The sequence below is a fragment of the Zootoca vivipara genome, chromosome 13 (genome assembly GCF_963506605.1).
Source record: "Zootoca vivipara chromosome 13, rZooViv1.1, whole genome shotgun sequence".
In the NCBI taxonomy this organism is placed as follows: domain Eukaryota; kingdom Metazoa; phylum Chordata; class Lepidosauria; order Squamata; family Lacertidae; genus Zootoca; species Zootoca vivipara.
Window position 1 is genome coordinate 9,299,158 of NC_083288.1, and position 288,358 is coordinate 9,587,515.

The 288,358-nt window shown below is 43.9% G+C and overlaps 7 protein-coding genes and 2 gene segments (V, D, J or C); 4 read left to right on the forward strand and 5 right to left on the reverse strand.

The window, feature by feature from the left end:
• Positions 1-3,944: 3,944 nt before the first annotated feature.
• Positions 3,945-8,882, forward strand: LOC118094558 (octopamine receptor-like). Its single transcript, XM_035135076.1, has 3 exons — positions 3,945-3,985; positions 5,488-5,664; positions 8,219-8,882. Exons 1-3 carry the CDS (start codon positions 3,945-3,947, stop codon positions 8,880-8,882), a joined length of 882 nt encoding a protein of 293 aa, XP_034990967.1.
• A 1,337-nt stretch (positions 8,883-10,219) lies between these two features.
• On the reverse strand, positions 10,220-46,789 carry EIF2AK3 (eukaryotic translation initiation factor 2 alpha kinase 3). 2 transcript variants are annotated; one of them, XM_035134680.2, is made up of 17 exons: positions 46,299-46,789; positions 39,211-39,340; positions 32,967-33,161; positions 30,533-30,663; positions 29,500-29,734; positions 29,125-29,287; positions 27,348-27,485; positions 25,845-25,967; positions 24,701-24,921; positions 23,404-23,513; positions 22,275-22,397; positions 21,754-21,903; positions 17,423-18,197; positions 14,899-15,066; positions 13,720-13,821; positions 12,064-12,126; positions 10,220-10,985 (listed from the first exon to the last, which is right to left on the reverse strand). In XM_035134680.2, the coding sequence occupies exons 1-17, from the start codon at positions 46,598-46,600 to the stop codon at positions 10,821-10,823; spliced, it is 3,294 nt and encodes a 1,097-aa protein (XP_034990571.2). In that variant the 5' UTR covers positions 46,601-46,789; the 3' UTR covers positions 10,220-10,820. The 2 variants fall into 2 exon arrangements, with proteins under 2 accessions (XP_034990571.2, XP_034990570.2); XM_035134679.2 differs by having other exon boundaries at positions 23,404-23,516.
• A 1,741-nt stretch (positions 46,790-48,530) lies between these two features.
• RPIA (ribose 5-phosphate isomerase A) lies at positions 48,531-68,158 on the forward strand. Of its 2 annotated transcripts, none has more exons than XM_035134677.2 (9): positions 48,531-48,897; positions 50,161-50,221; positions 55,038-55,093; positions 57,864-57,923; positions 62,849-62,913; positions 63,654-63,722; positions 64,559-64,700; positions 65,108-65,207; positions 67,027-68,158. In XM_035134677.2, exons 1-9 carry the CDS (start codon positions 48,622-48,624, stop codon positions 67,122-67,124), a joined length of 927 nt encoding a protein of 308 aa, XP_034990568.2. In that variant the 5' UTR covers positions 48,531-48,621; the 3' UTR covers positions 67,125-68,158. The 2 variants fall into 2 exon arrangements, with proteins under 2 accessions (XP_034990568.2, XP_034990569.2); XM_035134678.2 differs by having other exon boundaries at positions 48,536-48,804.
• A 19,929-nt stretch (positions 68,159-88,087) lies between these two features.
• LOC132593094 (Ig kappa chain V region 3381-like) lies at positions 88,088-93,397 on the forward strand. The segment is given in 3 exon segments: positions 88,088-88,133; positions 88,223-88,513; positions 93,369-93,397. Coding segments are annotated over 3 exon segments (366 nt in total).
• Positions 93,398-98,177: 4,780 nt separating this feature from the next.
• On the reverse strand, positions 98,178-100,407 carry LOC118078138 (Ig kappa chain V-V regions-like). The segment is given in 3 exon segments: positions 98,178-98,503; positions 99,871-100,194; positions 100,284-100,407. Coding segments are annotated over 3 exon segments (402 nt in total).
• A 12,417-nt stretch (positions 100,408-112,824) lies between these two features.
• LOC118078259 (cytochrome c oxidase assembly protein COX18, mitochondrial) lies at positions 112,825-126,458 on the reverse strand. 2 transcript variants are annotated; one of them, XM_060282265.1, is made up of 6 exons: positions 126,089-126,458; positions 124,105-124,205; positions 122,378-122,541; positions 120,505-120,626; positions 118,681-118,788; positions 112,825-112,979 (listed from the first exon to the last, which is right to left on the reverse strand). In XM_060282265.1, exons 1-6 carry the CDS (start codon positions 126,455-126,457, stop codon positions 112,950-112,952), a joined length of 894 nt encoding a protein of 297 aa, XP_060138248.1. In that variant the 5' UTR covers position 126,458; the 3' UTR covers positions 112,825-112,949. The 2 variants fall into 2 exon arrangements, with proteins under 2 accessions (XP_060138248.1, XP_034957932.2); XM_035102041.2 differs by lacking the exon at positions 112,825-112,979 and adding an exon at positions 117,806-118,122.
• A 6,829-nt stretch (positions 126,459-133,287) lies between these two features.
• ANKRD17 (ankyrin repeat domain 17) lies at positions 133,288-228,898 on the reverse strand. Of its 4 annotated transcripts, none has more exons than XM_060282267.1 (34): positions 228,289-228,898; positions 188,514-188,667; positions 187,496-187,652; positions 185,721-185,868; positions 183,222-183,369; positions 179,774-180,007; positions 177,872-177,966; positions 176,204-176,441; positions 175,257-175,448; positions 174,902-175,011; positions 171,537-171,624; positions 170,765-170,892; positions 170,063-170,206; positions 164,567-164,669; positions 161,944-162,702; positions 159,064-159,209; positions 158,372-158,483; positions 157,302-157,447; positions 155,952-156,094; positions 154,823-155,036; positions 153,313-153,488; positions 152,543-152,705; positions 151,839-151,934; positions 150,709-150,825; positions 149,741-149,912; positions 146,650-147,097; positions 145,417-145,572; positions 144,183-144,332; positions 141,622-143,276; positions 139,282-139,479; positions 137,184-137,435; positions 136,105-136,283; positions 135,428-135,592; positions 133,288-133,756 (listed from the first exon to the last, which is right to left on the reverse strand). In XM_060282267.1, exons 1-34 carry the CDS (start codon positions 228,730-228,732, stop codon positions 133,697-133,699), a joined length of 7,890 nt encoding a protein of 2,629 aa, XP_060138250.1. In that variant the 5' UTR covers positions 228,733-228,898; the 3' UTR covers positions 133,288-133,696. The 4 variants fall into 4 exon arrangements, with proteins under 4 accessions (XP_060138250.1, XP_060138249.1, XP_034957933.2 ...); XM_060282266.1 differs by having other exon boundaries at positions 159,064-159,212; XM_035102042.2 differs by lacking the exon at positions 228,289-228,898 and adding an exon at positions 209,268-222,147 and having other exon boundaries at positions 159,064-159,212.
• An 11,913-nt stretch (positions 228,899-240,811) lies between these two features.
• Positions 240,812-246,493, reverse strand: CCDC122 (coiled-coil domain containing 122). Its single transcript, XM_035102048.1, has 4 exons — positions 246,380-246,493; positions 243,528-243,926; positions 241,956-242,072; positions 240,812-240,961 (listed from the first exon to the last, which is right to left on the reverse strand). The coding sequence occupies exons 1-4, from the start codon at positions 246,491-246,493 to the stop codon at positions 240,812-240,814; spliced, it is 780 nt and encodes a 259-aa protein (XP_034957939.1).
• Positions 246,494-249,847: 3,354 nt separating this feature from the next.
• Positions 249,848-259,241, forward strand: LACC1 (laccase domain containing 1). Of its 2 annotated transcripts, none has more exons than XM_035102050.2 (6): positions 249,848-250,270; positions 251,239-251,810; positions 254,795-254,976; positions 256,416-256,581; positions 257,406-257,631; positions 258,728-259,241. In XM_035102050.2, exons 2-6 carry the CDS (start codon positions 251,255-251,257, stop codon positions 258,900-258,902), a joined length of 1,305 nt encoding a protein of 434 aa, XP_034957941.1. In that variant the 5' UTR covers positions 249,848-250,270; positions 251,239-251,254; the 3' UTR covers positions 258,903-259,241. The 2 variants fall into 2 exon arrangements, with proteins under 2 accessions (XP_034957941.1, XP_034957940.1); XM_035102049.2 differs by having other exon boundaries at positions 251,207-251,810; positions 258,728-259,240.
• Positions 259,242-288,358: the final 29,117 nt, after the last annotated feature.

The following is a 288,358-nucleotide window of genomic DNA, read 5'->3' on the forward strand; positions in this document are numbered from 1 at the left end:
GACCATTCGGCTTCCCAGGTGCATCAATAGCAATTGTAATACTAAATAAATTTGAGTCCTTGGAGAATTGAGAAAATCAGATGAAAAGATTCCAAGAGCTCTGGCCAGGTAGTAGATTAATTTTTTAGAAAGTTTTAAGTTGAGAATGATAAGACAAATTCCAGTAGCAATCCAGTTTTTAGAAATCCAGGACAAGGCCCTGTTTCGGTTTATTCTTCATCAGCTCTAGTTTCATAGTTTCAAGGTCAAAGCGTGCCACTCTTGGAATCTTTTCATTTGATTTTTCTCAATAACAATTGGCCAGGTGCCGCAACAAAGGATGGCATTGCGATTCGGTTGGGAAATGGTCACAAATTGGGTCTTTTTTCCAAATAAAAAATAAAAAAGAGGACAGCAAATCCATTGCCAGAACAAATGAGTGTGAGGATAAGCCAGATGGAGAACAGTCTGTTAAATAGGGAAGAGAACAGTTATGTAAATGATTTTAAAAAAATGTTCTGCTTGATTTTATACTAGTAGGGTTTCCAGTAACAGGAGGAAAGTAGGTAGTTTTGGGATTCTAAATTATCAATTGTATTCAGGGGGTCTTGCTTCCAGATAACTGCAAAGGCCTGGAGCATCAACAGCTTATTTCCTAGTACTGTAGTGGGTTCAAATTTGTTATAAGAAACAGACATTAAAGGCGCCCAATATGAAGATGGCATTCTTCTCATATTTTCCCAATTTGCAAGGATTGTCTCAGTAAGTGGACACATTTTTCCATTATATTTTTCACCCCCCCAAAAAACCCCAAATCATGCCCCCTCCTTATGGAAGTAGAGCACTGGGTGGTCTATATTCAAGGGCCAAACTACATGCTATATACTAACAGCGCAGTGTGCAGCTTTGCCTTCTAATTTCCTTGAATTTCTAGAGGAACAGGGGCATTTGGGAAGGTGCAGCAGAGAAATGGGGTTCATTCCTTCCCATCAACAGCTCCTCCCTGAAATGTCCAGATACCCCAAGCTACAAGTGATGGGGAGGAGACCCTATTCTTGCTCACTCCAGGTCTGACTCCAGTTTCTATTGGAGTGGACAGGATACAGCCTTCAGGAGAGATCTTCAGACTCGGTAACAGAAAGCCAGCACATGCATTTCATAATTCTCCTCTCCTCTTCCCATTCTTTTTAGAGGTATAGTCTGTTAAAAGTACGAGCCGTTGTTTCAAACTAAACTTCCAGTGTTGACAGAAAGACAGTGTTTGTGCAGCATGTGAATTCAGGGAAACCTTTTGTGGCAAGAGATCGTACCTTTGAGGGAAACAGGCCCTCTTGACTTGATGTGATGTGAGTCACTTGGAAAAGATGCTTGTATTTATACCTCCCAACAGCCCTAGTCTTCATCTCTTCGATTCAGTTGCCAGCATAGGAAGTGTAGGCAGTGGAAGCTTTTTTTTCATCCTTTTTTCAAATGAGCACTGGGAGAAATATCAGATTATAACCAACTCTGTTGCAGAGGAGGTGGATTAATCATGCACACTCGCTGAAAGAGACTCTCTTTTTTTCCAGCAAGCCAGAGAACAGCCAGTTGCTGAAATCAGTTTTTTTCTAAAAATGTAATGCCATCGTTACCAAAGAGAGACAAGATAAAGGTGAGTACCCTTGGCATGAGCTTCCTTCATTGTCATTGTGTTGTTGCATTTACTTTCCCATCTAGGGCTGATTTTATCTGGAAGTGTATGGTTAATGTGTATTTTCTTTCTTTCAAATTCCGTCTGATTTTTACCATAAAAGCTTAATGGCAAAGGAGGAAGTCAGTTTGTAACAGGAACATTGTACATTACAGAAATTTGTGTATATGTGTTGTTTCGATTTATGTGCTGAAAAACAGAAGACGAGCAGAGGTGTGCATTTTTTAAATCGAATATCCAAAAATATTGGGCATTTTGGCTGCTTCGAAAGTATATGGAAGTTTTGCAAACTTTCAACTTCAAAGGCTGTCATACGAGTCAGAAAAGAACAACAAAAAAAGAGCAAAGCTTTGAAGCATACATACCCTCAAAAGTCCAGCAGGTTGGGTGGCTGGTTATTTTGTTTTTTGCATTGCTCTCTGTCACTAATGTAGCCAGCAGTACATTTCGTTCTAAGGTCAGAATTGTGTATTTCTTTTCCATTCAAATCTTGGAGCCAATCCTCCACGCTCCCCTGATCTGAAAGATAATCAACAATCTACTGCTTAGAAACACCCATTTTGATAGCCAAATTTTGAAATGGGTTTTTTTGGGGGGTGGATTTGGTTCTGTTATTATTGTCAAGTATTATTCGGTGTTTTGCCTGCTTTCCCTACTCGGATGATGCTGTCCTCAAAGTGGAACGTTCGTGGTGCCTTAGGCATCAGAGTTGGTGGTATTAAAGCATCATCTCCTTACCCACTACAACAGCAACAAAATGGGAAAACAGGGGTTTCCTTGCTCATCATGACCAGTTCCTACGGAGGAGGTGTGCCACATACAGTTGACTGATTGCTGTAATTTGAAGCTTCTTTTATTTGGCCTTCTTTGCTGGCACCTTTAAATGCTAGCTTGCACCTTTAACTAATGAATGGAGCGGCTCATTCACCACAAAAGTATTTCATCCGTTGTCCTGTGCACACTATGAATGTCGTTGTTGTTGTTGTTTAGTCATTTAGTCGTGTCCAACTCTTCGTTGCAGGGACATTAGGGACATTAATGCTGGCTACATTAGTGACAGAGAGCAATACAAAAAACAAAATAACCAACGAAGTTGCAGGGACCCAGGTGGCGCTGTGGTTAAACCACTGAGCCTAGGGCTTGCTGATCAGAAGGTCGGCGGTTCGAATCCCCGCGACGGGGTGAGCTCCCGTTGCTTGGTCCCAGCTCCTGCCAACCTAGCAGTTCGAAAGCACGTCAAAATGCAAGTAGATAAATAGGAACCACTACAGCGGGAAGGTAAACGGTGTTTCCATGTGCTGCTCTGGTTTGCCAGAAGCGGCTTTGTCATGCTGGCCACATGACCTGGAAGCTATACGCCGGCTTCCTCGGCCAATAATGCGAGATGAGCGTGCAACCCCAGAGTTGGTCACGACTGGACCTAATGGTCAGGGGTCCCTTTACCTTTACCTTTAACTCTTCGTGACCCCATGGACCAGAGCACGCCAGGCACTCCTGTCTTCCACTGCCTCCTGCAGTTTGGTCAAATGAATAGATTTCTATGAATAAAAAGGTAAAGGACCCCTGGCAGGTTCAGTCGCAGACAACTCTGGGGTTGCAGTGCTCAACTCGCTTTACAGGCCGAGGGAGTCAGAAATTTGTCCGCAGACAGTTTTCCCGGGCCATGTGGCCAGCATGACTGAGCTGCTTCTGGTGAAACCAGAGCAGCGCACGGAAACGCCGTTTACCTTCCTGCCACAGCAGCACCTATTTATCTACTTGCTTTTTTGGCGTGCTTTTGAACTGCTAGGTGGGACAGAGCAACGGGAGCTCACCCAGTTGTGGGGATTCGAACCCCCAACCCTCTAATTGGCAAGCCCAAGAGGCTCAGTGGTTTAGACCACAGCGCCACCTGTGTCCCCCTTTCTATGATTAGATAACAGCAAGTTGCTCAATATATCAAATCACCTCTGTTAGTGAATTAAACAGTCCCCCCTGCCCCCTCTTTTCACAGATTTGGCTCCGATGTCCTTGGTTTCTTTGGCTTTAAGCCCAACTAGAAGAGATGGATATAAATATCTCTTTACTATCCAATATCTGTTCAGCCACCTTGTCCTTGGTAAAAGTAGCCACCAATCAGACAGAAGCAGGCATTGGATTCCAGCAGGTGGCAATCGGACTGATACTCACATTTATAGATTTGGCAACTCTTTTGGGAAATACAGTGGTGTTTATCTGCCCCTTGGTGGAGAAGAGGCTCCGGACAGTCACCTCTATGTTTATCATGTCCTTAGCAATGGCAGATTTTCTTGTGGCTTGCCTGGTGATGCCATTTAGGTAAGAAATCTGACAAAGGTAAGCTGCTTCCTGGGGTATGGGGTTTAAATAGTTGCACATTGCTATTCCCTGTGCCATTGATACTGAAAGCAAAGAACAGATGGTTAGAAATCAGCTGAAAATACTTTACCATCACACAGCATCAGGAAAGGGCTGGGCATCTTCTAGAATGCCTCCAGCTCACACAAGGTCAACAAAAAATCTGGCCATGTTCCTGTGTGTGCCACTGACCATGTTCCAGAATCCACAGTTAGTATGAAAGCCATTTCTTTGCAGACAAACCAAGGTGGAATGTTTTCCCTGGAGATGGAAAGCTTGAAAATCATTGTCTTGGAAAAAAAACCCCAACTCAATATTTAACTGATTGTAGAGCATGCTGAGAGAACTGGCACAAAAAGGAATGCCATTGGACAGCCCTGATGCTAGTATTCCTGAAGGAGCGTCTCCACCATCGTTCAGCTTGGACACTGAGGTCCAGCGCCGAGGGCCTTCTGGCGGTTCCCTCCCTGCGAGAAGTGAGGCTACAGGGAACCAGGCAGAGTGCCTTCTCAATAGTGGCACCCTCTCATTGATAGTGGCAACCTCAATAGTGGCCCTCCCATCAGACGTCAAGGAAATACAGTCGTACCTTGGAAGTCTAAAGGAATCCGTTCCAGAAGTCCGTTTGACTTCCAAAACGTTCAAAAACAAAAGTGTGGCTTCGGATTGCCTGCAGGAAGCTCCTGCAGCCAATCAGAAGCCACGGAAGCCCCGTCGGATGTTCAGCTTCCAAAAATTGTTCAAAAACCGGAATACTCACATCTGGGTTTCGATCATTCGGGAGCTAAGGCGTTCAAGATCCAAGGTACAACTGTAAACAACTGAAGGAGCGTCTCCACCCCCATCGTTCTGCCCGACACTGAGGTCCAGCGCCGAGGGCCTTCTGGCGGTTCCTTCGCTACGAGAAGCCAAGTTACAGGGAACCAGGCAGAGGGCCTTCTAGGTAGTGGCACCCACCCTGTGGAATGCCCTCCCACTAGAGGTCAAAGAGAACAACAATTACCAGACCTTTAGAAGGCATCTCAAGGCAGCCCTGTTTAGAGAAGCCCTGTTTAATGTTTGATGGATTTCTGTATTTTAATATTTTGTTGGAAGCCACCCAGAGTGGCTGGGGGAACCCAGCCAGATGGGCAGGGTATAAATAATAAACTATTATTATTATTATTATTATTATTATTATTATCATCATCAGACTTTCAGAAAACATCTGAAGGCAGCCCTGTTTAGGGAAGGTTTTAACGTTTGATGTTTTAGTGTGTTTTTAATATTTTGTTGGGAGCCACCCAGAGTGGCTGGGGAAATCCAACCAGATGGGCGGGGTATGAATAATAAAAAATTATTATTATTATTGGACCTATGTTCGGTATTCTCCCTGCATAGGATGAAGTTGTGATGTGAAGGCTGGGAGGAAAACAGCAAAGCGGCCCCAGCCATTGACTTCATCTCTTTGTCTCTCCTTTCAGCATCGTTTATGAAGTGACCGGCATGTGGATGTTTGGGAAAGAGTTCTGCAAAGTCTGGATCTCATTTGACGTCATGTTCTGCACGGCTTCCATCGTCACCTTGTGTTTCATCAGCCTAGACAGATACTGCTCTGTCGTAACACCCTATCGTTATTCAAAGAGGATGTCGCGGCAAAGGCAAGTAGGTTTTCTTCCCCTTGTTGGAGCAGAGTTGCCGAAGCCTCTTTGGAACATGGACAAAGTTTCCGTTGCAAAACCTGATTTGCAGGTTTTAAGGATTGAGAAATGAAAATGCCATTGTTGCTCTTCCCCGTTTCCCCTTTTTAAATACGTAGTCATAAAGTAAGCCATGGCAGGGCTTTTAAGCATTCGAGAAATATAAGACATACCCCGAAAATAAGCCATACTTCCGCGCCGCGGAAACCAACCCCCACAGGCACCTCCACTCGCAGAGTAAATCCATGCGGCCGGCACTGCAGGAGCGCGATCAGCTGTGAAGCGGCGCTCCAAGAGCTCCGCTTAACAGCTGATTGCGCTCCCGCCTTGCTGGCTACATCCCCGCGCTCCGCCTTCTCATCCACCGTCGTCCCTGCCGCTTCCGTGCTTGCTGCCACCGCAGGGCTCACTGCTTCTTCCTTGCCTGGCCCGGCCAAGGAGCTTGGAGAGCCCTGCAGCAGCGGCGGGCGGAGCGCCTGAGCCAGCGGCCTCCGCCTGGCCCGGCCAAGGACTCCTGCTGCCCTGCCACCCGGAACCGGTGGCTGCTGCAGTGCCGAGCACTCAAGAGAGCCCAGCAGCGCCCTGAGCCAGTGCCCTGAGCTGTAAAAAACGTACCAGTAATAAAAAAAATAAGACATCCCACCGAAAGTAAGCCACCCTGTGTTTTTTTGAGGAAAAGAAGTTATAAGACGGTGTCTTAAAAAAGGGGAAACACGGTTGTAACTCGGGAGGAAGTGAAAACCTGAGAGCCATTTCATTAATATATTTTGGCCTCAAAATATAAGCTGTCGTCAAATATACATATATGTAACTGTTTTATGTATGATGTTGTAAATAGCTTCAGGATTCCTCATGGGATGCATAATAATAATAATAATAATAATAATAATAATAATAATAATAATAATAATGTGCAGTCTTATGTCTGAGAGTGAATTGCATATATCTGACCTTCATTGCCAGCTGGAAGCTTGTATGGCCAGCCATGGGATCTTAAAAGGGTTCTGTGGTTGAGAAAAGGAGGCTGCATTATCACATAACTGGTTCAAAAACATTAGATCAGGCACCCTCAAACTGTGGCCCTCCAGATGTTTTGGCCTACAACTCCCATGATCCCTAGCTAACAGGACCAGTGGTCGGGGAAGATGGGAATTGTAGTCCAAAACATCTGGAGGGCCGAAGTTTGGGGATGCCTGCATTAGATCTTCTACAAAAATTGAATCCTAAAGCTAGTGAGCGATCTGCAACCCAAGAAGTTTGTGCTTCGAATCTTTTCTCTTCCGAGAAACAAACAGGTAGCTTCAGACAAACTGCTAAGCCTCAGTCTCCCTTCTGCTATACTTACGCAAAATGGACTCATGTCCAACCGCATATATGTGCAGCAGCAGGAAATATATAGATGCAAACCAGGAAATGGTGGGAAAGCTGCAGAGTCTTTGTGGCTTGCAAGGAGATGACCCCTCCTCCCCCGGAGCTCGAAGAGGACTCCAGGGAGGGCGGAGGAAGCCCCAAAGAGGCGGGAGGCGCAGAGGGGCTTTAGTTTACGCTGCTGAGCTTTCCCTGTCTAGCAAGCAATGTGCGGGGTGACACGACAGAAGCAGTCACTTTTCTGGATGGCCTCCAGGCTAGTTGATAAGTGTTATGTGGAGGGTGGGAAAGCAGGGGGGGGGGATGCGAGTTTAGAGGCTTTTTAGAGGGTGCTCCTCCCATCTCTTTGGGGATTCCTCCATCCTACCTGAAGTCCTCTTCGAGCTCCGGGGGAGGAGGGGTCATCTCCTTTTAGAGGGTGCTCCCCACTTGGGGGAAGGGACACAAGTAGTGCTGTGGGTTAAACCACAGAGCCTAGGGCTTGCTGATCAGAAGGTTGGCGGTTCGAATCCCTGTGACGGGGTGAGCTCCCGTTGCTCGGTCCCAGCTCCTGCCAACCTAGCAGTTCGAAAGCACATTGAAGTGCAAGTAAATAAATAGGTACTGCTACAGCAGGAAGGTAAACAGCGTTTCCGTGTGCTGCTCTGGTTCGCCAGAAGCGGCTTTGTCATGCTGGCCACATGACCTGGAAGCTGTACGCCGTCTCCCTCGGCCAATAATGCGAGATGAGCGCCGCAACCCCAGAGTCAGTCACAACTGGACCTAATGGTCAGGGGTCCCTTTTACCTTTTACCCTACTTGGGGAGATTTTCACTTATGTGCGCAGGGGCCCAGAACGCGACCTCTGCATAAGTGGCGGGACGCCTTGTATAGGATAAGTAAAGGCAGCGACAACTTTACTATGATAATGTGAACAACCTTGAACATTCTAAATCAGTCTGTATATGACAAGTATTCTAATGATAATAAAGCAACATTTTCTTTTTGGCCATCCTGGAGAAGAATGCATCTAAAATCCTGATCTTTCCTCATTTTCCATCCGCAACACGTCCAAAAGAATGGGCTCATCTTCAGCATTTGCACACCAGTTACAGCCAGTGGGATGTAGCAGCAGGTATCCCGAGTATTATTTTCTTTTCATTCACAGGTGCATCATAATGACCTGCGCTGTCTGGATATATTCTTTCCTGATTTCCTTTTTGCCCGTCATGAAAGGCTGGAATGAGATACCCGGCGTGGATTTTGACGCAAGCAGAGAGTGCGTCTTCGTCACCAACTGGGCTTTTGCCATTGTAGCTTCAGCTCTGGCCTTCTTCATCCCCTTTGCCATCATGTGCAGTATGTATGTGTTCATCTACCGTGCGTCGAGGCTCAAGGCCTCCCGCATCGTTTCTCAGACCCTCGACCTTCACTACCACCCACAGAGTAAACGCCAGAACAGCCTGCAGCTGGAAAACAAGGCAACTCGCACCATCAGCATCCTCATATCCGTCTTCATACTGTGTTGGCTGCCGTATTTTGTCTTCAATGTATGGCTAGCCAGCCGAGGGGCCAATTCCACCAGCAAAGTCCTTGTTGCCACCTTCAAGATCATCACCTGGCTGGGCTATTGCAATTCCACAATCAACCCAATGCTCTATGCTTTCCTCAACCGGGACTTTCAGCGGGCTTTGAAGAAAGTGCTGACCTGCAGGCGCAAGTCTCAAGTGGGCACGGGTGAGGACATCGTTTCGATAGTTACATTCGCAAAGACAGCTCAAGACCCCAGAGTTCAAGGGGAAAGAAGATCTGTGTTCTGCAGCTCTGAATAACAAGGGCAGACATGATGGTTGCGCCTCCTGCTGCACCCTTTGCAAGTCTTCGCACATGCAGGTACGAGGAGAGTCGCTGGAATCCTTCACCATCCAGTTCGGGAACCCTAGATATAAAACGGATTTTGGGCTGAACTTGTATTGCAAAATATAAAGCATGGCGAAGTTTTTTTCTTGTGCAGCAGGTGAAGGGGAAATAGCTAGGATATGCCAACAAAAGAATCCATTGATTATTCTAGCCGGGGCTGGATTCAAGCCCTTTCAGTGCCAAATGTAGCAGAGCACCAGTTAGATCCATTAAGCTACAGGCCTGGGTTTTAGCTTTCTATAAGACACAGCAATTTGCCACGACTACTGTTATTCCCTTTGGCTCGGTTTCTCCGCCGCTATTTCTGATGCTGTCTCCAGCTTGAATAACCACTTGAATCAATGGCTAGGTAGAGTTGATATTCCTTTTTGTCTGTTCTTGTTCCTCGCTAGTGTCCTTCTTAAACCTCTAAAGGGACAACTGCAGTAAACTTTGAGAATCGATGGTCTAGGACAGGCATCCCCAAACTGCGGCCCTCCAGATGTTTTGGCCTACAACTCCCATGATCCCTAGCTAACAGGACCAGTGATCAGGGATGATGGGAATTGTAGTCCAAAACATCTGGAGGGCTGAAGTTTGGGGGTGCCTGGTCTAGGATTAACCACAAAAATCAAGACCTTTCTGGTCAACCCCCTGGTCTTAGTAGGCATGGTGGGCGTTCAGCAGAGACCACATAACTTGCATTATACTTCGTAAATGGCAGCAGAAATCAGAATATCCTGTCTAGGATCCAAAAGGTCATGTGTGCTACGGGAATGTTTTCAGTTCTTCTTCCTATTGCAGCCTGCAAAAAAGAGGTAGGTATGGCTTGGGTAACCCTCCAGAGTTAGGTACAATGTGATGGATGCGATTCATCTGTGAGACAGAGAAATATTTGGCAAAGATGCATGGCTCTTTGGATCGCAGCCAATGGAAAACGGCAAAAGGAGTTACACTGGTTATTATTTAAGGGGGGGGGGAAACAACTGCATCTAAATAAAAAAAGGCTTTATTAAATCAGACTTGAAAGAAGTCACAGTAATTAAATGCACCTAACAATTGTTCCAAGTGCATACTGTACACCACCAACCCAAATGGATTGATCTTGCCATTTTATAAATAAAAATTAACATATTTACAGTGAGAAAAGGGTGTTATTAAGCAATAACATCCTAGTAAAGAAATGTGTCAGAATGATTACTACGAGCCTGCAAGGTTACAGTGGATGAGACATCCAGGAAATACAAAAAAAATATGAATAAATGCTTAATTTGTTATTGTTGTAATTCGAACCCAGGTTCAACCAGATTTTTTATTACTAAATCTTCTTCCATCTTCATCTAAACACTTTTCAATAACTTCTACTGTGTAGAAACAAATCACAATTTGCTCTAGAACTGGCTACCAATAGTAAAACTATTATTACTTTATCCTCCAGGGACAAAATATAGAGGTTTTTTTATATTTTAAGCTTGTTTTAAAGGTCTTCATGTCTTAAATGAATGTAATCAGGACCTAGATATCAGAGTTAGAGAGACCACTTGGTTCTATAAAAATACAGAATTTAATTCTATTTACATCACAGGCATCCTTTCCAAATTCCCTAGAAAATATTAACACAATCCAAACACCAAAGGGTGTATCGCAGCTAAGGTAGGCCAAGTTATGGTGTGAAAGTCATCTGAAAAGCGCAAAACAGAAACTATTAGCTTCATCCCATGATAATTTTGTGCATAAAACTGAAATGAGAAAATAAAGCTCTGAGCAGGAATATTCCAGTGACATTGCTCGACGCTGGATTATCCTGCCGGGTGACCACTCTGAGATCTGTCCAGTGTGCTCATAATAATTGTGCCATCTCGTTTACTCCGCTATCTTGAATGCTTCATTCCGGATGTACTCATTGTCCGTGATCTTTGCCTGAGCACTGGTGTTGCTGGGAACTCGAGGTCTTCAAATAAAGGGTTTTCGATGATGTCTGCAGCCTCTGGTCTTTCCGTGGGACTGGGAGACAGCATGTGCTTTACCATTGCGTACTAAATGGAAAAATAGGGAAAATCTGTGAGATTTCAGGCTCTAGTCTGCCTCCCGACTACAAAAGAAATGCAGAGACTCTCTGCACTGCATTTGAGAAGCCATTTGGGCTCATTGTAACCCCAATCTTTTATTTTCAAACTCCAGCGATTAAATACATATTTTACTTATTACTTACTTCTCTTAGAGGTACTAAGACTCCTTTTTTCCTTTGCAAAACTCTTAATACGAGATTTTTTTAAAAGGAAGAATTTTCTCAATGAAATGAATTATAATTAACTTAAGTTTTTGCCCAACAGAATGGTATCTGATATTTCTATCTCTGAAGCTAAGATAGAAAACTTGATAGAAAACTGCTTGTGGAACCCACACAAACTGATTTAATTAATATTAAGGAGAGTTGATGCTTCTAACTTTTGGGTTATTTGGGTGTTGTGTGGACACAGTGGTGCCTAGCCCATGTTAAATTAATATCGTGGATTTCTCCACTTATTTCTATAGGCAGCATTTAAACATATTTTATTTTATTTTATGTCCACTTGCCTTTTTCCTACAGAAGTTTTGTACCTTAAGGTCAACCTGAGTCTACTGAGAATTCCTCTCTTGTGTGTGGCTGGTGCAGTTTGGACTACATAAGCATGTGACTGGGAATACTTAATGGGTAATTAAAATGACTGGATTGCTTGTGCATAGCAAATAAAAGGGCGGGCAAAATACATTCCTTTTAATGTGGTGCCAGTCTTAAATAAACGATTTCACGACACACAGTACTAGCATTAGGAGAGCAAGCATAAACCAGAAATGAATCACAAATAAGATGCAATGGAATCCCTTTCAATATTAATTATCTTATGGACTTCTTTCATTAACATCAATTGGCGTCATGATAAAAATCGTTCCTCTTTGAAATCACAATAAGGCATGTGAATTTTCTAATGAAGTTATGCACCGCCATTATTTCTTTCAGCTTGTTAAAATGTTATCCCCCAAGGGGAAAAAAATTCCACAGCTTAAAACTATAACCCAAGCAAAGCTTGAAAATAAACTACACGACCGGACCAAAGTTATATTAAAACTTACCTCCTGTGGATATTTCTGAATGAAAAGTGGAGGGAAAGTCAAGTTCCTTACTTCGCTCAATGTCTGTTAACAAGAATTTTTTTTTAAAGCCTTTGTATTGTCATTTGAAACAATGTTCTTTACAAGCCATACACTTGCTTTATCTTTAAGCCCTGAACTGTACTTCTTTAGATAACAAAAGCAGAAATCACATTTTCCACAGTGCACAGAATCACGCAGATCCTAAACTATGTAAGCTGCCCCGCATTTCTAGCAGCGCCGAGGGCCTTCTGGCAGTTCCCTTACTGCGAGAAGTGAGGTTACAGGGAACCAGGCAGAGGGCCTTCTCGGTAGTGGCGCCAGCCCTGTGGAATGCCCTCCCATCAGATGTCAAGAAAATAAACAACTATCTGACTTTTTAGAAGACACCTGAAGTTTTTAATGTTTGATGTTTTATTGTGTTTTTAATACCCTGTTGGGAGCCACCCAGAGTGGCTGGGGAGGCCCAGCCAGGTGGGTAGGGTATAAATAATAATAATAATAATAATAATAATAATAATAATAATAATAATAATAATAATAATAATATAGCACCTCTGTTATTTATCCCATCACACACTAAGTTTTAGATTGAAAACCATCAGAGTAGGGCCTGTCAGTTGGAATTTTGTAATTCTGTGTGCAAAAGGGTCTGCCCTGCTACTGAAATAGCAAATATTTCACAGTATGGAGAAATTATAGAAATCATGAACATTTCTATCTGCATAGTTGTGTTAAAATACTCCAGTTATTTTATGTCTTCCTAGATACACAAAAAAGTAAGGTGGCACCACACTTTGCAGTTCATTTGACCGTCAATAGCTGCCATGGATGCTGTAGTTCAGATTCCTGCATTATAAGGGGTTGGACCAGATGAGCCCTGGGGTGCCCCCAACTCTACAATTCTATGATTCTATGGATGGCCAGCCCAGAAGAGCTGTTTAATGAAGGGGGGGATCCAGACTCTTAATGAAGGTGGATCCAGTCTCTCCCCACCCCCACCCACCAATTTAATGCTTTTGGGTATAGTACACACTTCAGATTCCATGGAAGCTCGTATCCCTTTTATATGTAACATTTGGGGTTTCCCTTTAGTGGGCAAACATATTTTAAAAAGAAGAATTTACAAAATCAAGACCAGCAATTACCAGAGCAAAGGCCCATTGTTATGCTCCTTATTTTGGGGTGGTGATGGTGGAGATATCATTACACATAAGCATTTAAAATGCACCGTGAGGAAAATTATGAAAAGTCACATCTTGCTTCTGATGCAAGAAAGCTTCCCAAAATAGGTATTGCAACCATCATTCCCTTTATATTGTACAAGCTTTCAAAAGTGTGCAAGTCTTAGCATACAAAAAACTGATATGAAAACCAGCCCCAGCTTGGGCTCAGTTTGAGCACTTGGCGTAGTCTACAATCTACATGGCAACATACTTTTACGGGTGTCCCTGGCTACGGTGTCTCCTGAACACCCGAGCTGTATTTCGTTTGCTTCTCCAGCGATATTATAAACCCACAACTCCATGCCAATGATTCTGTAGTATTCTGCACACCCAACCTTTATCTTATTGCTAAGCTAAAATCTACTTTCTCACTGGGAAGCGAGAAGGATAGCTTCTAGCAGGAGGTACCTACCCTGACTCTCTCCATTTGAGTGCTGAAAGGGTAAAGGAGCTCAAATAAGATCAGTCCCAAAGAAAATATATCCACTTTGTGTGAATAAGCGTTTCCATAGACCTAGAGAATTCAAGATAAAAAAAGTGATGGTCAATCAACTGGATCTTTTGAACTCATATAGGCCACAATTATTCCTCTGCCCAAACCCAACAAAATACTGGAGCGAACTGTGTAGCAGCCAAGATCTAATCATTTTTATCTGGTTTTAATCAACGTTAATGGATAATAATTTCATTGTAAGACACCACAATTACTTGAAGAGCCTGAAAATGGTACAGACTTACTATGCCTGTAACTCAAAAATCTACTTCATAATAGCTGCCAACTAATACCTGCCACAAAATTGAGGAATGTGGGAAACCCCTTCACACATATACACCAACCCATAAATGGTGTGTATTTTCGAATAAAATGTTATTCACAACAGTAACCCGTCCCTCCAATAAACTGTAACCAAGTGGCACCAACTGAGAAGAGGTAGGTATAGGGATGTTCAGGGGTATAAGGAGAAGGGGACGACAGAGGATGAGATGGTTGGACAGTGTTCTCGAAGCTATGAACATGAGTCTGACCAAACTGCGGGAGACAGTGGAAGACAGGAGTGCCTGGCGTGCTGTGGTCCATGGGGTCACGAAGAGTCGGACATGACTAAACAACTGTCTGAAAACACGTAATGACACCCAGAAATATTTTAAAACATCATTCTACATCTACAAAAAGTTGAAGTTATATGATTCTCCAGTGCACAGAATTTTCAAAAACCAGCCGCCAATGAATGTAATGAAAGGCATATGTAATATTTAAAGCCTGAAAAAGTTGCACACACACCACACACTCTCTCAGCAATCCTCACTACAACCTTGTAACATGGATCAGAAATATTTATTATTATTATTGAATTTATAGACCTCCTTATACCTAGAGGTCCCTATTCCCACACTGTAGAGGAGTGCTGAGACTGGGGGGAAAAGAGTGGTTTGTCCAATGTCACTTAGTCAGCTTGTACCCAAGACAAGATTTTTTAAAAACGAACTGGTTCACAGTTCATATTTACAGCCAATAAGCTGCTCTAGCATCTATTTTAAAAATTCAAGTGGCATTTATCTCTGCTGATTAAAACCAAGGCATAGAGCGCACCTGTTCTGGGCTCATGTAGAGCTTGGTCCCAACTTGCCCCGTGTGCCTGTCATAAGCTGGCATTGGTGTTAGAACAGAGTTGTCTTCTTCGTCTTGGTCCATTTCAGTCACGAGCCCGAAATCCCCAACTTTTACTATGTCATCCATTGTGAAAAATATGTTGGAGGGCTGGGAGAAAAACAGATCCAGTAAGCACGCGGAGGACCGAGTCAATATATTAAGCAAGACCTAGCTTACTGTCCACATCTAGTAGGTCCTGTTCAATTGTGTCAATACATTTTCCTAATTTGCTGAGCCCTACAACATTTGTGGAAGATAGCCTTTGTTTACCCAAAATGTAAAACACACATGTGATGATCTGAAAGCCTTCCTGAAGATTCTGTTGACTTTGTTGCTGGACAACAGCTTCAAAATAAAATAGAAGGAGTGGTGGCCATACCTGCCAAGTTGCTGTCAGAGAAAAAAGGGACCGGGCGGAAGTAGCAGACCGGAAGTAGCGCTGCCGCCATTTTGGAACTGGGCGGAGCATGCTCAGAAGTGACTTTTGATGCTGCTTTGCCCAGTTCCAAAATGGCCGCCGCGCCAGAAGTCGCACTGCAGCCATTTTGGAACTGGGCAGAGTAGCATCAAAAGTCGCTTCTGAGCATGCTCCGCCCAGTTCCAAAATGGCCACCGCACCAGAATAAACCGGGGGGGGGGGAATCCGTTTTTTCAGCTAGGAACAGCTGGAAAAACGGGGATTTCCCGGGGAGTATGGGAAACTTGGCAGCTATGGTGGTGGCACACTTTACAGGTGTAAAACAGAAGCAGAATGTCCCACAGTGGCAGCATTATGCTAAAGGATAGTATTTTGATGGGGAAGTGATGTGAGAAGCACACACATTTCTCCCTCTTCCTCCTGATTGCCGTTTGCTCTGTGACTGAAACTCCTTGGTTTCATAGGCCAGACTGTTCCTGCGCTAAAGCTCACATAAGTGCAACCAATCCCTCGAAGGAACTTTCCCTTCTCTTTTGAAAGCATATCCGCCACCTTTCTGCATTATGTCAACCCCCAAGGTGGTTCACATGAAGAAGCTGCCACTGCAGCTGGGGGCAGCATGGGGGAGATCAGGGGGAAAGTTATCCGAGTTGCCAAAGCCATTGCTGATCCCTTTGAGATGGCATAGCCGTCTCTTCAGTGGAGGGCAATGTTCCTTGGAGGCAACAGGAAAGGCTGCAGAAACCAAAGGAATCAACAAGGCTCTCAACTGGAGAGTGATTGGATGATCACCGCTGCTCCCTCTTAAGCTGCAGTGTTTTTGGTAGAAGTGTTTTGCCTTGGTTTGCTTTCTGACACCTGAATGCCATCTGCTGCAGTGGGTACATGACGAATGGACAGAAACCAAGAACATGGTGAACTCATCATCACCCTTACACATTCTTAATATTTTCCCCAAGTACTAGATTAAGGCCTTAGTAAGTGCATATGCCATTCCCAGAAATAAATACTCTAGTGCCCAGTAAAATGGGGAACCTGTTATTACAAGTTTTGGGATTATAGTCAACTTAGTTCTACTCAGAGAAGGCCCACCAAGTAAAGGCATGCATTGGATGCGTCGACTCTGAATTTGACTAAGCTCCCTCTTAAATCAGACTGCCTCGAAAATACGCCTTCTCAGATTCTTTTCAGTTTATAGACATGCTAGAGGATGAAGGGGCATGTGAAGATATCAAAGGGGAACAACTGAAAGCTTAATCTGCATGTGTAACACGCATCTACAACTAATGAACAGGAAGGATGCTCTGACGCAGGTACCGGTAGAATGCACAAGAAGAAATAATCATATGGAGAAAGAAATCTGAATTGATGTAACCAACTGCTTAAGATCCTATCAAGCACATTTCAAAGAGAACAATGGTTTCTTAACGTCATGTCAGAACAGCAGTTCCTTGTAAAGCTGTATCTTAAATCAAACGGAGTGAAGTTGCACAAGGAAGATGCAGCAACTACTGTGGGAGCATTGTGTTACGGTTCCCAGTTTGGACTCTGGGTCAGCCACACTAATCCCTCATTTGAGGTGGCGCTGTGGGCTAAACCACTGAGCCTAGGGCTTGCTGATCAGAAGGTCGGCAGTTCGAATCCCTGTGACGGGGTGAGCTCCCGTTGCTCGGTCCCAGCTCCTGCCAACCTAGCTGTTCGAAAGCACATCAAAATGCAAGTAGATAAATAGCAACCGCTATAGCGGGAAGGTAAACGGCGTTTCCACGTGCTGCTCTGGTTTGCCAGAAGCGGCTTTGTCATGCTGGCCACATGACCTGGAAGCTATACGCCGGCTCCCTCGGCCAATAATGCGAGATGAGTGTGCAACCCCAGAGTCGGTCACGACTGGACCTAATGGTCAGGGGTCCCTTTACCTTTACCTTAAAGGGCAAAGAGCAATGAACACAATTCATAGGGTTCCCAAGCATGCACATGCAGACTCCTAACTAGCTTGTGCTAAGGAACTGAAAGTTTATAGTCATGGTGTTGTTTTTTGGTACAAACCTTGAGGTCCCGATGCATTAACCCTTTCCCATGCAGAAACTGAACAGCTTCCGCTATCTGTAGAAAGATCAGCAGGCAATCTGTCCTGTCTCTCTCCTCTATCGTACATCTTCTGTTCATCCAGTCTTTGAGGTTTTCTTTCCTACAGAGCTGCATCTGAATGTAAAGGTACACTTTTGGAGTGGTAGGCACGGCTTTTTGTGCAGAGTTCTTAGAGAAGTCTAAACTTAAGGTCGTTGGTCTTGGTGGAGAAACAGACAAAGGGCTTGCTGAAGATGACTTCCTATTACTGGATCCTTTTGTGTTTGTTGCTTTATCCTCACAGTGGCTATTGTCAAGTGAGTCATCCTTGTCACTTTCTTTACTAGAAGTATTATCACAACCGGAGTCTTCAAAGACAATAGACGAAGAGGTCCTCTCCCTCACTCTCACTGTTGGCATGGCTGGAAGACAAAGTTCAAAGGAGTGTCCAGGATCATTTTCATCAACAGTACTACCCTCCATATCACAGTCGGCAAGGAAGCTGTCTTGCATGTTTGACACAGGATCTGCCAACTGGCTCAGGTCTCCGTTATCAATGGCAGAGAATTCCAAAGGGGAGAACTGGCTCTCTGATGAATCCGATTGGCCACAAGGTATCCCAACAGAAAGCAAGGTCTTCCTTTCTACAGATGTAGTAATAACTTCAATGTGTTCCTTTGCAGAGAATGGCTCAGTTCTAATTTTAAATGATGGCACTTCCATTGGGCTGGGAGAACTGAGTGGCCAATCAGTACTTAATTTAAAAAAAAAGGAGAACAGAACATTACAAAACTTTTGGTCATTTAAAAATGCATTACCTCAAGAACAGTATCAGCATAGCTTTGGGTTTTCTTTCTCAAAATAGAAGTATAAGCAAGTTAAACTAACATAAAGAAAACTGTCACCACCTACTGGGAACCACCATCAAGTATTTTTTTGCCATTGTTTTTTCAACCATCAGTGTTTTACCTTTTTTACCTATGGACAGTGTAACAAGGAATGTCCCTCTGAACGCTTTGGATACTCTCCTGTAAGGTAGCACTCCTACCACCAAATGTTCCGGAAAAGCACATCACTGATTGGGCAGGACACAGTATCAGGTTTCATCCTCGCCCCTTTTCTAATCTCCCCCTATTAAAGAATCTAGGGCAGGTAATTCTTTAACAAGCAATATAATCGAATTTTTAACTTACCTTATGCAAAAACTAATTTGAGGTAGCCCATGTTTGCTTACCCCTGGCCATCAATCTGTTCTAGGTTCCCCCTGGAAGTCAATTCCTCGTGAGCCTTTCCTAAGTCTACAGTGTCCTGTATTCACTTTCTTCCCAAAACTATTGGAAATAAGGTTACTTACCTGTAACGCACATTCTTCAAGTGGCCTTCTGCAAAGGTACACATACAGAAATTGCACCTCCACAGAGTAGCATCTTGGAATCATCTAAAGCTAAAAATGGTGGGAGATTGTTACCCTTCCCCTAGAGAAAGAAGTTCACTACATTACGCCTGTGCCTTGATGGGCAAGTGAGTGCCTTCCCATTCTTGAGTACCCACTTCTGGAGTGTGAAGACCAACTGAAAAAGAGAGCCTGCAGGGGGAAGGAGTAACTGAACAGAAGACAGTCAAGGAATCTTCCTGGCAAGTAAGCAACCTGTCTTGCCTTGTTTGAAGTTTCTTACAGGCACACATATGGGAGAGTAGCTTGCTGGTGGTAAGTGAATACTAATCAGCTGAAAACACTACAGGGACCACCATTCCAAACACATGCATATAGAATGGACCAAAAGGGTGCTGTCTTGCCAAATGTTTGAACGTCCAAAGTGTGGAATGTCCACTCCACATTCATTCTTAGCATCAGAGAAGAACGATTCAAAAAGTGATGCCCAGTTGCACTTGAGCAAAGAGCCTGCAACATTCTGCCAAAATGATAGCAACCAAAAAAGTGGTTTTGTGAGACATAACTGCAGTTCACAGGTAGCCATAGGCTAAAACAGGCAGCTGTAAGTTAAGTCCAAGCTCCGTAAAGGGATGGGCACACGGGAAGGAGAATGGAAGTTACAGAATAATTTCAGAAAATACTTAAGGGATGAGACCAGACTGAGAAGTAATCAACTGAACAGCAATAAGTAGAAAAGTGAAGAGGCAGGGAGGAGACAGCCAGGTCCAGGGCATGTTCCAAAATCAACAGGGATAATGAAAGGCAATGCATCCTGTGCAGCTATATGTGATTTCTGAGTACCTAGCTTCCACAAGGTTCAAAAGTACCATAGTCCGAGTTTAAATAAGGACTGAAAGCTTCCACTGAACAAAGAAGTAGTAGCCCAGGTGCAAATGAGCACCATGAGTTGACATGCAATGTTTTGGTAGGCCAAAGATACTAGCTTTTTTTATATACTTCTTGTTATGTCCAGATGATGGGACCCAGGTGGCGCTGTGGGTTAAACCACTGAGCCTAGGGCTTGCTGATCAGAAGGTCGGCGGTTCGAATCCCTGTGACGGGGTGAGCTCCCGTTACTTGGTCTCAGCTCCTGCCAACCTAGCAGTTCAAAAGCACGGCGAAGTGCAAGTAGATAAATAGGTACCGCTACAGCGGGAAGGTAAACGGCGTTTCCATGTGCTGCTCTGGTTTGCCAGAAGCGGCTTTGTCATGCTGGCCACATGACCTGGAAGCTGTACGCTGGCTCCCTCGGCCAATAATGCGAGATGAGCGCGCAACCCCAGAGTCGGTCACGACTGGACCTAATGGTCAGGGGTCCCTTTACCTTTACCTATGTGCAGATGATGCTACTCGGTAGCTTTGGAGCACTTTGAGATACATGGATCCAAAGTCCCGGTAACCAAGGAAGCAAAAAATGCTCTTAGTGCAAGAAGGAGTATATTCTCCTACATTCAGAGGCATGATGCCCAATGCAGGCATGTCTTAAATATTTTTCCTGTCTTCTCTTTATTAATCATCACTTCATTTGACATTCATTCAATGTTCTTCTTGTCATTCCATCTGCGCTCGGGCTCAGATAGTGTGTTAGTGGGTTGTGCAACTGACTCAGCTTGCCCCTCTCCCTCTGAGTCAGTGTCCAAGCCACTGTCAGTTGTCTAGGTCACAGCTAAGTCCAGGCTTTGACTACATAGTTTTTTTTACAATATTCCTTCAAGCCCAAACAATGCACGGAGCTTACAAGGGTCAATGATGCAGATAAAATTCCCATTTGAGGATGCAGGCTGTGCTGAAGAAGTCTCAGAACCCGGAAGTCCTCAAACCTCAGAAAGCAGAAATGCCAGCATCAGGGTCAGGAGACAATCGCTGTCCAAAAGCCAGCAGATTGTTGGCAAACAGCACATTGCAGGTTTTTAAAGCCCATTTCCACAAAGCAGCTCTAAAGTGCGGGGCACTATTTCATCAAGCCTGCTTAGTAAACTTGAGGCAGAAAATGCACAATACCACCTTCTGCTCCTCTCCCAAGAAGAAAGGCATGTTGTTCCTGGGGATGGAGGACCTTCCATCACACAGCAATGAGAGTTTTAAAAGGTGTCATAGTACATTCAAGGCCAGGCAGTTCTCATGGCTACTGAAGGCTAAGAAATAACTACCGGGGGGGAAAGCCCACAAAAGCTCAAGAGAAAATTCTCCGCGATGCTCCTCCGAAACTTCTCTTAAAGGGAGGGGGGTGTACTTTCTCCCACCTTTTTAAGCTCTAGAAGTGTCTGATTATTGTATTAACATCTCACTTTTCTTCCATCGTGGATTTCAAAGTGGGGGTTCTCAGGTAAACCTCCCACCCAGGAACTAGCTATAAGCAGACCCAAGCCTGCTTAGCTTCTACAGGGGGGCTAAATCATTTGCCTGAGGCCATGTCCTGTTTCCTGTGCAGATGCAGATCCTGTATGTGTACTTGCATAAGGACCATAAAGAAAAAACAGAGGTTTTGAAACAAAGCAGTAAGATGAGCCAGCCGAGAGGCTGTCCAAGTACATGCATGTTATATTTTAAAGCAGGCACCCCCAAACTGCGGCCCTCCAGATGTTTTGGCCTACAACTCCCATGATCCCGAGCTAACAGGACCAGTGGTCAGGGAAGATGGGAATTGTAGTCCAAAACATCTGGAGGGCCGAAGTTTGGGGATGCCTGTTTTAAAAGCTAGTGTGAAACAAATCCAGTACATAGAGACAGCTAAACAAGGACTCATGGAACAATGCACAATTTTTATACAAACCAGAAGTTACAGTGCAGAAATATATAGCTTTCTCATTTCTTGCAGTTCAGGGAAGTACAGTATAATACTTTCCCGAGACTTTCCAGGAACTGAAAGTGATACCTTTCATCTTTTAGCCACAGTTTGTCCATTCTTTCCTGCCAGCTTTCAGGTGGCGCTTCCAGCCATGCATTGAAATACCGAACAATACAAGGGTGTTCAAGTTTTGCTAATGCTTTTACTTCACGCATCACCTTCTCACGAGCCAATTCCCTGAAATTGAGAGAGTCGTAATGTAAAAGAAAGAAGAAGTCAGTTCTCTGTGGGAGATGAACCGGGACAACTTTTAACTGTCATGGTTATTTTAATTTATAAAAGACAAAATTCTGCTTTGAGTTTCATGCTCTGGTGTGTGGGCACCACTTTGTAATCAACAGGTAAGTGCGGCAACTTATTAACAACACAGCTTTTTCTGCTTTGTTGGGATGAGAAAAAGTACCTAAGAAAATGTTCGACAATGCCCTGGGAACTCTTTTGGTATGCAAGACATGTCCTAGGATGAGACCAAGTAGGACTGTCATGTGGACCACAGTGCCACCTAGAGATGCATCACATAAACTAGGAAATAAAAGACATTTACTCACCTATTTGGAAGACGAATTCTTTTAATAGCGTAGTTGCAGTCATCCACTTTATTTCTGGCTTCAAACACTACTCCAAATCCTCCACGGCCTAGACACTGAATTGGCTCAAAGTCGGTTAGATATCTGCAAAAGAAATAAATAAACATGCTTATGGTTAAGATCTGATTATGATGATGATGATTAGCAGTTCATCTAAAATACAGACATACCTCGAGTTGCGTTTGCTTCATGTTGCGGTTTTTCAGGTTACGAACGCAACAAACCTGGAAATGTTTACTTCCAGGTTCGCCGCTTCGCGCATGCGCAGGAGCTATCTGCGCGCTTCGTGTCACGCACAGAAGCAGCGCTCTACTTAATGGACTTTTTGGGGTGCAAATGGCACCCCGGAACGGATCGCGGCCGTACGTAGAGGTATCACTGTACTAGAGACGTATTTTGGTTTACTTTTCCACACAACAGTGGCTTAAGTACATTCAGACAAATATTCCTCTTAAAATATAGGAAGATCCCTTACAACGTATCAGACCATTAGTATGTCCAGCTGGGTACTGTTGAAGGGAGATGAGCGCCGCACCCCATACGGCAGTCACATCTGACTGGACTTAACCGTCCAGGGGTCCTTTACCTTTACCTGCCGACAATGACTCAGAGAACCTCTCCAGGGTTTCATACAGGAGTCCTCCCCAGCCCTAACTGGAGATACCAGGGATTGAATCTGGGACCTTCTGCACACAATGCATGTGCTCTTATCACTGAGCTACAACCTACCACATTGTACTCCAATGTAACACCTTCTGGCAACGAGAGCATTTTATTTATTTATTTAAGGAAACCCTTTTCATGCAAATGGCCTCTCTTAAGTAAGTAAGCCTCCAACAGCACCCACCCCACGTTTCAGAGCCACGACAGCAGAGAGGCATACAACATACACTTTCCCCACTTATTTCCTCTTCAAAACTGTACCTTGTGCTCCGTAGGAGGCTCCTTTAAAAGCTCCCCTGAGTTTGAGGGATGGCTTGTTGAGTTTTCTGGAGAACTGCTTTTGGAAAGAGGGACTCGGAAAGAACGCAAGTCCGTTACACTCTGAACGGCGCACGGAAGAGAGGGGTAGAAAAGTAATTGCTTTTACCTTGACACATATCCAGAGTTCTGAAAGTCACCCCAGCTGTTATCTTTAGCCTGTCCAACAGCAGGTTCATATTTACTGTCGGTCTGACACTGAGTTTCAGACTCCTTCCGCTGCTGAGAGAGGAACAGATTGTTTATAACTGAGGCAGCTCAATACTAACTTTATTGACAAGGATGGAAGGACAAAATTTAACACAAAAAAAATTGGGGGAGGGGAGAGAGAAAGGACATGATTTTCAGAAGCTAACATTCGGAGGGTGTTTTTAGTAACTCCCTGCATGACATGGCAGGGAGTTGCTTTGAGGACAGACAGAGCAATAGTTTGCCAACATCATTTTCCCACACCCTTCTAAGACTAGATGAGCTTTTTCCACTCCGGAGTGACACAGCAGAGGACTGTTGAAGCCTTGAAAGCCTTGAAATAATTAAAAGTAACTAAGCTGCAAGATGGGACAGGCACTGAGGGAGTGGTATCATCTTTCACAATCTCGGGGAATCGTAACTGCACATTGCCATGTGCTTCATGCCTGGAATGACATTACATCATTTATAAAGGTAAAGGGACCCCTGACCATTAGGTCCAGTCGTGACCGACTCTGGGGTTGCGCGCTCATCTCGCGTTATTGGCCGAGGGAGCCGGCGTGCAGCTTCCAGGTCATGTGGCCAGCATGACAAAGCCGCTTCTGGCGAACCAGAGCAGCACACGGAAACGCCATTTACCTTCCCGCTGTAGCGGTTCCTATTTATCTACTTGCATTTTGACGTGCTTTCGAACTGCTAGGTTGGCAGGAGCTGGGACCGAGCAACAGGAGCTCACCCTGTGGCGGGGATTCGAACCGCCGACCTTCTGATCAGCAAGCCCTAGGCTCAGTGGTTTAACCCACAGTGCCACCTGGGTCCCATCATTTACAAACTGCCTCAGACTCTAGATGCTATACAACCATTTGTCGGATAATTAGAAAAGAGGAAGATAAAAAGTTCACTGCATCTAGAACTGCGAAAACATGATCATTGCAAGTCAACTGCAACATGGAAGCTTCAAAGGGAAGATCTGGCTCTAGATAGAACTACCTGGTTGTATAAATTTCTATTAAAAGTAATGATCGGGACAAGTGCCTGAGACAATCTAGTAGTCCGTTCTTACGACAACCTATTGATTTATACGAAACCAAAGCAAGCTTGCATCAAGTTCGCAAGCGCTGCATTTCATTACTTGAATAAAGGTCATCTAAAACACGAAAAGCCTCAAAAGGGAAAACATGCAGCTACACTTCAAGAATCGATTCACTCTTACTTACTCGATTGCGAACCTGCGGGTGGAAAAGTCTACGCACAATAAAAGTGGTGGCCACAATGCATAATATGATGGTGCTAATGATTTCTTTCCACCAGTGGAGAAGTAGAACCGGATCTTTTTTGCGGGTGTTTTGTGGATAGTTCATGTCAGCAAATCTCACGGTGATCTGGGTGCTTCGCCTGTGCCTCTCTCGGGTGTAGTAGGGCAAAAAATAACCGTTATCTGTATTTTTTTAAAAAAATGAACAAAAGGTATAAGAATGTTTTCGTAAATCTACAAACCATCAGGTAGTACTAATCTTTCGATAAATAACATTTCCCCTTTCACGTTGTTGACCAGTGCAAAACCCATGTAGTGGCCAAAGACACTGGCTAGAACCTAAAGAATATGTCCAACTTTAGAATTTTGATATTTTGTCCTTTGAACAGTGACTCTCAGTCTATACCATACTAGAAGATTTTTGAAATCTCATAGAAAGCTACCAAGTCAAGCCATTGGTCCATCTGGCTCAGTATAGTCTACATCAGGCATCCCCAAACTGCGGCCCTCCAGATGTTTTGGCCTACAACTCCCATGATCCCTAGCTAATAGGACCAGTGGTCAGGGAACATGGGAATTGTAGTCCAAAACATCTGGAGGGCTGAAGTTTGGGGGTGCCTGGTCTACATCAAGTGTGGGGAAACTTTGGCTCTCTGTATGTTTCTGAGCTACAACCAGCTAGCATGATGGGAATTGTAGTTCTGCAACATGTGGAGGGCTAACAGTTCCCCACACTTGGTCTACGCTAAACGGCAGCGGCTTTCCAGAATTTCAGGTCTCTCCCAGCCCTAGCTGGAGATACCAGGGATTTAACCTGTGGACTTTCCTCGTGGCTCTCCTTTCGAGGTGGGTTTTGCAATGCAACATGGAGGCTGCTCTTCAAGAACGACGCAGAAAGCCCCCTTGGGCTGAGGTTCTCTATAGGGCAGACAAACTCTTCCAGTATTCAGAAGACAGCCATCTCAATTTATTTAGAGGCTAACCATTGGAGTTCCACAGATACAATGATTTATTTTAACTAGGTTTTGTCACTGTAAGTATAAAAAGGGGCTAGGGTTTTCACCTATCAAAACCATGGATGAAAACAAAGCATAGCTCACACACACCATAGGGATACTGCAGGACGGAAAGGGCACCATTACTGTATTCTTCATGAGAAAACTTGTCATTGCTGAGACATTTATCAAACTCATCTGATCCCACCAGCACAGGAGTTCTAGAAGGAGAATCTAGAAACAAAGCATAATTTTCAGAATGAGTCTGTTTCACACATTACATTTGAATGAGCATTCCTGGATGCATAAAACCAATACAGTGCTTCTAGAAATGGCTACCATCATCTAGAGCAGGGGGGTGAGGAACCTTTTCGGCCTGGTGGGCCAGATCTTCATCTCCCTCCACACTGAGGACCAACTTAGACAGGTACCACATCATGATGACAGGTGACTGACAAGTGGGTGGTCCTTCTCCCCCCCCCCCGGAAAGTTGACCTGATGGTGGAGAGACAGTCAGCTTTGCAGGCACATTCCCCACTGGCAAAATACTAGTAAAGCAGCACCAAGCAGGACTGAACCCCACCAGTCAGCTGACTGATTGACAGGTGGGTGTATTTGGGGGGGTTTTTGGTGGGGGGAGGGAGGGGAATGGCCTTGCAGGCCAAATTTGGATCCCCTGGCAGACAAATATTGGCCTGCCGTCTGGAAGTCCCTTACCCCTGTTCTATAAATTTCAAGTTTTTCGTTTGCTGGGGGGGAAATGTACACCTGGACAATTGTTAAAACGCCTCAGCTGGAAAACTCAATAAGCAGTGATAGTTTTTCCATAGAAAATCTTCCATTTTTAGAAATGCCTTATGTACTAAAATTACTAACCTAATGAATAAATATAATGCCAGCTAAGCTGGCTCTTTGGAATGATCAGTATACAGTCTAATATATATAAAAAATAAAGTTGCAATTAACTTTTTTCAGATGGCTATCGTTAGAATGAATTAACAAATAAATAAATAAACAAATGCAAAGCACAGGTTTGTAGGCATGTTAAAATTCCCAGTACTTTTCCCGTGCTTTCGTTCCCTTCCACCACTCAAAATGTACACAAGGTTAGAAAATATTATGCCATGGTGTGCCATGTCTTAAAATATTTACAAGTATTCCGACAAATGTAGCTTCTATGTAAAGCAAGTGTGGGGAGCATGTGAATCTCTAGATGTTGCTGGACTACAACTCCCATCATTCTTGGCCATTGGCCAAGCTTGCTGGGGCTGATGGGAATTGTCGTAGTAGAGCAATGTCTGGAGGGCCAAAGGTTCCCACACTTGATGTAAAGCTTTGAATTAGTTTCAACGAAACACTTAAACACTTAAATCGGAAATCTGAAGAAGTGTGCATGCACACGAAAGCTCATACCAAAATAAAAACTTAGTTGGTCTTTAAGGTGCTACTGAAGGAATTTTGTTATTTTACTTAAATCGGAGTGCAGTTTCATGACACCCCACCATCAGTAATCAGACACCTCAAGTCAACTATGTTCGAGATATACGTTTGAAAATATTATGGCCTATCACCTTCCAATCTGAAAAAAAAGATAATCCTAGGAACATCACTTACGAATCAATGGTTTCCACTTGATTACAGGCAAAGGGATAACAGCATTATCATTTCTGGACTCCAAAGCTTTAGGGTTGGTTGGGAACTTATCAGAAATTCTTACTGATGACTGAAGGTACAGCTGGCCTTTGTACATTCCTGCATAACAGACCACAGATCATTATTTATCTCAGGAAATACTATTTTATTTGTGTGCACCTTTAAGAATAGAGGGGAAGAGAATACAAATGCCTAAGCCGTGAATTCTAGAGCAATGCAAAAGATGCACTGCCTACATTGTAAGATGATATTATTACATCTACCTACCTAGGAATCTGAAACATGTCCTGTAAATTAAACTAATTAAGAAATGGAATCATTTGCGTAACCTAGCAACTATTTAACATCCTGGCTCTATGCAGCTTTTAAGCAATAAAATCTGCAGAAGTATAAAACTGAAGTAACCTCTGGAGATTCCACTTGCCTTAGTTTGTTAAATCCCCCCCCCCAAAAAAATTCCCACAACTGTAAGCCCCCAAGGTGGGGCCTGTCTTACGTTATCAACATGGGGCGATGCCCCTGTTACCTCAAGTAAAATAGAATGATTCTGCATTGCGAGTACTTTAAACTTCATAAGTTGTCCATTATTTCAGACAACTGCTCCAACGACCAAGTGGCTAAAATCAAATTTGTGAGCAGCAATGAAGAGTTTGCTGGAGATCCTTAGTAAGTCACCCTAGGGATACACATGGCATCGTGTTATTTCTATAGCACTACCTTTCTAGTTCATTCCTTTTGCCCGAGGAGAAATTTGGTGTGGCTCCCCCCCCCCATGCGTAGGGAAGGCAATAAGTTGAAAGAAAGCCCTGCCACCTGAGTCCAACTGGAAGGAACCACCCTATCCAGGATGTCATCCTCTTCCAAAGAACGACAATCGGTGAGCTCACAACTTCATGACTCGTGAGCTCAGAGGATTGGTTCATTAATTAAAAGAAAAGCCAGAGAGAAAAAAACCTTTAAAATACAAGTAAAAACTACTGCAATAGTCCATGGTTCAGCCGAAGGCCAAATGAACTTTGACAGATGGTCAAGAAGTTAGTCACAACAAAATCTAGCAGTCTCATTTATTAATTTTCAGGAATGTCCACATCGTAGTGGAAGGTTGGAAGCACAGACAAATATTTCTGAAATGGGATAACCCACAATTCATCAGAAAGAATGAAAGCCACCCACTGTAGGGGTAGGGGGAACTCTGGAAAATAAGGGCCAGCGAAGGACAGATACTTTATAAGACTTCAAGTCTACGGCAAACATTAAGTCTTATCAGCAATTCACCGACAACAGAGAAAAGGCCTACTCTAATCAAACTACTCTCTATTCGTGGATTTAGTTAAAATCGTACTATTTGTGTATGTAATGGGACAGTACTTTACATTGCTTAGTAACTCCAGCTGCAATAATAAGCTAAGGCAGTACCTCACCCCCAATGCTTACTAGAAATGAGATCCCACTGAATGAAAAAGAATTTACTTCTGAGTAAACATGCACAGGATCAGGATGAAAATGCACTGTTCATATTGATGCATGGCTTTTGTGTCAAGAATAATGCACTGATGCAACAAATATTCCCCTGCCAACGCAAAACACACAATACTTTAGATTTCTACCATGTTGTTCTTTGGCTTTTGCTGAAACGCTTAATTATACCCACCTAAAAAGAAAAGAAAAATCAAGAATCTGCCTACTAAGGTTTGGACAATGCAAAGATTATGTCTCGTGCTGAAAGTTGATGCTGTACCTAAATAGACACTGGACTCTGTAGCTCCTCGAGCAGCTTCCACTATGTCTTCTTCATCTTCTAAGACATCATTATTGGAGGTGTGGCTTGTGTCATCAAAGAGGCTAATTGGAATTACCTTGCCATCCTTAACCAGCCAGGCAGAAGCAACAGGGGTGCAAAACTGCAGATAAAGTATGAATATTAAAAATCACTTCAATGCATTTTCTCTGTAATACCAAATCTTTTAAGAACACAGCTTTTCATGAACTCAAAAAGTAAACATATTTATAAACATTTTTTTAAAAGCCTCAAATTCCAGAAAGATGCAAGGTATTTTTTTTGGCAATGCTGTAATATTTCTAGAAAGTGTCAATATGTTATCATCTTTAGTACCTGGTGTTCCCATTCCAGATGTCCTCCCTGCTTATTAAATGCCATCACCTTCCAGTCAGCTACTGAGACCTTTATCACTGTATCCTTCATTACAGCCTCCTGCTCTTCCACATCTGAAATTATTTTGGAATCTTCTTTGTTTAGATTTGGTTTTAAATTGCCTTCAAGAAATCCCATTCTCTTTTCAGTGTCTGGAACATAGCGCAGTTCAAAGTGACCAACACTAAAATTCCACCTTTAAGTTAAAAAAAAGAGAAGATGACGACTGTGACTGCAAATCAATCCAGTTTTTAAAATATGTAAAAGGAGACAACATTGTATTTCTAAAGTAATGCAAGTCTATTTTGCACTGTAGTAATAAAGCATCTTCTAACACAGTACACAAGCTTTTCACTCCACACACATCTTTCCCACAGACTGGATGGTTGATAAAGAAGGGGAAAGCAGTACTTTTGCGCCAAAGGTAAAGGACCCCTGACAGTTAAGTCCAGTTGTGAACAACTCTGGGATTGCGGCGCTCATCTCACTTTACTGGCCGAGGGAGCCGGCGTTTGTCCGCAGACCGTTTTTCCAGGTCATGTGGGCAGGATGACTAAGCCACTTCCGGCAAAACCAGAGCAGTGCACGGAAATGCTGTTTACCTTCCCACCGGAGCGGTACCTATTTATCTACTTGCACTTTGTGCTTTCGAACTGCCAGGTTGGCAGGAGCAGGGACCGAACAACAGGAGCTCACCCCATAGCGGGTATTCGAACTACCGACCTTCTGATCGGCAAGCCCAAGGTCAAAGCACGTTTGAAAACAAACAGCTTGTCTGCAGAGGGGAAAATGCTTTGTTCACCAGCTTGCCATATTGTGAATAGTTACAGCAACCTCCTTTGACAAGTGTTAGTCACCTGACATCATCATCAAGATTCAGCTCCCTACCCCTGCCTTAGGGCATCTATGTAGGCAGCATATCCCTCCACTTCCTCCCCAGCACCTTCTGCTACAGAAATTTTTTACAAATCTTGTATACTATGCGTGTCCGTACTTCTCATTGCCGCTGCGGGGCCCAACAGCACGAACAGTTTTCTGAGTTCGATGTAAAAGGAGAATATCTTCCTGTTCCATCTCGTCTTCATCCCAGCGACGACAGCCCATTGCAGAACATATGTACTTCACCTGGACAAGAAAGAGAAGTCTTAAAAGGATCAGCCATAGTTTTTCCAATATACCCTTGTATTTATTAATCATGCAAATAGTGTGACTCCACTCCATTTTGCTCTCACCTTCCCATTACAGTGGACGCTCAGGTTGCGAACATGATCCGTGCGGGAGGCACGTTCGCAATCCGCAGCGTTCGCAACCCACGTCTGTGCACGCTCGGGTCGCAATTTAATGCTTCTGCGCATGCGCCGAAACTCGGAAGTAACCCGTTCTAGTACTTCAGGGTTCGGTGCAGAGTGCAACCTGAAAAAACACAACCTGAAGCGGCTGTAACCCGAGGTATGACTGTATATTTGTACCCAGAGATGTACAAATGGATTCCATACACAAAACAATACTGAGGAAAAGTCGCAAACTAATATAAAAATTCACTAAAATAATACTTAGCATTAAAAACATGCTATTATTGTTTATTGTTGCCATGTTTTTAATGCACGGAAGCTGGAGAGAGCTACTATTTTAATGCTATCATTGGGTTTCTATTGTACTGGATGTGCAATGTGCTCTATATGGGGCTGCCCTTGAAGGCAACTCAGAAATTTCAATTGGTCCAAATTGCAACAGCCAATTACTGGCTGGGGTTCCTTTAGATTGCACATAATCCTGTTTAAAAACAGCTGCATTGATTGCCAGCACAATTCAAGGCGCTCAAGCTACCTTTTTAAAGCCCTAAATAATTTAGACCCCAAATATTTGAAAAACTGCCTTCTTCCCTACAGACCCTCTTGGCTGTTAAGATTGGCAGTGGGTGGTTGTAGTCTGGGAGAATGCATTCTCTGTAGTAGCCCTGAGCTTGTGGAGCACCCTGTCGACAGTGGTGTGTCTGGCAACTTCATTGTACAGTTTCAATGAATGCTGAGGACATACCTCTTTTCCCTTGCATTTGAAACCAGTGATGTCAATTTTAAGGAGTCACTATATTTTTCTGGCTGTAGGTCATTTTAAGCTGCTTTTAATGTTGTATTTTAAATTGTTGTAACCTGTCCTGAGGCCCAAGGATGAAAGGCAGGTAATAAATTTAAACAACCATCCTGCCCCCTGGTGGCTTATTGAATTAAAGGGCTGTAAAGAGTTTTAGTAAAATAAAATAATAATAATAATAATAATAATAATAATAATAATAATAATAATAATACAGCTTGGAAGCAGAATAGAAATTTGTAAAAATAAGCCAACCTCTGTAAGCCCTACGGTAGAAAACTTGCAAGGTGGGCCAATGTTATTACTCTATATTACACTTACAGGTGAAACTCGGAAATTTAGAATATCATCAAAAAGTGCATTTATTTCAGTAATGCAACTTAAAAGGTGAAACCAATATATGATAGATGCATGACATGCAAAGCAAGATATGTCAAGCCTTTATTTGTTGTAACTGTAATTATTTGTCGTTAGGCGGGTCAATTATAAACGGAATGTAATTAATGAAATGTCATAGCGATGTTTATTTTTGTATTATTGTAACTATTTGTTTTATTACTGTGGAATTTTCCCAAAGAAAGCATTTGTAAAAAATTAAAAGAAAAAGAAAAAATAATAAATTGCATTACTGAAATAAATGCACTTTTCGACGATATTCTAATTTTCCGAGTTTCACCTGCAGTGCTGAAATTCAGAGAGAGAATAGCTTGCCTAAATCCACCTAGTATGTGAGATTAAAACTGAGGCCTTATGTGAAATATGAAAAGAGTAAGTTGGATCCAGACATCTGCCAGCAAAAGGAGGTGTAAGCCGGCTTTCCCACCTCCTCTTGCCTTCTCCCTCAACTCCTGCTGAGTGGAGTGAGCTGTGGTACTGTACAGGGAAACTGCTCAACCCCACTTCCTTGTGCAAGATCCCTGAGCAAGATCCAGCCACTCAGCCCTCCTCTCCTGCTCAGAGGATTCTGGTGGGAGCCCTGCCTGGTATGATACTAGGGAAGCACAAGGGCAAGAAATGCTACTACAATAACCCTGGTTCCATACAGGTTACTCCATAAGAAATTATGTAATCAATCATCTTTAAGCAGTAACTAAGCAAGTGCATAAGTAGCCTCATCAATTTCAGTGAAGCTTACTTTGCTCAATCTGGGCTAAGGGAGAGTGTCTTTCTGGGAAATTGGTAAATTTCCATATAAATACAGCTTCTATTAGAGTATGCAGCTGATAGCCAGAAGTAAAATGGGTCAGTGCTATCTGGCGCTGAGCGCATGATGTATTTTGATGTCCTCTCTTGCAAATATGTAAAAAAAAGCCTATCGTCAGTAAGAACCTTTTTACCTTTCCTGAATATGAGCTCAGCCCATATGTTGTCAAGGACTTTCCTCCAACCAGGACAACATCATCTCCAAATTTGTAGGATGATTCGAGAAGAGATTCCACAGTGAAAGGGACAGCTTCCATGCTTTCTCTGTCACGATCCCATTGAAAAAGGTCTCCATCCAAGGAGGGAATTATCATCTTATTCCCAAATACCTACAAAGCATTAGAACAGAAATACATATAATGGCAACCAGGACACAAACATACTTTGTATCAAACGGGGGGCACAATCCAATAATAATTTGTAGCTTAATCTTCATAGTTTGTCTTTTATATGTCTACTGCAAATGTCTACTATACATTTTACATGTCTACTGTAAATAGTGAATATTTATTTTTAGCTACTGTACTTCCTCCACCTTTAGCTTGGCATGGATGGAAATGCCAGTTTGTGTGTTGTGGACTAGAATCTGCAACAGCTTTAAATGCATAGTTATTCTCAAAATTTATTTAGATACCACTCAACAAGTGTTCTTTAGGCAGTTTGCAGTAACAGTTAACACTATGTAGCAAACAAATAAAGCAAACATAAAATCTAAAGCAGAATAAATAAAAAAAGCAACAGAATAAAACCAATGGAAAACTAGAAATGGAAAAAACGATAGAGCAGAATCACAATGCCCTAAACATCTTTTAGGACTGAAAAGCCCACCCACAAGACAAAATAGGTGCTAGGTGACCCTCTCTGTCACCATTCATTTTGCAGAGGCACCCAGAGGAGGAGGGAATATGTATTTATTTATATTTATTTATTTATTGAGTCCCCGTTGATGGGACTCAAGGCAGCTTAAGAAGAATCCCTAAAGGTTTTCTTAGGAACAGCAGAGTCCAATGTCATATCATGCGGCTTTTGAAAGGCGAATGACCAGCTTGCCGTTTCCCTAAAGGAAGGAATCACTCTTCTCTCACTTCCTTCCCTGCAAACGTAAGTGCAGTGCTGCAAAAAAACCCAAGCCTAAGTGAATTCACAGGCTGACATGTAGACAGTAGACAGGAAGAGCGATCCCTAATTACAGTTAAATTTGTAGGTTATAAATAAATGCGAATAACTATACAGAAAAGTGACCTAATTCATCAGAGTACTCTGTGGGCAAGACAGGGTTAAAGTTTCAAAATCTAAGGTAGCAGGAGTTAGGGTTGTTCTGACCACTTATTTTCTGTACCTTTGCAAACTAGATATCAGGTGATCTACTTATTTGGCATTTTTGGCCACAAACCAATGAATCAGCAGGTGTACATTAACCAACTAAATCAACATTCCAGCACTAGACAATGTTTATCCCCAAGTGGAAAAATCAATGTCTTCTAAAGAAGCAGTGTAGGAGAACTGGAATTCTGTAGATGAAACCAAGAAAGAAGAAGCTAAGGAGTTTCAGTTGGGATATGCCCAATGCCCATCTTGGACTATTTATAGGGTTTATGCCTAAAAGCAGTCAAGAACACACTGATTATACATACTGTACTCCATGTTAGGCTGCCTATGCATAGCCTGCACATAAAGACAGCAGTCTGCTTATAGTTGCCACTGCAGATCATGTTCAAAGCTTTCTGTAGCATTCAGTAACAGGAAGTGTATCTGTATGGTATTCTGGGATGGCAGATACGAAACAGCTGTACAGATATTACAGCTAAGAGTATATAAATAGAAATTAGTGAAAAATCACATTATGCATGAGAACAAAGAACCAACACTTTTTGAGAATACAGTGGCACCTCTGGTTGTGAGCGGGATCCGTTCCGGAGGCCCGTCCGCAACATGAAAAGGCCGCATCCTGAAGCACCAAATCTGCACACGCGCGTGACGCAACTTGGCGCTTCTGCGCAAAGCGCAATTTAGCATTTCTGCACATGCGTGCACACCAAACCCGGAAGTAACCCGTTCCGGGACTTCCAGGTTCGGCACAGGACGCAACCTGAAAAGACGTATAGAAATTAAAAAAAAACTGCTTATACTGCTTTAGAACATTCTAAATAGGGATATTCCTGCCATGTATAATTTTAAAAGTTCACCTGGAATCTCCCAGCTGAGAACCCAGATTATTAAACTGGAGGGCTCAAAGGTCTTGAGGAAGGATTGTGCTAGCAGAAATCAATGCCAGTGGAGACAATTCAGTGTTCAAGAAGTAAAGTGAAGTTAAAACCAGACTCTTCTGGTTGATGTATGCATAAGTCAAGTGATGAGATCACCACATGCTCCAGAAAGATTGGGAGCATGGGCTCCCAGTGGAATTAGGAAGAGGTTCAACTAATGTGTACTATCATGCGGAAGTAGAAAGGGAAATTTCATGGGAGGCAGTAAGAATCAGCAAAGGCATGTAAGTTAGGTAAAGAAATGACATCACCCCCCTCTTCCTTTTTGCTTAAAGCATTATCTCATCTAATGCAAGAATGAGTCATCCAGGCAGTCATGTCCAATTATCTTGATACAAAGGATGTAGGGTATCACAAGGTACTTACACATGCCTTGTGAACTGTCAAGTTAAGTCATCATTTGTTCAACTTCACTGAACAGAAATCATTATAATTCTGTCTTATATTTTATGCAGATAGTCAAGTGCCTTTCTGTTTTGATATGAAATGAGGCTGCCCCAAAATAAGAAAGCTGTTCTACATACTCAGGGAATTCTTTGTGCATGCACAATGATAAATATTTGTCTTTGGTTTTTAAAATCTGAAGATCCAAGAACGTAGATGGCAGTTTAAGCAGAGATTTTAAAAAGTCACTCACACCACTATCTAAGATACGTAGATGGAACTTCCCAGTTCCTTTAGTAGCCAGTCCCGAGCAGCATGGCCAGTTTAGAGGGATGATGGAAACTGTAGCCCAGCAACTTCAAGAGGGCACCACCTTGGCTACCCCTGCTTTAAACACTGTTAACAATTGCTGGAAGAGGCCACGATCAGTGTCAGAAACTCTGATATATAAGCTAATTGGCAAATGGTGCCTTAAACCTTGGTTACAGTCGCTACAATGGAATGCCTAGGAGCCTTTACTGCAGCAAACTTTATTATTAAACCTCAAAGCAGTTTACAAACACTTTAAAACATCAAATAAAACAATACAGAACAAATTCAAGCTTCAAGGAAAATATTTCAGATGCTTCTCTAAGTGAGATTTTGCTTTCCCCATATTTATTTACCTACTGAATTTATATAGCTGCCCCATAGCAGAAGGACTCCAGGAAGGCAGTGTGGTGTAGTGGTTAGTGTGTCAGACTAGAACCTGGCAGATCAACATTCAAACCCCTACTCACTCATGAAGATCATAGGGTGATGTTGGGCCAGTCACAGCCCCCTAACCTACCTAGCCTCCAGAGCAGGAGAAAACAAGTATGTTCCATCCTCCATGTGACAGCCCTTTAGATATTTGATGACTATCTTATCTCTGCTCAGTCTCCTCTTTCCCCTCAACTGTGCCTCATAAGGCTTGATTTCCAGATTCTTGATCATCTTGGTTGCTCTCCTCTGCACACATCCTAGCTTGTCAATATCCTTCTTAAATAGTGCTGCCCAGAACTGGACACAGTGCTCCAGGTGTGGTCGGACCATGGCAGAATAGAGGACTATTATTTTCCTTGTTCAATACACTATTGAACTGCAGCTTAGAATAGCATTAGTTTTGTTTTGTTGGGTTCTTGTTTGTTGTTTTGTTTTGTTGGGTTCTTGTTGTTTGCTGCTGCACCACACTGTTAACTTGTTTTAAGCTTGTTGTCTACTAAGACCCTTAGATCCTTTACACATGTACTACTGGGCAAACCAGGGGTCCTCCATGTTACATTTGTGCAGTGGGTTCTTCTTCCCTATGTGCAGAACCTTATATTTGTCCCTATTTAAATTTGTTTTGTTAGTTTGAGAGCAGTTCTCCAATCTGTTATGGCAGGGGTCCCCAGACTACGGCCCAGGGGTCACATACGGCCCCCGAGGCTCTTTTATGCGGCCCCCAGGGACCCCCGCCACCCGCTGCCGCCGCCCGCTCTTACCGGCGCGGTGTATTTCCGGATCGGAGGAGGCTTCTGCACATGCGCACAAACTATTTCCGGCGCTTTCCAGGTCAGGAGTGTACCAGAAATAGTGTTCGCGCATGCGCATGGGCACGCACAGCAGCGCGCTCCCGCGCCCCCCACCCTCTGGCCCACCACGCAATTAATGCGGCGGGCATCCGGCCCAAAGCCAGGTAAGTTTGGGGACCCCTGTGTTATGGTCATATTGAATGCTGATCCTGTCTTCAGTGGCATTGACTACCCCTCCCAGTTTGGTGCCATCTGCAAATTTGACGAGCATCCTCAATACATTCATCAGTGTCATTTATAAAGATGTTGAACAATAATGGGTCCCTGCCGCACCCCATGTGTCACATTTCCCCCAGGATGATGAGGAACTGTTACTGAGCACTCTTTGGGTTTGGTCAGTCAACCAGCTACAAATGCACCTAAGAGTTATCTCGTCCAGTCCACATTTTACCAGCTTCTCCGCAAGAATAATACCCCACTACTCACCAGTTTAAAAGGCCATGGGTTATTTAATTAGCCAAAGGCTTGGGAGAAGAGGAATGTTTTCATCTGGTGCCTAAAGATATGTAAGGAAGGCACCAGGTGAGCCTCCCTGGGGAAAATATGCTACAAATCGAGAGCCACCACAGAAAAGGAGCAGCAACAAAGGGCAGAAACGCGTATAGAAAACAAGTAACGCAATCCCAGTGAACCAAAGTCTACAATAACTCTTTGTTAGAAATGTATTTCAAGCACTTGCAACCGTCTTTCACCTCTACTCCAGCTGGAGTAAATAAAACAATGAACAGAAAGAGGTGTGGCAATACAGGAAGATGTAATAGTCTGTAGCTATAGTATCTATGATAAGATAACTAGTCTGAACAAGCAAGGATTCAGAATTAAAAACAAGGTTTGGAAGGTGAGAACGCAACTCACTTTCCCACTTTGATCTGCAAAATGTTGCAATCACTAACTGAAGGTCTTTTACCTCATTATCAACTAATCTTAACTGAAAGATTAAGTACAAGAATTATTAATAATTTTTTAAGGTGTGGGAATAAGAATTAAGCAAAGGAAAAATTCTTCTCTCCCTTTCTTTAAGTTCAGACCAGCTGTAATAAACTTGGGTAATTATTTTGATATACTGTAGTACAACTTCATATGACTGCATTTCTAATCAAAAGTTAAACTAAAGTTGCATTTCAGCTGACTGAACAACCTTTAAGAAAATGCTCAGAGGGAAATACCACTGATTTCAATACAACTCCCATGTAAAAATATATGGTCCTGCAAGAATATTTTATAGTCAAAATTCGAAGACATGAAGTGTTTTGGGAGTACATATTTTGACTGTTTCTTTGCTGCCAAATGGGTATAGGAATGCAGCCTAAAGATATTCCCTTCCATAGGACTCTCAATGCTACTCAAATTAAGATACTAACTAGCTTATTGGAGGATTGTCAACCAGTGTGACTTTCAGTCCTGACAGTCTCTTAATGTTCAGGACCCTAGAGAGGCACAGGGAAAAGCACTTTGACCTTTTTAATGCTGCCATTAATGGCCCTATTTGTTCTATTAATGGTCAGAAAAGGGAAGATTTGCAAAAGCAACTGAAGGAACTGCCACATTGGCATTCTATCTAAGGAAGAAAAGTATTCTTTATTCATTTATACGCTGCCTTTTGGTCAAGAAACCCAACAGATTTACAATTTAAAGTATCAGAGTCAACAAGTAATATCCCCCCATGTCAACTTTAGGAATTGATGGAACAGGCTCTCTCCCCTAGAGTTCCTCACAGTCTTACTCAGAAGTAAGTCCAACACAATTCATTGGTGCTTACTTCCATGTATTTTTGTAAAAAAATTATTGGATATAAAATAAAAGAGTCAGATTAGGACAGGATCAAATCCATAATATCCCCACATTCTGTGTTTGGTACCAGAAAAACAATGCAAGTATTTAATATATGAGTTTATATGGACATATTTGTGTGGAAAAGAGTACTATAGTTTTAAAAATTAGAACACTGATATCCAAGTAAATGCTAGTGAAGTTGATAACGTTTTTTTCTGGTTTAAGAGTCCTTACAACAGATGCAAGAGTCAAGAGAGCTTTTTACAAATCTTAACTTAAATGAAAACAAAAAAAAAGATATTAAACTAGTAATAAACAAACTAACATTTTAGAATCATGCAACAATGTATTTATCTTACCTCTGGTTTACTGAGGCTAGATGAGACAAGAGAACCTGATCCCACATCCAGATCCCACTGCTTTCTACCACTGTTCTCTGGGTCTAGAGCAGCAATCCGTCCATCCAAAGTGCTTATGATTATTAATGATCTGTAAATGGAAAACACATTCACAAGTCAGAACCAGAAATTACACTATTTCAGGGTTCATGTTTTTAAGACCCCAGACCCACGTAATGCCAACTTGTGACAGGAAACCAATATCAACCCCCCCCCCCAAAAAAGAACCAAAAATAGTTTGACCCACTCTTAATAGCGCTCCCTTTTTGACCATTCCCCTCTTGGCTTATTAAAACATGCTGGTAATGACTAGTTGGGTCCTATGTGGGATCAATGTATTCTTGTGTGAGGGACTGGTCTCAGGAATCTTGGACAGGCAGCAATAGGACTACTACTGAAGAAACCGACCTTGGAGCTGTTGCTTTGTGGCAACTATTGCCCAGTCATAAACACCCAATTTGAGGGGAAGATAATTAAGAGGATCATGGCAGGAAAGTTACAAGCACTCTTGGATCAAACAGATTACCCAGACCAATTTAAGTCTGAGTTGAAGTCTGGTTATGGAACTGTATCAGATTTGGTCTCTCCGAGAGGTGTCCTTTATCAGGACGACAGCAGGAATGTGACCCTATTATGTCATCTTGGCTGCAAGTCCTTGAAGATCTGCTCCCTGTCTTGCTAGCCTTTCCCCAACTAACCTGGGAGGGTGGAGCCCTGACTGACTCCAGCTACAAAAGCTGTTGGACACTCTTGGGCTGTTTTAGAGTGTTTTGCTGAGGGGAGGGGGTGTTGTTGATATAATTTTTTGTAACTTTATATCTTCTTATGATTTATGTTGAAATTGTTTCAATTTGGTTGTCTACTTTTTAATGTGTTTTATCTATTGCCTGTGGCTTTTGTTATGTTTGCAGTTAGGTAACTATTGTCATGTTTTAACCATGTAAAGGGAGCATACAAATAAAATTACTATTATGATAGCTCAGCCACTTTTGATACCACTGCCCATGGTATCTTGATGAACCGGCTCTGTGATGGGTACCGAGGGCACAGTTTTACCATGATTTCAACTTCAGGGTTGGTGTAATAGAATGTCGCTAGGTATTCAGCCCTCTAACAGTTGTGCTGTGGGGTGCCAATTTAGTACCTAAATAAAACCATTGGGAGGAATCATTAATTTCCACTTTTTCTGCAACAAGGAGAGGAGCTGTGCAAGACCTGGGTCAGTTTCTGAAGTCTGATGACTAGATGAAGGCCAATGCAGTTTGAATCCTGGCAAGACAAAGGAGCTGTGGGTGAGCAGTTTCTTAATCTATTCTCGATAATTGGTCAAGTCCCTGCTTCAGTACTCCCACTGAAGGAGCAGGTTGGTAGTCTGGGGGTTCCCATGGTTTCATTTCTATCACTACAGTCCCAGGTGATGAGAGTGCCTTGGAGTGCCCTTTTCAGCTTTGGCTGGGTCATTTCTGGACTGTAATAGCCTGGACACTGCAATATGTGTCATGTGGTGCTCCCTCCAAAGCTTGCCTGGAAGCCGCAGTTCAACTCTTCACTGGGGAAGGTATTGCCATCTTGTTATGCTGCTGCTGAAAAACTCCGCTAGCTGCCAATTAGCTACCAGACCTCCTACAGGTACTCTTACATCAGGAGGTTTATTCTATGTACCACGTAGAACTTGGTGTGTGGCAACACCTACCCTTTGGAACTCTCTTGTGTTGCATATCAGGCAGCTGCTGTCTCTACCAACTTTTCAGCAGCTATTGCAGACCTTTCTCTAACAAGATTTTTAAGTTGAGATTTTTATCCAAGCCTGCACAAGCACTGGATTAGAAATGGTTTTTCTTGTTAAAATTGGCTTAGGACATTTCATAGGAAGCAATTCTTAAATGAAGTCAAATAATAAATAAACATTTCCTTCCCCATTCGCGACATATTTGTATTGGCACTGGAATAATCTCTTGTCTTTTCAAACCCTGGGGAGCGGGGACAAGAGCAAAGGCACAGCAAGATTAGTAGCAAGACTGCAACCAAAGTAAAGTGGTACCTCTACTTACGAATAACTATACTTACGAATGCTTCTACTTACGAATGGAGCTCTGCCCGCCATCTTGGATGCGGTTTAGATAGGATTTTTTCTACTTACGAATTTTTAGATAGGGTTGCTTCTACTAACGAATTTTTTCTCCCAATGCATTCCTATGGGATTCGACTTACAATTTTTTTCGACTTACAAATGTGTGTTTGGAACGCATTAAATTCGTAAGTAGAGGTACCACTGTAGGATATAAGGTACTTTCACAGTACAATGCGAGTGGAACTACAGTAGATCCAGAGCCTCACAATTGTTAAGCAGTTGCCATGTACCTTACACAAAGCACGTCCTGAATCTCACTGCTGCATGACATCCCTTCAACAAATGAGCCCAACTCACAAGCAGAGTTTCGTCTCAGCTAAATTTTAGAGTTTTAGACAAAGTTTCTTATTTTTAAAAGATAACTTTTAATTATATCCCTGAACTCCAGTGTGTTCATAGTCCTCTTGAGCATCTCTCTGGAAAACTCTCACTAGTTTAATATTAGTGAAATTTCTTTCATAAGCCATACCTTTAGACAAACAATTCTTTCCAGAGTCAAAAGGTAGTGCTTTTGTTTGAACAATTATAGTCACAAGACAAGCCCAGCCTTATCATGTTCAAGGCTGATGCCATGTTTATTCAGAACAGAAATAACTACCTCAAGCAGGAGTTAATTATTGCTATGTATTGTACACTGGTTTCATATTAAGAATGTCAAACAGATATAGGAAGCTGGAACACATTAATAGCTGTATTATAGCGATTCTACACCACGACCCCATAATACTAAAAAATTACTAAATTGTGTATTGTGTACAGTTGTACCATGGTTCTCGAATGGAATCTGTTCCAGAAGTCCATTCGAGTTCCGAAAACGTTCAAAAACCAAGGTGCGGCTTCCGATTGGCTGCAGGAGCTTCCTGCACTGAATCGGAAGCCGCGCCGGACGTTCGGCTTCCAAAAAACGTTCACAAACCGAAACACTCACTTCTGGGTTTGCAGCATTTGGGATCCAAAACGTTCGAGTAACAAGGCGTTCGAGAACCAAGGTATGACTGTACACATCTCAGATGTTAACAAACAGGGTGAGTGAAGTATTTCAGATCTGACAATATATAATCTTATCTACGGATTCCAAATACTTGCAGATATTTGCCTACTTGGACTTTATAAGGCATTTGACATTTGTTACCTATCAGTTTTCAGACATGTTTTTTCTAATATTATCACTGTACTATTATATTTTTACTATTTCTACACCACCTTGTATTTCTTATGTAAGTGCCATTTATAAATATTTAAATATAATACACATATTCAATGTGCATTTCTGCACCTAGAGGGTACTGCCATCTTAATGAATAGACTATACAGGGCCATCATTTATTATGAACTCCAGCCTCCCCTCTTTCTATGACCTCTCATGCAGTTAAGAGATACTGACCTGCCCCCTCCCTTGTAGTCAGCCTTTTCACCTCAGATGACTACAGCACAAACATCCTGCTGCAAAACAGCATTATATACATATCTACTCAGAAGTCCCATTGCCTTCAAAAAGACTTACTGTACGAGGTTGCAGCCTAAGCCTTTCATATGGTTGAAGCTGCAATCCTATGCTTACTTACCCAAGAGTGAGCTCCACTAAACAAACGATATAATATTTATGAGTAAACATGCACAGGATTCCATGAAGCAAGCTGGTGTGGAGCGTCACCCTGAAAGGAGGAGAAGCTAGCGGCAATACAAGTGATGTTGGTTGGGGGCTGCATCTCCTGCTGCCTGACCCCCAACAGCAGCCACCACTCACCGCACCATCATGCCTCCCCACACTCAGGTGGAGCTGGTGCCCCCACAGCCACTTCCTGCTCAGCAGCCAGCAACCACTGCCAGGGGCTTACTGCTCACCACTGCAGACACTTGCTGCCTCCTGCTCCTCAATCCAAGCAGCTGCAGCAGAGCACTTATGTGTGGTAGTTCACTCCCCTACTCCCCCCCCCCGGGTCATCTTCCTCCTCCTTGCCCTTTTCAGGGCAGCCCAGGGGTGAGTAGAGGAGTGTGCCACTGCAGACAGGGCCGAGGAGCAGGAGGCAGCAAACACCCAGCAACAGTGATGAGTGCCCAGTGCTGAGCAGCAGCAAGGAGCAGGAGGTGGTGGGCAGCGCCAGGGGTTTTGCTAATAGGATTGTTTTATAAATGTCATGAATATGCAATATGGTACAGTTTTCTGTGTTAAGGTATACAGTGGTACCTCGACTTACGAAGACGATCCGTTCCACGGCCGTCTTCGAAGTCAAAGTCTTTGGTTGCCAAAGTGCCGCTTCTGCGCATGCGCAGGCGCAGAACGCACACATGGCGAAAAGACTTCCGGGGTTGTCGACTTCGGAAGTCGAAACCTTCGGAAGTCGAATTGTTGTCGAGGTACCACTGTAAATAATTTTAATGCCTGTTAAAGCCATAAAATAAGATTAAGTCTGACCAGCAAGTATTGTTTGTACAGCACTTTGATTTTTCACAAACCACTTTTTCTGTGGCTTCAAATTTTATAAAAATGTTATATCTCTAGCCTTAGCTGGTTTGTGGAGCCAGCAGAGTCACCAGGCTACTACTAAAGCCCAGGGGATGCCTCTGACCCAGAGTTCATGCTGGGCTTGCTGGGGGTAAAAAAGCTAATGCATAGGAGACTGAGGCCCTTGGGTTGAGAAATCTCAAGTACCTTAAAATCAATTATGGTATAGCACAGGGGCAGGGTGTGTGTGTCAGGCCTCCAGAACACTCATTTCCCCTTGCCCCCTTAAACTTCTCTCAACCCTATTGCTTTCACCACATCTGCTTTTGGGTCTGTCCCACTGTCCTATCTTTTGGCCACTGAATTCACTTTCAAAGTGCTTTGTGGGTGTTCAATGGTGTGGATGGTAATGTTGTACAAATGTAAGGAAATGGAGCTTTGGGATGGGAAAGGGTTAAATTTGATTTTTGGACATACTGAACTTAAGACAAAGAAGAATCCAAGCAGATCAAAAGAAGCAGATGTGAGTGCCAGATTGTGCAGTATGAATAATATTCTGAGACAGAGAGGTGGACAGCATATATGCTGTACTGAAAGCAGATGGATGACAATTTAATGGTAGTTGCTTCAAACGTAATTCTGCATAGGAATGAGCTATAAGGACTTTTTAGTGGCTGCGCAGTGGCTTCCATACACAAGATTCTTCAAATCACAGCACTACCAGAGGCATGCAAATATTACAGTCACAGAGGACTGTGATCATGGTTTAAACATTTTAATGCCTCTGGAAGTTTCAGCACAAGCATGGACTTTCCAAAGTCTACCTTTGGGCTAAGTGATGGTTAAAGTAACATTAACTTCAACTTCAACTCATTTGCCATCACCCTCATTTGCCATCACCCTACTGGGAAACTATTCACTTAACACTTTCGTTACTGGTGTGATCAAATGTATAGTTTGCCAAATATAACATAAAACATAAGGAATGTACCAATACAGGGCATGAAGGAACAATCTACTACTGGTAAACTATAAAAGTTCTCAGAAACAGGAAGACAATGCATTGAATGCTATAAGGCATCACACAGACTTTTGCATCTTTGCAAATAGGTCCACATAAGAAGGCAGATTTGTCTCCTAACACACACAGAAGTAGGTAGGTAATCTGAAAAATGAAAAATACCACCCTTCAAGATTACAATACTTAGAGAAAATTATATCTATCCCTGAACACAACATGTGGGCAAGCAACAGCCCATGCTGCCCCAATTGCCAAAATTTGGTGTGACTGCAATAAGAAAAGTGCATTCAAAGGGCACTTCTTTTCCTGCTGGAGAGGGCCACAGGCCTGCTAGCCTCCACCCCCAGCAAGGAAAAACCATGTTTTTGTGTGTATATGGCCAATTGTGTACATGTCCAAGCCACGCTCACAATCACCTCAGGTCACACCCACTGGGCATGCAACCCCAAACACCTATCCCACTGTTCAAGGGCCAAAAAACCTGTGACTTTCCAGCAGTGGTTCACACAGAAACAACCACCAACAGAAGAGGGGAGATGAAGCCCCCAAACCCTATCAAGTTGCAGCGCAGTGAGAACAGGATGGTGGAGTTTTCATGTGTTGAGTGATGGTGGAGTTTCATGAGTTTTAAGTTGTTTGAACTTAAAACAAATAATAAAAAGGATGGTGGACTAGCAGCAGGCTGTTCTTATACTCAGGGTGACTGAATTGCTGGTGAGTCAGGCCAGTTTCAAACAAGGGAAGGGCTACTGAGATGAATACCTCGGGCCAGTCCACCTCACTTCGCCCACCTCAATGGGGTGTTAAGTGCAGGAACACAAAAACGAGGTTGGGGGGGGGTGCAGAAGAACCATGTGTGGAAGGGTCAGGGGGGGTTCTTGCTTCCTTTTGTTGTTCTTATGCATTTCGTGTTTTTATATTGCGGATGAAGGGCTACATACAAATTTAATAAATAATGATAATAATAACAATAATAATAATAATTCTTGGATACAGGTAGGTAGCCGTGTTGGTCTGACACAGTCAAAACAAAATAAAAAATCCTTCCAGTAGCACCTTAGAGACCAACTAAGTTTGTCATTGGTATGAGCTTTCGTGTGCATGCACAATTCTTCAGATAGTGTGCATGCACACGAAAGCTCATACCTATGACAGACTTAGTTGGTCTCTAAGGTGCTACTGGAAGGATTTTTTATTTTTATTTTGAATAATTCTTGGAGGGAGAGAAGGGGAGGTGATTTAAAAAAAAACCAAGACATTAAAAAGCCCCTCTTCTAGCTGGATTCCTGCATCATGAAGGGCGCTTGGGACAAGAGCGAGACGATCGTCGTCAACAACAACAACAACAACAGATTGGCCCGTGGCTAGCGATGGAAAGAGAAGGGATCGCGGAAGCAAGGCAACCGGATCCAGGCATCTGCCAAGGTCCCCGGCGCGCTCCGGTGCCTCACCTGCAGCTGCCGCCCCGAGCGGGCGTTTCCGCCCCTTCATCCTCCTGCTCCCCGGAGGTGAAGGCCGCCGCTTGGGCCACTTCGCCGCCGGCCTCATCGTCCTCCACCGTCACGTCGGCCGCCAACGGGAGCGCAGCAGCGGCAGCCCCACCGATCCCTAGCCCGGGCCGGCTGTCCTCATCCCGGAACGCCGCTGCCGCCCCCCTCACGGGGACGCAGAGCGGCAGCAGCCACAGGAGCACCAGGGCGGCGGCGGCGGCGGGAGAAAGAGGCCGAGCGCTCGGGCCTCGCGGCCCTGGCATGGAGCGGCCCTCCCCGCTCCGGTCGCCTCAGCAGCACCGTTATGCTTCGGGCATAGGAAGCCAGACCCGCCGCCGAAAAGGGCTCGGTCGGTTTTGCCACAGAAGCCGGAGCTCGCCACTGCGCACGCGCGAGCTCGAGCGACGCAACTCAACTTGCCTACACACACATACGCGCGAGCAAGCCTTTAACCAATCCCCGCCTCTTCCTTGGCCACGTTACCAGCGCGCTTTGTTTCACAGAAACCGAGCTCGCTTCCCCCTGCCCCAGCCTTCGGTTTCATTAGTGAGGAAATCTGTCGTTTTTGCGAGCCCGTCCAATGGGAAGTGTGGACGCCTTTTGGTCCCGCCCTCACACCGGAATAGGAGAAGCGACGCGCGATGTTTTGTCAACACGGTTCAATCCGGGACGAGCCCACAAATCGCTCCCGCCAATTAAAAGAGCTCCCTTTCCCATTTCCCCCTATGGTTGGTTTAAGTAACATGACCGCCTCGCCCCCTCTGCTATTGGCTTTCCGCTCTCTGATTGGAGTGCGGTGGCGGTTGGTGGAGCTCAGCGATTGGCTGCTGCTTTTTTCCCGCCCCTTCCTGATTGGGCAACGCCAATGCTTCCTACGTGGCCGATTCTGAATGTGGACCACGCTCCCCAGTGCCGAGGGCATCAAGGGAGTTCGCGTCTTAAAGGGGCCGCCGCAGTAGAGCGCTTAGCCATGCTGGTTTTTGCAAAGGGTAAAGTAAAGCATCGCGAATGTGCCGTGTGGAAGCTGAATGCTTCTTTCGCACGGGCTCAATGCGGCAGCTGAGAGTATATAATAAATAATAATAACAATGATAATGTGCTTCGTTACATGAACATTAATCCCAGCAGCAAAAATAATAAAAATTAAGTGCCCTGTTTTATAATTAGGCCAGGTAGAATGAGGCTTTGGGGACTCCTAAATGCACAATGTGGGGGGTGGCCTGCACTTTGGAACTCCCTGCCTATTGAGACAAGCAGGCGTCTTACTGAAAACAATCCTGTTTAGACAAGCGAAATTTGAGAAGAAAGAATAAAAGCTTTTAGAGGAGTGTTATGCTTGTTGCGGGAGGGAGGCAGTAAAATAAATAAATGAAAACCCATCAACTCTGCCTCGAGTTGCACAGTCGGCTCTATACCTAGTATTCCGCCGCAGTCGAATGTATAAACTCAGTCCTGCATTCCTAAATTTCCACAGGTCGCCTTGTTCTGCTTTCGTCTGCTTAGCTGCCAGCGACACAGATCTAGGCAGAAACAGCCTCTCCATAAAGAAGTTCCGTTGGAAAACTGCCCCGAGATGTAAAATAATAAATAACAAATAAAGTTTTTTAAAAAACACAACCAGCACAAAAATAACCAGCACAAAACTTCCATCTAGCAAGTCTGAATCATACGAGCGTTGTCATGGGAGGGGTGTTTCTAGGATCAAGGGCAAACTGTCAAGCCCCCCACCCACCCCCGCTACTATTTTGCTATTGCCAGGAGGTGCAAAGTTGTCAGTGTAATGAAAGGCGGCATATAACTTAACTTAATTAAAATAAAATAAAATATGGCGCGACATTATTATAATATAATATAATATAATATAATATAATATAATATAATATAATATAATATAATATAATATAATATAATATAATATAATATAATATAATATAATATAATATAATATAATATAATATAATATAATAAATGCCACTGCAAGGACAGGATACTGGACTAGACAGGCCTTCGACGTCTCCTGTTCTTAACATGAGGCCCTCGCGCGCGCCGGGGTGCATTGTGGGTGCTGTAGTTCCCCGGCCGCCTGGCGCAGGCTCTCCGCGTCACGGCGGCACTACAAGCCCCATGCGGCCGCGGGGAGGAGGAGGCGCTCAGGTGAGGAGGGAGAGGCCGGCTTCCCTCACCCCCGGAGCAGCCAGCCCCGAGGTCGCTTCCATGGGGCCGGCAGGCAGAGGCAGGCGGAGCTGAAAGGGGGCAGCCGCGCGGGCGGGGCGGAGGGCAGGCAATGCGGAACCGGGGGGAGTGCGCCGCCCTTCTCTGCAGGAGGCTAGTTGGGGCGGAGGGGACGCGGCACGTGCACAAACGCGCCCAGCGTTGCAGCAGCAAAAGCATTAGCAGCAAAAGCAACAAGATGACCGAGGAGGCGAAGAAGCTGGCCGCCTGGGCTGCGGTGAATAACCACGTGCAGGTGGGGAACCTCCTTTTGGCTTTGGCTTTTTGCAAAGTTCCCGAAGTTACCAGCAGGCTGGGGGAGCCAGGCGCGTTTGCTTGCACCAGAAATGTAGGATCCCATCTAAAATGTTGGGGGTGTGGGTTTTGTGTACATTTCCTCGGCTGTGATTTTGGAGGACAGCGGTTGTAGGACTACTGCGACGTGTGTGTGTGTGTGGAGAGAGAGAGAGATACGCACGCTCAAAAGTTTCATCCTAGAATTCATAGAATTTCATCCCATAGAATTGTAGAGTTGGAAGGGACTCCGAGGGTCACATGCATGCCCTTGTATTTCATAAAATTGATTTGCCACTTCATTATGGTTCTGTTTAGACTCTTAAGCCCCACGTTGGAGGAAAAGATTGCTGCATTGCACGGGGTTGGACTAGATGACCGTGGGGGGTCCCTTCCAACTCTACAACTCTATGATTCTGTTATTGGAACAAATCAAACAAACAAACAAAACCCTCAAAGCAGTATGAAAAGATGCAAGAAAACTCAGAAAAATCAGCAACCACGCTTTAAAGAGTACAAAAGTTAAAATGCTAAAATGGATTAAAATGCACCTCGACTTTCTAAGCATCTGTGTAAACAAGAGTGTTTTAGAAGGTGCTTAAAAGAATGCAGTGCCTGAGGGCATTTGCTTGATCTCAGTCTTGTTAATATCCCAGGAATTGTATGTTTGGCTTGGACCTAAAGCAGTAAAGCACTCAAAAGTTTTGTTTGTTCACAGCTAGGAACTTTTGCAATGCATGTTGGCTAAGTCCTGCTGAACTTCATGGTTACACTTTCAGGTATTTCATAATGCTGTTAAATACACACTTGAAACAGGTAATTCAAAATATATACCATACGGACAGTCATCAGATAAGTAGCAGAATTATGTATTAAATACAATGGTGAAGTACAGTATTTAACAGTACATGCTAGTTTTTAATGTAAGGAAATTAATAAATATGACTTCATACTTTTTTCCATCTGCTTAGTTTTTAACATAGAAGGGTGCTTTTTAGCTTTTAAATCAAAGCATGTTTTATTTTACTGGGGCCTATCTTACATGGGATGTCTTTCTGCCTCCTTAAAACCAATACCATGGTTCAAGGATTGGGAACCTCTAGTCCAGCCCTCTGTATGTGGCCCTGCTACTTGGTTTGATGGGAGTTGGGAGTCCAGCCGTACCTGGAAGGATACAGGGTCCACACCTGTGCCATAGATTATCAAGTTTTCTAAAAGTTGCCACTTTTTGCGTATGCTAAATACTCTCTAGTAAAATCAAGCCATGTGGTTTCTAAGTTGACTAAATAAGAACAAAATATCTGTCCTTTTTCTTTAGAATAATCAAGTCCTTGGAATTGGAAGTGGGTCTACAATTGTTCACGCTGTGCAGAAATTGGGTATGCATTTCCGCTATTCTTTTTGTCAGAAATTACGTTTCACTTATTTAAACTTCCAGAGTCTGTTCTAAACAAGTGTACCTAGTTCTACCTGCCAAACAGCTAGCCCGGTATATGGTATATGTGTGTAACACAGTTTTCTTCAGTCTGGTGATCTCCAGAGGCTTGAGTTATTTATTAAATTTGTATACCGCCCTTCATCTGAAGATCACAACACAAAAACACAAGAGCACAAAATACATAATAAAAGAAACCAGTAACTCCCACAAACACAGTTAAAAGGGCACCCAGCTCTACCTCTCTTTTAAATCAGAACCAGTGAAGGTGGTGAAGGTCCTGGGTGAGTGTCTGGAGGCGGTTGGAGGGTGGATGGCAGCTAACAGATTGAGGTTGAATCCTGACAAGACAGAAGTACTGTTTTGGGGGAACGGGGCAGGCGGGTATGGGGGACTCCCTGGTCCTGAATAGGGTCACTGTACCCCTGAAGGACCAGGTGCGCAGCCTGGGAGTCATTTTGGACTCACAGCCGTCCATGGAGGCACAGGTCAATTCTGTCTCCAGGGCAGCTGTCTACCAGCTCCTTCTGGTACGCAGGCTGAGATCCTACCTCCCGCAGACTGTCTCGCCAGAGTGGTGCATGCTCTGGTTATCTCCTGCTTGGACTACTGCAATGCGCTCTACGTGGGGCTACCTTTGAAGGTGACTCGGAAACTACAACTAATCTAGGATGCGGCAGCTGGACTGATGGCTGGGAGTGGCCGCCAGGACCATCTAACACTGGTCCTGAGAGATCTGCATTGGCTCCCAGTACATTTCTGAGCACAATTCAAAGTGCTGGTGCTGACCTTTAAAGCCCTAGGTCCAGTATACCCGAAGGAGCGTCTCCACCCCCATTGTTCTGCCCGGACACGGAGGTCCAGCGCCGAGGGCCTTCTAGCGGTTCCCTTATTGAAAGAAGTGAGGTTACAGGGAACCAGGCAGAGGGCCTTCTCGGTAGTGGCGCCCGCCCTGTGGAACGCCCTCCCATCAAATGTCAAGGAAATAAGCAGCTATCCTATTTTTAAAAGACATCTGAAGGCAGCCCTGTTTAGGGAAGTTTTTAATATTTAATGCTGTATTGTTTTTAACACTCGATTGGGAGCCGCCCAGTGTGGCTGGGGAAACTCAGCTAGATGGGCGGGGTATAAATAAATAATTTATTATTATTATTATCATCATCATCATCAGACAAAGGCCTGGTTATAGAAAAACGTTTTTGCCTGGCTCCTAAAGATATGTAATGAAGGTACCAGCTGAGTCTCTCTGGGGAGGGTGTTCAACAGCAAAGGATCCAGAAGTAGCCCTAAGCTGCGTACCTTCTCCTTCAGAGGGCGTGTAACCCCATCAAGAGCAGGCCACTTCTCACCCATCCAGTCTAGGGAATTGCCCACTAACAGTGCCTCGGTCTAATCTGGATAGAGCTTCAGCTCTTTGGCTCTCATCCAGTCCATTACTGAAGCAAGGCACTCTCACTGCCTCACCTGCGGACGTAAAGGAGAAATAGAGCTGACTGTCTTCAGCATATAGCAGACAGCGCACTCCGAAATTTCGGATAGCCCCACTCAGCAGTTTCATGTAGCTCTTAAGCAGCACAGGGGATAAAATTTGGAACACAACTCCCATCAGCCGGCCATCAGGACACCTTTACCGGCTGGGGCGGATGATAGGTGTGATATGTGATTATCTAGTGAGGTAGCTGCATGCACAAAGCTTCTGGAGCCAGTGTGGTATAGTGGTTAAGAGCGGTAGACTCCTAATCTGGGGAACCGGGTTCGCGGCTCCGCACCTCCACATGCAGCTGCTGGGTGACCTTGGGCTAGTCACACTTCTCTGAAGTCTCTCAGCCTCACTCACCTCACAGAGTTTGTTGTGGGGGAGGAAGGGAAAGGAGAATGTTAGCCGCTTTGAGACTCCTTCGGGTAGTGATAAAGCGGGATATCAAATCCAAACTCTTCTTCTTCTTCTAGAGCAGCCTAGCGTCCTTCAGATGTTTTGGATTACAACAATTGTCAGCCTCAGCCAGGTTGCAAAGGCTGCCGTATGTTGTTAATTTAGAGGACTTTCGAAAAGGTGACGATGAGTTTACATAAATGATACACAGCTGAAATATAGAGGTTCCCCCGACACTGTTTCCACAAGGACCGATAAGTGCAAAGGATTAAGGTCCCAGCTGTGGATAAGATTCCAGGATGATTATGTTAAACTTTCATAAAGCACGGTTATCGTATCGTTTCCATGTGAAGCGGCTGCCAAACTGCAAGTTGCACGGTTGTGACTTGAATCAAATCTCTGTGTGGTCTGCTGAGGCCTCTGGGTTGTGATCCTGGATAGAAGCTAGTTGAATCTTGAGATATGGTACGCTTCCTGATGTTTCTCTGGTTAACAGAACATGCTAAGAGCTGAAGAGATGTAGCCTTCAAGGAAACTGCTCAGGAATACTTGGAACAGATGTACGATTCTGAGAGGTTGGAGGGCTCAAAATGCTGCAGCACCACCCCAATGAATGCAGTGCCCTTGTATTGCCCTCATGACAACTGGAAGGGAGCAGCAGGAACCTGCACAATTGGGGCTAAATACCTGGCAGTCCTAATTCAAGTGGTATATGGCTTTTCTGCCCAAGCATGCATGGAAGGAACCTCCTCTAGCAGGTCCAATTCCTCGGTTCCTTGAAATAAAGCAATACCTTTGAATGACCGAACCCAAAGGGTGCTCATCAATGACTCCTCTTCATCCTGGAGAGAAGTGACTAGTAGGGTGCCACAGGGTTCTGTCTTGGGCCCAGTCTTATTCAGCATCTTTATCAACGACTTGGATGATGGGCTTGAGGGCATCCTGAGCAAGTTTGCAGATGGCATCGAATTGGGAGGGGTGGCTAATACCCCAGAGGACAGGATCCAACTTCAAAATGACCTTAACAGATTAGACAACTGGGCCAAAGCAAACAAGATGAATTTTAACAGGGAGAAATGTAAAGTACTACACTTGGGCAAAAAAAATAATGAAAGGCACAAATACAGGATGGGTGACACCTGGCTTGAGAGCAGTAGAAGTGAAAAGGATCTAGGAGTCTTGGTAGACCACAAACTTGACATGTCAACAGTGTGATGCAGCAGCTAAAAAGCCAATGCAATTCTGGGCTGCATCAATAGGCGTATAGCATCTAGATCAAGGGAAGTAATAGTACCACTGTATTCTGCTCTGGTCAGACCTCACCTGGAGTACTGTGTCCAGTTCTGGACACCACAGTTCAAGAAGGATACTGACAAGCTGGAACGTGTCCAGAAGAGGGCAACCAAAATGGTCAAAGGCCTGGAAATGATGCCGTATGAGGAACGGCTTAGGGAGCTGGGTATGTTTAGCCTGGAGAAGAGAAGGTTAAGGGGTGATATGATAACCATGTTCAAATATATAAAAGGATGTCATATAGAGGAGGGAGAAAGGTTGTTTTCTGCTGCTCCAGAGAAGCGGACACGGAGCAACGGATTCAAACTACAAGAAAGAAAATTCCACCTAAACATTAGGAAGAACTTCCTGACAGTAAGAGCTGTTCGGCAGTGGAATTTGCTGCCAAGGAGTGTGGTGGAATCTCCTTCTTTGGAGGTCTTTAAGTGGAGGCTTGACAGCCATATGTCAGGAATGCTTTGATGGTGTTTCCTGCTTGGCAGGGGGTTGGACTGGATGGCCCTTGTGGTCTCTTCCAACTCTATGATTCTGTGACCTCTGGATTGGGATTGGCTGAGCAGTACAGAGAGCTGATTGGCAGAAATATCTCCAGAGCGTCTCTGGAGTTCAAATGGTAGTATAACATGTATGTGGGACAGGAAAGAGCATGTGGCCTTGAAATTTGGGTGCTCTTTTGTTTTGTTTGTCCTTGGGAGTCCTGTTCCCCGGTAGCCCTGGTTGGAAGAGTCAACTGCTGCTTTAGCTGAGTAGTGATGAATGTTAACACCAAATGACAAAGCTCATGGGTGAGAAAAGGGCCATCTTCAGAAGAACAGCAATGCTAGCTAGCTTTTCCATGATTGCTGCTAACCAGAGTGGTCAGAAAATTTCTTCTTATTTCTTGATGGCTATCCTCCATCAGTTGTATCACCTTCAAGATGGTTTTCTCAATCTGTAGCAAGTTGTTTGAAGAATCTTTTCTGAACTTGTGAGTAAGGTAGTAGCTTCACTTGCAATTTGTTCAAGGTAGGAGCTGTAAAAACTGGTATGTTCACTAAACTTTGCGGCATTAGCTAACTGCTAACATGCTGCTAACTGGAAATACCTTTTGCTTCATTTGCTGTGCAGAAATGACACGGGTAATTAGACTTTTCATCAGAAATTGGAAGTGGGAATTTTTCTCCATTTGGCAGAAACCGTAAATTTCAGGGGCCAAAACGTTCGAGAGCTAAGCTGTTCGAAAACCAAGCTTTTGGCCCCCGAAGAAAATTTCTGACCATTCTGGTTAGCAATGGCCATTTCCTTCCTGCTTCCTTTTGCAAGCGGAATGAAACACAATACAGTCGTACCTTGGAAGCTGAACGGAATCCGTTCCGGAAATACGTTCGACTTCCAAAACATTCCAAAAATAGTTCGCAAACCGGAACAGTCACTTCTGGGTTCGCGGCGTTCGTGGGCGAAAACGTTCGAGAGCTAAGCTGTTCGAAAACCAAGGTACGATTGTAACTGAAAAATAAATGAATGAATTAACTAGTTTAAGCAGGAATATTTTAATATGGGTGCATGACTCTTTCTGGTCTGAGTATGCATTTAACAAAGCAATTTCCCCCCACAGCTGAGAGAGTGAAGCAAGAGAATCTCAACATAGTCTGTATACCTTCGTCTTTCCAGGTAAAATCTTCCCCTTGACATCTCCGTTTTTTAAAGAGCCAGATCTTCTGTTTACATCTTGATCAGCCACTCAACAGCTACGAGGCTGTTTTCCAGTATGTAAGCAGCTGAATTAAGGTTATTTGTACGATAGCTTTCTGAACTGATCTCGTGTGCACCTATATCCCAGGTCCCGTTAGGACTCCACTTCTGACTTCCTTACGAAAATCTATATGCCATTACAGAGGTAGTAACAATATCCCTTGTGGTGTCTTGACCACGGGGAAACTGTCTTGTCTCCCAACAGTGAGTTGTACTTGTCAGTCATCAAGGCAGTGCGCTGGAAAGGCATTGCTATAATTTGCTTTGTTTCTTTTTTCCATTAATTGCTGAAAGGATGCTACATCTTAATGCCCCTCCCGAGATTAGAGCTCTGAACATGACACAGCAGCGCTACTTGCAACCCTGACCATTTTTTAACTGTGCGCTGAACTCACCTGAGGTCACAGCCTAGCAACTGTTGGTTTCTTAGCAACTAATACCAAATTGCCTTCGTGTCTGGAGTCCGAATTTCCAGATCATTAGACGGTTGGTGCAGTAAGGCTACATTCAGCTGGGCGACATAATAATGTTCTTTAATGTTCATTCCCATAATAACGTTCATTTCCATGTGTGAATAGGATGTTTGAATGGCCACCTTAGGTGTTCCTTTTGGGACTGGAAGGTGGGGTTTGAGTAAATATCCAAGTTCTGTTTATTCAAAAGATCTAGCATGCATTTACATGCTTCGTTATCCTGTTGAAACAGGTAATCTGATGGGTGAGACCTGCAAGGCGGCTAAACACTGGAATATCAGTTTTGAAATGTGGCTGTGTATCTAGTACAGAGCAGGCTTTCTTGGTTCATGGGGTTATATGGCTAGTTGTAAGAATCAACTGACAATATTTGGTTCTCCCAGCAATGGAATTTGCTTCGAAGGAGTGTGGTGGAGTCTCCTCCTTTGGAGGTCCTTAAGCAGAGGCTTGACAGACATATGTCAAGAATGCTTTGATGGTGTTTCCTGCTTGGCAGGGGGTTGGACTGGATGGCCCTTGTGGTCTCTTCCAACTCTATGATTCAATATTAAGCAATTTCGTACTGGGAAAGGTAGCCTGTAAAAATATCTTTCAACTGCATTAAGCCTTGATTTTACAAGAGTGTTTCCTGGGGCTGGAGTTACTAGGAGCAACAGGTAGCACCCCACACCCTCCAGATGTTTTGGGACTACAATTCCCACCATCCCTGACCACTGGTCCTGTTAGCTAGGGATGATGGGAGTTGTAGTCCCAAAACATCTGGAGGGCCAAGTTTGGCCATGCCTGGATTAGGTGCTGCCCAGGTTGCTTTTGTTAAATATGGCATAGCTGTCAAAAAAAGATGTGCTCAGAGGAGCATCTCCAACTGTTGCTTATATTATATTATTGCATTTTAATACTTCTGTTGTAAGCCGCCCAGAGTGGCTGGGGAAACCCAGCCAGATGGGCGGGGTATAAATAAAAAAATATTATTATTATTATTATTATTGTCAGGGTTGTTGCGACTACTCTTGAGTAACGACCCTCCGCATGCTTGTCTTTCAGAAGTTTTTATTAGTGCATATTATTTACAGTGAAGTGAGCTGCTGCTTTCATGTCTCATCAGTCCGGATCAGAATCTGGCACTGCCCCCTTTCGTGATCTGGACCAACATAAGAGTCGTGGGACTGCGAACCTCCTCCCCTTTCTCCTCCTCCTTAATTCCGGTGTCGGGGGGGGGGGAAGGTCTCCGGCCCGTCTGAGTCCCCTCCTCTCTTTCCCCCTCCCTCTCTTCCTGCCTGTGGAGCAGGGGCTCTTGGATGTTGCCAGAGCCTGAGCACTCCCTTTCCGTCTCCTAACTTTCCTCATCCGCCCCTTCGCTTTCCTGACTGCTTGGAGATGGGCTGCTTCTGATGGGGGGGGGCTGTTCTCTATAAGCCCTTCCCCTTACAATTATTATTATTATTATTATTATTATTACACTCAAAATGTACTGCTGGTATGCAGAGTTACAGGTATACATGCCACAGTGCATTAATACCGGAGTCCAGCAAATCATTTTAAGAAATCCCGGCCTTTTCTAATCCTCATGGAATATGACCTTGCTTGCAGAGGGGATGGGGCCAAACCTAATAAATACACAGGTTTAGGATTACAGCTGCCATTCAGTTGCATTGATGCGAACCTTGTGCAACACTTTTAATGCAAGTATCTTTCATAGTCTGTTGAAATACTAAATGGGTATTCCAAGTCAGACCATTCGTCTGTCTAGCTCAGTATTGCCTGCACTGGTTTGGTAGCATCTCCAGGGTTTCAGGCAAAGTTACGGCAGATTAAATTTGGGAAATTTTGCATGCAACGCATGGGCTCTGCTATTACATTTGTGCTGGTTTGACGTCAGAGATTCCATGTTCGTGTTGTTTCTGAGAGGGCTGTTCTGATCTCTTACAGAATTTGGTGGGTTTTATATCTGCCTGGCTTGTTAATGAAGACGAGAACTTGAGGGTGCAAAGGCTTTAACACTCCTTCATTGTGGGAGAAATGAGTCTTTTCTTGGTTGAAAACCCGCTTTTGTTGGATCAAAATAGCATGCTCCTGAAAGACTAACATTCGCTCAATTATAGCACAGTTTCTTAACCACTAATTTGTATCACAGCTGCTAATGAACATGTCAAAATGACTCTGATTCCTCCCCTATAAAATCTGGGAAACAATTTTGGCTTTTACTTTCCGTTTAGGCACGTCAGTTGATTCTGCAGAACGGCTTAACCTTAAGTGACTTGGATCGACACCCTGAGGTAAAAGATTTGGATTTTTTCCTGTGCTCTTCAGCAACTGTTCCTGTTCAGTTCCCATGCAACACTGCTCTTCGTCTTCTCAGTGCAGTGGGAACCTTGGTTCTCAAACTTAATCCATTCCAGAAGTCCGTTCGACTCCCGAAACCGTTCGAGAGCCAAGGCGCGGCTTCCGATTGGCTGCAGGAGCTTCCTGCACTCAAGCAGAAGTTGGACATTTGGCTTCCAAAAAAGTTTGAAAACCGGAACTCTTAATTCCGGGTTTGGGGCGTTCAGAATTTTGTCCGGATTTGAAATATGGCAACCCTAGTCCTTGAGTCTTGAGCTGTTTATAAGACTTTGTAGGTCAAAACCAGCACTTTCAATTGGGCCCAGTGCTGTTGGGCCAAGATTGGATTGATGTCCTCAAACCGTCTTGCCCCGCTGAGCAACCTGGCCGCTGAATTCTGCCCCGGCTGAAGTTTCTGAACCATCTTTCAGAGGCAGCCCCACGTATAACATATTGCGGTAATTTAACCTGGAGGTTACGAGAGCACAGACGGCAGAAGTTAGGCTATCCCTCTCCAGATAGGGCCGTAGCTGATGGAAGGCAGTCCGCACCACAGAGGCCACCCTGATCCTCATGCCTCAAATAGCACACCAGGGACACAAGAAACGATACTTCTCTTTTATGAAGCAAGGGCCCCTTTCTTTGAGGAAGGGCGGGTTGCTGTGTCCAAGTGTCCCTGTCTTTCTTTCTCTTGAACCGTTTTCTTGATTCGGGCAATAAAGGTACCTCTGGGAAAGTAATAGGCTGTTAGCAAAGTCTCTAATCCTACAAGAGAGCCTCCCAAAACTATGTCCTCCCATAAGAAGGAACTGTATTGAGGAATTGCCCTCCTGTGTTAGAGATCCACCTGTGTTTGTAGTAGCTTTTACTACTGGCATAGTTTTTACGCCAATCCTTTCCAGGATCTCAGACCTGTTTACTTGCCTAGCAACCAGTGTTCCTCATAGTAAGGAAAAGGAGCAAAGGATGAGGGCCTTCTCGGTAGTGGCACCCACTCTGTGGAACACCCTTCCACCAGATGTTAAGGAGATTAGTAACTATTTAACCTTTGGAAGACATCTGAAGGCAGCCCTGTATAGGGAAGCTTAATGTTTAATATTTTATTATGTTTATGTCGGAAGTTGCCCAGAGTGGCTGGGGCAACCCAGCCACATGGGTGGGGTAAGAAGGAAGGAAGGTCCTGAAAGCAAGAGGGCCAAGAATGAATGAGTGTTCAGAGGAGAGCAGAAGCCAAGACAGTTGCCCCTCTCTATGATTTGGGCCACTTGCCATCAATTGCTAGGTCCCAGAAGACAGCCATAAATAATTCTACATATCCCTAATATATTGGAACTTCTTGTGGGTTTGCAATTTTTAACCTGCTTTGGGAGCCCACCTTGACTAAAAAGCAATGTATAAATGTATCGTGGTAACCAGCCTTGCAGGCGTTTCCCCTATTTGCAACCCTGGGTATTTATGTAGAAGCCTGAGATTCCTGAGATAAGGAACGGCTTAGGGAGCTGGGCATGTTTAGCCTGGAGAAGAGAAGGTTAAGGGGTGATATGATAGCCATGTTCAAATATATAAAAGGATGTCATATAGAGGAGGGTGAAAGGTTGTTTTCTGCTGCTCCAGAGAAGCGGACACGGAGCAACGGTTTCAAACTACAAGAAAGAAGATTCCACCTAAACATTAGGAAGAACTTCCTGACAGTAAGAGCTGTTCGACAGTGGAATTTGCTGCCAAGAAGTGTGGTGGAGTCTCCTTCTTTGGAGGTCTTTAAGCGGAGGATTGACAGCCATATGTCAAGAATGCTTTGATGGTGTTTCCTGCTTGGCAGGGGGTTGGACTGGATGGCCCTTGTGGTCTCTTCCAACTCTATGATTCTATGATTAATTGCTCAACCTTGTGGTTACGTCAAGCTGCATCCCACTTTCTCTGTCTCCAGAGTTGCTGACCCCTTGCCCTTGCGCCGTGATCCAGTCTCAGAGCTGCATGGGTGCCGTTGTCACTCCAGGGGCTTCTCCTTGGAGATGTTGACCCAGACTGCCCTTTCTTTATGAATGGGATTAGTTTTGAGGTGCCAGAGATTTACACCTGGAAAGAAAGATTATGGAGGGAGCTTGTTGGCTGACTTGCGAGTCCAGCCTAGGTGGGATTCTGTTCAGCAGATGGTGCTTCTGAGTCACTGGGATTTGGGTTATAGTTTTAGTTGTTTCCTGAAATAGACTCAAGGAAGGCTTTGGGAAGCAACAGCAGGAGCGAGTCCAAGTTCGTAGGAAGAGATAACGCTTGATCTAAAAGGCCCTGCGTGGTGTGGCCACAGACATCTACTAAAACTCCAAGGTTGGTGGTTTGAATCCCTGCGACGGGGTGAGCTCCCGTTGCTCTGTCCCAGCTCCTGCCAACCTAGTACCCTGTTTCCCCTATTTTAAGACGTAGTCATAAAATAAGCCATAGCAGGATTTTTAAGCATTCAAGGAATATGAGCCATATCCTGAAAATAAGACATAGTGATAGGCGCAGCAACAATGCCGGCCGCAGCAGGAGGAGGAAAAAAATTTAAAAATCCCCTGATAATAAGCCATAGTGTGTGTTTTTGAGGGAAAATAAATATAAGACGGTGTCTTGTTTTCAGAGAAACATAGTAGTTTGAAAGCATGCCAGTGCAAGTAGATAAATAGGTACCGCTGTGGCAGGAAGGTAAATGTCATTTCCTTGTGCTCTGGTTTCCATCACGTTGTCCCGTTGCACCAGAAGCGGTTTAGTCCTGCTGGCCACATGACCCGGAAAGCTGTCTGTGGACGAACGCTGGCTCCCTCGGCCTGAAAGCGAGATGAGTGCCACAACCCCATAGTCGCGTTTGACCGGACTTAACCACCCAGGGATCGTTTACCTTTTACCTTTACTAAAACTCCTGCCATTCAGCAGGCAACAGTCAGTATTAAAAATTCCCCAGGTGCCAGGCATATTTTGCATCTAGTGCAGGTCCAACTGCGACCACGTGGAGATCTCTGCATGCAAGGTTGGCGACGGGCAGAATTCAAAGTGCTGGCTATGACCTACATAGCACTAAATATCTTAGGCACAAGCTATCTGAAAGACTGCAGTCCCTCATACAAACCTGCCTGGGTTCTGAGGCCCTTCTCTTGGACCCGCCACCCTCCCAGTCATGCTTGGTGGGGGCATGGGACAGGGCCTTCTCAGTGGCTGCTCCCAGACTCTGGAACTCCCTCCTTAGAGAAGTGAGACTGGCTTCCTCCTTGCAGTTCTTCCGCTGGCAGGAGAAGACCTTCTGGAACCTGGCTGCTTTTAATGAAAGGGCTGGTGCTGTGCTGTTTTACTGTAAATCCTTGCTGTGCTTTAAGCAGATTTAATATATGCACATTGTTTTAATTTTGCCGATGTTTAATTGTTTTTAATTATTGATTTTTCTAGTAGTTCTTGCCTTCATCAGTAAGAAGCCATGAGTCCTTTCAGGGGAAAAGGTTGGGTATAAATAAACATAAATTATGGCTTAGGCCCCAGAGACTTGAAGGGGCTCTGTTTCTGTCTACCCACACATTAAAGCAGCATTTCCCAGTTGGTGGTCCCCAGACCCCAGGGGGTCTGCACAGTGTTCACATAACAAAAACTACCATAGAGATACCATTTTTTTCAAAAGGAGGGGGCCCATGGGACGCAGGTGGCGCTGTGGGATAAACCACAGATCCTAGGGCTTGCTGATCAGAAGGTCGGTGGTTCAAATCCCCGCGACAGGGTGAGCTCCCGTTGCTCGGTCCCAGCTCCTGCCAACCCAGCAGTTTGAAAGCACCTCAAAGTGCAAGTAGATAAATAGGGACCGCTACAGCAGGAAGGTAAACGGCATTTCCGTGTGTTGCTCTGGTTCACCAGAAGCGGCTTTGTCATGCTGGCCACATGACTGGAAACTGTATGCTGGCTCCCTCAGCCAATAATATGAGATGAGCGCGCAACCCCAGAGTCAGTCACGACTGGACCTAATGGTCAGGGGTCCCTTTACCTTTAGGGGGCCCATGGCTTGGCTTTAGTAAAACAGGGTCTGCACTACTTACGTAGCTAATTGGGAACCCCAATTTATGGCTCTTTTACAGCCACTTTTTCAATATCACCTGACTTGTGTTTTTGGCTATTGTTGCCCCATCATAACGCAGCTATTGCTGTTCTTTATGGGTGGGTTTTTTGTTTTGTTTTTATTTGCTGAATTGTTATTTGTAGGTTTGTAAGTGTCACCCTCAAAGAGCATGGTGTCCAAAATGCAGGCAATAAACACACTAAGGTTACCAGATATTTTTCAATGAATCTGGGGATCCTTTTCAACTTCAATGGATTTTGTATGGGGGCTGATGTGTAAATCCGGGAACTGTCCCCGGGAAATGGGGACATCTGGTTACCTTACTCTAAATCCCTTTCCTAAAGGATATTTATGTATGCAACAAGTGCAGCCCATGTTTTGTTAGCCCCAAAATGGAAAACGGGCGAGGTCCCAACCAAAGAAGAATGGCAACTTAAGTTGACAGAATATGCACAACTTTCAGACTTAGCGAAAACAAGAAGAACATATGTTTAAAGAAGATTGGAAAACATTTACTGAATATATGGAAAGTAATTACTGTATGTACAGCTTGAAAACGCTGGCAGCATTAAGATAAATTCAACAGTGTAAATAATTTTTGATGGATGTACGGTAATAGTGGAAAACCAATTGGTATAGTTTTTGTAAAACATGCAGAGATATAAGATATGCAAAAATGAACCATGGAAAGAGAAGGAGGGAAGTCATTGATATCTTAAGGATGTAAAATGTTTATCTGAAATTGTAAAAGAGAAAAATTAATAAAAATCATATTTTTTAAAAAAAAAAATCTTTTCTTTCCTGAAGTTGAATGTTGCCATTGATGGTGCCGATGAAGTCGACTTGGACCTCAATCTTATCAAAGGAGGAGGGTAAGAAATAATGCCTAATTAATTTACTTGCAGGTGAAAGGGCTGAGAATAAGGGTGGCAACCCTGGCTGGACCCAGTAGCTGGTAGGCTGGTGACCAGGCAAGGCTATGGAAAGCAATCATTCCCCTCCTCCAGCTTAATTATTTCTAGGCCTGCTTTTCAAAAAATTGAAACACTAGAATACCAGTTGCTGGAAAACCACAGGAGGCTGATTTGCACAGAAGCAGGGCTGGGCATTCACAGAACAGAAAAATAATTTTAATTGCTTATACAAATGCAGATGGAGATTTTAAAAATGAACAAACAAACAGCAAAAATGCCCTTGCCCTGGTGTTTGCTATGGGAATGTGTTTTTTCTGCCTGGAGGTGAGTGAGAGAGACCTTCAGGCCACAGCAATAGTTTTTGCTCAAGGTTGGCTGAGCAATGGAAAGAGCTGATTGACAGAAACGGTTACAGCAGTTCTAATGGAAGACTAGGGAGTGCTCAGGAAGAGCAGGAAATAGTGTGGTTTTCTTGGTGGGGGGGTTATATTTGGGGGGGATTTTGCAATGGGACAGTGCCCCAGTTGTCCTAAGCTGACCAGCCTCCACTGGCCTGGATTAAATAACTGCATTGATATCTAGGGCTCCCGGATTCTATAGATAGACTTCCTTCCTAAGCCTTCAGTTGCTAAATCCTTAGTTGACTTCTGATCAGTCTGGGCAACTGGGTTTGTGTTCTGCTCTCTTTTTTCCTCCAGGGGCTGCCTGACGCAGGAGAAGATAGTCGCTGGCTATGCAAAAAGCTTCATTGTCATTGCTGATTATAGGTAAAATATGCTGGCGACTGACTGTTTGGTGCTTTTTCCAGGAGAGGGAGAGAGAGAGAGAGCTATATTCAGTCCTAACATACAGTGGTGCCTCGCAAGACGAATTTAATTCGTCCCACGAGTCAATTCGTTTTGCGAAAAATTTGTCTTGCAAATCGCGGTTTCCCATAGGAATGCATTGAAATTTCTTTTTTTTGCCCATAGGAACGCATTAATTAAATTTCAATGCATTCCTATGGGAAACCGCGATTCACAAGACGAATTTTTCACCAAACGAATTCGTCTTGTGAGTCACCATCAGATCACCATCAGATCGCAAAACACATTCGTCTTGCGAAAAATTCGTCTTGCAGGGCATTCGTCTTGCGAGGTACCACCGTACCTGAAAGACTGTCTCACCCAATCAACCATTGCACATTGCAGGGGAGGACCTCCCGCAAGTTTATCAATAAGGCCCGTTCGGTAACATATTGGAATCGGGGGTGTTAGTGTCGTGACACCTATCCTTTTGTATACTGTCCCATTAAATATTATAGGGGCACTGTCTCTTGTTCCTTCTGCACTGTACTTTTAAAGCGGTGTCATACCACTTTAAGAAGTCATTGCTCGCTCACACACACACACTGTAAAAAAAAAAGGAACCTTGGGAACTGTAGTTTAAGGGTGCTGAGAGTTGTTGAGAGAGCCGTATTCCCTTCACAAAGCTATAATTCCCAGAATGGTTCATCAACCAGTCCCTCTTTTCAGGGAACTCTTCCTGTGCAACCATCTGCAAAAGAAGGGTGCATTTGTGCAATGGGTTAATTCCAGTTTTGCTTTAAACCATGTTCCTGTAGGAAAAAGTCTGAACGCCTCGGAGAGCAGTGGAAGAAAGGTATTCCTATTGAAGTCATCCCAATGGCCTATGTTCCAATTTCCAGAGCTCTGGCCAAGAGGTTTGGGGGTGTTGCAGAGCTGAGGATGGCTGTGAATAAGGCGGTAAGTATTAATTGCTGGGCAAAATTGCACCTTCTAGAGTGGTTCGCCAGAAGCAGCTTTGTCATGCTGGCCACATGACCCGGAAGCTGTCTGCGGACAAACGCCGGCTCCCTCGGCCTATAGAGCGAGATGAGCGCCGCAACCCCAGAGTTGGACACGACTGGACCTGATGGTCAGGGGCCCCTTTACCTTTACCTTTATGCATTAAATTAGGGAGTCATTATCACATGTGAATATGGTGTCTTTTCTTCTTTCAGTCCAGCAGTCCATAATTCCATATATGATGATTCCGTTTTAGAGTGCTTAAGTTTTCATTTGGACGTTGGGCTTTGTTTTCTTTCTGTTTCACTCATTTTGATTTTTGTTTCTTAAAAAAACAAATCTCTACCTATTCTCTTCGCTGCTAGGGCCCTGTCGTGACTGACAATGGGAACTTCTTATTGGACTGGAAATTTGATAATGTCCATAACTGGCGTGAAGCGAATGTGGCAATCAAGATGATACCAGGTAGGTAGTCTTGCAACAGAAGCATATTTCATGAGCGGTTGTTGTTTTTTTAAAATCACTTGTAGCTGGCATACTAACAGCTGTATAGCTGTGGAACTAAAATCCTAAAAAGTTACTCATTTGAGAGTCCAGTCCTCTTCTTTATAAATGAGGGAAAATATATGCCTAATGCCTGAATAACACTAGAGCAGAATTAAGTGCTTTGGAACTTATTTTTGCCCTTGACCGTACATCGTCCTAGTACAGTGATAAATATGAATTCTTAGAAAATATTTCTTTTACCAAAAGCCTAGTTAATGCTGTATTTGCAACTGTTAGACAGCAGGTGGCGCCATTGGTGTAGATTGCTCTATATGTGGTTATCTCAGTTCAGGGGTCAGCAAACTTTTTCAGCAGGGGGCCGGTCCACTGTCCTTCAGACGTTGTGGGGGGCCGAACTATTTTTTGGGGGGGGGGAATGAACGAATTCCTATGCCCCACAAATAGCCCAGAGATGCATTTTAAATAAAAGCACATATTCTATTCATGCAAAAACACCAGGCAGGCCCCACAAATAACCCAGAGATGCATTTTAAATAAAAGTACACATTCTACTCATGTAAAAAAACGCTGATTCCCGACCGTCTGCAGGTAGGATTTAGAAGGCGATTGGACCAGATTCGGCCCCCGGGCCTTAGTTTGCCTACCATGTTGTTCTCACATCACCTGTGTTAAGATATACAGTAGCATCATTTATTTTATTTTACTGTACTTTTTGTACCTTTATTAAGAGTTTCAATACGAATATTTTGTAAATACAGTAACAGAAAAACAACCTTTAGGCGTAGGACAAGGGCACATGTTGATAACATTGTTTTACCATGATATAAAGCAGTGATTCTCAAACTGCTTCTCTGGACCACACTTTCAGGGGGAAAATTTGTTCGTGCCACACCAAGTTTTATTTTTATTGATAGGAAATACATTGGGAAAGAAGCAGCTCCTAGCAGTGCTTGCTTCATAACATAGAATGCAACTGCTTTATAATATGAACACGAGTCATCCAGAAAGTATATAACAAAAATCATTCCCAAAATATAATTTATGAATGAGCCTCTTACATATATTTAAGTATGTATATGTACCTTAATCATAGCTGCCAAGTTATCCCTTTTTTTAAGGGATTTTCCCTTATGCTGAATAGGCTTCCTCGCGAGAAAAGGGAAAACTTGGCAGCTATGACCTTAATTGTGTATGCCAGTGATGGCCAAACCTGGCCCTCCAGCTGTTTTGGGACTACAACTCCCATCATCCCTAGCTAACAGGACCAGTGGTCAGGGATGATGGGAATTGTGGTCCCAAAACAGCTGGAGGGCCAGGTTTGGCCATCAGTGGTATATGCAAACTCAACAAAAGTTGTGAGCTCGCAGTATCACTTGATGCTCATGCCCTCATTTTGAAAAGTATTCTGCAAATAATAAAAAATGTTTCAACACTATGGTACACTATACTGCCCTGAAATGTTTTAAATGTTCCTTTGGTTGTCCTTGAATCTTCCTGCCACGCTTGTCACCCTCTCCTGCCATACACTTTGAGAACTACCAATATAAAGGATCAGTATGATAAACCAGTGTTTAGCACAATGTGCATTTCTGGTCTCATTTTTAGTTTTTAGTTTTTTAAATTAAAATATAAACAGGCCCAGCACAGGTCAGCAATTCCTTCTGCCCCCAGTGGGATGAAATTACAAACCTATGACTTGTATCTTACAAGTCCAATATTTTCAATGGTTATTAATGCTTCTATTGCATTCAGCCGTGATTTTGCTTTTCTGTTCTAGGAGTGGTGGAAACAGGCCTCTTTATCGACATGGCAGAGCGGGTTTACTTTGGCATGGAAGATGGTTCTGTCAGTGTCCGGGAGAAGCCAGTCCACTGACCAGCATCCAGCCCCCAAATCTGCTCTGCCTTCAGCCCATTGCATACAGTTTATCACTTTGGTGCCAATCTTGCCTTAAAAGCCTGTCTGTCCAGATCTTGGTGAATGAAACCAAAGGTCCAGCAGATCTCACTAATAATGGAAATGAATGTTGTTTTAAATTATATATATATTTTACTTTTTCCATGTAAATCATTTAAAAAAAACAAAAACAAAATGTGATCAATCATTTTGAGCATTTTCAACTTTTTTTTCACTTTGGTTTTTATACAAAAGATTTTACCAAAACGAATATTTTATACAGTACTTGAACCATCTGGTTGCTCAGAGTGTGTCTAGCAGGGGGAGAAAATAGAAGATGCAATTTGTGGTATTTGCATAAACACCCCCCCAAAAAAATAAAATGCATTGACGCAGAAGGGTTGTGCCCAGTTGGTACTCACAGATGCCTTATTGGAATCTCTTTCGGTTCTATAATTTATGCCTTTCAATGATTTTTACCATAACTGTTTTTGACAGAGAATGTTTAGTCTCAGTATAGAAAATTTGCTGATAATTTGTGCAGTTGGCCTCCGTGGAATTTGTATGGCATGGGATCAGCCACAGCGCCTATTCCACGCAAAAAAATGCGTACCTTTAAAATAATATATGGAATGATATACTTTGGAAATGTTTCAGCCCTCCCCCAATAATGGATGGCTGAAATTCGAGGCTGCCCAGGCATCTATCTGTACAGGTGAACATGCTCTGGGCTAATGCCCAGTTTTAACCAATTTGGGCCCAGTTGGAGTTTCGGAGAGTTCCTAGCCCTCCCTTTGCATGATTTTCACAGAATGTTGCCTCGAAACGCATCCAAAGAATGAGCCTTACTGGGAGGATTGTATTAATGTAGCAAGAGACAGGCACTTTAAAAATATATATATATAATGTGTTGTGTCTCATCTCTTAAGTGCTTCGCATGATAACCGTTTCAGAAATGTACGACTCGTCTTTTTTGTTTTAGGCACTGAAATAAAGAGCTGTAACGCCAGCCATTTGTGCGTTCGTGTTTGTTCTTAAACACCTTCCTGATCTGCCCTTTGGTCAAGGTGCCCTGTGCTGCCCCACGCTTAACAGGATCCAATCCTGTGCCCTGTTGCTTCAGGGGGCAGAAAGGAGGATAGGCCTGGCAGAAAAGGCATCCCTCTACCTTCTCCCACAAAGATTATTACTATTATTATTTTATTTCTTCTTCTTTGGCGATCACTCATAGCCGAGTAAGATTGTCTTCCATTTTAACAATGAGTCCGTAAGTGACAGTGGAGGCCAATTCTGGATCCACACATCCTTCCACAGTGGGGACATAGGTTTCCGGGCGGGAGTTGATCATCGTGAGGGTTTGCCAAGCGTGCCTTCCTCTTAGCACGTTTCTCCCTTGCGTCCTGAGTTCGAGTGCCTTCAAAGCCCATGACACCTTTGGTAAAGGCTGTTCTCCAACCAGAGCGCTCGCAGGCCAGTGTTTCCCAATTGTTGGTGTTTATACTACAGTGGAATCTCGGTTTATGAACACCTCGGTTTACGAATTTTCGGTTTACGAACGTCGCGGACCCATCTGGAATGGATTAATTCACTTTCCATTACTTTCAATGGGAAGGTTCGCTTCAGTTTATGAACAGACTTCCGGAACCAATTGTGTTCATAAACCGAGGTACCACTGTACATTTTTAAAAAAAATTGCCTTGAGACACTCTTTAAACCTCTTTTGTTGACCACCAGCATTACGCTTTCCATTTTTAAGTTCAGAATAGAGTAGTTGCTTTGGAAGACGATAATCAGGTATCCGCACAACATGACCAGTCCAACGAAGTTGATGTTGAAGAATCATTGCTTCGACACTGGCGATCTTTGCTGCTTCCGGTACACTGGTATTAGTTCGCCTGTCTTTCCAACTGATGTGTAAAAAAAATCAGAGACACCGTGGATGGAATCTTTCGAGGAGTTTGAGGTGGCATTTATAAGTGGTCCATGTTTCACAAGCATATAGTAAGGTTGGTAGTACAATAGCTTTGTAAACAAGCACTTTGGTTTCCCTGCGAATGTCCCAGACACTTTTTGTGGTCTGTCTGTCTTGTTCATGGCTGCCTCGCCTCTGCTTGATGCCCCAACTCAGTGCAACTCAAGATCCACTCAAACAATGCGCAGATCCCTCCACAAATAGGTTCAATTTGGGCCTGGGTTCCCCTGGGTTAGGGACCCAGGTGGCGCTGTGGTTAAACCACAGAGCCTAGGGCTTGCCGATCAGAAGGTCGGCGGTTTGAATCCCCACGACGGGGTGAGCTCCTGTTGCTTGGTCCCAGCTCCTGCCAACCTAGCAGTTCGAAAGCACGTCAAAATGCAAGTAGATAAATAGGAACCGCTACAGCGGGAAGGTAAACGGCGTTTCCATGTGCTGCTCTGGTTTGCCAGAAGCGGCTTTTGTCATGCTGGCCACATGACCTGGAAGCTGTACGCCGGCTCCCTCGGCCAATAATGCGAGATGAGCGCGCAACCCCAGAGTCGGTCATGACTGGACCTAATGGTCAGGGGTCCCTTTACCTTTACCTCCCCTGGGTTATCTCAGCCTGGCTCCTGACCCTTTGATAATCTCAAAAGACCGCAAGAGGGAGCTCCAAGCTAACCTATTCCTAGTCCAAAAGCCTGCAACAGCTCAGTGACGGGGCAGATCATTTCATTCTCGTTTTAAGGAAAAGGGGAGAGATGCTTCTGCAGAGTGATGCTGTTTGAAATGAAAACTCGCAGCTAGTCCTGCTCCTCCCAAAGCTTGCTAATCTGAATTCCTATGAATGCAGAGTAATAATGCTTTTGAAAAACATAACACAGTTTTTCATTTGAATTTATGTTGAAAGGTAATTGTGTGTACAGTATGTGGTCGTAACCAAGATGACTGGTTACTTCAAAGAACCCTACATTCTGTAGACTTGTGGAATATGTTCTCAGAGCAAAGAGTTTATCTTTTCAACATCTGACAAGGCTACTACTGCTAGCAAACTCTTTACCTTGCAAGGTGATAAAACTATTTTTAATTCTTTTGTTTGTGGGTGGTATGTAGATTCCCTCCTCTCTATTATGTGAGCTGCTAGCTTTGGTTACCACACAGCTTGAATACAATGGGCCTCCTGCACACAAACTCCCCACTTCCTCAGAGCGCGGTGTGTGGCTTCATTTCCAGTTTTGAACATACTGTACCTTCTTTATATTAAAAAAACCCAATGCTTCCAGAAAGATGTTTTTACAAGAACCATAAGTTTAATCTGTGTGAAAGTGCGCTTTCTAAAAAATGAATGAAATTAGCCAAAGATAAATAACATAAAGGAATACTGCCATATAGCAAGTTGGAAGATGCACTTTTTATCATTACTTTCCTAGAAGCTGAACCTAATAATAATAATAATAATAATACCGTATAGTTAAAGCTATGGTTTCCCAGTAGTGATGTATGGAAGTGAGAGCTGGACAATAAAGAAGGCTGATCACCAAAGAATTGATGCTTTTGAATTATGGTGCTGGAGGAGACTCTTGAGAGTCCCATGGACTGCAAGAAGATCAAACCTATCCATTCTGAAGGAAATCAGCCCTGAGTGCTCACTGGAAGGACAGATCGTGAAGCTGAGGCTCCAATACTTTGGCCACCTCATGAGAAGAGAAGATTCCCTGGAAAAGACCCTGATGTTGGGAAAGATGGAGGGCACAAGGAGAAGGGGACGACAGAGGACAAGATGGTTGGACAGTGCTCTCGAAGCCACCAACATGAGTGACCAAACTGCGGGAGGCAGTGGAAGACAGGAGTGCCTGGCGTGCTCTGGTCCATGGGGTCACGAAGAGACAGACACGACTAAACAACAACAACAACAACAATATTAATAATAATACCCTGTCCATCTAGCTGGGTTGCCCCAGCCACTCTGGGTGACTTCCAACACACATAAAAACATAATAAAACATAATAAGCTTCCTGAAACACAGCAAAAAGTCATATAGTTGTTTATCTGTTTGACATCTGATGGGAGGGCATTCCACAGGGTGGGTGCCACTACCGAGAAGGCCCTCTGCCTGGTTCCCTGCAGCTTCACATCTCACAGTGAGGGAACCTCCATAAGGCCCTCGGTGCTGGATCTCAGTGCTGAACGATGGGGGTGGATATGTTCCTTCAGGTATACAGGGTGAGGCCGTTTAGGGGGTCAGCACCAAGACTTTGAATTGTGCTCGGAAATGTACTCTTGTAGTGCTGAGTCACGAGAAACCCGCAGTGAATGCAGCTGAATGGATAGACTCCTGATATCCCAGTGTGCTTCATATACCAATAAGACCGCAGTTGCCCTCTCTTACAGGGTAGTCAACATCATGTCTGTCTGCCAGATCTTGCTAGGCTGCGGCAGGTATGGGGAACCGTTGGCCCTCCAGATGTTGTTGAACTACACCTCCCATCATCCCTAGTCCCCAGCTGTGCTGGGAGTCGTAGTCCATCAGTATTGAGGGCCACAGAGTCCCCGTGCCTGGCTTAAACTATGGTACTTGCATTCAGAGTAACTTAGTGCCAGGGGCCTCAGTGGGACAAAGTGTCTGTTGCCGTGGTTTATGCCATCCGTGAAGTGCATATTAACGAGGAATAACAATATGGTAGTAATGAGTAGTAATCAATTAAACGAGAACGGCAAAGTATGTTGTACACGAGTTGTCCTAATGCATGTTAGGAGAATATGAACCTCTTTTGCACCTTCTTTGAAAACCCACCATTTTCCAAAACTGTTTTGTGCCTTGTGTGGTCTTTGGTGGCAATCAATCCTGGATTTCTCTGTTGATGCAAAGCAGGTGGCCACGCAACTATACTGGAAAACAGGTGGAAGGACATCTTTGCTGGGAAATATACTATATTTCTGGTTTGCTTTGCAGTGAATTCTGTTCACTTTGGAGCAGCTAACTGCTTTCAGTTCAGGAATGTAAAAGGTGAAAAGGTAAAGGACCCCTGGATGGTTAAGGCAACTATGGGGTGTGGCGCTCATCTCGCTTTTCAAACCGAGGGAGCAGGCATTTGTCCACAAACAGCTTTCCGGGTCATGAAAATTAACTTGCCTATTGCAGTTGCCTTACTCCAGTGTCCAAAAAATGCTTTTTATCAAAAAAGTAAAAGGTTCACCTTGTCTGGAACAACTGCAGGAGCTCTATATGGGGGGAAGGTATGGATGGGCAACATTTTCCATTATTGCTATTCCACTACCATAATCCTGTTTCAGCATTTATCAGGAAACACAATGTATTTTTGAAGCACCACCAAGAATGCTGACACTGTTAGTTTCAGTGTGTATGGCCTCGGTCCAGTATACCTGAAGGAGCGTCTCCACCTCCATCATTCTGCCCGGACACTGAGGTCCAGCACCGAGGGCCTTCTGGCGGTTCCCTCGTTGCGAGAAACCAAGTTGCAGGGAACTTGGCATAGGGCCTTCTCGGTGGTGGCGCCTGCCCTGTGGAACGCCCTCCCAACAGATGTCAAAAAGGAAAATAACTACCAGACTTTTAGAAGACATCTGAAGGCAGCCCTGTTCAGGGAGGCTTTTAATGTTTAATAGATTACTGTGTTTTATTTTTCTGTTGGAAGCCGCCCAGAGTGGCTGGGGAGACCCGGCCAGATGGGCGGGGTATAAATAATAAATTATTATTATAGTATCAAATGCAGAAAACGACTGATGTTTCCCCCTGCCCATTTTCTTTTTAAAAATTTTTTAAAGAACTTTGCAATGCTATTAAAAGTTTGCCTTTTGCTCCTTGGGGTTCTGTCTTGTAATACAATGTGTAAAAGGACAGTGGCTGGCCTTGTTTGTCACAAGCACGAACATCTACAGGGAGGGGGCTTTCATGCTAGGGGTGGAGGAGAAAATTGAGCCTGTTTGCAATGAAAGGTAAATCAACATAAATAGCACTGTCTGAAACAAGATGTGAACTGAAGCACAACTATCCTTCGAGATATGTGCTACTCAAAATTTTGCAGTGCAAATCTCAAGCCAAGTAATGTGTACAGAAATACATATAGTAGAGGGTAAGTATGCATAAAAATGCATACTAGTGAAAATAATATACAGAAATGAAATATATTAATGAAGATTGCTTGCAGGAATGCATGTATTTGTCATAAAGTGCATACAAAAATGTGTTTCTTAGGAGAAATTTCCACTAAAATGCTGGTGAATTTTCATAACTAAAATTCACAAATTGCTGTGTAAATGTGGAACACTTAAATTAAGATTTGAAAAATGAGAAACAGACAACGAAAATTGACTTCTTTGTCCATCCCTAGTGTACACAAGACTGAATCAAAGTATTATTTGTTCCATTCTGCCCCTCTATTGACAAACGTAAACCTTACTCCTCAAAAGCATTGCTTCTGAAATATGTTCAGGTCACACATCGTAGAACTGCTGCAAAAGAACAGATTGATAAGTCTTGCCATACTGAATCCTTCTGGGGTTGTTGTTTTTTTAATGAAAGTGTTTCTCGTCAAGAAAGAGCATGGCACAACTTATTGCAAGACACAATTCCCCAAACAGACATAAATGAAATTCATGTACCTACGAATAGGTTTATTTTCTAAATATCACTGATCTAAGCAGTCATCTAAATATTTTAAGAGTGCAGTCCTATTCATGTCTACAAAGCAGAAAGCCCCTTGAAATTAATGGGGCTTTCTCCCAGGTAAGTGAGCACAGGATTTCATCCTATATCTTTCCCATTTAAATCTCTGAGACTTGAAGTGTTTTGCTTTGGCTGGGGCAATGAAACCTTACACTTAAGGCTCATCTATACTGTTATTGAATGTGAATAGCAGAGCCGGTCCTACCATGAGGCAGTCTGAGGCAGTTGTCTCAGGCAGCAAATTATGAGGGGTGGAAAGTGACGGGAACAGTGTTCCACATAGTCTGCCCTGCAGCCCCTAAGCTAGCTTGCTGCCCTAGCATGGCTGGCCACCAATAAGGCAACCGCCTTGGGCGGCATGCTCCTCAAACCCCATCGGGTTGTGGCTGGATCTGGGGCAGGGGAGTCTTGACGGCATGCCTTGCCTCAGGCGCCAAATAGTCTCGGGCTGGCCCTGATGGGTAGAAACCTTTCTTTTTCCTCCATTAATTCTCTGGTGTCCATATGACGTTCTCCAAATCACTGCCTTCCCACACGTTCCCCCGTCCACCCAATTTTTCTCATACCAGGAATACTTTGGAAAAGGAGAGGGCCTGAGAAAATGTGGAGGGGGAAGTGTGAGGAGGCAGTGATTTAGAGGAGAACGTTGAGGGGACTGGCAATGTTCCCTGAGAAACAGGGCTGTCCCTAGTCCCAGGCTGGGTGGCGCAAGGCACCAGGGCGCCTGGCCATCAGGGGCGCGGAAGGGGCGCCGAACGCTGGTGTCTGCCTCCGCGTGCCTCTGCTGTTGAGCGGCTTCAGGCAGCTCTCCGGAGGCGCGTGGGGAGCGTGAGCCTGGGGCCACCTGAACAGCTGAGAGGCGCAGCGCGGCGGCCCCAGGCTTGCGCTCCCCGTGCGCCTCCGTAGTTCGCACGGGGAGCGGGAGCCTGGGGCCTCCTCCTCCGCGCCTCTCAGTTTTAGAGTGGCTTCAGGCCGCTCTCCAGAGGCGCGCAGGGAGCGGGAGCCTGAGGCTGCCTCCTCCGCGCCTCTCAGCTCCCCGTGCGCCCCTCCTGCCCGCCTCACGGGGGGCGCCATGGCCGTAGGCAGGGGGGCAGGAGGGGGCAGCTGCCCCCCCTAGAAGCAAAAAAAATTAATGTATTTTACAGACCATAACCAGCACTTTTCCCCTCCAAAAACTGAAGTGGAAAGGGCTTTGCTTTAGCAAGAGCAGCTAAGTCTCCGCTTGCTGGGGGGGGGGGACACAGCAGTAACAAAAACACATCAAATAAATAAAGCAAAGTGGCTACCAGTAGTTAAGCAGTTAAGACAATGGAGCATATATCCCCAGGCAAGATTCGATAGCTGACCATTTCACCCTATTGTTCTTAAGTGGGAGTTGTTAATGAGCATTCAGGAGCATTAAGAGTTCTATTGGCTATTTAATGAGGGTGCAGACTCAGAGGATTCAATTTGACTAAGGTGGCTCTGCAAGGCTAAAAAGAAGTGAATAAGAAAGGGGGGGCTGTAGCTTTGACAGACACAGTGATGTTTATAAAAAGCATTGGTGTTCCAGTCTGCCCCTCCTCCTGCATCTATATACTGTAAATCAGGGGTGGCCACCTCCCAAGAGACTCTGATCTACTCAGAGTTTAAAACTGGGGGTGATCTACCCCCTTTTGGGGGGTTCAGGTCAAAACTGTTGAGTTTTTTTTAAAGGAAGGGAAGCCCTGTTTTTTGGGGTTTAGGTCAAACTTGTTGAGCTTCTTTTAGGAGGGAGGGAGGCCCATTTTTGTTTAGGGCTTCAGGTCATAGTTCAACTTTTTTGAGGGAGGAGGAAAATTTTGGGTGAGCTTTTTTTAGGGGTGCCAGTGACCTACCAGTGATCTACCACAGACATCCAGTGATCTACTGGTAGATCACAATCTACCTGTTGGACGTGCCTGCTGTAAATCAAGCAGAGAGAAAGCTGCTTACAAGGCTCCTGTACATGCAGAGTTCCAGCATCACAGCGTCATCCAGAGACACCCACAAATATGAGTTATCCCTTTCTCTATTTCTTCCTTCCTTCCCTCCCTCTTCCATCCTTAATAAAATACGGGGGGAGGCAGATAAGCCCCACATAGAAAGCCCATCAACATGGGGGGATGACTCTTTCAAATACGGTATTTACCAGTAATTGGGGGGGGAGAGGCACCTAGGCCTCTAGGAGTTGGCTGCTATGCCTAGGAGTAGGACAATTCAAGAAAGCAGAACGATGCATATGGTATGGTAATATATCAATAGAATCGTAGAATTGTAGTCGGAAGGGACCACAAGGGTCATCTAGTCCAACCTGCTGCAATGCAGGATTTTTTTTCCTAAGGTGGGGCTTGAACCATGGTTGAAATATTATGCTGATATGCAGCAACGCCTCGGAGCCGTCGTGGCTGCGGCCGTGTCTTGCCTCGCCCTCGCCCGCCCTGCCACCCCCTCTCGCCTGCCCGACCCTCCCGTCCTCTCCAGCCAAGCAGGGTAGCTGCCAACGCTACCAGCCCCAGAAGCACAAGGTGGCCGCTGCTGCCACCGCCACGATGTCATCAGGCCCGTTGGCCCTTTAGCCCCGCCCACTTTGTGGCCCCTCCCCTTCTGTGCCTTGGCCCCGCCCCTGAACGACCATGGCTTCCCCCCCCTAGTTTTGATCCTGGCTACGCCCCTGGGGGGCGCCGGAGGGATCTTGGCACCAGGGCACCAGATATGGTTAAGACGGCCCTGCTGAGACAGGTGGACCACTGACCTGACAGCTTCCTGTCTTCCTATGACTGCTCATGTGAGCATCATACTTTCCATGAATGTGCATAATGGAGAGGGAAATTACAGCAGCAAACTCTGACCCCAGAATAGGCCTGTTTTTTGCACCATGTGCATAGTCCTTACACTGAATGTGTATTGTAGGTTTAAAAACAACAACAACAAGGTTTGATGTTGTGACTCCATTTCTCTTGCTACCTCAACATGCATTTACTCATTCTCTTTTCTATAGAATGGTGTTTTGTAAGGATCATGAGTATTCTTTTATAATTACATAATTTATAATTATAATATTTTATAAATATACTATAATATAATTCTTTATCACACACAGAGACACAAAAATTCTGTTTGGATATATTGCTTTTTATTATCGTTTTATGAATGTGTTTGGGATCTTAGTGCTCAGTATGTTATGAACCTTCAGTAAATTTGTTTGTTTGTTTTTTTAAAAAAACGCATTTACCGTATACCTGATAGTCACCTGGGCAGCTTTTTCTTTTTCTACCTACAGTATCATGATGCTGCCAGATTAGTAATAGACAACCCACTAGGAATTTTAGGCAGGATAAGTACCACTTCCGGTCTTCCTGGGCTGCAAAGGAATGTTACACCCACATTGCCGTCATTCAGGCTTCAGTCCTCTGTCTGTCCACTGGACTCAAGGGGACTTCTGACTAGACATGGAAAGGCTCGCACTGTTAGCTTCATCTTTCTATGGATAAAGACACTTGGGAGATCATGTTTGTGACATGCTCTGAACTCCCGAGACCAGGGGTCAGCAACCTTTTTCAGCCGTGGGCCAGTCCACTGTCCCTCAGACCATGTGGTGGGCCAGACTATATTTTGAAGGGGGGGGGAATGAATGAATTCCTATGCCCCACAAATTACCCAGAGATGCATTTTAAATAAATGCACACATTCTACTCATGTAAAAACACACTGATTCCCGGACCGTCCATGGGCCGGATTGAGAAGGCGATTGGGCGCATCCGGCCCCCGGGCCTTAGGTTGCCTACCCCTTCTTGTGATGCTAATGCTACTGTTTCTTCTTCTGGTTCAACGTTTGTTGCCAAGCAGTCAGCCTCAGCTCCTCTTCCGAGGCCGAAAACACCTCTTACGTGGCACATCGTTGAGCGCTGCTTGCGATGCTTCCAGGTGCATTGCGGCTTGGGGGTTTCGGTTCCTCAAAGTGGGGCCCCGGCTGATACTGTTGCCTTGGAGATCGCTAAAACTGGCCGATGGGCCCACGCCCTCGACATCTGTTTATACTTTCGAAACACATCAGGGCAAAACCGTAACCTGCAGAAAATGTTGGTGCACTCTTAAGAGAGTTGGCTTATTCTCAGTAGAGGACAGATGTCGCTGGACTTTTCTGGTCCCAGCCCTGGATGCGAGAGGGGGATCGCCACACATTTCGATTCAGATAAAAGTCCACTATAACCCTGAACGTTAAAGTTATAGTGTTTCTGGTCTGTGACATTCTGGTGTGTAAGGCTATCCAATTATTCACCCAACGAAGCAAAGCAAAACAAAGCACATCTCCCAATATTGGGCAATTAAGGTAAAGAGAATGTTAAGAATATTGGGCAATTAAGGTAAAGAGACGTATTAAGGGTCAATGGTTAAAAAGAAGTTATAATTTAGAAGAAAGAATGTAATTTTAGAGTTGGAAACTTCAATAATTAGTGAATTATAAAGAATTCAAGGAGGGGGAATGAGGAAGTCTGAAATGTTTAGATTTGAAATTGTAAAAATATGATTATGTCTTTTTATTATTTTTATGGGTTTTCTCTATCCATTTTTTTCTTCACTATTTTATATAAATTGATTAAGAATTATCTATAAATAAGAGAGCAAAGATGTATCTACATGATGCCTAGTTAAGATTTTAGAAATGCTATGAGTTAATTATAAAAGAATGGTAAGGAAGGTAAGTGAAGAACAATGAAGAAATAAGACGTGATGATATTGTTCTAGTTCTTTGTATTTGTTTTTTCTTAAAGTTTTTTGTATTTTCTTTTTCTTTTTGAATTTTTCTTGTCTTCTTTTTTTCTTTATGTAAAATCCAATAAACATTATTTAAAAACAAAACAAAACACATCTCCTTTCAATGTAGACCAAGGAACCATTTTCTTGTGGTTCTAGTCAGAGATGTTACTGAGAGGAGGAGAGAGAACAATCTGCTCCCACTCTGTACTGCCATTGGTAAAGGGATGTTGGGAATTGTGACGCTGCAAGGGCTAAACTTCAGCGCCCACAATTCTCTGAGGAAAACAATGTGCTTGGAATGTGCTTTAAAAGGTATAGTATGTGCACAGCCAACATATGATGATTCCCCAGAAGCAGCTATATTACTGGGTACTATGAACTATTTAAAAAGGTGGGAAAGACTTTGGCGTATAGACATTAGGTTCAGTGCTTCTTATGTGATAAAAGAGAAATTTAAGAAGATGTTTTTCAGGTGGTACCTAACACCATCTAAGCTTGCCAAAATTTACTAACAGAAATCCAACCTTTGCTGGAAATGCAGAAAAGTAGAATGAACATTTTCCCATGCCTGGTGGACTTGCGAAAAATCTAAGATATATTGGGGTACGATTCACGAAGAACTTTAAAAAAATGCTAAAAGTGACTATACAAAAGAAACCAGAGGCATTTCTATTAGGTCTACTGGGGAAAGCTATACCCCAGAAAAAGAAAAGAATCTTCCTATACGCTACAACAGCAGCCAGGATTGTTTTTGCCAGCAAATGGGAGAATGAGACAATACCTACAAAAGACGACTGGTTACCTAAATTACCCTAAGTGAATTTATGGAAATGGCAAAGCTAATACATAAGAATGCAGTCAAATCAAAAACTTAGACAAGAATGGCAATGCTTCAAAGAATATATGGATAAACACTGTTCAAAAAAGAATATGCTGATATGTTTAGATTAAAGAAGGGTTTGGATTTGGATTTGATATCCCGCTTTATCACTACCCTAAGGAGTCTCAAAGCGGCTAACATTCTCCTTTCCCTTCCTCCCTCACAACAAACACTCTGTGTGGTGAGTGGGGCTGAGAGACTTCAGAGAAGTGTGACTAGCCCAAGGTCACCCAGCAGCTGCATGTGGAGGAGTGGGGATGCAAACCCAGTTCACCAGATTATGAGTCTACCGCTCTTAACCACTACACCACACTGGATTAAAGGAGTAAAGTAGAAAAGAAAACCATTAATAAGTCATGTTATAAAGAGATTAAAATACAAAACCCAAAATATTGCATTGTTTTGTAGTACCAAATTGAAAATATATGGAAGTCAAGGTGGAGGGAAGTGGTGGGGAGTGGTGTTGGGTTGTCACAGGGGTGGGGGGAATAAATGGTGTTTGTGTAAATAGTAGTCTATTTCTGTGTGTTTACGTATTTTTCTTTTTTCTGTATCATCAAAATTCAATAAAGAAAATTTATATCTGTAAAAAGTTTACATCAATCAAGCAATCAACCTTTATTTGCTGAGAAGAAAGAGCTCTACAAATCGACAAATAAAACTTGGCATCAATGTGCAATGTATAACCATTACAATAATTCAGCATTGTGACATATATAACTGAGAAATATATGCATTATTTGATATTTCCAGCTGATGAAGATATATACATCGAAACAGGGCCCTGTCCTGGCCTTCATCTGGTTTCTCTTCAACAATTGACTTCAGATCTCAAACTTGATTATGGACTTTTATGGATTCTTTCTCAAGACTATCATTTTCAATATTGTTATGTATTATTGAGTTTGTAACCTTTATTTGAGTTGGTATTTCTGTCAGAATGTATGCAATTGAATGGATTATTGTTTGTTATACTGTAATTTCCTATTGACTTACAAGTAGGGATTATCCCCACAATTGAAACACTCATTGACCAGAGTTCTTGAGTTCTTTTCCTTTGGGGTTACTAATTACAAGAACTCCTAATTATTTAACGCTAGCATTGGGACAAAACCATACAGGCTTAGCAGGGTTGAAGAGAACCAGTCTTATAGCGACGTAGTTTCATAGCTTTTCTCAGATAGTGTGCTATACATATTTTCCAGGGAGTAAGCCCCACTGAAGGGCCGAAGGTTGGGGATGCCTGCTCTAGGACATTTTTATTGACCACGATCCCATTATCCCTTTCCTGGTTAGTATCCCCAAGCTCAGATTTGGTAAAACCCAATATTCATCCCTTGCATTTGATGTTTTAATGCTCATTCATTGAGCTTGGAGAGATCCTTTTGGAGCTCTTCACAACCATTTTAGATTTCACACCTGGAATATTTTTGAGTTACCACCACTTGGTCACCTCACTGTTCACCCCTTACCCCAGATCATTTATGAACAAGTTTAAAATAAGCACACGTCTGTGTATCGATTCTTGTGAGAAGAACCGTCGTCGAAAAATTCGTAAGTCGAAAAGCGCCATTGGAAATGCGATTTCCCATAGGAATGCATTGGAAACGGAGAAATTCGTAAGTCAAAGCAACCCCATCTAAAAATTCGTAAGTCGAAAAATCCCTATCTAAAACCGCCGCGGTTTCCTTTCGGACGTCCCCCATTCATAAGTCGAAAAATTCAGTTGTCGAGTCGTTCGTAAGTCGAGGTACCACTGTACAAAATGCCTTCTGCATCAACTCTATCCACATGCTTATTAACACTAAAAATAGATTTAAAAGATTAGTGAGACAGGATTTATTTTTGCAGAAGCCATGATGATGGTCCTGGTCATTCAACAAGGCTTGCTCTTCTATATGCTAAAAAATAAAATAAAAATCTATTATTTTTATCTTTAACAATGCTTTCCACCAATTTACCAGGAACAGATATCATGCTAATTGGGCTGTAATTTCCTAGATCCCACTCCCACCTATTTTTACAAACTCTTGCGTGAATTTTAGCTACCGTAGTAAAACATCAGCTGTTGTCAGCACTATTTTCCTCTGTTGTTCAGACTCCCTTTCTGAAAACATCCAGTGATGTTAGTTAGGCATGGATGTGATGGTATAGGTTAGGGGGTATCCCCAAAGCTTATTTTGGGTGCAGGGTGTCTGCTACTCTATGATATTTGTCATCATACTGCTGAGCAAAAGGACAGCTCGCTTTCAACTGGTTTGTGGCAGGGCCAGTTGCAATGTGCTGTCAATCACACCAGTCCACAAAAAGGTGGCAATTCAAGCACATGGGCAGATGCCTATCACACATAACAAAAAAGAAATCTTGTGGGAAGGTGGAAATTCCAGATCTGCATCCTGAAGACCAACAAGACTGACCACTCAGATAAGAGACATGAGAAAGTGACTCAGCAAAGCAAAGGAGTGACTCAGCAAACAGCTCAGGGATATTCCGATATTCAGCCCTGCAAGTAGCGTCCTGGCGCAAATCTGGACGTACGGCAACCAATGTTGTAAGTCTAGATTTTGGCGAATTTAAAAACAGGGGTGTGTTTTTTTAGAGTTTGCAAGAAAAGCTCAACAACTTCAGGCAAAACTTAAAAACAAAAAACAAAACCCTGAACAACTTTGCCAAAAAAAGGCTCTTAACTCTCAACTTTTGTGTCCGGATTTTGACTGTTTGAAATATGGCAACCCTATTTAAATGCTCTGTCATCACATCTAAGCAGGCTTTGGGGTAATCAATACATTGAAAGACTCACAAATATGATCTTAGTACCCATTTTGCTGAACTGCACTAGGAATTGAAGCAGTGGGGGAAATAGCGTCATAAAAATGGTTGCCTGGCCTGAAATGGAAGGATATTTGTGTTGCTTTGCAAGAACAGCCTTAAACACCAGAATGCCGCATCTCGGAAAAACCTATAACAGTACAATGTTATATCTGAACTGAAATGTGTGGTGAGATCTCTCTCATCCAGCCAGGAGTGAGAGCCAAAAAGTCCAGTGACATCTGTCCCATACTGAGAATAAGAGAACCAACATTTTCTACAGGTTACGGTTTCAACCTGACTTGTTTCGAAAGTCTAAACAGGCCTCAAGGGAGTAGCCGCACCGGCCAACTTAGAGATCACCAAGGCAACAGTATCAGTCGGGGCCCCGTTATGAGGAACCGAAACCCCAAAACCGCAACGCACCTGGAGGCATCACAAACAGCACACAAATCTTGGAAGGAGGGCTGAAGCTGATGGTTGCTCGACAAGAAGAAGAAGAAGAAGAAGAAGAAGAAGAAGAAGAAGAAGAAGAAGAAGAAGAAGAAGATTATTTTAGGTGTTCAAAGCATGTCACAAACATTATTTCATATTTCCCCACAGAAAAGCAAAGTTAACACTACAATGCTATCAGAAGTTAGTCCCATTGAGCGCAATGTAATATACTCCCAAGTAAGTGGGCATAGGATCGTTGCTTGAAGCATTATAATGTGTTAGTAAAATGTAAAGGGTCTCCTGACCATTAGGTCCAGTCGTGACCGACTCTGGGTTTGCGCGCTCATCTCGCATTATTGGCCGAGGGAGCCGGCGTATAGCTTCCAGGTCATGTGGCCAGCATAACAAAGAGCAGCACATGGAAACGCCGTTTACCTTCCCGCTGTAGCAGTTCCTATTTATCTACTTGCATTTTGACGTGCTTTCGAACTGCTAGGTTGGCAGGAGCTGGGACCAAGCAACGGGAGCTCACCCCGTCACAGGGATTCAAACCGCCGACCTTCTGATCTTAGCAATTACTTTTTTGCCTGGGCGAAAGGAAGATCTTGCAGGAAATGGTTCCCCTATGCCTGAGATCTTCAATGGATCGCCTCTTACTTTGCCAGGCAGTATGACTCAGAAATATTACTGTTCGTTTATTTTTAAAATCTATGAATCCCCTTTCAGACATGCTCTTTTTGTATCAAAATGGAAGCACAATAGAAACAAAATATTATGAAGACCACAAGAAAAGTTCAAAAACAGTAAGAACTTTTATGGCCTGGGATAATTTTTTAAAAAGGAATTTGGCTGGAGCAAAAAATGCGAGCCTGTTGGCGCCAGGTGAGTCTGCCTGGGGGTTGCCACCACCACCAAAGCTTTGGCCAGCCCCCTGCCCCCTGCAACCTAGCTTCGTTTGGTAGGAGCACTCAGAAGAGATCTTCTGAAACATACCTCAGGATATGGGCATGCTAATAGGGTGAAGCCATTCTTTCAGGTTTCCCAGGTACCAAACAGCATAGGGCTTTTAAGGTAAGCACCAGCCCATTGAACTCTGCTGAGAAACAGACCAGAAGATCTTCAAGTACCTGGAAGGTATCTTCCCAGTGACTTCCCATGTGCCGTGTTGCGAATCAGATGCGGTGCCCAAGCAGTCTTCAAAGGAAGCCCCACATACAACACTGTGCAGTAGTCAATCCTGACAGTTATCAGAGCATGGATGACTGTGGCTACACTTGCCCAAAATAGGTTAGTCCACCAGTCTAACCTGATGAAAGGCGCTCCTCGCCATAGAGGCTACCTGGATCTCAGGTGATGAAGCCAGATTTACGACAACCTTCCCCAAACTGGTGTGTTCCAGGTGTGTTGCTGAACTTCCAAAGATCCAGTCAGCTTGGCCAGTGGTCAGAGAATACAGTGGAACCTCGGTTTATGAACACCTCCGTTTATGAATTTTCAGTTTACGAACGCCGCAGACCCATCTGGAACGGATTAATTCACTTTCCATTACTTTCAATGGGAAAGTTCACTTCGGTTTATGAACGCTTCAGTTTATGAACAGACTTCCGGAACCAATTACACCCATGCTTCGGGTTAAGTACGCTTCAGGTTGAGTACTCCGCGGACCCGTCTGGAACGGATTAATCCACTTTCCATTACTTTCAATGGGAAAGTTCGCTTCAGTTTATGAACAGACTTCCGGAACCAATTGTGTTCATAAACCAAGGTACCATTGTAATACTACTAATAATACTGATACCAATATCAATAATACTGATACCAATATCAATACGCAGTGGGTGGTCAGTGTGATCACCCGGGCTAGTGGACCTGTGTCCTATTATGTGACCTTGGAAAATGGGCAAGTTTGGAAGAGACATATAGATCAGCTGAGGCGCCGGGCGCTCAGCAGGGAGGAGTCAGATAATTCATCCCTGGCTAATGACGCACAGCTGCGAGACCAGAGTGAAAATGGCCCAGAGGTGCAGTCACCAGGGGCTTCAGCAAATGAACCAGGGTCTGCTAGTCCTCATGATGACGAGGTACAGGTAGGGGACCCTGAGATGTCTGGGACTCCATCTGTTCCTGACGAAACCCCTATAGCAGCCCCTCCATCACAGGTAACACCCAATCCAGAACCTGTGACACTTGTTGTCAGGAGATCAAGTAGAAGTTGTAGGACCCCACAGTACCTGAGGGATTACGTCTGCTGTGCTCACTAGGGTGGGGAGGGGTGTTGTGTATTGAGTCAAAGGATTTTATATCTGTATTATTATTGTCTGTATTTGCATTAGGATAAAGTAACTGCCTTTTGGTTCCAGAGGGTACAGCTACTATTGGTTCATTTAAGCTGCTGTATCTGGATCCTCTGTCTTATTGGTTTCCTCCAAAAGGCAGCACTGTGATTGCCTGATATTGTTCCCTCTAAAATGTAAACCTTTCTAGCTAGTCCCCCATCCCTATAAATGTAGCCTTCCTGCCCTTAGAGTCAGTCTTGTTTACTTTAATAAAGAAGTGTTACTAGAGAACTGTCTCCAGCATATTATGTCAAGAGAGCTGAAATCACAAACCCCACGTCACAACATGAACCACAAAACTCTCTGAACAGTAACTTCTCCGGCTGTCATAGGGCACTTGTGAACTTTTGAGAAGAGGATCGCTGCCTGAGAGCATGCACACATGAAGCAATGTACTCAGGTTAATACATTGGCAGGGTTTTAAGATTACTTGTAATTTTATTATGAATGGACAGTAAGTAATTCAAATGGTTAAAACTTTACAATGGACATGTAGAGTACATTGATACACAATGGAACCAAGGAAGTCAATCTCTTTTGCCTTGTTTTTGTTTTTATTGCTGTTTGTTTTATTCTTATTATTGTTGGGAAATTAATAAAATGTTATGAGAGAGAGAGAGAGCATGCACACATGAGCATGTGCATTTTTATTTTCATTTTTTTAAAATTATTTGTCCAGCTCAATTTCAAGCATGTGTTGCATTCACCCCAATCTCTGAGCAGTGAGAGACTCCAGGAGTCTCAGCCAGTGCTAAATTCCGGGTTTGGTTTCCTTGGAATGAAGGTCAAACAAGAATGTGGTGCCATTATGACATTGTTACATACCGCCCCAATATCCATGAGAGGTGCAAGATGCCAGGAGTCTCAGGCGTGCATTACCCAGGGCATGTGTTATCTTTTGGACACGTGAGGCACAGCGGAGACTGTGGTGTCTTTATCATATATGGTTTATTTACACCTGAGCCTTGAAGGAAGAGAATCCCAGCATTAGATGCCAAGAGGGTCCTTTCTTCTCTCATAAGCACAGCAGGCTTCGGTTTGCAAACAGAGCAATGAGCCACGGTCTCTGTGTCTTTGTCCCAGCCAGCCCAAATTGTGTTTTCCTCCTCCACCTTCTCCTTGCAAACCCTGTAAAAACTAACTCTTCCCAGCCTATGTCATCCAAAACTGAAATCCCAAACCCTTCATGGCCCTGCCAACTCCTCACCCCTCCTTGCCTGTCAGTTTTCGACCCTCTTTTTGATGGATGGATTAATGACTGGCCATCATCAGCCTTTGTTCCTCCAATGACCCACACTCAGCTAGCTCTGCCAAGCTGGCCTGACTCATTAGCATAAAATGGATCCAGGGGGTTCTGTGCTTGGCACAGTTTGAAGGTAAAGGTAAAGTAACCCCTGACCATTAGGTCCAGTCGTGACTGAATCTGGGGTTGCGGCGCTCATCTCATGTTATTGGCCGAGGGAGCCGGCGTACAGCTTCCAGGTCATGTGGCCAGCATGACAAAGCCGCTTCTGGCCAACCAGAGCAGCCACACGGAAATGCCATTTACCTTCCCACTGTAGTGGTACCTATTTATCTACTTGCACTTTGACGTTCTTTCGAACTGCTAGGTTGGCAGGAGCTGGGACCGAGCAACGGGAGCTCACCCCGTTGTGGGGATTCGAACCACCGACCTTCTGATCGGCAAGCCCTAGGCTCCGTGGTTTAACCTTAATTCATTCTAACTTTGGCTAAATCCAAGAATCATAGGTAACTTGCACCCACAAACTCTGGCACTCAAACCTATCACAATATATGGTTTTATTGTTGTTGTTGTTTAGTCGTTTAGTCGTGTCCGACTCTTCCTGACCCCATGGACCTCATGTTCATAGCTTCGAGAACACTGTCCAACCACCTCGTCCTCTGTTGTCCCCTTCTCCTTGTGCCCTCCATCTTTCCCAGCATCAGGGTCTTTTCCAGGGAGTCTTCTCTTCTCATGAGGTGGCCAAAGTATTGGAGCCTCAGCTTCAGGATCTGTCCTTCCAGTGAGCACTCAGGGCTGATTTCCTTCAGAATGGATAGGTTTGATCTTCTGGTTTGAAGGCTTTGGCTGTTTCAAGTAAAGGCCACACTAAGGGCTTGAATATATAATATATTTTTGAATAATGTTTAATGGATTTTGTTGTACACATAGCACACTAGAACAGTAGAAAATAACCCCCCCAAAGGTACCATAATATGAAAAGCTTGTGATGAATCTCTTTTTTTCTACTTTTTCACCCTGCTTCTCTATTTTTAAACACATGTTTATGAGATCAGGATGAAATGCAGGTGATCGAGATCAGGATGAAATGCAGGTGATCATGGAAGAAGGAGTAGTGATCAATTCTATGATTGCCAGATTCATGAAGTTAGTGATTTCTGAATTGTTTTATCATTGTTATTGGCATATGAAATAAACAACACCTTATGGCAAAGAAAGCATTCAGTTTTTTCCTTTCATTGTAGGGCAGTGATAAGATATATAAGATACTGTTATATTCTGGGGGGAAAACACCCTGTGGATAATTTAAAATAATTGTGGGAGCATGAACACGGAGTTTGAAGACTTTCCCTGATCATCTGTATGGGACAAACCACCATTTCGTTCTCCCCCAGCAAGAAACAAGGAACTTAAAATTGATTCATAAATGGTTCAGATATGGATCATAAATAAACTTGGATTGCCTCTTTATTTATAATTTAAAAGGTCAGAAAACAGGAAATTAAACAGTAGCTGAAAACAATCTCCATGTAATATTTATTTTCTGGATTGGCTGAACTATTTGGTTATTTGAAAGAGCAAATATTTGCATTCATTGGCGCCTCAGGCTCCTCCACCTCCGTGAGCTGGAATTTCCCCCACAGGTGGTGGTTCTGCCTTGAAACAGAATCCTAGCAAGAAGTGACAGTCATTCCCTGCAACCCCGCTCCTCATTTGCATATATTTCCATTCCGGGTGCTTGATAACTCTCCCAGTTTTACCCCTGTCATTCTGAAGCCAGGCTGCCTGGTGGCGATATTATCTGGGAGAACAGAGAAAAGGTTTTATAAACGGCGTCATCATGTCACAGATTTGTTTCATGTTGCTCATCTTGAGTTTCTTTGAGGGTAAGTTATAAGAGGTGTGTTGTTCTGTCCTAGTTTCTCAGGCCAATGTTGTGGATTTAACAGTGTGCTTTTTATTCCTCTCCATCCAGGATCCAGGGGGATCACTCAGACACCAGCTTCTATACAGGCAAGTCCTGGGGACACTGTCAAGATGCAGTGCATAGCTTCCTCTTCTATGAGTGATGATATGTCCTTATATCAGTTTAAACCAGGACAGAAGCCCAAGCTTCTTATTCATGATGCTACGAGCCGTTTTGAAGGCACCCCAGATCGCTTCAGTGGTACCTACAGTAACACTGACTTCTCATTCACCATCAGCGACATCAGTGTCGAGGATGAAGGAAGCTACTACTGTGCCCAACAGTACAGCACTCAGGGGCGTACCCAGGATCAAAACTGGGGGGGGGGGCAAGCCATGGTCGTTCAGGGGCGGGCCCAAGCACAGGAGGGGAGGGGCCACAAAGTGGGAATGTGGGCGGGGCTACAGGGCCAGCGGGCCCGACGACTCTGCGGCGGCGGCTGCAGCCTCTAAATGAACCCCCTAAACTCTCTCACACGAAATCCCCCTGCTCTGAAGCAGGGCCGTCTATAGGCCCGGGTCCAGTGGCGCGGAGTGCCAGGGCGCCAGGCCACCAGGGGCGCCACTGCGCCCGCTAAGAGGCGAGGCGGAGGCCGCCCCAGGCGCGCCTCTCAGCTGTTCAGCGGCTTCAGGCTGCTTTCCGGAGAGGCGCGGGCCTGGGGCCGCCTCCGCCGCGTGCAGGGGCGTCACAACAGGGGGCAAGCAGCACCCCCTGGCCCAGGGCGACCCTACGCCTAGGCTGGGTTGCGCAGGGCTCTGACCCTCCAGGCGGCAGCCGTGCTGTGAGCTGCGCCCGCCGCGCCGGGAAACGGGGCGGGTGGGGGCACCAGAGGGATCCATACCACCACGGCGCCAGGTATGCTTAAGACGGCCCTGCTCTGAAAACACCGCTCCCATCCATTTACAGCTAGCCACCCCCCTGAAAAAACCCTTTGGGCCCCGCTTTCCCTCCTCCAGGTCCCCCCAAAGCCTTGCCAGTTCCCACCCTATATATCTGGGATGGGGAAGGAGCTCAGAGGTCTGCTAGTCCTGGGGGGCCGCCACCCCGTGGCCTGAGAGGATACTGGGGACCCTCCCCCGCCAAGCTGAGACCCTCAAAGAAGAAGAAGCTGCCACCGCCGCTTCCCCATCGCAAGGGAACAAAAGATGGGAAAGGTGGGGTGGCACAGCGCAGGCGAGCCCCCCCCCAGCTGCGACCCTACAGCGGCGGCGGCGGCTCCCCCGCCCTCAACGCCCCTTCCTCGGTAGGGGCAGCAAGGGAGAGCGGCTGGGGGGGGCGCATTGCAAAGAAGGAAACAGCAGCCAATGCCTGGAGAGGGCAATGCACGCAGGGGGAGCGGAGAGCTGTGCCGCCCCCCAAGGCAGTTCCTTTCCTATTTCCGGCGGTGGGGGGCGGCGAGGAAGGGTCACTGCCGCTGGGCTACTCCTGCCACCGGCAATCCGGTGCAAACGCCCCCACGCAGCTTCCTTGCAGCAGCCACGACCACCGCCTTCGGGTGCCGCCCCCCACTCCTCCTTTGCGGGCTTCTGCCCACCAAGGCTAAACTGGCTCCTGTCAGTGCACTTCCTCTCCTGGCCCAGGAGGAGTCTCAGTAGCAACTCCTAACTCAGGGGGGTAGGGGGTGCAGAGGGGGGAAGGGGGCGATTCCCAGCCCACGGCGCCGATGATCGCAGTGCAGCCTACTGGGAGGCAGAGCGCGGCAGCAGCTGCAACCAATGCAGGGAGCCGCGTCTCCTTCGCTTGCCAGCCCAGCAGAACTCTTAGGCAGGAGAGGTTGACGCCCGGCAGGGCTTTCCATTGGGAGGCGCGAAGGCTTTAGTGGGCGGGGATTGGTGCAAATGTAGGCAGGGCGGGCTGAGAGGAGGAGCCGACGCCGAGGAGCCGCGGCACCAGCAGCATTTCCTCCCCCCTCCCCTCCCGTGTCAACAAGCGGGGCGCCTGCGCAGGGTATTTGCTTCCCTAGTCGGGCCCGCGGTTTGGCCTTCTAGGGGGGGCAGCTGCACCCCCCTGCCCCCATGCTGGGTACACCCATGACAGCACTCCTCTCATTTTTGGTGCCGGGACCAAGATAGAAATCGAACGTAAGTCTGTTTTCTCTCTCTGTTGCTCTGGGGTACAGTGTGTCGGAAATCTATATTTTCATTTTTGTTGAGTGTTGGCAAGCATCTGGGCTTCGGGAGAAAAACTACACAAGTAGGGGAACGGACGATTAGGACAGAAAACTGAGGTAAAGTTTAGGATTGTATTTTTCCTAACTGAAGCTGCTAAGAGCTCCGTTGGGTGGTCAGTAAAAAACTTCAGCGTGTGGGGAAATGCTGTGATTCACTCTCAGGAATGGGACCAAACGGGGGATAAAAGAGTGTGCATTTTATTGTTCCCTTGTGTCACCTCTGCCTCTTTTCCCACAATGTCTTGAGCTCTGCATGAAATTGATGCTAGCAGAATTTCTAGCCAAAGCTGCAGTAAAGATGGCAATAACATCTCTAAGTGGTTTAATTTGGTATAAACTAAGTGATATCCAATGGCGAGCCAATTTAAAGAAACGGTTTAAGGGTTTTCAGAACGTAGGGGGTCATCCCAGAAGCTAAACTTGGTTGCCTCTAGACAAACCAATAACAGTTCAGACTTACTGTTTTAAAAAACTATTAATTGCTGAAAACTTGGTGAAGAAATCAGATCACAGACAGAGAAGAGCAGAAAAAAGAGCTGAAAATTCAGTTGAAACAAATTTCCCCTTTCTGCACTTTACCAAGTTTTAACACTGGGTGTTCAGCAGTTGCTAATAAAAACATGTATCCTTCATAGAAAGCACTTTATTTGAAATAAATTACAGTGGGAAGGTTTTTCCCCCACTATCAAGTGCTTGGAAACCAGCCCAGTTCATTTCAGGGGAATTTATTTCAATGTAAACGGGCACAATTTGGAATATTTTGATACCCTTAAGTCCCAATGGATGGCTGGGTGGTAAAAATTAGGTAACTCCTGGGCTGGACTGCATAGAACCAATCCTGCCATCATATATAAACTCATGGGGGGGGGATTCAATTAAACCTGCATAGGATTGGGTTGTATGGCACCACTGGGTATCGATATAGCATCCATTCATCTGCATGAATGGAAAGGAATCCCATGGGAGCAGTAAAAACAGTGATTTATGCACTTGATAAAGTACCTGAACATAACAGATGATTTGTGGACTCATTAATTTGAGAATACATTAATTTGAAAATACAGGTGAGATCATATTTGTCCGTAGTTAAGTCTAACATTGTAACTAAGATGCTAGACATGCCTTATCATTGATTTTCACAGGGATTTTAAGATAATATAAGATATATTTATTGTCATTGTCCCCTTGCGGGAACAACGAAATTACTCGGTTGCTACATCCACTCCGATAAAGCATTCCGCATAATCCAAAATTACAAAAACCTAATTAAAAACAGTGACTGTTTTAGTCTGTTTTAGTCTGACTGTTCTGCAAAAACCTTTGTTAGAAATAGATATAGATATAGCTCTATAGACTAATTGGGGGATCTTTGCCCAAATGGCACAGTAAAGCCCTTGCCCCCCCCTCTTTTGGCTGTAGCGTACCATGCATATAGATGGTGTTGTGCAAATATATTGATTGATCAACAAATACATTGATAAATCAAAATCTGTTCTATCATAGATAAGTCAAGAGGAACCTAAAAAAAAGAAAGCAGGCATTTTTTCAATGTGCTCTATGAAAGGCAACTGGGATTGAAGATGGTATTGATTTATAGCAGAGACAGAATTCTGCAATAAGGAAAGTTAGTGGGGAAAGAAAAAGAGTGAAATTTCAAGGCTCTTTTCAAAGCCAATAAAGTATTTATTTTGTCCCTATGGACATACCAATTGGATGGTGCAATACTTTGCACAGATCAGTTATAGCAAGTAAAATGAAATGTATGTCCTTTATGAAACTTAGAACACAAGCTGATCAACGTTAAGCCTACTGTATGCTTAGCACATGCTTAATTATTTGCCATTGAAATTAATAGGGGGACTTCATATTTTACTGGTTTGGGCCATTATTAGTTACTTTGGCACTTTATGATGGAATATAGAATTTAACTCTCCTATGTGATTAGAAAAGGGTTTAAACAGCACATTTCATTTATAGGATACAAAATGTAAAAACCAAGTACCAAGAAGTAAAGAAATACCTGGACTTACACTCTAGCCAAATTTATAACAATGCACCACACACCAATCCAAGCCAAAGTAATGCAGAATATTTCTAATTTTGCAGCTTTCTGTATGTGTTCTCCCCATGAGCTCAATTTCTCTGTCCCTGCTTCCCCACATTAGGACAGGGCTGAAATGCCCTATGCGGCATCCAGATATGAAAATTGGCCTATGGAGTCTTCTCTCCTGTATTTACTTTACTCAGTAGACTGGAAGATACTACTAGGAAAATGTGCTGAACTATTTCTTTTACAATGACACCTGCCAAACTTTCCATCAGTTCTCTGCACAGCTACTGGGTCTTGTCTGAGGGTATGCTGAGCCCAAATTGTACTTTCCTGCAGTACATAGATTGTCACAAACACTGTAGGATTTTGAATTTCTATGGTTTTCAGAACAACCATCTCCATGTTTCCACAGCAATGAGACATTCTCAATTCAGCAGGGTTTACTTTCAGATAAGGGCACGTACGGCTGCAGTTTGAAGTCTTTAAAAGCTGTTTAATCTGCAGACATAATCAGCAAGAATAAAAGCATTATACCTCTAATCAGTTTCTGAATGTTGGGCTGCTCCTAAAGGTGTGGGGAAAGCAATGATGATGATGATGGTGATGATGATGATGATGATGATGATGATGATGGCAAATCTGAGCCTGAATGCTATTTGCATTTCTGGTCTGATCAAGGTGGCCAACTAGGGGGTGTCATGAAACAGTAGCAAATTCTTCACTTACTTTATTGGGGGGGGGCTTGTGAAAAAGTAGAGGGGAAACTTGTGGATTTTCATTGCCCCAAGCACTTGGTACCTTCACAATTTTTTTGGACAGCAGTGCCATTTGCAGCAAAATGTTTTGAACTAGTATTGCGGTCTTTCAATGTTCCCTTTGTCCCCTGTGGTACACCTGAATGACGCAATATTCCGTGTTCTTGTTTGTTTATGCAGGCAGAGAAGATGCCACGCCATCGGAGTGAAGTGACACACAAAACGTTGTCCAGCCCTCTTGTGAAGAGTTTTCGGAGGTCTGAGGGCTCCAGATAGGCCATCCTGTAAAGCAGGTTCTTCTTTATAGTCATTTTCCTGCAACAAGTTTACCATCTCTATCAGAAATCACCCTTGTATTATGATTGAAGGAAAGAAGTCTTACATAGGTATCTCATATTGCATGTCCTTTCTCTGCAGTCTGTAAATTCTTCCAGGTCCTTTTTTCTCTTACTTATCTCATGTTAATCTTGGGGAATAATATAAAGGCATAAATAAACGCATCATCTTGAAAAGCACGTTGTCTCCCTCCGCTTCTTGTTTTAAAAAAACTAAATAATAATAATTACATACAAAACTAAATAATAATTTCAACATATGATAACTAAACAGAAGCCATATATGTGCTGAAATCATAAAGACATATATGAACCCTTAATCCTTAAAACACCCAAAATTATATCAAGTCATAATAAAATATAAAGAATATAAGGAAACATACATAAATCATAAAGTAACATAAAACACATATATATTCCCCTTCCAGAAAAGAAGAAAAACTATAAGGACAGAAAAAAAGATTTTTTAAAAAAAAAAATTCAACATTTCTATATATCTATATTATCTTCTTAACCCCCCCCTAAAAAAGACTTCCAGCCTTCCCTTTGCCCTGGTCTATCTTAATCCATTACTTTTGTGCATAAAATTTTTCTCTATTTTCCCTTTATTCCCTTTTATTTTGTGCCTTTTATATGTCTGCTAGGAGATTGGGTTTTTCTATCTGTTTTTCCTGATATTGTTTGAGCATACTCTAATTCTAATTCTAATTTTTCTCTAATTTTTCTTCTTTTATTCCTTTGGCCCTCCCCGCTCTAATCGTTAAATTTTGATAATTTATCAATTTTTCGATCCAATCCTCCCATTTCGGTATTATTTCACTTTTCCAATTTTTCGCGATGAGCATTCTGCCAGCTGCCGTCGCATGCATTATTAGCACTCTATCTTTTCCCTTTATTTCATCATTTAATAATCCCAATAGGAATATCTCCGGTTCTTTTTTGAAAGAATACTTTAGAATTTTCTTCAATTCATTATATATATCATCCCAATATTTTTTAATTTTTTTGCAGGTCCACCAAATATATATGTTCCCTGATCTTCTTGGCATCTCCAACATACCAGATGAATTATAATACTTGATGGGGCGGGGGGTTGAGGGGAGAGGGTTGGTTGCTGGTCTTAAAACTTCCACCTGCTCTGAAATGACTTTTCAAGTCCCAGCAAATATGACTGCCTGTGGTCACTGCATCCCTTTATCCAATGAACAGGTGAGAATTTGTTGGTTGGTGCCTTTGGTTGCCATGGTGCACAGTTAGAGGGTACATTTACAGTACCAACCTATATCCGTTTATTTCAGTTAAATTCACATCACCCTGGAGCTTGCATTTTGACACGTGCAAACACACATCCCTACAATGTCCAGGGTTCTCTGGAGGAGGGGGGGTGGCTCTGAAGTCTCTTCTGCACTGTATATTTCAAGTACTGTAGTTTAATAGCTCTGCCTCCCACATAGATTTCTGGGAAATGTGGTTGATTAAGGGTGCTGAGAGTTGTCAGGAGACCCCTATTTCCTTCACAAAACTGCAGTTCTCAGAGTGGTTTGACAACCAGTCCTTCTTCCCAGTGAACTCTGGGAACAGTAGCTCTGTGAGGGGAAGAGGAATCTCCTAACAAACTTCAGAACCCTTAACAAAGGACAATTCCTTGTCTCTAATGCTGTGTCCATACTAGGGCGTTAATGCTTTATGTTAAGGTTACCAGACATCCCCGTTTCCAAGGGACAGTCCCCAGATTTAGAAATCTAGTAGGAAGTTGAAAAGTGTCCCCGCAGTCATTGAAAAAAAAATCTGGTAACTTTGCTTTACTTTAGCTGCTTCTGTGTGTGTGTGTGTGTGTGTGTGTGTGTGTGTGTGTGTACCTTTAAAATATGTATGAAATAAAACATTTGCACAAAAGAGCAGAAAAATCACCACCACCACCACCACCTATGGTAATAAATAACCCAGGCAATGATTTGGAGTCACATCCTTTCCTGCCTACCTAATGTATCTGCAAAGGCAAACTTTCTTTTTAATAAAGGTGCTTTGTTCAACAGCACTTCCGCATTTCTAAAGAGCTGTTTTAGAAATAAAATAAATGAACTGCAAAACTGCCTTCAGCTACAACTGGTGGAGAAAGGCACCCTGAATGGTTTCCTTTGGGTTATTGCGGGAAACATGATGGAAGGGTGTGCTTGAAATGTCTGCGAATGTAACTGCACACTAAAACTAAAACTTAAATCTCCCACACAATGCATTGCTGTGTGTCTACCTGTGGATCAATAAAATGCGAATTTGGTGAAGAAAATGTGCGGACTGCACCTTGGATGAGGATGAGATCTTGTGGATGTCACACAAAAAACAGAGGCCCAAGCAGCTTCAAATCCACAAGGTCAATGTGGACAAGCCCTAAATTTCTCTGGCACATGTGTTTTCTCGTTGGCCTCCCTGAATGTTGCCTTGCACTTGCAGTGCCTGGTTCTGCCCCTCCCTTGTTCAGACAGAAATGAACATTTTCACCCTTAGGGAGAATACATCCTGAATTGGACAGTACTCCTCAGTATCTTTCGGCTTTCCCCCAGGGATAAGTTTCATAGCTGATATTTCCCCTTTTCCATTTTAAGCACCTGCAACCTGGTTCTGTTGTTGTTTAGTCGTTTGGTCATGTCCGACTCTTCGTGACCCCATGGACCATAGCACGCCAGGGACTCCTGTCTTGCACTGCCTCCCGCAGTTTGGTCAGACTCATGTTCGTAGCTTCAAGAACACTGTCCAACCATCTCGTCCTCTGTCGTCCCCTTCTCCTAGTGCCCTCCATCTTTCCCAACATCAGGGTATTTTCCAGGGAGTCTTCTCTTCTCATGAGGTGGCCAAAGTATTGGAGCCTCTGTCCTTCCAGTGAGCACTCAGGGCTGATTTCCTTCAGAATGGATAGGTTTGATCTTCTTGCAGACCATGGGACTCTCAAGAGTCTCCTCCAGCACCATAATTCAAAAGCATCAATTCTTCGGCGATCAGCCTAGCCTTCTTTATGGTCCAGCTCTCACTTCCATACATCACTACTGGGAAAACCATAGCTTTCAATTCAATTCAAACCTTTATTGTGTTAGCATACAGCCATAGCAAAATAAAAGAATACAAAATGCCAGAGACAAGCAACAAAGCATAATTCAAGGCGATATGGCTGGCGTAATAACATTTAAATGACCCTAAGACAATAATGCAAAGATTTAGGTGCCAGCACCAAAAATCTAATATGCGGATATATGTAAAGCATAAAATAGCCCAAAATAGGCTCGGCACATTTAGTCAAAAATGAAATAGAGAGAATTAAAACAGTTCCAGGTCTAGGACACACTACCCTGTCAGGGTAGCCCTGAGTTTCAGAGCCTGCACTATGAAGATTGCCACCCCACGTGAAATTTGGGGATTTGCATCCACAAGAAGCGATTTCAAACAGTCTTCCTTAGATGTAATGGTGGACGGGATCAAGAGGAGGAGCTTAGATCTTATTGGCTCATAAATGGGGCAGTAGAAAAAGAAATGTAGGAAGTCCTCTATTTCATTCATTGTGCGTGGGCATAGGCGCTGAGTAATAGGGGTCTTAGAGTAAATCCCCTGCAGGAAGGCCGTGGGTATAGAATGGAAACGGGCCATAGTAAACGCTCTTCTCAAATTGGGCTCCGTCAGTTCTATCAAGTAGTTGGCAATTGATCTTGCCACTTTCACTTTAGGAAACCACATAGAGAGGTGGGCTGTGGTGGACCGTGCCTGGTCCATGGCCTCGTCCCTTGTAAGAATCCAGGCCCGGGTTTTATGTTGGTCCCAGGATGACAGCGTGTCGAATTCTGGCTGGGAGTTCAGCCTTGATTTCTGCAGGGTTTGGGAGTACCAGCAGATGCATGGAGAGTTCAACCCTGCTTCCTGCAGCTGCATATCTGCTCATCGTCCTTTTGGTGCCAGTGTGCACATTTGGAATTTGAGAAAGTGCAATGGGAGCCAGTCACAAAATGGCTGCCATGGAGCGTGTGTAAGAGAAGGTGACCCAGTGCAAACAAGAACTGAGTGGTGAGAGCAAAGAGTCTTTTGGGCTTTGTGGATTTTTGAGGGGTTATTTACTGAGATCTTTTGCGAGCATAAGCATGCCAAGCCCTGTCAGAGCTGACATTGGTCAGTGCAAAATCATTTCTGTCTCCTCCTCCTCTCTTTTTTTTTTAAAGGACATTTTATAGCAGGGAATGGCTGGCCTGTTACAGGTGCTCATTCCATCATTTTTGCATTAAAATGTATTATCCTTCTCTGCAACAAAATGGTGCTTCCTCTTAAGGAAATGTATTCAGCTTCAGGCCAGCAGAAGCAATAATTATTTTATTCCCATCGGCATGTTTTGTGCTGTGGTTGCCTGGCCTGCAATGAAGGATATTTGTGTTGCTTTGCAAGAACAGCCTTAAACACCAGAATGCCGCATCTCAGAAAAACCTATAACAGTATAATGTTATATCTGAACTGAAATGTGTGGTGAGATCTCTCTCATCCGGCCAGTAGTAAGAGCCAAAAAGTCCAGTGACATCTGCCCCATACTGAGAATAAGAGAACCAACATTTTCTACAGGTTACGGTTGATTTCCATTGATTGTGACCTTGAAAACAAGAAGCGGAGGGAGACAACGTGCTTTTCAAGATGCGTTTATTTATGCCTTTATATTATTCCACAAGGTTAACGTTAGATAAGTAAGAGAAAAAAGGACCTGGAAGAATTTACAGACTGCAGAGAAAGGACATGCAATATGAGATACCTATGTAAGACTTCTTTCCTTCAATCATAATACAAGGGTGATTTCTGATAGAGATGGTAAACTTGTTGCAGGAAAATGACTATAAAGAAGAACCTGCTTTACAGGATGGCCTATCTGGAGCCCTCAGACCTCCGAAAACTCTTCACAAGAGGGCTGGACAACGTTTTGTGTGTCACTTCACTCCGATGGCGTGGCATCTTCTCTGCCTGCATAAACAAACAAGAACACAGAATATTGCGTCATTCAGGTGTACCACAGGGGACAAAGGGCCATTGAAAGACCGCAATACTAGTTCAAAACATTTTGCTGCAAATGGTACCGCTGTCCAAAAAAATTGTGAAGGTACCAAGTGCTTGGGGCAACGAACATCCACAGGTTTCCCCTCTACTTTTTCACAAGCCCCCCCCCAAAAAATAAAGTAAGTGAAGGATTTGCTACTGTTTCATGACACCCCCTAGTTGGCCACCTTGATCAGACCAGAAATGCAAATAGCATTCAGGCTCAGATTTGCCATCATCATCATCATCATCATCACCATCATCATCATCATTGCTTTCCCCACACCTTTAGGAGCAGCCCAACATTCAGAAACGGATTGGAGGTATAATGCTTTTATTCTTGCTGATGATGTCTGCAGATTAAACAGCTTTTAAAGGTCCAAAAAAAGACTTCAAACTGCAACCGTACGTGCCCTTATCTGAAAGTAAACCCTGCTGAATTGAGAATGTCTCATTGCTGTGGAAACATGGAGACGGTTGTTCTGAAAACCAAAGAAATTCAAAATCCAACAGTGTTCGTGACAGTCTATGTACTGCAGGAAAGTACAATTTGGGCTCAGCATACCCTCAGACAAGACCCAGTAGCTGTGCAGAGAACTGATTTAAAGTTTGGCAGGTGTCATTGTAAAAGAAATAGTTCAGCACATTTTCCTAGTAGTATCTTCCAGTCTACTGAGTAAAGTAAAAACAGGAGAGAAGACTCCATAGGCCAATTTTCATATCTGGATGCCGCATAGGGCATTTCAGCCCTGTCCTAATGTGGGGAAGCAGGGACAGAGAAATTGAGCTCATGGGGAGAACACATACAGAAAGCTGCAAAATTAGAAATTTTCTGCATTACTTTGGCTTGGATTGGTGTGTGGTGCATTGTTATAAATTTGTCTAGAGTGTAAGTGCAGGTATTTCTTTACTTCTTCGTACTTGGTTTTTACATTTTGTATCCTATAAATGAAATGTGCTGTTTAAACCCTTTTCTAATCACATAGGGGAGTTAAATTCTATATTCCATCATAAAATGCCAAAGTAACTAATAATGGCCCAAACCAGTAAAATATGAAGTCCCCCTATTAATTTCAATGGCAAATAATTAAGCATGTGCTGTACATTTCATTTTACTTGCTAGAACTGATCTGTGCAAAGTATTGCACCATCAAATTGGTATGTCCATAGGGACAAAATAAATACTTTATTTTCTTTGAAAATAGCCCAGATGCTTGCCAACACTCAACAAAAATGAAAATATACATTTCCGACACACTGTACCCCAGAGCAACAGAGAGAGAAAACAGACTTACGTTTGATTTCTAACTTGGTCCCCTCACCAAAAATGGGAGGGTACATTTGCTGTTGGGCACAGTAGTAGTCTGCTTCATCCTCGACACTGACGTCGCTGATGGTGAATGAGAAGTCAGTGTTTCTGTAGGTACCACTGAAGCGATCTGGGGTGCCTTCAAAACGGCTCGTAGCATTATGAATAAGAAGCTTGGGCTTCTGTCCTGGTTTAAACTGATATAAGGACATATCATCACTCCTAGGAGAGGAAGCGTGGCACAGGATTTTCACTCTGTCCCCAAGACTTGCCTGTATGGAAGCTGGTGTCTGAGTGATCCCCCTGGATCCTGGATGGAGAGGAATAAAAAGCACACTGTTAAATCCACAACATTGGCCTGAGAAACTAGGACAGAACAACACACCTCTTATAACTTACCCTCAAAGAAACTCAAGACGAGCAACATGAAACAAATCTGTGACATCATGACGCCGTTTATAAAACCTTTTCTCTGTTCTCCCAGATAATATCGTCACCAGGCAGCCTGGCTTCAGAATGACAGGGGTAAAACTGGGAGAGTTATCAAGCACCCGGAATGGAAATATATGCAAATGAGGAGCGGGGTTGCAAGGAATGACTGTCACTTCTTGCTAGGATTCTGTTTCAAGGCAGAACCATCACCTGTGGGGGAAATTCCAGCTCACGGAGCAGGAGGAGCCTGAGGAGCCAATGAATGCAAAGATTTGCTCTTTCAAATTACCAAATAGTTCAGTCAATCCAGAAAGTAAATATTACATAGAGATTGTTTTCAGCTCCTGTTTAATTTCCTGTTTTCTGACCTTTTAAATTATAAATAAAGAGGCAATCCAAGTTTATTTATGATCCAAATCTGAACCATTTATCAATCAATTTTAAGTTCCTTGTTCCTTGCTGGGGGAGAATGAAATGGTGGTTTGTCCCATACAGATGATCAGGGAAAGTCTTCAAACTCCGTGTTCATGCTTCCACGATTATTTTAAATTATTCACAGGGTGTGTTTGTTTCAGAATATAACCGTATCTTATATATCTTATCACTGCTCTACAAGGAAAGGAAAAACTGGATGCTTTCTTTGCCATAAGGTGTTGTTTATTTCATATGCCACTAACAATGATAAAACAATTCAGAAATCACTGACTAACTTCATGAATCTGGCAATCATAAAATTGATTGCTACTCCTTCTTCCATGACGATGTACATTTTTCCTCCCTTGAAATGTCATTTTCAGCCTCGATCACCTGCATTTCATCCTGATCTCATAAACATGTGTGTAAAAATAGAGAAGCAGGGTGAAAAAGGAGAAGAAAAAGAGATTCATCACAAGCTTTTCATATTATGGTACTTTGGGGGGGGGTATTTTCTACTGTTCTAGTGTGCTATGTGTACAACAAAATCCATTAAACATTATTCAAAAATATATTATATATTCAAGCCCTTAGTGTGGCCTTTACTTGAAACAGCCAAAGCCTTCAAACCAGAAGATCAAACCCATCCATTCTGAAGGAAATCAGCCCTGAGTGCTCACTGGCCTGGGAGAATTTTTTAAAAAGGAATTTGGCTGGAGCAAAAAATGCGAGCCTGTTGGCGCCAGGTGAGTCTGCCTGGGGGTTGCCACCACCACCAAAGCTTTGGCCAGCCCCCTGCCCCCTGCAACCTAGCTTCGTTTGGTAGGAGCACTCAGAAGAGATCTTCTGAAACATACCTCAGGATATGGCATGCTAATAGGGTGAAGCCATTCCTTCAGGTTCCCAGGTACCAAACAGCATAGGGCTTTTAAGGTAAGCACCAGCCCATTGAACTCTGCTGAGAAACAGACCAGAAGATCTTCAAGTACCTGGAAGGTATCTTCCCAGTGACTGGTCTCAGTTAGCAGCCATGTGCCGTGTTGCAAATCAGATGCGGTGCCCAAACAGTCTTCAAAGGAAGCCCCACATACAACACTGTGCAGTAGTCAATCCTGACAGTTATCAGAGCATGGATGACTGTGGCTACACTTGCCTAAAATAGGTTAGTCCACCAGTCTAACCTGATGAAAGGCGCTCCTCAGGACTTCCGGGTTGAACGCGAGCGCCGGCGGCAGCGGGAGAGATTTCTCCCAATCCTTTGAAGGCTTCTGGGGGGGTCTGCAGAGCGTGCAGCCCCCCGAAATTTCAGGTAGAGCGACCTGAAAACCTGGTGACCTGGCAGATATCCATTTTGGACCTCCCTTCCCTCCCGAAGAGCCCTAATAAGGGCGCGAGAGCGGGGAAGGTGGCAGGCAAGGATACGGCAGGCACAACGCTTTCCTTCAGAGGAGCAGCTCCGATGTCCGTCGGTGGAACAGCGTTCAACTTCCTTCCAAATAAAGACCAAAACAGCTGGATTCGGCCACAGTGAGTAAAATCTGAAGTTTAGCAAGATTTTCAAGCGATTTGGCCAACGGGAGAGCCTTTAAAACGGAGGTCGGGCTTATTCCCCCCCTGCGGTAGCGCTGAGAGCAAAGACAAGCCTCCGCAGCGAACTGTTTAAAGAAAGACTTTGTAACTTATATTTCTTGGACTTTTTGATACTAAAAGAGAGCAGGGTCTCTAAAAAAAACCCTGCAATATCAAGTTAAAATTATTGAAGGATAGCTTCAAAACCCTGGGAACAGGACTCCGTGCACTCTAGCCAGAAACCCTATTGTGACGTCAGAGAACAATCAACTCTTGAACTTCTGTTCACCCTTTTTTAAAAAAAATAATTTTTATTAGTTTTATACAAACAAGACAAACAAAACATACATTATAACCCTGTCCCTTCATTTTCTCTCCACCCACCAGTCCACTTCTGCCACCAGTAGTACCCGTGGGCGTTGAGAATCAAAGGGGTCCATTATAAGTTGGGTTTGGCCTCCCCCCTCCCTCCTCCCCCTCATCCCCTCCCTGCCACTGAAAGGACAGGGATGGAGGAGCTCTGAGGATTAGTTTCCCCCCAGCTCTTTCATAAGCATACTTAAACAAATACACACAACACATCAATAATAAAGAAAAAATATAAATTCCCAGTTCTTATTTTCTTAACATTATAATTTTGACTTCCTCGATACTCTTCCTCCTGGTTTTCCTAACTTCTCTAATTAATTATGGCGGGTTTTCTATTCCAATTCAAAATCTTATTCTTATAATATTGACTTAATCCTCCTCCTTTTTCATGCTGCCCTCCCACAGGCCCCCTCCTGCCACAAGAGGAACCCGCAGGGCACAGCATTTCAAAGGTTCCGTTTTTGCGTCTGGGTTTCCTTCCACCCCCTCCTCTCCCCTCTGAGCACCCCCTGCCACTGGGTGCCTCCGAGCAAAGAGAGGAGGACAGGCAGCTCTCTACCCAGACACCTATCTAAACTCACAGATACTAATATTAAACTAAAAATTCTTTCCTCAGCAATTCTTCTGACTCCCTCCAGAAAACACAGTTTTTTTATACTATCATATCTCTAATCTAAATCTTAACCATATACTTTAACACACTCTCCTTCCCCTCTCCCTATGTCTTTTCCCCCAATTGGATCAGCATTTCCTTTAACAAGCCAAGATTTCGAAAACCGTCGTTCAAAAGCCAAGAAATACCTTTTAACTAAAATTTTCACCCCACACCAGTTCTTTCCCAGTTCCGTCTCCAGGCCTTTGTTTCCCCCCTGCCCCTGTCTTTCCCATCTCTCAATGACACCACTCCACATTTTGGTCCCTCCAGGGTCTTCATTTCCATTGATCTTCATGTCCCTTTGCTTCTCATTTTCTTGCTTTTCTTCCTTTTGAAATCCATGCTTTGCTTCATCCAAAACATATTTTTTGTAGTCCAAGTCACCTTCTAAATTCTCATCAGGTTGTTTCTCCTCACACACAGTCTCGAAATCAAAAGTCTCAAATTCCAAATTGTCCTCTAAATCCTGAACTTGGACTTCAGACTCTACTGGTGATAAATTAGGATGTTGCTGTTCCTTGTAAATGTCCTCCCATGTTTGTAGATAGTTCAGCACAGCCTCCTGGAAGGCTCGAGAATACTTTGTTTTCATACTTCTCTTAACCGCAAACAAACAGGAGATAGGGAGCAAAGGGTGCTGGAAAATTCCTTCCTGTTATACGATCGGCTCCATCTTGGCTGGTCTTCTCCTTTGTCTTTAACTCCATCACAAATCCAATCTTAATTCCAATTTGAATAATTCTACCTCATTTTCAATCAAATTTTACCATTCACAGCAATGCAGTAAATCCTCCCAGTCTTTTAACAGTTTGACAGCTGTCAAAGCACTCTTCCCCTTAACAATGCTGTACCTCAAGGGGTGCCGGACTCGGGAGCTGCGAAGGGTTGGTTTCTCTCGGGTCCACAGTCCCAGAAACTTTTTTCTCTTTCGGCTTGAGTATGTTTAAAATGCCTCCCGATTTGCCATTAGGAAGAGATCGACTTCCGTTTCTTTAAAATCTCTCCTATTTTTCCAATTGATATTTTTGAAGTCCAAATAAGAATTTCACTTACTTTATGGAAATCTTTTATTTTCTTTGGAAGAATCCGCCGCTTGCCGGGTCAGGACTCGGAGCTTCGCTTCTTGGAGGTAAGATGTAGCCCAAAATGGCTCCCGCGGTTCCACCCCGCTGGCTCTCGATCGCTCTACTGAGCTCTCGGGCAGCGGGGGATCCGCAAAACGGAGCAGCCGCTGGGCGCGTGAGTCACCGGGACTCTCTACCCGGTGTTTTTACGGGGAGTCCGCTCGCTCTGCGGACTCCCCCCCCCTCCGCGAGGCCAGGGACTTCGGAGCGCGAAGTCCCTGCGTCCTTCTTCTCCGGCGCGACGGACCGGAAGTGCCAACTTCTGTTCACCCTTTGACAGGCTTTGATCTGACTGCAGCCTTCCTGTCAAAGGAATAAAGGACTGTTTAAGGCAAACCTGCAACTTTCTAACCCCCCCCAAAAAAGCCAGGAATTTTATGCTACATTATTGCCCTTGTAAGAACTGTTTCAATTGCCAAAATTAGACTGCCTATTTGTGACTGTGTTTCATAGCTGACTGAAGCTGGGAACATTTTGATAATGACGACCTTGAGAGCCTGGCTCAGTAACTGAAAGGCTGAATGTTTTGACTTTCCCTTTTTGATAAGGGGACATCTGGACTATAGGAAATAACTGAGAGGCAGCCTTGGGATTTTCATTTTTCCTGTACTGTGTAATAAATATAGCAGGACAGGAGCCCTCTGGTGGAAAGTTAAGGAAAAAAGGATCTTTTTCTACTGGTTTTGAGGAAGAGGTGTTAAAAGCCCTAGCAACACTTCCAGTTCTGAAGGAGGGACTGGAACGCAATATCCAGGAACAACATAAAACCACACAGGAAGTGAGGCAACTGAGAGAAGAATTAGGAGCTATCTCCAAAGACATATCACAAGTTAAATCACAAGTTGTGGCAGTCGATCAAAGAGTGGTAGAGCTGGAAGAGAGAAGGGTCCCAGACTTGGAGAAGCAAGCCTATCAGGCGCAGGTGGCGCTTGCCTTCCTACAGATGAAGCAGAGAGAGACGGATCTCAGGATCAGAGGATTTCCCCTTATAGAAGAAGGTGATTTGAAGGCGAAGTTAATTGAAGAATTTGCAAAAACGTGGAATCTCACAAAGGAAGAATTGGAACAACAAATCATTAAAGCATTCAGATTTGGTGCAAGATCAAAGAAAGACAAAATTTTTGTTAGTGATTGCATGATAACATTACAAACCAAAGAACAAAGAGATAGAATATTAAACTTGCATTACGAGAAAACTTTGAAAGTGCAAGAAATACAGATTATTCTCTTTAAGGATTTGCCGAATTTTTTTCTGGACCTGAGATCCCAGTATTCGGATTTGGCAAGCATCTTGAAAAGAAAAGGGATCAACTTTAAGTGGGAATTTCCGGAAGGTCTGAATTTTCAATTTCGACAGAAGAATTATAAAATCAAATCAGTGGACCAGAAGAAAGAATTTCTACAGAAGCACGAGAGAGAGCTCCTAAGACCGGGACTTCCTTTCTCGACTCCAGGAATAGATGACCCGATTGAGTTAGATTCCGATTCATACGTAGAGGGCGCTGCAGTACCACTTTAAGATGTCGTTGAGGATTCTTTCGTGGAATTCAAATGGATTGAACTCAAAACAGAAAAGGAACCAGGTGTATCATGTCTTGGCAAAACAAAGACTAGATATTATATGTTTACAGGAGACACACGTCACAAAGGCGCATCGAAGAATTCTACAAAATAAAAAATTGGGACTGGAATTTATTTCATCGGATTAAGTCAAGAAACGAGGAGTAGTGATATATGCAAAAGAGAAGTTAATTCCTAAATTAATATTCAAAGATGAGAAGGGAAGATATGTTGCAGTTGAAGTTACATCACAAGGCGAAAAAATTTTGATTCTGGGAATTTATGCACCAAACGAAGGAAAATCAGAATTTTTCAAAAGATTACATGAGAAACTCTTGGATTATTTGGATTACAAATTATGCTTATTGGGAGATTTGAATGGAGTGGTGTCAACATTAATGGATAGATCTCAAAGACAAAAGGAATCCAAAGATGGAAGACTCCCAAAGTCATTTTTTGAATTGATAGAGAATTTTGACTTGATTGACACATGGAGATTGAAAAATCCATTGGAAAAAGACAAAACTTTTTTCTCAAATGCTAAATAATCGTGGAGTCGTCTCGACTACATCTGGATTTCAAGAGAATTGGGACCGAGGATAAACAATGCGGAAATTTGCCCAAGAACATGCTCCGATCACAATGTAGTACTTTTGGATTTAAAAACATCTCTTCAGGGTACCTACAGATGGAGAATGAATGATGCCTTATTGAGGAATGAAAAAATCTTGAAGAAAACACAAAAAACAATAAAGGATTACTTCGAGATCAATTTAAGGACAACTGTCAGTAAGAAAGTTAAATAAAAAAAATCCTTCAGTAGCACCTTAAAGACCAACTAAGTTTTTATTTTGGTATGAGCTTTCGTGTGCATGCACACTTCTTCAGATACCACTTCTTCAGAGGTATCTTCAGAGGTATCTGAAGAAGTGTGCATGCACACGAAAGCTCATACCAAAATAAAAACTTAGTTGGTCTTTAAGGTGCTACTGAAGGATTTTTTTTATTTTACTTCGACCCAGACCAACACGGCTACCTACCTGTAAGTAAGAAAGTTATTTGGGACGCCAGTAAAGCTGTAATGAGAGGATTTCTGATTCAACAAAATGTAATTAAGAAAAAAGAGTGCAATGCAAGGAAAGAAAAGATTTTGAACCAAATGAAAGAAAAGGAAAAGAAATTAAGATCCAATCCCAATAATATACAGATACAGAAAGAGATCAAGGCATTGCAAGGACAATTTTCCCAGTTAATGAATCAAGAAATAGAAGCTAAAATTAAATGGATGAAACAGAGATCTTTCGAATCAGCGAATAAATGTGGAAAACTACTGGCATGGCAATTGAAAAAAAGGCAGAAGCAAAATACCATCACATATCTTGTGCAAGCTGGAAAACATCTGGGGCACCCGACGGAGATCAGAAAATGCTTTCAAAAATATTTCAAACAATTGTACAAACAAGAAAAACAAGATAAAGATGAATTGGAGCAATTCTTGGACAAACATGGTCTGCATAAAATCCCAGAAGATAAGAAAACCCTACTTTCACAACAGATAACGACACAGGAAGTGGAACAAGCGATACAACAAATGCAATTAGGTAAGACCCCAGGACCGGATGGTCTTACAGCTACATATTATAAAACAATGAAGGACTGGATAGTTCAACCTTTGAAAGACTTATGTAATGAAATCATGAATGGAGGAGAGGCCCCCGAGTCTTGGAAAGAGGCCTATATCACACTGATACCTAAACCGGACATGGATAGAACGCAAGTGAAGAACTATCGCCCAATCTCCTTGTTGAATGTGGATTACAAAATATTTGCCAGTATTCTGGCTTCTAGATTGAAAAAGGCCTTGCGAGACTTTATACATAAATATCAACCGGCTTTTTGCCAGGAAGGCATATGAAGGACAATCTTAGGAAGGTGGTGGACATCTTGGAGATGCTGGAACAGAAAATAAATAAAAAAGCCGTGCTAATGTTTATTGATGCAGAGAAGGCCTTTGATAATATCTCTTGGACATTCTTAAAAAAGAATTTAGAAAAAATGGAGGTGGGCCAAAACTTTTTGAGCGGAGTAAATGCGATCTATTCAGAGCAAAGAGCAAAGATAATTGTTAATAATATGGTCTCAGAGGACATTAAAATTGAAAAGGGTACAAGACAAGGGTGTCCCCTCTCCCCCTTGCTTTTTATAGCGGTTCTGGAGGTCTTGCTCGATAGGATTAGAAAGGACGAGGAAATAAAAGGAGTGACTGTAGGGAAGAAACAATATAAACTTAAAGCCTTTGCAGATGATCTTGTCCTGACATTAGAGGATCCAGAGTCCAGTGTGCAAAGGGCTCTGGAAGTAATTCAAGAATTCGGTAAGGTAGCAGGTTTTAAATTGAATAAATCAAAAACCAAAGTTTTGGATAAGAATTTAGATAATAAGGAAAGAGAAAAGTTACAGGAAGCGACTGGTTTATCTTTTGTTAAGAAAGTAAAGTACCTTGGTGTTAATATGACTGCAAAAAATTTGAATCTATTTAAGGACAATTATGTGAAAATGTGGAATGATGTTAAAAAGGATTTAGAAACCTGGACTAATTTGAAACTCTCTCTGTTGGGCCGCATAGCTACTGTTAAAATGAATGTATTGCCAAAGATGTTGTTTTTATTTCAATCGTTGCCAATAGTGGAGAAGTTGGATTGTTTTAAAGAATGGCAAAAGGTTTTGTCGAAATTTATATGGCAGGGGAAAAAGCCAAGAATTAAATATAAGATACTTACTGATGATAAACAAAGAGGAGGCTTCTCCCTGCCAGACCTAAAGATTTATTACGAAGCAGCTACCTTTTGCTGGTTGAAGGATTGGTTCTTGTTGGAAAATTCAGATATCTTAGATTTAGAAGGATATGACAATGTTTATGGTTGGCATGCATATGTATGCTATGATAAAGTAAAGGCCCACAGAGGCTTTAAAACACATATAATAAGAAAATCATTGTATAGTGTTTGGTCCAGGTATAAAGACTTGCTAGAAAGAAAAACACCTAAATGGATATCACCGTTAGAGGCCAAGGTTCGCAAAAGAGTAAACACGGAATCCAGTTGGCCGAAATATAGAGATTTGTTGATTCAAGAAGGAGACCAATTTAAGTTAAAAACTTATGAGGAACTGAAATGTAATTTAAATGATTGGCTCCAATACCATCAGATAAATGAAGCGTTTAAAATTGATAAATTAGTTGGTTTCCAACCAGAGAAGTCAAAGTTGGAAACAGAATTGCTAGAACCCAAGTCGAAAATGCTTTCCAGAATGTATAAATTACTGCTAGAGTGGCATACAAAAGATGAACAAACAAAAAATGTGATGATTTTGTGGGCAAAGGATGTGGGACATAAATATTATGATTGAGGAATGGGAGAAATTGTGGAATGTGAATATAAAGTTTACTGTGTGTAGTTTATTACAAGAAAATTTAATGAAGATGATGTACAGATGGTATCTTACACCAGTAAAATTAGCAAAGATTTACCACAGTCATGATAATAAATGTTGGAGATGTAAGAAAGAAGTAGGAACCTTTTACCACATGTGGTGGACGTGTCCACTAGTAAGTGACTTCTGGAACAAGATTTGTAATGAACTTAAGAAAGTGTTTAAAAACACATTTGTTAAAAAACCAGAAGCATTTCTAGTGGGCATTGTAGGGAAGGATATCTTAAAGAAAAATGTCCCTTTTTTATGTACGCTACAACGGCTGCGAGACTGTTAATTGCTAAGAACTGGAAATTACAAACATTACCAACGATTGACGACTGGCAGATGAAGATGATGGAGTTTATGGAACTGGCTGAGATGACCGGGAGAATCCGTAACCAGGAGAAGAAGCGATGGAAGAAGAGTGGAAAGATTTTAAATTATATCTTAAAAAATATGCTAAAGTATATTACTAAGATAGAAATTAAGTGTAAAAGAGCTGTGGAAATTTTTAATATGTAAGATGATAGAGGAAAAATAGGATTTATAAGGTGATTAAAATGATATAGAATTTGCTAAACATAAATTCAATAAAGGACCACAGGGAGGGAAACCCGAGGGGGTCCCTATTGACAATGTGAAGGGATTAAGGAATTAACAATTTGATTCTGTATTTTTATTTTTTGTCTATTCTTTTTTTGTAATGTTTTTTCTGTCTTGTTTTCTGTGCTTTTTTTCTTTTTTCTTTTTGTATTTTGGAAAACCTTAATAAAAAATATTATAAAAAGAAAAGAAAAAAGAAAGGCGCTCCTCGCCATAGAGGCTACCTGGCTCTCAGGTGATAAAGCCAGATTTAGGACAACCTTCCCCAAACTGGTGTGCTCCAGGTGTGTTGCTGAACATCCAAAGATCCAGTCAGCTTGGCCAGTGGTCAGAGAATAATACTAATAATACTGATACCAATACTACTACTAACAGGCTTAATGCCAAAATGGGGGGTAATGGGTGTTAATAGTTCAACATCGTTGCATTTGGTCCTAATTAAATGCCGCATGTATTCTGCCTATTATGAAAACTACAGACTCTGATGCTGGGAAAGATGGAGGGCACAAGGAGAAGGGGACGACAGAGGACGAGATGGTTGGACAGTGTTCTCGAAGCTACCAACATGAGTCTGACCAAACTGCGGGAGGCAGTGGAAGACAGGAGTGCCTGGCGTGCTCTGGTCCATGGGGTCACGAAGAGTCGGACATGACCAAACGACTAAACAACAACAGAACCAGGTTGCAGGTGCTTAAAATGGAAAAGGGGTAATATCAGCTATGAAACTGATCCCTGGGGGAAAGCCGAAAGATACTGAGGAGTACTGTCCAATTCAGGATGTATTCTCCCTAACGGTGAAAATGTTCATTTCTGTCTGAACAAGGGAGGGGCAGAACCAGGCACTGCAAGTGCAAGGCGACATTCAGGGAGGCCAACGAGAAAACACATGTGCCAGAGACATTTAGGGCTTGTCCACATTGACCTTGTGGATTTGAAGCTGCTTGGGCCTCTGTTTTTTGTGTGACATCCACAAGATCTCATCCTCATCCAAGGTGCAGTCCACACATTTTCTTCACCAAATTAGCATTTTATTGATCCACAGGTAGACACACAGCAATGCATTGTGTGGGAGATTTAAGTTTTAGTTTTAGTGTGCAGTTACATTTCACAGACATTTCATGCAAACCTTTCCATCATGTTTCCCGCAATAACCCAAAGGAAACAATTCAGGGTGCCTTTCTCCACCAGTTGTAGCTGAAGGCAGTTTTGCAGTTCATTTATTTTATTTCTAAAACAGCTCTTTAGAAATGCGGAAGTGCTGTTGAACAAAGCACCTTTATTAAAAAGAAAGTTTGCCTTTGCAGATACAGTAGGTAGGGAGGAAAGGATGTGACTCCAAATCATTGCCTGGGTTATTTATTACCATAGCTGGTGGTGGTGGTGATTTTTCTGCTCTTTTGTGCAAATGTTTTATTTCATACATATTTAAAGGTACACACACACACAGAAGCAGCTAAAGTAAAGCAAAGTTACCAGATTTTTTTTTCAATGACTGCGGGGACACTTTTCAACTTCCTACTAGATTTGTAAATCCGGGGACTGTCCCTGGGAAACGGGGACGTCTGGTAACCTTAACATAAAGCATTAATGCCCTAGTATGGACACAGCATTAGAGACAAGGAATTGTCCTTTGTTAAGGGTTCTGAAGTTTGTTAGGAGATTCCTCTTCCCCTCACAGAGCTACTGTTCCCAGAGTTCACTGGGAAGAAGGACTGGTTGTCAAACCACTCTGAGAACTGCAGTTTTGTGAAGGAAATAGGGGTCTCCTGACAACTCTCAGCACCCTTATAAACCACATTTCCCAGAAAACTATGTGGAAAGCAGAGCTATGAAACTACTTGAAATATACAGTGCAGAAGAGACTTCAGAGCCACCCCCCCCTCCTCCAGAGAACCCTGGACATTGTAGGGATGTGTGTTTGTGCGTGTCAAAATGCAAGCTCCAGGGTGTTGTGAATTTAATTGAAATAAATGGATATAGGTTGGTACTGTAAATGTACCCTATAACTGTGCACCATGGCAACCAAAGGCACCAACCAACAAATTCTCCCCTGTACATTGGATAAAGGGATGTAGTGACCTCAGGCAGCCATATTTGCTGGAACTTGAAAAGTCGTTTCAGAGCAGGTGGAAGTTTTAAGACATTTTACCAACCACACCTACGGTTACCGCCACATTGATTCCTTACGGCTGATTCTTTATGCCTTAGGATGGATAGCAAGCAGCAACCAACCCTCTCCCCTCAACCCCCCGCCCCATCAAGTATTATAATTTATCTGAGTTCGCTTGATTTCTATTGATTGTGACCTTGAAAACAAGAAGCGGAGGGAGACAACGTGCTTTTCAAGATGCGTTTATTTATGCCTTTATATTATTCCCCAAGGTTAACGTTAGATAAGTAAGAGGAAAAAAGGACATGGAAGAAGTTACAGAGTGCAGAGAAAGGACATGCAATATGAGATACCTATGTAAGACTTCTTTCCTTCAATCATAATACTAGGGGGATTTCTGATAGAGATGGTAAACTTGGTGCAGGAAAATGACTATAAAGAAGAACCTGCTTTAGAGGAGGGCCTATACTCAGACCTCCTAAAACTCTTCACAAGAGGGCTGGACAACGTTTTGTGTGTCACTTCACAGCTGTATAACTGGTGGGAGTTGAAATCTGATGTAGGGAGAGTCAGAGTGCTGCTTAGTTTAAAGGTGTTGTCTGTAGAAGATGCTGGAGGGCTGGTTTCGATGCCCTCACTGACAGAAGTGCCGTCCACTTTCCAGACCACAGTCAGACTGCTCGGGTAGAATCCGCTGACCATGCACACTGAAGTGGCTGAATCCGATTCAAGTTGCTCCTGCGAGGGTGGGAAAATTAACGCCGATGGCGTGGCATCTTCTCTGCCTGCATAAACAAACAAGAACACAGAATATTGCGTCATTCAGGTGTACCACAGGGGACAAAGGGCCATTGAAAGACCGCAATACTAGTTCAAAACATTTTGCTGCAAATGGCACCGCTGTCCAAAAAAATTGTGAAGGTACCAAGTGCTTGGGGCAATGAAAAGTTTCCCCTCTACTTTTTCACAAGCCCCCCCCCAATAAAGTAAGTGAAGGATTTGCTATTGTTTCATGACACCCCCTAGTTGGCCACCTTGATCAGACCAGAAATGCAAATAGCATTCAGGCTCAGATTTGCCATCATCATCATCATCATCATAATAGCTTCCCCCACACCTTTAGGAGCAGCCCAACATTCAGAAACTGAGTGGAGGTATAATGCTTTTATTCTTGCTGATGATGTCTGCAGATTAAACAGCTTTTAAAGGTCCAAAAAAAGACTTCAAACTGCAACCCTACGTGCCCTTATCTGGAAGGAAACCCTGCTGAATTGAGAATGTCTCATTGCTGTGGAAACATGGAGATGGTTGTTCTGAAAACCAGAGAAATTCAAAATCCTACAGTGTTCGTGACAGTGTATGTACTGTAAAAGAAATAGTTCAGCACATTTTCCTAGTAGTATCTTCCAGTCTACTGAGTAAAGTAAAAACAGGAGAGAAGACTCCATAGGCCAATTTTCATATCTGGATGCCGCATAGGGCATTTCAGCCCTGTCCTAATGTGGGGAAGCAGGGACAGAGAAATTGAGCTCATGGGGAGAACACATACAGAAAGCTGCAAAATTAGAAATATTCTGCATTACTTTGGCTTGGATTGGTGTGTGGTGCATTGTTATAAATTTGTCTAGAGTGTAAGTGCAGGTATTTCTTTACTTCTTCGTACTTGGTTTTTACATTTTGTATCCTATAAATGGAATGTGCTGTTTAAACCCTTTTCTAATCGCATAGGAGAGTTAAATTCTATATTCCATCATAAAATGCCAAAGTAACTAATAATGGCCCAAACCAGTAAAATATGAAGTCCCCCTATTAATTTCAATGGCAAATAATTAAGCATGTGCTAAGCATACAGTAGGCTTAACGTTGATCAGCTTGTGTTCTAAGTTTCATAAAGGACATACATTTCATTTTACTTGCTATAACTGATCTGTGCAAAGTATTGCACCATCCAATTGGTATGTCCATAGGGACAAAATAAATACTTTATTGGCTTTGAAAATAGCCTTGAAATTTCACTCTTTTTCTTTCCCCTTAACTTTCCTTATTGCAGAATTCTGTCTCTGCTATAAATCATTAGCCATCTTCCATCCCAGTTGCCTTTGACAGCACATTGAAAAAATGCCTGCTTTCTTTTTTTTTAGGTTCCTCTTGAATTATCAATGTTGATCAATCAATATATTTGCACAGCACCATCAATATGCATGGTACGCTACAGCCAAAAGAAGGGGGGGCAAGGGCTTTACTGTGCCATTTGGGCAAAGATCCTCCAATTAGTCTATAGAGCTATATCTATATCTATTTCTAATATAGGTTTTTGCAGAACAGTCAGACTAAAATCCCTGTGAAAATCAATGATAAGGCATGTCTAGCATCTTAGTTACAATGTTAGACATAACTACGGACAAATATGATCTCACCTAGAAATACCTGTATTTTCAAATTAATGTATTCTCAAATTACTTGGGACTTAAGGGTATCAAAATATTCCAAATTGTGCCCATTTACATTGAAATAAATTCCCCTGAAATGAAATGGGCTGGTTTCCAAGCACTTGATAGTGGGGGAAAAACCTTCCCACTGTAATTTATTTCAAATAAAGTGTTTTCTATGAAGGATACATGTTTTTATTAGCAACTGCTGAACACCCAGTGTGAAACTTGGTAAAGTGCAGAAATGGGAAATTTGTTTCAACTGAATTTTCAGTTCTTTTTTCTGCTCTTCTCTGTCTGTGATCTGGTTTCTTCACCAAGTTTTCAGCAATTAGTAGTTTTTTTAAACAGTAAATCTGAACTGTTATTGGTTTGTCTAGAGGCAACCAAATTTAGCTTCTGGGATGACCCCCTAAGTTCTGAAAACCCTTAAACCGTTTCTTTAAATTGGCTCTCCATTGGATATCACTTAGTTTATACCAAATTAAACCGCTTAGAGATGTTATTGCCATCTTTACTGCCGCTTTGGCTAGAAATTCTGCTAGCATCAATTTCATGCAGAGCTCAAGATATTGTGGGGAAAGAGGCAGAGGTGACACAAGGGAACAATAAAATGCACACTCTTTTATCCCCCGTTTGGTCCCATTCCTGAGAGTGAATCACAGCATTTCCCCACATATTCAGAGGGTGGTGGTGATGATGGGAATGGGTGATGGGCTGATAGGAGTGGTGAACCTGTTAATGACTGTTAACCACTCCTATCAGCCCTTCACCCATTCCCATCATTCCCACCCCCACCCTCTGAATATACATAAGGGTTCTGGTGACTTCTGTTTCAGTGTATCTGACGAAGTGTGCATGCACACGAAAGCTCATACCAAAATAAAAACTTAGTTGGTCATTAAGGTGCTACAGAAGGAATTCTTTTAATTTGTTTCGACTCAGATCAACACGGCTACCTACCTGTAACATGAATTATTATTTATTTATTCCCCGCCCATCTGGCTGGGTTTCCCCAGCCACTCTGGGCAGCTCCCAACAGAAAATTAAACAGAATAAAACATCAAACATTAAAAACTTCCCCAAACATTTTGAAGTCTAGTACAGGCCTCAGGCCTGGGGAACCAGGAAGGTGAGGGAAAACAGACTCTCCAAGTGTCCCTATTTTCCAGGGACAATCCCAGTTTCCAGAAGCCATCCCATTTTCTTACTGGTATTTGATGCTGGCATGTCCCGCTTTTCCTTAGAATGTCCCTGTTTTCATTAGAGAAATGTTGGCAGTTATGGGACCCCCAGAGTCAAGGAGATAAGTAACACAAGCTTTAGAAGACACCTGAAGGCAGCCCTATATAGGGAAGTTTTTTAATGTTTAATGTCTTATTACAGTGGTACCTCTACTTATGAATTTAATGCGTTCCGAACGCAGATTCGTAAGTCGAAAAAAATTGTCCGTTCGACTTCCAAAATGTTCAGGAGCTAAGGTGCGGCTTCTGATTGGCTGCAGGAAGCTCCTGCAGCCAATCGGAAGCCATGGCGGATTCAGGTTCCAAAGAACATTTGCAAACCAGAACACACTTCCGGGGTTGTGGCATTTGGGAGCCAAAACGTTTGACTCACAAGGCATTTGACTTCCGAGGTATGACTGTATTTGATTTTTTATTTCACTTCCGTTTTCAAGGGACTGAAGATTTTGCTGAGTGCTTGGGTTTCATAGGAAATAAAGCAACTGTTGCTGAGACCAGGGCAGGATTTACCGCATTTTTTCGCTCCACAGGACGCACCTGACCATAGGACGCAGCTAGTTTTTAGAGGAGGAAAACAAGGAAAAAAAAATATTTTGCTTTCTTGAATTGTCCTAGCAGCCAACTCCTAGAGGCCTAGGTGCCTTTGCCCCCCCCCCCATATTAAATATTTGAGGAAGCTTCTTTTGCAAAGGGGGAAAGCTCCATTTTTTTAAGGATCAGCTCAAAGTTGTGCAGATTTTTTTGCAAATGGGAAAAGCCCCGTTTGGGGGGTGGGGGTCAGCTCAGAGTTGTGCATCTTTTTTGCAAAGAGGGAAAGTTCCATTTTTAAGAATCATTTCAAAGTTGCTGAGTTTCCTTGCAAAGGGGAAAAAATCCTGTTTTTAAAATCCTGTTTCAACTCACAGTTCTGCAGCTTCTCTAGGAAAGGGACCCATTTCTAGAGTTTCCAGACAGATAATCTAATCAGCCAGTCACATGTCTCCCTCTGCAGACAACAATTGAGGCCTAGGCAAGGGGCCAGGAGGGGCACTAGCTCTCTTATCTCCCTCCCCGATCGCTTGCAATCAGCTGTTGAGCGGGTTCCTTTCAAAGGCCTCATTTCCTCATTAGCCTTTGGCTCTTTCTTTCTTTTTTTTAAAAAAGCACGATCTGCCTTTAGCCTCTGGGCAATTCGGCTCCAAGGACCACACATTCGCTCCATAAGACACACAGGCATTTCCTCTTACTTTTTAGGATGAAAAAAAGTGCATCTTGTGGAACAAAAAAATGCAGTAATAAATTTTATTTCTGCGAAAGTTCTGTACCCTATAAATTTCCTGCGAGAGATGTCTCCCCCCAAAAAAATATTTGTTCATTCTTCCTGTTCTGATCATGTCCTGGACAGCCTCTCTACTTCCATTTTTTCGCCCCTTCTTTTCCTGTGTTCCCAAGAGTTGCAATATCATCTGTGTTACACGCCACCTTCTCCCACCTTTCTCAAAGATGGGAAAAGCAAAGCAAAGATGTGTTTTGTGGATACACAGAGATGCATACACCGTGATAAAACAGGTATTTAAATATGTCCTTTGTATGTAAATAAGCTACAAACTTAAGTATGCATCTAATCACAAATTTCAGTATAGCTTTTGTTAAAATGCAGATTAATACAAAAAGAGGGACTTTCAGAAATCCAAGACAATCTGAAAGCATGCACAATGTTTTAGAACAGGCATCCCCAACCTTCAGCCCTCCAGCTCTTTTTGACTACAATTCCCATCACCCCTGACCACTGGTCCTGTTAGCTAGGGATCATGGGAGTTGTAGGCCAAAACATCTGGAGGGCCTCAGGTTGGGGGTGCCTGTTTTAGAAGCTGAACAAAATGTACAGATGAAATAAATAAGTAATGGTGAAGGATTGACACATTTCCCCACTCTGCCAACATATTAGGTCTCCCAACATAACGACAAGTACTCTTTTATTAGGAAAATAAATACAGTGTCACAATTCTCATCAGTGCAATGGAGCCAAATTAAATAAATCTTTTGTAGCAGAGCACAGCTCAATTCCAAATCTAAACATAGCACAGGTCTTCTGAAAGAGTATTTCACTTTAGGAAATACTTTGCATAGATTCCAGAAGCAATATCTTTGTAAGGAGTGTCTGAATCAGACTTGGTCCGGGGTATGTGGCAAAGTCTACGGAAAGCAGGGGAACGAAGCAGGAGGTTGTGCGAAAGGCCCATGAAGCTTGAGGACACCCAGTACAAAGCCATTGCCTGAAACCAGAGAGAGAGAAGCATTACTTTCAACAAAGCCAGGATGCAGAAAAAGTATCGCAACCACCCAAGAGGACATATGTTATCTTTGGTTTTTAGAAATATCAAATACCTTGGTTCCCAAACGCTGAAAAGTGTGTGTGTGTTCTGGTTTGATTGAATATAAAACTACAAATCCAATAAAATGTTTTTTTAAAAAATAGATGTAGGAAGGTGAGATAATACTTGTCCTTCACTAATGTCAACCCCGATTGCCAGCAAATTTCCAGGGTCTCAGGCAAAGGTTCCTGACATCATCTGCAATCTAGTCCTTTTAAAGGATGCCAAGGACTAAACCTGGACCTTTCCTACACAGGAAAAGAAGCCTCTACACACTGCTGGAGCATATTATTCTACAGGTGGCGTTGCTTCTTGAAATGAAGCCACGGCACAAAAACCATTTCCGGGCTCCGAACTGGAGAATTAGAGGCTCACTCGCAATGGGTTTCCCAAACCACCTCAGAGCCTGGAAGAAGAGAGCTTTGGCCCAACTCAGTGCTGTTGTTCTAGGTTACTTACTGATGGCACGGTTGCAGCTACTGGGATCATAAGCACCGAGACACCTCGAAAGAAGTTAGTGGTATACCTCTGAAGCCGGGACAGTTCAGTTTTTCGCAAAGCAAAAATCTGGAGAGACAAATTTCACTTGTAAGAAATTTGGAGAACAAAATGTCAGCTGGAGCGTCGTCGAGGCAAATATGCAACTCAGGAACTGGTGCGTACAGGTCAACGTAAGTTATGAACTATGATTTAAAGTCCTTCCCAGGTTTAAAGCGCGAGAACTCCCAGTGTGACCAGCAATCTGCTTTATATATCAAGCTTCCCACCTCCTTTAAAAACTGTATCTAACAGTCTAAAGTTAACTGGAACGTTTTTTGGTTTCAAGAAGTATAGCCCTGCTATTCCAAAGCAGAAATTAAATGCCATTACAGTGTTTGCTTATCTGTCTCTGCTGACAAACTGCTGTGCTATTCTATTTACAATACAGTGGTACCTTGGTTCTCAAATGGCTTGGTACTCAAAGAAGTTGGAACCCAAACACTGCAAACCCAGAAGTGTTCCAGTTTGCGAACTTTTTTCGGAAGCCAAACATGCTCCGATTTGAGTGTTACACTGAGGTCTGTCCGTTTTTGCTATTTATTTTGCGTTTTTGTGGTTTTTATGTTTTGTTTTTGTGACTGTGTGGAACCCAATCTAGCAATTTATTGATTGATTGATTGATTGTGTGACTGCAGTACATTGTTTATTGTTTTCATTTTATGGATCAATCGTCTCATTAGATAGTAAAATTCATAGCAAGAGATTTTGGGTATAACATTGAATATGACGCGTGGTTGAAATTATGAAATGAAACATTGAAATTTACTGCATGTACCGCTTTGAAAGAAAATGTAATGAAAATGATGTACAGATGGTACTTAACACCAGTAAAATTAGCTAAAATGTATAGAATGAGTAGTAAAACATGCTGGAAATGTAAAGATAAAGATGGTGAATAGTATCATATGTGGTGGGCATGCGAGAAAGTAAAAGGATTTTGGGAAATGATATACAATGAGTTGAAAAAGATGTTTAAGTACACCTTTCCCAAAAAACCCGAAGCTTTTTTATTGGGTCTAATGGGAGAGGAAATAGCAAAGGGAGATCAGAGACTATTTATGTATGCTACAACTGCGGCGAGGACTTTATTAGCCCAAAAATGGAAATTACAGGAGATACCGACGATTGAGGAGCGGCAGACGAAAATGATGGATTATGCAGAACTGGCAAAGTTGACTTGCGGGATCCGAAACCAGGGAGAGACAAAGTTCCAGAAGGAATGGAGTAAATTCATTGACTATATGGAGAAAAATTATAGAAGTTTAAGGACACTTGCGGGACTGAAATAAATCCTACGAACTTAATCTATCCATGTTTGTAAAAAGGAACTATGAGATAAGAGTGAGAAATAAAGCCGAATGACGGGAGGGAGGGAAGTCACAACTCGGCAGAGCGAAATGAACTGAGATGGGTGAATATAAGATGGAATGTAATTATTATTATTTTTGTTGTTTTTTGTTTATTGGGAAAACTTAATAAAAATTATTTTTTTAAAAAAAGATAGTAAAATTCATGTTAAATTGCTGTTTTAGGGGTTGTTTTTATAAGTCTGGAATGGATTAAGCCATTTTGCATTACTTCCTATGGGAAAGCGCGCCTTGGTTTGGGAATACTTTGGTTTTGGAACAGACCTCCAGAACGGATTCAGTTTGAGAACCAAGGTACCACTGCATAGTAAATTGCAAGTTTTCCAAATAGCTGCAGATGTGGTTTGATGGTGGTCCCAGAGTCACCCTTCCATACCTCCACTATCAGCAGATTGAGGAGCCCAAGAGCGATTGGCAGAATCCAAGTTGAGTCAGGTACAGTGAGGTCCAGAAACCAGAGGACACCTCCTGTGGAAAGTTGCTCTTGAATTAAGAACCCTGTTGAAAAAGCACACACATGGTTGCCGCGTTTTGTTACCTTAAACATCCATCACTTTAGTGGATAAGGTTGAGGACAGACAAGGCTGAATCCAGACAAGAAAACATTGTTGGCAGATCTTGGATAAATGAGTGACAACTTCTGGAACGTAACCTTTCTCCTCCTCCACGATTCAGATAGTTGTTGTTTGGTCGTGTCCGACTCTTCGTGACCCCATGGACCATAGCATGCCAGGCACTCCTGTCTTCCACTGCCTCCCACAGTTTGGTTAAACTCATGTTTGTAGCTTCAAGAACACTGTCCAACCATCTCGTCCTCTGTTGTCCCCTTCTCCTTGTGCCCTCCATCTTTCCCAACATCAGGGTCTTTTCCAGGGAGTCTTCTCTTCTCATGAGGTGGCCAAAGTATTGGAGCCTCAGCTTCAGGATCTGTCCTTCCAGGGAGCACTCAGGACTGATTTCCTTCAGAATGGATAGGTTTGATATTCTTGCAGTCCATGGGACTCTCAAGAGCAGGCATCCCCAAACTTCGGCCCTCCAGATGTTTTGGACTACAATTCCCATCATCCCTGACCACTGGTCCTGTTAGCTAGGGATCATGGGAGTTGTAGGCCAAAACATCTGGAGGGCCGCAGTTTGGGGGTGCCTGCTCAAGAGTCTCCTCCAGCACCATAATTCAAAAGCATCCATTCTTTGGCGATCAGCCTTCTTTATGGTCCAGCTCTCACTTCCATACATCACTACTGGGATTCAGATTAGCAATCACTAGATCAATCCCTGCACCCAGAAAGTCAAGGTGGCAGCCATAGCTAAGGAGTCCTTTCAACAGTTCATGCTGTTGAATAGCTAACCAAGCGCGGAAAAGGACACGCATTCAATTAAGCCAAGGGATGAGAAATAGGGTTTGGGGAAACAAGCGTAGATTTTATATTGGAGGTTGCTGCCCACCCACTTCGACTGCGCTTTCTGCTGGTGTGGTGGCTCCTCTGTAAAACCGCTTTAAACAGCTCGTAGCAGAGCTTCTTCCTGGCGGCAGACAGCAAGAGACTACGAGACTTGTACAAAATGCTCAGTCAAGAGTTATTCTATTTCTTGGCTGGTTCACAAGCGTTTTAGTTTCGACTATATACAAAACTATTTACACTGGTAACTCGACTTCCAAATGCCTCGACTTCTGAAGGTTTCAGAAATACTTCCGGGTTTGCCGACTTCGTATCTTCACCGCGCACGCGGGCTGCGGCTGCGCAGAAGCGGCGCATGCAGGCTGCGCGAAGCGCAAAAACGCACTTCGTGCACGCGCAAAATGGACGTTTCGAATCCGAAGGTTTCGACTTATGAAGAGCGCTGTGGAACGGATCGCCTTTGTAAGTCGAGGTACCACTGTACATACATCTTTTCACCATGGTATAAACCAGGCATAGGCAAAATCCAGCCGTCCAGATGTTTGGGACTACAACTCCCATCATCCCTAGCTCACAGAGCCAGTGGTCAGGGATGATGGGAATTGTAGTCCCAAACATCTGGAGGGCTGGAGTTTGCCTATGCCTAGTATAAACTCACAACGTGTGGGTCCTCTTTCCCCGTGCAGGGAAACTTGCTCCTTTTTATTTCCATCCCCAGCTGTAACCGATCAGCCAAGAGCATCACTCCCAACCTTTAAAGGAAACTTCTTTAAAGCTACAAGCACCTTTTTCCTGTTTCTTTGAAGAACGACTTCCGAACATTTCACGACACCAGTTTAAAAGCCTTACCATCAGCAGCTGCTCTACCCATGCTGAAGTTGCGCAAAGCCATGGAAACGAAGACCCACATTGGGATCTGAATCCATATGAGCAAGCTGGCCTTAAAAGGGTGGCAGTTATCTCGCACGTACAACTCGGAAACAATCCTTTTCAGATTCTTCTTGAAATGGAACCTGGGTGGGCAGAGGGAAACAGAAGTGAGGGAAGAGGAGGTTACACTGAACTTTATAAAGGGGCTTACTAGAATCACTGTAGAAATGCAGTAGTAAGTGGGCAGTAGTAAAGGGAACAGAACAATCATGCATTGCATTATACGCCACATGCTGGTGGGCATCCATCTGTCTCGGGAGACAATGGAGGAGTGCGCCTTCGGGGATGAAGTCAAACCGTTGGAGAGTTACAGCGCCTGCTGTGGCTGTAGAGACCGATAAGGGAGAGGCATGTTTTGTTGCAGCTGGGGCAGAGGAAGGAGTCTGGTTGTGCTGCTGCTGCAGATGAACCAGGGCATTTCTTCTCTCTGCATTCCTCCCAGCGGTCATTCCTCCTCTGGTCACTGTTATTGATGCCCAACCTGACTGACTGCGTTCATGTGCAAGGGGCTCCCACACGGCAGGCTTCATATCACGCTTGCAGACATCTTTGTAATGCAGTTACAGAGTCTGCCAGCTGGCCTGGTGCCGGAAGCCAGCTCCCCACAGAGCACGTCCTTGGGGATCCTGCCATCTTCCATTCTGTGGACAAGACCAAGCCAGCATAGACGTCGCTGAGACAGGAGTGCGAACATGCTGGGAATGTGGGCTTGGGAGAGCACATCATTGCTTGAGACTGTCCTGCCATTTGGTACCCAAAATCCTCTGGTGCAACACATGTGGGAGGTATTGAGGTGTCATTCCTGACAGGTGGTAAGTTGCCCACACCTCGCTTCCATAAAGCAGCATGCGCCCAGCAGACAAGCTTGGAAGATCTTCCCCACAGAACCACTATTCACATGGGAATCTTACAAGTACAGTGGTACCTTGGTTCTCAAATACCTTGGTTTCAAAATGCCGGTGTTCTGGTTTTTGAACGTTTCTCAGAAGCCGAATGTCCGATGTGTCTGTTAGCTATTGTTGCCGGGGCACCTGCACCAATCAGAAGCCATGCCTTGGTTTTCGAACATTTCAGAAGTCAAACGGGCTTCTGGAACGGATTAAGTTTGGCACTTTTGCTTTCGCTATTTATTTGGCATTTTTGTTTTTGAGGTTTTGGTTAATTTGTTTTTTGTGACTGTGTGTAACCCAGTTCAGCTACTGATTGATTGATTGATTGATTGTGTGACTGCGGAAATGGCTAAAAGCCCCCCATCCAAACAATGACTATCATCAGTGCAGGTAAGGGGGGGAAAGTATTTTAATTTTTATAATCTACATTACTGTCTTATTTATTTTATAGTACAGTACATTGATTATTGCTTTCATTTTATGGATCAATGGTCTCGTTAGTAAAATCCATGTTGAATTGCTGTTTTAGGGGTTGTTGTTAAAAGTCTGGAATGGATTAATCCGTTTTGCATTACTTTCTATGGGAAAGCGTGTCTTGGTTTTGGAACGGACTTCCGGAACGAATTAAGTTTGAGAACCAACGTACCACTGTATACTGCTAGGTGGCGTGCAGTGGCCATGAGCAAGTGAAATGTTAAATGCCACAGAATTTTATTCTAGCTGGATGAACTGAGATGCTGTTCAAAATGATCTTACCTGGCTTCCTTTTCAGACCAACTCCGTTGTTTTGCACAAACGGAAACTTCATAGCGAAGGTGCTTGGCTAGGCTGTGGATTTCAGGCTGCAAGTTTTCCAGCTAGCTGGAAAGAAACAGACGGCTTAAGTTATAAACGAGTTAAGTCCTTCTCTCCCCCCCCCCAAAAAAAAGCACTGTCCCTCAAAGGGCTCTCCCTTAGCATTAATGGTTTACTCTTGCTTACCTGCCAAAATATAGACTCAGGCTTACTAGCATCACTATAGAAATGCAGTAAGTGGGCAATATAAGTACAAGTCAAACCATGGCTCTATCTAGCTCAATATTGTCTATGCTGGCCGGCTGGGGTTTCAGGTAGGGCTTCTTCACAGCCATAGGTAAAGGTAAAGGAACTCCTGACTTTTAAGTCCAGTCGCGGATGACTCTGGGGTTGTGGCGCTCATCTTGCTTTACTGGCCGAGGGAGCCAGCGCTTGTCTACAGACAGCTTCTGGGTCATGTGGTCTTGTAAGCCGCTTCTGGCGAACCAGAGCAGCGCACAGAAACTCTGTTTACCTTCCCACCGGAGCGGTACCTATTTATCTACTTGCACTTTGACATGCTTTCGAACTGCTAGGTTGGCAGGAGCTGGGACCGAGCGACAGGAGCTCACCCCATCGTGAGGATTCGAACCGCCAACCTTCTGATCAGCAAGACCTAGGCTCTGTGGTTTAGACCACAGCGCCACCCGCGTCACAGCCATACCAGGGATTAAATCTGGGGCCTTGTGCATGAAAATAAATCAATCATGCACCTTACCACTGAGTACAGCTCAGTATTTTGCTAGAAACAGTAGTATCCTCATGCAGAAGTGCAAGTTATAAAGTTGCCAAGTAAGTGCTTAAAGACAATATAGGTTGTGAATTATCTGGATGAGCAATAGCTGAAGGGCTATGCTAAATGGTCTGGATGATGAGACATAAAATCACAGAATTGTTGACTTGGAAGGGACCAAGAGGTCTTCTAGTCCAACCCCCAGCAATGCAGGAATCTGTTGCCCAGTGTGGGGCTTGGACTCACAACCCTGAGATTAAGAGCGTCATGCTCTACCGACTGATATATATGACGTTTTCCTATGTGTATACTAGATTATTATTATTATTATTTTACATGGAGTGGCCAAAAAAAAACCCCCAACACCTCCAATTCCAGTACAGAAGACGATCTGAGCAAGGAGCACCGCAGTCAAGAGCACTGATTCATTTGACAGAGAAAAGCATCTCTCTCCCACACTTCATTCTGCACCCTTAAAGGACTGCCAAGATACCCCCCATGCCATGATTAAGACATGGCAAGCACAAGCTTTTTTTTTTAAGGAAGAAAACTGTTCCCCCCTCAAAAACATATTAAATTATAAGAGCTCATTTCCAAGGCGGCAGCTTTTATATATGCACTTTTAAGAAAAACGTTTAACGAATTAACCTAACCCAGGCACCCCCAAACTGTGGCCCTCCAGATGTTTTGGCCTTCAACTCCCATGATCCCTAGCTAACAGGACCAGTGGTCAGGGAGGATGGGAATTGTAGTCCAAAACAGCTGGAGGGCCGAAGTTTGGGGATGCCTGACCTAACCTAACCTAACATTTCCAAATTGGACAAAAAATATTAAACTGGTCCTTACACAAAACACACATTGAAATAACTTTAAATATTGCTATATGGACAGGCCTAACCATTTAAAAAGCTTTAGCGGACTCGAAATATTTTGCCGGATTTGTGTCCTTCCTTTGCTATTTATTTAAATTTCGCGCGGACCACACCGACCTACTCCCCAGCCCCGCCACGGAAAGTCAGGCCGTACATTACACTTTTTCTTCCCTTCCTTTACGCGTTCCACCCCTCCGTTCCCGGAAACCCAGCCCGCGCCCCCCCCTACTCTGGACGCGCGCGGCAGCCCTCTGCAGATGCTCAGGAACCCCCTCTCCGTGCGCCCCTGCGCAGAGCCCACCTTGGCGAGGACGCGGCTCTGCAGGGCGGCGAGCGGGAGTGTGACGCCGGTGCGCAGGAGGGCGCTGGCGGCAAACACAGCGGCCCACCAGGGCAGCCCGGACGCGGCCTGCAGCGCCACCAGGCTCGACTCCATCCACGCGACCGGCGCCGAGGTCGACAAAGCTTCGTACCAGGCCCAGGACGCGGAGGGCTCTCTGGGGCCACCGCCGGCGTCGCCGCCACGGGGCGCGCAGAGGGCGCGTGCGGCGCCGCTGCCGCAGCAGCCGCGAGAAAACAGCAACAGCCGCGGGCCCGGGCGAAGCGGGGCGCGCAAGGTGCGCGCGGCCGAAGCAGCAGCCAGGAGCGCAGGGGCGGCGCAGGGCACCATCTTGGTCACCACGCAGCGCGTGTGCCCAGGGCGCGCCGCGGCTCTCCTCCCCGCGCTCCTCCCCGCCGCCTGCTCCAAGCCCGGCGGTTGGAGCGCCCCAAACTGCTCGCAACCCTCGCTTCCAATTGCATGCAGTGCCGGATTTACGTATAAACTAGACAAGTTACACAGTAGTTTAGGACCCCACTCTCTTGGGGGCTTCCCATCTTGTCTTCTTTATGGGAAGATTAAAACGTTCTCTACAACAAAAGCATCACTGTGACTATGACTATGACCCAGTATAACTTACTTTTTCCAATGGACCACCCTTTGTAGCTGGTTTGCAACCGCCTTCTTGCTTCTTGCACCAGTATAACTGAAATGAACCTGATTAATATGAAATGAGCCGTTTCAAATATCATCACAAATCCCCCTTTTTTGGGGTGTGTGTGTGTTATTCTCTCAGCCTCAGCTCACCATATGCCAAAGGTGGAATTGTTGCTGGCATCTGTTTTGAGAGACAACAGAGTAGATTTCCGGGGGTGAAGTCAAACTGCTGTTTTAGCAGCTCCCAAGTGACATGGTGCTGGAGGAGACTCTTGAGAGTCCCATGGACTGTAAGAAGATCAAACCTCTCCATTCTGAAGGAAATCAGCCCTGAGTGCTCACTGGAAGGACAGATCCTGAAGCTGAGGCTCCAATACTTTGGCCACCTCATGAGAAGAGAAGAATCCTTGGAAAAGACCCTGATGTTGGGAAAGATGGAGGGCACAAGGAGAAGGGGACGACAGAGGACGAGGTGGTTGGACAGTGTTCTTGAAGCTACGAACATGAGTTTGACCAAACTGCAGGAGGCAGTGGAAGACAGGAGTGCCTGGCGTGCTCTGGTCCATGGGGTCACGAAGAGTCGGACACGACTGAACGACTAAACAAAGTGACGTACAGTGGTACCTTGGTTTATGAACACAATTGGTTCCAGAAGTCTGTTCATAATATGAAGCGTTCATAAACTGAAGTGAACTTTCCCATTGAAAGTAATGGAAAGTGGATTAATCAGTTCCAGATGGGTCCGCGGAGTACTCAGCCTGAAGCGTACTTAACCCGAAGCATGGGTGTAATTGGTTCAGGAAGTCTGTTCATAAACCATAGCTGCCAAGTCTCCCGTATTCCCCGGGAAACCCCCGTTTTTCCGGCTGTTTTTCCCCGGTTTATTCTGGCGTGGCTGCCATTTTGGAACTGGGCGGAGCATGCTCAGAAGTGACTTTTGATGCTGCTTTGCCCAGTTCCAAAATGGCTGCAGCACGACTTCTGGTGCGACGGCCATTTTGGAACAGGGCAGAGCAGCATCAAAAGTCACTTCTTAGCATGCTCCATCCAGTTCCAAAATGGCGGCAGCGCTACTTCCGGTCTGCTACTTCCGCTCCAGTCCCTTATTTCTCAGGCCAGAACTTGGCAGGTATGTCATAAACTGAAGCAAACTTTCCCACTGAAAGTAATGGAAAGTGAATTATTCTGTTCCAGATGGGTCCTCGGCGTTCATAAACCGAAAATTCGTAAACCGAGGTGTTCATAAACCGAGGTTCCACTGTACCTGGGTCACAAGCCTAGGCAGTGTGTCTGGAGATCCTGGGCTTGCCAGACAAAAAGACACCCCCCCCCCTCGTCCTCACTGATGTGGTCCAAAGGAAAGCAGAGCAAATAGGTTTGTCACCAGCTTGGCTGCAGGAGTTGTCAGAAGGATGTAAGAAGCCATCCGTCTTAGGGACTCCACTCCGGATTTGTGTTGGGTTTACTCCAAAGGCTTTTGATATCCCACAAAGCAGCAGAGGTTTGGGATCAGTTTTTTCCCCTCTTTCTAGACAGGCCACCTCCCCAGGTTCAGCCCCACCTGCCCCTCACTTCCCTCTGCAGCACCTGCAGAAACTGCCTGCTTGACTGTCAGACCCATGTTTGGCCTCATTCGCTCAATCTGACAGAACCTGTCTTTGCATGTCCCTAACTCACCAAAGGTTTAAGACCCATCAACTAACCTCACCGGGTTTAGCTGGCTGGTTGAAGCTGTTCCCAGGGTGTGGCTGCTGTCACATACTGACAGTTTCTAGGAACCACATCAGATATTGATTTTAGTTTAGCGCCTAAATTTTTAATCTTAATCTTAAACCTTCAAGATATGTTTTTTGAATTGTTAATATTTGTCCTTGTGAGCTGTGAATTGTGTTATACAGTGGAACCTCGGTTTATGAACACCTCGGTTTATGAATTTTCGGTTTATGAACGCCGCGGACCCATCTGGAACGGATTAATTCACCTTCCATTACTTTTAATGGGAAAGTTTGCTTCAGTTTATGAACGCTTCAGTTTATGAACAGACTTCCGGAACCAATTACACCCATGTTTCAGTTTATGAACGCTTCAGTTTAAGTACTCCGCAGACCCGTCTGGAACGGATTAATCCACTTTCCATTACTTTCAATGGGAAAGTTCGCTTCAGTTTATGAACGGTTACTCCGTGGACCGTCTGGAACGGATTAATCCACTTTCCATTACTTTCAATGGGAAAGTTCGCTTCAGTTTATGAACGCTTCAGTTTATGAACAGACTTCTGGAACCAATTGTGTTCATAAACCGAGGTACCACTGTATTATCTGTGGTTTGTACGAGTCTGCGGTTTTGATTTGATTTGTTTTGTTGTGTTGTGTTTTATGATGGGCGTACAGCCGAATAAACATCTTTGCTTGCTTCTAGGAACCACAGGAAAAAGCTGAGTGCAGGGTGGCGACCAAAGCATAACCTCCAACTCCCGGTAAGAAAAATCCGAGATCAGCAACGGTGTGGCACCGGAAGTTGCTTCTACACACGTCTGGACATGCGTAGAAGCAACTCTCAGTGCCCAGACATGGGCAGAGCGGCATCCGAAATCAGTTCTGCGCATGTCCAGACATGCGCAGGAGCCTCCCTGGCAGGTAGGAAATCCAGGGGATTTGCGGGATTATTCTCTATTCGGGATAACAGCGGGAAACGGGTTTAAATACGGAGGTTTCCCGCGAAAAACGGGGTACTTGGCAGCTATGGGACCAGAGGTGGACAAACTACCCAGCTCTCAAAATACAGCCTTTCCTCCCATCTCAGCAAGCAGGGGTGAGGAAGTTGAAGCTTCCCATTCTGGCATGTTGATATTGCAATACTCCCAGTGTCCTGCTGACTGGCACTGGAAAAAAATCTTAAGTACATGTCACCAGTCAGCTAGGCAGGGGAGGCAAATGATGGGATCTCAGGAATCGCAATACACCTGCTCCTCAGCTTCTGCCAGTGCCAACCCTGAGATGTGCAGGGAAGGATGCCAGGGAATGCATGTGGAATGCCAGCATGTGTTACACAACTTTCGTGAGATTGTTCTCATATAATGTAGGCCATCGGAACACTTTAATTAGTCTGTATAAATAGTATTACTTCACGTGGTTCTCTCCTGCTATGAATTGTGTTGAGCAGCGGTTAATAACAGGTTAACATGGGAAACGTAAAAGTGGAAACTTTAAGAACACATCATGGATTTGGCTCGAAAGAACTCTTGCAACTCCTTCCAAGAGCCCAAGGGAGGTTTTGACTTGGGTTTCGTGAACAGCAGGCTCTCAGCCCCGATACCAGAGCCTCTGCAGTTTGTAGTATGTTTCTGTCTGCCATTCAAAATGGAGAAAGCTAAAAACTCATCCAGTCATGCTCAAGTCCCTTAGGTACAGATAACAGCATGTGGTCTGAAATGCACTTCCGCGCATTAGGATTTTAAAGTGCCTGGGTGGGTTTATGAAGCACGTTCAACCACATTTAGCGTGCTGAGATTTTAAGGAGTGAATGTAGGGCTCCTCTTTCATACACCAAAACAAAACAAAATAAAAATATACATCAGCCCTAAATCACACGGGGGGGGGGGAATTCTGCTTGTACGCGGTTCTTGTATGTTAAAAAAGGAATATGTTTTAAAAAACAGAGAGGACCTAGAAGGTCTCAGAAGAGGATGTTCCTTGTTTTTATTGGTCAAGTACGCATTACATTTGAAATATAAAAAAGTGTTCCAAAAATGTTGCTAATACAGACTTCTATCACACCCCCACCCCACCCCAAATATTTTGTTCAACGAGCCTCATCCAGGAAACAAGGGGTGTTGTTCTCCTATTAAGTTTTGCTTTCAAGTCAGTAAAATACAGATAGCTTTAATAAGAAACCACACCCTAAAAAATTAAGCTCAGCTGATTCTGACAATATAGTTTGTTGTAATAAATACTGAGCATCTACTCCACTGAAGGATTATATCATGTGAGCAAAAATAATCCTAGTTAGCTGTGGAGAGGCATTTTGCATACACTAAAGGGGAGTGGTGTTATATAAAATATTTGAATAGCATTACTCCCCCCCCCCTCCTACATAGTAAAGTGCTGAAAATTCATTTCTCTCCCTCTCCTTTCCACCAGTGGCTGTTTGGTTAGGTTAGGCATTCATTTTGCTTCAACCAATTTCAGACATATCAGTAGGAATAGTACATGACAATGGAGAAGTTATTTTTTATTTTATTTTAAGAGCACCAACAGAGGGCGTGTACACAGATGAACTGGTATTTATTCACAAGCCTCTCAACATCTTTGAAGTTGCATTCAGAAGGCTGCAGGGTTCTTTGGGAAAAGAATTGTTCTTGCTGGCTTTACAGGTGAAGCAATCATTTTAGAGCTTGAGTTTTGTAGCTGAGAAATTGAGCTGGTCTAGGTAATCTGAGATTTCAATTAATCCAAATCTTGAGTTAGAGCCACTACCTCTGTATGAGAAAGGGCTAATTTGAGTGCCAGGGTAACATTAAAACAGACTTTCAGTTGACTTTCTTCAAACTTGCAAAGGAAAGAGACAATGGACTGTTTGTATCCTAACATGCAATACTAAACATGATTAATAGATCAGTTTATAAATTTTAAAATACACATCACACATTCACAGACATATCAGTTATATGTAGGGTCTTCCGTTACGATAATTGGGTGTCACCAGCTGCCGCAGGCACTTCTAAAATCTCCTCTAGAGCTAAACAGCTTCTTTCTTAATTTGAATGCTGATGCTTTCATGCCATCCAGCTTTCTAGGTGATGCAAGTAACTAAAGATGGCCACCTTATTCATCTTAGATTGGAATCTTGTAAAGCAGTTTCATTTCAGAATAGATTTTTCTTGGCCTAATAGCCCAACGTCTTCCGAATAATGCTTGTATTTGGGACATGCCCGATAGTGAAGTTCTATCAGCAGATGACGCTGCTGATATGTTCATCCAGTCTTCAAAAGTCGCTAGCCTGCAAAACATTTCACTAGCCTGCTAAGAGTACAATAGCCTGAGGTCTTGTCCACTCAATCTGCCCCAAGCCTGTATTTACATGCAAGGGAAGTTGGAAGTGTCCAGCCCTCCTTCACCAGCTTGCTTGACTTCTACGCTGTGGTGAAGGAAGGGGATTACCTTCTTTTCTGGCTAGCACAGAAACCAAGCGGACAGGCGGAGGGAGGAATAGAAAGAGCTGTCCCTTCTCCACCAGACTCCATACTCACTCACCTGCATGGAATCCCTAGTTGCTTATGGCTACCCAGCAAGTTGTTGAATACACGGCTGCTCACTTCACTGTATTTATTTAAAGAACTAGTGAAACTCACTTGCATCCAAAATAGATTTTAGGGGCAGGACGCATAAGAATTTAAAATCCACAACGCAGTATTAAGACATAAATTAAAGGAAAAAGCAACAAAATCGAGAGGAAAAGAACTATTCAGCCAGCTGAAAGCAAGCATTTTAAATGCCTGGGCAAATAGAATCATTTGAACCTGTTGCCAGAAAGAATCCTGTGTCGGTGCTACCACCCTTGCAGGAGAATTTCAAAGTCAGGGTGCCGCCACCGAGAAGGCCCTCTCTTTTGTGCATGCATAGTGTCGTCCTCCTATAGATGGAACACAGTGAAGGGCCTCTCCTCTGACCATCTGAATACACAGGAAAGTTGATATGGAAAGAGACGCTTGTTCTGAAATCTGGGCTCCGAGTGGTTTAGGGCTCTATAGGTAAGCACCAGCACCTTGAACTGGGCTTGCTAGTACATAGGCAGCTTATATAGACATGGCTTCTGCACAGTTTGCAGGGGCACACATAATACATTATACAGTAATCCAGCCTGTGTTATCAAAGCATGGACCACTGTAGCCAGGCTACACCTGTTCTAGAAAGGTTGCAGTTGGTCACGTGGGCCTTGAGTGACAGCAATGGGATCAAGAGGTACCCCCAAACTATGCACCTCCTCCTCCAGGGGGAGCTATCTGTAAAAGGCCATATGGCAACAAGGATGGATGACAAGAGAAAGCAATGGAGGACTTTGCTCAAACCTACCTTAGGGCATCATTCACATAAACCCACCTTTGGAGGAGAGGAGACCTCTGCAGAGCTGCAAAATCACTTAAAAGAACAGCAAAGCTTATTGAGGAAGGGGAAAAAATAGCTTAGAAAGCGCCTAACAGTAGTTTAGATGAGAGATTTGTGTTTGTGTGTTGTGTTGCTCAATGTCTACAAAGGAGCGGGTGAACTAATTCCTCATATTTCTGTTACAAAATTAAACAAAACAATACTGAATCGATGTAAAATTCCATAGTATAAAACTGTGGGGCACCCCACAAATAATGCCCAATTTTATGCTGTATTTAAAATTACACAAGTAGAAAAAAAGTTATGCTTATTAATAGTTTAATGTATGAAGGAAACATCCAGACTGCTGTATATGTAGATACATCTGTCACATTAAGTAGAGCCTGACATACTGAAAAAAAATTACTTTCTGCGTAGCCATTTCTGTTATGTAAACAATTGTACATTTATTTGCCATTCTAAAACTTCGGGATCAAGTTTACATAATTTTGCTAAATTTCTGTGTATGCCCAGAAGCAGCTTACAGTACTAAAAACCAACCAGCCAAAGAACAGCTTCAACAGAAAGTTATGTCCCAAAAAATTAATAATAATCAAAGGGGAAAGAAAATGAAACTAAGAGAGGCTAAGTGGAACCATATGACGGCGGGGAATGGGCAGTCACAATGTTCACAGAAAAGGGTCAGTTAGTATGCTCCTCTGCAAAAGCCTACATCAGTCCAACCTATCAGAAGAATGATCTGAGAGACGAGGAAAACGGGTGCTGCCATTTGCATTCTCCTCCAAGCCGAAAGGAAATCTCTGGGCTATCCGAAGAGACTCCCCCCCCCTCAACCCAGCTGGTTCATATGCACACTGTTCATATGGGGTGTCCACGTTCCAGTCCATACCTGAAGAAGAAGAGCAGCGTGGTTAAGCTATGCAGAACCGGCTGTTTCACATAGGTATAAAAATGGATTGCAATAGGGTTTTATACTGCCTGGCTCGGTATTTCAAGAACAAACTACTGCATGCATCTCAATTTACTTTTATTTTTAACCATGTGTGAAATAATCTTAGCATGCGTACAGCTATACTTGTAAACTGCCTAGAAGCCTATTTCGGCATTCAGTGGAATGTAAAGAAGCAGCCGTACTAATAGCAGTAGTAGTCATGGCGATTATAATACTATTGCCACCACTATGTGACACGCACTTATCACTTCTTTCATTTCCAAAGCAAAAGGGGGACGTAAAACTTGTCACAACTTAGGGAATGTGCTTGCTAAAGGCTTGTAAAACAAAAGGAGTGTGGAGTGCTAGGACGTAGACGATGGGGCTTTGCTGTCCTACAAAACTCCGTTCTTTTCTTCTTCAACATCATTTTCTGCAAAAAGAAAGAGGCCAAAATTCCATGGGAACTCAGCTGTTACCGTGATCAGATTAATGAACAGCACAAAACTGAGCTGCTTTAATGCACCTTCAGGATGTCAGTGCAGTGATCTAAGTCCAGCATCCTGTTAAACAGATGCCAAAGGGAATTCTGCAAGCAGGACCTGAGGGCAACAGCATGTTCCCGACTTGTGATTCCAAGCAATCAGTATTAAGCCTATTGCCTCTGACTGCAGAGACAGATGGCAATTTAAATGCCACCTCTGCTCAAAAAACTCATCCACAACTCAGCACTAGGGTCACATACCTGTTGTATAATTAGTAACAATGCCATGTTGGATACTGGGCCACCTAAATATGTGGCAGGGTCATGGTCAGACATTACAGTAAACGAAAAGCCAAGTACCCCCTTTTGCGGAATAGTCAGTCTCATTCAAGCAACATTAAAAACAGGCTTTTAATGTTTAATTATTTTATTTCATTTTTCTGTTGTAAGCCGCCCAGAGTGGCTGGGGAAGCCCAGCCAGATGGGCGGGGTATAAATAATAAATTATTATTATTATTATTATTATTATTATTATTATTATTATTATTATTATTATATAACATGCTTAAGCTTAATTAATGCATGAAGGGGTTAATGCCATAGAGTAAGCTGTTCTGCCAGGCTTAACTAGGTCACTTCTCCTCACCTTGGGAGGAAGGTAGTCAAGCCTAATGTTCCCCTTCTGTCTACATGTGAACTCTGAGGAGCTCTGAGCTGCTGCTTCCAGCCACATGGCTCCAACAAGCCGCTCTTGAGTTCCTATACCAATAATTTAGGAACTTTCTTCACTTTGGAACTAAACCAAGTTTTACTGCCTGTGCATCTTTTTTCTGACTAATGTATGGAAAAGTACAGGAAACAGACAATTGAAGAGTTTGTAAGTAAACCCGTTTTTAAATTACCAAGCGTGAGGTCTTTTCCTATGCTGGGACTCACAAGGGCATATTTTAAAGGTCTAACAGCCTATATTTCCACGCTTTGCTTTGCTGCGTATTTTACCATTTTAAATCTCTGCTGGGGTCCTGTTATACCTATTCCCCCCCCCCCCCAGCCAATCAACACTTTTAACTTGGAAAAGGAGGTGGAATAGTAATGTTGTAGTTTGGAAGTTATTAGCACATTGACTATGCGACCCCCAAGCTTACCGTCTGAGGGCCATTATTCTCTGTGGAATTTGAAACCATCTTTATAAGTGAGTTCCAAGATGGGTCAGCAGCGTGAGGTCCATTGAATATAGGCCCTCCAGTACCATCTGCAATGGGTGCGACAGGAGGAATCATTGCGTTCCCATACACTGAGAAAGGCATGCCCTGTAAGGGGGAAAAGAGCTAGTTGCTCAACATGCTTTATATTTCTACAGTCACAATAAACATCATTTTATCTCTCAAATTTCGAAAAGGGCGTGCATTTTCATCCAAATTATAAAATCAACATACTTAATCTGCCAAAGAAATTTGTTCCACAACTTCTCTGTGAAATGATTTTGTTTGCATCGTTTTGAATTAAGAGTTCTGCGTGTGTAAAGGTGGCCAAAATGTGGCTCCCAGGAAGGTCAAGTGCTGCTCCTGGTCCATTTAAGGAAGTAACTAGGAACAGTCAGTGTACCACACAGGCAAACTGATACTTGCTCACCCTCTGGCTATAAAGAGGTTTATAATACAAGGCCCACCAAAAACTACTAAAACGGAATGACAAAGGTAATGCAGAATCAGATACAAAAAATAATGTATGATGTAGCTTTTAAACAACAGGATATGCATATTAGAAAGCTTCTATGTCTGAGTTTATAGCAAAAAAACAACAACAACATTTGGATCGTTACCCCAACTTTAGGGAAGTCCATGTATCCAGCAGGGACATGCTGATGGAATGTACCGGAAGGAGTTACAATTCCTGTGCTGTCTCTCTCCATTGTTTGATGTTGCGAGAATACGCCTGGATCAGACATTGGTCTGTGAATCATATGGTTCCCCATTCCACTGTGGCACCAATCTACTTTATCTAGCAAGAAAGAAGTGGGTATTATCCGTTAGTAGCACACTTTAACCTAAATTATTCAGTTGTGGAAGTAGCAGTTAGAGTCCTGTACACTTGGCAGAACCATCTAAACAAGAAGTACAGAGCCAGATTGGTCATCGGTAAGGTAAGGGATACTTAGTGGCAGCTAATACTTCATGGTGAGACTAAAAAGAAATTATGTTCTTAAAGCAGGATTAAATAATTTGTGAACATTAGTCAATTCATGAACAATGCTGCAATGCAGATTTGTCAAGGCTACCATTTGTAGTGAGAATGTTATTTCTGCATTTTAAGTTGTCCTAATCAATTGTCTTTTTAGGACAATTAGGATGCAGGTGGCGCTCTGGTCTAAACCACAGAGCCTAGGGCTTGCCGATTGGAAGGTCAGCGGTTCGAATCCCCACGACGGGGTGAGCTCCCATTGTTCGATCCCAGCTCCTGCCCACCTAGCAGTTCGAAAGCACATCAAGTGCAAGTAAATAAATAGGTACCACTCTGGCGGGAAGGTAAATGGTGTTTCCGTGCATTGCTCTGGTTCGCCACATGACCCAGAAGCTGTCTGCAGACAAATGCCGGCTTCTTCGGCCTATAGAGCGAGATGAGCGCGCAACCCCAGAATCGTCTGCGACTGGACCTAACGGTCAGGGGTACCTTTACCTTTACCTAATCAATTGTCTTAGCTCTCCTCTAATAGAAAATCAGTGTTTTCGAAGCTACCAACATGAGTCTGACCAAACTGCGGGAGGCAGTGGAAGACAGGAGTGCCTGGCGTGCTCTGGTCCATGGAGTCACAAAGAGTCGGACACGACTAAACGACTAAACAACCACAATATAAAATCAGATGATGATAAACAAGTATTTCTGTTCAGGGGCAATACATACCAGCTTGGTTTCCTCCTATCCCTTCAAAAGACCATATACCACTGTGCCCCACTGGAGTGGCCAAGTTGCTCCCTATAACAGAAGGTGTAGACGTTCCAGTTTGTCTGATACGTGCAGAACGCTCTGTTCCAATTGGGACAGGGACCTTTCTGTCCTGAGAGACATTGCTGGGTTTTTCTGACCCCAGGGAAACAGATGAAGGGGTTGGAGATGGTGCTCTGACTCCAGCAGACACTGGCTGAGCAGGTGGTTCTAGAGGAAAACAAATATTTAAACAAGTTACAGACATCCGTCCTAGTATTTAAAGGCAATATGGCTGCATTCAAAAATACTCTCTCTACACTAGTCTCAGCAGAAGTAGCAATGCAGGCTCAGAAAATTTCATGACTTATTAAAACAGCAAATAAAAAAAATTCCTTCCAGTAGCACTTTAGAGACCAGCTAAGTTTGTCATTGGTATGAGCTTTCGTGTGCATGCACACTTCTTCAGATATGTGAAATTCATGAGCCTGGGTTTGCACATCAGATCTGCAATGTTGTTGTTGTTGTTGTTGTTGTTGTTGTTGTTGTTGTTGTTGTTGTTGTTAACAACTGACCCGGAACCTGCAGTAAGCATCTCAGGCCCTTCTTCACAAGAATGAGAACAGGCCTTTTCCATAGTAGCTCCCCATTTGTGGAATGCTTTCCCCAAGGCAGCTTGTCTGGCACCTTCATTACATATATTTAGACACCAGGCAAAAATATTTCTGTACAATCAGGACTTTGGCTGATTAAAATTCTATGGCCTTTTAAACGTGTTTGTGGGAGGGGGGTTATTAGTGTCTTTTGCTTACTATGCATTTTGTGTTCTCATTTTGTATTTTTATGTTGTGAACCTCCCTGTGATCTTTGGATGAAGGGTGATACACAAATAATGATGATGATGGTGGTGATGGTTTTCTACTGCAGCACCAACTGAGCTACAGTGCACCAGACTTTGGTCTATAATTAGGCACATAGCATTAGAGCTTCACAGCAATGGATTAGAAAGAAGTGAAGGCTGTGAAGGTCCTGTGTGAGTGCCTGGAGGCGGTTGGAGGATGGATGGTGGCTAACAGATTGAGGTTGAATCCTGACAAGACAGAAGTACTGTTTTTGGGAGACAGGAGGCAGGCAGGTGTGGAGGACTCCCTGGTCCTGAATGGGGTAACTGTGCCCCTGAAGGACCAGGTGCGCAGCCTGGGAGTCATTTTGGACTCACAGCTGCCCATGGAGGCGCAGGTCAATTCTGTGTCCAGAGCAGCTGTCTACCAGCTCCATCTGGTACGCAGGCTGAGACCCTACCTGCCTACGGACTGTCTCGCCAGAGTGGTGCATGCTCTAGTTATCTCCTGCTTGGACTACTGCAATGTGCTCTATGTGGGGCTACCTTTGAAGGTGACCCAGAAACTACAACTAATCCAGAATGTGGCAGCTAGACTGGTGACTGGGAGTGGCCGCCGAGACCACATAACACCGGTCTTGAAAGACCTACATTGGCTCCCAGTATGTTTCTGAGCACAATTGAAAGTTTTGGTGCTGACCTTTAAAGCCCTAAATGGCCTCAGTCCAGTATACCTGAAGGAGCGTCTCCACCCACATTGTTCTGCCCGGACACTGAGATCCAGTGCCGAGGGCCTTCTGGCAGTTCCCTCACTGTGAGAAGCAAAGCTACAGGGAACCAGGCAGAGGGCCTTCTTGGTAGTGGCGCCCGCCCTGTGGAATGCCCTCCCATCAGATGTCAAAGAGATAAACAACTACCTGACATTTAGAAGACATCTGAAGGCAGCCCTGTTTAGGGAAGTTTTTAATGTGTGACATTTTAATGTATTTTTTATCTTTGTTGGCAGCCGCCCAGAGTGGCTGGGGAGACCCAGTCAGATGGGTGGGGTACAAATAACAAATGATGATGATGATGATAAAAACGTACTTGGAACAAAGCGGAGTAGATCTCCCCGAGAAGGCAACCAACCCACTCTTCTCTGCGGCATCCAATTCAGGAGTTCAAAAATAAAGTTGGAACACCCAGAGTTATATTACAGCAACAAAATAAGTGTGGTTGTTTTTTTTAACAGCTTACCATTTGATGCAGAGGAACATGGAGGCAATAGGTTCAGTGGAGAAAAATGCTGTCTGTTAAAATTAGCAGCTGCCGGTGCTCCCCCAAGGGCTGTTCCTGGTGCATATACTTGACTGTTTGAAAGGTTTGAGCCAAAGGTACCCAAGTGCGCAGAAGGTGGTGTTACAGAACCATATGGTGAATCCATACTGACAATACCTATAGAATGATGTGCAAAATGTCAGTACTTTCTGGGAAAATAGCAGCATTCAAAGCAGGAGGTGTAGGGAAGGAACTAACTTTTGCATCTTGTACAGCTTGCTTCCATTTTGGACTAAAATAGTTATGATTCTCTTCTATGAAGCCTGGAAAACTAATTTGTTCCAGACTGCTTTTCTCTAACAGATGTTTTTATGGCACTGATTCCTGAGACTATGTGCTTCCTTATAATATTGTATTCTTATGGTTTGACCATTCAAATATATCTCAATGAATCAGTGGCTCTATTTGAAATTAAACAAGATGCTCAGTAACACACATTTAAAATCATCTCTTTGAAAATTACACCTCCAGCATACTTTCAAACAAATAAAACATCTGCCTTATCCTCTCATGAAGCATAGCACCAATGGGTTATAATTTTGTTCTCATTTTTAATTCACACCCACACCCATTTCCATTTGTTTCCCCCATTCATTCTACACTGAAGCCTCTTTTGCCAGTATCGAGTTGCTCTATAAAGTAGTAAAACTGCCTATGTTTTAGAGAAAATATGTTATGCAAGCCAAAATCAAGGCATCTGTCAAAATCTCTTAATATTGTTTGTATGGCAGATGTAGGGGGAAAGGACAGTAGAGCAAGTGGTGCTACTGTTTCCAACTGGGCTACAGGAGACAGGAACCACTCAGCAGCCAATTTGTTGGATTGATGAGCCCTTGCTGCCCACTCTCAGTCAGAAGAGGTGGAGACAAATTTTCTATGCCAAGCCTCCCAGCTACGTGCAGAGCAGCTGACTCCGAGAATTCCATCCCAGATTCCCTACAAAAATAAAAATGCATCTTTGACTGTGGAAGTGTGTAGAAAGGGAAGGGATGATTTTAAAGGGTTGGAAAAAAGTGGGGGTGCAGGGGAAATCAAAAGTCAGAAGAAGATGGGAACCTCAAGGGTCTCCAGGTGACCAGGGCTTCTCCCCGCCCCCCTCCTACCAAACTGGGCTACACTGGTCTACAGAGCTCACCCCGTCTTTCAACCAAGAGAAGGGACTATCCTGGAATGTGGTAACTGCATTCTGGCCATGGAGGAGTATAGATAGGAGATTGCACAATCTGAATCAATTCTTGTAAGATGCAAAGAATGCTTCTACTATCTCCCAGTTCATTCCTCCATCTATTTTCACTGCAGATGATCCTCAATGGGATTACCCATGTCTGGACCAAAATCTAGCATCTGAAGAACTGAATCAAAAAGAAGTGACAAGGCAAGGTCTCGGGGAAACTGAAAAATCTCAAACAAGTCACCTGCTCCAGTTGGCATCCAAAATTCTGTCGGTTAACCTAGCAACTGTTTTGGTTAAATTGGGGAAAATAAATCATTATTTTAAAAAACCATAGAATTATGAAGCTTACAGAACAACAAGCCTTTCTGGGGAAGAATCACAGCATGCCTTGTATAAAGGGAAGTTCTACCATGCCAATCTTTTACTTTGAGAATGTTAACAAGCATATAAATAGATGTGATCCAGTCAACATTATATACAGTGGTACCTCTACTTACGAATAACTCTACTTACGAATGGAGCTCCATCCGCCATCTTGGATGTGGTTTAGATAGGATTTTTTCTACTTACGAATTTTTTGATAGGGTTGCTTCTACTTACGAATTTTTTCTCCCAATGCATTCCTATGGGATTCGACTTACAATTTTTTTCTACTCACGAATGTGCATTCGGAACACATTAAATTCGTAAGTAGAGGTACCACTGTACCTGGATTTTCAAAAAGCTTTTGACAAAATCCCTTACCAAATTCCCCTGAATAAATTTAGAACATCGTGGTTTTCCTATGGATTAGTAACTGGTAATGGAAAGAGAAAAAGGAAGCATGGAAATCTCCTAAGGATCAGTATTGGGACTGGTGCTATTTAACTTGTTCATAACTGAACTAGAGTCAGCAGTGATGTGACCCAATTTACCAATGAAACCAAGACAATGAATGGACAGCAAAACAGCAGATGAGGCTTAAGGGTTAAGTGTAAAGATATGCATGTTGGGGCAAACCCCACCCCGCCCAACTGCACACACACAGATGGAACAATCAGACCCGAAGATCACTTTATCCATGTGGAATATACAGAAATATTCACCTGAGGGACTCGGAGCTGGTCTCTGAAGTGGGGGCCTAAAACCTGGGGCTTTGGAAGTATCTAACTGGTGCAAGGGATCCGAGTTTGGCAGAAATGAAGACTTCCCAGACAGAATGGATTCCGGCGCTGCCTGAGATGACAAGACAGATCCACCCCAGAAGGCATGAGCAGAGGCAGGGCCGTTCTCAAACAGTGTGCTGAAGGGCCCAAATGGCAAAGCAGCACTGAAATTTGGAGCCATGGGCTTGTTTGCCGGATGGACAGAATTTTGAGAGACACTTTGCGTACTTAAGGTAGAAGGGAGTTGCACTGAAGAAGGAACACTGTGGGGTCTTTTGATGTGGCTGATATTGAGGACGGCAACTGAAGAACTCTGAACGGGAGCGGAATTCTTGTGCACGGGGTTTGCCCCATGGGATGGCAGCCTGATCGCGGGGCTTTCCATTTTAGCTGGCGGAGATGGCTGAGCAGGTCCCGCCGATGCCTGAGGCAAGAGATAGTTCGCTGGCGTACTGGCAGGCACAACTACTGGGGCAGCAGAACTCGCAGCTACTAAGTTTGGAGGCACGGCCATTCGCGGATCTGGTGACTGAACCTGAGGCTGCTGCTGCAAAGGTGGCCTTGCTTCCTGGGAAACAGACCCGAGTGACTGAGGCTGAGCAAGATGCTCCGAGGGAATCCCAGCAGAGCCGCTATTCGCCTGCCTGTTGCTGGTCAGATTTGCTGCTTCCGCTACTGGGGGGCTACTCCCATCCTGGTCCGAGGCGGGCGCCCCTTTGCTCGGAGAACTTGCGACACATTCTGAAGGACTGCTTCTGGAAACCCTGGCTGGCTGGGCTGGCGGTGAAGGGGAGGAAGTGGACGACACAGGGTGGTGCTCTTTGGCAGTAGGAAAAGGGTATGTGGCGTTGGTGGGCGTTGTGCTGTTGTTGCTGGCCGTGGTTGCAATTGTGGTCGTGGTGGTGCTGGATGTCTTGACCACGGTGACAAATAGTTGCCTTCGGACGGAAGGTGAGCTGGGGCTGCCATTTGCAGGAGGAACAGGCACAGCAGACACGGCGGGACTTGTGGTAGCTGTTGGGCTGGGAGCCGACGAACCCACTGAATTCACCTGAGAACCGCTGCTGTTCTGATTGTTATGGCGAGGCACCGTGTGAGGCTTAGGTGAGTTAGTAGCTCTTGCAGGGCTCAGAGGCCGAACTGGGAAAGGACCCCAGGTGGACTGAGGCGGCGGAAAAGTTCCTCCAAAGTGGGTCATGGGTAACCTCGGCGGACGGATCTGCTGGAAAGTCTGAGCAGCAAGCAGCGCGTGTGCAAACTGGGGAGGAGGGTACGCCAACGGCAGAGAAACTGGAAATCCAGGCCGCACGTTATTCACCGGGTTCTTGACTGCTTTATGTGTCGGTGCTGGAGGAAGGACAGGCACAGAAAGCGCTGTAGCCATCTGAGATGACGACGAGATTGCGACAGTGGTCACCTTGCTCCCAGCGACGGAATTGTGAGTAGTCGTGGTGCTGGCGTGCGTCCCTGTTTTGGGATAGGCCACAGAGCTTCTCAAACGGTTCTTTGGAATTAGTTCATCGATTTCTTTGTCGGGATCCTTAATCAGAGCGTTTATGAGCTGTGTTGCTTGTCTTGTTGATTCTGTGCCTCCCCTGTAAGAGAGTTGAATAGAATCATAGAATTGTAGAGTGGGAAGGGACCCTGAGGGGCATCTAGCCCACCCCAACCCCTGCAATCTCTTGGCCAACATGGGGGTTGCCCTGGGATTAAGAGTCATCCTCTACTGACTTGAGCTATCCTTCAGGTCTAAACGCATCCTTCAGGAACAAATGCATGAAGACCTCTTCTTCATTTGTGGATAAGCTTAAGAAGAAATATTTCCCCTTTTTAGAAAAATGCATGCAAGTGTAAAAACCTTCGCATGGATGAAATTTAATGGTTTTATGATACAACGGTGGAATACACAACCGTTCCCTCAGACAGCAAGGTTAGGACTGATTCCATTTTTAAAATGTTAATGTTTCAGCTGCAACAGGGCCTCTGAGAAACAAAAGTGGGGTATCAGCATATTTCTGAGTAAAAAAAAAAGATTTAAAAAGCTTGAGGAAGCTTGAGCATGCTCAGTAGCCTCCAGAAGCTACAATTAGGTGGAATAGGAAAAAGCAGACTAAGTGGGTGGGGAGCGTAAATGGGCCTGCTTGGTTAACTGACAGACTTATAGCATCTTGGAAGAGGATATGAATGGCTGGCTGGAGTTCTGAACAGGACCAACCCTGCTGGAGGGTAAGGAATCGTGGAAACATTCTGATGCATACAAGCCCCATGTATGTTTACCGCTTTGAAGTTGTTGAGCTTTTGTTTTTGTTTTTTAAAGTAATCAAGCAATATATAAATTGAAGCAGTGCATATATTGTATGAAATAAATAAATAAATAAATGTCCATCTAACAGAAATTAGTTTGAAATCTGTTTCTTATATAAACTGAATGGCAAATTAATACAGTGTCCTCCAAACCAATTCAGTAACTTAACTTCAACAGTGCCTGGATTGGAATTTACCTTATTGTTATGATTCTGTCCCCTGTTTTGTCTTTCTGCTTATCAATGTCTATATGCGCGCCAGTAAACTCCCGGATAGCATTGATGTTGCAACCACCTCTTCCAATAACTCTGGAAATGACAGTTGATGGAACAGAAACCTTCTTTGATCTAAGAAACAGAGAAAATTACGGCAATCAGGTAGAACAGATTTAGTATAGTATACTTGTATCAAACTTAAAAGTCTGGTAGCAAATGGTCGGAAGCAAGTATGTATGATACAATGAGGTGTTCCAGCGGCTTGTAAGCTTTGTAACATGTATGCCATGCCTGAAATCAAAGAGGCCCAAAGGCTGGCTATGGATGCGATCCAATGTAGCACAAGCAGGTGTCTGCTTACGCAACTGGGCTTCTTCTTCCTCTCCTCTCCCCTTTAGTCCCCTGCACCCCACCAAATCTGCTCTGGGGGCTGGGGGGGAGGCGAAAGAGAGAATCTGGAAGTCCCATTGCGCAAGTAAGACATCCATGGAATTCACCCTATGGATATTTAGTGGAGAAGAAAGGCGTTCTTACGAGACATTCTCCTGTCCACCCACCTTTCAAATGTATAAACAGAAACGCTAATACAGTGGACCCTCGAGTTACGTACCGCTCTGGATACGTAACTTTCGGGTTGTGAACACAGCAAACCCGGAAGTGCATACTTCCAGGTTTCACTGTGTGCATATGCGCAGAAGTGCTCTATCGCGCAGCACGCGTGCGTGCGCAGAAGCAGCGCCTCCAGTTATGGACTTTTCAAGTTAAGTATGGACCCTGGGAATGAATTTAATTCGTATCCGGAGGGTCCACTGTACATGGCCTTTGGAGACTGAGGTGAACAGGGCCAAACATTAGAAAGCTTTGGCTGAAACAAAGCACTGAAGCACTCTGCTAATAGTTGTAGCTGTGAAAGTGTCCCGAGTCTGCACAAAAAGCTGAAGAGAGAGGAGAAAGAGAAAAACAAAACAGGAAGACACTAGCATGGGGAATGTATTCGTATCCTGCTTCTCAGGTGCTGGCACAGAAAACAGGTTCTAATGCTTTCTCTTGGAAGTTACAGACTTTGATGACCAAGGAATGAAAGTGCCATACCATGACTAATTTTGCCAGCAATGCAAAGCATGGTTTAAAGTAAAACGTTCAAAGGACTAGAGGTGGGTGGATGGATGAGGTAGAGAATCACTGGCAATTAGCACCATCACAGAATTGGACTTACCTTCTTACAACCTCCTTCCATCCTTCCTCCCTCTTCTGACCACGTTTAGGGCTAGCTAAGGTCAATTTTCCATTAGGAGAAGACAGCGGCGATGGAGAAGGTTTTGTGCAAGTAGATAAGGAATTGCCAGTTACTTCGCTAATAACTTCTGACAACCTTTCAGAGGAAAGGGGGGGGAGGAAAAAAGAGTGCTTGTTAACGTAACTCTTATGAGAAAAATGTAAAAGACAAATGCAGAGGTTCTCGTTTAGCTCTTTAATAACATCTTTAGTATTAGAATATTAAATTTAACACCGTGCTAAAAAGTAAACTGATCAATCACAGACAAAGTATGCTTGGCTTCTGTTTGCTTGCTTTTGTTTGTAAGCCTGTTTAGAAGAAAAGACATTTGGATATAAATGAGGATGAATCTCAGTATCCCAAGATTCAGCGTGGGGGAAAAATGAGGCAGACAAAGAACAGCGCCAAAGTAATCTACACTAGCAAGACATAAGAAAACAAAGTTTTCCTCTTGCATTTCATGCAAACCATAGCTTGAAATGCACCTAGCAACTGATAATCAAAGACCATTCATATGTAAAAACACAAGCAGTAGAATGTAACTGAACAATCTAATTCAAAATTGGACCCTTCCCTCTTCATCAGCATATATGGGCTGCCTAAAGGCAGGAGTAAAATCTTAAAAGGGGAAAAGCTGCATGAACTTGGATAGTCTAAGATGCAAAAGGCACCAATTGTCACTGGACTCTCTTGATTTCAATGTTTGAATGTAGCCTGTTTTCCAGCAGTGATTCTGAGAGGTAGGGAGGAGGGCTGAGGTGAGGGGCTGCTGTGGGAATAGGATCTTGAAAAGCTCCCACCTATGATTTTGGGTCGGCTGCATTCACTGGTCTTCTGTTACACTATGGTCTTCCAATTAAGCAACTCAGAACTAAGCCAAATTAGCCTGGCTGCTCAAATAGCTATTGATCATGCTATTTTATCTGCTGCTAAACGGTCAGTTCTACTGGCATCATATATTCTGGTTTGTTCTTAATAATTCTGGTAAGCTACTCTGAGTACCAAAGTTGGTAGAAAGGCAGACTTTTCAACAAAATAAAAAGTAAATAATAATTTCACAGTTCTGGTCCATGAAGTAACACTGGGGGAAGAAGATGGAAGCATTGAGGATACCCCAAGAGATGAGATTACAGTGTGTGTGTGTGCGTGTGTAAAAAAGCTAAAGTAGCTTACTTGACTGAAGATTTTCCAGAAACTGCTTTTCGCTCTTCTTTTGGGAAAGTGACCAGCACAGATGGCTGCTTCTTGCTGCTCTGAGCATTAGTGACTGCTGTGGAAGAAAGACTGTCACTCTTGTGGCTGCTGTTACTATTGCTGCTTTCATCACTACAGCTGGAAATCCTCATGTTGTCACTATCACCACTTTCACTGGTACTGCTGCTTTTGGATTCGCCATTTATTTTCTCTGGTTGAGAATAGGAGATGGGGAGCTGATCATCAAAGATGATCTGAACAGTATCTTGGCCAATTTTGTTTCTCCTGCTTTTCCTCTTAGAGCTGCTCGTAGTGACAGTATTGTTTCTTTTGCCATGGGAACCTGCCAAAGTTGTCCATGTTGCAGATATACCTATGGTGGTCGTTGTGGTAGCACTGGGTGGTTCGGTTAGGATCCCTGGCTCATCTAATTGAGAACGAGAAGAAGAATGACTAAAGTCCACAGTAATCATCTTGCCTGAACAGGATTTTACTATGCTACTGGCCCGTGAATATCAATGCAAGTCACTTATACAGCACAAACATCCTTTAATACTACTTCATATTTCAAACCTATTTACCTAGTGCGTATGTCCACACACACACACACACAATTTCTAAAAGCAGTTTAAATTAATACAATTGTAATTTGCAAATATCCAGGGAACTGGAACACCTGGGTTTAGGGACTGATTGACAAGACAACTTTATTGCCTTTCCACATGAAGAGGGTTTGGAAAGATTAAGCTCTCAGAGCAACCTATGGAAAAGGTTTACAAGCAGACAGTCATATCTGAATGCCCTGGAATAAGGGGGATTCCAAATACTCTCAATTAGAAACATGCTTACATGGACACAAATTATTATTTGCATAGGTGGATAATGACATGTTGGACTAAGCCACAATGTATTCACATAAGCAATTTTAGTTAAGTATTTGCAATTGAGAAAGGCTGATTCCTACTTTGATATGCTCTAAGGCAGTGATGGCCAAACTTTGCCCTCCAGCTGTTTTGGGACTACAACTCCCATCATCGTTAGCTAACAGGACCAGTGGTCAGGGATGATGGGAACTGTAGTCCCAAAACAGCTGGAGGGCCAAGTTTGGCCATCACTGCTCTAAGGCAGGCATGTCAAACCTGCGGCCCTCCAGATGTTTTGGACTACAATTCCCATCATCCCTGACCACTGGCCCTCCTAGCTAGGGATCATGGGAGTTGTAGGCCAAACCATCTGGAGGGCTGCAGGTTGGGGGTGCCTGCTCTAAGGGATACTTTCCAGGGGCATAGCCATGTTAGTTGCTTTCAGCAAACAACAACCCAAAGAGTCCCATGGCACAAATTTATTATGGCAACTCAGGATAATCAATCAAATCTTTATTACGGTCACCGACCAGCACAGTAAATTATTGCATTACATCATCAAAGTTGAATAAAAAAATTCCTTCAGTAGCACCTTAAAGACCAACTAAGTTGGTCTTTAAGGTGCTACTGAAGGAATTTTTTTATTTTACTTCGATCCAGACCAACACGGCTACCTACCTGTAACCATCATCAAAGTTGGTTTTTTAAAAAATGAACTAAAATAATTTATCTAAAAAGGGATCAGCCATCATTTGATCTTTAGATAATATATGAAAATTATTTACTATACACTATAAATTAAAAATGGAATCTTTCAACTCGGGGATAATACAGGTGAAACTCGGAAAATTAGAATATCGTCGAAAAGTGCATTTATTTCAGTAATGCAACTTAAAAAGTGAAACCAATATATGAGATAGATGGATGACATGCAAAGCAAGATATGTCAAGCCTTTATTTGTTGTAATTGTAATTAGTTGTCATTAGGTAGGTCAATTATAAATGGAACGTAATTAATGAAATGTAATAGTGGTGTTTATTTTTGTTTTATTGTAACAATTTGTTTTATTACTGTGGAATTTCCAAAAGAAAGCATTTGTAAAAATAAAAATAAAAAGAATAAGTTGCATTACTGAAATAAATGCACTTTTCAATAATCTAATTTTCTGAGTTTCACCTGTATTTTGTCCATCTGATAAATCTGTGACACAATAAACGTGTATTTATTATGCACAAATCTCTTGTTTTTATAATAAATGCTTATTTACTAATATGCAAGTTGAGAACCAACTATAATTAGACTGAACAGTGAAGAAATGGCTATCATGTTCTGCCTATTGGCCTTGATATGCAACCTCTTCAATACCAGGATCCAAAGAATCATAAAACAACTTCCACGAGTCTCCACACTTATTTTACTTCAAGCAACAACTTTGAGTGCCTTGCGGCAAACTGCTGTTTAGAGAGAGCTTCAATCAGAATTAAACAGATGATTTGGAGGATCAGCTGCTCACAGGGTAGCCAAATGCCCCAATGGGAACTCAATCTCTTTGCATGAACCTAAAAGCTCATGAAAGGCAATGTTTCCCCCACTGCAGGTGTCAAGAGTGGTAGTCCTTTGCAAGACAAACAAACAAACGAAAAAGCCACCCTGAGTGAAATGTTTATTATGACGGTTGAAAGGAAACACCAGCTGCAGCAGAAAAACTACAGTCAAACCTCGGTTTACGCCTACCTCGGTGAGCGACCACCACGGACCCGGAAGTGTTTACATCTGGGTTCTGCGGCATCGGATGTGCAGAAGCGAACTGCGCAGCGCGTGCATGCGCAGAAGCACTCTATCGGCGCTTCGTGCGTGTGCAGAAGCGTTCCTTCGGCGAGCGACTGCTTCGGCGAGCAACTGCCTCTGTGGAACGGATTGCGGTCGGAAGCCGAGGTACCACTGTACGTAACTGACTGCCATTTATCTTTACCCCATGATTTTAACACTGATCTATGACAATGTCCTATTTTCTTCAGTAATCTGTAATTATTTCCAGTTAGATGTTAACTGATTGGATATATTAAAGCTGGCAGGATTTAATGATTTAACATTCAGTTATGTTTCAGAGGAGAGGTGCTGAAAATGGAAGAACAGCCATCTTTTGTGTTTTGGACAACTGCTGAAACCTGCTCTGAGCCCATGTACCCACAAATCAAATACCTACCTTCAGCTTTTAGTTTTTCCTTTTCTTGAGCAGCTTGTAGTTCAAAATTCTCTTTGTTTTTTGCCTCTATTTCTTCCAGCTTCCTCCTTTGCTCTTCCTTTTTCTTTCTTCTCTTCTCCTTTCTTTTCTCTCTTTTAGCAGCTAATGCCAGCCTTCTGCTTTCTTCCCGTAGCTGCAAGTCAAATTCATTCAACAGTGATGAAAGGAAACGGCACCTTAGGCAGATAAGGCTTTACAGCTTAGCATTAGGAAGGGACTGGATGCTGCTGTGCATCAGCCTCAGCTGATTACTTATAAGAGTACGCTGCCTTCCCAAAGCTCTAAACTAATTCCCCACATTGTGGGAAGGCTGAGGTAGTGGGAAGAGAAGCTTGCCCAAGCCCACTGTCACAGGCCCAAGGCGAAGTGGCTAATTTGACCATCCTGAATCCAGACCAAGTGGAAGCCAGCAGAGGGGAAATCATATGGCCTTGAATCAAGCTTTATGAGCAAGCTATCTACCAATGAGCCCACTGTGAGCCACAGAAGCTGGGATTACTCGACTGGTAAAGCATGAGACTTTAAATCTGAAGGTCATGGGTTCTCGGGACCCACATCAGGCAAAAGATTCCTGCATTGCAGGGGGTTAGACTAGATGACCCCCGTGGTTCCTTCCAAATCTGCAGTTCTGTGATTCTATGATTCTATTGGAAGAGCCTCTCAAGTTCGAACATAAAGGCTTTCCACTCCTGGAGGAGGTTGAACCTCTGGCCCCACAGTGAATTAAGAGTGATTATTTCAGCTGGGAATTAAACATTTTAGCAACTTTTCCTTTTCGGGGAGACAGTAGGGGGATTCCTCAACTCCACCACAAGGAGTGTTTTTTGATGGCTATTTTTTTTCTTATTCTTGCATGACCTGCCTTGAGCAACTACAGAAAGCCAGCATATAAAGTGATTTAAAGTGGAAATCTGAACTTGCAGTGTTACCTTCTCCAAATCCAACTCCTCTAAAAGAATGCTTGCATTCTTGTTTGCTTCAGCAGCCTGCCTGTCTTTGGCTTGAACAATTGATTCTATACAGAGGTGGCACTTCTTCAGCATTTCCTGCGATGACAATGCAAAAAGAACATCATTTCTGAATTGGCACAAGCAGTTGAACAAATAGTGGATGTGCCAGCCTCAAACGCTGTAATAAGGGAACCGACAGGGAGCATTAGGGGCTCATTATGGCCTGCAAAGGAAGGGAAGCTGCTAAACAAACAGGCAAGAGCGCAGAAATGAAAGGAATAGATTGGAATGCTCCTGTGGCATTAAAGGGGCTGAACCGCTAATGACTGTGGATATGCTGTGTCTCTTCATATAAGAATGGAAAGATGGCTGGAGAGGAGACAAACAAGAAAGCACATTGTGAGAGGGATTTTATTCTGCCAGTAAAAGCTAAAGGGTTGTAATTGTTTTGGAGAGGTTGTGGAATGACAAATGCTGCAGGGACAGAATTCTCTAGAGTGGGAGTTAAGAGATTCCAAATGGCAAAACAGGATTTAGAAGTGCTCTAGTTTTGAAAAAAAGTTTGGTTGGGGGAAAAGACTGTATATAATTATTGGAACCAAGGAAAGGACTTCTTATGCTGAGACCAGATATGAACATACTGTATTGAGAAAAAGTGGGAAGGGAGAGGAGCTTTGCAACCTTTGGCTAATTAAACTATTAATGACCTTTTAAACTGTGTGTGGGGTGTTATTGTTTTGTATTTTTTTGTTTTTATATTGTAAACTTTCCTGGAATCCTCGGATGAAGGGAGGCATAGAAATTTAACAATGTTAACTCTGGTCTGCATTTTATTTCCCCCCCTCCTGTGGTATTTAACTGTGTAACATACTTTGGGATTAGGAAGGTTAAATATTTAAACACACTAAAACAAAAATAGTGTGCTCTTGAATGAAGCCATACAAGTGAATAGGGAGTGTAAAGTCAGAGAAAAAGAGTCTGTCCAATGCTGTTCAGGGTCAAGATGTGCAAGGTTCGAATAAGCACTTACGATGTATTCATCCGCTTACTGGGAAACACTTGCTTTACCAAAGTTTTGCTGAGTAACTTAAGCAGCAAATTATCCTTACCTTGTCAGTAACTGTTGCTATGTATCTCATACATTCTGAATCTGATGGGAACTGGTTTACTTCTTTTACCAGGTAGCGTACAACTTTTACATGACCCTAAGAACGAAGGTTTCCAGCATTAGTCCCTTTCACATGAAGGTAGGCTGCACATTTAAATGCATTTGAGTTAAATAACTAAACTATAAAAGACAATTCAGTGAAAAGAGTAACTGCATAGCTGCCAAGTTATCCCTTTTTTACAGGGATTTTCCCTTATGCTGAATAGGCTTCCTCGCGAGAAAAGCGAAAACTTGGCAGCTATGGTAACTGCAGCAACCTTAATTCCCCAATGCAGCAGAAGCTTCAGAAGCATACCAAAAAAATGCCAATCTGTGAAGCTAGGGGAGAAAAACTCCAGTTTTCTTTAATAAAGCAAGGCTTTTGAAAATACTCTGAGATACAGAAAAGCAGTGAGGGCAGCTTATTCAATTGCAATATTGCACACACTGCCAATATGTTTGGGGTTTTTTTTTTTGCAATTGTTATATAAATATGTCTCCCCCCTGAAAACCGCACACTATGGAAAGCGCAACAGTCCATTTATTAAACTTCTGCCATGCACTGTGTGGGTGATGCAGTTATATTTCCAAATTCATGCTGCAACAAATTATTTCTTTTTTATCAGAGGGTTAAAAAGAAGCAAAGCAAAAGCTTTTTCACTCTACCTTTCGAAAGGCTGCCATCAGTGGGGTTATCTTTCTGTTATCAGCAGCATCTACATCTGCTCCGGCTTGTACTAGCAACTGGACAACATCTAAATGACCACCGTTTGCAGCAAGCCATAATGGAGTATTTCCTTTTTTGTTCCGGACATCGATGTGAGCTCCCCTACAAAAAAAATAAAAAAGCCTGATCAAAAACAAACAAAAAACATCTGAATTGCTACTGGCTTTAGAAAGGTGGTGGAAGTTGGAGGGACAGCATTTCTAGAGAACATCACCTGCTCTTCATAAAACCGATTCTAAACAACTCTGAAATAGTTCGTTTTTGAAACACGAACTCCTGGCATCTGCACACCTTCTATCTTAACAGCTGCCATTTTCTTCCTATATACATAAAAATGTAAGGCTGTCATCGTGCAGCCCGCATAGGAGGACTTGTAGTGACACATCAGAACCTACAATTTCTTGTTTTCCTCCATAGTAGTGTCTCTGGAATTGCAATTATGGAATTGCCACTCAGGAATGGAACATTTATGCCAGACCTTCTCTAAAGCACACATAGTTGTTGCCTGAAAAATTCACCAATCAAAACTTTTTCATCAGACCAACTCTTCTATTATAAGTGCAACTTCTGTGTGGGCTGAGGTTGCTAATTCCTCAACGAAACTAATTAGTAAACACCCATAGATAGCATATCAGATCCTAGAGCCAGCAGCATTCTTTTTAACCTAGGCCTCTTGACCCTCCCCTTCAAATCAAATCAAATATGGTACCTGCTAATGAGCAGCTCACAGAACTTGTAATGCCCTTTGTCTGCTGCAATGGTCAGAGCTGTGTCTCTTGAAGAAGGGACTGGCGGAGCGTTTACATCTGCACCTTTGTCCAGAAGAACTCTACCTACTTCTGCATATCCACCAGAGGCAGCTTCCATTAAGGGTGTCAGGCCGGTCTAGATTAAGAATACATTAGAAATGTGTGAAAACCTATAGCTACAAGAAGGCCACAATCATTTCTAGTTTACAGAGTATCAGAGACCACTGTTAACTCACAAAGCCTGTGCCTTGTAAAGTGAAGCAAAACTGAAGAAAATAAAGCACTTCTGACTCCATTTGGCAATATATTTGGGACAGTTCTTAGGACTCTCTCCCCACATCTTGCCTATCAGTAATGAATGTCAGGACACCTCCCACCCAAGGGTACTAATGGAGCTTGCGGGTGTAATCTCAAGAGCCTCTGTCTATAATCTTTGAGAATTCTTGGAGAAGAGATGAGGTCCTTGCAGAAGTGGGCAAACATTGCCAGAGTTGGATAGCCATCTGCCACGGATGCTTTAGTTGAGATTCCTGCATTGCAGGGGCTTGGTCTAGATGTACATACAGTATGCTGGACCCAACTGGCCGCCAAAAAATCCTGTTGACAGTCCTGGATGCAGTACTATGCATGTTTCCCGAAGCAATTCCCATTGAATAAGCTTGCAAAATATGTTGATTATCAAGTACTCTACTGTATGGAATATTCAACTATTAACAGCTGAATGAAGAGAGATCCAACAGTTTCATCACTTTATACCCATTCCACTTCTCACCAAATAGAATGTGTTGGGAATAAAGAACTCCCTCCTTTTACCTACTTTTTAAAACTTTCTCTTCCCCACCCCCCACCCCCGCTATCCACATCAAACCTGTTTCATCACCATAGTGATTTAAAACAGAATCAAAGGAGTACAAACCACATGTGCTCCTCGGGTGGGTGGAGGATGGATGGATGGATGGATACCAGCTCCAGAAAAGGCCACCAACAGTCTGAGATAACTACTGGGGCAACCCCGCCTTCCCTGGGGCTGCTTAAGACAGGTCTGTGGGCTGTCAGGAAAGGCTTAAGAAAAGAAACACAGGCCAGGGAGCGAGAGCCAGCATTAATTCCTGAACCTTGCCTGAAAATATTCTGTCCCATTTTTCCACGTTAGGATTTTGCCTTGTAAACCTCTTTGGGCGCCTTGCCAGAAGGGCGGTATATAAATGTAATAAATAAATAAATAAGCATGATAATTTTTTTTTGCTGTATTTAATAAGCGTATATCCCTTTTACAAAGTTACCCGCAAAGCAGTGAGGAACGATATAAAGTCAACACTCCAATAAAGCAAATAAAATTTGTTTACCCTGATGGTGGACATAGAATGGCTGAGTACAATCAAGACTGAGCAGACAAGCCTCTGGAGCGTGAAAAGTAATAGAAGTACCAACAAACTGAAGCTGAAGACATTTAAACCAAGATCTTCCTACCTTAGCTCTGTGCTCAACATTAGCTTTTCTATCAAGGAGAAGGCTAACCACTTCGGTTCTTCCTTGGAAACAGGCCAGTGTCAGGGCAGTATTCCTATTGGTCTCTATCTGTGCATTAATATCAGAACCCATGTCCAACAGCAGCTTAACAGCAGCAGTATGACCATTCATGGCTGCCAACATTAATGGAGAGATGCCCAGCTTGCTACCAGTTCTGGAAACAAATGAACACGGGTTACATTTTAACTTCATATAGCATGGTGATTTTTTAATTCGCATTTACCTATTTCTACAATATGAAAATCCATGTACATATGAACCTATAGGTGCCTGTAGGTACCTAAATGGGAGCTACAGGGGCTATATACAGTACCTGTAAGTGTAATTCGTTATTGGTTAGCACCTAGTAGTTTAAACACATTTTGTAAATTTACAAGCCAATAATCAGATTTACAAGCCAATATCATAATCATTTCAAGAGCTTTTAATTCAGTTCTTTTTTGGATTATATAGCATATTGCTCTCTGTATGTTTATATTTAAGTTTCCAATTCAGCTATGTCTTTGATCAGTAAGGTGCATGTTTTGTTTCTTTCTTTAAGTAACAGTTTCTACTGAAAATTCTCCCCAGATGACTGGTTTTAGAGTTTCCCAAAGCAAAGGCTCAAGAAACTGGATAGGATTGTTATGCACAAAAACCTCTCCTATCCATTGCTTCAGACTATCAACTATTTCTCTTCACTGTAGGAGAGGAGTGGGCTGTCATGTGAAATCAAGATAAGAGTCATAGAAGATGCTTTGACGTTACTAGATAGGGTGGAGGGAGCGTAACAAGGAATTGATTCTGTGACAGGACACATAGCTACTGGAGAGAAAAAGAGAAATCTATCTCAAAAGAAGTCCACTAAATTATACTGCAGTATCAGGGCCACCAGGGCACCTGGTCCGGGCACAGATGCCATCCATAATTTGCTCTGTTTCCCTTTCTTTGGATCAAGAGCCCAGTTTAAAGCTTCTCTCGGTATGAGAAGGGTCCTCCTGGAACCCTGTTGTGAACCTAGGGTAGAATGGAAGAACATAACAAGAAACAAGAGCAGCATGAAATAAACAGGAGCGTAAAAAGAACTTGCCTTGAATTGATCTCTGCACCGGCATTCAACAGTATCTTGATGATGTTCACATAACCACCAGAAGCAGCTAAGCTTAAAGGTGTGTAGTCAGAAACATTTCTGTGCTCTTTATTTGCCCCTCTAGCTAGCAGAAGCTCCACCACCTGAATTGTTGTAAAAATACAAATAGTTACCTTCGAGGAATGATAATCACTCCCACCCTGAACACAGAACTGCAATCAGAGACCCCTCAGGCAACAGCATGGAAATGGAGGCTCATTGCCACATCTGTGTTACTCCAGGTAGAACACACAATTCTGTCCACGTGGCTCAGACAGAATGTATGATTATGTACCATGCTAGTGATGCTGTCATGGTATAAACACTTATAAGATCTGCTTTAACCATGCAAGATGATTATACATTGACTTGGGGCTGTAATGGCACTTCATATACAATGGTGCCTAAATCAGATATTGTTTATTCATATGTCACAGCATATTTGTTACTTAACATAGAAACACAGGAGAAGCTTCCCAAATACATGTTCCATAAGGTAAATGGGGGCAGAGAACCCTTATTTGAAATCAGTAGTGTCACTTGTTGGATTAGATGACCCTCGGGGTCACACCCAACTCTGCAGTTCTATGATTCTATATACATGGCGCTAGTCATAAAATTCTTTGGATAACTACCACCATTTTACCTAGTAAACACCCTTGTTATTTTTTTGGCCCTTCGGGGTACCAAGGAAAATCTGAGTAAACAGAGAAGACTTGACAAACTCCTAACCCGATTCTACCATAGATATCTTAAATCACAGTTACAGAATTAAAAAGATGCAAATAGCACTACTACTACTACTACTAATAATAATAATGAAAAAGAAGACATCCACTACAGTACAGGGTGGTCTTTAGGTGACTTACAACAACATACCAAGTTGCTAGAAACAAGAACCATTGTAATTTGCACAATCAAATAAACAACATAAAACAATAGATTACACTGGTTTTAAAATATGGTTAGCAAAGAATACTACTGTTAAATATTACATGTCTAGGGCTGAGCTGGCATTTTAATACTGCACCTCAGTTTGGGAGTAACACTTCGGGAGACACATGTTTAACATTAGCTAGCCTTCACGAGCCTGTAGCTCTTATGCTCTCCCTGCCTTCTGGTAAAGCAGTGATGAGATGATCAGAAACACCTATTTTTAAATTGATTAGAATTCTGTAAATTCTAACTGGAAACAGCTGAACAAGCTTTCAAGGAGTGTATTCAGAATCAAAGATTAGAGTTATATGACGAGCATTAACCACAGTGAAAGGCTTTCAGTTAGTATGCAACAACAGGTACTGTTTACTTCACCTCCTGTCTTCCTCCAGAACAAGCTAAAGATAATGGTGTGTCCTTGGTTCTCTCAGACTGAGCTTCAATATCTGCACCATTATCCAACAAGATCTCAACAACACCGACATGACCAGCTGTAGCAGCCAAAATAAGGGGGGTAAATCCTGGAAGGGGAAAATAGGCACCGCTTAAGGATTTTTGACTTGCACCCATTTCTAAGATAACAACAAATTTTAACAGGAGACAAAAAAAAAAAAAAAAACAACGCCCCAAAACCAACAACCCTAATACAGGACACCTGGAATAAAATTAATTTTACAGGTAGAAAATGTTATGTATAGCAGAATCACACATTAGTTGGAGGAGGATCTCCTTCCACGGGAATATAATAATAATAATAATAAATTTTTATTTATACCCTGCACTTCCCAGTTTAAAAACCGGTCTCAGAGCTGCTAACAGCAAATATAATTCACTGATTAAAATGTGGCTTTAAAACAGCATAGAATACAACATAAAATGCAGCATCAATATCAATAAAATTCAAAAATTCAGGAGTCATTTTTGGAAGAAGAAAAAACCAGTCAGTAGACATCGAATGATCACCAGGGCTAACTGGCCAAGTTGGTCCTACTAGGGCCAGCAGGGAGGTGTGTGAATAAGAATTTAAATGTGGGGTCCCAGAAAGGGTTTCTTCATAGAAGAGGAAAGGGGAAAGGGAACAGAGGATAAGGCTAATTCAAATTGAAGGCCAGGTGGAATAGCTCTGTTGTACAGGCCCTGCGGAAGGAGATCAAGTCCTGCAGGGCCCTAGTCTCGTGGGACAGAGCATTCCACCAGGTCAGAGCCATCACTGAAAAAGCCCTGGCCCTGGTGGAGGATAGTCTGGCTTCTTTAGAGCCCAGGGCCTTTAAGCTATTATTATTCATGGACCTTAGGGTCCTCTGCGGGACATACCAGGAGAGGCAGTCCCGTAAGTACGAGGGTCCTAGGCCGCATAGGGCTTTAAAGGTCAAAACCAGCATATGTAAATCTGTCATCTACAGAAAACTCTTGTTTATGCCATTATTTTATCAGCAGGCATGTACCTTTTTTGTCCCTGTGTTCAATATTAGCTCCCCGCTCTAGGAGCGTTTGCACCAGCTCCTCATGTCCACCAGCACATGCAAGGGTCAAAGCAGTGTCGTGGTTACTTTCAGTCTGGAAGACAAACGCCATTTCAACACGTTAAGGGCTTTCCTTATACTTTGTTGTTGTAGTTAAATGATGTACATTTCCTTCACAAACATCATTAAATGTGAAATAGTATTGCCTGTGGAGTCTTTGGGTGAGGCGCTCTGCTTCTAAAGCTGCTTTGTAATAAACACAGTGCAATTTAGGAAATCCATCTAATTCAGTCTCTGCTAAAGAATCACCATTTAAACCGGGAGCCATTCCCATTAAACCGGGAACATTCCCAAAATGTTCCTAATGTCTCCATGTCAAAAACAAAACACAAAAGCACAATTCAGAACTGAGTAAATGTGCATGTGATTTGATGCAACAAGGACACCCTGTGGTAAACACTGGGCTCGTGTTCTCCCATCTTCATGTGTATTAAGAGTTTTATCTAACAAACCAGGGTAATTTTCTCTAACCATGGTTAGGTTCAAATCATAGCTCATGATATTCGGATGTAACAGGCAAGTGCACTTTGTTCAAAAACACAAGAAGCAGCTTTAAACGTCTTAAAACTGGAGGAGGAGTGAGTATGCGAGTCTATGGCTTATTTCTGGCTTACCTGCGCATCAATATCTATGGCAGGGTAGACTGGTAGCATGGCTGAGGGAGAAATGATAGGGCTTGGAGCTGGTGTCTGAGGTTGGGAGACAGACGTCGCAATGCTGTGGGTAGGAGTGTTCGACACCGCAGGTGCTCTTCCACTCACTGCTATTGGAGAGAACAATTGTGCTTATTAGAAGTATGATTATCTAGAACTTCTGAAAGTTTCTCAAAATGGCCTAATTAAAAGCTGCATGTTAGGCAAGATGTGAAAAGCGGTATTCCTTAGGCTGAAATCAATCTCTAAAACATGCCATGCTCTTGCCTTTCTTTCATTGGGGTAAAAACGTAGCCAAGAAGAGTCAGCTGCATGGGGGCAGATGACAGCATTTGGCCCTAATGAGAGCAGTCCGAAATTTAGTCTGTACCAATTTAATTCTGGTTTGGAATGTACTGCTATGTCTAATAAGAGTTGCTGAGAAATGGAAGGTTTGATAGAACATAGGTTTGACATTAAAAAAAATTGGCTATCTGGGACTGGATTGTTAGAACCCAATAGCCATTCAATCCTTCTTAAAATATTTCTGCTTCTACCCAACAGTCTGAAAAACGAAAACCACAAAGTTACAATTAGGTATGGATCAGAGTATTTAGTGAGAAGAACTATAGGGATTCCTTAACTCAGGGGAACTATGCTCAAAATATTTGACCTAGGATAGAAGGCATTGGCCCAGTTTGCATGTCGTACAAAGTCATGCTTTAGTGAGACAAGCATATGGAGGAACTCTTGTGAGTCTTGGGCTCCTGCACTTTCTGCATGGCCAGGAGGACTACAACTGCTTTACTTTCACTTTTCTTAACAGTTTGATTGTTGTGGCATCCGGACCAGGGCCTCTTGTTTAAACTCACATCAGTTTCAGAACAATCTGACTTCAAATCATGCTTTCCGAAGCTAGTTTAAGCTAACTATACTGTATTTATGCGAATCTAATGTGTCATCGAATCTAATGCGCACCTCAGTTTTCACAACCTTGAAACCAAAAAAGTATTTGCTATGTTAGCGGTGTTTTTCAAGGTTGCAATCAAATCTAAAGCGGCATCATGTCTAATGCACACCCTAATTTTTGCGATGTAATTTCGCCAAAAAAGGTGCACATTACATTCAAGGAAATACGATAATTTGTTACAAACCATGATTACTGGGTACAAATGACATAAAGGGATTCAGGGAAAGCGGGGGGGGGGGGGAACCTGCCAGAGTCCTACTCCCATAGAAGCCATGGTTTTAGGATGACATGTGAACCAGTCCTTGAATTAAGTCAATTGTATTAAATATCTTTAGGAAGCTTCTCTCACCAAAAAAAAATATCCAGGGGGAAATCAAAACCTTGAGAATTTGATGTCGAACAAGAAATAGCAAATTCAGAGTCAGAGCTCACATTATCTTTATTTTAATTGGAAAACATTGATACACACTGAAACAAATCTTAACTGCCAGCAGAATATGAATTTTTTTGAGCAAGTAAATTACCATGTTGTGGTCTCTCATACCTTTTATCCTTTAATTAAGGTTAACATCTTTATGTATCAGTACATGGCTATAACTATGAGAGCATGGGGCAATAAGACCACTAACTGCTCAAACTCAGATTCAATATGACTGGTATCAAGAAAGCTGTCTACACATCAGAAGATGAAAATTACCAATACTCTATTAGTATCACCACAAAGCTTCTGAAAGGGTGCTAAACAACTTCTTTGTGTAAATGAAATTCCAATTCACCCCTATACTTTAAAAATACAAACCAAAAAACAGATTTCTGGCCAAGTCACAGACCAGTTGGAATATTTAAGGGCAAATAACCCAAGAACCAGGTGTGTGTCAGAATTCTTTGGGTGGATTTGCCAAATGACCCAAATGAAGGTCTTCTAGATACATGTAATAAAGCCGGCTAAGGCTGCTGAAATGAAATGAAGGGCCTGTGGCAGATGCAAGTAGAAAGGGCAGCTTGACTTGCACAGTAAACTCTTTGGACTGAAGACCGAAGCTTCAATACTTGTAAATTGGTAAAATTTACAAATGGCAGCACAGATCATCTTTAAAAAGCCAGGTTATGGTGACGACCCTATTTTCACTACTGCTATCTTTCTGCTTCTCACATGTTCAAAGGGTTGACCAAAAGACGTTTTCTAGCTGTGTTGGCCAGATGAATCTGAACTGGCATCACGTATTCTGCTAAACCAAAACAACCATGAACTCAGGTTAGCCAAGGAATGCCAGTTTAAACCCAAAGTCAATTTGCACAGATGGAAGTCTATGCAGAAACGGCCTTCCTTGTTTAGCTCTGCTTATGCAAAGGGGATGGAAGGGAATGGAAAACTCTGTTGCTGCCACATAGCTCAGGAAGGAGCGCATGAATATGGCTAGATCGATCTTGGCTATGATCTCTTCAGAACAATACTGTGGAAGTAAAAAAAAGTAGAAAATTAAATTTCTTATCCAAGTCCTCCTTCCCAAAGTAATGTTCTTCTACAACTCGAAGTGTTAATTCAAGTCTATTCAAAGTATTTTTCATGTATTTCAGAAACATGAATGAGCTGTAATAAAAAAGTGAAATTAATTCATGGGAGTGGGCAAGGAACACAGCAACCTTTATCAAGGCAAAAACCTCTGACTTCAGGAGCTTGGGACTAAAAGGGACAACGTACTCGCCAACAGCAAACTTAAATGGAATGTTGGTTTCAGTTCTATTTCAGGTATTCCTTATTCTAAAATAATGGGCCCAAAAAACCCTGGCTTTGTAAAGCTGAAAGAAAATAAAAATGTTGGCATGCCTCAACTGCTTTTTTTTTTGTTAAGCATATGACATTGCACTTGTATTTAACAAGTTATACACACCTGCCATGATGTCATCCAGCGTGTCATTGAGGGTCTGGGCAGGGCTGGCTACCATTAACCCCTGCTGTGCGTCTGTCAGAATTCCTTGCCCCAGCCCTGTAAGTTGTGCTTGGCCCAGTACTGGCTGTCCAACTATGACACCTTGCAGTTCTGTAAGATTTGCAATAGACCCTGGAGGTAAGGAACCCGCAGAAAGAGGCAAAGCTTGCGGCATGGCAAGAGGCTGGATCGGAGCGAAGCCCATCTGGGCCGCCGTTTGCTGGAGATCGTCTTTGAGCAAGTACGGGTCCACCTGTTGCAACCGTGCATAGTCTCCCTCGGTCAGCTGCTCTCCTACCCCAACAGGAGTCAGAAGTCCTAAGTGCTGACACGACTGTTGTTGCTGCTGCTGCTGCTGCAGTTGGATTCTCTGCGCTTTAACCTCCAGGTATTGCTTTTTCAGTTGCTGCTGTGTTTTCAGCTGCAGTTCCCGCTCGACTTTCTGCAGCTCCTCTAAGATCTTTTGCTTCTTCTGAATTTGCTCCTCTCTCGTTTTGTTCAGCTCCTCAATCTTCTCCTTGGTGAGCTGGTCAGCATGCGCCAATTCCAAAGACTGCAGCTGTGCATTCTTCTCTATGGCCTCTTTTATCCTTTGCTCCAACTCTGTCAGCTTGCCCTGAGCCTCCTCAACAATACTCTCTGGAGACTGATTGGCGATGTAACCTTGTACATCTGGGCTGTTTGGTTGCAAATGGTTGCTGGACTTTTGTTTGGAAGTGGCTGTGTGAAAGAGAAACCCCCTCAGAACCAAATGGAAGTGCATATGAACAGCATTCTCATTACAGACCTACTGATCAAGAAAGCACAAACACACTGCGGAATCCACAAAAGGTGAACCGTCTCTATGGGGAAAAGAGACATACCTATTTTTCTTCTGAGCATTTTATTGAGGAATTAAGATTGTAAACCAAATGCGCTTAGTTGCTTCAGGGTACAGATACAAGGTACAGCGCGGGTGGCACTGTGGTCTAAACCACAGAGCCTAGGGCTTGCCGATCAGAAGGTCGGCGGTTCGAATCCCCGTGACAGGGTGAGCTCCCGTTGCTCGGTCCCTGCTCCTGCCCACCTACCGGTAGCAGTTTGAAAGCACATCAAAGTGCAAGTAGATAAATAGCTACCGCTCCGGTGGGAAGGTAAACGGCATTTCCGTATGCTGCTCTGGTTTGCCAGAAACGGCTTAGTCATGCTGGCCACATGACGCGGAAGCTGTACGCCGGCTCCCTCGGCCAGTAAAGCGAGATGAGCTCCGCAACCCCAAAGTTGTCCGCGACTGGACCTAACGGTCAGGGGTCCCTTTACCTTTACTGATATTGTACAATAGCTGTGCACTTCTCTATGGTAAAGGGTACATAAACTGCAGTCAAGTGCTTTGCAACCTACTTGCCATTCAAAGAACACATGTGCGCTTAAATTGTAGGGTGCAGTCCTTAAGATCCCCATTCCCATGTCCACACTACACCCCCAACATTCCCGCATTGATTGGGGAGGGATGAAGGAAGAGGCTTTGGGCATTTGACTGAAAGTGCTTAGAATCTTCCTCACAATCTGGAAACCTGCAGGACTGAGGTTCTCGGCAGCAGTGAGATACTAAGCATGTTCAAACCAAATGTGTATAGAATTCCCATTCAGATCACCATACTCAATGTGGGAAGGATAGAGGTCGAGCGGGAAGGGATGCTAGAAGTGGGGCTGGCCTGTGCATCGTTTAATGCAAAAACACATTCTTTGAATGCCTCTGTGAAGTTTAAACACTATATTGGTACCTTGCTTAAAATATTAGCTTGTAACATTTGAGGGCTTCTACACAATGCCCAATCTTCAAAAATGGAAATCATTAAAAAAACCTGCAGTAAGCACACTTCCATGTTCTACAAAAGAAGTGGCTTTGCACATGCCACCAATCTGAGTTTCCTGAACTGAAAAGCAAATACTGTAACCCCATCATTGCAGAATAACAACTGCTAGATTACAAGTCTTTTCATGGTTTGTTTGTTTTTTAACCAATTTGAGCAACATTACAGTGATTTAGCTGCAGATGCATTGCTAGGGATAGTTACGCTTTTATTTTAACAGGCAAACAAAAACACAGTATGAGTAAGATACAAGGCCACATCCCCACATCTGAATGCAAGCACCCCAGTTTCTAAATAAGAGGTTGACTCCTTTCTCCCAAATATAGGAGAGTTATTAACAATCCTTTGCAGAGAAGTGTATCTTAAAAAAGGATAAATGTGTTAAAAATTATATCTAACAAGAATATTTTAATGACAACATTCAAAGTGCACACATATCAAAATTTATTGGTGTAGTGCTAGCCAGAAATTCTGCCAGAACAATTGTAACACCACAATCATCTATCAGTTGCACCACCATGAAAAATGTCTCATTATTAATGTGAAAACCCAAGCTAGCAATTTAGCTAACTTATACATGAATACAGATTTCCTGGAAAACATCCCTTAATAATTTTGTTTTCCACAAATACCCACTAGAGAAACTAGAGTGGTGTTGAAGAATTGAAAGCAATCCTAATATTACACCTACAAAACATATTGTACTGATAATCTGTAGAACTACAACTGACCTTTATTTCTGATGGGAAGGGTTGTGGCGACGTTGGCAGGGGGTTTGTCTGGCTCTTGGGGAGGGACGACCATGGGAAGTGCCTGCACTGGTACACGAGGAGCCTAGAACAGGGGACACTAAGATTACATCCTTTGTTGTCCTACATGACTAAAACAAACTGTTCCAACAAAGTGGCATGTGTAAACATCTCACAACTCATACAATAGACTCAGCACCAACAGTTACAGCTTCAGATGGCTTACGCTTTGATTTGTACCAACAGAAGTAGCTTTCCTAGTGTAATGAAAATTGCTTTAAGGCAAGTGTGAAGTCGCAGAATTGTCCACATACTCATCTCAAGAGAGCTAACCAGGTAAACAGTACCATTGTGTCTACCTGAAAGGTAGATCTGCTTATCCAATGTAATATCACTGGGTTGGGTTGGAGGCAGTGTGGATGAAGGCAGGAGTAGCTTTTACAAAAAAAAAAAAAAGGCTGGCTTCTCTTCAGTTTTGCGTACTCGGCGAGCATCAACAGTCCAGAACTGAAACTCGGAATAGTGTTAACCTACTTCTCACAACAAACCATTAACTGAAAGCAAACTGCACAAATAGAGGTGGGGAGAGGTGTTACGGGCCATGCAGAAGTGTGGCCCCAGAGATGTTACACCAGGCTAGCAGATCTACCCTTCAGGTAGGTACAATGGTACTATTTCGCTTGCTAGCGTAGCATCACTGGGTTGGGATGTACAAAAGATCACTGAGCTGGGTAGGTTTCAATTGCAACAAGTTACTACTGCGGGAGAGCCTGCTGTAAGACTCTCAACAAATGCCACTTCAGAGGAAACAAAGGCACCCAACTTAAAAGTGCCTGGTGAACGTGCTTGGGGATGCTCAAGTCACTGCTCTGCATATTTCTAACAAGGAGGCATTTGTAGAAAAAGCAGCAGAAGTTGCCACTGCTCTCATGGAATGGGCGGTCAGGTGTTTGGGAACAGGCAGTTTCTGTGCCTTGTAGGACAGTGAAATGCACTCTTTTAACCATCTGGGAAGCGTAATTAGTGTCACTCTCTGCTCCAGGGAGGAGGGGTGAAATGAGATAAAGAGGGAGGGAGTTCGTCACATTTCCTTTGCATGGGCAATATATACCTTCAGAATTGGGCAAACATCGAGGGGCCGCCAAGCCTTCTCCAAGTTGTGTGATGGATTTGGGCAGAAGATGGGCAAGATTACTTCTTACAGAAAATGAAACAGCCCCTTGGGAAGGAAGGTGGGATCCAACTGGCGAACCACTCTGTCACTATGGAAGACACCGAGATGCCTTGCTACTGAAAGGGCGTTGATCTTGAAGACTCTGTGGGCTGAGGTGACGGAACCAGGAACAGGACATGAAAAGAGAGGATCTTCAATGGTACTTGTTTCAGTGGCTCAAAAGCTGGTCATTGGAGAGCTGAGAGCACCTTGTGAAGAACCCAGGAAGGAAAACAGTGAATAACAGGAGGGCTTTGGAGAACGGCTCCATGGAGCAAGTGTTTTACTAGCAAGTGAGTGGTCAGAGCAGGCATATATGGCCATGCCAGAATAGAATGTTTTTAATATTTTGTTGGGAGCAGCCCAGAGTGGCTGGGGCAACCCAGTCAGATAGGTGGTATATAAATAGTAAAATTATTATTATTAATATTATAGAAGAAATGGCCACCACTTGTTGTTTAAGCGTATTAGTTTTGAGCTTTCAACAAAGGCCTTCCTGCAGGACCATCAGTAAGTCAGGGATGGAGGTGGTTTCCGCCAAAACATGCCTGTGCCTGGCCCATTTAAGAAAGGCCCTCCACATCATCTGGTAGATGTGGGTTGTGAAGGGGTGTTGGGAGTGCACAATTGTGGAAATGACTGCCAGTGAGAGCTCCTAGTTCTTCAGACATTGCCAGGCAGTTAGGTATTGCTAGGCTGAGTCCAGATGCAGGACTAGTCCCTGACTGGTTGGAAGTGTCCATTGGGGGGGTTTGTTCACTGCCAGGATCAGGATCCCAATAGGGAGCCACCAGGATCAGCTGTGCCTTTCCCCCCTGTAGCTTGCCAAGAACTCTGGGCAGAATCATTACTGGCAGGAAGGCAAAGTGGAGACCCCGAGGCCCAGGCTTCCACTCCTGGATCCTTGAACCTTGAGTAGTGGTAAGGAAGCTGGTGGTTCACCTTGGAGGCAAAGAGGTCTATCTCTAATGGACCTAGGACTTACTGGATGTGTTGAAACAATGCATTGCGTAGTGTCCATTTCCCTGGGTTCAGTCTGGTGCGGTTCAACCAGTCAGCTTCCTTGTTGGATATCCAGGACATGTGTTCCGCTGAGAAGGGACTTCTCAAACCCAGAGTAGGAATAATGTTGTTTCTTGTTACCAATCCGCCGCTTTGGTCCGGCCTTCCCTGCTGACATAGGAGCAAACACTTCGTGTTGCCCGTTCTGATTAGGATGTGAAACACGAGGGATGCTGTGGAAGAAGTGCTAAGTGGCCAGACGTGCTAAAGTTCAAGCCAGTTGATGCTGTGATGTGACTCAACAAGTGTCCAGTCCACCTGGACCAGTTGCCCCTCGCAATGTGCAGGCTGGCAGTGTCTGATGTTATGGTTGTCTTTTGGGGATCTCTGAATTGGGTTCCTTTTCAGAGGTTGCAATCCCTGCTCCAACAGCACATGGTCTCTCTTAGGCATGGAGGGACTGAGATGTAGCAATGCTTGCTATGAATGATCAACCACTGGAGTGGTCTCACTTGAAGCTTGGCCCATGGAAAGACTTGTGAGGCTGACATACATAGGCCCAGGATACGAACAGTAACGTAATGCCCATCCTTTTGGAAGATATAAGGAACATGGTTGCTGCCTTGATCTTGATTATCCTTTCAGGAGACAGGTGCCATTTATCAGTGCACTAAGATGTATGAGGAGCTACGTATGGAGGAAATTTCTCCTCCTTGGCTGATGATGAATCTGAGAGTTTGGAGGGTCCTCAAAATGTCCTGAAGATGGTGGGCCGCCTGGCTCATGGTTGGAGAATGGATGAGGAGGTTGTTTAAGTACTGGTAGTTGTGGTTGCCCTGTTGATGGAGGTGAGCTACCAGGGCAACCATTATCTTCATGAAGACTCTTGAAAATGAGGCCAATCTAAACAGGAGGGCCATGAATTGGTAATGGTGCAGGTCAATGAAGAACTGGAGATACTTGTGGAACTTGGTATTAATAGGAAGACGCAGGTATGTATCCTGTAAGTCTACAGATGGCATGAAGTTGTTGAGATGAAGGGACTCCTTGATGGAGGCTAGGGATTCCATCCAGAAAATTCCAATCACCCAGCAGCTGAGATCCTTCTGATCAAGTACTGCTTTCCAGGCTTTGTGGTCTTTTTTGGGAACGACAAAAAAGACTGAGTAGACACCTGATGGAGTGTTCTTCTGGAGGTCCTGGCTCTATTGACTTTTAGGAGACATCTGAAGGCAGCCCTGTTTAGGGAAGCTTTTAATGTTTAATAGATTATTGTATTTTAATGTTTTGTTGGAAGCCGCCCAGAGCGGCTGGGGAAACCCAGCCAGATGGGCGGGGTATAAATAATAAATTATTATTATTATTATTATTATTATTATTTCTGTCATGTTGATGAGATGCTGTACACACCCCAATCTGGCATTTGGAGGGTGAGGCAGGGTGAGTGATAGGATAACTGATGAATTCTTTGCAGCAACCGTAGATGATATTCAGAACCCACTGATCCGTCGTTGAGTAGTGCCAACTATATATGAATGCTTGAAAGCGACACGCACACCCCTGAACTTTATCGCTGATGGCATCTTTGTTGGTTTTGAGGATTCTTGGTGAAGGTTGGAGGTGCTGAACCTGTCTCCTGCTGTCCCTTCGAAGAAAAACATGTTTTGTTCCAGGGTTGTTGTTGTTTTAGCCTGTATTCCTTCATTCTACCTTGCTGTCTGTAGCCTGCTTGTTCTCCTTTCCTGCCTGTCCACTGTGGTAGTAGTAGGGCCCTGCATGTTTTGCATGAAGCCTTACTGAGCTGCTAGGTTCCATTATCATCCATTGGGGCTTTCTGTGGGGCCAAGGCTGCCATCTCTCCATATAAGAGAGGATATGAGCTCCAGTGGTGAAAGGAATGCCACACACAACTGCTATGGGGAAGCCATGGGCCCCCAAAGGCCTAATCTGGCCTGCTTGGGAGCGTTGGTGGGATGCTTTTGTGGCTTGGGAGTCTGAGTGGGGAATGGCCCATATCTTGACTAGTGCTGCCTGGACAGGTGGACATGTCTCCAGGAATCCACCCCAGCTGAAGCTGCCTCCGTAAGGGCTGAAAATTAAAGCCTGTGGGGCGGTAGGTCTCAGTATACTGCCACCGTCCTACGGAGGATGGCCTAATGCTCCCTGGGATGGGGAGACCATTCACTGCTTCGCCCAAACAAGAAAAAATATATACAGGCCGCTTGTCCCAGAAGCCAGTCCGTGGAGAGCAGGGAAAGGAAGGATTCTAATCTTTCTTATTTTTAGAAAATACAGAAAAAGAACCGTAAAAAGAGTGAATCACAGAAGAAGTAAATTGCCACGCCAAGGTGAAGGATTAAGAGGAGCCAAAGGGGAATGTGACTGTTTTTGTTGAAGGAGGAGCAAAAACTGAAGAGGGGCCAGCCTATTTCCTGTAAAAGATGCTCCTGCCTTGGTCCACTAGAGCAGTGTTTCTCAACCAGTGTGCCTCCAGATGTTTTGGGACTACAACTCCCATCATTCCTGACCACTGGTCTTGCTAGCTAGGGATGATGGGAGTTGTAGTCCCAAAACATCTGGAGGCACACTGGTTGAGAAACACTGCACTAGAGGCGCAAATAAACTCAACCAAGTGATTAGCAAAATATTCTTTCCAAGCAAAGAGTCCTCTGTAATAGTTTTCTTGCAGATCTGGAAGGCAAGGATTAAACTACATCTAACAAAAGACGGCAGTATTTGTTCTGAATTTTAGCAGTTTCTCATTAAAGATTATCAGGACTTCTACAATATCTGATGACTACACCTGTTTTTCAGATGAGAGGCAATAAATTCATCATTAAGAAATTGACTATAAAACATTTTGGGATGCAGGTGGTGCTGTGGGTTAAACCACTGAGCCTAGGGCTTGCTGATCAGGAGGTTGGTGGTTCTAATCGCCGTGACGGGGTGAGCTCCCGTTGCTCGGTCCCAGCTCCTGCCAACCTAGCAGTTCGAAAGCACGTCAAAGTGCAAGTAGATAAATAGGTACCACTACAGCGGGAAGGTAAATGGCATTTCCGTGTGCTGCTCTGGTTGGCCAGAAGCGGCTTTGTCATGCTGGCCACATGACCTGGAAGCTGTACACCGCGCTCCCTCAGCCAATAAAGTGAGATGAGCGCCGCAACCCCAGAGTTGGTCACGACTGGACCTAATGTCATGGGTCCCTTTACCTTTTTATAAAACATTTTAAAATGGGGCAAGCATGCTGCCGCTTCAAATCTTACCCTATTTAAATCGTGAGATGGAGGAGTCAGCTGGGTAGACTCGGGCGGAGGAGCAGAAAGCAGATTGTTAGGGTAGTCCAACAGGTAACAAACCACACTGGTATGACCACCCTTAGCGGCTTCTATTAGCATGGTTGAACCATCCTGTAAATAAATCATGGGTTAAAATAAGGAGCCACACTGAAAGATGTAATTTGCATTCTTAAAAAAAACAACCAAAAACGGTATGTTACATGATATCTAACATTTTACTAAACATTTAAATTGTTTTTAATTACTCTCCATGTTTAAAAGAGTAAATTTAAGTAGTATTTAATAAATTAATTTTGGCTCCTGCCAACACTTTAATCAGTTTTTTGCTTCCTTAAGCAAGATTCCCTGGCTGCCTGTAAACAGTACAGTGGACAGAAAGTTTACTAGGAAGTTATATTCAGAGATGAATATAAAAATAGCATAACAGTCATTATATATATATATATATATATATATATATATATATATATATATGAGAGTTTCTTACAGATTTCACATACACACACCCCAAAAAAAGTTAGAGGGGAACTTGATGCAAAACCCATTTATTGATGAAAAATACCCAAACTGCATTATCAAGACGTTTTGCTATATTCCCCAATGTTACATTGGTTTATTGCCCTAAAACACACACACACTACAAAATACGGAAAGTAAAACACTGCATACCTTCAGTCTGTGTGTAGGATCAGCTCCATGAGCTAACAGCAACTCCACAACCGACAGGTGGCCTCCAGCGCAGGCAAGCGACAATACTGTATGATCATTGTTAGCTGTGGTCCTATTCACATTTGCTCCTGACATAAAGCATAGAAAGGAGATGAAGAGAACTTTGTATTCTGAATCACACCTTTACTTCTAAGGAGAGAACCTTCCCATTGATCTCCTCCTATAAGGGGCTGGATTGCAATCTCATCCCTATCCCTGAAAAAACCATATTCATCTGTGGCGGCTCCTCTATCATGACTATTTACTTCCAAGGCTGCTTAAAAGTTGTACATTTCTTTGGAACTGCACGCTGTGTTACAATATATTCATCACATTTGCACCCAAATCACATAACCAAGAAGCTTATCCCATTTTATTCTCACAACCACCCTATGAATAGTGATCTATCTACCCACTAAGCTTCAAGGCTAAGTGGAATTTGAACTCTTTTCCATTATTCAAGGCCACACAGGGTCATGTAAGTAACTGAAGGAGACACAAGTCTGACGATAAAAGAAAAAGCATGAGCATATGCAACAATTTTTCTTCCTCAACTGAATTGAATTGAAATACTTTATCACAGGCAAGTGAAAGAAATTAATTTCACCCTTAATTTCTGGAAGACTCAAATCTATGAAATTATACTTTGCCCAACTGTGATTCAGTTGAACTGCTGGGCTATTAAACAAACACCTGAAAATCCGTAAAAAGGTGAAACATTATTCAAACTTACCCTTGCTAATTAAGAACTGAACAGTACAGACATGACCTGCTCTTGCAGCTTTCATTAAAGGAGTTCTTCCCCCTTCAGATTCATGTTCCTAGGGGAAAGGAGAAATAGAATGCAACTTGGAAATCAGAAAATCCTATTTTCTTTATAAAAAAAAATGTTGTTCATGCGACCTCCATTTTTCAAACTTGTTTTACCTAATGGTTATGCCCAAATTTGAATGTGCAGTGTTTAATACAGTGGTACTTGGTTCTCAAACGCCTTGGAACCCAAACACTGCAAACCCAGAAGTGTTCCTGTTTGCAAACTTTTTTAGGAAGCCAAACATGCTCCATTTTGAGTGTTACGCTTCCGATTCGAGTGCCACACTTCCGTTTTGAGTGTTACGCTGAGGTCTGTCTGTTTTTGCTATTTATTTTGCATTTTTGATTTTGTGGCTCTTTTGTTTTTGTGACTGTGTGGAACCCAGTTCAACTACTGATTGATTGATTGATTGTGTGAATGCAGTACTGTACATTGATTATTGCTTTCATTTTATGGATCTGTGGTCTTGTTAGCTAGTAAAATTCATGTTAAACTGCTGTTTTAGGGCTTTTTAAAAGTCTGGAATGGATTAATCCACTTCGCATTGCTTTCTATGGGAAAGTTTGCCATGGTTTTGGAACGCTTTGGTTTTAGAACGGACTTCCGGAACTGATTAAGTTTGAGAACCAAGATACCACTGTAATTCTTTAACTGTAGCAGAACCTTTCTACGCTTTCAAAATTAAATTTGCTGGGTTAGATCGAGATTTGCCCCTTCACAAATGGAAGGCCTCCTTCTATTCATGGAAGCAACTGGGAACCAGTGGAGGCTACCCATCGAAGGAAGGAAATAGATGGCGATCTTCATTCATTTCTCCTCCCACCCCTCCAGAGCAGCCTTTCCTAGAGGAACAAGAGGCTCTAATTGGAAAGGAGGAATCAATGACAGCCACCCCACCCCACCCCCAACACACACTTCCATCAATATGAGCAGAACTCTTTTGATGGCAACTCTAGATTCATCACACTGACTCCATAAGAAAAATGTCTGAAATAATGAATATAGTTCAATAAATGCAAAGAATAATTGGAATAACGCACTATGGTAGAATATTAGGTTCTAAAAGTAACTCAGTACTTCCAATATACCTGCTGCAGCTGAACCTGAAAAGATTCAGGACGGCAGCCCAACTGATAAGTGGGTGGCCAACTACAAAGACATAAACTGGGGGAAATGCAGATTGCAACAGAAACATAATTCCAGATGGAATTACCAGACTTAAGAGCTTATTTAGCTGCTGCTTGTCCTAAGTACCTAGAGCAGGCTTCCTCAACCTCGGCCCTACAAATGTTTTTGGCCTACAACTCCCATGATCCCTAGCTAGCAGGGCCAGTGTTCAGGGATGCTAGTCTCAAAACATCTGGAGGGCCGAGGTTGAGGAAGCCTGACCTAGAGTGTCTCATCTATGTAGCCGCCACACCAGCAGGAAGAAGAAGAGGGCTTCTTTTATTGTCTGCCAAAGCTAGTCAAAAGGAATGGTCTCCTGTAAACCACTGCAGCTTTAGTGATGAAACCGACTAGAAGGGAGGCAACCCTAGACTTCACCCCAGAGTCATGCCCAGGACTTGGCATACTATAGTAGTGGTTTTTGTATAAAGATGCAATTAAATAAGCTTGGGCAGGAACTTTTTATATGTTCTCTCTACAGGACTGATCTAACAAGTTTCAGGATTGCCTAGGTATTTTGTTCCAAAAACTCAGGAGGTGGTTCCCTGATCTGTGATATTCACTCAGACACTGCACAATTCCCTGGAGCCTTGGGAGCTTTCCCACAAATATATCTGATTAGTGTTCTCGGATGAAATATAACTGAAGGGGCAGTTGACACCAAGGATTCCAGTAATGTCTTTGTTTTCTGGGCAAGAATGACACTGCCAGGGTTACTATTATACATAACATGATAAAATCACACTTTAATAACTACGTATTCTCTGCAGAGCTGGTTCTGAAGTGTGGTCAGAAACTACAACTGGTTCAGAATGCAGATGATCCTATGGCACTTGCCCTGTAGAGGTCATACGAGTTACCAGCTTTTTCTAGGCTCAGTTTAAAGTGCCACAAGATCTGCTGGGGAGGCAGGAAGAAAGTCTAGAGAAGAAGTGGGGAAAGGCCCTTCTGCAGACCAAGTGGGGCTGTGATATTACAACAGCACAAGGGGATCCATCTTTGCTTGCAAGGATAGAAATAAAGCCACACAGGGAAAAGCACAGCCCGCGCACAGGGCTTTGCAAGCCCCTTTCATAGCGCTCTGCAAGACCACCAATCAGTCTTTTGGAGCACTGTGCCCAGGGCTTCAAAAGCCCCATGGGCCAGCTGATTGTCGGACTCTGTTAAGTCAGGTACACAGGGCTTTGCAGTTGCTGCCAATCAGCTGAGTGGCAGTTGCCACACACCCACTTTCAGCTCAGCCATGTCCCTACCAGCCCCACACCTGAGATATCATGTTGGGTGTGGGGCGGGGTATGGAGCTTGGCCTAAATCAGGGGTCCCCAGACTTACCGCGCAGCGGGCCGGTGCCCGCCACGCCGACCGCGCGGCGGGCCGGAGGGCAGGGGAGTGCGTGCGCAGCGGGCCGGAGGGCGGGGGAGTGCGCGCCCGTGCGCGGTCGGGGGGAAAATCGCTGAAAATCGCTTGTGCGCATGCGTATGGGCCTCCCCCGACCCGGAAGTGCATTGGAAATGACCTCTTCTGGGTCGGGAGAGGCCCATACGCATGCGCACAAAGGATTTTCGGCGATTTTTTAGATCGTCGCTGCGCCGCGCGCTGTAAGAGCGGGCGGCGGCAGCGGGCGGCGGGGGTTGTCGCGGGCCGGATTGGGAGGCCGATTGGGCCTCATCCGGCCCGGGGGCCGTAGTTTGGGGACCCCTGGCCTAAATAGTCTAGCAGGCCTCATTAGCCCACCTGGGTTGAAGGCTCCCCACGTCTAGTCTAGGGCTTTCTCAGCTGAAGCATCAACTCTTGAACTTTCTTCTCCAGGGAAGCATGTCTGGTTGATTAAGTCTTTAAAAATCTTATTAAGCATGCTTGCTTGCTGTTGTTACCTTCCTTTTATGCCCCATTAGAAGCTGTAGCCTACAGCATTGTATCTTGTAAAGTTTTTGTTAGTGGTGATCAGCTGTTCATTTTGTCTGGTGAATATGCAACTTTCCTCTAATCCGTTTAATTATACTTGGTTATTTGCCAATACTTGGGAGAACTGAGGGTTGGGATGGATCAATATAACCAAGTCCAATAGGGTCCTTACACAATGTAAGAAAAGCTCAAAGCTTCTACTGGCAGCTTACCAGATCCGCATCTGCTTGAAGCAACACATCTGCTACATCGGTATGGCCATTCTCACAGGCATATGTCAGCGCTGTGTCTCCTGTTGCTGTTGTTGCATGCACGTTAGCTCCTGAAACAAGTGCAACAAGCTTAGAAAATATGCAAGTGTATCCTCCTCCAGCAAGACATTTCATTCACATTTCAAAGTATTAGGGTGCTTTGCTACAATGTTCCAAAGCAACCACTTTACATATATTTGCATGGACTACTAAGACATACACAGCAGGGAAATACAGCCCCATGACAGTACTGCTTTAAGAATGGGTTTTCAATTATAAACACGAACAAATGTGTGCAAAGAGGACAATTCCGTACCTGCAGCTAATAAGTATTTAACTAGCTCCAAGTGACCCTCCTGGGCAGCTTCCATCAAAGGGGTTGAGCAGCCAAGCTCTATATCAGCTCCCGCTTTGATAAGAAAATCAGCCACTTCCAGAAAGCCTCCACAGCACGCTAAAGTTAAGGCAGTTTCTTGGGTCTCTTCTGTCTGGGCATTGATGTTGGCTCCTTCCAGGAAGAAACATACCAATGGAAATTAAGCTTAGAAAACAGCACAGAAAGAGAGACAGTATTTGTACACGGATATCAAGTCTTTTTCAAAACGAATTACTAAATCAATTACAGCAAGATAAATCTTCCTTAGGTTATTGACTGGTAGTTTTTCAGGATCTCATGATGGCCCTTCTTCACAATTACAGTGGTTCCTCTGGTTATGCACTTAATTCGTTCCAGAGGTCCGTTCTTAACCTGAGACCGTTCTTAACCTGAGGTACCACTTTAGCTAATGGGGCCTCCCGCTGCTGCACGATTTCTGTTCTCATCCTGAGGTGAAGTTTTCAACCCAAGGTACTACTTTTGGGTTAGTGGAGTCTGTAATCCGAAGTGTTTGTAACCTGAGGTGTTTGTAACCTGAGGTACCACTGTACGCCAGTATAGGAGTCTGCCAAGAGAATACAGACTTTCTAAGGTGACCTTCTAAGGAAAGTATTTTCTGCTGTGGTTGACATGTGCTCGCTTCGGCAGCACATATATGCTGTGATTGACATGTAAGGTACGTATTAACAGAACTCATGGGAGGGTTGGTGTTCCCTGGAGTCAACATGTTACATTTTGGAGAGGGAGCTTTTATATAATGTGCAGTACAAGTTAAATAGGAAAATTGGGCAAAACAATTCAGTCTTGAAAAGACGCTTCCTAAAATTCAGGATATTCAGAAGTTTTCAGTGCCGCTATTAGTGTACTCGTTATATTGTTACAGTTACCTTGACCTAGGAGTAATGCCACCATCTCCTCATGACCCTCTCGGGCTGCTTCCATCAATGGTGTGTAGCCTTCATCGTTCACCTCTTCCAGGTTAGCCCCTCGCTCTATTAATAAGGCAGCCAGCTCTACGTGTCCACCGCAGGCTGCCAGAGTTAATGGAGATTCGAAGGAATCAGCAGGCATGTTCACTTGAGCACCACTATCAAGGAGTAGCCTTGCAACTTCCACATGCCCATCCTAGAAAGCAAAAACAAACAAACAAATAAATAAAAGGTTAACTACGCGAGCTCTGGGTGAAGAATTTCTTCGTTCCCACTAACTTATTTCACACCACTAAGTGAGGCATTTATACAAAGCTTTTGTAGAGCACGGTGGGCAGGCAGCGGCAGGTTCAGGTTTTCAGAAATTATTGTTGGCATCCGTCTGTCTGTCTCAAGAGACAATGGAGTGCACCTCCGGGAGTGAAGTCAACGGGCTGTGTTAGCTGCACCAAGTGACCTCTCTGGGGCGCAAGCCTGGGCAGTAGGGCTGGGTGGTATATCAATATGTTGTCGAAAATCGCTTAGAAGCCCATATTGTGATATTGGTTTCATAATTTTTGACCTGGTAATATATTGTGAATCATGGTGTGTGTGTGTGTGTGTGACTCCATGCACACTATGCAAAAATCACAATATTGGAAAATGTTGAAGCCAGCCAATGCATCTCTCAATTCCTGCAGCTCTTCTTAAAGGGGGAAGCAAATCACAAGAGCAGTTAAACAAAAAAAGCAAGCAATTTTAAAAGCGGGGCCGGGGGGGGGGGGGAGCTTCAGAGAGCAGTTTATGTAATTGCTTTCTAAAATGACCCCCAACCCCATCCCGTTAAACATTGCTGGACCAGTGTTTAAAAGACTGTGGGAGGAGCTTCAGAGAGCGGTTTCCCAAACTGTTCTCTGAAGTGCTTCCCACCCTCCTTTAAAAGGGGTTGGGGGTTTCTCTGAGCTGTGAAGGGATAGAGGAGAAGGGGGGGGGAGTATAAAGGGAAGGGGGTTGGTCAGGTTGAGGGGAAGGAAGTGGCAAAAGGGTGGAGGGTTTGGTGGGGCTGGTAAGTGGAATGAGCAGGGGTGGCAGCCCCAAGGATACATATCAACATTTTTTTCTTATTATTTTAAAGCAAAACTGACTGGTCTCCTGCTAAGTTTTGAGTTTCACACACAGTGAGAATTTAGCGCATGAATTTTAAGATTAGACCCCCCCCCCCGCTGTGTTTGTAGTTATATTTCATATTCATAGTTCTTTCTGGGATTGTTTTTTTTACGCGTTATGTCTTAGCATCCTGAGTCATGATCAGATGTACACTTATTGTAATATTGCCTTGTCTAACAAGGGCAAAAATTACTTGGGCAGGGAACAGAACTTAGACAGCACATCTCTACCCAGCCAGTAATAGTCTGAGTCCCACAAACGACTCGTGCTGTGGAAGAGGAATACCTCGCTAGCAAAATTTCTGCCTTCAGACAAGATCAACATATGTTGTATGTCATCAGATCAGATGTTTGTCTATCTGATGAACAGTGTTGAGGTCAACTCTTCCCCTCCTATCAATTTCGGGAGTAGCAGCTTTATACCAAAAATCTAAGCACAAAAGCAGGCCAATATCTGGGCATCATCTACTGTACTTCTTACCATGCATGCCTCCATTAATGCCGTATGCATTTCATCTGTTTTATGCTCCTGGTCTGCACCTGCTTCCAGCAAAAACCTCACCATTTCTAAATGACCTAAAACACACACAAACACACATTTTAATAAAAAACAACAACAACGAAGATTTATTGGTATCCACTGATGATTTCAGAAAGATATTATTTTCTTTTTAACGGTCTAACCTGGGAGCACAATTATTGTTTTTGTCGGGGCAGCGGAGAGAAAGTGTTCATATTGCTATAAGCCAGGGATGTCCAACAGGTCGATCGCGATTTATTGGTAGAACCCCACAACGTTTTGGTAGATCGCGGTGGATCTCTGGCTCCCTTTCCTCTGCGTTGTTAAATCTGACTCCTGCCCCGCCCCCTCATCCTGCCCTCCATTGTTATTAGAACTCAGGAAGGGAAGGCAGAGTTCCCTCTGTGTGGCTGTTTAAATCCATAACGGTGTTTTTGTGACTGACTTAACCTCAACCTCCCTAGCCTTCCTCCCCGCCCCCAAAACGGAACTCCCCTCCCCCCCAAAAGCCCGCACCTTAACCCCCCAATCTTGAGCTGAACCCCTAAAAGGGGGGGGGCTTTCTTCTGCCCCCAAAAAGCTCAACAACTTTGAGCTGAACCCCTAAAAAATGGGGATAGATCACTGCCAGATTTTAATTCTGAAAGTAGATTGCAGTCCCTTGGGAGTTGGCCACCCCTGCTATAAGCCATGGAGAAACAGCAGAATACAAATCCAAATAAAATCTCTCTTTCTAAAATGTTGATTTCTATTTCCTCTTGAAATTACTAAAATCAAGGGAATGTGGATGAACAATACCCAAAACAGTGCCGCAATAAAAGTAGCTTTCAAATCTCAAAAATGAAACCAGGAACAAAACCTGGAAAAGTGAAAAAGATTGTATCCAACTATGTCATCCTATCAGCGCAAGGGCTTCTGCCAGTGCAACAGGACTTCTTCTCCCTCTCCTAAAGAAAATCTGCCCTGAAGGACTGGGCGATCCACCAGAACAGATTAGGCCAGGCATAGGCAAACTCTGGCCCTCCAGATGTTTGGGACTACAATTCCTATCATCCCTAGCTAACAGGTCAGGGATGATGGGAATTGTAGTCCCAAACATCTGGAGGGCCGGAGTTTGCCTATGCGTGGATTAGGCTGTGCACAGGGAGATGAGAGGGCACTCCATTGTGCAGGTGTAAGTCCTTGCACTAACGGGATGACTTCATTGAAAAAAACTTTTAAAAATGACAAAGGAACACAAAGCTTCAAAGTTTCTTCCTTTGTGAGTCTTGCAGAAAATGGTTTTTTATAGCCTCAAATCTTTAGCTGATTTCTTTCCATGGGGCCCTATATTTCACAGCTAAAAATTAAAATATTGTAATTGTAATATTAATAATTGTAATTGTAATATTGTAATTATAATATTAATAATCTGCCTTAGAAGTCCTCGGCTGCTTCAACCTGTTTTCAGCCCTGGAAAGACCGGCACCTCACTCCTTAGCAGAAAAGTACAAAAGTATAGCATGAATACTGAACACTACACAATGTTCAATACAACAGCCCCTGTTATTTTGCAGCATGTTCCGGTACTGAACATGTGTAATTTAAGTAGGTTTTTTTTTTAGGGGGGTTGGGGAGCGGGAGTAATGAAAACTGCTGAACATCAAACAAAGGTAGGGCTGGATTCTGACGGTTTAGGTCAGAAATTAAAACCATTTACGGTCTCTCTCACTTTATTAGTTTGAACCAAAAGTGCAAAAGCAAATGAGAATTAATATATCCAAATTCAATCCTAATAACATAAGTTGACTCAGGGGCTTTGCAAGCCCCACAGAAGAGTGGTGTCAGTTTTATCAATGAAAGGCTTTAGTTGAGATACTGTACCTTTATAGCAAGCCAGTGTCAGTGCACTTTCCTTAAATTCATTGGAATGTGTATTGATTCCAGCTCCGTTTTCCAGCAGCACTCTGGCAACTTCCACATGCCCAGCGCTCCCTGCCTCCATGAGAGGAGTATGGCCATTTTCGTTATGGTCCTCAATACTAGCCCCCGACTCCAACAGGGCCTTGACCACATCTACATAGTCTCCAGCACAGGCATATGTGAGTGCCGTGTTCCCTAATTTCGGAAAAGAAAAATATATTGAAGTCAGTTTGGATAATCTTCTCTTGTCCCCCAAATTCATATTAGCGCTGGCCACTTGCACCTAAATTCACGGAGCTTTCGTGAGAAAAAAGGTGGTCTTGCAGCTAAGAAGCTGAGCTGTGAGACTGGAAATCCTAAATTCCAATCTTTCCGCTCAGTAGCGGTCCAGAGAAAGTCCACTCTCCCTCAGACCTCACCTGAGATAAGGAAATAATACCGTAATAATAATAATAATAATAATAATAATAATAATAATAATAATAATACTGCTGCCAAGAGAGGGAAGGTATGTGAAGCACTTTGAACCCTTTAAACTGCAATACAGTATAAAAGCTGAGTGTTTAATTGTCATTGTGAAAAAACCACTGCCATACAACAAGAGTGTTATCCGGAGGTAACTTCTACGTGACCAAGAATTCTGGATTGAAAAAAGCAACAATAGATCACTAATTCATTGGTGGCAGCAATGGCTCTCCAGTGAGTTTCAGGGTACTAATTATAAGCAATGAAGCCCTTGCCACAGGGACAATCCTGTATTTCTGTCATTCTCAACACGAACTGTGAATAGTCTAGGTGGCCCAGGTTCAAATCCTACCCTGGCCCAAGTCCAAAATCCTCTTGGATAGTGGCACAGCCTTTTGTAAGATACTGCAAAATTGTTGTTTTCAAGCAGGCCTTGTACACTGTATATTATTGTGAAAGTCTGACTGATGTTTAAATGAGATGAAGTTTTATTGTTACTGTATTATAAGGGTTTTATTATTGATAATTCTGTTTTAAGCCACCCTGAGCTCTCAGAAAAGTGATTAGTGAATGTTTCCCAGTAATGATAATAAACCGACTCTTGTTTTCATGATCATTTCCCTTAAGAGTAAAGTGGTAGCAGGCATCCCCAAACCTGGCCCTCCAGATGTTTTGGGACTACAATTTCCATCATCCCTGACCACTGGTCCTGTTAGCTAGGAATGATGGGAGCTGTAGTCCCAAAACATCTGGAGGGCCGAGTTTGGGGGTGCCTGGTGGTAAAGTGTATCAAATCCTGCCAAGCACATCTTGCCTCAGTCCAACACAAACATTTTGGAAGTGTTTTCTGGAAAAAGAACTAGTTATCAGACATGAAATTTCAGAGGACTAAGAAGAATTAGAGAACACCTTCCAGATAACTGGAGAAGGGTACGCAGAAGGAAAAAATGGCTTCTATCTTCGGGAAAATATGAAATAAGTTGTACCAATGCAACCAAGTTTTCTTCTTTGAAAAAGAAAGCAAGATCAAGTTGAAGGCCTTTAACCTAGTCCCACAAGACATCCTCTCAAGAAAGCTTGAGAAAAGCAGACTAAAGGGAAGCATTACATGAAACGCAACTGGTTGAAACAAAGGGTAACGACAAATGGTCCAATAAGTGGTTTCAATTATACGTTAAGCTAGAAAAACAGATAACTAGAGACATTTTACTATTTCTCATATGAGAGCAAGACAACAGGAAGCAAACTAATCAGTGTGACATGAAGTGAATGCACACATCTCTTATTAAGAAAAACAATGTGAAGCATTATAACTTTTCAGATAAAGAATGTGAATCTGGAGGTTACTGTTAACTCACTGTATGTAAACTATACGAAGAAGTTTGAGCTGGTTTGCTCAAAGTTTGGTTTTGGCTTCTTTTCAAGGTTAGTCTGCAAATGACGTAAAGCCATGACTGTGTGGGATGTGTTTTAATGGGTAGGAGAGGAAATTAATTGCAATTTATCCCTCCATGCCCCCACATGTGTGGGTTAAACAGCGTTTCGAAATCCCATCCTTGGCAGCAAAATTAGAAGTATAGGAATTGGGCTGCAAAGCCTCTTTTCCAGCAAGTTCACCTAACGAAGAAAGCTGGCTTCCCCCTTCTTCCCTGCTTAACAAAGAATCAGACAACAACCTGTAAAGTAAATTTCAAAATAAGATTTACTTACTTTGTATTCATGCAGCAGTTCACAGCAACAGTAGCAGTGAAAACTGTGCAGGCAACATACTTATGTTTACAGTATAATCAGCTTCAGGCATGTGCCTGGAGCTGGAGCAAGCAGAGGCATGTCTGTATCCATCACTGGTCAGAAGAAGAAAGAAGAACAGAAAGTACTCTCTGCTCCTCCCTCTCCAGGAGAAGAGGGGAAATGACACCACACTGAGCCGTCCCTAACAATTGTGTTTCTGTGGTCTGAGTATCTGCCTATCAGAAATACAGCCCCTCCTCATGCTAACTAGCAAGAATATGAACTTGTTAGGTTTGGCTGCTCATTTCCCACATATTGGTTTGTTTCCTCCCTGGCATGGCAGCAGGAATGGGCAATGAGCAACCCAGGAACTTTTGAGCAGTAGCCCCTAGCTCAGGGGTCAGCAACCTTTTTCAGCCTCAGCAACCTCAGACCATGTGGTGGGCCAGACTATATTTTGAAGGGGGGGGAAATGAATGAATTCCTATGCCCTACAAAAAACCCAGAGGTGCATTTTAAATAAAAGCACACATTCTACTCTTGTAAAAACACGCTGATTCCCGCACCGTCCGCGGACCGGACTGAGAAGGTGATTGGGCCGCATCCAGTCCACGGGCCTTAGGTTGCCTACCCCTGCCCTAGCTTGTTGCTCATTCACACTGAGCCACAGATTAAACTAGTGCAAATGGGGCCAGCGTGTACCCTGATGTGATCACATAATGTCTGTTTTTTTGCGTGCAGTTTTTGCAACAACAAAAAGCAGGAGGGCAATGAATTGAAATTCAAAAGTTGCCAGCATCGGAACCAAAGTTGCCAGCTCTCCAGAGAAACTGCTCATTCCTGCACATTCTTCACATCCCAACTTCACCTGGTTGTTTTGCATTGTTTTCTGCCAATCTTAAAAATGTCTTCTTGACCCAGATGAGGGAGAACAGTGCATCAAATTCCCTTCCCCTTTCTCTGCACTCACTTCTTTTTGAAACACCTCCTTGCTCCAGTGTGGCAAAGTCTCTGTTGCCTGCACTCTACTGCCAACCAATCGCTGCCAAAATTCTTCAGATTGGAGATAACTTAGCACTGAAGAAATTTCCCCAACTGGTATAATATTGAACAGCCAGCAAAATACTGAATTCCTTCGTATAAGAAATGCGGCACAGATTCCAGGTTGCGACACCTTCCATTTACATACATTTAATTGTGACAATTTCATTACCTGTTGAAGACTGTGCATTCACGTCAGCGCCATGAGCTAGCAGCAACTTGACCATTTTGACATGTCCTCCATTAGCAGCAGCCATTAAAGGTGTTACATCTCCTTTGATTCCTCTGTCTTCAACATTTGCATGCATTGCCAGGAGAACCTGTTGACAGAGAGAAAAAAATGGTAAGGTAGAAGGGACTGGTTCAGTTAGGTGCCATTCTTGTGTGCTTACTGTGTCTTATAAAATAATCTGTGCAAGAACTTTCAAGCATAAAATGTACAGTAGGTATATATGGGTTCCATGATCACTGCAGATGGTGACAGCAGTCACTGAATTCAGACGCCAGCTTCTTGGGAGAAAAGCAATGACAAACCTAGACAACATCTTAAAAAGCAGAGACATCACCTTGCCGACAAAGGTGAGTCCTTATGAAGGCATCCGGTACCAGACAGACAGCTCACAGTGGACAGCATGAAGCAGTGAAGAGTCTGGGCTATAACTGCCAAGCAACAAAACTTTTCTTTGGAGAATTTTTGGGGCGGGGGGAGGAAACGTAACTGGAAACTGGCAGAACTAATCAGAAAAAAATAATTTTACAAAAAGGACTGAAAAAGGAATACCCATTTTAAAATGTACCGTGTTTCTCATATTATAAGACATGTCTTATATTTATTTTTTCCTCAAAAAAACACACTATGGCTTATTTTCAAGGGATGTCTTATTTTTTTCCTCCTCCTCCTGCTGCGGCCAGCATTGCTGCTGCGCCTATCACTATGTCTTATTTTCAGGGTATGGCTTATATTCCTTGAATGCTTAAAAATCCTGCTATGGCTTATTTTATGGGTATGTCTTAAAATATGAGAAACAGGGTAATTGTAAAGAAAATAGGAAACAGCATTAAAATGAAATGATTATGTTAAAAATGAAGTCAACCTCCTTAGGATGGAAGAAGGAACTTAATGGGGGCATTAATGGGAGGACTTTAAATAAATAAAGGAAAGAATTTTGAAAAATACAGCTAATGGCAACTTCAATCTGCCACGTAGTGTGCTATCACACAAGCAACCTTGAGCACATTGTTATGTCTTTGCCAATACTGACACTAAGCAGCCCTAGGATACAAACAATGTCTCTTCCCTCCCACACTGCAGATTTGTGGGAAGCAATCGCAGTGGCCTCCACTTGTCCCAGGAGCTCAAGGGCCTATTGCAAGTTTTCAGGACAGGTGGCTGAAATGTTATTGAAGTCTGAAACTTCAAGCAAAGACTAATTATTAAGGTGGAAGAGTTTGTATTTTGGGTTGCAGGGAGATCTACGCTTTCTGCATGTTTTTAATTAACTTAGGGCACCTCAGTTAATTCTCATCTCACTTAAATTCTAGGCCCCATCAAATCGGTTTACAAAATGAAAGCAAAACAAACACAATTAATTAATAAAAGCCAGAAATCGTAATATAACAAACATCCAGCCCACAAATCCAATATAATTTCAGGTCTAAAAAGTAAAGGTAAAGGGACCCCAGACCATTAGGTCCAGTCGTGACCGACTCTGGGGTTGCGCGCTCATCTCACATTATTGGCCGAGGGAGCCGGCGTATAGCTTCCAGGTCATGTGGCCAGCATGACAAAGCCGCTTCTGGCAAACCAGAGCAGCACATGGAAACGTCGTTTACCTTCCCGCTATAGTGGTTCCTATTTATCTACTTGCATTTTGATGTGCTTTCGAACTGCTAGGTTGGCAGGAGCTGGGACCAAGCAACGGGAGCTCACCCCGTCACAGGGATTCAAACCGCCGACCTTCTGATTAGCAAGCCCTAGGCTCAGTGGTTTAGCCCACAGCGCCACCTGGGTCCCTAACCTACTCTAAATGTAGATGACCCTTCTGGCATATCCATTCTTTAACAGGCAGCTGAAGAACATATGGTGGTCAACTGTAGTCTGGATTTGGTGCTCAAAGCAACTTTAATTATTTTATGGAGGCGCTGTGACATCTAATTTAGGGTGTGAGGAAAGAGTTTTGCCGTTTGATTTGAAAGGCAAATCAGAAATGAATTTCTGCATGTATTTCACAGAAGTTATTTTATTGCCATCTTGTACTCATTTGGGAACAGCAAAGAATCCCTGCCCATATGCTCCTTAAAGATTCCACAATGCACATTAGTTTTCCTGTCCTGTCCCCAATCAATGACATCCCAGCATCTGAGTGCACAAAATTTATACCCATGAAGTCCAGATGACTTATTAGAATATGCAGAGAAACTGATTGCTCCAGCCTTCAAAACAATAATCTGGGGGGTATAGTACCAAACAGAACAATTCAGAAGTTGGCTATCCCTGCTCTAAACACCAGTGAGTTTCAATCAGATTATCTCAAAATGACCGATATCATAACCATCTTAAGTGTAAAAATTCAAAATGCCCCCCTCCCCGTTCAAGATGGCTTATGAATCCAGAAAAGTCAAAAGGCCAGTGCTCTGTATTTACTTCCAAAATAGAGCATAAGGTACAAACCTGAGCAAGTTCATAATATCCAGCTGAGCAAGCTAAACAAAGAAGACTTTCCCCTTCTTCAGTGTGCTCATTCACACTTCTCCCTTCAATTAGCAATTTTCGCACAGCATTTACATCACCTTCTGAACAGGCTTCTGCCAAGCTGCGGCTATAAAGAGAGAGAGGAAATTATGGTTATACATCAGTGCTTTGAAGTGGCAGCACTGGGTCCCCATCAAATACAGACCTGGCATGCCACCTGGATACACTGAAATGCAACAGGTAAGCCTTAAAAAGCAAAAGTGAGGATTACTATAGGATACATGGTGGTCATCACAATGCTTGCCCCTGGTTCCTCCAAAATTAGCAATATAACCAGAGTGCTAGGAACTGCCTTTGGGCTCAAGGAACTGGACATCAGGAATGGCTGCATGTCGTGAATTAGGCCTTGTGGGGAAAAAATATGGAGCTAAAAAAATACACTGCCTGACTATGGTTGTAGGTCAACTTTACTCAATCTGTTGCTCTCCAGTAGCTTTTAATTAGAACTCCAATCATCTCTTACCTCTCATAATCTAACATAGTCATTTACACCAAGGTAAATCTGCTGGTGAACTAAGCAATCCACACAAACTTATTAATGGTGAAAAGGGGGGTTACACATGAGGCTTAGAATATATAAGCTACTTGTTAAACTCTATAATGCAAGGATTTTGGCCACCCTCTTTTATTTTAGGTAATATGTATTCAAAGATATGCCACATTAGGAAGGAACATAGGAAGTTCTCTTACACTGAGATAGACCCTTGCTCCATCTAGCTCAGTATTGACTCTACACTGAATGGCAGCAGCTCTCCAGAGTTTCAAGCAGGGGACATTCCAGGCTCTACCTGAAGATGCCTGGGATTGAACCTGGGGCGAATCCTGGTACCGTGCTCCACCACAGAGCTATGGCCCTTCCAACTGTTAACTGTTTAAATCTAGCTCAGGTCAAAGCCTTTCTTAAAGGTTTCCTGCAGGAATTGACCCAAAACACAATCTGAACTTTTAATATTTTTGTCCCAAACAGATTTTGCAGGCACTGAAGAGGCAAATCATAAACTGTACACGAGACAGGGAAATGAAGTCCAATTCGGTTTTTTAGGCAGCACTCATCCACTGGATCGTTCAAGACAAGACAACACACTTTAGCAAAACAAAGCCTTACATTATCTTTTAGGAGGTAAAGGTCTGGTACACAGGAAGACAAAGGAAAAGCTTGAATGAACATCTTGAAAAATATTCACAATAACTAGACCAATACTATTGGCTACAGTCTTGGAATCTTCAACAAATTCTCAGCAATTTGCAGAGTACTTGGAGAGAGAGAGAGACATATTTCACTATGTTTGGTATGAAATATTAATCCTGCCTTTGCTGCTGAGTCCTGTGCAGAGAACTTGGGAAAGAGAAAGGATTGCTCTCTCTCTTCATGCTAGGTTTTGCAGAATGCAGAAGCCATGAAAGATATTTGCCAGAGGACTCAGAGTGGGCCTTGATGGTGACCCCAAACAATGCCTGACTATGAAGACATGCCGAGATTTGTGCACCCCTTCCTCTGGGGGTTCCAAAGTTATTCCAAAGTGCACTGCTTTCTCTTTCTTGAGATCCTTAGTGCCAAATCGGATCAAATAGGAAATAATATTTGTATTAATAATATGGGTAATTTAGCAGACACTTTCATTTCAACCATCGCAGAAACAGAAGGAACAGCTGTCAAGACTGTTAGAACAGGCTCTGGTGAAACAAACACTCACTTGTCCATCTGCCCTGAATTTGCTGTACTTTCAGCCCTCATTCGGGTGAGTGCAGCAGCAGCTTCATCTAACGCACAGCTGACCGAAGACGTCAATCTGCGAAGCACCTCGGGATCTGCAAAGGCTTTTCCATCAGCTGTGGATAATTTACCTATTCCTTTTGTTCCAAGATCAACAAGCCAGTGGATAAGCAGTTTTTTCATGGGAAAGAGAAGAACAAAGACCATTTGAGCCCATACAAAATACTAGCAAAATACTAGTTTTATCCTATCGGGAAAGGGCAACAAACTTTCAGCGGTGGAAATGTAGAGTGAAAATTCACTGGAGATCAATCTTTTGAGGATATTAAAAGTTACTAGTACATTCTTCCTGGCTTCAATGAGTTTATACTTTCTTTTTTCAGGTTACTACTGATAGCTACCAGTCCTCAATTCTGACTTTTGAATCAGAAACCAGAATCTCCACACACTCAAATATGTTTTTATCTTTAATGAGAAAGAAACTGACAGATTGTGTTGATTGTGTTACTACAATCTCTCCTTTTATACAGTGCTTTAAATTTAAAATGCATTTCCAAAGCAGATATCAAATCAATAAACGTAACATTTAAAATATAACAAAAAAAGTCTGTCAACCAAGGTACAGGCAAAAAATAAAACCAGCATTAGCAATTAAATGAATAGAACCTGCTCATAAAACAATATAAAACAGTTCGTGCGAATGTTAAGCGGGTAAAAAACAAGTTTGTACTTTGCTAAAAACCTAAAAACTCAAAAAGGCACTGGCAAATCTAAGGAAATATCTTCATTACACCTTTAGGCGCCAGGCGAAAGCATTTCTCTTCAACCAGGCATTCAGCTGATTAACATTCTATGGCTTTTTTAAGTGTGTTTGTGGGAGAGGGTTATTGGTTTGTTTTATTATGTATTTTGTGTTCTCATTTTGTATTTTTCTGTTGCGAATCACCCTGGGATCTACCAATAGAGGGGTACACAAATATAAAAATAATTATAATTACCTGCAGCTTCCAGTAAAGCTTCTAACCTAGCTTGGGTTTCTGGATCTACTGTTCTTAGATCAGCACCATCAGCAGTACTCGACAGCAGCAATTTTGAAGCTGTCTCCAGCATTGGATTTTCCAGGTCATCCTGATCCAAAATAAAGGACTCCACCTAAAAGGAAGGAAAACGTTTAGCACACAGTCAATTTGCAATGCTATGACAAAATCAAAAGACGCTGATGATGTTCTTCAATATCTAATAGGATGTATTATAGTGTGAGAAAAGAGCCTGATGTTGGGAAAGATTGAGGGCACAAGGAGAAGGGGACGACAGAGGACGAGGTGGTTGGACAGTGTTCTCGAAGCTACGAACATGAGTTTGACCAAACTGCGGGAGGCAGTGGAAGATAGGAGTGCCTGGCGTGCTCTGGTCCATGGGGTCACTAAGAGTCGGACACGACTAAACAACTAAACAACAACAATAGTGTGAGAATAAATGGCAATACAAACCATTCCTACAGACTTGCTTCCAAAACATTGGCCTTATTTAGCCATCTGGTCCAAACCCCTGCAATGCAGGAAGATGCAGTTGTCCCTTACAGGGATCAACCCTACAACTGTGGCGTTATTGGAACCACGCTCCAACCAACTGAGCTATATTTATGAAAACAACAAAGTTAACTACAATACAACTTTTTATTTGTCTCTCAATTTATTGGTCTCTTTTGTACTCCTACCTAGAAACACCATGCACAGCTACTTCTGCACCCCCGGCTGACATGCCACTCCATCTCTAGCCTGACAAAAGCTTCACATTAGTCATTGCGAGCAATGATGCAATCAAAGTGTCTTAGATTAAGACTAACTGAGTAACTGTTGGGCGGCTCATCTCATCTTCTGCATTGTTTACTAGCTTATTTACACAATAAGGCACAATGAAGTCCAAATGGGTTTACCATGTAAGGCAAGGATAAATACAGAAATCAGATTCAGAAGCAAGATTCAAACTCGGGGGAAATCCTCAGGGGCAGGTGAGGGGACTACCAATAAGGCATATTTCAATTTTGAAAGCCTACATTAAACACAACACTCCATCCCTTCTCTATTGCCACAATTAGTTCCACTACAAAGGAACATTGCAAAGTAGAAACTATGTAATGTATCATTGTCAATAAGAGGTACTCTTTACATAACATGCTGTTTACTGAAGGCAATTAACAAGAACTACACTTTCCTAAACAACTCTTCAGCAATTAGCCATTTGTAATTATGCTCCATCACTTCATAGTTGAATGGACATCCAATAAAATTACACTATTTACAATATGAACCAAAAGTTCTCCACTTCCCTCAACACATTTTAAAATCCATATACCTGTCAAATTCCCTCCATCCCTAAAATATCATAAATGATTGACATTTTCAGTGGTGCCTCGCTAGACGAAATTAGTTTGTTCCACGGGTCAATCCGTGTAACGAATTTTTCGTCTAGCGAGTCCCAGTTTCCCATAGGAATGCATTGAAACTTAATCAATGCGTTCCTATAGGCTCTGGGGGGACTGACGGCGGCATGCAACGGGGCTTCGGAGAAGGTCTCCAAAGTCCCGTCCGATGCCGGCTGTGTGCAAGGCGGCGGGGGGGAGAAGCTCTCTTCTCCCAGCCACCGCCTTGCCTGCCTCCCCCTACATGGAGTGCAGCTTCGGAGACCTCCAAAGTTGCGCTCCGTGCCGGCTGTGCGCGGTGAGAGGTGGCAGCGGGAGGAGAGCTTCTCCCGCCGCTGCCTCCCGCCTGCCTCCCCCGACATGGAGCGCAACTTCGGAGGTCTCCGAAGCACCGTCTCATGCCGCTGGTGCGCGACGAGGCAGCGGGGGAGAGAAGCGCTGCTTGCCCCCACCTGTCTTCACCGAGCCAAGGGGAAGACAGGCAGGGGCAGCCGCCGCACTGCCGCGTTTTGGCTCCGCCCCCCTGGCAAAGGAGGATTAGCTGTCAGCTTCCTGCGCTGACAGCTGATCTTCCTTTGCCGCTTTCTATGGCTGCGCTTCGTAAGACGAAGCGGCGGCCATAGAAAATTTTGTCGTCTTACAAATGCCTCTCGCAACGCAAAACTCTTTCGTCTAGCGAGTTTTTCATTGTGCAAGGCATTCGTAAAGCGAGGCACCACTGTATTATGAAACACATAAATCTGAGTATTACCTCAACTGGCTGTGTGAAAATAAGACATTTTCTTCATCACAAAGTCTAAGCAACCAGTTCTTTACATTCGTTAGATTTAAATATTTTCATAGTTTTGATGTAAATATTTTTGCAGCCACCAATGTAAGTCAGCAAAGATCAAGTTTTTGTTAAAGAAAGATAACTGAATGCATCTCAACAATTAAACTGCATTTGAGTCCTGAACAGCACAGGAGTGCAGATATAACTTTATACTAGGCTTTCCTTAAGATAAGGCAGATAGAGCACAACACCTGTCATCATCCAAATATTGCCAAACAGTCTCCAAATCTCTATTCCATTGTTCTATGTATGATTATTTACCTTAAGATTGTATAGGAGTTTATACATTTATTCTTGTACCTCTTTCAACTAGACCTGCTGCTGAAATAATAGTAGCTTTCAAAGTTACTCCCAACAAATTTCTATAACATAGAAACTAAGGCCCGGGGGCCAAATCCGGCCCAAACGCCTTCTAAATCCAGCCCGCGGACAGTCCAGGAATCAGCGGGTTCTGACATGAGTAGAATGTGTTTTAAAATGCATCTCTGGGTTCTGTGCAATTGCCATAAAACTTAGAGAACAAGCTGTGCTATCATCATGATTAAGGTCTTAAATGACAACTTCAGGTTATATTTTAGTGAGTAAGATCTAATTTATATATTTTAACTGCTGCTATATCTGCACTGTCCCTGTTATACCGAATTGCTAATTTAAATGTATCCCTATTGTGTTTCATGACTTTCCTGATTTTGTATGTGAGTTGGAACTGGTCTGTGACCGAAATAATAAATTCTATTCTGCATCTCTGGGTTATTTGTGGGGCCTGTCTGGTGTTTTTACATGAGTAAAATGTGTCCTTTTATTTAAAATGCATCTCTGGGTTATTTGTGGGGCACAGGAATTTGTTCATTACCCCAAAAACACAAATATAGTCTGGCCCCCCACAAGGGGGGGGGACAGTGGACTGGCCCCCTGCTGGAAAAGTTTGCTGACCCCTGTTCTATAACATAATGCTTGAAAATACTGAAATAAAGCTGCTCTTTGACACTGCTCATCTGCTGGCATTACCTGGGAATCAATAAATGTTATCATTTCATAAATTTATTGATTGTATTCGAGCCAGCAAAAAAGCAACTATTCCATTTCTTTCCATTGCAAAGTGTCTCCCATGAACCAGAAACTGTAATTGACAAGAGCAGCTATGCAATTATCTGGCAAAACTAGCCCCTTTTGCCTTCACTGGGCTCCCCTTTACAATTCTGCGATGCCAACTACAAAAATTTCAAAACTATTCTTTCTGACTCCTTTAAAAAAATGCTTTTCTATTATATCTTGTCGTCAACACATACTATGTTACAGTCATACATAAAATAATAATAAAAATAGAGCATAGATATAAAACAAGAACAAATGATAGTAATATATCTATATACCTACAAAATTATTTAAATCCTATATATCTTAACTTTTATTTCCCTTCCACTCTTTCCATGGTTTCCTATCTACTATCCTTTTAACTGAATTATTTTCATTACCTTGCATAATCTCACATTGTAACATCTACTGCTAAGTATTTTTTCAACCTGATATGATTATTTTCTTGTTGTAATATTTTTCCATATAATCCAAATATAATATCCAATCCTCTTTCAGTCTCTTATCATCTTTATTTCTTAATCTATTTATCATACTGGCTGGTTCTATATATTCTAATATTTTGAGATGCCATTCTTCTCTCGATTGTACTGTATCTGTTCTTCATTTTTGTGCAATTAGAATTTGGGCAGCTGTAGTTACATACGTCCATAAGGTTATTTGGTTGTTGTTGTTGTTGTTTTGTTTACTGGATGTGGTTCATAAATGAATAAAATCAGTAAAATAATCTCAGCCTGCGAATACTCTACTTAAAATATTCACTTCTGTATAAAACGGACGTATTACCATTCAAGTAGAAATCACTGATTTTATAGGTTAATAAACATTGGTTATGTTTCTTTCAGCGCCAGTTACGTTCCATCAGCGCCAGGATTTCCCCTTGTGCAGCAGAACTCCCCCTGCACGCCCACTAAAATCTGTCCTAGGGGTTTTCCGGAGCAGATTTTGTGAGGCTATAGGGTACATCTGGAGAGGGTAGGGGCAAAGTTCTGTTGTGGAAGCATAAATCCTTATCCAAGTGAAGGAAGGCATTAGATATTACCCCTAGTATGCGACATCTACATGAAACTGCTGGGAGAGATTGTTCAGGGATTTGGAGTGAAGTGTACTCAGCTCTCTTTCAGGAGTCAGGTAAGGCAGTCAAAATGCTGAGTAACTACCTGGACTCAGTAATGGGCTCAATGAGGGCCAATAAACTGAAACTCAAACTTGAGAAGATGTGAGATTCTGTGGGTAGCTGATCTGTCCATCCGGGGAGATGGTGCTCAACCTGTCCCAGATGAAACTGCACTCCCTATAAAATAATCCAGATCACTGCCTGGCAGAACTCCAAGATCAAGTTGCATCACCAGAGGACCAAGTAGTCACCTTGGCAAGGAGTGCCTTTCAGCAGTTTATGGCCAGTGCGCCAGCTGTGGCCTCTCCTTCAAAGATGCTGTAGGCTCTGGCAACATCTAGGATTTACTGCTGCAATGTGTGCTGTGGGGGGTCAGCCTTTGAAGACTTAATAAGCTGCAGATTGTTCAAAATACTGAATCTGGTTGGCAGGAACTCACCTAGTCAATTTTGAAAGGTTTCTAGACCATTTCCAAGCATGCTGAAACCCTACACTGCTTAGAACTCTGCACTTCTTCAGGTATACAGGGCCGAAGCTGACAGCTAGCCAAGCCAAACACAGCCGAGGGTTGAGGTGGGCAAAAAGTGAACTAGGGAGAGGTTGTCTGTCCCCCTCAGGTGAGCCCTGCTCATTTGCATCTTCCCTCCTAGGGCAGCAATTGGGAAGAGACAACCCATCCATGGAACCCCTCCTACACTGCAGGAAAGAGAGACAGAGGTCTCAAGTCTTGGGTTTAAGTGCTCCTTCCACATCACCCTTACTGCTCATAGAAAGTCATATTTGATGCAGATGAATACTCCTGTACACGAAAGCTCATGTCATAATGCATTCACTAGTATTGAAGGTGCACTGGAATAGCAGGTAGAGTTTTGCAGTTTTGGGACATGGGTTGAGAGAAGAATCCTGGCAGGTGTGCCTCACAATCCACCAAAAAGAACCAAGTTCCCTAAACAAATAAATACAGCAGACACCATCAGACACCATTAACCAGACTATCAAGTTTAACTTCGCTATTCCATGTACAAGTGGAATGTACAGTGGTGCCTCGATAGACGAATGCCCTGTAAGACAAATTTTCCGCTATAGGAATAGGTTTTGCGATCGGAGGTTGCCTCGCAAGACGATGAGGTTTTTTTATGGCTGCAGCTTCGTCTTGCGAAGTGTGGCCATAAAAACCTCCAATCGCAAAACCTAGCGAAAGGGGCATTCGTCTAGCAAAAGGGGAACCAGCTGTAGCAAGGGAAGAAGGCAAAGGGGAGATCAGCTGAGAGGCGCTGACAGCTGTCAGCGCCTCTCAGCTGATCTCCCCTTTGCCTTCTTCCTGTGCTGCAGCTGGTTCCCCTTTGTGTTCCGTTGGTCTCTGCCAGTGAGGGGCAACCGGCAGAGACCAGCGGAACATAAAGAGCTGTAGCGCGGGAAGAAAGGGGGGGAGAAGTGGAGGAACGGATCCGATCCCCCACTTCTCCGCCCACCGCAACGCCATGGACACCCGTGAGCATAGGACGGGGCTTCGGAGAAGCGCTGCGCCTTTCTGAAGCCCCGTCCGATGTCGGCTTTGTGCCGGGCAGCGGCAGGAGAAGCGGTTCCTCTGCTTCTCCCGCAGCAACCTGGCATACAGCTGCTTCCCTCGGCAGCCGCCGTCTGAAGCCAAGCGGCGGCTGCCGAGGGAAGCGAAACCGGCTTTGTGCCAGGCGGCAGCGGGAGAAGCAGAGGAACCGCGTCTCCCGCCGCCGCCCGGTACAAAGCGGCGGCTGCTGCAGAGGGAAGCCAGCTTTGGCTTGGCAGGGGTGGGAAGAAGGGGAGGAATTCCTCCCCTTCTTCCCACTGCGGCCAAGCCAGTCCCCGAGCCGAAGTGCGGCGCGACGTGGGCTTTTTGCCGTTTGCCTTCCCCGAGCCAAGGGGGAGGCAAACGGCGAAAAGCCCCATCCCGTGCCGCACTTCGGCTTAGGGACTGGCTTGGCGGCAGCGGGAAGAAGGGAAGGAATTCTTCCCCTTCCCACCGCCGCCAAGCCAGTCAGCAGCGAGGGATCCCCACTGTGTGACAGGGGGGATGTGGGGGAAGTGCAGGATATTTCCTGCGTTTCCCCCACATCCCGCCCGACACAGCGGGGGATCGTAGGGGTTTCTCAAGCCCCCGACGATCCCCTCTGTGTGACAGGCGGGGTGGGGGGGGGAAGCGGAAGATCTTTCTTCCACCTCCCCCCATCCCGCCTGTCACACAGAGGGCATCGTCGGGGCTTCTCAAGCCCCCACGATCCCCTCTGTGTGACAGGCGGGGGTGGGGGGAGGTGGAAGAAAGATCGTCCACTTTCCCCCCCATCCCGCCTGTCACACAGAGGGCATCGTCGGGGCTTCTCAAGCCCCGACGACCCCGTGTGACAGGCGGGATGGGGGCAGGTGGAAGAAAGATCGTCAGCTTCCCACCCCGCCCGTCACACAGAGGGGATCGTCGGGGGCTTGAGAAGCCCCGACGATCCCCTCTGTGTGACAGGCGGGATGGGGGGAGGTGGAAGAAAGATCGTCCGCTTCCCCCCCACCCCGCCCGTCACACAGAGGGGATCGTCGGGGGCTTGAGAAGCCCCGACGATCCCCTCTGTGTGACAGGCGGGGTGGGGGGAGGTGGAAGAAAGATCGTCCGCTTCCCCCCCCCACCCCGCCCGTCACGCAGAGGGGATCGTCGGGGGCTTGAGAAGCCCCGACGATCTCCTCTGTGTGACAGGCGGGGTGGGGGGAGGTGGAAGAAAGATCGTCCGCTTCCCCCACCCCACCCCGCCCGTCACACAGAGGGGATCGTCGGGGGCTTGAGAAGCCCCCAACGATCCCCTCTGTGTGACAGGCGGGATGGGGGGGGGGAGAGGCAGCCAGCAAAACACCCCCGCATTGGCACGCTTCGGCCCCATCACCCAGAGCAGAAGCTGGCCGGTGCGGGGACTTTTCGCCGGCTGCCGAAAGCCCCGCTTTCCTCTCACCCCGCCCGACACAGCGCAGATCAGAGGAGGCTTCTCCTCCGATCCACGCTGTGTCATGCGGGGGGGGGGAGGGGAGCTGTCGGCGGCAGGGGGAGAGGAAGGAAGGAAGGAAGGAAGGAAGGAAGGAAGGAAGGGAAAGGGCTGCTTTGTCTTCCTTCGTTCCTCTCTCTCTCCCCCCCCCCAACAGAGCCCGCATCTGACGGGGGTTTGGAAGCCCTGTCAAATGCCGGCTCTGTCGGGGGAGGCGGTGGCACACACCTCTCTTAGCTCAGGGGAGGCAGGCAGGCAAGAGAACAAGCGCCTGCCTGCCTTCCCCAAGCCAAGAGAGCAAGTGCCGCTGCCGCCGCCAAGCCCCCAGAGCCCATAGGAACGCATTAATTGACTTTTAATGCGTTCCTGTGGGAAACGGTGCCTCGCTACACGAAATTTTCGTAGGACGAATTGAGTCCTGGAACGAATTAATTTCGTCTAGCGAGGCACCACTGTATTTCAGATGTGGCAGGTAATGGTGAGATAAGGTCTAACGTCCAGATCCTGTTAGAGACCTAGTTACCTAGGCTTAGAAAACATCACCTGGGAGATTTCAAGGTCTGTTCCAAGCTGAATGCTCAGTTACCACATCAAGTAGTGTCACTCTGCTGCCTTTGTGCATTAGTACAGAATCTCATTGCCAAATAAAGGCTTCCTGTGCAGGAAGGATGACAGCCTCAAAGATCAAGGTCACTTTCTTGGTAAGCTGTTTAAAATAAAATAAAAAGGATCGTGATTTCTTCATAAAAGAAGCACCAGAAAAAAGAGATGGCAGGGATGCCTAAAGTGTTTTTTTATCTGTGCAGCTACGAAACATGGACATAAATAAAAACCATGTTTCAATGGCACTGTATGTACTAGCTTAGTTAGACCTACTTCCTCACTGCGTGGAGAAATCACATAACAGGCCAAATCACTTCACACTGCACAACAGGAGATATAAGGTGCTTAATAGTAGCGTCCTCTTAACAGTGCAAATATAAAAAGTTGAAATACAAGGTGGATCAGGCTGCAAGCAACTGTGAATGGGGCAGCAGCCCAGCTTGTGCTCTGTGGACTCTCCTTTGGCAATCCCCATACAACAGTGGTGCGCTTAACCCAAAGTCTGGAATAGCAACAACAATGAGGTCTCACATGAAGCCTTTATAACAGGCACCCCCAACCTGCGGCCCTCCAGATGTTTTGGCTTACAACTCCCATGATCCCTAGCTAACAGGAGCAGTGGTCAGGGATGATGGGGATTGTAGTCCAAAACATCTGGAGGGCTGAAGTTTGGAGATGCCTGCTTTATAACTATACCTCTTTTAAACTGGACAGGGCTATAACCTCTCTTATAGCCTGGCTGCTATCTCTTAGGAGAAGGAAGAATGCATACCTTCTCTAAAGTAAAGGTAAAGGGACCCAGATCTAGTCGCGAACGAATCTGGGTTTGCGGCGCTCATCTAGCTTTACTGGCTGAGGGAGCCGGTGTACAGCTTCCGGGTCATGTGGCCAGCATGACTAAGCCGCTTCTGGCAAACCAGAGCAGTGCACAGAAACGCCGTTTACCTTCCTGCCAAAGTGGTACCTATTTATCTACTTGTACTTTGACATGCTTTCGAACTGCTAGGTGGGCAGGAGCAGGGACCGAGCAACAGGAGCTCACCCCGTTGCAGGGATTCAAACCACCAACCTTCTGATCGGCAAGCCCTAGGCTCTGTGGTTTAGACTCTCTCAGTACTGCCCTCTTAACATGGGATTGGCGAGTGCTTCAAAAGCTGCAAGGAGGCTTGTTCTTCATTCTTTCATGCCCCTGGAGGCAGCTATCCCTCTCCACGAGGCTAAAGTTGACTAAAACAGTCTTATGCTGACACTACTGTGCAAACAAATACAGCTTTAAATTAAGAATGGTGGGATATGCGGCAGGGCAATATATAGCAGCTCCATGTGTCATTTCCTAAAAGCTTTCCCTTACCACCTCCACCCTTTAGGGCAACGCCCAATTAAGACTAGAAAGGAAATAGCCTCTTGTGCAGATTCTAGAAGGTAGCCCTGGTTGCTACGTGGGATGACCAAGACTGCTTGCCCACCCTTTCTGTGCTTCTAAGTGAGCACTCTGGACATACTGTATTGTATGGGGTTGCTTTTGACCTTGTTGCTTTAAAAAAAAAAGGCAGTCACGTGGAAGAGCCTTGTATTCAGCCCTCAGAGTCATCCCTGCTGAACAAAGCCTGCCTCCGAATCCATAGTGCAGAATCATCTGTTTAGGACAGGAATAGGGAACTGGATGCAGCCAGTGGACCAGATCCTGACCTCGCCAAACTTCCAAGAGTCACATTGAGAGAGTGGCAGGTCTCCATGACCTAACATCACCATGGCATCAGTTCAAGTGTTTTCCTTTGCGAACCAGCCTGAATTGCAAACAAAATGTTCCTTTGCCCCCAGTTTGATTTCAAACCATGCAGGCAAAGGAAACAGCTGCCTGCTGCAAAGCCCATTTTCTTTGCTGGGGTGGTGTGATTTCAAGTTGCTTGCAAATAAACACCATTCCTTGGCAGGCAGGCAGGCTTTACCTTTTAATGTGCCCCCCCCACACGCACGGCATGAGGTGTGAGACACCTGAGTGTGGTTTCATGTAAATAACTTTGCATGCCAAATTAGGTCCTTCTTGGGCACAATTTATTTATCTGGGCCTTTGACAGGTAAAATGTATGGGATTTCTGTAGGGCTACCTCTATCTGTGCATTCTTTGACTTGTTTAAAATTGTTTTGTTGAACTTCATTGTTACTGGATTATACGGTTGTAACTGGGACCTTATGATGAAGTACAGTATGGGTAAGAAAAAAATTTAATGACCAAAGTATAGTAAAATCATCCCTAATCTATACAAGTTTATTTCCTTCAATAAAGGATCTTTTGTGACCCAAGTAAACACAAATCAAATTCTGCACCAGCACACATTTTGAACCCAAATATATGTTCATTAAGCAACATTCTGCAAATATCACATTATGTATATATGTCTTAAGATTTTACAATTTGGTACTGTACTAAATTTTTAAACAATTACTATCTAATGCAAAACAACTTATCTCTCATAATGCATACAAATGTCATGCTTTATTCACTACTGCTGCTTTTGTAAAATATGCACCTCACTTTTCTTTTGGCAACGATCAGTGAAATGAATGTAAGTGAAAAAATGTGACTGGGGACGGGACCACCTAGTCATACAAACTATCCCTATGCAGAAAAGCTCCCATTCTTTTTTCAAAAGTCACCAACATTCTTACATCTATCTAAAGCTGAAAATATAAATAGCTAGCTGGAATTCTCAGGAACCTTTGATTGTTGTCAGATTCTGACAGATTCCGCATAAACAGATAATTCAAGTAAATCTTAATACGACGAAGTGTGCAGTTAACAACTGCTTTAGCACTAAAAACTGCATCGAAATTTTTGCCTTAACGCTCAATTTTCTGCAACTGTGAGGGCAGCAAATAAGTACCGTATTACTGGGACTGTTAACTAAAACCCATAGGCTGCTGTAAAAAGCCGGTGTGGGGTGGTTGAATGCAGCATGCAACTTACCGGTACTAACCCCGTAACTCCCCCAAATCATGCTACACAAATTTGATTCTCATGGCAAAATCCAAAATGACAGTTGAGAAAACAAAGAGTTCTTTATATATTGTATAAATAAATGTGGCTGGAATAATAGCTCTCACTAACACAATAGTAAGCCCTGAACTGTATAGTTTTGTCCAACTCAGATGGCACCACATGTCCTCATTAGAAGATGACAGCAGGGACTTAAGGAGGACCCCTTCTAATTAGCAAGGGTCTTCCGAACTGTCCCAAATCCCTGGTAACACCTAATGCAAATTTTATACTTAAAAAAGGTGTGCAGGCAAATATGTTCTAATTTTGTATCATGTACCTAGCATCCTTCTGGGGCCTAAAGGTAATTTGTTTCCATATGTCTAAACCAGGGGGTTCCCAATTTTTTTTTCTCGAGGACCCCTCATTGAGCCGCTATTGTGACAAGGACCCCCATTAATTCCTAATCCTAAAATTAAAAAGTGAGAGCCAAATTAAGAGTCTTTTTATAAGAGTCCAGGGAGGAGGGAGGGGAATGGAGAAGACAGGGTACCTGCGCAGTAGCGCACAAATGAAGCCGACGCGCGCAAAGCATCTTAGGGAGGTGAGCGTTAGTAGAATGCACGCGCTGCCTCTTTGCAAAACAGTAGTGTTTGTAAAGCGCCACCTAACGGCATACAGCAGAACTACTGCCTCATCTAATTCTAGTTTCGCGCTAGACTCTGCTCATGCAGGAAGCGGCCAAAACAAAAAATCTGTTATCATAAAAAATATATTTAATATATTTTTTATTCTAATAGCATCTTGCGGACCCCTCTGGCATAGCTCGCGGACACCTGGGGGTCCGCGGACCACCTGTTGGGAACCACTGGTCTAAACCACTGGGCCTTGTAAGGTGAGTCACACCAGGGAACAGTCATCAGAAAGATACATCCTAAAAGAAGGTGAAGAAGAATGAAGCCCATTTAGAAGACTGGGGTTGGAGGAAGGTCCCAGCCCTAAGACAACTTTAGATGATTGGCCTAGATCACAAGGATTTCCTCACCATTGTTAATGAGTGAGTTACTTGCATAGACTTCCAAAATACTGTTTTATAAATGGGGGGGGGTGCTTTATAGTGGTATTGTTACAGTTAGATTAATGGTCTGATAAATGTTGGTTTTTAAAAATAGAATTGGCATTAACAATACGAGGCAATACCAAGTGGACCAGCCATTACTTGAGCAATACTTTTAAAGCCAAAGTTACATTCCAGTAAGGATTCCACAAATGCCATGGTTGCAATCACAACAGTGACCATTCCTCACTGCTGAAAAGTGATCCTCCCCTCTTCTCTGACTTGAGTGAAATGAGGAGATAAGGATAAGACACAGGCAAGCTTTAAAGTTTACTATTGTTTGTGCTGATTAGCTCAAATTCACAAGGTACATGAGAACATTTGTTCAATTATTTTATCTGTACTAATCAATTGGAAGAAACAGGGATTCCACCTTAAAAGTTAGTGCTGGGGGATGGAGTAGAATTCAGTTTTCTCTTTTGGTGTCGATGGAGGCAGTGGTAGATTTTACTTTCTTGGGTTCCATGATCACTGCAAATGGTGACTGCAGTCACAAAATTAAAAGACGCCTGCTTCTTGGGAGAAAAGCAATGACAAACCTAGACAGCATCTTAAAAAGCAGATACATCACCTTGCCGACAAAGGTCCGTATAGTTAAAGCTATGGTTTTCCCAGTAGTGATGTATGGAAATGAGAGCTGGACCATAAAGAAGGCTGATCGCTGAAGAATTGATGCTTTTGAATTATGGTGGTGAAGGAGAGTCTTGAGTCCCATGGACTGCAAGAAGATCAAACCTATCCATTCTGAAGGAAATCAGCCCTGAGTGCTCACTGGAAAGACAGATCCTGAAGCTGAGGCTCCAATACTTTGGCCACCTCATGAGAAGAGAAGACTCCCTTGAAAAGATCCTGATGTGGGGAAAGATGGAGGGCACAAGGAGAAGGGGACAACAGAGGATGAGATGGTTGGACAGTATTCTCAAAGCTACGAACGTGAGTTTGACCAAACTGCAGGAGGCAGTGGAAGACAGGCGTGCCTGGCGTGCTCTGGTCCATGGGGTCACGAAGAGTTGGGCATGACTAAACAACAACAACTTTTGGTCTGCAAATCACTAAGAAAAACATCTTCAGTTCTAATACTTCAGATTCCTGGTATGATCTGTGAGGTACTAAATACCAACAAATAAAAAATAAACTCCTATACTTCTCCCCCTACCTTGTTTAGGCTCCTAGATCGGGTTTGTAATTTAAGATTTTAGAAGAAAATTCATTCAAAGTAATATAACTTATTTGCAAAATTGTTTAGCTTTCAAACATAAATGTATTTCAGCTGGCTAAAGAAGAGATATTGTTAACCAAATGTTCAACATATATTACAGATCCTATCCATGTTTACTTGGAAGTAAGCACTAGTGAGCTTAATAGTGCTTACTTCTGAATAAAATATGAATTGCAGTTTTAGAATGACATGGCGAAAAGTCCAAGCTTTTACTCAGGAACAGTTGGAATTTAAGAAGTGTTCTATGAATCAGGAGACTTCTCTCCCCCCCCCCCAAAAAAAATCACTTGCCACAAATCCTTTTAAGCAATTTTTAAACAGCTTTCAACTCACGGCTTTAAAATAACTTTTTTATTTTAAGGACAATATTATCAAACCAATAATTCATGTAAAACTTGTTCAACAGCTTACCAAATTATGGATTTTCTCAGCCGGCATTTAGAGTAAAGTGGCATCTGCTTGTGAAAGTATGACTGTACCATACATATCATGTGTCATGCAAGTTGGCAAAGGAGAAATCCAATCATGATCTATCTTCACCATTATCAGCACGCTAAATGAATAATCCCATACGCTAAAAATAGTTTCATTATAAAATCCAGAGTACAGCTTTTCCAAACCACATGGCCAGAGAGTTTCAACAATCCATCTTGGAAAGGCTGCATATGATAGACTCTCGTCTACGAAATCTTGTCCAACAAAAAATATTAGTCATTCAGGTATGCCACTGAGAAACTGACAGCTATGTCATTTTAGCAATAACATTTCTTGGTCAGGAAATTAAAACAGGCATCTAAATACCAAAACCCACACATGCCCAGCAGTTTGGATTTTGAACCTGAAAACAATTTATGTGTTTAATATGCAAGCTTATATAAAATAAATAGTTGGGGGAGGGAGAGAAACCTCTCAAAAGCTGTGAAATGAATCAAATAATAAAAGTATATAAGGCTTTTCATGTGTTTATCACATTTATCAACGTAGATAAAGCCTGAATTTACAAAATTCATCAGACTGAGTTATCTGCAGTATGCACATTTACCTGGCAGAAAGACCCACTGAACAGCGTTGGACTTTACTTCTGAACAAATATGCACAAGATTCACAGCATGAATTGCGAAGCATGGATTTAGCATCACAAAAAGAACCTAGGGCAATGCCACTAGGGGCTCAGTGTCCAAGAATGCACCCTCAGAATTAAGTACAGTCATTTTATTTCATTTAGATTCACCTAGACAAAGGATAGAATAATTTTATATTAGCCCACACTGATTGTATCCTAGTCGAGTAGTACAAAATGTATATACTTAATATTAGGCAGACGTGGGTGGCACTGTGGTCTAAACCACAGAGCCTAGGGCTTGCTGATCAGAAGGTCGGCGGTTTGAATCCCTGCAACCGGGTGAGCTCCCGTTGTTCGGTCCCAGCTCCAGCCCACCTAGCAGTCCGAAAGCATGTCAAAGTGCAAATAGATAAATAGGTACCACTCTGGCGGGAAGGTAAACAGCGTTTCCATGCGCTGCTCTGATTCACCAGAAGCGGCTTTGTCATGCTGGCCACATGACCCGGAAGCTGTCTGCAGACAAACACCGGCTCCCTTGGTCTATAGAGCGAGATGAGCGCCACAACCCCAGAGTCGTCTGCGACTGGACTTAACGGTCAGGGGTCCCTTTACCTTTAAACTGCCTCTAAAATGTTTTTCGCTTAGTAGTACAACAAAACCTGTTTTAACTAATTTGAAGAGTGTACCTGACTATCATTAAAACATGTCTTTTTCTGCTGACGCACCCACCCAAGGAAGCCATTTTTCATAACCTATTGTGGTTTTATCCAATCAGACTGAATTAATTCACTGAAATTAGTGAAACTGACTTAGCCATGCCATCAACTGCAATGGGTCTACCCTGAGGACGACTGGCTCTGGATACAACCCTTATCTCAAAACCACTTCTATAATATACAGAGATGTGACAATGAAGAACTGTATACTTAACATTTTAGCTCTAGAAGTCAACCCACTAAGACCATTGTTCTCTCTAACTAACACAATGGTCTGTACATTAAGAGAAAAACACCAAGCCTATAAGAGTCACTTATGGCAAGCAATAATTGGTTTTTTGTCTTAAAAGACATGATCAGTGTATCAAAAATAAAATAAAATTATGAGGCAATTTGTCTGGTAAAAAAAGGCGATGTAGGCCTAGTAATGTTGTAGACACTTGCAAGGCTAGATTGGTGCTTTTGTTATTACATTTCATGAGAATTCAAATGCAATTAATATGAATGAAAAATTAAGTATTCACATGCTTGTTTACTTGACTGTACTTCAGAAGCCAGCTGAAAAATCCAAAATACCAAACTCCATATCAAAGGGGGATGCCCCCAAGATAATAATTTTTTTATTAAGTGTTAGGAATGCAGCTTGCCTTATAGAAAGACCCTTTGTACAACTGTCTGCTTTGTTTGCATATTAGGACAAATTTCTGTGGGCATCAATAATCCCCAAATAAAATAACCAACTCCCTCATACTTCCTTCTTGCATTTCTAACATTAGGGCAGAACGGCTTGTTTTGACTACAAGGTTTAGTGTGCTCAGTTATGTGCTTCCCCTCTAGAAAGAACTTTCACATTCCAGCAAGGCAAAGCAGCAAGAAAGGTTTTGTCTTAATCAAAACAGACCCCTCAGGAGCAACCTCCACTGCAAAACAAGGAGATATAGCTAGTGGTAGAAAATACATCAGCACTTCAGCATGCCAGATCGGACTAGAAGTCCATCTAGAACAGTATCCCGTTTCAAATACTTTGGCCAACCACATGCCTCTGCTAAGTCCACAAGTAGCCTCCTCTCCCACTGCTGCAACTGCCTTTGCAGCAACTGCCTTTGCAGCAACTGCAACTCTCCAGCAACTGCCTTTCAGAAGAAGGCATACTTCTTCTGAAACTGTAGGTTGCCTACAGCAGCCATAGCTACTAGCTATAGATCAATTTTACCTTACATCAATAAACCATTCCCCTTTTACAGCCATCTTATCCAGCGGCTATCATTAACTGCTTCTGGCCAACTTTGAAGTCATAGAATCTGTATCTGGTCACAGTCATAAGATGGCATGCAGCGGGTCTGTCTTCAACCTTAGGCAAAGCACAGAGTGGATAGTAAAATTTGTACACCGCCTTTCATCCAAAGATCTCAGGGCAGTTCACCGCATAAAAATACAAAATACAAACACAAAATACCTAATAAGAACAAGAACAAAACAAACACGTAATACCCTCCCTCCTACAAACACATTTAAATGGCCATTGGACGTCAATCAGCCAAAGTCCTAGTTGAAGAAACCATCTTGCCTGGCACCTAAAGATGTAAACTCAAGGCGACAGGTGAGCGTCCCTGGGAGAGCTTTCCACAATCGAGGAGCCACTGCAGAAAAGGCCCATTCTCATGTTGCCACCCTCTGGACCTCTCATGGAGGAGGCATATGAAGAAGAGCCTCAGCCAAGTTGGTTCATATGGGGAGTGGTGGTCCATGAGGTATTGTGATCCTGAGCTGTTTAAGGCTTTATAGGTCAAAACCAGCCCTTTGAATTGGGCCCAGAAACTAATTGGCAGCCAGTGCAGTTGGGCCAGGATCAATGTAATATGTTCAAACCATCTTACCCCGGTGAGCATCCTGGTTGCAGAATTCTGCACCAGATGAAGTTTCCAAACAGTCTTCAGAGGCAGCCCCACCAGGGCCAGATTTAGGTTTGATGAGCTACTAAAGGTAATGGGGCCCTTTATATGTCCAGCTGTCCTTTGTCAACAACAAATTGTTGCCCTTTTTTGTGTTGAATATATGCTATATGGTAATTTATGGACCTAACAGGTATCTAAAGCAATTTGCACATAACAAAATATGTATTTTATCAAAGTAATTGTTAAACTGAAATACAATTAAGAAGTAGTATCCAGGTTTTTTCCTTTTGATTTTTTTGTTGGCCCCAAGAGAGTGGGGGCCTAAGCTATAGCTTGTTTAGCTGATACGTAAATCCGGCACTGAGCCCCACATATAACACATTGCAGTCATTTAACCTAGAGGTTACCAGAGCATAAGCAACAAAAGTTAGGCTACCCCTGTCCAGATAGGGGTGCAGCTGGGCCACCAGCCAAAGCTGATGAAAGGCACTCCATGCCACTAAGACAAAAGCCTTCTCTGTCAACCTTCTCCACATCATTTATAGTAGTTTTATTATCTGATTTATTCTAAGAAAAGTATAAACCACTCAACATTTTAAAAATTGCTGGTGTACAAATAAAATAACCTAAAATCAATATAAAATGCAGTCTTTTTTCCTATACTGTATCTAAAATAGCCAGCAGGATACTTAGCCCATGTTTCTAGCATGTGCTGAAACCTCTGTCATGCCCAACTTACCTCCCCCCCCCAACTAAGTCCCAAATGCTTTAATGTTAACTCGTAGTAAATATGTTCAAACTCATTTCAGTTGTCCTTCTCAGCACATTTTCCAACTTGACAATATCTTTTTTTGTGGTGAACAACCAGAATTGTACACAGTATTCTAAGTGTGGCTGCACTACAGATTTCTAAAAGGGCATTAAAATGCAAGCAGTTTTATTTTCAACTTCTTTCACAATAATCTGCAGCATGAAATTTGCCTTTTTCCATGGCTGCTGCATGCTGGGTTAAGGTTTTCAGTAAGCTCATGACCCCAAGATGCCCTTCCTGGCTCAATGCTGCCAATTCATACCCTACCAGTGTACTGTGTGCGTGAAGTTTGGGATTTTTTTTGCCCCAGTGCGCATTACTTCACACTTACTGATACTGATCCTCCTTTGCCAGTTTTCATCCGATTTGGGGAGATCATTTAGGAGCTCCTCTGCAGGTTGCTTGTGACATAATTTGGTGTCATCCTGGCTCACTGCTTGCCCATCATGCCAGATCATTTACAAACAAGTCAAAAGCGTAGCTTCCAGCACAGATACATGGAGGACCCTACTTCTTATTCCCATCTATTGTGAAAACTCACAATCTATCACTATTTTCCACTTCCTGTTACTTAACCAGTTACAGTACTAGGTTTAAAAGATGACCCGTTTCTACCTTTCAATTCAAAACTTCCAGGGAAGTTTACAATAATAATAAGCTGACCTGCAATTTCCTGGATCCTTTAAAAATGTTATAACAACTATTTTTAAAATTCTCTTACATGGAATCCACTTTTTGTTAGAAGACCATCAAATTTAAACTCTAGTTCTTTCTGAACCCTCTGCTGAATGCCATCCAGTGAGCTGTTAACTTTTAATTTGTTGATAAGCCCCAAAGCTTCATCTCATCACCTCTGTTTGACTCAATTCTTCAGCATTCCCGCCTTACATATTCCTCGGTGAAGAGATTTCACAAATAATTCATTCGGCTTTTCTGCAATCACCCTATCCTCTTTTAACAGATCTTACACCTCTTTGTCTAATACTCTAACCTCCTCCCTGGCTGATTTCCTGCTTCTGGTGTGCACCCAAAACCAGGAAGGACCAAAATTACATTCATCTAACTTACATTAACAGAGCAACACAATTAATGGAAGTACCTCCTGCTCATTACACACAATTAAACCTATGGAATGTTAAAAAAAAAGCTTAAAAACGCAAGCTGACTAAAAATAAATATATAAATCTTCATAAATGCAAGTCAACCAACAGTTACTAAGCTAGGAGAGAACTACAAGGGATGAATTCTTGCTATAATTGCTCTGTCACCCATGCTTTTCCCACAAGGCATCTGACAGTCACTGATGTTTTTCACCTGTATACACTTCTCCCTCCCCATGGAGGGAGACTTCAGGCTGCCTTTACTGATTATCTGGCTATGGATTTTTCTGGTTGTTTCACTTTACTGCTTGATTCTAATTCTCACAGTTATTGTTGTGGGTTAAATACCATAATCTGCTTCAAGAGTCTTGTGGAATATTATCAGAAAATAAAGATTATAATGCCAACCCAAGATGTAGTGATAAGAGCAAGGGCTTTGAAGAGGTCATATATTTGGTACCTAAATCTTTAAATTAATTGTAAACTGGGAAGAAGTTTCATAACATAGTTGCTTCAAACTACCACAACAGTAGATGCACAGCTATGATGCTTACAAACTTTTTAAAAAACATGGAAAAATCAACTGCTGTTTTGGAAACTGTAGGTTGCATGTACAACTACAAGAGAAGTGCTAGCCATGCACAGGGCATTTAGTTGTAAAGGGAAAACTGCATACAAAAATTCTTTCTTACTTTCATTTCCCACAATTTCATTGCTAAAAAGTATTCCCTAGCACGCTGAAGATGCTTTAGAAGTGAACTTTTAAAAAGTATTGCTTGAGTCAGAAAGGCATTCAGCCATTGGTATCTGATGACTGTGGCATGGGGTGCACTATTTTACAGATTCAGATTGAGTAAAAAATTCAGAATAGTAAAAAAAAAACACAACAAGAAGCAGCTTTCATTCTCCAGATCACAGAGGCATAAAACTGCTGCTGCAGTGTCATCCCCAACCACAAAACACACACTCGCTCAATTCCCCCCTCTCTCTCTCTCACACACACACACAGACTCCAGAAAATGTTCATTGATCATGCAGCACTTTATAATGCGCAGTAGGCCTTTATCTCCTGCACTGCCTCTTCTCCTCCCCGCTCAGCATTATTGTAACTGAGAATTCTATCAGTCGGCATGCTATAGACATATTTTTTTTAAAAAAAAAAAACACCTGCCTGACCACCCGGCCAAGCTGTCATATTTAAGTAATAACTTGCAAGTCTGCAGTCACTGCACAGGCCATCACCTACTAAGTAAAGACACTGCTAAACAGCACCTTTAAAACGGCAGTCAAGATGTGGCCATGTATTTTACTTGGTAATTAATTTTCTGTTGCAGTTCTCTTGATTGAATCGATGTCAACACTACCATTAAAAACAATTCTGCTCCCTCAAAACTGAAATATAAAAGCATATGTTTTCTTCCAAATAATTAAGTATGTCAGACTCAGAATCTAACATGATTATCTGCCGATTTGCAGCCCCACCTTCTAACGAGTTAATCTAAAGGTCACAAGCAGGCAGGCGTAATGTGAAATCCCAGGCTCCTCTTTCTCCCTCCCTCCCCCTCTCCCTCCCTCTCCCCCCCACTGCATATTCCACATCCACAATTTATAAACACTGAATGTTCCATTCTCGACTGATCTAGCTGCACTGCAAGTTAATCTTAGCACATCACACACGTAACAAGGACTCTGTGACTTGCCTTAAAGCACAGCATCGCCTGGAAGGGACTTTTAAAATTATCGGCTTTCAAATGCACCCTGCAATATGCAAAAAAAGCAGCCCTACCTCAAGAATGTCTTCTAAAACATACGCTTCCATTTCAGCCGCTGTCTCCACCATGTTTTATCAAACTGCCATGATTCTTACTGCACTATGATTAGATCACTGCCAGTAGGAACACTCCTCTGTGTCAGCAAGGGAACAGGAAATGGAATGTTCTATTATACCCCTCAAGCAGCTTTACTGCTGGCAAACCAGGGATCTACCAACAGAGCAGGGGTGACTCACTGGATATCTTTTTTTAAAGACACAGCTGCTCTTTTCTCGAACCACACAAGGCAAACACAAGTAGATTTATCTTATTTTGCAATATCCTTTTCTGGACGTGTGTTTGTATTGGAAATATAAAGCCAACTCTTCTTCTTTTTAAAAAACCAAACTATCCTGGATTACCATTTTTTTAAAACTTAATTGCAATTCACCTGCACCCAAGAATCCTGCATGCTGTTCTGTTTAGCTCTATCAGATATACCACAGAATACCAGACACTGAATGAATCTGTGCTTAATAAATATCTGTGACAAATATATATTTATAATGCTCATCCATTACAGCAAACGATAGAACTGCCTGAGTCTTCTAAAACATGAACATTCACGTGTTTACATGGGATAGCTCCCTTCCTAAGATTATTTCATACCTAACACAAGCTGACCTACAGAATAATACAAACACTGTCTCTCTGCCACAAACCTAACTAATCTCAGAGCTATATGTACTCTGCAGTGGAAAAGTTTAAAATTCTGTGCCCAGGCAATGCGTTATTCTACAGCACGAAAAAGCAAGACTCAGTTGCATCATCTAGTAACAAGGGCTTAATGAAGACAAAGTATATGCACTTCGCTAAGGGGCTAAAAAACAAATATATTTCCTGAGAAATCTATTTAAGAGGAATCTGGTCAATCTACTGCCATTCCAGAATGCACATGAAATGTTAGTACCACAGGTACCTATATATGGCATACAGGTGAAAACTAGCTTCTTCTTTTCCTTACAAGTGTTTTATTTCACTAATGTTTTATTAGGAAAGTTTGTACAGTATTGAGGTATTTCTGATTGTACGACATAATTTCTAAATCAGGAAAAATCTATTTTAGAAGTAATGAAAAGAGGGGGGAAGACACAAATAAGAGAGATTATTTATACAACATAAGTCCCGGTAGTGTTGAAGGACCCTTGATTTCCAACTCAGACTTAGCATAAATATGCACTATACTTCATTGCCAGTACCATGCAAGAATATCCCAAAGTGAGCCTTCTTTCTCTATGCTGTCCTAACAGCTAACAGCACTTAAAGGTCAAAAGGCTGTCCCTGAAAAGAGGAACAGAACAGTCCCAAGGCTCACCTCCAGAACGCAAAAACAAGTGTCAAACAAGGCTACATTCTGGAGGCTGTATGAAAAGTTCCTTCCTACTGCCTAACCCTAGATCTACAGCCTCTAACATTGCAACAGTTACAACACATTGACTATGGAACACAGCCCTGTCCAAGGCATGGCTGAATTCTGAAAGCTGTGAGGCAACTCTTTCTTCTAGATCTAGATTGCAATCCAATGCATGTTTATTTGGGTTATCCCAGGCTTAAAATACGAAGCAGACAGAAGCTGAGGATTTCCAGTCTCAGGTGTACCCATTCAGAACGAAAGAGAAGAAAAGAAACTTGGAAAAGGATAGACTACTGGGGGGCAGGGGGCAGAGAGAAGAGGAGATGAGATGAGCAACTGTAATCTGTAGCCTTATATACAAGGCTCCATTAACAGCATTCTAAGATTATGAAAAACAGAATTAGGAAACAGAATAACCAAATTCATAATGATTTCCATACTGTTTGAATGGCCATTTTCTGGATTTGAAGTAGGGGTGCATGCCTAAAAACACATTTAATTAACTTCTGCAGCCCTTATCATCTGGAAGCAATTTAAAGGGCACATATTTGTCAAGAATAATAATTGCATCAATGAGAGTTTAAACTGTGGTTTGCTGCCAACACTTGCTAATTAGGATCGACAATGTAGTTGCAACATCGTTTTAAACACTCTTCTGTCCACTATTTACATGTATTGGAGGACATGATCAATTTTTGTGGGAAAAGAAGGGGGAAATATTTGCTGCTGTGAAAGAGATGCAGTTCTAATAAACAGTTGACTGGATTCCACAAAGAATTATTGGGTTGTAGCCAATGTTAGTCCCTCTCAGAGTAGACCTATTGAAATTAACGATTTACTTGGGTCCATTATTTCTAATGGGCCTGCTCTGAGTGAAAGCTGAATACTGTATTATCCATCATTTCTATTTATAGGACAGTTTGACCACTCAGTCCCCAAAGTAGGGAGGAGACTATGAGATACTGCATTGAGGAACAACACCGTGAGATAGGTACCTCATGTCAAGTCAAAGCACGAACCCTTCCCTCCCCAGATTCTGTCCATGGTCACTAACTAAGTGATGTCTCAAAGTTCTAGAGATAGGGTCCTAATTTATACCAGGTCTGAACAATTATCCATGTTTTGCATGGCAGGACCACCTGAGTCTGAGGTACAAAGCCTTCCCAGTCATGCTTCCTAAAGCAGAAATGCTAAGGATTACAAAAAACCTTGACCTTAGATGCGCATGGCATATGCTCTATTTGTGGGTTGCTTGCAACTTGTTTTTACATGCCAACTTATCAGTAGCCTAATGCAGCCTTGCCATATGAAACTTGCCTGCACCCCTGGGGCAAGCAGCAATTGCATCAGGTGAGCACCAAGTGGCAAACAACACAGCTCCTCTCCTTGAAAAGAAACAAACCGGGAACAGTGAATAACTGGACAATGATCCATATGCAAATTGAGACAGGAAAAAGTTCAAGAGAAGCATCTTCCCTAGTCACTTTCACCATGGCAAGCGATCCCTTGGAGTGAGTGTGATGAGGAGTCCCAGCCTTCTACTTTCGCTCAGGGCTACGGAGGGAAAGTGCAACACTCCTTCAGTACTGAACCTAGGAGCACAGGTCAGTTACAAAGAAAATCCTTGCCCTTGAGACTGGCAGCTTTGGTGGTGGGGGCACTCAGGTCCAGCCTTCTCCTCCAGCTCTGTAGACAAAGCTTGGGACTGCCCACTTCGGCATCAAGCATAGCGCACCGGAGAGCCTACCTGCTTAACACAAAAATAAGCTCTACCTCTCTCTTTGGCTCTATGGGAAGAATCTGGGGGTAGTTGACTGGATGCTCGACAGCCAGTGTTCCAACTGCCCCTGGCTCCACACCACAACAACTTACTCAAGCTTGGACCTGAAGTAAAGGGAATCATCCACACAGTTGAACAAACATCGAGATGATCCACCTTTCTTCCTTCTCCAGCTTCGTACTTGTAGTGAGGGGAGGCAGTGTCCCTGACACTGTTCATAGGTTCATAGAAGCCAAAGGGAAGGGGAAGGGAAGGTCCTGGCATCCACAAGTTTTGGCTGGACAACTAAGACCAGCCAAAATTTGTGGAGCCCTGTGTGAGTATTTTAACTTGCCAGTGCAATCATGCTTGTGCATACAGCTCAGTGTCCTTCTGCTTTAATGTTGACTAGTCCTTTTAAGGCAGCTGAAGGACAGAGAGTTCTTACCCTGTGTTCAGTCTCCTACTCTCTCTTTCTTTCTCTCTCTCTCTCTCTCTCTCTATATATATATATATATAGAGAGAGAGAGAGAGGGACAATAAACACAGGGCTCTATCTGCTTTGTCACTTCCCAAGGATTGTGGGAAGTCCCAGCAATAGGGAGGAGAGCCTAGAGACATAGTTCATCAGTAGGGTAACTGATTTTTGCAAGTTGAAAGTTACAGGTTCAATCCCAAACATCTCCAGGTATGGCTAGGAGACCCTAATCTGAAACTCTGGAAAGCTGCTGTATAAAACAAATGCCCCAATGGCATGACTCAGCATAAGGGAGATTCCTATGTTCCTCATTAAGTGCAAGCCTGATTTATTAAACAAGTTCACATGGTGTGAAATAGTCAAGAAAGAATTTTCTGACTTCACAAATAACAGCAAAACCATGGCTCAGGCTTCCATATTCTTTATTCTCTCCCTCACCCTCTTGGTTTGAACAAACCATAGTTGGTCTCTAACACTGAACTAGAAACCATAAAGCTATGGCTTCCAGTTCTGCATTGCAGGCCAACAGTGGTTTGTGAAAACAAATGTAAATGGTAAACTGTAATTAACCCAACCTGGAAAGGAAAGGAAAGCATCTGAAGAGTGCAAACCTGAGGGACAGCCCTGAAACCATGGTTTTGATATTTTAGGTGTACATTCTGCAGAGAAACCTGGGTTTACTGCTACATATTGTACAAAATGGCGCTAAGAAGACGAGACCAAGTAGCACATATAAACCCAGCAAATCTTATATACATTTATGCAAAAAGGATGCAATAGACACCATACCAGACTGGAATAGGCAGAACAAGATAGGGTGATGTAACCAGTGGGCCTCAGGCACCACCTTGCAAGACCAAACAAGCCAGCTGTTACAAGGCTGCATGGACATAAAGACATAGGGAGTCATTAAGTAATGAGCCCTACCTTCCCTTGCTACATTCTCACTGTACATCTAAGAGTGCAGAAGAGTGCAAAGCTCTCATGCTAGAAGCAGCTCACATAGCACCAGAACAAAGCAAGAGAAAATTTTTAAAAAGCAGAATGAACTGCCTGGCTTTTCCATCTCAGAACTAAATATTCTTATGTCTGTTCCTTGTGCAACTGAAGCATATACAGGACAAACAGGAAGACTTTACTGACTCTAGCCCCCAACTGTAGGGGGCTGCTAAAAGACCAGAAACTTTTGCTTCTCCTATCCTTGGGTGCGCCAACTCTATGGGGCTGAGGTGTGTTTGCCCACCAAGAAAATCTGTTGGAAGCAGGCAAAGGAGGCTGAGCATGGAGCCAAGAGGGATGCAGCTTCAGTGACTGGCTCCACATGAATGCGAAAGAGGAGCCACCAGCCACTGAAGCCGCACCACACTGGGCTCTGCACTCAGCCTCCTCCTGATGATATGATGCTGTGTACAACACACACGACGTTACACACACACATGACGCCACATACATAATGTCACCAACTTGTGACATGTGCCAAAGCCCCCCAGTCTTGGGCGCAAGTTGGCGCCTCTGCCTCTCCTTGAAAATATTCCATTCCATTCATTTTTTTTAGACTGCAAACCTGAGAGCAGAGGCTGTTATCGATGACCTTTGAAAACTTCTCTTTGTTTTGGCTGAACTGTGGGATAACAATACTTTAAATAAAATAAATAAAATGATTATGATTATGATTAGTTGTAAGCTTTTCAATATGTTCCTGCTGTCACTGCTGCAAAGTTTCAAAATTACTTATAGACTGCAGGTTCTCCTGGAAATTAGGGGTTGGATGGGGTTTTTTGGGGGGGGGGGTTCAACACAACGTTGTTGGGGTTTTTTCCAGGTCATAACTAGAGCCAGGTAATTACATGCTTCCAACAAAACAATACAGAGAACCCTGAAGTCTATCAGATATACTTTGTACATACTGTGTGCAAAAGAAAATGGTAACTACATTAAAGCCATTGTGGGTGTCAAAACCAGCAACTACACACATCTCTAGGCTCAGTGAAAGGTAGGAAAGGCTTAAAGACAGAAGATGGCACTGAGCAACTAAAGGAGCTTCATGACTGATTATGAATTGGAATCCAGCCCAATAAGCTGAACCTCAACAGTTACAAACAGAGCTTTCTGTCCTCTTGATGGAAAGTGGGGTAAAAGGACAGAGCAACATAATTTTGTTGCCATCCAATCTGTGCTGCTGCAAAGGTGTTGGATCCAAGTTTCAAATGCAGAAACGTAAGAGATCATAGCACTGCTTCTGCATTTGAATGGATTACAAACCAAACAGCACAGTTAGGATTTGGTGTTCGAAAGGTACTTCCATACATTACAGAGAACAGAAGAACATCTTCAGGTATTTAGCCAAGGAATGCAGTCTGGAATTCTGCCAAGGATATCCCTCCTGCAACATGATGGCAAAGCCTCTGAACAACATAGCCTCTGGACTCAGCTGCACACCTGCAAATAAAACGTTTTAAATGTGTTGTAAAGTGCGCAATACAAACGTGACACTAGATGGGGACAGTGAGCTATGCAAAATTCAATGTATTTTTCCACAGCTTTTTTATGTGTGTGTAGATTCCACCTCTCAGATTCCCCCAACTTCTGCAGCATGTAAAAGAAATGGTCTATGTTTGGAAAGACACCCAATCAAGGGGTTGGGGGGGGGGGTTGGACATGACATATGAAATGGTAGAAACTTGTTTCAGTTTGGACAAACCTTCAGACTTTAGAAGGCCATGATAAACATGATGACAAATACAAAGAAACAGAAACAGATAATGACAGTGTAGAAAAAGAGACTGATTAAATTTCATGTTGTGTTCACTGAAACTTATTTCCCCTCTTTTTCTCATCTCCTTTTATGTCTGCTTGACACTGTGGAGGATTGGAGAAGAAATAATAATTTTCAGAATAAAAAAATAAATGGTTTTACAATATTAGTGGTTTCTGTTTTTATTTTTATTTTTTTGCCTGCTCCTTATTAACAGCCACAAGCAAATAGTTGCTAGATTCCTTAAAGTTCAGCAGCCCCTAATTGTTGTCTGAATAACCTGTACTTTTAATATGCCAGACATTATATCTATGGTAAGCATAATACATCCTATGCTCCTAAAGTAAAAAAAGTCACTTTTGATATGTAAAATACTTTTTTTAAAAAAACCATATTGCATTTTAAAAATATATTTTCCCAAACCCATTTTCTCCATAAAAATGGTTTCAAAATTTCTGAAAATTTTACATATCTAGATATCATACAGTAAGTGAAGAGCAAGCAGGCTTTAAGTAAACAAAAATGAACTTTTAGTTCTTTAAGATAGCAACAGTATCGACAACAAAACCCAAGTGGTATAAGAATCTGACCCTAGAAGAACATACGGTATTTAAGAAAAAAGATAACACTTCAGTATTTTATTTGGCTGCTTTATCTAGAGTTTGATTTGGTTAGCAAAGATATTATAATTGACAACTATTGCTTTCTCTTTATTTACAGCCTTTGCCAATAAGTAGCTTTGCAAGAAGATCACCAGCAAGTCTTTATTTGGAACTTATCTGAAATATTACTTATCTGAAATATTACATGGGAGAAAAAGGTGCAGTCTTATGCTGAATATATGTCAGCTGAGAAGCAACAGGATTTGCTGAACGCCTCCTTTACAGTCACAGAGTGCCAGATACGCCACTGCCACGAAAAATGTAGCACCTTACATCTGCAGAACAATTCCTCAGCAAAGATATGCCAGCAGAAGAGTTTAAACAGGGCACAGTTACATCATTCTCTATGCCCCTTCAATTACACCATGTTCCTGTAAACAGTGCAACTTTACACCAGAACCTGGCACCAATAAGTTGCTCCCATCAACTTAAATGAAAGGGGGGGGGATTAAAACTGCCGCTCGCGTCAATAGTTGCCACAACAGAGCATAGGATCTAGTGCAATTCAGCACCCAATCACAACACATCACCTTCAATATATAAACCTCAAAGAGAAAGACCACAACTCAGGTGGTAAGAATTTATGGAATGGGTTTTAATTCCCTGGCCTCATGTAGTTCACACTTCGAGTTTACAAGTGGGAACTCTAGTGATGTTAAACTATGAGGAAAAGACATTGTGCACAAAACAGAAGGTTTGCAGAGCCCACATGGCTAATGCTCCTGAGCTGAGAACCCCACTAGATACCCTGCCTCAGGACTCCAGACACACCCCCAACACCAAGCTCCGTTCCCACAACTAAGATACGAGGAGAAGGCACCCAACACAGGTAAGCAAGGGAAGAGGAAAAGACACATTGCAAAATTTAACTGCTGTGGCTGTCTTGTTTCCCCCACCTTGTTTGCTGTAACTGAACAATAGTGTGTTGTTTGAGCTGACCCACTCCAACACCAAGAGCAAGGACCAGGATTCTCCCGGCTGTTTCTTTATGGGATTAGTAACGTACTTCCTCCAGGGCAGTTGCCTGCATCCTTGCAAGCTCCATGACAGGTAGGTGCTCCTGCCATGAAGCTGGTGCAATCAGGAAAACTACACCTACCGGTACTACTCTGCTGCCAAACCACTGTCCCAAGCACAAAAGGGTTGCTGGGGCAGCCAGTCAGCAACCCAATGCACATTTCTTTCCCTTTCAGAATCTCTTCCATTCAGGATACTGATCAATGAAGGCCATGACTTCATCACATGTGTTATCTCTTTGTTGCTAGGGTATGGAAGATAACTAGTGAGATCTTACTTCAGCAGGCTTCAGAATGGGATGGGGAGGAGGAGAGGAGAGAGGAGAGTGATGCAACTCTTCCCCCCCCCTCCCGTGTGATATTAGTACAGAACGGCTCTGCAAGTTTCATACTTCCAAGTTTTAAACAAATGTTATGCCGTGTCTATTGGTTCTAAATGAAGGTTTTTCATAGTGTGTTGCAGAAAAATAAAAGTGATTAACAGTGTAATGCTATACTTGTACCCAATGGGGTAAATGGATCTTAGCTGGAAGTATGAATAAGATTGCAACCTAAATTCTTCTATAAATAATTGTGTGACAAAGAAGTCAAAAGTTAATGCTATTAAGCAGTGTTTTTTAAAAAAATATATACTGTGTATAACACAGAAAAATGGGGAGAGATTGCTGAGAATAGTTGAGCTTTTGGGGGGGGTTGCCACTCACCCGCCTTATCGCAGCAGCCAATCGCCCGCCCAATTGCCACAGCAGCAAACAATCGCCAGCAGGCCTTGCTGCAACCACCAATAACCCGTCAAATCACCGCTGACAATCTCCTGCTCACAGGTGCAACCAATCACCCGTCCATCCTCTGCAATATCCGTGTATAAGACAACCCACAATTTAAAACATTTTTTTAAAAAAATAAAAAAGCATTGTCTTATACACAGTAAAATGCAGTATATGGATGACAGACAATAAGAAATAACTGGTCATGCTAGATACAGATATTCAGTGTGATATTCCCCAGATAATGGAATAAACAAATATCTCTAAAATAAAAAAGCATCAATATCACTACTGAAATTATCTCAGGCTAAGGTCAAAGGCAACTTTGTTATACAATATGAGTGTAAGAGGATGGGGCAAGTAGGTGGCAATGTCACCCCTAAGAAAGTGCGGAAATTATTAAGAAGTTCTGACAGGCAATACTTGTGGTATTTGGTCATGAAGACTTTGGAACATGCAAAAAAGCTGTGCTTTTATGTTTCATTAATAGTCCATTTGCCCAGTGAATTACTAAAATGGTATGCATTAGATCTACGAAAATAAGACACCGTATTATATTTATTTTTCCTCAAAAAAACCCACGGTGGCTTATTTTCAGGGGATGTCTTATTTTTTTAATTACATGTCCAGCCTAGCCTCTTCTTTGGCGCCCTCCAGAACTGTGCCTATCACTATGTCTTATTTTCGGGGTATGGCTTATATTGCGCAAATCCTTAGAAATCCTACTACAGCTTATTTTATGGGTATGTCTTATTTTAGGAGAAACAGGGTAACAGAGAGATCCAAAAAAATTCTGTTCCCTTGTCTACAAAACATTGTAAGGGCCTTAAACTATGAATGTGATCCTACCCCTTGAAACTGTTTGAGACTGAATTTATTCCAGTTTGAGAGATAAAGCTACACATAGTGGCACAAGGCTTATAACTTATTAACCTAAATAAGAGCCACAGTATAGATTATACATAGGGTAGTTTGTCTCTTCTTTCATTACACAGAAATGCTCCATTCCCCTTTTCCTTTGGAGGGGAACCACACTAGAACCCAATATGAAGGAGATTTGAACTAAACACCAGGAAAACCATTCTGATGGCAAGAACTCCCTTGGAAGGTGATGGACTCTCCTTCCTTGGAGATTTTTAAAGAGAGGTTGGATCGCCATCTGCCGTGGATGCTTTAGTTGAAATTCCTGCATTGCGGGGGTTGGACTAGATGACCCTTCAGGGTACCCTCTAACTCTACAATTCAATGATTCTATCTTTGTAGCAAGGCTAAACCAAAGGTAACAGCCTGCAGTGACCAGGAGTCAATAACCAGGGACCATGGGATCAGACAGCAGTCAGGACCTATAAGTCAGAACTAGAAAAAAGGATAGAAGGATCAAATCAGGACTGACCAATAACTAGGAAAACACTAAAGCTCAGGAAGACCTTGCTGCTCCGGCAAGACTCAACTGAAAAAGCAAGTCCTCTTATACCCTTTGATGCTCAGCAATAATCCACTGGCCAACATGGGTGGACAGAGTTAGTCTGAAACCTGAAGGTATATCATTGAGAAGTTGCAACTTGCGGTTCAAAGGTCAGATCCAGCTGTTCCTGTAATATAATGGCAAGAAATAGTAAAGTTCTGTGTTCCACAAGACAGAGGTGCTCCAGGACAGCAAAATTTAGATCAGGGGGTAGGAATCAACCTGTGCTAGATAGCATAAAATTCCCATTGTATTGTGGTTATACTCTCACAGGTGAGCCTAAATGCACAGATGTCAGTGGTGGCCAGGGGTAGGTTTGCACAGCTTATGCTGATGCATGAACTGTGCCCATTCCTTGAGGCTAAACTGACAATCAACCTTAGTCACATCTTGACAGCGTTATAACAACATACTACATGGAACTGCTCTTGAAAATCATTTGGAAACTTCAGCTGGTCCATAACACTACTTGTGAGGGACAGGGGATATTGCGAAGTCCCTCCCCTCCTGAGTTCCAGCCCATCCCCGAGCGCAGGGGAAAGCAGGGAGAGTTCCGACTCAAGTGGGGAAGCAGGAAGTGGTGTCCGAGGCTCAGGCAGGGTAGCGGAGCCATCGTCCCAGGTGGGACAGGAAGAGGGAAGCAAGGGGGGCAGACCTATTCCCCCAACTCCGGAATTGCGCAGAAAACGTAGGGGGAAGAGGCTGGGTCTCCCCAAGTTGTTATGTTGGAGAAAAACGCGCCAAACGCCATTCGGAGGTTCTGATTCAAGCGGATAAGATGTGTCTCTGTAAATAGTACTGCCTTTAGCACTGTAAATACGCAGCACCAATAAAAAGATAAAATGCAGAGCCGTGTGGAGTCGTTACTCTGAAGTAGCCCACCCAGGCCACTGTGACACTACTGATCAACTGCTAACCCAAACCAGTTACTAGGACATATCTCACAGGGATATTGGGGAGGAGGAACTTTATTGATAGCTACACCCAGGCTCTGTAACACACTTCCTTCCAGTGTTCGAAATTCCACAGGCACGTGTTGCTACTGCTGCAGGTCCAATTGTGAATGACATCTCTGACGAGTCAGCTGACTTGTGCACAGCAAAAGTTGTCTCTTTAGCCTTGGTTTGGGTCCAGCAGTGATGAAAATCCCATCTTGTACAAATATTTGAAAAATAAAAACATGTTTTCCCCCATCATCATCAAAACCAGCACTGCATTAGTGGGGCCTAGCCTAGGGCCTTGTTAACCTTTTGATAATTCATCACTGTATCAAGGAAAGTAAGTGCAGGGCTGACTACAGATATATTTGACTGTGCTGCAGCCTTTCCACAACCCACCCAAATGGAACTCACAAACCACAGTTTAAAAACCTCTGCCTTAGTCAACAGTTAATACCATTTCCATCTTCTCCTTCTTGCATACTGGGATAAGTGAACTGTTGTAAAAGCAAACTACAGTCAAGCAATGTAGTTGAGGTCATAGAATCATAGGACTGTAGAAAGTTGTGTTGGAAGGGACCCTGAGGTTCATCTAGTCCAACCCCCCCTACCATTGTGGTGACTGTAACCTAGGTTTAAGGTGCCATTTGGTATCTAGCTCATATATCTGAGTTTCTAATACTGTTTCTTTCCTTAGAGGTCCATCTGACCCCTTCTTTGCTGGAATTCTGTCAGCATGTAAAGCCTTCTCTGTTCAAATAAGCTGTTCACCCAGGTTAATGTGCCTTCCAATGCTAAGTGATAGATTATATCTTTCATGGATTTTTACCGTAGCTGCTTTGTTGTTCAATTGCTTCTTTTATCTGCTTTGTTTTTGATACTATCTGCATAAAAAGTATAGTATTTATTTGTATATTTATTGCTGTAAGATGCCTTGGACATGATGTACAGTGGTACCTCCAGTTGCAAACGAGGTCCGGCCGCATCCCGAGGAATTCGCAACCAGAGGACCATTTCTGCGCATGCGGTGAAACCTGGAAAAATACTTCCGGGTTTGCCGGGTTCGCATCCTGAAGTTTATATATCCAGAGGGAGACGTAAGCAGAGGTATGACTGTATAATTATTTCAATAGTATATAATAGAACAATTTTCATGGGGAGGGGAAATGTGGCTAATAATAGCCACATTAGCTTGAGGGAAGTTCACGCAAATGTATTTTCCTTTATCTAGATGTCTAGATATGTCTAGATATGAGTGGTGCCAAAATATCTAACAAGAAGCAGTTATTAAACCAAAGAAATGGCAGTGCATAACTACATATTTATAACAGTTGGAAGTCCAATACTCTGTCCAGCTTCCTGGTTGACTTGGATATACCACTTCCTAAGGGTGCTTGCAAAACCATGGCGTGCAAAGCTTATGCATGCAGCTGAACAGCAAATTCATTTTGGGGCGAGGGATAAAGAGGGGCTGTTAAACAAGGCCAGTCTTTGCTGCAATCTGAGCTGTGTTCTGGATGGGTGTTTTGCCCCCTAGAATATTCAAACTACGAAGCAGCTGAAAATGTTTTTTCCATGAAAATACACTTGGAGGGAGGAGCAACACAGCTGGAGTAGCTGCTTTAGTAATCAAAATCACTACATATATCTGCCCTGCATGTCTCTAAGCCCTCCCCACCCACCCACCCCCTTCTCCTAGCAACTTTGTTAACAGAAGTGCATTATATAGTCACAAAGGAAATAGCTTGTTCTGTGGTGCCCACCTCCGAACTGCCCTCCCTAAGGAGACACATTGCATGTTGACATTACCACCAGATTAATACTTTCTTACTTGTACTAGTGATTGCTGGGTTGCCCTTTGATTTGGTTTTTCGACAAGTCTGCATTTCTGATGTACATACAGTGGTACCTCTACTTAAGAATTTAATGCGTTCCGAACGCACATTCGCAAGTCGAAAAAAATTGTAAGTCAAATCCCATAGGAATGCATTGGGAGAAAAAAATCATAAGTAGAAGCAACCGTATCTAAAAATTCTTAAGTAGAAAAAATCCTATCTAAACCGCATCCAAGATGGCGGACAGAGCTCCGTTCGTAAGTAGAGTTATTCGTAGGTAGAGGTACTACTGTATTGTTTTAACACTTTTATATGCCACCCTGAAATCTTTCCAATGAAGAGTAGTTAAGAGCACAAGTCAAAGTGCTGGTAAAGGTAAAGATAAAGGGACCCCTGACCATTCGGTCCAATCGTGACCGACTCTGGGGTTGCGCGCTCATCTCGCGTTATTGGCCGAGGGAGCCGGCGTATAGTTTCCAGGTCATGTGGCCAGTATGACTAAGCCGCTTCTGGCAAACCAGAGCGGCACACGAAAACGCTGTAGCGGTACCTATTTATCTACTTGCACTTTGACGTGCTTTCGAACTGCTAGGGGGGCAGGAGCTGGAACCGAGCAACGGGAGCTCACCCCGTTGCAGGGATTCGAACCGCCAACCTTCTGATCAGCAAGACCTAGGCTCTGTGGTTTAACCCACAGCGCCACCTGCGTCCCTAAGAAATTTTAGGTAAGCAATAAAATTAGTTAAAACAAATATGCTGGATTTTCCCATTGTTTCCACCAGGCAGCTGTCACTTCTACCCTGTGGTTGACCTTCCTCCAAAAAAAGTGTCAAAAGAAATTAGGTAGTCTAGCCCTCAGACAACGGAACGATCAATCTATATTTTGATATAGGTCTAGAGCAGATATTGTGACAAAAACTTGTCACTTCAGAACATGTTGTTTGTGAAGGTGAGAAAGAGAGTGGTATGGTAGCCTATGTCACATGCTCTCTCAAGAACGACAAGACCCAAGACCCTTGCATCCTGATGGCATTCCTGTGCACAGGCAGGAGCCAACAGAGTATGACAGCTAACTGGCAGCAGGAGGGAGAAACAGGCAGCATAATAATCAAGAACAATTAGATCACAGGAACAATAAGAATCAGTGCTGCTGGTAAGGTTTACAGACCATAGAAAATGTGAGCAAACAAGTTAGGCCTCTGGTCTCTGGGCTCCACAGGAAAAAAAATGATAGTAGATACCAAGATGAACAGTGTCTAAAGCAATTTTGTAAGAATAATATATGCATGTCCCAAACTGCCACGTTTGGCTATAAGTACAGTTCAGGCAATGGAAAACGTAAGAGAGTCTAAGCAAAGAAAAGAAACTAAAAAGACAATAATCAAAACATCCTGGTGGTTCTTCCCTCAACCTGTAGTGAAGATTTCTTGGCATTTCTACTGCCACCCTCAAAAAATTCCAAAATTGCAGCAATAGTGGCCTCATGGGGCAACACATCAACTGCAACCAGTGACCAAAATATGGGCCGCCATGATCACAGGCATCATGATAGTGATTCCATAAACATCTATTTTTCCTTTGCATTCGGATGCACCTTGTAAAAGAATGCAGGATGAATGCAGAAAAGCTGGGGGAGGAACCTGAATTAATGACTTCTGTGACACTATTGTATATGAACACTAAAGAAATGATAAGTTTGTTGATGCAGTCGTCCAAGGCCACATCAGTAGTACTGTGCATCTAATATACCATAAGTCAGGCATCCCCAAACTGCGGCCCTCCAGATGTTTTGGCCTACAACTGCCATGATCCCTAGCTAACAGGACCAGTGGTCAGGGAAGATGCGAATTGTAGTCCAAAACATCTGGAGGGCCGAAGTTTGGGGATGCCTGCCATAAGTCATCACACACACTAGAAAGGAAGCTCCTGCACATTTAAGATGAAAATCAGGAGCCTGACTGGGAGATGACAAACATACCATCCATGTGAAATGAATACGACAAAAGATTTAGATCATTCTGTATAGACTGATACTCACAGTGTAACAAAATAGTTTTAACTGTGTTTTCATTTGGAACTACTGCTAGCAATAGCTTGATAGATATGTAAACTGTTTCTCTTTGGAAGATGCTGAAGATAAATTACTACCAGTTTTAATAATGTTTCAGAACATTTAATAGCACCTGGTTTTAAGTTTAGTCCACAGAACTCATATCTATCCTGTAGAACCTATTCGCAAAATAGTTGAATAGTACTCCTTCTGTATTCCGCAGTAGGTGTCCTGTGCTTAAAACAGACACCTACAGGGTAGGATATTTCTCCTCTCAAGTTTCTAAAAGGGAATCGAGAGCAAAAGAAACCTACTGTAGCTAAAACAAACAGAGCTATTTTAAGGCCATACAGAACGTTTTCTCAATACAAATGCTACAGTTGCACAGATTTTAGAAAACCATGCATTAATGCCGACTGCTTCCTACCTTAAAATTCTAACAAAGCAAAACAGCAAAACAGAGATATATTGTGGCCTTCCCAGCAGCTGAATACTGAAGTATTAACAAAGTGCAAATTTCAATGGGATTGAGGACAAAAACATGCAATTGACATCATGCCGTCACATTCATCACATAGGTATACTGACTTGGGAATACATTATAGCTTCTCCGTCAATGGCATTGAGTTGACCATGAGCACTCTCGCATTCGAACCTTACTTCACAACCTGTCAAGAGGCTGAAATGCTGCTCCAAGTTACTTGGAGGAAAACGGAGATGCACATGTTTGAAAAGAATTAATGTGGCTGCCCAAAAACTTCTTAAAAACTGCACTGGATGTAGAACAAAGGAGCCTACCTCCTATGATGTACTGTAGATCCACTTCATGGTGGATTATTGCTCAAAATATCAGTACCAACCTTGTAGCAGCCATTGGGGAGAATAAGCATTGCTTCCAGGTGACCAAGCAGGGAAACTCTGCTAAGGCTGGTCTGTTTTTCTTTTAGGCCACAAATGCTTCCGCAGATGCGAGTGGTTGGCCAACTATTGTTCATGTTGGACAGAAACAGGTCAATACAGTATATCCCTAAGAAGCATGGGCTTTCCATATCATAGATACTGTCTTCTTCCCACAATTCCCATTAGGAATTAGCTTTCTTGACTGCATTCTTCACACAAAAATTAAACAGCGGCCCACATTCCTCTGTCCTATGCACCAAAATCTACAATTCTGTCAAATCCATGTCAGCAAGATTCTGATAGGTTAGGAAATTGATTTCCTTAGAAGCTGACAATACTGCCCAGTAATCAGTCTTAAATCTTAACCTATGTTCCCTTTCCTGCCTTTTTTAGTCTAATCTCAGTATTTATTTCATAACCAGTCCAGGGATTGTGTGTAAGGCTAAAATCATATATAGCCAGAACAGCCCTGCGCAACCATCCCTACCATTTTTGAGTTGGTGCGCCAAAATGGCATCACACCCCACGCTGGGCTCTGGGAACCTCACAGGGTCCACGCAGAACCTTTCCAGAGCCCATAAGCAAGGCGGAGAGCTTAAAGGTGCTTTCAATGCCACTCAGCTTTTAAGCTCTCCATCTTTAACTTGTGCAGTCACAACCAGCTGCCCGCCAAGTGTGGGGAAAGCTGTGATCACGCAAGTTAAATGTGTGCAAGATGCGAGTCAACTGTACCTGTCTTGTCTCAATTAAGCCACAGCTTCTTAGCCCACATCCATTAATATACACAGGAACTGTGGTTTCCTTGCTATTTGATGGAAAGGAGCCAAGTATCATCCACATATAGAATATGGCATATTCTTCACTCTCATTGATTTAAGTGGGATATGCTTTAAAGGCTTTCTTCTTAAGGTAATGAGCTAGCCAGTGAGGGAAGAACTTCATTGTATTAACTGTACATGAATCATAGGAACAAATCTCTGCTAAATTATACATGGCCTGTTTCTATTATATAAATAGCCACACCTTGGTTTTTAAAAAGCTAATGATGCTCAACACAATATATTCCCACCAGCATGCTACTTGCATTTATTTACTTAAATTATATGTATGTTTTTATGCACTTCTTTATATGGCTCAAGAGTCAATTGCACATATAAAAATCAAATTGGTGGGAGACTCACAACTTCAGAGACATCAAACTTTAAGTATATTAAGCAGTTATGGGTTTTGTAGCACACAAATCAAGCATGCATCAATTGGTCAAAACAGAGGAGATGCCTACACATAAGAATTACCTCCCATTTGAGTTTTAAAATATGGAGCCATTGCAACCACACTTACCTGGAAGTATCTGCAATCTGAACCAACTGGACTTATGATTAGAATAAGGTTAGAATCATGCTGTAAGGCTGTAACTATATGGATTCATACTAGGAAATTAATCCCATCAAAAAGCAAACAACCATGCTTAAGACATAAGCCAACAGGGGCTGAACAACCAGTACCTAAAGCAGGGATAGGAGCTGGTTTCTCTTCAGATGTTGTTGAGCTACAACTCGCATCAGCCCCAGGCATCACAGACAGCAGTCAGGGATGATGGGAGTTGTAGTTTACACGGAAGCGCATGTCACGCAAGTATAAAAGACAGCTCTTGAGAATAGACTGAGACTCCTATGTCTTTGTTGGCATCCATCAGTCTCAAGAGACAATGGAGTGCACCACCAGGGGTGATGTCAAATGTTGCATTAGCAGCTCCAAAATGACTTCCCCAGGCTGCAAGCCTGGGCAGTGGGTCCTGGGGGCTGGCCAGATGACCCCCCCCTCTCATTCTCATTAATGTGGTCCAAAGGAAATCAGAGCAATACGTTTGGCACCAGCTTGGTTGCTGGAGTTGCTGGTAGGGAGCGTACAAGGCACCGTCCAACTGTCTTAGGGTCTCCACTCTGGGTTTGTGTAAGGTTTACTCCTTAGCCTTTTCTTCTCCTGGAGATATTCCTCCAGGCAGCAGAGGTTTAGGATCAGAATTTTCCTTCTCCTAGATGGCTTGAAGAGCCCCATCTGCCCCTTGTTTCCCTCTACAGCACTTGCAGAAACTGCCTTTATTTAGGAGGCAGCAGATAAGAAACTAGCTTTCGAAATAAAAACTGATAGAGAAAGCATCTAACACACCAAGCATGCAGGCCTCTCTCACATTGCCTCCAAGAGCCTTATGCATGTTTCTAGCTCAAAGAGCCCTTTTCCTTTCCGCCAGCCCATAGCAGAGGCCACTCAATTTACTGACCCACTCCAGGAGAAAGCAAGAGACATGAGCAAGTGGCTGCAACCATTCCCATGGAGCAAAAACCCAACAGATCCCAGCAGGGCCTTGTCCTGAAGAAGCACTTCCAAGATCACTGCAGCCTGTAAGACTCCCACCAGGGGTGATGACAGCTGTGGTTTGAAGCTTGCCATAGTGCAGCGCAGCTTCTGCTGGGACATTTGTTTTGGGGAGAGTGGGGACGGCAGCTCCAAGCTCCAGCTTTGGGGTACAGAGCGGATTCAGGCCACCTGGATCCCCACTCCCCCCCCCGAGTCCAGGTCGGACCCCCCCCCCCACTCATGCTCTCTCACTCTTCCCCCAAACATGCAACATGAACTTCCTGACTGTCAGGTAGAGCCGGAGACGGGTGGGTTTGGTCCCTACACTGAGCAAAAAGTCTCCTGCATTGCTTGGGGCTAGATGACCCTCGGGGGCCCCTTCCAACTTCACAATTCCATGATCGGCTCCTCCTCAGGCAGGCAGGCAGGCAGCAGGGCGAAGAAGCAAAACGGGGCAGATGCCTCCGCCTGGCTGCGCTCTCCTTCCACCCAGGCAAAAAAACAAGATTATGAAACCAGATCAGAGACGGCGGAGGGGTGTGTGTGTGTGTGTGTAGAGGCTCCCCTCTCCCCTTCCCGCCCCGGAGACCCATTCAAGGAGGGGGGGGCAAGAGGCAGAGGTGACCCCCCCGGCCATCCCCCCACCCCACCCGACCCACCTCAGACACTTCCTCCTCCTCTTCCTCGTCGTCGTCTTCGTCGTCTTCCTCTTCCTCCTCTTCTTCCTCCTCCTCCTCCTCATCTTCCTCCTCGTCGTCGTCGTCATCGTCCTCCTCTTCCTCACTGCTCTCGCTGCTGCTGCTGTGGCCGCCGACGCCGCTTTCCCCGCCCGGTGGTTGCGGCTGCTGTTGCGGCTGCTGCAGCTGCTGCCTCCGACGACGCCGGGTCCAGCTCCGCTTGGCCGGTGGCGGCTGAGACTGCTGCTGCCCGTGAGGAGGAGGCGGAGGCGGCGGCGGCGCCTCGCCGCTGAGGAGGAGCAGGTCGCACACCCTCGCCAGCCCTTCGGCCGCCGGCGGGAGCCCTTCGGGGTCGCCGTCGTACCCGCCGCCCTTCACCTTTGCCTGGGCGGCAGCAGCAGCAAGAGGAGGCGGTGAAGGCTCCATAGTCGCCCGCGCTGCCGCTCGCCCGCCCGCGCCGTCTCGCAGCCGGTCACCTTCTGGAGCCGTCGCGGTGGAAGTGGCGGAGGTGGGAGCGGGGAGTGAGGTGGAGGAGCTCTCGCGAGACCCGCAGGCCAGCGCCAGGGCCCGACCCGGCTCGCTCCTTCGCCGCCCGCCTTCAGGCCCGCCCCTCCCCCGGCTTTCCGTCAGGCCTGGCCCCGCCCCCGGCGTTGCGTCGTTTCCGCGCAAGCGCAGCCGCCCTCGGCCGCGGCCGGAACGAGCTCTGAACACCACAGGGAAAAGGGGGGGTTTTTTTTTTAGCTCACCCTTTGCGCTTGCGCCAAGGTTTGGATTTCCGGGTGGCGGTTCGTACGTCATCACCGCGCGCCCTTTCTGCGCGGGTTGGTGTCTGCGCACGAGAAATGCTTCGCTGGGGAATCTCTGAGTTGTCAGTCTAGGGTTGCCGCCAGTCCTGTATAATACAGGATGGTCCTGTTTTTACATGTAAAATATTTCGTCCTGTATTGATACAGTTTTGTCCTGTGTTTCAGGTCTTCTCTCTCTCTCTCCCTTTCTGCCAATATAATTGTCCAGTAGCACCTTAGAGACCAACTAAGTTTGTTCCTGTATATATAAGCTTATAGCAAGAACAAATTTAGTTGGTCTCTAAGGTGCTACTTTGTCCATAGAGTTTTCTTGGCAGGGATACTGGAGTGGCTTGCCAATTCCTTCTCCAGGTGGATCACGTTTGGTCAAAACATAACTTCTCTAAGTTATTTAAGCCCCTTCGCCACGACAAGGCAGTGATCCATGAAGGGGAAAGACCTTGATGGGAAAGATGGAGGGCACTAGGAGAAGGGGACGACAGAGGACGAGATGGTTGGACAGTGTTCTCGAAGCTACGAACATGAGTTTGACCAAACTGCGGGAGGCAGTGGAAGACAGGAGTGCCTGGCATGCTTTGGTCCAGGGGGTCACGAAGAGTCGGACATGACTAAAGGACTAAACAACAACAAAGGTGCTACTGGACAATATATACCGTATATCGACTGCGTCAGACCATCACGGCTGCCTACTTTTATGCCAAGTTAGGGACCCTATCCAAATACATGTGATTGAAAGGGGGTGTGAAAGGTCATGTTTTCCAAATGCATGTGATTGAAAGGGGGTGTGAAAGGTCATGGTTTTAAGCTCCGTGTAGCGAAGTGTGAGTATGTGTGCGTGAGTGAGTGACAAATTCCAGAGGGGCCATCCTGCAAAAGATTGTAATGGATTGCTTTGAAGTCGCTTAAGCAGCAGGGGGGGAATTGTCCCCCAACCGTCCTGTATTTTGCCAGAACAAAAGTGGTAACCCTAATTGTGACCCCCACATCCCGCTTCTGTTTTAATTTAGTTTTTATTGAAGAATTTCTAAACAAATATTTACATGCATTAGCAGAAAAACAAACATAGAGCAATGGTTGTTGATGTTTTGAGTTTTTGGGCACCAGACCCCTCAATTCATCCCCAAATCCAGCAAGTGTTAAAATTAAATCAAGGCTTGGAGTGTTAAACTGGGTGTCAGACCCCTGAAGGAGCGTCTCCACCCCCATCATTGAGCCCGGACACTGAGGTCCAGCTCTGAGGCCTTCTGACAGTTCCCTTACTGCAAGAAGTGAGGTTACAGGGAACCAGGCAGAGGGCCTTCTTGGTAGTGGTGCCCACCCTTTGGAACACCATCCCATCAGATGTTAAGGAAATAAAGAACTATCAGACTTTTAGAAGACATCTGTAGGCAACCCTGTATCGGGAAATTTTAATGTCTAATGTTTTACTCTTTTTTTATGTGCTGTAGGCCGCCCAGGGTGGCTGAGGAAACCCAGAGGGGTGGGGTATAAATATTATTATTATTATTATTATTATTATTATTATTATTATTATTATTATGTCCCTGGATCCAGCATGTGCTACAATCTAATCTAATCATAGGTAGGTAGCCGTGTTGGTCTGCTGTAGCTGAAACAAAATAAAAAAATTCCTTCCAGTAGCACCTTAGAGACCAACTAAGTTTGTCATTGTATGAGCTTTCATGTGCATGCACACTTCTTCATCTAATCAATGCTATACTAGCTATACTAGCTTCCTGTGAAGTGATAGCCTGGGTGATGAGCCATTAGGGGGGATTAAAGAGCCTGGTGTAAAATGGCAAATGGGTGGGGGCTCCTTAACAGATAAAGCCAGAGTAGAAAGTGTGTGTGTGATGTAAACTAGAAGCAAAGCAGCAAGATGGAGAGAGAGTCTGAGCATGGTGTTTGATGTGTGCTTGAATCCAATGCTGCGGCTATGGGAGAAAGAAGACTCTCTTGGGGAGTTAATACTGTTAACCCCTCCATCATAGGCTCAGGTTATATGTATGTAAATAAACCATATATCATAAACACCTCATTTTCAAAAGGAAACATGAGCCCTGGGTAAGCTCCTGGAACCTTTGTAATCTTGCAGTGCTTGGAGATTGGGGGGCATTCAACAATAACATTGCCGTACGATTCTATATATTCACAAGTAAAAAGTTGAGGGTCAAAGGTAAGCTAGTTACTTATCTATCCTTATGAGTATTGGAGGAAGACGGTCTCTTTAAAAGAAGGGAAAGTTCTCAGCAAAAGAGCAGATGAGCCACCCAGTGTTTGCAATCTTCAAAGCAAATAAAATTATTGCTGTGGCACATCCATGTAGTGGCTCAAAAAATGAATGCCGAGGACTATATCCCAGTCTTAACACACACACAATAATATAGAAGCATACAAAGAGCCCTGCTGGATCAGGCCAATGGCCCACCTAGTTCGGCATCCTGTCCTCACAGCCTGTAGAAAACTAGTAAGCAGAACATGAGCACAAGAATATAAATATATGCCTAGCTGGGTAGAATCATAGAATCATAGAGTTGGAAGAGACCACAAGGGCCACCCAGTCCAACCCCCTGCCAAGCAGGAAACACCATCAAAGCATTCTTGGCATATGCCTGTCAAGCCTCTGCTTAAAGACCTCCAAAGAAGGAGACTCCACCACACTCCTTGGTAGCAAATTCCACTGCTGAACAGCTCTTACTGTCAGGAAGTTCTTCCTAATGTTTAGGTGGAATCTTCTTTCTTGAAGTTTGAATCCATTGCTCCGTGTCCGCTTCTCTGGAGCAGCAGAAAACAATCTTTCTCCCTCCTCCATATGACATCCTTTCATATATTTGAACATGGCTATCATATCACCCCTTAACCTTCTCTTCTCCAGGCTAAACATACCCAGCTCCCTAAGCCGTTCCTCATAAGGCATCGTTTCCAGGCCTTTGACCATTTTGGTTGCCCTCTTCTGGACACGTTCCAGCTTGTCAGTATCCTTCTTGAACTGTGGTGCCCAGAACTGGACACAGTACTCCAGGTGAGATCTGACCAGAGCAGAATACAGTGGTACTATTACTTCCCTTCTAGATGCTATACTCCTATTGATGCAGCCCAGAATTGCATTGGCTTTTTTAGCTGCTGCATCACACTGCTGACTCATGTCAAATCTGTGGTCTACCAAGACTCCTAGGTCCTTTTCACATGTCCTGCTCTTAAGCCAGGTGTCACCCATCCTGTATTTGTGCCTTTCATTTTTTTTGCCCAAGTGTAGTACCTTACATTTCTCCTTGTTAAAATTCATCTTTTAACAAGTACTTTGGCTTGTTACTTATATATGTTTGTGTGTGTGTTTGCTTTGAAAGTACACAGCAGCTGGAGATCAGTGTCATGATTAGATGCTCAAAAATGCTTAGTAAATAGGACAAATTGGTTTTCTCCTCACCACCTTTCTGAACTGTCATTTAACTCAATGTGGGGGGCTAACACTCCTGCTGCTCCAGGCTGGCTCCACTTGGGAGTCTAGGAAAAGGAGGGAGAAACAAGTGAAAAAGAAGAAGGGAACAAATTGGTTAGGGCAATTTGAAATATTGGAAATAATTCATGTGATATAATTGTGTTTTAATTGGAAAATTAATAAATAGATTAAAAAAAATTGGTTAGGGCAGTGCTTTGCCTCCTCCACCCCTCCCTGCCTGCTGTTGCTGTTCTACAACATGAATATGTGTATGGCCGGGTGGACTATTGAACATTTACACAGCTTTGCAACTATTGTGGACTTGTAAAGTTATTTTCTATGTCAATATCAAATAGGCCTATAGTGGTTTCTGGTGTCGTTTAAAGTGAAAACACAAGAATCTAGGGAACAGTAGTTTACCCCTCACAGAGCTATACAGGAAGGTTATTTGGGGGGGCGGGTTGTTATGTATTTTCCCATTTTGTATTTTTATGCAGTAAACTGCCCTGTGATCTTTGGATTAAGGACGGTATCTAAGTTAAATTTTAAAAAATAAAAAATTGTTAACACCCTTAACAAACTACAGTTCCCATTAGGGAATGTGCTTTAGATGTGCTTTACATTTGTGGTGTGTACGCAGCCCCAATCTTCTGCCTTAATCTGGAACATATATAAGTACTATGCTACTCTCCCATTTTGTGGATATGGGTGGGCACAATGTTTGTTTGACCCACCTCCTTTTCTGGGATGGGCAGAAACAGCGGCGAGCATAGTGGCAACATGCAGTACCACCCATCCAATAGGGCAAGAGGGGGATGGCTGTGGCTTGGTGATAGGCAGCCACCCAGGTGAGGCTGCCAGCAGCGGAGAAGTAGCACCAGCCCTGATTTCAGCCCAGAAGGTATGTTGGAGAGTATGGTAGGGCATCCCTATTTTCATTGGACAAATGTTGGGTGGTACAGTTATGTGACCCCCCCCCCCGAGCCAAGGAGATAAGTAACTAGACAATCTTTAGACACCTGAAGGCAGCCCTGTATAAGGAAGGTTTTTTTTTAATGTTTAATGCTTTACAGTGATACCTCGGGTTAAGAACTTAATTCATTTCAGAGGTCTGTTCTTAACCTGAAACTGTTCTTAACCTGAGGTACCACTTTAGCTAATGGGGCCTCCCGCTGCCACCGTGCCACCACTGCACGATTTCTGTTCTCATCCTGAAGCAAAGTTCTTAACCCGAGGTACTATTTCTGGGTTAGTGGAGTCTGTAACCTGAAGTGTCTGTAACCTGAGGTACCACTGTATTATGTTTTTACATAGGTTGGAAGCCACCCAGAGTGGTGAGGGCAGGCATCCCCAAACTGTGGCCCTCCAGATGTTTTGGCCTACAACTCCCATGATCCCTAGCTAACAGGACCAATGGTCAGGGAAGATGGGAATTGTAGTCCAAAACATCTGGAGGGCCGAAGTTTGGGGGTGCCTGAGCTAGAGCAACCCAGTCAGATGAGAGGAGGAGGAGGAGGAGGAGGAGGAGGAGGAGGAGGAGGAGGAGGAGGAGGAGGAGAAGAAGAAGAAGAAGAAGAAGAAGAAGAAGAAGAAGAAGAAGAAGAAGAAGAAGAAGAAGAAGAAGAAGAAGAAGAAGAAGAAGAAGAAGAAGAATGATGGACTTCCCTGTTTTTATCTGAGAAACATTGGATGGTATGTATGAGACAATCTAACAAAAAACCTGTATACACCTCATGCACAAAGGATTTAGCAGGAATGATCACCGGAAGTAGTATTTGGCAGTGGAATTGTTTGTTAAATCTTCTTTTCATATAAAACTTGGGCTTTGTTTGTACACCCTCAGAGAGGTCTGAGCACAGCGGCTTAAGGCTTGCTGGGAATTGTAACTCTGCGAGAGGGTAAACTACAGTGCCCGGAATTATTTGAGGGAAAGAATGGGCTTAGAATGGACTTTAAAGGGGTACACCTTTAAAGGGCCTCTTTGTATTATTGAGAAAGAAGCCATGTTTACTGAAGTGCTTTGGATGCTCACTCCCAAGCATACATTCACTTCTAGCCCACGAGATGTTTAGTTGTGCTGGCTTCCCATAGAACATGTACGATGCTAACACTGGTCTGGGCAAAGCGAGCATGCTGTGGCAAGCCCCACCCTTACTATGCTGGATCTTTATAAGAGAGGCTGCATGGATAGACGTACAAGCTAAGGAGCTTTGAAGCTGCCAGTGCATGTTCGGGCATAGTTGGTATTCTGGCTCAGCGAGTTGTTTAAGCCATTTTTATAATGGCTGTTGCTAAATATTTTTATTAGTAGAATAAAAATATTTTGAGTGCTAGGGACAGCATGGCCCAGAGAAATACTGAGGCACATTAGTGACATATTCTTGTAAGTACACAAGGGGAATCCCTACATGAACAATAAAAGCAACTGATATGGGGTTTTAACAGTCAATATGTTGTTGTTGTTTAGTCGTTTAGTCGTGTCCGACTCTTCGTGACCCCACGGACCATAGCACGCCAGGCACTCCTGTCTTGCACTGCCTCCCACAGTTTGGTCAAACTCATGTTCGTAGCTTCGAGAACACTGTCCAACCATCTTGTCCTCTGTCGTCCCCTGTCAATATACAATACTTAAAATACAGGTCCAGCAGAATAAAACACTATAAAAGAATAAGAAATTTAACTAAGAACTGTAGCCGCAATATCATCATCGGAGGGCAGGGGAAATTGTTATAATATGTTATTCAATAAAAGAGATTTACGTTTTTTAATAGCTAAGGTGCAGAATTTGGCCACAGCGTAGGATACTGAGCTCAAAGAGTCTTCCAGAAGGAATCACAAACAAAATGATACACTGCAGAGCGGACAGGGCAGAGAAGTTAGCTTCACGCAGGTATAGTCTCTGATTTCTTGGGAGAAACCCGGAGAGCAGGGTACTTGAGACGGCTGTAAGGAGGCTGGGACTTCAGTCCCCGCAACTGATCCATGGGGCAAGTCCTACCAGGCATGAGCTGCTAAGCGCATTAGGCCTGACATCCCGCCAATTCTGTACAAATTGTACTCTTAGAGTTGACTCCAACTTGCACAGTGTGATTTACTGTCAGGTTTTTTTTTGCGTGTGTAGACCCTTTAACCTTCCCCAAATAATTTCAGACAAGACTCAAATTTTTTGTTTGGTTTTTGGCAGAATTTAGGCCACAACTTTATTGATTACAATCAAGTGAGTGGTTGCATAGACTCTGGTTCGACTAGCTCCCTGCACCCTTGCAGGCAGGGCTGACCCAGGGCACATCATAGGTCAGCCTTGGGTAAACACCCAGCATAGTGGAAGGCGGGGTCAAGCCACTCCACCAGTCAGATGGCCCCCTGGACTTTGGCTCCAGGCACAACCCATCTCAGGGTTGACCAACCATGAGTCCGTGGATTCCTTCGTAAAGGAATATCCAACGCATAGGGATGGCTAGGCATCCTTCCACCCCTATCCACCTAGAGTCCCAGGGTTCCTTTAACGGAATATCCATTGCATAGGGATGGCCAGACCGCTCTGAAACCCCTATCACCTGAACCAGAGCCTATCCGCAACCTTACAAGTTGTGACGATTTGCTACGTGGCAGGCGAAACCCAAATGGCACCAGCCAATCAGCCAAGTGGGGAAAATTCCTGCCGTGCCCCTGTCCCAACGGCAGACAACACACAATGGCATAACAAGGTCAAGCATGCAAGCCCTAAATATAGGGAGAGGTGGGTGGGTGTTCTGATGCACTGGCCCAAAAGAGGAAGCTCAGGGACACGTGCATGGGCTTAAATAGAGGTCCCTCGATACAAATTTGCTGGCATCCCTTTGGTCTGATTGCACCCAGCATCGAGGGACCTCCAATAGGGAGTTGTGGCCATCCAAACGTTCCCACCCACAACACAGGGTCTGGTTGCCAGGTCACACCGCAACACATGCCCTCTTGTTAGGGAGGACCCAATTTCCTGAAAGGAGGTAATCCTGCCAGTGTTTGAAACACTGGGTCAGTTGCAGCACCTTTATCCCAGCAAAGATCAGCCTAGCCCCAGCTGCATGAGAATACCTGGATATAACTTGTCCTTTTTTTCCACTTGTTAACCTGAAGGCAGGGCCTGTCTCTCATTTTTTTGCACTGATGTGAGCCGCTGTAGGAGACACAATTTGTCTGGAAAGGAGGATAAAATTACAGTTAATTAACTTAAATTAAACAGCCCTTGGTGTGCGGACGATACTGCTTGGAATCAGGTATGAGGCTTTGAGAAGCGTGACTCATGTGGGTAGCTGGCCTCTAGCTAATGATGCATCAAAATCCAAACATGTTGGGATAGATAATTGCAACACTTCCTTCACCCCAAATTTGTTGGCAAGCAAGAATGCCTTCCCCTCTGTTTGTAGTCCTATTTGTAAAACAATGAAAGGGTAAATGGGGAGCTGGGGGCAAATTTCAGGGGGCTGCTGAAATTTACCAGAGTGCTTAATGCTCTGTTCCTGTTAGATTTCTCAGCTGCCCTGTTTGGAAGCGCATGGGAGAGGGTTGACTGGAGGAGCGCTGTTCCCCCACCACCACCAAAATCCCTTCAGAATGGGGCTTTCTTCAAAATCTACAATGGTGACTGTCATAACAAGATAACTTTGGGAACTCTGACAAGATAACTTTGGGAACAATGACAATGTTAAGGCAACAAGAATTGGGAATTTTTATTCTTATTCTTATTTTTATGTTGTGTTTTAATGTTTGTCTAAGGTTGTGTCAAAGGAGCAGCTGGGGGAAAACCAATCCTCAGAACCCCTCCATCCCTGTCCTTTCAGTGGCAGGGGGGGGAGAGGGGGGAGGGGGAGGTCAAACCCAGCCTCAAAATGGACCCCTTTGATTCTCAACGCCCACGGGTCCTACTGGTGGCAGAAGTGGACTTGTGGGGGGGAGGGAAATTGGAGGGACAGATTTTATATTGTGTGTTTTGTTTGTATAAAAAACCAATAAAAAATTATTTTTTTAAAAAAAGATAACTTTGGGAACTCTGGTCAGTACTACTCTGAAAAATCTGCAGGGGAGCCCTCCACCCTAAAAGTGAAACAAGAGAGATTGTTTGCCCCTTCTTAGATCTCCTCCCCAAATACAGGATTTGAAAGAACAGCAAGCAATGCACTTCATAAATTATGCCACAGTTGTACACAGAGCCACCTCGCTTTCATTACTGATATTGCTGAAGGTCATAGATGCAGGCCTTTGAACATGAACTTGGCGAGCACATAATGCTCTCGGGAACATTACAAAGCAAGCACGGTATGTCCTGCGAGTTCTACTTTGGACTTCATAATGATTTGAACTAGTGCACCTCCCCCCTCCCTCCCCCAAGCTTCCTAAATACTCAGATGCCCTGGGGAAATTAAACTTCCAAGGATGCTTGGGCCTTGGGCACTACCATTCCTGACATTCCACTACTCCAGCTGCTGCCAGGTAAATGTGAAGAAAACATGCAGCGTTGGTGGGCTTTCGGGGTGTGTGTGTGTGGTAGGATTAGGCATTCACATGCTGTCACAACCCTCATTATGTCATCAAGAGTGCAACAGAGTCCAAAGTTGGAAGTGTGAAATGAATAACCTACTTTTAAAAGCTGTGTGGTTTGCTGAGTCCAATCCTGAATCAAATTGAGGAGAATTCTCTCAGTACAGGTACCACTGGGGCTGCTCATTCTGCAAACATCACAGGTTCATAGTCCTTAATTTAACCAGCCTATCAAGTGCCACTTTGTTCCATTGAAAGAGGTATAGATCTGTATTTGAGATTATGAGGTGTGCTGTTGGATTTCATGCATTTTCTTGCGGTTGTTCTCAATTTCTTACCCACCCTTCACCATAAGGTCCCAAGGCCCTTTCAACCGACCCATTCAATGTTGACATCTGGAGCCCAGGCAAGTACCCAGTTTCAAATCACATTCCAGCTGTGAACTACCGGTAACTGGATAGTCTTTGTTCTACAACTGCACTAATTATAACAAGCCAAGCTTGAGTCACTCAGGTATTGTGGCTTGTCAGGATCATGCTGGTTCAAAACCCTAAGCAACAAAATTGGTGAGTTGTGAAACAACTGTTAGGCCACCACATGTGGCAGGTAGAATACTTTCAGCCAGGTGAGTCACTTATCCTGTGCAGCTCTCAACAAGAACTCCCTCAAGAAAAAAAAAATCAGCGTTGTCCAAAAACGCTTCTGTGCAGGCATAACTCTTCTCCACAAGGTGGAGTCACAGACTGACTTATTACTAAGGTTCAGTCCTCACTGCAAAAGGAGGAACCACCTCTAGGTCAGCTCTCCCTACCTGACACTCTGCAGATTACAACTCCCCTTATCTCTGATCCTTGGCTGTGCTAATTGGGGCTGGTGAAGACCAAAACATCTAGACTAGGGCACCAGTTTGTGGGAGGCTGCCCTAAGTAAGCACTTGGAACTTCCAGCTGGTTTCAATTGCATCAGTGCAGTAATCCAGAACCCATAAGCATTCTCAGTATACCTGCAGGCAGAGTAACCTCACAATATAATTTAAGTCTTATATCTTTTGGTTGTACCACCCATGCACCCAGCCTGGACTTATAGGCTTCAAACTTCTGTTTAGAAGTTATGTTAAAATGGATGCTACTTTATATAGTTGCTGCTTTTAGTGCCTTTCAATGCATTAGTAATCTTTATGGCGGGTGGCGCTGTGGGTTAAACCACAGAGCCTAGGGCTTGCCGATCAGGTGGTCAGTGGTTCAAATCCCCGCGACGGGGTGAGCTCCCGTTGTTTGGTCCCTGCTCCTGCCAACCTAGCAGTTCGAAAGCATGTCAAAGTGCAAGTAGATAAATAGGGACCGCTCCGGCGGGAAGGTAAACGGCGTTTCCGTGCACTGCTCTGGTTCTCCAGAAGCGCCTTAGTCGTGCTGGCCACATGACCCGGAAGCTGTACGCCAGCTCCCTCGGCCTATAGAGCAATATGAGCGCTGCAACCCCAGAGTCGTCCGCGACTGGACCTAATGGTCAGGGGTCCCTTTACCTTTAATCTTTATGGCATTTTATAATATTCTATTGGAAGCCAATGTGACAATGCATTTGAAGAACTGGGACTAGAAAGATATAATCCTGAGAACTGGGGCATGGGAAGAGGGTGAACCTGAAAGTGGGGGAATATTGACATCACTCCCTTGTCATGGTCTGAGCGGTTCACTGCCTGCCTCTTCCATGCGGGAGAGATTGCATGCAGTGGAGATCCTTGGCATGAAATCCTTGGAGATCCTTTCTGCTTTGAACTAGTAGGATTGGCGGTCTAAAGATGCAGTGAAGGAGCTGCTGGGTCAGATGGCTTTAAAAAGAGGCAAGAGGGATGCAGACATGGTGGTGGGTTGCAGGGAGGGGGGCAGTCCTAGCAAGAGCTATTAGATGGCCTAACTGAAATAGAGTCCCCAACTTCAGGGGCAGTCTACCTCTGAATACCAGATGGGGGCACCATTTTCTGGTTCACCTCAGGTGGCAGAATGTCTTGGGCCAGCCCTGCCTTGCACCAAACAAAAGGATAAGCTGCGTAGCTTGGAAGAAAAACCCTTTCAAAAATTTTATTCCACTTTTTAAAGGTTCTTTGGCATTTAGTTAGACCTTACATAGAGAGTAGTGCAAAACTTCACTGTCCAGGCAGCATTTCTCAAACAGCCTCTGCGATACAGGGCCTAAAACTTACATAGTTGAAAAATATGTTTGATAGACTGAAAAATATTTTACAGACAGACACATGAGTGTCCCAGATACAGTAATAAAACAGGGAACGCCCTTATATTCCATTCTGCTTAAGTCTTCTTTTAATACTGGAATAGCAAAGAAACAGGTTGTAACAATTCAGTCCGTCAGAAGGAAAACAGAAAGTAACTGATTGTTCAGAGATACAGTACTGGAACCCCAAATATTTAAGTGCAGGTCCTCCTATCTAATGCCTATAACAACACCTCTGCCCTCTTTTTCTTCAGAGAAGGGGCAAGTTTGAATAGCTGGTGGCTTCTTTAAGCTATATTTGAGGGGCTTAAATTTAATTAGCACAACCAAGATTTATAAGAACAGCAAATCAGAGAGTAAGCAGGTTGCTTGAACGTCTGTTTTTTTTCCTATGGTAAGTATAAGACAAACTTAATGGTTTGTTACATAAAGAGAGCAGACCATATCTTTAAAATGAACATATAGTCCGCTTGTGGCCCGTGGGCCACAGGTTGCCGACCCCTAATATAGTCTATCAATCAGATACTTCGAGGAGATTCCTTAGTTCTGCCACTTTTTCTTCCATTTGCTGAAGGTTACAGTGCCGCTGTCTTTTGCTGGACTGAAATTTGTTCACTTGACAATGCAAACGCTTTAGTATAGCTTCATATCTTTTATTCTGCACCTGTTACAGTAAGAATAAAGACAGCTGAGAAATGCTTGAGCGCAACAGACATACAGCAAACAGATGTAAGGTCACAAAGGTTTTTTAGGATGCAGTTCTCTCCCACAGTGGGTTTTATTTCTGAGTTGACATTAAATACTGCCCCTTCCACCATCCCTGACCATTGGTCATTCTGACTATGTAGAGAGAAAGACCACGAGGCCAGAAGAGAGATCTAGTGGGTGTTGTCAACATATTGCTAGCAGACTACTCCAAAACTTCACACCAAAGTGGACAAGGCAGACTCCTGTTGGACTTCACAAAGAGATTTTGAGATACCTACCACAACTTTTTGGAGCTTCATTAAAATCTCTTTGTATGCAGTTATTAAACCCTCATTTGCATTGCTCCTGTTATCTATTATTATTATTTCCTGTTGTTCCCCAGACTGTCTCAGGGCAGGTTACAGCAATATAATCAGTGTGGAGAGGACCTTACACACATCGGTACTCACCGATGTACCATTTTAGGAATCAATATGTTGTAGTCATTTGCACAAAGATCAATTAGCTCCTCTATGTGCTGGTCTGTAGTATACAGTGAAACAGGCGACACGGCCATCAGGGTCTATGTTGAGAGTCAATAAGACCCAAATATTCACAATATTGGTACCCAACATTTGATTCTGTAACATAGGAATATTTTTCCAGCTCATCATGTGCTACTGATACAAATTCTCAAGTAAGTGGTTCATGTGATAAATAATAAATAACAATAAGCAGAATATCATAACTATCCCACATTGCAATAAAGTAAAATACCAGCTTTTGTTGTTCTGTGTTTATGGATTGGAGGTGGGAGAGAACACCAGCAATACTGATTTGTTTTTATTCATATTCCTAGACTACTGGGATTTTCAAAAATGTATAAGCTTTAGAATTAAGAGTTCTTTTTCTAGAAGACATGAACCACAACACAGCTGGTGACATATTCTATTCTAATGACTGAAAATCACCTGAATTTCTTTTCGAAGCCTAGCATGCACATTTCTTTCATCTCTAAGTGCATTTTCCTTTCCACTGATAGCTTCTTTCAACACATTAATTTCAGCTTCCAAATATGTGATTTCATCCTACAGATAGATAAAAGAATATGAAAATATTTTTCTGTTAACAGATCTTTTTTGGAATTTAAACAACAATTGGGATTGTTTCAAGATTCAGTGCTAGAAGATTTAAGTAAATGCCAAAATGGAATCTAAATAGTAATTAGGAAATGCACAACAACAGAAGGAGAAATGAAAAACAAAATAAACATAGAATGGGTAGAACAGAACAGAACAGAAACAGAACTTTGGCTTTTCAAGCATGCAATAGAGTGCTTAGCAACTAATGTGGTTTTCCATGTCCAAGCATGTTGATTCTTAGACCCAAACTAGATGAGATAGAGGAGATCAATAATTGGACCTCCCAACATTTTCTCTTTGTTTTAAAGCAGTTATGGGATGCTCCTAATCTCATAAACTAAGTAGCTCTGAGGGGCATTTAACCCTAATGCATTTCCTGATCGAAATGACACCCAAAGCTACTCCTACAGAAAGTGTCACCACTTGAGGTCAGATTGTAGCAACAGGACATTTATAAGTACTGTACAGTTACTACTTCTCATAGCTGAAGATCTGGGTACTGTTGCTATTCCTGATTTCTTCATGGACTTGGACATGTCTGTGGTACCCATGCAGGACATGTATATTGAAATTAGTTAAGCAGTTTTGATTTTTGCTTTAGATATGCTCTGTATACTTCATACTTTGTTCCTACTGTGCATTCCAGATTGCTAAATCAAAAGGTTGCCAGCCACCAGCTGGCTATTTACATGTGCTGTGGCTTTGGGCTACTTCTACAACACTCAAACACATATACTGACATACACAAAGAAGTGTCCAGGGCAGCTGTCTACTAGCTCCACCTGCTATTCCGGCTGAGACCCTACCTGCCTGTGCACTGTCTCACCAGAGTGGTACACGCTTGGACTACTGCAATGCGCTCTACGTGGGGCTACCTTACCTTTGAAGGTGACTCAGAAACGACAACTAATCCAGAATGCGGCAGCTGGACTGGTGACTGGGAGCGGACGCCAGGACCATATACTTCCAGTCCTGAAAGACCTACGCTGGCTCCCAGTACGTTTCTGAGCACAATTCAAAGTGTTGGTGGTGACCTTTAAAGCCCTAAATGTCCTCGGCCCAGTATACCTGAAGGAAAGTCTTCTCCACCTCCACCGTCCAGCCTGGACACTGAGGTCCAGATCCCAGGGCTTTCTGGTGGCTCCCTCACTGTGTAAAGTTACAGGGAACGAGGCAGAGGGCCTTCTCGGTAGTAGCACCCACCCTGTGGAATGCCCCCCCCCCAAGATGTCAAAGAGAATTGTTGCAAACAGCAGCATTTGGTCACAAACGTAGAGAATGGTGAGAAACATCACTTATCTCCTTGTGAAGAAAGTATTATGCTAGGTCCCAGTCAGATACATATAGAAAATACAATTTTGCATAGAAGATAACAAAGCTGAAAAAGCCACTTAATTGGACCTGAGATTGGTTAGTAGTATTTACTTCTGGATTCTGAAGAACAGACATTAATTCCTCCTTGTTTGTAATCATTGCTTTGACTGCAGCTCTTTTCTTAGTGAGCTCAGTCATAAGTGGCAATTTGTTTTCTGCCTCCACAAAATGGTCTCTATGAGCAGCCATTTTTGCATAGTAGGCACTGTTTCGTTGAAGCATCAGTTTATACTCTTCTTGGAGTGCTTCTGTATCAAATCCAAGCTTTAGATTCTCAACATACAAGGCTGTGATCTGAACGGCCAGATTTTCACAATGATCTTTTGTACTTATTATGGCTTCATCTTGATGATACATTTGCTTTTCTGTTGCCTTTCTGTTTGCCATAACATGTTTCATTTGCGCCTCAAGATCCTGAAGCTGAGTCTATGGGAAAATATAGTAATATACAGTGAAAAGTTAATACTTTTGGTGGATAGCATTAAATTATTTATACAATGGTGTAATTGCTTGAGGTTCAGTTAACTAGTTATTTTTTATTTATTTAAAAGAAAACAAAATTGTGAAAGCATTATAATTAGTAGAATAAGAATTTATAGCACTGTAAAAAGTACATATAACTCTGATTTATCTAGAAATTTGGCTTTCCAATTTATTAAATTGAAGAGAATAGTTTTATTGTTTTGCTGTTGGCTTTTCCTGATTAAAATGATCTGTGATGTTGTCACAATGCCCTAGTAAAAGGTAAAGGGACCCCTGACCATTAGGTCCAGTTGTGACCGACTCTGGGGTTGCGGCGCTCATCTCACTTTATTGGCCAAGGGAGCTGGCGTACAGCTTCCAGGTCATGTGGCCAACATGACCAAGTCGCTTCTGGCGAACCAGAATAGTGCACGGAAACACTGTTTACCTTCCCGCTGTAGCGGTACCTATTTATCTACTTGCACTTTGATGGGCTTTCGAACTGCTAGGTTGGCAGGAGCTGGGACCGAGCAACGGGAGCTCACCCTGTCGCGGGGATTCAAACTGCCGACCCTCTGATCGGCAAGCTCTAGGCTCTGTGGTTTAACCCACAGCGCCACCTGCGTCCCAGTCACAATGCCCTACATCAGGGGTAGGTTGGTGGGTCCAAGTAGCATCCACCCAATAATTCTTAAAGATCTCAAATGTGAAATCGCTGCTCTTCTAAGAAAAAATATGTAGCTTGTCCCTAAAATCATCCTCCATATGGTACAGACAATTGGAAAGAGGTCAATGCTGTAGTGCCTATATAGCCTTGGGCCTTGCATGCATGCTTCCTAAGGTGGGGTTACCAGATGTCCCCGTTTCCCGGGGACAGACCCCAGTAGGGTGAATAAGTCCCCGGACAAATTCCATCCCCCGAATGTCCCCGGATTTCATCTAATGTCCCCGGTAAATGCAGCAACAGCAGTCTCAGCAGCCTGGAGCAGTTGGCTCTGGCTGGCTTCATGAGCTGCTCGGAAGTCCCCATATGATGGTGGTGCAGGGGCTCTAAGATGCAGCTTCCGGTCTGCCTCCACCTTCCCTGACCCCAGCAACTAAGCTGTGAAGGGAGGCTTCATGCTGCCTATCAGAGCAGCCTCCCAACTCCTACTTGCGTGCAAGCAGGAGCGGGCAGGGATCTCTGTTAGGCAACAGGAAGCCTCCCTTCCCAACTGAGAGATGCCTGCCCCCTCCTGCCTGCACGCAAGTAGGAGTTGGGGTGGGGCTGCTCCGAAAGGCAGTTAATTAATTAAAGTGTCCCCGGATTCATTGGAAAAAAAAATCTGGTAACCTTATCCTAAGAGCATATCATATGCTTGGCCACTTTGAGAACAGGATGCTGGCCTGATCCAGCAGACTCTTCTTATGAGCTGACATTCATTCCATATTTATGGTTGGGTTCGACACAACCAGATCAAAGTGTTTTTGGTCATACTGTACAGAACTAATTTTACATGGATGAGTCCTAAAAACTGCCCTCTTGGACAATTCTTGTCATGTATTTGCCATGTATTTGAGCTGAAACTGAGCAGAGTTTCAGGGTGGCATTTCCTTTTATGCAAGTGTTATTTTCTCAAAGTCATATTAAAGGTAAAGGGACCCCTGACCGTTAAGTCCAGTCGCGAACGACTATGGGGTTGCGGCACTTATCTCGCTTTACTGGCCAAGGGAGCCAGCATACAATTTCTGGGTCATGTGGCCAGCATGACTAAGCAGCTTCTGGCAAACCAGAGCAGCACACGGAAATGCTGTTTACCTTCCCGCCGAAGTGGTACCTATTTATCTACAGTACAGTGGAACCTCGGTTTATGAACACCTCGGTTTATGAATTTTCGGTTTATGAACACCGCGGACCCATCTGGAACGGATTAATTCACTTTCCATTACTTTTAATGGGAAAGTTCGCTTCAGTTTATGAACGCTTCAGTTTATGAACAGACTTCCGGAACCAATTACACCCATGTTTCAGTTTATGAACGCTTCAGTTTAAGTACTTCACGGACCCGTCTGGAACGGATTAATCCACTTTCCATTACTTTCAATGGAAAAGTTCGCTTCAGTTTATGAACGGTTACTCCGCAGACCGTCTGGAACGGATTAACCCACGTTCCATTACTTTCAATGGGAAAGTTCGCTTCAGTTTATGAACGCTTCAGTTTATGAACAGACTTCCGGAACCAATTGTGTTCATAAACCGAGGTACCACTGTACTTGCACTTTGATGTGCTTTCAAACTGCTAGGTTGGCAGGAGCTGGGACCGAGCAACGGGAGCTCACCCCGTTGCAGGGATTCGAACCGCCGACCTTCTGATCGGCAAGCCCTAGGCTCAGTGGTTTAACCCACAGCGCCACCTGGGTCCCTAAAGTCATATTACCTGCAACCTAATAAGGACAGCCTTGTTGCTTTCTATTTCAGAGGCTTGGGCATGTTGTTGTTCTGCTATTTGCTGCACAGCTTCATCTAACAACGATGAACTTGGATTAGCCATGCCTAAAAAAAGAAGAAGAAAAGACAGAAAGAGTTGGAGAGAAGCAGCTTTGAAAAATAACTGCAAACTACATCTAACACAAATCCTGCTATTTGAAGAGCTGCTTTGAAAGTTGAGTTCATACAAGTAGGGTCCTGTGAATAAATGTTAAATATTCACATATTTTAATATGATATGGAAAGTATGTTCTATTGTATCCAAAAAGCAGGTTGCCCAACTCATCTTTCTCTTCCTCTTAACTCTACTCACTCTGAAAACCCTCTCCAGAAGAAATCCCTTCGCAGAGGGAAGATGCTGAAGCGTGTCTGTGTACACACTACATTGTGCACATTCAGAGCACGTTTCCCCCTTCAGAGAATTCTGGGCACTGTAGTTTGTTAAGGTTTGCTGGTAATTGTAACTCTTTGAGGGGTTAACTACAGTGCCCAGAATTCTTTGAGGCAGAGAAATGAGCTTCAAATAAGCTTTAAAGGTATTGTGCATATATGCACACCAAGAGGGGTTTGGCAAGTTGCCTTCTCCTTGCAGAAACCTTAGTAACACATTATTTTTCTTGGAAAATTTGGCATGGATCCCAAAGTGCACATTTTTATAAAGTGCACATCCTTCGATTGCTTATCCCTTCCTCCGTTTTGTTCTGAAACTTTCCAGGATCCTCTCTGTCAAATCAATTGCATTATTATTTTGCCTTTGTTTTGTCTTTTAAATGTTAATTTCATAATTTTATATCATCAAGCTAGCTAAAATAGCAAATATAATGATAGGACATCCAATGACTCATTCAAAATAATGAATGCAAACAGAAATTACTTTTCAACATTAAATAGATTTTCAATGCCTTTCTGAGACTATTTCAACCAGACCTTAGCTGAGATAGTTCACAATCTGTATGACAGTATTATGGCATGTGAGTGAGTTTTCTTCAGTTTCTGTGTGGGAATATGATTCCCTCACAACAGAATAGTACTTGGCAAGACCTTCTCTTTAAACTGAAAAAATAGCTTTTCATCGAAAACTGACCGACTGAGGGTGAGGGAAAAAGAATTTCTTCCACAAAGACTTCCTCAAGTCAGGTTTTGAGGAGACCGGACAGGAAAAAAACGGTGGCAAAACCACAGAAAAGAGCTGACTCAGTTAATGGCATGGGTTTAGAAATAAAATTGCATGCCATTTATTTCAGAGGCAAAAGCGGCTGAGCCAATGCAGTGTCAAAAAACCTGACAATTTTATCTGTCTTTTGGTGACATGTTATCCATGCTTACTCTTATCCTCGTAAAATGACGCTGTTGATAAATGTAAAGAAAGAGCAGCCAATTGAGGCCTGCGGCAGTTAAAATTTAAGGAGGTAATCACAAAACCTCGTTATTTTCCCCAATGCGGCCTCTTTTCCTCCCCTTTTCCTTGGGCCTATAGGCTCAGTAAATATCTTAGCATGTTCCTCAAACACACTTCTTCCACCCCAAATTCAGCAAAAAACTGGAATATGTCGCCACGGCTGTTCAAAAGTGGTTATGATGCCGCTTCAAATGGGCCCAGGTGGGTCCGTTTCAATTGAGCAATCAATTAAAATGGCGTTTTTACCTCAGGCTGTTACTCAGTGGCTTATTTATTTATTTTCTTATTTTACGGAAATTATATACCACCCTATACTAGGAGGTCTCAGGGCGGTTCAACAGAACAAAATCAGAATATAAATATATAATCAAAATAAAAAACAACCCAATAACCCCACACTCCCCACAAGAAAACCCCACATTTTAAAAGGGCGTAGGATGTACACAGTGTTTTTTTTCCTGGGGGGTACGCAGGGATACGCATACCCCTAAACATTGTGTGAATCTTAAGTTTGGCCTCATTGAGGGGCAGTATTACAACAGGAGTAGGAAAATGAGAGTACCCCTAAACATTTTTTTAGAAAGAAAGAAAAAAGCACTGGATGTACGACTGAGTTCTCCGTTTGCAAGGAGTTTTTTAATTGATTGCTCAATTGAAACGGACCCACCTGGGCCCATTTGATTTACCTCAGGCTGTTACTCAGTGGCTTATTTCTTTATTTTCTTATTTTACGGAAATTATATACCACCCTATACCAGGAGGTCTCAGGGCGGTTCAACAGAACAAAATCAGAATATAAATATATAATCAAAATAAAAAACAACCCAATAACCCCACACTCCCCACAAGAAAACCCCACATTTTAAAAGGGCGTAGGATGTACACAGTGTTTTTTTTCCTGGGGGGTACGCAGGGATACGCATACCCCTAAACATTGTGTGAATCTTAAGTTTGGCCTCATTGAGGGGCAGTATTACAACAGGAGTAGGAAAATGAGAGTACCCCTAAACATTTTTTTAGAAAGAAAGAAAAAAGCACTGGATGTACGACTGAGTTCTCCGTTTGCAAGGAGTTTTAGGATTGTGGCAGATTTTTTTTTAGGGGGGGGGTCTCCCACAGGAGATTCATATCCACAGAGAAAGTTAAAACGTTCGAAAATAGCTAAGCTGCTTTCCTCGGTTACTCATACATTGCTAGAACTATTTGAGGTACCCAAGGAATCTTGATAACTTGCAAATTCAAAAAAAATGAATTTGATATCAGTTGATAGGACGGAAGGACATAATTGATATTGTCGCAACCTGAGAGATTCCAGGGGTTTTAGAATGAGCAACAGCAGAGACTTTATGAGATATACAAATTGTTGCTGGTTTTTGTGTTGAATATATGCTATATGGTCATTTATTGACCTAATAGGTATCTAAAGCCATTTGCCCATGTTGCTATGCAACCAATCCATGCAGAATGTACCGTAGGCACCCTATACAGTGGTACCTCCGGTTGTGGATGGGATCCGTTCCGGAGGTCCGGTCGGATCCTGAGGTTTCCACAACCCGAGGACCGCTGCTACGCATACACACGCGGCGAAACCTGGTAAAATACTTCCGGGTTTGCCGTGCACAAATCCCGAAGTTTATGTAACCAGAGGTACGACTGTACGTGTATAGAGATGAGCAAACCAGTGATGTTTTAGGGAGCAGGCGGGGCCCATTAGTTACATCATAGGAGTCTACACAACACAAAACAGTTGCTGTGTGTAGGTTTTACTTTATTTGTTTTTAATGCTGTATTTTGGAAATGTACATCCAGGTTTCCCCCCCTTTAAATTTCATGCCCCCCCCAAGAGAGTGGAGCCCTAAGCTTGTTTAGCTTATACATAAAATCCGACACTGGGTCAACAAACCAACAAGCCCTCTTAAATTAATTTCCGCGCTTGCTCTTGGCGCAGCTCCTAGAAGAGCAGCTGGGGGCGCCCTCCGACCGGGATGCCCCACTGGGAAGGAGAGGGGCCGGCCCTCCTTTTCCCGCTGAGCGCCCGGGGGCGCCAGCCCCTGCAGAGCAGTTGTTCCAGGCTTCAATAACGAAAAGGGTTTTTTTGGGGGGGGGGGGCTGCCCGCAGCAACGCCGAAGCCCCGGAATGCTTTTGCAGCGCTCTTCCCGGTGGGTTGCCTGCATCTCTACCTTCCTCTCAGGAGAGAAGCGGGGAGCCTCGCCTGCTCTGCTCGCCGCCCTTTTGGGGAAGCGAAGTCCTGCTCTTCTGGTCCAGCCACTTCGCGGAAATTAATTCGGTCAGCGCCTCGCTGAGCAAACTTTGGAATTCCCCGGGCCTTTGCAAGATTTCGCGGCTGTGCATTTTCAGGAAGTGGCTTTTCCATTCTCACGTTTTATATGAAGTGAAGAGGACGCAGCTTCTGGCAGGTGCAAACTGTTTTCCCCCGATCAGTAAGTAAATCAGTTTCTTTTCGGGGGCTGTATCTCCGATGGGCTTTATTTATATACTCTTTTCCGTTCTAAGTTGTGTTTAAGATTGCAGCCGTGCATCCTCTCTATGCTCCGCCCCCCCCCCCGGGTTGTTTCCAGTGGGAGCAGCATCTTACAATGTGCATACGATGACAGCCCTAGTAGACTTGACGTTCGGGTCCTAAACATAATTTCTTAAGAATTAGATTCCGTTTAAGTTAGGTCTGCTTTAGCTTTTTGGATTTTTCTATTCCTTTCCGCAGTAGAAAAGGGTGCTTATCCTAGCAAATATGCACGCAGCTTGATCACATCATGTAGTATCCCTGCAAGTAAGCTCCGCTGAAATTAATGAGATTTACTCCCAGCTAAGCAGCAGGCATACTATTCAGCCTTTGAGTTTTTCATTTTATTCTTTATTTACAAAATAAAAAATAAAAATGTACTGGTTGATTGTAACAAAACCTCTCAGAGGTTTACAGGAAATATTAAAATTACCAATTAAAACAGTTAAAACCTAGTAATTGAAAACATTTTAAAGACAAAATCTGCCATAAACTAAAAGATTGAAATGCTTCAACATCTGCATGTCTGGATAAGGTTGCCTAAACAAAAAGATTTCATCACAAACCTCTGCATTAAGAAACAATACCTGTTCCTTTTTTTAAGCTCGTAAGGGAGTCCTTCAGTGTAGCTGAAGGAGCTGAAACTTTGATTCAGACTTCTCCCTTCTAAAGTCCTTGGTGGGTCTCGAAATATGATAAATCTTTGCTCTGCACTCAGCTGCTGTTTTCTGTTTCAGCGGATTGTGAATCCCTTTCCGGATTGTTCATTCTATCTGCTTGATCTGCCAGAATAAAGGATAATGCTCTTTGATAATGCATTCTCTCTCTCTTACCTGTACTCTTTCCCCTCCACCAGCCAGCTGATCACCCCATGTTTGCCGTCACCAGGTGTTGTCCATAGAATATGGCGAAGGCAGTCTTGATTGATTTGTGCTGCTTTGGACCCAGGTCGTGGAATAACTGGACCCAGGCATCGGTGATCAGAACATTAGAAACTCTTGGGGAGAACTACCCTGTTTACCTTATGTGTTGCCAAACCTTTGGAAGTGAAGGGAATTGTGGGGATGTATTTCATACAGCAATACGAGGCTTTCATGGTCCAGGGAAACAACTTGAGGTTGTGTGTGCCAAAAATACAGTTGCTGTCTTGTACACCATTAAACAAAAACTCGATGAAAAAGACATCGAGGCTGTTAAAGTAATCGTGCCGGCACAAAGAAAACCGTTAATGAGAGAGTACATGAATCAACTTTTTACTAGTGTTTACCAGTTTGAGTTTAAAGATTTTCAGATTAACTGTGAAGAAAACAACCTCAAAAAATCTGCAGAACTGCAAGGTGAATTAATGCCACTTACAGACCAAGACATAGAAAAGATCCAAACTGAGATAACGATATTTTTGAAGAGCCTTCCTAGTCTGAAAGGGGAAGTTACCATTCTCAAATCTTCATTGATCCCAGGTAACAAAAAATATGTGCAAGAATCATATTATTAGTACTGCGTCCTTTTCTTTTTTCAAATGTCCCTTTTTATTGTTCAATACCTGGTATGATCCTGGTTGTGCTTGTGGGGGGGGGGAGCAGACTTCTGAATGTCAGGCTCTACCAAAAAAGCAAGCATGTCTACTCAGTTGAAGCATTCAATAAATAATGATCGTTTGGTTCTTAAATGCACATTTCATTAGAAAAACAGCTTTTGTTCGTACAGTATTCATGACCGTGCATGCACTTCAATCTATCCTCTACCACCAAAACTTTCTGCAGCAAGAAAAGTCAGATTGCCCCAGCACACATACATTTTTTCTACTTCATTTTATTCATAGCTAGTTGGGATTTTTGCAGAATTTTCTGTGTTTGGGCAAAAACTGCTATGGATAGAGATAAAATGCAACAGGTGGCACTAAGTTCTGAGTATAAAAAGCGGGTGGCAAAAGTCATGAGAAGAAGCCCGATTCAAAATCTTGCATTTTCTTTAGTCTTCAACAGAGCAAAATATTTCTGGACAAAATAATGGAGAGTAATGTGTACATTTTGAGCTGGAGGGATTTTTTGCTGGATTTCTTTACTGGCAGGTTGAAGTTATCTGTAACTGGTTTTAAACCAGGTAGGTAACCATGTTGGTCTGGTATAGTCGAAACAAAATACTGTAAAAATAATTCCTTCCAGTAGCACCTTAGAGACCACATGAAAGCTCATACCAATGAAAACATTTAAAACATGAAATGTTTTATAGAATGGCGCAAAGACATCACGAAATTCATTTGGAGTGGTAAGAGACCCCGTATTAAATACCAACTACTCACTGATAAAAAGGAAAGGGGGGGCTTTGCGCTGCCTAATCTTGAATTATATCATGCAGCAGCAGGGTTGGTATGGGTGAAAGAATGGATAACCCTGGAAAACCCAGAACTTCTAGACTTGGAGGGAGCTGACAACCGCTTTGGGTGGCATTCTTACTTGCTACATGAGAAGGTTAAAGCCCACAGGGGATTCTTAAATCATCTGGTGAGAAAATCTTTATATACAATTTGGATAAAATATAGAGGAATTTTAGAAAAAAACATACCTCTGTGGGCATCCCCAATAAATATGATTACAGTCAAAAAAACAAATATGGACGAGAAAAGAGCTACCTACCATGACTTATTGGAAATAAATCAAAACGAAATTAAATTGAAACAATATGAGGAAATCAAAGATCACCTTTCGGTATGGCTCCAATATTTTGAAATAAATCAAAGATTTAATGAGGACAAAAAATTGGGTATTGCTAAAGGAAAATCTAAATTTGAAAAAATCTTAATGAATAAAGAAGGGAAACATATCTCACAGATATATGATTTATTGCTCGAATGGGATCTTATAGAAGAACAAACCAAAACATCAATGGTGAGATGGGCCCAAGATTTTGGGTATAACATCCTCATGGAGCAATGGGAGAGGCTGTGGAAAAAGGACATGAAGTTTACTGCCTGTTACAACCTAAAAGAGAACATCTTAAAAATGTTGTACAGGTGGTATCAAACACCAGATAGATTAGCCAAAATGTACAAAAGCCAATCCAATAAATGCTGGAGGTGTGGAACAGAAGTGGGTACACAGATACATATGTGGTGGAAATGTCCCATGATAAACAAATATTGGAGTATGATTTATGAGGAACTTAAGAAAATGACAAAAATAACATTTAAAAAGAAACCAGAGGTATTTTTATTGAATATAATACCGGAAAATGTAAAGAACGCTAACAGAACGCTAATGATGTATGGAATAGTGGCTGCAAGAATTCTGCTAGCGAGAATTTGGAAAAGTAACAACATACCCAGCAAACTCGAATGGCAATCGTTAATGAAAGAATATGCACAGCTTGCAAAATTTACAGGAAGGATTAGAGGACAGATGAAACAGAAAACTAAAAAGGAATGGAGAATATTTTATGAATACCTAGAATCAAATTAAATAATAAAAAATTAAGCCAACCAGCAGAGTATACCTGAGCCTAAAACAGATCATCTGAAGACCAATACTGTAGACAAATTAAGAATTGTGTCATGAAAAGGAATGTAATTGATGAGATACAGAGAAGTAACTGGAAGTTAAACCTCAACTCTTCTTTTTTCTTTTTCCATTCTTTTTTTTTCTTCTTTTTTTTCTTTTTTTCTATAGCTTCTCCCCTGGCTTATCTTTTTTCTTGCCTCGTCGTTTCTGAGCGTGTTAGACGAGGTTTATATCTTTATTTGTGTGTACTTTTGCATATTGTGATTTATTACTGTGCACTGTGATTTTTAAATGGAAACCAATAAAAACTTTTTTAATCTTAAAAAAAGAAAAAAAAGAAAAGAAAGCTCATACCAATGACAAACTTAGTTGGTCTCTAAAGTGCTACTGGAAGGAATTTTTTTATTTGGTTTTAAACCAGATTGTGTATTAGAGAGATGGGAATAGATTTGGAGATCTGCTGCAGGTTTGGGTTCAGGAGGTTCCCAGTGCACCCGAACTATGCTTGCTTAATTCCCTCCTCCTCAGCTCATCCAGAGTTATGCTAGCCCAGGCACGTCCAACAGGTAGATCGTGATCTACCGGTAGATCACTGGACGTCTGCGGTAGATCACTGGTAGATCATTGGCTCCCTCCAAAGAAGCTGAACAACTGTGGCTCCCCTAAAAAAAGCTCAACATTTTACCTCCTCCCTGAAAAAACTCAACAACTTTGACCCCAACCCCCCCCAAATGGGCCTTCCTACTTCCTTAAAAGGGGGGGTAGATCACTGCCAGTTTTTAACTCTGTGAGTAGATCACAGTCTCTTGGGAGTTGGCCACCCCTGTGCTAGCCTATCTCCCCATCCCAGCTTTATGTCAAATTCTTGCTCCCCTGAAGCATATTTGGGGTGATACTAGACCCGCATAACTATGATTCCCCCCCCCCCCGGTTGTTCTTTTCGCTAGATCCTATCTTCCTCCATGGATTCACTACAAGAACGGGCGGCATCTCCTATATACAGACATTGAGCTCTTTAAATCTCTTCAGTAGTTCCAAACGACGTGACCCACCCATTGTGGTTAAGGAAAATCTTCATAGGCTAGCTGCTGCTGCTAGATTCAACCCTGATGCATATCATAGGGTAAAGGTAAGGCAAAGAAAACTGAAACTGTGGGAGGACTTTTAAGGGGGAAATACTCAGTTTGACTTCTTCTTCTGTTTATGCTTTTCTTAAAGGCAAAGGAGTCCATTCAGGGTCTGGACACAACAACCCATGACATGGGCTTTTAAGATCTCCACCAAGAGCCTCAAACAACTGGTTTAATCCTTTTTCAGAAACTGGCCTTGCTTTGTGGACAAGCCGCAACCCCAGAGTCGGTCACGACTGGACCTAATGGTCAGGGGTCCCTTTACCTTTATCTCTTTATTGTCCGAGAGGCCATCAGTGTTCCTCCTGGACCCGACAGAGGCCTTTGCTGCTATGAATTCGGATATGTTCTTTCAAAGTTTTTCTCCCCCCAAAAAGCTTTCAGCTTTAAGTTTGTTTTTGCTGGATGTAATTGTCTTAAATACATGCCATGAGCTATCTTGAGCAGTTGTGGAAAGATGAGAAGTATTTTAAATAAACAAATTGCTGTGAAGTTAAGCCATCAGAAGGATCAGCAGTCAAAAGTATTAATTCATCATGAACTGCTTGTACTCAGATCAAATGACTCTGCAATACTCCCAAATTTTTGTCAGGATAACACTTGCTAGGGCTGAGCCTTCAAATCTGCTTTCATGGTGCAGTGCTAAACACATTGGCAATGAAATGTATTTTTAACAAATTCTATACAGAAAACCCTCCAATAATGAACCCACCTACTCCCACCATCTGGAACTAAGGACCTGGGTTTTCAGATCAGAGGATAGGACTTCAGGTCTGGTTTTCACTTCTGCTTTTTTTCTTGTTGAAAACAGCATCTTCACGTATTCCAGTTGCTGATTGTGGTCCTACCTTGTCTTTTATCCCCACCTTTAGCACATGTATCCTCAGCGGAGGAATCAGCTTCATGAGTCACTGTTATAAGCCGATTTATTACAAAACTGACTAAGAGCTTGTTTTTGAACAAAGATCTCTGCTTGGAATGTAGTGATAAAGCAGAGATGCTCTGAAAGTGAAACAAAACTCAGCTGTTCTCCCAGCACTGAGGCTCATCCACATGGAGCCTAGGATGCCACTGAGCAGAACTAAATGGGTATAGAAAATAAATGGCTGCCTGCCCCTGAAAGGGTTAATTTATTGATTAAAATTGAAAGCGGAGAAGCTAAACAAATCTCAATGAAGAAATTTCAAAGTATTGACACCTGAACCGCACCATACCTGAGATAGTGGTGGTTCAACACAGAAGGACTTCCGAAGAATAGGCAGTAAGCAGTCCTTGAAATACCCTGGCTGCAGATCATTCGAGGCTTCGGAAGTCAATTACGTCACTTTGACTTGAGCAATATTGCTAGGCAGAAGTGTTGCCTCGGGAAATATTGGAGCAAAAGAGCACTCCTAACTTCAATTTTTCAGATTGCCTTGCCTTGTCTTGGTGTTAACAGGTCAACCACACCAGTGATGTTTGGGTCATGGGAAAGGCCGAGCCGGATAGCTATGATGGAATGGTAACTAACCAGAAAGGTGTTACACTAGCTGCCCCTGGAGCAGACTGCATCCCTGTGCTTTTCGCTGATCCTGTCAAGAAAGCATGTGGTGCTGCTCATTCAGGTAACATGACTCCTTTTTTGCTTTGCAAAGGTCAGGAAACCCACGGGACAACCGCCATTCCTTTTATGCATTTCTTCTCTGTTTGTGCTCTGGCCCTGCCTGGGTTTCTGTCAATCCCCACCCCATCCTTCATTCCATATGAATACAGGTATGGCTATCCTTGAGTCGGTACCTTTTTGTTTTCAGTTCGCTGTTTAATCCTGAATCTCTATTTATAGCATAACATTTAGGGAGTAATGGTATTGTCTAATGGTCTGATGCAGCCAAAGATCCCTTTGACTTTTCTGGGATTTTAAAAATATTTATCGCTGGATTGTGTCATATCTTTAACCAGTTCAACTGAAGAATCAAAATATAGTTATTTTATTTGTTGAATTTATATTCCACTCTTTCTCCCGAAGGAGGCCAGAATGACATGGGGTAGGGTCTATTCTTGGCAGTTTCCTGTAGATATGACACAGCTGAAGTGCAACTGGGAATGTTGTGTGAATAAAAAACACTGGCTTAAAAGTGCCGAAACTTACCTGCTTCTTTAGATGTTTGTCAGCAATGCAGACCATAGTGGCTAGCTTTCTTATTCTGTTGATTGCTGCTAGTTTCTGGCTTCATCATATATAAATGTGGCAGAGACACTTAAAGAACAAATACTGTTGCTTCCATCATGCCTACTTGGACCCATCACCCCGTACTTCCATGCCCTATTTTGCATGCTTACACCTATTTAAAAGTTCACATACATTGAATGCAACTTTTGTAGGTTGGGTTTTCTTTTGCTTTTCAGTTTTAAAAGCTGCAAGATTTCCTTTTCTTTCCTTGCTTCTAAGGTTGGCAAGGCACATTGTTAGGAGTATCTATGGCTGTCATTAACGCGATGGTAACTGAATACGGTTGCGACGTGAAGGATATCCTTGTGGTCCTGGGGCCGTCGGTTGGGCCCTGTTGCTTTAAACTGCCTCGGGAATCGGCAGAAATATTTCGTAGGATTGATCCCAAGTGCGTACGACTTTATGAATTGCCAACCCCGTACGTTGACATCAGAAGAGCAACACGGTAAGCTTGGTTCTGCTTATTCTTAATTGGGAGAGTTCTTGGTGTTTAGCGCATCACAATACCTCAAGAACCGCCTCTTTCCATATGAACCTACCTGAACCCTGCGATCATCTCACTCCTTTGTGTGCCTCCTCCTTGAGAGGTGCGGAAGGTGGCAACACGAGAATGGGCCTTCTCTGCAGTGGCTCCCTGTCTCTAGAATGCTCTCCCCAGGGAAGTTCGTCTGGCGCTTTCATTACACACCTTTAGGTGCCAGGCAAAAACCTTCCTTTTTAACCAGGCCTTTGGTTGATGTGCTTGACATCAACCTATACCGTTTTAAAATGTGGCTCTTTTCCGGGGGGGGGGGGAGTTGTTGGGTTGTTGTTTTTATTCTGATTATATATGTTGTTATTTTTTCCTGTGACATCCGGTTATAGGGCAGTATATAAACCCGGGTGGCGCTGTGGTCTAAACCACTGAGCCTAGGGCTTGCCAATCAGATAGTCGGTGGTTCGAATCTCCGCAATGGGGTGAGCTCCCGTTGTTCGGTCCCAGCTTCTGCCCACCTAGCAGTTCAAAAGCACGTCAAAGTGCAAGTAAATAAATAGGCACCGCTCTGGAGGGAAGGTAAACGGCGTTTCCGTGTGCTGCTCTGGTTCGCCAGAAGTGGCTTAGTCATGCTGGCCACATGACCCAGAAGCTGTACGCCGGCTCCCTCGGCCAGTAAAGCGAGATGAGCGCCGCAACCCCAGAATCGTCCACGACTGGACCTAATGGTCAGGGGTCCCTTTATCCTTTATTATATACTAGCTGGCCCTGCCACGTGTTGCTGTGGGTAATCCCTGTGATTTTCCCCACCCTGTTCCGATCCATGAAGTATCCCGCCCCCTCCCCCCCACCTTATCCCTGCTTTCGAACTGCTAGGTGGGCAGGAGCTGGGACCGAGCAACGAGAGCTCACCCATTGCAGGGATTCGAACCGCCGATCTTCTGATCGGCAAGCCCTAGGCTCTGTGGTTTACACCACAGCGCCACCTGCGTCCCTGTATATATAATAACTACCCTCTAATAACTGTCAATTTAATAATCCACCATCCCTTTCTTTTCTTTATTAGCATTCTTCTGGAGACTGGAGGGGTTCTGCCTCAGAACATACAGGATGACTCTGTAACAGACCAGAACCAAAATGTAACTTTCTGTACCTCATGTTGTCCTGATAAATTCTATTCTCATGTCCGTGATGGTGAGAACTTTGGAACACAGATTGGCTTCATATCTATTAGAGACTGAGGGTTTATCTTAATATTTATGCAATAATTTGGTAGAAACTGTTGGGGCAAATTGGTTATATTTACTGATACTGAGTTCTTCCTATGGTCAGCTATAGTTCCAAGCTGTCTATATAATATAGTTACTTAGAAAAGGAATCCTATTTATTTGGATAGGACTTAATTCCATCTAAGTGTGCTTAATCTTACACTACTAGTACAAAACACTGCAAATATCAGGGATACATAAGTGTTTATAGTTGTATTTCTGCTTTAATGGACTTGTTTCTATGTTGCACACTACTTGGGAGATTTAAACAAAAATTAAAAAGTTTATAAATGGTCAAAGTGTGCTGGGATGAGGCCACTGTGGGTCAGGCCAGAGGGTGCTGTTGGCGTGTGTGGCTGTGCCTCCCCTGGTTCTACATCTTGCTCCCCTACCCGTTCCTTTAGCTGCTTGATGGAAAGGGATCCCAAGGGTCATCTAGTCCAACCCCAGCAATGCCAGGATCCTGCCCACTGCCATCCCCGGCTGGGCTCCAAACTCCGACCATCTACTTACCAGCCAGATGTACTGACCCCTTGCAATTCTGCATAGGGTGGAGAAAGGTGAGAGAGAAAGGTTTTGCTCTCTGTCCCTCAGGACATGGATATGAGAGCCACACCATGCAGCCCTGAAAATATCTCAGGGGCCATCACAGGGAGGAGGGACGATGCTTGTTTTCTTCTGCTCCAGACGCCCTCAGGACCTGAAGCCGTGGCTTCAAGCTACAAGAAAGGAGATTCAGCCTTAACTTCAATAGGAACTTTCTAACAGCAAGAGCTGTTTGACAGTGGAAAGGAATCCCTCAGGAAGCAGTAAACTCCCCTTCCTTGGAGGTTTTTCAGCAGAGGTTGGATGGCCAGCTGCCATGAATGCTTTAGCTAAGATTCCTGCATTGCAGGGGGTTGGTCTAGATGACCCTTGGTGTCCCTCCCAACTATACAAAAGTGCATCCAATGAGCATTTAAAGCACATGATGTTCCACAAACGATCTGGGTCATTGCAGCTTCTCACTCACAGACCTACAATCCCCAGAACCCCTACCAAACTACAATTCCCAGGATCGTTTGGGGGAAGACACCTGCTTTTTAAGAACAGGGAAGAGGAACCTGCCGCTTTCTTTCCCTGATTTCCTAGGAACCAAGATCGGAAAGCTCAAGTGCTTCTAACAGGATGGTTTCAGGGAGCAGGGTGTATAAAATATTGTTCCAAATGTTAGGTGCCTCCCCTCTCTCTGCCAAGCGGTGGCAAGAGCCCATGGGGTCCAGGCTCTCTCCTTTAGAGAACTGAGACATGGCGAAGACTGTCCTTGCTTTAAGAAATACGGTTTATTCACCTGTTTACATCTTCAGTCTGCATGGAGGGAGCCCGGATCTTACAGCAGAGTCATTGCAAGAGGGAATTGACCCCCACAGCAGGGCAGCCAGTCTTCCCAAGTCAGATTCCAGACTCTCTTCCTCCTCTTCCTCCTCCTCCTCCTCGTTCTTCTTCTTTCCAGTACCCCTTGCTCAAAACCTCTCTTTTCCTGCCACCTCACACCAAGACAGAGTTCCCTGGCATTTCCAGTTAGGCTCTCCATGGCCTTGAATTGTTTCTTAAAGGCCCTTGCTTGGCCAGGTCCTTTTGCATAGGCTAGCCCAGGGATTCCTCTGTAGCTTGTATTTCTAGCTTCACATCCCAAATAGTCCCATTTATTAATGGGGGTCCCCTCTAAATCTATAACAATATTGTGTGTAATTAAGGTGATTCTATTAAGGTAATGCTATTAGAATTCCCAAGGGAATGTCAAGCAGGGAGGGAGGGGGGAAGAGAGAGTGTGGAATTCTGGTGGAGAGAGAAGATTGACGGAGGCTTGGAAGGGAAGTTTGAATGTTGGTGGGAGAGGCAGTTAAGAGTCAGTTGAGAGCGGTGGGTTCTAGAAGGGGGCACCTGAACCTGGGCAGGTCTGCTATTCAGCTTAGGATCAATAGTCCAGTCACCATCGCCCAGGGCATGTGCCCGTTCCATGACAAGAGAAGAGGGGCTCTGCCAGCTGCCCAGGAACAGAATTCCCTCGGTTTAGGAGGGCCACGGAGCTAAGGCTTGGCTCCTACTGCTAAGGCCCAGATGCCTCACACCACCCTCTCCAACTACCTGGGAAGCTGCTTTACAGACCTGGGCTATACCTGATTATCGTCTTCTCAAACAACTTAATAATGTAATGCTGATGGTCAAGGAAATAGGTTTAAAGACTCTCTCAATGCAAATCTAAAAGAAATGTAGTATAAAAAAGAAGAGGGAGGGGGCACTTGGTGAGGGACCTGAAGCTCTTCAGCTTAGGATCAGAAGTCCAGTCGCCATTGGCCTCATTTGACGGTGGCCAAAAAGGAACAGAGACGCAAAGAGGTACTGTGAGTCTCCTGTGGAGGCTGGGGCATGCGGCCGTCCCATGCCCAGCGAAGAGGGGCTCTGCCAGCTGCCCAGAAAGAATTCCCTCAATTTAGGTGAGCCACAAAGCCAGGGCTTGGCTTGTACTGCTAAGGCCCAGATGCCTCGCAACCACCCCCCGCCCCCAACACCTGGAAAGCAGCTTTACAGATCTGGGCTATGCCTGATTATTGTCTTCCCAAGCAACTTAAAAATGTAATGCTGGTGGTCAATGAAAGAGGTTTAAAGACTCTCTCAAGGCAAATCTAAAAGAAATGTAGTATAAACAACCTGGAAATGCTGGCCTTCTGAGCACTCCACTTGGAGAACTGCCTTTACCAACGGTGTCATGGACTTTGAAGACACTCGAACTCAGGACAAAAGGGAGAAATGGGCTAAGAGGAAGGCATGTTTGGGAAACCCTCACTGTGATCAACTCCCACCCGGAAACCTATATCCCCACTGTGGAAGGACGTGTGGATCCAGAATTGGCCTCCACAGTCACTTATGGGCTCACTGTTAAGACTGTGTTCATGGAAGACAATCTTACTTGGCTACGTGTGATCGCATGGATTCCTTCAGCGACTTGGAAGGACTTTACAATCCAGAAAGGCCAGACTGGAACGCCACGGAAGACGGAGTCACGCTCTGTGTCCATCAGCTTGGGTGCTGGTGATGGAGACCATTCTCTTGAAGCGTGGCCCTGTGAAGGAAGAAGGACTTGGTATGCTCCTGGCAGATGTGGGGAATGGATGCCCAATACCCCTGCCCTGACATGGCTCCCAAAGAAAGCTTGGCCCACCCACTTCTGGACGAGAGCATCTCCTTTCTGCTCTCATGCAGGAAGGTTCTTCTCCCACTCTCTGTTGACACTCAACTTGTAGGGTGTTCTCCCAGCCCCATGCAAATCTTTCCTTCCTCCTACTTGTTCTTTTTACACGGAGTGCTTCTGCAGAAGCCACAGCAATGCACAGATCCTGGAAGAAAGAAGGTATCCTTGCAGCTTGGCAGAACTCTAGGCTAAGGGCTGCTTCGAGGGAAGAATCCCTGGAGATGTGAATGGGCTATCACAGACCAAACTCAACTTGAAAAAAAGAGATAGTTCACGTCCTTTCGTAAACCAAGAAAATCTTTAATGAAGAATATTTCAAACCAACAAATGAAAATGGTTCTAGGACTAAGCCTTGGTTTGGAAGGTGCAGAACATCCACTTACAGCGGATGGCTGTTTGTCTGAAACCTGGGTGTTTGTCTGAAAAGCAGGAGAAAAGGACAATGGTTAGGACAAAGGGAGTTGTAGTCGAGAAATACCTGTAAGAGGGCCTCCAGTTCCCAAACCCGTCTTATTCGTAAGCCTTTTTCAGAAATGCATCCACAGCATGAACATGTATGCTCAGCTTGTAGGGCAGGGGTCCCCAAACTAAGGCCATGGGGCCGGATGTGGCCCAATCGCCTTCTAAATCGGCCCACGGACGGTCCAGGAATCAGCATGTTTTTACATGAGTAGAATGTGTCCTTTTATTTAAAATGCATCTCTGGGTTATTTGTGGGGCATAGGAATTTGTTCATATTTTTTTTCAAAATATAGTCCGGCCCCCCACAAGGTCTGAGGGACAGTGGACCGGCCCCCTGCTGAAAAAGTTTGCTGACCCCTGTTGTAGGGTGTTCTCCCAGCCCCATGCAAATCTTTCCTTCCTCTTACCAGTTCTTTTTATAAGGGTGGCTTTGGCAACAGCCACAGAGGACAGTGTTCCTACGACTCCCCAATCATGTTTCAGAAGGACCCCTTTGTTTCCTCTGTCCCAGTACCTGAGGGTCGTCACGTCTCTCTAGGGATTTGGCCAGAGCAAGGTAAACGTTGGGGAAAGGCTCCCCCTACCTTCACAGTTCCTTCTCATTATTTCTGATGGACACACTTTTCTCAGCCAGTCTCTCACCATCATCTGACAGGCATCCCTCTTGTAGGGCAATATAAGACTTGCTTGCAAAGCGGCACTTTGTGACATCGGCTGGCAAAGGGGCATTTCCTCCCACCTGATCTTAAAAGCTCCCCCCCACTTGTCCTCCGTACGGGCATCTCGGCTCAGTCCCGGCCAGCCTAGCTCAGAAGCAGAAGCCAAAGTCTCCTCCCTCCCCGAAATAACTCTAGATGTCGTTTTAATGGGAGGAAACTTTGGCTGTTGCTTCTGTGCCAAACAGGGCCAGGAAAGCGCCATGTCCGCACGGAGAAGGGGCAGTGGGGAAGAGGCGCGAGGGTTGGCAGCCAGGAACCGCTGGGATGTTCTCTTGCCCTTCATGAGCTGGAGCCTCATCCCTGGAGGCATGGCCCTGTGGAGGAAGCAGGACATCGTATGAGAATGGGCTGTGATGGGCCAAAAACTACAGAAGCCACGGGTGGGGAGAGTGTTCCTACAACTCCCAAAAGGTGTTTCACAAGGACCCCTTCGTTCCCTCTGCCCCAGTACCTGAGAACCGTCACGTCTCTCCAGGGATTTGGCTAGAACAAAGTACACATTGGGGAAAGGCTCCCTCCCTGCAAAGAAAACGGAGCAATCAGCAAGCGCCTGGCTGCCAGCCACGGTAGCCCCAGTGTGGGGCAGGAGGGTGGGGGACACGGGAAGGGGCATTTCCTCCTATTTGATCTTATAAGTGCTCCCCACTTGGCCTCCGTACGGGCGTCTCAGCTCCGTCCCGGCCGGCCTAGCACAGAAGCAGCAGCCAAAGTCTCCTCCCTCTCTGAAATCAGTTGAGATGCTGTTTTAATGGGAGGAAACTTTGCTGCTTTTGCGCCAAACCGAGCCGGAAAGGAGCCATGCCCGCACAGAGAAGGGGCAGTGGGGCAGCACTGCGAGGGATCACAGCCAGGAACCGCTGGGTTGTCTGGTTCTTCATCCCGGGAGCTAGACCTGGAGCCTCATCCCTGGAGGCGTGGCCCTGTGGAGGAAGAAGGACATCATATGAGGAATGGGGGCACATTCAGCTATCTTAGCCACACCAAAGATTGAAAGGCTTCTCTCTCCTGGCAATCCTGTAGTGGAAGCCAAGGACAACCAGATGCCCCACAAGAGCATCTTGGATGAGGGGGCTTTCAATGAGGGTAAGAAAATTGCATGGTGCAGAGGGTTATGCAAGATAACCCAGTTGGAGGGAGGAATGCTTCTGAAAAGCACTTCCTGGAAGCCTCAGGTGGGGAGAGTGTTCCTAGATATCCCGAAACATGTTTCACAAGGACCCTTCGTTCCCTCTGCCCCAGTACCTGATGTTCGCCACGTCTCTCCAGGGATTCCGCCAGAACGAAGTATACTATGGGGAAAGGCTCCCTCACTGCAAATAAAACAGAAACATGGCACATAAGGGTGGGGTGGGGGGGACACGGGAAGGAAGCATTCCTATAATATGGGGCACTCAATTGGCATTTCCACTTACCTGAAGTGGGAGCCTTTCCCCCCTTGTTCTGGCCGGCCTCTCGCCTAAGGAAGAAAGAAGCTCAGTTAGTCTGATTGGTTGGAGGAGTTCCAGATAAATATATAGATAAGAACATCTCTTTTCTTCTAAGGGCCATTATGGTAACTGAGAGCACCAGTTGAGGTTGGCTAGGATCTCAGGAAGGACATTTGCATGGGATACAGAAATTAGGGGAAAAGATGGGCTAAGGAGGCAAGGAGAGCCACTTCTCCCCCTGATCCAGTCCCACACACCATGTCTGCTTCTGACTGATGGAATGAATGAACACAGAGGTCACAACATACCTGCAGGTGTTGGTATTTATTGTTGCACTGCTGGGCTGCTGCTTGGCCGGAGCCTTGACCGGTGCCCCCAAACCACGGCCCTGTGAAGGAAGAAGGACATTTTACTCTCCTGCCACAGGCATCCACTCTAGGGGACAGGGGTCCCGTGGGCCCTTCCCAAAGATTTTCTCCTGGGGCAAGATCGCCCTCAATATTTTTTCTCTCCCCCCCCCCGGTCTGCCTTCCCAGCTCCCTCCTGTGCCTCCCCCCAGCCACATCCCTCCTTCTTCCGCCAGCCGGACGCAGGGCCCTCCTGTGGTGGGGACATAGGGCACATGGGAGGGGGAAGGCCGTTCCCTGCAAGGCCCTTTCCACTTGGCCTAGGGGGCGAGCCCCAGACCCACCAGCCAGCCCTACTGAAGAGGCTCCTCCTGAGGATGGAGGAACATCGCCCAGCTATTGTTTTATGGATTTATTATGCTGTAAACTGCTTTGAGATTTTTTATTAAAAATATAAAGCGGTATAGAAATTTAAAAATAAATATAAAAAGCAGTGGGGGGGGAGGGGCTGGGGCTGGGGTAAGATGGGCCTGCTCTCCCCCTCCTCCCAAGCCTATTTTGCTCAGATTGGTGCCATGACCTCCTGGCACATGTGGGGAATGGATTTCCTATGGAATTAACATACCACAACTACCAAGGATGGCTTTTCAGTGGCCCTGCGCCACAGGAGCCGCTGGGGCCTTCCAGAAAGAGGAGCTGGGAGACAGAAAGGAAGACAAAAGCAGAGGAAGTTACCAACCAGTTATTTACAAGAGAAAGAAAATATCACCTGGAGACCACAGCTGAGGACCTGCCAAGCTGTCAACAGCTGCGGACAAGTCAAGCCAGTGAGCCAAGCCGCCATGTACTAGTGACAGGTGACACTAAAAACAATAACAATAATAATATTTATGTGCCACTCATCTCCTCTGGGCCTCGGAGCTCCTCCTACCTTCACTTTCTCTTCTCATTGTATATGATGGGGACACTTCTCTAGGGAAGTCTCTCACCATCATCTGACAGGCATCCCTCTTGCAGGGCAATATAAGGCTTGCTTGCAAAGCAGCACTTTGTGTCATTAGCTGGGAAACAGGGGCCAGGCTGCTGGGTTGTCAGGCAGATGAATTAAGAAAAATGAAATTTGGAGGGGGGGGGATTGTGTGCTGGGATGAGGCCACCGTGGGCCAGGCCAGAGGGGGCTGTTGGGGTGTGTGGTTATGCCTCCCCTTGTTGGACATCTTGCTCCCCTGCCCCTTCCTTTAGCTGCTTGATAGAATCATAGTACAGTATGGTAGAGTTGGAAGGGAACCCCTACAAAACGGGCTTTCCTGCCTGAGGACCTGGGAGACAGAAAGGAGAATAAAAACAGAGTCGTCGTCGTCGTCCCCCCCAATTCTATAATCCTATGGGCTTCCAGGTTCTCAACTTTGCAAAACTCAGACATAGTGTAGACTGTTGTATAAGGGGTCCTTTCAGGGTTTGAGTTTGAATGTTGGTGGTGGTGGTGGGGGGAGGCAGTTGAGAGTTTGTTCTCTCCATCCCGGCTGGCCCGGCTCAGAAGAAGCAGCCGAAGTCTCCTGTCACTCAGAAATAAGCTGAGCTGCTGCTTCTGCGCCAAACAGGGCCAGGAAGGAGCCATGCAAGCATGCTGAAGGGGCAGTGGAGAAGACGCAGGAGGGCAGCTGAAACTGGAGCCTCATCCCTGGAGGCGTGGCCCTGTGGAGGAAGCAGGATACAGTATGGGCTCTCATGTGAATGGGCGAGTCAGCCAGGTTAACAGCAGTTTTGAGGGGACAATCAGATCAAAAATTAATAAAAAGAATGGGACTGTGTTAAAGAGTCCATGAAATAACATGGTCCTTTAATAAATATATTGATATGTAATGAATGACTTTTGCAGGGTTAGTGAAATGAAGAAACGGCTACAAAAGGCATAAAACCAGAATTAACATACAGTATATGTAAATAAAATAACACATCCAATAAGATAGATGGAAAATTAGAAGTCTAAAAAGGGAGGAAGGAAGTCAAAATGTATGTATGTATGTATTGTTATGTTTTTTTCGTTGATATTGTTTTTCTTTATTTTTCTTTTTTCTTATTTATGCTTTATTTTTGTATTTTAGGTTGTAATTATGCATTGAAAATAAAATTTAAAAGAAAGAAGGAAACCATAGGCTGTGTACCCACCATACCTTTGGGGCTCATCCCCACTTCCCCTTGGGTCGTGTGCCCAGCAAGCTCAGGTGTGTTAACAGATTTGCTCTTTGCTAGACCGGCCAACCTGGTTTGCAAAAGTCAGCCCAGGGGTTCCTTGTCTGGCACAGTCCTGAAGCTTCTCCTTTCACTGATATCCCAATTAATCACAATTTTGACCAATGATCAATTTCTAGCGTTTAGTGGGTGGGGAGTCTATAACAGTATTTTTCCTGCACATATTTCAATGTCTCTATTGTTGTGAACCAATGCATGATTATAAAGTAAGTAAAGCTTATTTCTAAAGTTCCCAGGTTGATGTCTGATTCTTTCTTAAGTGGGGCAAAAGGGGCGGGGGGAGGCACCTAGCTTCATGGCTGGACTTGCTCAAAACAAGGTTTTGCAGCCTAATTCCTATCCTTTTAAGTTTGCTGCCAAGGATGGGATTTTAAAACTCTGTTTTTTAAGGAACAGGTGGCAACCGTTCTTCAGGTATACAGGACCCACACTTTGAATTGTGCTCGCAAATGTGCTGGGAGCCACCGTAGACATACCCATAAAATAAGCCATAGCAGGATTTTTAACCATTCAAGGAATATAAGCCATACCCCGAAAATAAGACATAGTGATAGGCGCAGCAGCAATGCCGGCCGTGGCAGGAGGAGGAGGAAAAAAATAAGACATCCCTTGAAAATAAGCCATAGTGTTTTTTTTTTTGAGGAAAACGTGTCTTATAATATGAGAAACACGGTAACTAAATGAATTTGGAAGGCTATAGAAGGGCAAGAAGCAGGTTTGAATTTGTGTTGAGGATCTATCAATACCAGCCTTGGATTATATTAAATAAAAATTTTACCTGGACATGTGCCGAGCTCCATTTTCAGCATTACTGGAACAATCATTTTGGATAGCTCAGTCAGTAGAGCATGAGACTCTTAATTTTAGGGTTGTGGGTACAAGCCACATGTTGGGCAAAAAGATTCCTGCATTGCCGGGGGTTAGACCAGATGTCCTCTAGGTGGATTCCAACTCCACAATTCTGTGATTTGTGCTAGGTCCATATACTCTGTACCCCCAGACACTTTTCAAGAATTCTCTCTTCTTATTTGGATTTAATTTGGGAACTTTCTTTGCTTTGGTGAGAGTCTTACAGGCTGCTTGCGAATGAGCTGATCTCTTCCTTTAGTGCCAGAAGCTCATTTCCCAAATTGCCTCCCTGGATGTCAAGGGCCTCCCTGATAGGAAATAAAAATACAGCCTCCAACATTCCTGGGGGCGACACACTACAAGGCTTCTGCTGGGCTTTCGGTTGTGTTATGTACTGAGCTGAATCCTAGAACAATAGGATTCAGAATCAGCGGGAGCTACCCAATCCAACTCCAGGTGGAAGTGAATCCGCAACCTGATTGGCCTGCTGGAGCAGCCAATCAGGCGGCTGGCAGAAGTGAATCTGCTACCTGATTGGCCTGTAGGAGCAGCCAATCAGGCTGCAGACAGAAGTCAATCCACAATATAATTGGCCCACAGGTGTAGCCCTGAAGTAGCCAATCACGCAAGGCCCATTGTGTAAATAATGTATATAAGCAGATGGTTTGGGGACAAGAGCCATTCGTCTTCTCTTCTCCTCCTTGATGACTATGAGCTGAATAAAGAGCATGAAATTCACTCTTGACTCCGAGTATATTTCAGGTTGCCACCTTTGGCAGACCCTCCAAGTGTCCCTATTTTCTAGGGACGTCCTTGATTTAGCAAAGCCATCCCAGTTTCTGTTTTTTTTATGTAAAAATCCTGTGTTCAAATGGATTCAATTGAATACAAACATAAACAGCTAAAAAGCATACCTATGTAATAGACAATTATTTGTGGAGTTAACAATATGTCAAGCAGCTGACATTGATTTAAAAGAAGGAGAGACAAGTCCTGTCCTCAGGTTAGGAAAGTCCAAAGACAAGACACCCAATGGAAGGGATGTGGAGGAACAAGGCAGAGGAAGAGCCCCTTTCCCAAGGCCCAAGGAGAGCTCGCCTGAGATGTCCCCAGGCAAGTCCTGTCCTGTCCTGCTGGGGCCAAGCTGCCCTTCCCCACCCCCAGCTCTGACCCCGTAGGCCTTCATGCCCAACATCAGGGGGGCTGTGGGGCTCAAGCCCCTCTCAGATTTCCCCTGGGGGGGGCTTATCTGGCCCCACAGGCAGCAGCAGGCAGTGCCTGGCAAAGGCTCCCCACCTGCTGAATTTCTGCCTGCCAGAATAATCACAAGTGTGGAAACCCATCTAAAAGAGAAGGAAGGAAGGAAGGAAGGAAGGAAGGAAGGAAGGAAGGAAGGAAGGAAGGAAGGAAGGAAGGAAGGAAGGAAGGAAGGAAGGGGGCAGAGATTACAAGAAATTCTGCTTCTCTTCCTCATCCTCCTGAGAGCTCCAATATCAGAAATTTATGGTGCTTTAATGCCCAGGGAATGGCAGGTGGTGGTGGTGATTTGTATGCCACCCTTTATGATGGCCATTTCAGGGACAGAACCCTCAAGGTCCGGAGGCCTCCTTTGCAGCCTCCCCGCCGTCCATTCTAGAGGTGGAAAGGAGCCCAGAGACCCTTGAGACCCCCCGGGCAGCGAGAGGCCGAGGGAGACGGAGCTTTGCAAGCAGAGGCTGCTGCTCCAGGAAAGGTCTGGCTGCTTCTCTGGGAGCCATTGGCAGCAGTTCCGCCCACCCCAGAAGAGCCAGCTGACTATTGGCTAGCTTGGAGCGTCAATGAGCCAGCTAGGGAGGGCAGACTCTTCTGGCGAGGTGCATAGCCAGGTAGGCTGCGCAAGACATGCAGGTTAGGGTGAGGGAAAAACTTTTACATTTTATTTCTGTTGACTTCAAGAACATTCCCAAAGGCGTCCCAAAGGGAGCAGTGTGCCCAAAAGGGAACCAATCCGTCTTTGGAAGGCCAGGTGGCCACTCCAGTCAGATGGGCAGAGTATAAATAGTATGATGATGATAGGACATCTGTATTTCCAACAGAGAAATGTTGGAGGGTATGCAATGAGCCGAGATTGAAAATACACAAGGGAGAGTACTGTTTGTGTGGGAGGAGGAGGAGAAAGAGGCATGCAGGTATATTTGGGCCCTTTCTTGGAGCACTGGTCCAACTTGTTGGTGTGCAAATGTGGAGCCCTATGTTAGCGGATAAACCTCCTCCCTAAATCAGGGGTGGCCAGTTCCCAAGAGACTGCGATCTACTCACAGAATTAAAAACTGGAAGTGATCTACCCCCTTTTTTGGGTTCAGGGCCAAGTTCTTGAGCTTTTTTTTAGGGAGGAGGAAAGCCTCGATTTCTGAGAATTCAAGCCTAACCTCAAGGGAGAAAGGGGAACAGCCACTCACCAACAGATCGCTGGGGAAACAAACAGCCTCACTGAGTAAACTCCATCATCCGTTCTGCAGATCGTGCAACATTGGAGGGCGGAGCAATGGGGCGGGGGTGGATTCTATTTTACCGATGCTAAGGGACCCAGCGATTGGCCGTGATCTACCAAAACCTTCTGGGGATCTACTAGTAGATCACGATTGACCTGTTGGACATGCCTGGCATAAAGGATGGGGTAGGGGAGCCACAGAAATGGCAGGCTGCAAAACACCAGTGGCCATGGCATGGGGGCGAGGAGGAAGGGACACAGAGAGGGAAATGGCAGTTACAGAGAGGGACCTCGGTGATGTTTCACAGGTGGGTGGAGTTTGCCAAACTGTTCTCAGATGTGTATCCCCCCCCCTCTTTGGAACACCTTCCCTGGGCCTTCTGCCACCCACCCACCCACCCTGCATGCTTGCTTGCTTGCTTGCTCACCTGCCCAGGGCTGGTGCGTCCATTTAGGCGTACTAGGCAGCTGCTGTCCTCAGGCGCATGCGGAGCACGAGCCTGGGGCTGCCTTTTCCGCGCCTGTCACTGCCTCCGGAGAGCCGCCTGAAGCCGCTCAACAGCTGACAGCCGCAGTGGAGGCGGCCCCAGGCTCGCGCTCCCCACGCAAAGCTCCAGAAGTGCGCGGGCAGCGCAAGCCTGGGGCCGCCTCGCCGGGACTCTCAGCTGTTTATTTTATTTTTATTTTTTTCTACTTTTTCTTCTATTTTTTCTTTTTCTTTTTTCTATTTTTTATTTCTATTTATTTATCTACTTATTATTAATTATTTTCTATTTTTTATTTCTATTTATTTATCTATTTATTATTAATTATTAATTTGGGGGGGGGGCGGGATGCCAGAAGGTGATCTCGCCTAGGGCGCAAAAAAAACCACCTAGCACCGGCCCTGCACCTGCCTGCTGATCTGTTGTTACCGTGGGGCTGTTGGGGCTGCCTATCGACTGCCATGTCAACCACAGCATGACAACCGCATGGCAATTTTACTACCGGTATATAGTAAGATAAATATCAGAGAAGCAGTTGGAGATGAAGACTCAGACTGGGGAAAGGCAAAGGCTTGGGGTAGAAAAGTGGAGTTGAATGCCATCAACATGCAGGTGATGCTGAAATCCTTGCATATTACAAAGTCACCCCAGGACATCTGAAGAAGTGTGCATGCACACGAAAGCTCACGCCCAATGACAAGTTTAGTTGGTCTCTTAAGTTGCTGCCGGAAGGAATTTTTTTATTTTGTTTCACGCCAAGGACAGTTTGCAGAGAGAGGAAATTGAGGGCCAAATACCTAGCCCTGAAGGAACACCAACAGAGAGAGGGAAAGAATAAGTAGAGCTCTCCCCCTATGGAAACATTAAAATAATGAATACAGATGGACTGAGAAAACCTGAATAAACCCAGCACTGTGGTACCATTGGTTTCAGATGTGAAGAAATGGACAAATAGCATGTGAAATGTTTAGAGATCTGAATGTATTTTTATTATAAGGAGAATTATTCTAAGATTTATTTCAAATTTCTTAATATTCCAGCTGACAAAGAATAGTCGAAACAGGGCCTTGTCCTGATTTTTACTGGAATTTAGCTTTATTTGCCTTCAATATTGGGATTGATTCCTATTTAAACTCCGCATCACATCAATAAAACCTTGTGAAGATTTATTTGAAATCCATCTTCTTTCGGCCTGAGTTCTTGCATTTTATCGTTTATTTCTGGACTTGCCCAAGAACTCCAATTTCTACTGTTTCGGCGACGGCAGCTCGTGGGGGGGCTGGCTGGCCCACCCTCGGCCACAGCTGTGGCAGGGGCGCTCCTCTGAGCCCGGCTGGGCAGCAGGCGCCCTAGAGAAGGCCTCGATGAGGCCTGTTTCGGCGGCGGCTCGGGGGGCCCAGCTGGCCCACCCACGGCCACCGCTGCGGCAGGGGCGCTCCGCTGAGCCCAGCTGGGCAGCGGGCGCCCTGGAGAAGGCCGCAGCTCAACAGTGGGTGCTTTGCTGGGCCCACTAGAATCATGCCATGCTTGGCAGTGTGAGGGTTGGACTAGATGACCTTCCCGGGCCCGATGGATTCATGTGGTGCGTATTGCGATTCAGTGGGCATGAATTTAACCTTTTTATTCTCTTTACACAGTTTAGCGTGCGTGTGCGCAGTTAGGTTGCTTGGTTCTGTCCTGAGTTTATGTTAATAGAGCAGACGAATAATAATAAACCAATAAATACATGAATACATAAAAACAGCTACTTTAATAAGGGTAATAAATTTTATCAGGCCAGAAATTCAAGTGCGCCTGTAGCAGTGGTAGACGCCCTTGGTCCCTTCAGGTCACAGGCCATGGCCACTGGTGCTTGCCAAGAAAAAGGTGAGGGATGAACAATTGGAGGGCCCCTCCACTTCGGAAGCTAGGCTCTACAGGGCCTCCCCTAAGGTAATGAGACGTGTTTCCCCAGTAGAGTCTGTTTCCAGCCCCGATTCGCGCAGAACACGACGCGGGAAGAAGAGGTAGCGCAGTTCAAAGAAGCATGGGCGCAGGCGACACAGGGATTCTTCGGGTTCTTCGGACCTTTCTGGTACGTATGCCTCCTCAGGTGATGAGTCGGTGGAGGAGCGCTGCAAGGGTTTCTGGGTCACTACACACAAGGCGCCTGGCCTGGATTTGGGAACGGCGTCCTCGCCGTCACCGCCGTGCATTTGGGGCCAAGGAGCCATGCGGTGAAGATGGGTGATCTTGGGAGGACTCAGCCGACGGCCATGATCCGGCAACTACTCAAAGGACAGCAGCCAACTTCTCTTAGTCCTGTGGAATTCAAGAGGGAGGGGGTGAGAAGAGGCCAGGAGCAGCTGGCCAGGTGCTCAAATTTCTATCTCTGACCCCTCCTTTTTGTGATGTATCAATGACATATCAGTGTCATACTAGTGATGTATCTTTAGGGGTGTACCTAGGTGGTGGGATGCAAAGAAAAAGGGAAGACCCCCTTTGTTCGGGGTCTCCTTCTTGCTTCACCTGGTTGCAGGTGGGGCCCTGTCGTGACAGTATTTTGCTTGAATAAAGACCAAGCCTACTGGCTGCTGTTTTGCTCTGATACTCTTGGCTGGAGTCTTGTTCTGACCAAGGGATCCCTCAGATTTTCCGTTAACACCCCTGTCCCGTTACCTCAGAGAAGCGTATCCTCCGCTTGGGCTCCAGTCCCTCCCGGGATGCGGCGGCTCCCAGGCTGAGCCGTTCCCTCGCTGCAAAGAAAACAGAGACATCAGCAGGCGCCTAGCCCCCAGCCACGCTAGCCCCAGTCTGGGGCAGGAGGGTGGGGGACCTGGGAAGGGAGCATTTCCTCCTACCTGATCTTACAAGTATCCCCAACCTGGCCGCCCCCTCCGTATGGGCAATTTGGCTCCTCCCCAGCTGGCATAGCTCAGAAGCAGCAGCCAAAGTTTCCCTCACTGTAATAACTTGAGATTGAATTTGGGGAAACTTTGGCTGCTGCTTCTTTGCCAGACACGGCCGGAGAGGAGCCATGCCCATATGGAGAGGGGGCAGTGGGGAAGAGTCGCGAGGGAACGCAGCCGGGAGCCGCCGGGATGTTGTTGGGTTCCTCATCCCGGGAGCTGGACCTGGAGCCTCATGCCTGGAGAAATTAGGAGAAATATGGGCTAAGAAGGCAAAGAAAGAACCTGAAATGCAATGTATTTCTTTCACCTTTTGAGATTTCATAAGATTTCTCAACCTGGCTCTGTCGGGTGTTAATGTTTGGGGGGCATCATTTCTAAAGGAGAAGGAGGAGGAGGAGGAGGAGGAGGAGGAGGAGGCGAGAATAAGCACAACATGCCCTTGTTTGAGATCTAGGCGGTCCTGGACAGCTATAAGCCTAAACTGAAGCCCACCATCATGGCAGGCTACACTAAAATAGTAAACTGAAGCCCAAACATGGAGAACTCTCTATTTCCCAAAATATTTAGGTATGGACTAGTAGGCTGGTATAGATTCTGTTCCCCAAGGCAATAGCCGGGGGGGGGGGGGGAGAGAAGTGGACCACCAAGAAACACTTCCCGTAAAACTACAGGAATCACTCTAAATCAGGCCTTCCTCCTCCTGCTGGCTGGCTGTCCCATGGCAATCCCCACCCATAGGAATTGGGGAGCCACTTCTTCCCCTGGTCCAGTTCCACACACCACGTCCGCTTCTGTCGGAATGAAGGAAGGACGTATGGGGTGGGGAGAATTCTGGGATTCATCTCCACAGAAGCATTCCCTAGCAGAGCCCGATTGCCCAATGGGCAGAGCAGGCCTATTTGGCCTATGGCCCCTGCAACAACGGATCACCATAAATACTCTTTGTTTTAGTATTTTGTAAAATAAAAGGCCTATCACAGCATACCTGAACACTTGCGGTTTCCCCCTGGCACCGCTGGGCTGTTGCTGCTGCTGGTGGGGGGGGTGAGGGTGGGGGTGGGCCGGAGCCTTCACCTTTCCTGCCAAACCTTGGCCCTGGGAGAGACGAAGGACATTGTATTTTCCTGGCATAAGCATAATCTAGGGCACCGGGGGTCCCCAATTATTTTCTTCTGGGACACAGCCCCCTCAATACTCCCTCCACCCCCGTCTCCCTTCCCAGCTCCCTCCCGCCCTGGCTGCTGCCCCCCCCCCAGCCACATCCCTCCTTCTCCTGCGTGGCACAGAGCAACTCAGAAGCGGAGCAGGGGAAAAGGGGTCAACGGAGGCACGGCCCGACCCCTGGCTTGGAAACGGGGGGGGGGGGGGCGAGGGGCTGGGGTGAGACAGCCTGCTTCCCCCCCCCAGCCCTATTTGGCACATGTGGGGAATGGATTCCCTATGGAATTAACATACCACAACTACCAAGGATGGCTTTTCAGTGGCCCTGCGCCACAGGAGTCGCTGGGGCCTTCCAGAAAGAGGAGCTGGGAGACAGAAAGGAAGACAAAAGCAGAGGAAGTTAGCAACCAGTTATTTACAAGAGAGAGAAAATATCACCTGGGGACCAAGCTATCTTTTTTTTTTTTGAAGTAATATTTATTTATTTTCTTCATCAAACAGAAACGTTTACAATTTTACATTTTTACACTTTCCAGTCCACATTTTCGACCCTCCTTTCTCAACAAAAAAGGAGAAAGGTAGGGGAAAGGAAAAAAGGAAACAAAACAAAGGAGAAAAAAGAATAACAAATGATAGCAATAAAAAATAAAAAGACTTCCCGTTATCTCCGTCAGCATACTCTTTTCCTTTATCGAATGTATATACAATCAGTGCTATTTCTTTTTACCAGTAGTTTCACATTCCTGTTGCTTTAAACATCCTTTTTTCTACTAATCAGCTCAAGTTCCTTCCCATTTTTACTCAAACGCTATCATTTGTTAGCCTGCCAAGCTATCAACAGCTCAAGGCAAGCCAGGGAGCCAAGCTACATGCATCAATGACGGGTGACTAATAATAATAATAATAATAATAATAATAATAATAATAATAATAAGGAGCTCCTCTTACCTTCACATTTACGGTTTGCCATTTTTGATGGGCAGACTGTCACCATCATCTGACCGGCATCCCTCTTGCAGGGCAATTTAAAGCTTTCTTGAAAAATGGCACTTTGTGACATCAGCTGGCAAACAGGCAGCTGAATTAAGAAAAAATAAAATCAGGGGTTCAAAATGTGCTGGGATGAGGCCACTGTGGGTCAGGCCAGAGGGTGCTGTTGGCATGTGTGGTTGTGCCTCCCCTTCTTCTGCATCTTGCTCCCCTGCCCGTTCCTTTAGCTGCTTGATGGAATCATAGCATGGTAGAGTTGGAAGGGATCCCAAGAGTCATCTGGTCCAACCCCAGCAATGCCAGGATCCTGCCCACTGCTAGCCCTGGCTGGGCTACAAACTCCGACCATCTTCTTACCAGCCATGGGGTGGAGAAAGAGGAGAGAGAAAGGTTTTGCTCTCTGTCCCTCAGGACATGGATGTGAGAGCCACGCCATGCAGCCCTGTCAAGATCTCAAGAGCCGTCACAGGGAGGAAGGACGACGCTTGATTTCTCCTGCTCCAGATGCCCTCAGGACCTGTAGCCATGGCTTCAAGCTACAAGAAAGGAGATTCCGACTCAACTTCAGGAAGAACTTTCTGACAGCGGTGAAAACACTACGTTTTCGGCGCCCTAAGCCGCGGGGTCAGGATTCCGCCAAAAATCTGCCAGCGTCTGATTCACTCCAAAGTGGTGCCAAATGTGGGGGGGGAGAGGGGCTCTGCAACGTTTGGCGGTGAAAACTTTACATTTCAATGTGCAGCACAAAATAAGCTCACTGGCTCTTGCTCAGCAGCACTGGTTCCAGACTTTGGGAGTTGGGGGGTGTAGACATAGGACTGGATCTAACTAATAACTGATGTTTACCCTTGTATTTCTGTAACAACGGATTTATATGTATTTCTGGGTATGCAAACCAGCTGATAAAGCTGATAAAAAGGGGCAGAAGGAGAGCAGACCAGGGGCTCCAGGGGATTTAAAGGGACAGACTGCATCAAGAAAACCAAAGTAATTAGAGAGAGAGTGAAATTTAAAATGCCTCCCAAAAGCGATAAAGGTGTTAAAGCACCAGCCACAGGTGCATGCCATTAAAATATATGCAGAAGGGCCAAAGGGAACTTGGATGGTGGAAGAAATTAGAAGATCAGGGATTCTATAAATTAAAAGATAAGTTTGATGAAGAAGGGATTTTAATTACAAAAAAAGCTCTTTTAGAAAAAAAATAGGAAAACAATATTGGCTGAAAGTAGAAAGACTTTATGATTTAATAAAAACAGGAAGAGCAGAGGAGACAATGAGGACAGAAATGAAAATAGATATGGTGCTGAACAAAAGACAAATAATGGAAAAAGGGCTGATATATAAACTGATATAATACCTCCCCCACACCATCTGACTATATATAAGTGTCTGGAGACTTCTGCTTCAGTGTATCTGAAGAAGTGTGCATGCACACAAAAGCTCATACCTATGACAAACTTAGTTGGTCTCTAAGGTGCTGCTGGAAGGAATTTTTTTATTTTGTTTCGACTACGTCACACCAACACGGCTACCTACCTGCAATATAAACTGATGATAAGAGACATAGACAGATTGACGAGGATAATCCAGATCAAATGGGAGCAGGAAGGTAGGATTCATTCAAACACAGTACAAGAAACGATGAAGAATATAAACAATATCAAAATAGAAAAGTATAAGGATTTAAGTAGAATTTTTTTTACTAAAATGGTATAGCACCCCGGCACAAATGGCGTACATAGTGAAAGGACTTAGCCCCAGATGCTGGCATTGCGGTTGCAAAAAAGGATTCTATTTACATATGTGGTGGGAATGCAATCTGGTTAAGGAATATTGGCAGAGGATCATAAGGGTAATCTCTGGACTATTCCAAATAAACATAGAAATTATGCTATTTTTGGGAATATTGGGAAATAAAAAAGTAAAAAAGTAAAAAAGTAACAATCAAGAGTTGTATAAGATCATGATTTTAGCTAGAATGGCAGCTATTGCTCTAGGATGAAAAGAAAAAGCTAAGTGGAATATGGAAAAATGGAACGATTATGTTTTTGAGAAATATTTGCACAGATAGCGGCAGAGGATAGATGGGAAAATAAATGCCAAAAAATCACAAACAAGTGGTGTTGTAGGAATTACCCCCCCCCCAATCTTTCTACACTAAATATAGGTTTACACAGTTCCACAAGCACACCCCTTTTTTCACGTAGCCTCCTTTCTTTTATGGCCCCCCGTAAATAAGGGCTGGCCGACACTTCGTCCCTCCGGAACGACACACTCCCGCTCCCGCTCTTTGTATGGGTAGACCGGATAGACAGCTCTATCAGCATGTTTCCCGTGTCTGTTCTCTGTCAATTGGTAGACCGGGTGAACCTACTTTGACAGCTTCCTATGTCCCAAATATACTTCCACCCATCATATACTGGACATTGCAACGTTATAAAAAACCCTTTCTACACTTACCTCAGGTGATTACTGACTGGTTTTTGAAGTTGCCTGTAACCCAAAGTGTTTGAATGTGTTAACCCATTACTGTCAAGGACAGACCGTTTATCCACATACTGTACATCTAAAATGAAACACTCACAACTCAGGGTTCTTTGGATTCCATCTTTATTTCAGTCTGTATATTAAACTGTATCAAAGGGGGGGATCATGGGAGGAGAAACAGCCATAATCTGGTGAGCGGGACAACACGTACACAGCCTCCTCCTGAACAAGGAAATTCCACCTCCAACTGTGCCAGACAGCCGACCATCTCCTATACAATGGATTTCCCCCTTCATGTGGATTCGGACCAAGCCCAAGTCAATGGACAACCATAACCCTCCTGATGACTGTGCACCTCCCTTTGACCTGAGGAAATATAGAAGGGAGGGGGTGAGAAGGCGCCAGGAACACCTGGCCAGGTGCTCAAATTACTACCTCTGAACCCCTCTTTTTTGTGATGATGTGTTAGTGACATTTTAGTGACGTAGACTTAGGGGTGTATCTTGGTGGTGGGGAGCACATAAAAAGGGAAGACCCCTTTTGTTCGGGGTCTCCATCTTGCTTCACTTCGTTGCAGGTGGGGCCCTGTTGCGACAGTCCATCCTTAATCAAGACCAAGCCTACTGGCTGCTGTTTTGCTCTGATATTTTGGCTGGACTCTTGTTTTGTCCAAGGGAGCCCTCAGGTTTTTCCGTTAACAGTGGGCATTTTATAGGAATTGGGTAGAAAGGGGAGAAGCCAACCCGAATATACAAATGTTGGAAATTTTAAGGGGAAATATTTTGTTCATAAACATGTACATGAATGTACAGGCACATGTCTGAAGCAGCACAGGAAGACAGGCCTGACTGACACCATTTTGACTCTCTCTGACCAGAATCACACACACATTTCTACATGGCTGTCAACTTGGGAGCCATAATCCTGTAAGCCGGAGGCTCTGCCAACTGGACATTTCCCCATCAATGGTGCCAGACTACTAGCCATCTCATTCACAATGGAAGACTCCTCCGAACAAAAGATAGTGATCAACTTTTAAGAAACTGTTAATTTCTCTTTGTGTTTAGGAATTCACACCTGGGAGGGGTAAGAGGAGGACTAGGAGAGGTGTCAAAGTTGCTCAGATTTCTACCTTGAACCCTCCCTTTTTGTGAGGTATTGATTACGTAGCTGTGATGTAGGAATGATGTATTGGGGGTGTTTCTTGGTGATGGGAAAAGAGTTCTGGGGAAAAGTATATAAAGAGCTAAAGAAAATCTTCGAAATATACTTTCAAGAAAAAGGCTGAAGCTTTCTTGCTGGGGATGGTAACTGATGATGTTAAAAAATGCGATCAAAAACTGTTCTTGTACGCGACCACAGGGGCTAGGTTGCTACTGGCCCAAGTATGGAAGCAGCATCAGATACCCTCTGTAGAGGAGTGGAGACAAAAAATAATGGAATATGCGGCCATAGCCACATGGACCGGGTTAGTTAGACACGAAGGAGAGGAAGTTTTGAATTAGGAATGGAAGAAATTTATAGAATATATTGAGACAACACTTTGAAAATTAAAAGAACAAATCAGTAGAGTCGGCACAATTGGTACAAACAATATTTTTATTGTCATTATTATGGACAAATACATAAACACACAAAAAATACATGATTCACAATATGATGTATAATGATTTATAATTGCGCAGTTATTTTATCTTAAATCACAAAAGACTGCAAAGAATCCAAATTTGAACTGTATATATGTAGAAAGAAAGCTGTATTGTAAAATTTGTTGAGAATGGTGAATATCAATCGTTGTAAAGGGTTTTTGCGGGGGTAAAAGGAGCTGGGAGACAGAAAGGAAAATACAAACAGAGGAAGAGGTTACAGGTGGGAAATGCCAGGGAATCCCAAGGTCGAAACTCAGAGTCCCTGGCTTATGTCTCCCAGGAGGACACAAAATCCACCCTGGACCTTTATCTGTTCCCTCCCTGTGTCATATTAAAGATTGTAAGCCCCTCGGGGCAGGAACCTTTTTATCAATGGTCACATGCAGCGATGGTGCAAAGAAATACTATAAAAGAAATCTCAGTACCCTCCTGCCCCGAGCTGAAGGCCAGATTATAGGATTCATCTCCAACCAGAGCCAGATTACCCAATGGACAGAGCACGCACCAGCCTACTTTGCGTAATAAAATCGGTTTATTAATATTGTTGGTTGGTAAAATCAAAAACGTATCAGGAGATCATTTATGGGGAGCCTAGTGATATTTTGACTGTCTAGGGGCCTCCACAGGTTTTAATCTGGAACTGTGCCCAACCAAGGGCCAACTTTGGGCTCTCAAATGTCAACGGTGCCCTGTATGCAGAGCCGTAGCTGGGTGATCTTGCGCCCCTGGCAGAACTGTCCAGATTGCACCCCCTAGCCACTGACAAATTAGCTCTTATTTCTGCCTCTTCTCCAACCCTCCACCCATTCAATTAACCCTCTATTTAAAACATTTTCTTATGAGGCAATAATCGATATTTTTATTTATCGACATATTTATGGACATATTTTTAGGCAATTTTGCGTGCACACCCCTCATCTGCACCCGTGGTGGGGGCACACCTCACCATCCTCTAACTACGGACCTGCTTGTACAACCCTACGATTTGGCACCCCTCCCTCTTGTTCTTCAGCATTGTTTGGGCCCCCTCTGCCGTGTGGTGCCCAGTGTGAGTGCACTGGCTGTGCCATCCTAAGACTGCCCCACCCCTGCCACAGAGGTCACAACATACCTGCAGGTGTTGGTATTTATTGTTGCACTGCTGGGCTGCTGCTTGGCCGGAGCCTTGACCGGTGCCCCCAAACCACAGCCCTGCGAAGGAAGAAGGACATTTTACTCTCCTGCCATAGGCATCCACTCTAGGGGACAGGGGTCCCGTGGGCCCTTCCCAAAGATTTTCTCCTGGGGCAGATCGCCCTCAATATTCCCCCCCCCCCGGTCTGCCTTCCCAGCTCCTTCCTGTCTTCAGTCTGCTGCCTCCCCCCAGCCACATCCCTCCTTCTCCCGCCAGCCAGCGGTCGCAGGGCCCTCCTGCGGTGGAGACATAGGGCACATGCTGGGGGGGGGAGAGGCTGCTCCCTGCAAAGCCCTTTCCATTTGGCCTAGGGGGCGAGCCCCAGACCCTATTTGACACATGTGGGGAATGGATTCCCCATGGAATTAACATACCACAACTTCCAGCGGCAGTTCATTGTTTTTCCTGCGCCACAGCAGCTGCTGTGACCTTCCTGTCAGAGGACCTGGGAGACAGAAAGGAAAATAAAAACAGAGGAAGTAACCAACCAGTTATTCACAACAGAAAATACCATCTGGGGATCACAGCTGCGGACCTGCCAAGCTGTCAACAGCTGTGGACAAGTCAAGCCACAGTGAGCCAAGCCGCCATGCACTAGTGACACGTGACACTAATAACAATAACAATAATAACAATATTTATATGCCACTCCTCTCCTCTGGGCCTCGGAGATTCTCCTACCTTCACAGTTACCATCCATGATTTGTGATGGGCAAGTATCCTGCCAAGACTTTCACCATCATCTGACAGGCATCCCTCTTGCAGGGCAATATAAGGCTTGCTTGCAAAGCAGCACTTTGTGGCATCAGCTGGCAAACAGGGGCCAGGCTGCTGGGTTGTCAGGCAGATGAATTAAGAAAAATAAAATGGGGGGGCAAAGTGTGCAGGGATGAGGCCACCGTGGGCCAGGCCAGAGGGGGCTGTTGGGGTGTGTGGTTGTGCCTCCCCTTGCTGGGCATCTTGCTCCCCCGCTCCTGTCCTTTAGCTGCTTGATAGAATCATAGTACAGTATGGTAGAGTTGGAAGGGAACCCCTACAAAACGGGCTTTCCTGCCTGAGGACCTGGGAGACAGAAAGGAGAATAAAAACAGAGTCGTCATCCCCCCCCCCAATTCTATAATCCTATGGGCTTCCAGGTTCTCAACTTTGCAAAACTCAGACATAGTGTAGACTGTTGTATAAGGGGTCCTTTCAGGGTTTGAGTTTGAATGTTGGTGGTGGTGGTGGTGGGGGGAGGCAGTTGAGAGTTTGTTCTCTCCATCCCGGCTGGCCCGGCTCAGAAGAAGCAGCCGAAGTCTCCTGTCACTCAGAAATAAGCTGAGCTGCTGCTTCTGCGCCAAACAGGGCCAGGAAGGAGCCATGCAAGCATGCTGAAGGGGCAGTGGGGGAGAGGCAGGAGGGTAGCTGGAGCTGGAGCCTCATCCCTGGAGGCGTGGCCCTGTGGAGGAAGCAGGATACTGTACAGCAGGCACGTCCAACAGGTAGATTGTGATCTACCAGTAGATCACTGGATGTCTGTGGTAGATCACTGGCAACCCTAAAAAAGCTCACCCAAAATTTTCCTCCCTAAAAAAAGCTGAACTATGACCTGCAGCCCTAAACAAAAATGGGCCTCCCTCCCTCCTAAAAGAAGCTCAAGAAGTTTGACCTAAACCCAAAAAAACAGGGCTCCCCTTCCTTAAAAAAACTCAACAGCTTTGACCTGAACCCCCCAAAAGGGGGTAGATCACTCCCAGTTTTTAACTCTGTGAGTAGATCAGAGTCTCTTGGGAGGTGGCCACCCTTGCTGTACAGTATGGGCTCTCATGTGAATGGGCGAGTCAGCCAGGTTAACAGCAGTTTTGAGGGGACAATCAGATCAAAAATTAATAAAAAGAATGGGACTGTGTTAAAGAGTCCATGAAATAACATGGTTCTGGAATAAATATATCGATATGTAATGAATGGCTTTTGCAGGGTTAGTGAAATGAAGACACGGCTATAAAAGGCGTAAAACCAGAATTAACATATATGTAAATAAAATAACACATCCAATAAGATAGATGGAAAATTAGAAGTCTAAAAAGGGAGGAAGGAAGTCAAAATGTATGTATGTATTGTTATGTTTTTTTCCGTTGATATTGTTTTTCTTTATTTTTCTTTTTTCTTATTTATGCTTTATTTTTGTATTTTAGGTTGTAATTATGCATTGAAAATAAAATTTAAAAGAAAGAAGGAAACCATAGGCTGTGTACCCACCATACCTTTGGGGCTCATCCCCACTTCCCCTTGGGTCGTGTGCCCAGCAAGCTCAGGTGTGTTAACAGATTTGCTCTTTGCTAGACCGGCCAACCTGGTTTGCAAAAGTCAGCCCAGGGATTCCTTGTCTGGCACAGCTCTGCAACTTCTCCTTTCGCTGATATCCCAATTAATCACAATTTTGACCATTGATCAATTTCTAGCGTTTAGTGGGTGGGTGGGGGTCTATAACAGTATTTTTCCTGCACATATTTCAATGTCTCTATTTGTTGTGAACCAATGCATGATGATAAAATAAGTAAACCTTATTTTTTTTAAAGTTCCCAGGTTGATGCCTGATTCTTTCTTAAGTGGGGCAAAAGGGGCGGGGGGAGGCAGCTAGCTTCATGGCTGGACTTGCTTAATTCCTAATTCCTATCCTAATTCCTAATCAATTCCTAATTCCTAATTCCTATCCTTTTAAGTTTGCTGCCAAGGATGGGATTTTAAAACTCTGTTTTTTAAGGAACAGGTGGCAACCCTTCTTCAGGTATACAGGACCCACACTTTGAATTGTGCTCGCAAATGTACTGGGGGCCACCATAAATCCTTTAGGACCGGTGTTCTATGGTCCCGGCGGCATTCCAGCACCTTAATTTTTTTAATAAAAAAAATCCTTCAGTAGCACCTTAAAGACCAACTAAGTTTTTATTTTGGTATGAGCTTTCGTGTGCATGCACACTTCTTCAGATACACTTGAAACAGAAGAGCCAGACCCTTATGTATATATAGAGGGGGGTGGGTGGGAATGGGTGATGGGCTGATAGGAGTGGTAAACCTGTTGATGGCTGTTAACGACTGCTGATGACTGCAATTGGTCCTGCGGGGGGGGGGGGGGAAAGCAAGGGCTGAGGCGCTAAAGAAAGCTTGATCATACATAATGAGATAAGAATCCTATGTCTTTGTTCATCCCAGGTGGCTCCATGGTTTTAAGCTTGGTAATGAGAGGGTGGGGGGTGGGAATGGGTGATGGGCTGATAGGAGTGGTACACCTGTTGATGGCTGTTAACGACTGCTGGTGACTGCAATTGGTCCTGCGGGGGAAAAAGCAAGGGCTGAGGCGCTAAAGAAAGCTTGATCATGCATAATGAGATAAGAATCCTATGTCTTTGTTCATCCCAGGTGGCTCCATGGTTTTAAGCTTGGTAATGAGTTCCAATTCAGCAACGTCTCTTTCCAGTCTGTTTCTGAAATTTTTCTGTAATAAAACAGCTGCTTTGAGATCTTGTATAGAATGTCCTGGGAGATTGAAGTGTTCTCCTACTGGTTTCTCTGTCTTGTGGTTAATTTTTTTACATTGTTTTTTGCCCCACTTTGCACTGCTTTTCCCCTGCTGGCTGGGAAAAGAGCCTCCCCACCTTTCAACACAACTAAGATGGCTCTCTGCTGCGTGCCCAGGGAAGGGCTGCCCTTCCTTGCCTGCTGCAGAGAACACCTCGTGTGTAAAGAGAGGGATGCTGATTGGGAAGCAGTGCAAGAAGAAGCGGGCAGCAGCTTCTGGGATGCCGATTCCTGGACATTCTTGCAGCTGTGTGGATGCAGGAACGGGTGGGCAGGAGCCCTGGTCCATTTGTGGGAAAGAAATAAAGCTGCCATTCAGGGATATCTTGATCAGCACCACCTACAATGTCACAGCGTGGTGAATAAGATTTGGGAATACCGAGAAATGTTACTCTGAGTCAACTGGAGGGGGAGCAGAGTAACAGGGTGGGGTGCAGTGGGGAGGGAAAGCGGGCATGATGGGAAAGCTCAAAATTGATGCAGGACTGCAGGATGTCTCATGCAGACTTAAGATGAGTATCATTTTATGGAATTCAATGTGTAATGCAATAAAATAAAATACAATATATAAGAAACAAAGGAAGCAGTTGGGGCACCATTGGGGGGGGGAATGGTTGTTTCCAATCCTGATCTGGAGGCTGTCTTCTACTTGGGAAATAAATCCCAAGTTCAATGGGGTTTACTCCCAAGTAAAACGTGCATGGATTGAACCTCAGATTGCTCCATCTACCTCAGAGTGACTGGGGCAACCTCAATGGCTAATACAATGTCTGTGTGTGGAAACAATTGTGTGTGTGTGTGTGTGTGTGTGTGTGTGTGTGTGTGTGTGTGTGTGTGTAAATGTAAATTCTGCTGCCCTGAGACCCAGAGCAATTGCTGGTCAGTGTAGGCATATATATACACTGTATATATTCCCCCCATCTGACTTGGTTGCCCCAGCCACTCTGAGCTAGACGGAGCAATCTAAGGTCTAAATCCCCTTCCTGTGTTTCTGTTTCGGAGGAGCTATAGCTCAGTGGCAGAGCATCTTCTGGGCACCCAGAAGGGCTTGGATTCAACTCCCTGCTTGGGTTCAGGTGTGGGAATGAGAACGCCCAGCTTGCAGGTTCAATCCCCATCTGGGACAGCTGCATCTTTCTGCACTGGAGGGGGTGGACTAGATCCTCAAGGTCCCTTCCAACTCCACAATTCTTTGATTCTATGGATGCTAGAAGCATTGGCATTCCTGCTGTGCGAACCCAACACAGGCACAGAGAGAGACAGATTGAAGCTTGGCCATGGAGGGTTCAGTCACCAGAGTTGAATATGCAGGAAAGTGCCTAGCCCTTTGCCTGGCAAAAGACCTCACCCACTGGGCTGCATAGACAGCTGCCTCAGGAGCCAGATCCCAGGTCCCGGGAGCTCCAGACTGTCTTCCTCTGGCCTGGCTGGCAGCAGCTCGCCTGGGGATCAGAGTTTCGCCAAGCCTCACCTGGGGATGCTAAGGACTGACCCTGTGGCCTTCCACAGGCGCTGAGCTATGGCCTGAAAAGGCCCCTGGGTGGGTCCATCCTTGGTATATCTAGGCAAGGCTGGGAGTAACTGCTACCTGCCACCCTTTGGAGAACCATGGCCAGGCAGTTGGCAGCTGGGATGAGGAACTCGAGGGCCACAACCTGATTCTAGCATCCTAGAGATGGCACAGAGAGAGAGGCGGAGACTGTTTCTTGTGGGGAGGGGACTCTGCAATCTTGCAGGGTAGCAAACACGGCCCACTTTGGCTTGACCATATTTACCATATTTTCCCGTTGGGACTAGAAATTTGTCTTCTTAAATCTTTCCTTCCTCTTACCTGTTCCCGAGGGGGGCTTTGGCAGCAGCAGTTTTCTCAAAATTCTTTAAAATCCTATTCCTCCACTTAAAAAAGAAGAAAAAGGAACCTTGCAGTTTTATCAAAATGTGATCTAAGCCATAATGTCAAGGGGAAGCCTCATAAAACAACGACACCCCCCCCCCCCCCGGATTTGACAAGCTCTATTGTGAAGGCGACGGTTCCTGCGTTTCGGGGGAACTGAAGCCATGGGGGGAGAGGCATGCCTTCATAGGGAACCTAACTACTATGTTCCTCCTTTACGAAGTGGCTTCGTGGTAGAGCATCTCCCTTGCAGACACAAGGGCCCAGATTCAATCCTTATTTGCAGTGAGTTAGGTACAGCCATGGCAGGTACCTGTATCTCCACCAGCTGGCATTCTGCGCCTCCTTTTTAGTTGTTTTCTTGCTGCATCTGTCTTGACAGCCAAGTAACATCAACAGCTAGAAGCTAGAAGTAGGTAGGAGGGGAGAGATCAAGGATTCAGAAGGACCTCAAGCATTGTGGAAGTTGTGCTGGGACCCACTGGGTTACCTCCCGAGTCTGGATAATGTATTATTGTTGAGGAGAATACCTGGAATATAAGTATGCCAAAAGAAGACTCATGACCTGACGTGTTATTATCAAGCTGGACATGTTATTATCAAGCTGTGTTATTATCAAGCTGGACACCAAGCTGCTTACAAAAAACCACTGAGGTGAGTAGCATAGCATCTTGGATCAGGGAGTCAAAATCTCAGAAGCCTCAATTCGGAAAGTTGAATTCAAGGGACACGACAGCTGAAACCAGCTCTGGCCACGCGGTGGCAGCAAAATACAGTTTTTGAAAGCATCTGCATTACATCCTATGGTGTTTTGTCACTAACTAAATGAATACTTGTCATTTGGAAGGCTATAGAAGGGCAAGAAGCAGGTTTGAATTTGTGTTGAGGATCTATCAATACCAGCCTTGGATTATATTAAATAAAAATTTTACCTGGACATGTGCCGAGCTCCATTTTCAGCATTACTGGAACAATCATTTTGGATAGCTCAGTCAGTAGAGCATGAGACTCTTAATTTTAGGGTTGTGGGTACAAGCCACATGTTGGGCAAAAAGATTCCTGCATTGCCGGGGGTAAGACCAGATGTCCTCTAGGTGGATTCCAACTCCACGATTCTGTGATTTGTGCTAGGTCCATATACTCTGAGACTAAAGGTTTAGCTGTACCCCCAGACACTTTTCAAGAATTCTCTCTTCTTATTTGGATTTAATTTGGGAACTTTCTTTGCTTTGGTGAGAGTCTTACAGGCTGCTTGCGAATGAGCTGATCTCTTCCTTTAGTGCCAGAAGCTCATTTCCCAAATTGCCTCCCTGGATGTCAAGGGCCTCCCTGATAGGAAATAAAAATACAGCCTCCAACATTCCTGGGGGCGACACACTAC

What these genes read in the sequence shown, in the direction of transcription:
- LACC1 (XM_035102050.2), top strand. Translation starts at nt 251,255, where the DNA reads ATGGCGAAGGCAGTCTTGATTGATTTGTGCTGCTTTGGACCCAGGTCG. An exon ending in ATGCATATCATAGGGTAAAG is followed by an intron (nt 254,977 to 256,415) that starts GTAAGGCAAAGA and finishes TGGTGTTAACAG; the next exon opens with GTCAACCACACCAGTGATGT. An exon ending in ATGTGGTGCTGCTCATTCAG is followed by an intron (nt 256,582 to 257,405) that starts GTAACATGACTC and finishes CTTGCTTCTAAG; the next exon opens with GTTGGCAAGGCACATTGTTA.
- EIF2AK3 (XM_035134679.2), bottom strand. Translation starts at nt 46,600, where the DNA reads ATGCCAGGGCCGCGAGGCCCGAGCGCTCGGCCTCTTTCTCCCGCCGCC. An exon ending in CTAGCCTCAGTAAACCAGAG is followed by an intron (nt 33,162 to 39,210) that starts GTAAGATAAATA and finishes AATGCTTTGTAG; the next exon opens with GTATTTGGGAATAAGATGAT. An exon ending in TAATGCATCGGGACCTCAAG is followed by an intron (nt 15,067 to 17,422) that starts GTTTGTACCAAA and finishes TTTTTCTCCCAG; the next exon opens with CCCTCCAACATATTTTTCAC.
- ANKRD17 (XM_060282266.1), bottom strand. Translation starts at nt 228,732, where the DNA reads ATGGAGCCTTCACCGCCTCCTCTTGCTGCTGCTGCCGCCCAGGCAAAG. An exon ending in GTTCTGGAGGAAGACAGGAG is followed by an intron (nt 156,095 to 157,301) that starts GTGAAGTAAACA and finishes ACAACAATTCAG; the next exon opens with GTGGTGGAGCTTCTGCTAGC. An exon ending in ATGTTCCTCTGCATCAAATG is followed by an intron (nt 137,436 to 139,281) that starts GTAAGCTGTTAA and finishes GTTTTCCTCTAG; the next exon opens with AACCACCTGCTCAGCCAGTG.
- CCDC122 (XM_035102048.1), bottom strand. Translation starts at nt 246,493, where the DNA reads ATGGCTAATCCAAGTTCATCGTTGTTAGATGAAGCTGTGCAGCAAATA. An exon ending in CTGTCCTTATTAGGTTGCAG is followed by an intron (nt 243,927 to 246,379) that starts GTAATATGACTT and finishes ATTTTCCCATAG; the next exon opens with ACTCAGCTTCAGGATCTTGA. An exon ending in ATACTACTAACCAATCTCAG is followed by an intron (nt 242,073 to 243,527) that starts GTCCAATTAAGT and finishes ATCTATCTGTAG; the next exon opens with GATGAAATCACATATTTGGA.
- RPIA (XM_035134677.2), top strand. Translation starts at nt 48,622, where the DNA reads ATGCGGAACCGGGGGGAGTGCGCCGCCCTTCTCTGCAGGAGGCTAGTT. An exon ending in ACTTGGATCGACACCCTGAG is followed by an intron (nt 57,924 to 62,848) that starts GTAAAAGATTTG and finishes TCTTTCCTGAAG; the next exon opens with TTGAATGTTGCCATTGATGG. An exon ending in AATCTTATCAAAGGAGGAGG is followed by an intron (nt 62,914 to 63,653) that starts GTAAGAAATAAT and finishes TTTTTCCTCCAG; the next exon opens with GGGCTGCCTGACGCAGGAGA.
- LOC118094558 (XM_035135076.1), top strand. Translation starts at nt 3,945, where the DNA reads ATGGCAGATTTTCTTGTGGCTTGCCTGGTGATGCCATTTAG. An exon ending in TGCCTGGTGATGCCATTTAG is followed by an intron (nt 3,986 to 5,487) that starts GTAAGAAATCTG and finishes CTCTCCTTTCAG; the next exon opens with CATCGTTTATGAAGTGACCG. An exon ending in AAGAGGATGTCGCGGCAAAG is followed by an intron (nt 5,665 to 8,218) that starts GCAAGTAGGTTT and finishes TTTCATTCACAG; the next exon opens with GTGCATCATAATGACCTGCG.
- LOC118078259 (XM_035102041.2), bottom strand. Translation starts at nt 126,457, where the DNA reads ATGGTGCCCTGCGCCGCCCCTGCGCTCCTGGCTGCTGCTTCGGCCGCG. An exon ending in GGGTAGAGCAGCTGCTGATG is followed by an intron (nt 120,627 to 122,377) that starts GTAAGGCTTTTA and finishes CTTTTTCAACAG; the next exon opens with GGTTCTTAATTCAAGAGCAA. An exon ending in TCAATCTGCTGATAGTGGAG is followed by an intron (nt 118,789 to 120,504) that starts GTATGGAAGGGT and finishes TTGTCTCTCCAG; the next exon opens with ATTTTTGCTTTGCGAAAAAC.